The sequence below is a fragment of the Symphalangus syndactylus genome, chromosome 3, assembly GCF_028878055.3.
Source record: "Symphalangus syndactylus isolate Jambi chromosome 3, NHGRI_mSymSyn1-v2.1_pri, whole genome shotgun sequence".
NCBI classification, from domain to species: Eukaryota; Metazoa; Chordata; class Mammalia; order Primates; family Hylobatidae; genus Symphalangus; species Symphalangus syndactylus.
This window is the reverse complement of record NC_072425.2, coordinates 69,470,553-69,738,455: the sequence shown is the minus strand read 5'-3', so window position 1 is coordinate 69,738,455 and position 267,903 is coordinate 69,470,553. Positions and strand designations below refer to the sequence as shown.

The 267,903-nt window shown below is 40.2% G+C and overlaps 3 protein-coding genes, 2 non-coding genes and 1 pseudogene across 5 annotated transcripts in view; 2 read left to right on the top strand and 4 right to left on the bottom strand.

Moving 5' to 3' along the window:
- Window positions 1–24,334: 24,334 nt before the first annotated feature.
- Window positions 24,335–195,111, bottom strand: TRPM6 (transient receptor potential cation channel subfamily M member 6). The gene is made up of 39 exons (XM_055272224.2): window positions 194,958–195,111; window positions 165,993–166,072; window positions 162,200–162,238; window positions 150,349–150,526; window positions 148,195–148,408; window positions 142,183–142,307; window positions 135,996–136,167; window positions 129,912–130,080; window positions 128,545–128,668; window positions 125,114–125,186; window positions 124,891–124,991; window positions 120,235–120,369; window positions 118,750–118,803; window positions 115,966–116,106; window positions 104,849–104,941; window positions 102,945–103,222; window positions 101,308–101,536; window positions 97,795–97,947; window positions 93,630–93,776; window positions 89,938–90,066; window positions 87,385–87,636; window positions 84,204–84,378; window positions 83,887–84,001; window positions 77,120–77,313; window positions 72,950–73,082; window positions 63,160–64,295; window positions 62,853–62,965; window positions 56,029–56,149; window positions 52,945–53,036; window positions 51,329–51,387; window positions 48,559–48,584; window positions 44,773–44,823; window positions 43,238–43,303; window positions 40,180–40,466; window positions 39,826–39,908; window positions 38,883–39,088; window positions 33,193–33,244; window positions 28,959–29,065; window positions 24,335–25,482 (listed from the first exon to the last, which is right to left on the bottom strand). Exons 1-39 carry the CDS (start codon window positions 194,973–194,975, stop codon window positions 25,349–25,351), a joined length of 6,054 nt encoding a protein of 2,017 aa, XP_055128199.1. The 5' UTR covers window positions 194,976–195,111; the 3' UTR covers window positions 24,335–25,348.
- LOC129479900 (U6 spliceosomal RNA) lies at window positions 164,991–165,097 on the top strand. The gene has a single exon (XR_008656829.1). It is a non-coding gene; the product is annotated as a U6 spliceosomal RNA (small nuclear RNA).
- Window positions 195,112–211,245: 16,134 nt separating the features above from the next.
- Window positions 211,246–211,317, bottom strand: TRNAD-GUC (transfer RNA aspartic acid (anticodon GUC)). The gene has a single exon. It is a non-coding gene; the product is annotated as a tRNA-Asp (tRNA).
- Window positions 211,318–252,787: 41,470 nt separating this feature from the next.
- LOC129478515 (required for meiotic nuclear division protein 1 homolog) lies at window positions 252,788–253,441 on the top strand. Its single transcript, XM_055270070.1, has one exon. The coding sequence runs from the start codon at window positions 252,788–252,790 to the stop codon at window positions 253,439–253,441; it is 654 nt and encodes a 217-aa protein (XP_055126045.1).
- Window positions 253,442–254,679: 1,238 nt separating this feature from the next.
- On the bottom strand, window positions 254,680–255,309 carry LOC129479313 (large ribosomal subunit protein eL18-like; annotated as a pseudogene).
- A 9,541-nt stretch (window positions 255,310–264,850) lies between these two features.
- C3H9orf40 (chromosome 3 C9orf40 homolog) overlaps window positions 264,851–267,903 on the bottom strand; it is a 7,150-nt gene continuing 4,097 nt past the window's right edge. The window contains exon 2 of the mRNA XM_055272242.2: window positions 264,851–266,478. Within this exon, the coding sequence (XP_055128217.1) occupies window positions 266,320–266,478 (159 nt within the window). The 3' untranslated portion in view covers window positions 264,851–266,319. The remainder of the gene's footprint in view (window positions 266,479–267,903) is intronic.

The window sequence follows — 267,903 nt, the reverse complement described above, 5'->3', positions numbered from 1 at the left end:
TGTGGTGGTGCACATCTGTAATCCCAGCTGCTCAAGAGGCTGAGCCACGAGAATCACTTGAACCCAGGAGGCAGAGGTTGCAGTGAGCTGAGATCATGCCACTACACTCCAGCCTCGGCGACAGAGCAAGACTTCAAAAAAAAGAGACAGAGAGAAGAAGAAAAGAAGAAGAAGAGAAGAGGAAGAAGGAGAAGGAGAAGGAGAAGGAGAAGAAGAAGAAAGAAGAAGAGAAGAAGAAGAAAGAAGAAAAAAAGAAGAAGAAGAAGAAGAAGAAGAAGAAGAAGAAGAAGAAGAAGAAGAAGAAGAAGAAGAGGAGGAGGAGGAGGAGGAGGAGGAGGAGGAGGAGGAGGAGGAGGAGGAGGAGGAGGAGGAGGAAGAGGAAGAAGAAGAAGAAGAAGAAGAAGAAGAAGAAGAAGAAGAAGAAGAAGAAGAAGAAGAAGAAGAAGAAGAAGAAGAAGAGAAGTAGTGAGTAAAACTATAGGGGAGAATGACAAAACAGGGAAAAGGTGCCATTTGAACTGAGCCCTGAAGGATACCAAGACGTTTGTCACAACATATAGTGAAAGAAGCATGTTGAGACAGAGACAAAGGTCTAGAATGTAGAATAACTAGCAGCTGCATTGTAAATATTGCCCCCAAACATGTTTTGTTAGGCTTATACCTAATTAGAAAATTTTGTATCAAATCAAAATTTCTAGATTCTTTTGTAAAAACCAGAAGATACAGCAACATGGTTCCCACATTCCCACATGCAAAAATTGATGAGAGCCCAGTCAAGGCTGTTCCCTTTACATAGGACACATTTTCTCTGGTTTTCTTCTTGTAAGCATTTGCTACCTGCCTGGCTCCATAGGCAGTTGAGTACATGGTGAGCAATGACGGAGGCAGAATGGAAGAGGAAGGTCAGAAGTAGGCTGGTTACAGAGGCTCAGTATGCCTACCTGGGAAGCTTATTTTTAGCCCAGTGTTTCTACCACTATGCCCTCACCAAACTGGTCATCCACAAGCTAGATAAATTGTTGATTATTCTCCCTTATAATTTTTTTTAAAACATTAGGACTGGATGCCACTCATCTATATTGGTAAACCAGGAAAAAATATCTGTTACTTAAAATCACAACTATCTGCTCAGAAAGACAATTTCCATTAAACATAAAACGCTCCATTCTGTTGAGATTGTATGGCTTTGTACTTACAAGTTTTAGAGAATAATTCAGTTTCCAAGGCTCTCCAAGAGAAAAGAAGTGCATAAAGAAACCAGGGAAGGAGACACCAAGAAAAGATTCAATGAGATCATGCAACTTGGGCACTGATGAACCAACAGGTCAATGAGAAACTCTTGGTGGCAGCATGGCCCAGAGGATTTTAAGAACAAGGATGGCTAATGTATGGTTTTTAAGTTGTTTGCTGCTCATTGAACGATGTCATTCCCATGCACTTTCAATTTTTTTGTAAAAACCTCAAAATGATTTCTGTGATGCTGAGGATTTAAATACCCAGAAATCCTGAGAAGAGGTTTAGCTGTCCATGGGCAAGGAATTGTGTGTTGAAGCTAGAGCTCATAAAATAAGAAAGCCTTGGCTAATATTAAGTTTATGCTAGAATTTAACCACCGATGAAATAATATTTAAAACCAAAACATTTATTAAACTATTTTATGACTAATAGTAATATTTGATAATGAGGTATTTTTTTCCTGTAAGGAGCATGTGACTCCCAGGAGCTCTGATACCTGAACACATCTGATGACCACAAAGCAGAAGAAGACATTCTGAGGTTCTTTACTTGGGAAATGGCTCATGGAACTCAACCTAGGAGAAACCACAGGGAATATTTTCTAAGTCTCCACTTACCTTGTGGAAAGATATTTCCCTTGTAGGCAAAGACCCTGGCAAAGTCTATGCCAGCTTACCTGATTGCCCTTTTGTTAATGAATGCAGTTCTACCTGCTTCGGAATCGAACTGCAAAGTCTCACCAGCTGGTGAAACAGCTTTAGTCTATAATTTACCTTCTGGCTCCTGGTCCTTGTGCCTGATGGATACAAATCCCCAAGCTTCCCATTTCATTCCGAATATAAATCTCTATAGTAAACCTTGGGTCTCACAGTAAATCATCAACTCATAATCCTGCCTTCAGCTGGAATGAAATGTGTTCTTCAAATTTCCCAGCCTAGAGACTCTTGCCAAGTCAACAAAGGCCTGCCAGGTGGTTGGAGCTCAAGCATGCATCTGCTCAGCTTCGTGTTTGACCAAAATGACCACTGGGAAGCATGTATTTCACAGATGTGTTGTCAGCATCAACAGTAAAAACAAGCCCCAAAATCTGCCTTTAAAAAAAGGCTTTCTGTTGTAATTCATCTGTAAGTAAATAATTCCTACATACCTAATGCATCCCTGGGCACAGGATCACGTATTCCTTTTTAAAAGGACATAGATCATTGAAAAAGGAAATATGCTGTTAAGGTGGCCAAGTTAAGTATCAAATTGAATTAACATATACTGATTGAGCACTTACTATAATAACAGTGAATAATCACTGCAGAGTTCTTTATATCTAATGAAATCTTTCACATATATTTTTATCTGAACACCACAACAGCCCATTATGAGAAAAACAAGTATTACAGAATATTAGTATTTGTAAACAGTACTTCCAAAATTCAGCTATGAAGTACAATTTCCCACCATAAAATGAAGTAAAGTACAAATGAGAAATATAAAGAAGACCTTCAGATCTTTATATTACTAGAAATTTAAGATTAAGTTCATTTATAAAGTTATTAAAATAAATTCTACCATTAAATAAATGATACATCACATTGTATTTTTATTGTAGTAATATTACCCTCTTTATTGTCTGCATATGCTGAAAAGAAAGAAAAATGATTCCTAAAAGCTGTAAACTAAACTTCTCACATAACAAATTTAGGTTGAAATAAATGTTATATAAGAATTGATTAAAGAAGAAGAGCCTACAGTTTTACTAATAGCCTCCAAAAAGACATACTTAATAAAAAAAAACTCTGACTAATATATGAATAGAAGGAAACTATGTATACCTGATAAAAAGAATTATACAATTGGAATAAATATCAGAATAAAAGAAAAAAATCATCTTTGTGTTATAAGCAATATTATTGTATATCTACAAAACACAAAAAGACTATTTTCCAACAATCTATTCAAAGTAAAAAGATAATTTTATTAGATAGTGGCATTGATGATACATAATGCAAAAATATACATTTTTAAAGTACTATATCAGCAAGAAATGAAATGAAGAAAACTCAATGACTACAGTAATAAATACTGTAACGTACAAAATCTCATATGATCATACTTATAAACTCTTATTGTAAGGCAGAAAAAAAAATTGAAGTGCATGGAGAAGCATACTACATTCCTGGGAAAAAGAGAAACAATAGACAGCATAATGAACAGAAAATATACAATAAAATGACACAAAATAAATTTATACACACTAATTTGTAACAGATGTGTTAATTACCCTTTAGAGAGTTTTATGGTAATGCAAAGAATAAAAAAAACTAAAAAGAAAGAATATGTAGAATGACAAATCAGTTTTTTTAAAAAAAATGTAAATATATAATATTTTAAAAGAGAACCTTAAGGGAGAAGGTGGAGCAAGACAGTCTAAGAGAGCCCTCCAGTGATTGTCTGCCTGCAGGAACACCAAATTGAATAACTATCCATGCAAAAAGCACTTTCATAGGACCCAAAAAATAAGGTGAGCAATCACAGTACCTAATTTGAATATAATATCAAGGAAAGGGTCATTGAAGAGGATAGGAAGAACAATCTTGAATTTCCTGCTCCATCTGTCTCCCAACCCCAGACAGTGCAGCACAGAGAGAAAATCCACGTGATTGGGGGAGGGAGAGTGAAGTGAGTGTAGAACTTTGCATGGGAACTTAGTGTTTCCCTATCACAGAAGAACACAGCACAGGTCAGAGTTCTGCAAGTGCTCACTGGGGAAGCATTTTAGCCTGGAGGATAATTCTCTACCCTGGTAGGAGGAACTCAGCCCCAGCTGGCTTCACCACTAGCTACAGACCAATATCTCTGGCGAACATAGATGCAAAAATCCTCAACAATATACTATCAAACCAAATTCAACAACATATTGAGAAGATCATTCATCATGATCAAGTAGAATTCATCCCAGGGATGCAAAGATGGTTCAACATATGCAAATCAAGAATTGTAATACATCATATGAACAGAATGAACAACACAAAAACCATATGATCATTTCAATAGATGCCAAAAAAGCATTCAGTAAAATTCAACATCACTTCATGATAAAAACCCTTAAAAAACTGGGTATAGAAGGAACATACCTCAACTTGATAAAAGCTATATATGACAAGCCCACATCTGGTATCATACTGAATGGGAAAAACTGAAAGTCTTTCCTCTAAGATTTGGAACAAGACAAGGATGCCCACTTTCACCACTGTTATTGAACACAGTACCAGGAGTCCTAGGCAGAGCAATTAGAACAAGAGAAAGAAATAAAGGACATACACACTGGAAAAGAAAAAGTCAAATTATCCTTGATTGAAGATTATATGATCTATATTTTGGGAAAAAACCTAAGGACTCCACAAAAATCTATTAAAACTGATAAATTCAGTAAAGTTTCAGGATACAAAATCAACATACAAAAAATCAGTAACATTTCTATATGCCAACAGTGAACAATCTGAAAAATCAACCAAGAAACTAATTCCACTAACAATAGCTACAAATAAAATAAAATACCTAGGAATTAACCAAAGCTATAAAAGATCTCTACAATGAAAACTATAAAATACTGAAAGTATCTTTTTCATATCACGACTTCTTTTCCTCTGGGTAGATACCTAATAGGGGATTGCTGAATCAAATGGTAGTTCTGCTTTTAGTTCTTTAAGGAATCACCCCACTGTTTTCTATAGTGGCTGTACTAGTTTACATTCCCACCAACAGTGTAAAAGTGTTCCCTTTTCACTGCATCCATGCCAACATCTATTTTTTTTTATTTTTTGATTATGGCCATTCTTGCAGAAGTGAGGTGGTAGCACATTGTGGTTTTAATTTGCATTTGCCTGATAATTAGTGATGATGTTGAGCATTTTTCCATATACAGCGTTTGACCATCAGTATATCTTGAGATGGAGTCTCTCTCTGTCACCCAGGCTGGAGCGCAGTGGTGTGATCTAGGCTCACGGACTCAAGCAATTCTTGTGCCTCAGCCTCCTGAGTAGGTGGGATTACAGGTGTGCACCACCACACTATGAAAAACAGACATGAAAAAGATACTTGCACATGCATGTTTATAGCAGCACAATTTGCAGTTGCAAAAATATGGAACCAGCTCCAATCCCATCAGTCAACAAGTGGATAAGGAAAATGTGGCGCATATATATATATATATATATACATACACACACACACACACACAATGGAATACTACTTAGGAATAAAAAGGGACAAAATAATGGCTTTTGCAGCAACCTGGATGGAATTGGAGACTATTATTCTAAGTGAAGTAACTCAGGAATGGAAAACTAAACATCATATGTTATCACTCATATGTGGGAGTTAAGCTATGAGTATGCAAAGCCATAAGAATGATACATTGGACTTCGGGGACTTGAAGGAAAGGGTGGGGGTAGCAAGGGATAAAAGACTACACATTGGGTACAGTGTACACCGCTCAGGTGATGAATACACCAAAAGCTCAGAAATCACCACTGAGGAACTTATTCATATAACCAAACCCCACCTGTTCCCCAAAAACCTATTGAAATAAAAAAATTTAAAAATTTTCAAAATGTTTGTACTATCAAAAGCAATCTGCAGATTAAGTGCAATCCCTATCAATGACACGCTTCACAGAAATAGAAAAAAAAATCCAAAAATTTATATGGAACCACAAAAGACCTGGGATAGCCAAAACAATACTGAGCAAAAAGAACAAAGCTGGAAGTTACCTGACTTCATATTATACTACAAAGGTATAGTAGTCAAAACAGGATGGTATTGGCATAAAAACAGACACATAGACCAACAGAACAGAATAGAGAACACAGAAATAAATCCATGTATTTAAAGCCAAATCATTTTTGACAGAGGTACCAAGAACATACATTAGGGAAAGAACAGTCTCTTCAGTGAATGGTGCTCAGAAAACTGGATATCCAAACACAGAAGAATGAAACTAGATGCCTATCTCTTGTCATATATAAAAATCAAATCAAAACAGATTAAAGACTTAAGTCTAAGACCTGAAACTAAAAACATTTCTTGAGAAGAAAACATTGCAGAAACACTGCAGGACATTGGTCCGAGTAAAGATTTCTTGAGTAAGACTTCAAAAGCACAGGCACCAGAAGCAAAAATGGATGAATGGGATCATGTCAAGCTGAAAAGCTTCTGCACAGCAAGGGAAACAATTGACAAAGTGAAGACACAACCCACAGAATGGAGGAAAACATTTGCAAGCTACTTATCTGACAAGGGATTAATAACCAGACTACATAATATATCAGTAGTTCAAACAACTCAATAGCAAAAAAATAATAATCTGATTTTAAAATGGGCAAAAGATTTGAATAGACATTTGTCAAAAGAAGACATATAGGCCAGGCACAGTGGCTCGCACTTGTAATCCCAGTACTTTGAGAGGCCAAGATAGGGGGATCATTTGAGGTCAGGAGTTCGAGACCAGCCCGGCTAAGATGGTGAAACCCAGGCTCTACTAAAAACACAAAAAGTAGCTGGGTGTGGTGGCAGGCGCCTGAAATCCCAGCTACTCAGGAGGCTGAGGCATGACAAACACTTGAACCTTGGAGGCGGAGGTAGATCGCATCACTGCATTCCAGCTGCTTAGCTGACAGAGCAAAACTCTGTCTCAAATAAAAAAAGAAGACATACAAATGATTAACACGTATGGAAAAAATGCTCAATATCACTAATAATCAGGGAAATGCAAATTAAAACTACAATTAGATATAATCTTACTCCAGTTAAAGTGACTTATCTGAAAGACAACAATATATCAAAGAGATATCTAGGCCAGGCACAGTGGCTCAAGCCTGTAATTCCAGCACTTTGGGAGGCCAAGGTGGGTGGATCACTTGAGACCAAAAGTTCAAGGCCAGTCTAGCCAACATGGTTAAACCCCGTCTCTACTAAAAATCCAAATGTTAGCCGGGGCCGTGGTAGCGTGCCCCTGTAGTCTTAGCTGCTCAGGAGGCTGAGGCATGAGAATCGCTTGAATCCAGGAGGTGGAGGTTGCAGTGAGCCAAGATTGCACCAGTGCACTCCAGCCTGGGCAACAGAGTGAGATTCTGTCTCAAAAGAAAATTAAAAAAAAAAAAGAGATATCTAGACAGCCACATCACCATATTTATAGCAGCACTATTCAAGATAACCAAGATATGGAATCAGTCTAAGGGCCCATCAGTTGATAAATGGATAAAGAAAATGCGGTACATATGCACGAAGAAATATTATTTAGTCATAAAAAAAGAATGAAATCCTGTCATTTGCAACAACACAGATAGAACTGAAGGATATTATGTTAAATGAAATAAGCCAGGCACAAAAAGACAAATATTGCATGTTCTCACGAATATACAGGAGCTGGAAAAAAAATGAAGATAGTAGAATAATGGTTACTAGAAGCTAGGAAGGGTAGTGGGGATGGGGCGATAAAGAAGGGATGGTTATTGGGTACAAAAATACAGTTAGGGAGAAGGAATAAGGTCTAGTGTTCAGTAGCACAATACAGCAACTATAGTTAACAATAATTTATTGTATATTTCAAAATAACTAAAAGAGTGAAATGGAATGCTCCTAATTCAAAGAAACAAATATTTGAGGTGCTGGATACCCCAATTACCCTGATTTTATCATTGCACATTTTATGTTTGGGTCAAAATATTACATGTACCCATAAATATGTATAACTATTATGTATCCATAATAATCAAAAATTAAATATTGGAAAAAATATCCCATAGGTTTCCATCAATGGAGAAAAACCTCTTCAAATATCGAATTGGTATTTGTGTAGACACTCATAATTGAGAGAAGTTAATGGAAAAAAAAGTCATAGACAAATGCTAGCAAAAAGATTTTTTTAGTATGTAGAAATAGTAATCAGACAAAAAAAATCAAGAAAATTATAGTTTGGATTATTTAGCATTTCAAAACGTTAAATTCACTTGCAGTTATTTACTTTTTTTTTTTTCAAGACAGGGTCTCACTCTGTTGCCCAGGCTGGAGTGCAGTGATGCAATCATGGCTCACTGAAGCCTCGACCTCCCAGGCTCAGATGACCCTCCCACCTTAGCCTACTGAGTAGCTGGAACTACAGGTGCACACCATCATGCCCAGCTCTTTTTTTTTTTTTTTTTTTCTGTAGCGATGAGGTTGGCTAGACTGGTCTTGAACCCCTAGGCTCAAGTGATCCACCCACCTCAGCCTCCCAAAGTCCTGGGATTACAGGTGTGAGCCACTGTGCCTGACCATCATCTACTTTTGCTGTGTACCTAACCATGTAGTTTTGAAATATATAAAGCAAAATCTATTTGAGTTCCAAGGGGAAATTGAAAAACCCACAAAGGACAAAAATCATACAGTTCTCAGATCCTAGATCAAACAGGTTTTTTTAAAATAAAATTTAGAAAATATTTTAATAACAGTTAACAAGTTTGATCTACTACATAAAAATATTTAACTCTGTACCCAATAAACAAAAAATTGACATTATTTTCTTTTTTAAGGCCCTGGGAAAAATGCACATTATTTTCAAACACATGGAACATTCATAAAAATTTACTTTGTGTTGAGTCATAAAAAGTCTCAATAAATTCCAAAAACATGAAATTATCATAATGGAAAAATTAGAAGTTAAACAAGAAAATAAAGACCTCATCACCACGACCAACAACAACAAAAATCAAAGCACCTAGAAATTTAAGAATAAATTTCTAAGTAATTATTGGATTAAAGGAGAAATCAAATTACAAATGATTTAGAAATGAAAATAATGTGAGCTCTAAATACCAATATTTATGGGATGTAACCAAGTGGAACTTAGTGGAACACATACATATGTTTATACAGTTTAGAAAGCAATATTTAAACTGAACTCAGCTTTCAGCTTGAGAAGATAAAATAAACACAAATAAAATTGAAAAAGAAAAATAATATAGATTAAAGAGCAGAAATTAATCCAAACTATGTAGAATTGATCAATAAAACAAAAAGTTGACTCTTTGAAAAAGCTATAAAAGAAACTTCCGACAGATCAGATTATTGGGTGCAGTGGGGGAGAGCTACAAACAGACATCACCAATTAGTATGAGAATGTAATTACATATACGTCTGTGCTATTGATTTTATCAGTTTCTTCCTCTTAGGCTTCTAAGCAGCATGGCTTTTAAAATAATTTTTTTAAAAAAACTCCCAACAACTAAGTCTGCTTGAACCCTGTTTGCTGACTCAGAGAGGAGCATCTATGGGATCAAGCACTATCTTTGACAGGTAAGCATGAACCCTCCTTGCTGCTGATCCCGTGTTTCCATCTGCCAGGATCCTTAGGCTTGAATGCTCCCATCTACTGAAGGTTGGGGCCCTCTGTTGCTATCTATCTCCTTGCCTCAACCACAAGACTGCAGCCTGCCATGTCTCAGGAGTGACCACCGATCTGACTGTCTAGCCATGGATGCACCCCCTGGGACTACAAAAATGTCAACCCTGATTAACAAAAGAAACCAACAAACAAAAAAGAGATAAACCAAGAAGCACTTAAGGAATGCAAAGAAAAGAATGAAGAGATAAAAATGATTTGAGAAAATAATAACTGGATACAAAGAACAAGCCATAGAGATCTAGCCAGTTAAGGAAGAAAACAGAAAAAAATTAGAATAGGAGGAATAATTGAGGCTAAATCAAAAAAGATGTTTCAGATTGAGAAGGGTCATTGTGCTTCAGGCCATTTACTGAAAAAAAAAGCATGCCTAATTAAATGCAGTAAATATTTACATGGTAAAATGAGGAATCTTCAGGAATCCAATCTATCAGCAAATCCTGATTGTTCTTTCTTTAAAATATACCAGATCCACTGTAATCCAAGCTACTCGGAAGGCTGAGATCAGAGAATCACTTGAACCTGGGAGGCAGAGGTTGTAGTGAGCCAAGACTGTGCCACTACACTCCAGCCTGGGTGACAGAAGATATTCCATCTCAAAAAATTTTTTTAAAAAGTGTATATATATTCCATATATATCTATTTATATTCCATATATATATTCCAGATCCAGTATCCACCCACTTCTCCCATCTTTTGTCCCATGTCAGCTCTGGGACATTATAAATTATATTTATTATTATAAATAATTGTTACATTGACTGGTTTCTATATTTTTGTTTTCTATTTTATTCTACATAGTTGTCTTTGGGTCCTATTAATCCTAAGTCATAATATGTTAGCTAGAGATTCTCTTATTTTATCTTATGTCTTTATCCAGTGTTTTTAGATGTCTTTCATAGATATTTGATCTGAATTATAGCTAGATATTCTTTTAAATATTTTATGAGTGGTTACAGTAAATCTTTCTTTTCTTTAAGAATGTGCTTAAGCCTATATTCATGTAATCATCAATTTCAAAGTCAAAACAATTATTTTTTATTTTTTATTTTAAGCCATGTGTTTAGTATCTGTGCTTAAAAGATGAGTTACTCTACTTCCTTTGTGTTTATCATCTTTTTCTTGGGTTTTGCAGCATATCATTTGGAACAAAAATTTTTTTAGCACTCAATTTTGTAAATAATAATTGAGGTAATAATTTAGAGTCATCAATATTAATTTCTGTGATTATGTTTAAAGTCTTATTAGAGGCAGCATAGTGTAAGGGTTAAGAGTGCCAATTTTGAAGCCTAGAATGCTGAGGTTCAAATCCTGGCCCCACCTTTTACTGGATGGCTGGTATTGAGCAAGAAAGTGAACTTCTTTATGCCTCAGCTTCCTCACTGGAAATGGGGAATAATAATAGTAGCTATCTCTCAGTGGTTTGCACAAGAATAATTAAATTAATTAATGTATGTACCCAGAAGAGTGCCTAGCACATAGCAAGCACTGTTAATTATTATTATTATTTCCTCCTTTCTTTGCATTTGATTCATCTTTCAGTGGTCTGACAAATGTCTTTGAAAATAGTCTTTTTTTTTTCATTATCTAGGAAAACCATGTACTTACTATTCTTTTGCCATCTTGCTTATTTGGATTTTTTTTGCATTTTTACACAGTAACAAGAAATTGGTGGAGTACAGGATTCTCGGATAAAAAATTTTAACTTTTTCCCTGAAAGCTGGTAAATGGCATTTTATTGTCTTCTAACACTTTTTTTTTTTTTTGTCTTCTAACACTTAATGTTGCAAAAGTCAATGAAATTTTTGTCCCTGGATAGGGAAATATTTTATCTTCTTGGATTAATTAATCAATTCAATAAACATTTATGGTGCTGATTCTTCGTATAAGACAGCCTAAGCCTGCCTGTGGAGTAGATATATATGTGTGTGTTATATATGTAAGTTTCCATGAACGTGTGTGTCTGCAATCTGTAAGTTTCTATGAACGTGTGTGTCTGCAATCTGTATCAGGACCTGGCAGGTGCCTTCCACATCAGTGCTATACGACAACTTGCAAAAGAACCCTGCCTTTTAATGAGTTTACCATTAAAAAAAAAAAATTGGGACACTGCCTGGTTCCACGGTGTTAAATGAAAATAACATTCAGAATTGAGTTAATCTGATTGCATGGGATCTCTTTTCCCCCTTGCTGCAAATCAGAGCAGTTTTCAGCTAACAAGAATGGGTGCCCTACTTGAATGGGCAGCAGGCACTGCTGCTAGTCAGAGCGGCACTTAGCATGGCATTGCCATCATTACATCCCCAGGTTCGCAGCAATGAAACTCCAGGAGTGGCAAAGTCAAATCAGTTCAATTGTCTGATTGTTCATACTCATAAAGTGGGGAAGCTGGCAGGGGTCCGGCATAAAACTTGGAGTTCTGCAGTGGAGCTCCTTTAAGGTAATTCATTGCCCTCTGCAGTAGCTTAAATCAGAGGGGCCAGCATGGTCACAGTAAATGCAGCTCCCCATACTGCTTGAGAGCAATATCGCAGATAGCCGGCTGTTGTGCCAGATGTCAAAGGTGCACTAAAAGCACTTGGTTTTGATCTACCCCATTCCCGAGAAGTACAATGGATGGCCCTTTAAGCGCTGCCATAAAAAAAGATTGTGATTAATGAAGCAGCACAACTTAATAAACCAAGTTGACTCCCGCTTCCTTCTCCTAGGCATTTTCACTGTCCACAAAGCAGTTCTTTTACTTAGCAGCAGGGACATGTAAAATGTTAATCATCAATCTGTGGGCCATTAAAGAAGTTGCTTTCCCTTTCTCAAGTTGAAAACCAAGGGGGAAAGATAATAGGTTTGGTTAACAGAGCTGTTCACATAATGGAGATGTGCACAGAAAAGCTTTGATGAAGTCAGCGTGGGAGCCCTTGAGCACTAATCCATTCTGCTCTTGGGACCATGAGTTCAAATCCTAGCTGGGGCTGGGAGGCTCAGGATGGAGGCTGGGGTGAGTGTCTTGATCACAGCTGGACCAGCAGGAGGTTACTGTACCTGAGTGAGGCCAAACATAAGATGAGAAGACACAGAAGCTTTCTGTGTCAGCAGACAGGGCAAGAGCTTGCTGGTACTGCCTTAACCTTACATGGCCTTCTTCCTCCCAAAGAATGCCAAAGCATTCCTCCCAGGTAGGCAAGTGGCCGTGAGCAGAGCCCTGGGCAGTTAAATCCTGCCTCACCCAGAGAACAGTGCAGAGTTTTTGGCTAATTCACCAAAGCCTATTGAAATATTTTCTCTGGGGACTCAAAAGTACATCAGTCGGAGATACACAATTTTATAATCTACTCATAATTTAGGAATTGCTTTGAGCAGGATCAGGGGTCAGAGACCTGAGGAAATTCCACTTCCCTGCTTAGAACTTTTAACATTTAGTTGTCTTTCCTTACTCTAAAAAGTATATAGGGGCAAGGCCATTTTCTGTCTTTTAAAATCATGCACACCTGAAGGCCATTGTATGTTTGTTTGTTTGTTTGTGAGACAGAGTTTCCCTCTGTCAACCAGGCTGGAGTGCAGTGGTGCAATTTTGGCTCACTGCAGCCTCCGCCTCCCAAGCTTGACTGATTCTCATGCCTCAGCCTCCCGAGTAGCTGGGATTACAGGCATGCACCACCACAACCAGCTAATTTTTGTATTTTTAGTAGAGACAGGGTTTCACCACGTTGGCCAGGCTGGTCTCGAACTCCTTGACCTCAAGTGATCTGCCCACCTTGGCCTCCCAAAGTGCTGGGATTACAGCCGCGAGCCACCACATGTGGCCCTGCAGTCCTTTTTACGTGTTTTTTTCTCAGCATGCTTCTCCTGAATGCTCAGGTTCAGGCCCTATGGTCCAATGAAAATCTGTCACTAATACAGGCAGTTCATTAAGTCCAAGGGAAACCAAGCAAAGTCAAATATGTGACGCTCAAAATCTCAGAAAAGACACAGGTCATATAAGAATTGCCAACAACCTTAAAAAGTAGACTATGGCAGAAGAAATGTTTGGTAGTTTATACTAGGGCCATGATTTTCATTGTTTTATGAGATTTTTTGAAGCAAGAATATGAATTTATGGGAGAGATTTGTTGAGTCAATAAGGGTGTTTCCTTTTTCCCTCACATCTCACTTGAATTCACTGGATGGCCATAAAGGAAGAGATGTTGGTCAAATGAGCCTGAGCACTATCTTTAAAACCTTGTATTTATTAAGATGACCACATCATTCTCCCACTCTCAGGCTCTAATCTCTCCTCCATGAAGCAAACAAAACAGTCGTTCCGAAACACTTGATGCTCCAGTCAAAGCAAACCACTCTTTTTTCCCAGACATACCTTCCGCTCAAAATGCCCTTTTCCTATCTTCTTCCACAATATCTTCTCCAGGAAGCCTCCACATGCCACTACCCCCAACCCTGGCTGCACATACTACGTACCTACAGAATAGCTTCTTTGTCTCTCTCTCTGCACTTACCGCCTTGTGCCAGAACAATTAATTTGGAGCTGTGTATCTCTCAGTGCACACATAGTTATAGCAACTTGTCTCAGAGTACAGTGAAATCTGTCACTGTTGGCTACTCTAGGCTTCCTTTACGGGACAGGTGTGAGGAGGGGACAATCAGATTGAAAGGGTGGATGAGGGATTTTTTTCTTGCTTGTACATGAAGCACATTGTTTTCACACAGGGTTTACATTATAAATCAATAAGATAGCAGTATTTTCAAAAACGCACTTGACAAAGATTGAGGAAACTTCCATTAGCCACATAAAAGTTAATAATGAGATTAATGGTGAAATGAAATGAATTTGGAAGAGGTTGATGATATGAGCAATTAATCCTCTTCCCAAAAAACCTTAGAACCATCTCTACTGGTTGTAATCATTCACCAAACTATAAGTTCCCATGGGAAGAGTCCACATCTTATTCACTATTACACTTCTAAGGCCAAGTAGTTTGCACTCAGTGGATGATTCATAAATGTTTGCAGAAGTAATTAATTAGTAAATTGACCTAGAATTGATTATGCTTAAAACATTTGCTAATTTCTCTAACCTGCATGGTAAAACTTAACTCCTTATAATTACATAAAAGGCTTTTAACACATTTACCCATTCTTTCCACCTTCATCTTTTGCTATCTTCTCTACCTTATCCCAATGGAGGCCCTGTGAACTAGCCACACAATTATTCACCATTCCCTAAACATCTCCCCCAGATGTTTCCTCTACCAGGTAAACTGCTTATCATTCTTTGTGAAGCCCTCCCTTCCCACTCGAAAAAGAAAGTCTCTCCTTAGCTAAACTCCAATAGCATTTTGCAAATGCCTCAACTGTAGCTCTTGGTGCAAGGAGATTATTTTATGTCTGTCTTCTCATGAACCTATGAGTGCCCACCTTACTAATCGGGGCACAGTGCCTTGCAAATACTAGGCACGAAATTGATCTTAGTTAAATCATAAGTCAATGATTGAACAAATAAAAACCAAGCAGCCGGTTTCAAAATTGGGGAATTATGAAAAGATCACATGCTCTGTCTTAGCTATGTTCTGTCATCTGTGGTTCTTGGGGCTTAAAAAAAAGGTAGATCATAAATTTTCACAATAGTACTCTAGAAATGTCTTCAATTTTAAAATTTGATGAATTATAACATTTCATTACAAGATTTCAATTCCCCACCCATTGTCCTTCAAGAAAGAATCCAAGCTTAAAAATCATTTTCAAGCTATAAATACAGCCTTTAAAGTTGGAGCACTCTTTAAGGTCTTCTACTGTGTGGAAAAGGTACATGATAATTAACTCTCTTTGGCAGGGTGTGATGGCTCACACCTGTAATCCCAGCACTTTGAGGGGATGAGGCAGGCAGATCACCTGAGGTCAGGAGTTCAAGACCAGCCTGGCCAACATGGTGAAACCCCGTCTCTACTAAAAATACAAAAATTAGCTGGGTATGGTGGTGTATACCTGTGATTCCAACTACTTGGGAGGCTGAGGCAGGAGGATCACTTGAACCCAGGAAGCAGAGGTTGAAGTGAGCTGAGATGACACTACTGCACTCCAGCCTAGGCAAGAGAGTGAGACTCCATCTCAAGAAAACCTCAAAAAACAAAAAAACTCTCTTTATAAAATTTAGTCAATTCCCATCTCTTATGTATATCCAAGCTTTCCACTTCCATATTAGGTCTTGCCATGGTGAAAATTTACAGGGATCATGGCCATTCAACATAGGAAATGAATTAACATTCTCCATGGGACCCTCATTTGTATGGTATATTAATAGGATCCTTACGTAAATTTCTGCTTTTACCTCACTGCCTATTTGCCTGCTAGCTGGTTGTATGCAATTTAGAAAGGAGGACAAGAAATGTTTGATTTCACATGATATTGCTTAGAGGAATGGGGAGGCAGAGGGAACAGATAGGGGTCAAGCAGCAACAGGAGAGTTACGATGGGAATATTTTATAGCTGTCAAAAACCAACAGTGCTCAATAAAGCCACTCTCATTACAATTAGATTTTACTTCCTGGATGCAACAGATTTGGCCATTATAAATGAATTATGAGAAAATAAAAGGAAATATGTCTGATGAGATTTTGAAGATGCCTGGTGCAAGAAGACAAGGAGAGCTAGTCGAAAAGTTACCATGTTCTAAATAAAAAAAACTCTGTACTTCTGTATAAAGAAAAAAACCCACTTGGAAAAGCCATACCAAAGAACACTCCAACTTCCAGAGCCACACACAATTAAATGAAGAATTAGACCAAGATAGATAATCCTTAATTTGACAGAGATTGCCAACTGTTCATTGAAATTATTTTTCTCTTTTTCTTGGACATACTGCTAGACTGCATTTTTTGTGGGTGGACATGGCCTTCTGATTGAGTTCTAGCCAGTGGTATGTGAACAAAAGGATGTGTACCACTTCTAGGGCTGGCCCCGAAAATTTCCCGTGTGTGTTCCTCATGTTCTTTTACTCTTCAGATGACTGGGCTGAGAAACCCCAGGGCTACTTTGAGATCCATCTGTTGAAGATGACAGAACCCTGTCAGCCTGGATCCCAGAAAGACTGTGTGGAGCAGAGAACCCAATGACTTGCCACTGCCCTGGACTTTTCAGTAGGCAAGAAATAACTATTCACTGTGTTAAGTCTTCACATTTTGGTGCCTATTTATTATTGTTGCCTAGCCCACATCATAGAGAACCATTTCAATACTGACATTCTAATATCTATGTCATGAACTATTTAGTCTTTGAAAAAAAGAAGCAGCTCCAGCTTTACCAATCTTGGATTTGAGATAGCTTTGGTGATTAAAAAATAACTTAAATAATAATTCATAATTTGGAAATAAAATTATTCATAATATGACATTTTAATAATTTCCCATCATGCCTATTTGTGTGCCAGACACTGTACCAAGTGCCTTATGTACATCATCTCTAATTCTAGCAATAATCCTGCTTGTTAGACATTAGGTTACAGAGATGAATTTGCTTTATAACACTCGGTCACAAGAAATGGCACACTACCTTATTTTTCTAAATCTAGACATAGGTCCCCTCTCTAAATGATGAGAGTTACTGCCAGTCAAACTTGGGTATTCTAAAATATGTGAGGACAAAGGTAGTTCACAGGAGGCCTGAAAGATATTGGGAGGACTTCTCACCTTTAAGTCATCAGGTCCACGGTTCAGGGCTCTGTAGTTGATTCCCAGGCAAGTGACTCCATCTGCTCCATGATTGGCATGCACATTATTGCTTGCTATGACTTCTTAGGCTATAATTATAGTCAGTCCTCCTGATATCTATGAACTATCCTACACTTCTTACCAAAAACATCACCATCTTCCCTATCTCCGTAAATGAATCTCTCTTCTCTTTCCCACAGGAAGGCACCTTCTGCCTCAGCAACTCCAATAACAGCTGCATTCATTTCCAGAAGTCTTGGAGGGAGGTTGTCATACTGGGGTCTTGCCACCTCTGTGGTGTGCCATTAATGTCCTGAGGCATGACCATCCACCTACCTTGTTGGGAGAGAAAACAGCAAGAAGGAATAACAATTTGGTATATTTACAGATTTTCCTGCCATGTTCAGATAACAGATTGAGGTTCAGAAAGGTCAAACGAGTTGCCCAAGGCCACAAACTACTCAGCGGCAGAGCTTCATTTCAAACCCAAATCCATCTGGCTCCAAGGCCTAGAGAATTTTCTATAATCCCAGTTTTTCCCTAGAAAAACCCAAGGCACCACAGGCCTAAGAGGTTTTTTTTAATGACAATGGAAAATGATTATAAATGATTTAAATGAGATGAAATATTTGAAATCCAAATCTTACAGGGTTTTTTCACTTCAAAAATCACCCAAATAGCTTACCTTTTATTTACACACCACACATACACACACACACACACACGCAGACACAGAGGCACATACAAATAAGTGAAAAGAATTGGTAAAAATCATTAATTTGTAATATCATTTTGCAACTAGAGTTCTGAAATCACGTATCTAATTAATTATCTTCACTAAAACACACAGACAATTAAAATCTCACTTGGCCCATCTTAATGACAGTCTTACAAAGTTTTCCAAGTTTAAAATTTAACTATATACATATCTGGATATTTTTCAGGAAAACAAAAATTTTAACACAACAAGAGAAAATTATTTGCTTTAACATACAAATGAGGCCATTATTAGACTAAATAAGGGTGACTTAGGAAGCCTAAGTTATAGTCTCTCTTCTAACAATAGTTACACAAATTAACTTCAGGTGAAGCACAATTTCTTTGGATTTAATTGTTCTTATTTATCCTTTTAGCTCTCACATTTTCTAATTTTACATTTCTTGGAAAATTGGTATCTCTTAAAATCAGTGATGTTTATTGATCCACATTTGTAGCCAATGTAGTGTAAAAAGAGGTAACATAAACAGGGCATCAGAGAAAGAAAAAAGGAATAAAGAAAGAAGGAGGAGAAAGAGACAAAAAACAGAGAGAAAGAGTGAGAGAGAGGGAGAAAGGTGAGAGAGGGTAGAAAAAGAGAAAATAAATATTTTCTCATCATGGTCCATGTTTCTCAAGGCTGGTCTAAGAGTTGCTTGAAATTCTGTTGCATCCTTTGGAATCAGTCTGAAGCATTTCAAACTTTGAGTATTCCACTCCCACTGGCAGGCCTATCCCTCCAGAGAAGATGAGATGAAACAGGATGTCTTAGCCTGACACCATTAAAAATTTGCTTTATCTACCTCTCTTTGTTCTGATTCCATGCACTTCAAGCAACCTCTTGATTATAATCCAGCTTCCGTGGTCTTCAGGGACACCGTGTGATGGTCAGGCTGATAAAAGTTTTGCAACTTGCATAGGTTCTATTTCTCACTATAAATTGACATGCTGCAGGTCACTAAATGCTTTCAAATGGTAAGTATTGTTGTGTTGACCAGCAAATTGTCTAAGGAGCCAAAAAAAGGAGGGGAGGGGCAGACATGCAAATGGAGGCACAGAAATTCACCGGCTGACAGTGTCAGACTCAAAAGAACCCACCCATTCCCTCATGACATGCCAAGAGGAGCTGGCTTTCCTATGGACTCACGGGGTCCACAGATGGCCATTAACTGTGCAAGAAAGATTTTCCTGACATGACAGGAGCAGAGAAGACATCGGGAAACATTCTATAGACTTCATTTTGGTTTTTCTCTTCTGATGGCCTAAGTTAGGTCCCGATTTTCAAATCTATCTTTGAAACCATCATAGGGATTCATGTTCTAGTACTTTTAAGTGTGCTGGCTAGCATTGCATAGAATTCTACGTCATTGATTTGATCTAGCTTCAAATCCCAGCTCTCCCTTTGGTAGCTGATTTAGTCAAGTTACTTAATTCATAAGCAGTATTTTAAAATATTTATAATGGGAATAATAGACCTAGCCCATTAAGTCATTATTCAGATTAAATGAAATTATGCACAATGCCTAAGACATAATGACTGCTCGATACGTATTACCTACAGTCATAACAAGTTATCATTATAATGATCATGGCTGAGCAATGCTGAATCAGCATGTTGTAAACTCCTTATTTGTTTTAGAGATCCTTAAAGACAGAAATGGATCTTATCTAATAAATTTAATCTTAGTGTCAGTGCATAACATATGGTAATGCTCTAAAAATCTGTCTTAAGTAGGATATACAGTGAACAGTTGCACAAAACTAAAGACCCAACCACAACTTTCTTTCCACTCTACCTTCTAAGACATCCCCAGAAGCCCTTTCGTGGTAGGCAAACATCCCATCCCATGAAGCCCAGCCCGTATTTGTTTTCATCTGCAAGATACATGTGATCTTCCAGAACACACCACTCCCTACTTTCTCAGTAAAATAATTCACCAATCCTGCCACCATCCATGACATTCTGTAACCTCACCCATAGCAGACATACACATCTGATGATCGTTTCTCCTCCTCCTCTCCATTGTTTTTACCAGCACTTCTGCTCCCCAAGTCCTTATCAACAAAATTTCCAGGGTGACTAGGGAATTCTAAAACATGGCAACATACCAAGGGTTTCTTTTGGTTACCAAAGCATCCTGAAGTCCTGTGACCTGTTGGGGGATGACCATTAGGATACAGAACAAAAGATTTATTCAAAGCCAAAGTGCAGTCACATGAAATCATTGGTGATTTCCCCAAATCCTTCCAACCAAAGGCAATTATTATGTCCATATTGGGATAGCCATTAGCAAAAGAGTCTTCCATAATATTTGGAAGAACTTTGTGACTAAGTTAGCAGATGGAATTTTTTAAAGTTACAATAAAAAAATTCACTATAAGACAAAAATCCTAAAGAAAGTCAGTTGCTAAAAGCAGATGCTGGCAAGTTATAGGCCAGAATTTTCTTATTCCTAAACAGCCCAATACTGACAAAATTTAAATCATCATTAATTAATTTTTTTTTTTTTTTTTTTAGCGAGAGTCTCACTCTGTCGCCCAGGCTGGAATGCAGTGGTGCAATCTCGGCTCACTGCAACCTCCACCTCCCGGGTTCAAGCAATTCTCCTGCCTCAGCCTCCCAAGTAGCTGGGATTACAGGCACCCGCCACCACATCCAGCTAATTTTTGTATTTTTGGTGGAGACCAGGTTTCACCGTGTTGGCCAGGATGGTCTCAATCTCCTGACCTCGTGATCTGCCCACCTTGGCCTCCCAAAGTGGCGTGTGCCACCGCACCCAGCCAAATTTTAAACCTTCAAGTTTTATAAGTATCAAGATTCTAAACCTACTCTCTTTTCATGCCTTAAAATGCCACCAATGATGGTGCCAGCTTGGCGCTTTACTTTTTCTCCTGGAACCCTTTCTTTGGGCAAAGGATGGCAAAATAAATTAGCTGAGTAAACCCAAATCCATCAAAAAGCAAAATAAATAAGACATACTGTGAAATAGTGAGTTTTCTCATCTTGAACTATTTAATTAAGTTTTAAAACAAAAAGGCAGCAATGAGCTCTTTCCCCTTGGAAAGGGAGAAATAGCAGAAATCACTTGTGTTCATGCTGAAACAGGTCCACTGAGCATCCTCTGTAAACATTAAATAACTATCACATAATATCAAAAATGAAAACCCCTTATTATTTATTTATTCAACTGAATTCCATGCTTACAAGAAGCCTTTTAAATAAGAGTCTCAGAGAATGTCATAAATAATCTCTCATTATCACTCACCTTCATTTGAAAAGGTAAGTATTTTCATCCTCGTTTCAGCATTAGGGGTTAACAGAAAGGTTAAATGAATTATATAAAGTTGTATTAAATGCCTGCGAACAATAGAGACCAAGGTTTATTATCCCTTGAGAACTAAAAGTCTTTCTTTGAAAAATTAAGCAACTTATCTAATTATTTTTAGGAGGGTGTTTCACAAAAATACAATATTTTATGTCTACATCATGGTCTATAAAGAAAAGTCACAAAATAATAACCATGCTAAATAAAACATCAGTGTGGTTTCCAGAACCCTTTCTGTTCTGTGTACCTACCCATGTGGCTGGAGATTTGAAATGCTATTTAAGTCTCATTTTCCTTCAGAAGCTAACCTCTGTGGAATAAAATGCTGTTAAGGGGAAAAAATCTTTTCTGTCATTTGACTTTAACTTATGATAAATTAGCTTCAACTAGTTTCTTAGAAAATTGCCCAAGAAATGACTACAGAAAATTAAATACCAAGACTTCAAAGAGGCAAACACACAGCCTTCAAATTCCGACCTTAGAGAATAATCCTCCCTTTCTCATGCTTTAGAGAGATGTGAGTAAAGAAATCGTACTAGGGCATGGTAATGAACCATCTTTCAAATGACTTTTCTATCAATCTTCTTTTCAAAGGGTAATAAAGTGATGATTATTTCTAGGCAGTTTCTGGGAAGTTATCATCTCATTTCAATAGTCACCAGTGAAGGACTGCACTCTGGTATTCTCACCAATGGTGATAAGGGCAAGAACTGGGTGAGAATTCAATAGACAAGGTATAGGTTGTTAAAAGCTATTTCCTAGAAAATTAAAACAGAGAAAGATCAAAAGAATTGTGTTGGGTCTTAAGGAATTGGTAATTATTTCCTTCTAGATTAAAAGTTCAAATCTGATTTATTACCTAGTGAATGAAATCCACTATTATGTGAAGATTTTTTCTTTCAACAAATATTGTTGAAAACATATTATGTGCCTTCCTTTGTGTCAGATGTTGGTGACTAATTGAGAAGGACAACGAGAGACAACAAGGGAATCTGTGTCATGATTTCTAGAACCAGAGCAATAGGTCTCATCTAAAACAACAGTAACAAACAACAACCCAAAAAAACTCTTTGAAAGCATTGACTAAATGTTTGCTGGGAATTCTTAGTCACCCGGTATTTGTTTTGCAAAACTGCAGAAAATAACAAGAGGGCAAAAATATCCAAAATTATATCTGCTTCCATTCCCCAGAGCTCTAAGAAGCTTTAAGATAGCATAGGGCAGGAGTCACTCCAGGATCATATGGCCTTGAGCAAAGAAAATCCTATGCACTGGATGCCTTGCAGGAGAGGTCTCTCTGGAATGTGGCTGCTTCTCTGGTTGCCAAAGTCAAATTCAGATCCCGTCTGTGATATGGTCTTTGTGCTCAGACAAGGATTATGTGGTCTGCTTTTCCTCAGTAGATCCTAAAACCAGCCCCAGCCATGGCTTCTTATTTGTCCTAATTCTCTTACCCAGTCCAAACCTACTGCCCACTGGCAGATAGGATATGAAACACATTTCTTAATTTGACATTTGGCCAGAAGTTAAATTTCTTTAGCATTAGCTAGAAATCCAAATGTGGAACAAAACAAACAAACAAAAAGAAACATGAGACAAAGCTTTCTGAGGGCAAAAACATGCCATGTGCACCACTACATCCTCATCACTAACGCAGTTCAGAGAAGGCACTTAATATCTGTTGAATAAAATCAACCGACTGAATGAACACTCCACCCTTTTGTGGTCATGGATCACTCAAAGTCAAGACTGCCACGCTGGTATTTGCATGCAAGTATTCCCACAATGACTTTTGCTCAGCACTTCATCTTTTTAAAATGTTATCCTGTTGATTTTTCTTAAAACAAACAAAAGAAAAGGCACACCACAGAAATTTGAAATCCAAATGTATTTGCTTTCAAGTTCCATTCCAGGTAAACAAATATTTGACCAATGAACTGATGTCTTTAGTTTGGCCATTGGGCAAGCAAATTCTGCCTCTTTCCATAGTTGACTGCAGCACTGAGGTGAGTACCAATTGTTCCTTTACTGATTTGTAGAATAGGATAAAGTTGTTAAGCCCCCGAAAAAGTATTAACATTTTATCCTCATTGCCAATCAACAAATCACCCAAATTTCCCACCTTCCACCATCCCAAAACCCAAAGGGGTATAAATTAGCCCTTGTGGAACTCAAACTTACAAGAATCAGAGGCAATCATTGGCAAACTAAATTCTTGGTTTTCCACCTTCCTATTCAACATTTCCCCTTGTATACCTAAGAATGCGAGGGTGTAGATTTTTAAAGCAAGCTCAGTAGCAAGTCAGTTAATGTCAGGATTAAAAATAAAAATAAGTTGGAATTTTTCAAACCCAAGAGGTTTGCTGCCAGTGAACTGGAGCACCTTATAATAAGAAAGGGGATGCAATAGCACGGGGAGAGGACTCCCAGCCCCCCATCTCTCCTTGTGTGAAAACCTGGTGCTTGTTCGAGGTAAGGCGACCAGGCCCAGCATACAAGAGGGATGACTGATCCCTCAAATACACTACACAGTGTGGCTTCCAGGAGTCCTTCACCTTAGGCCTCACAAACCAATGCCATGTTCTCAGCCATATTTCAAAATATATATACATTCTTTACGCCAGGAGAATAGGGAACTCTGCCCTGAAAGGAAGCAAACACCTGTGAAACATGTTTTCAGTCCGAAACCATATCTTTCTTCATAGGACCTGACATAAAGTAATTTAACCTGCAATATTATATATACAACTTTGGAAAGAGGAGTGGTGTTTTACAGGCTGAGTTAGTCAACTCCTAACTAATAGTACCCCTGAGCTTTAAGGAAGGGAAACCCTTTCTTAATGATTTCCAGTTCTTCATATCTTGTTCTCTTGTTAAAAAAAAAAAAAAAAAAAAAAAAAAAAAAAAGGCCAGGCGCAGTGGCTCACACCTGTAATCCCAGCACTTTGGGAAGCCAAGGCAGGTGGATCACCTGAGGTCAGGAGTTTGAGACCAGCCTGGCCAAGATGGTGAAACCCCACCTCTACTAAAAATACAAAATTAGCCAGGCATAGTGGTGCACACCTGTAGTCCCAGCTACCTGGGAGGCTGAGATACAAGAATCGCTCAAGCCCGGGAGGCAGAGGTTGCAGTGAGCCAGGATCGCATCATTGCACTCCAGCCTGGGCAAAAAGAGTGAAACTCCACCTCTATATATATTCCATATATACTGTATATATTATATATGGAAGAGTATTTGTTTTAGATTTCCCTTTCTTTTACAGAAACCTGAAATATCCAGGCATCATATGATTCACTGACAATATCTGAAACCCATCTAGATTTCACCAATATACTTGGTAGTTTGTGCAGGAATGTGCTCCAATCTGTGCAAATCCACCCTCATTCCATTGTTTCTCTTATCATTGCTATTCAAAGTCCTATGCTGTGGAAAAGACAGAGGAAGAAATCACATAACTTTTTATGAACATATATATAGACATAAATATAATCTGTGGGTGAGGTGACAAATAGTAGTAGGGGGTCCAGTCTGCACACATAGTGAGAAAATAAAATAAATGTATCCCCCCCAACCCCATCCTTTAATGTGCAGGATTCTGCTCCAAGGTTCCAAGTGACCAGCTAAAGCAATGAGGTATACAAGAACAATATTCCCAGCTGACTCATCCAAGTGTCTTCACGTGGAACTTGAGGATGGAGCTGCAAAGTGCCCTGGACAGAGGTCAGTGTCTAGGAGAACCCATTGATCATATACCAATGAGGCCTTTGAACAGGAGATGTGAGGCTCAGAAGGCGTGTCCCAAGGAGATGCTGATGTAATCAACATCACGTTGACCAATCTATGTTATCACAGAGTTCCTGGCAGGCAGGGCAAGCACTGGGATCTTCTTGCTCCTCCCTTTTTATAGTTGCATATCATCTTCTGGGGAATTTCTACCCCTCTCCCTTGCTAGAGGCTCCTCAGCTGATTCTATTTTTATCTCAAGTCCAAAGGTGGAATTTATCCTTTCAGGGGAATAGTCATTTCTTTTTAAATCTGCAAGGAGGACAAGTAAAAAGGTTATAGTGGATCCCCAAGAACCTACTGTTCATGAAGGCAAATGGGACTTTAGGCTTTGCCAAGTGTTCAGAGAGATCTCCTCTTCCTCAGACCACAGATATGTGGAACTCAAACCCTCAACCATGTCTAAATTAAGCCTCCTTTCCCACCCCAATACCCCCTCTCCCTTCCCTATGCTGTTTGGGCGCTGTTTATGGGGGCAGGGAAGAAAGACTTGGTTGCTTGCTTCAACACACAGTGCCCTATAAAGCACAATCTGGCCAGAGTTAAGTAAGACCAAATGGGAAATGGGGCATTTTACTGTTGAATGACAAGCAGAGGCAGAGAGGCCAGTCAGGAAGGCTGACTCCTCATCTCAGTGGTCAGTTTTCTGTGACAAAAGCTCCACCTCAGGTTTGGTACAGTCAATAAAAGCTCCATCCAGTTATCAGATCTTATGCTTCCTAAGCCCTCCTTCCATTTGAAAAGAAAAATTTAAAAGAAAATATTAATAGGCATAACCTTTGTAAGACAGGTATGGAGGAAAATGGAGTTAAAATGTTTGTGAACTTTTTGTGCTGTACTGATTGTATTTGCTAGCCTAGAACATGTATTTCTTATTTTTTTAATGCTAAATGAGGATTATGTGGAAATAAAACTAACACATTATATATTAATAATAAAACAATCAACATTTATTGAACATGTAAATTGATATGGTTTGGCTGTGTCTCCACCCCAAATTTCATCTTGAATTGTAACTCCCACAATTTCCACGTGTCATGGGGGGAATCCAGTGGGAGGTGACTGAATTATGGGGGTGGATCTTTCCTGCACTGTTCTTGTGACAGTGAATGAGTCTCACAAGATCTGATAGTTTTAAAAACGAGAGTTTCCCTACACAAGCTCTCTCTTTGCCTGCTGCCATCCAGGTAAGACGTGACTTGCTCCTCTTTGCCTTTTGCCATGATTGTGAGGCCTCCCCAGCCATGTGGAACTGTAAGCTCATTAAACCTCTTTTTTTAATAAATTGCCCAGTCTCAGGTATTTTCTTTATCAGCAGCATGAAAACAGACTAATACATGTACTACATAATTCAATCTTCACACAAACTTTATGAAACAGGTGCTATTATGCCTGGTTTACAGACAAGGAAACTGAAGCCCAAGGTCGTATAGCTGGTAAAAAGCAGAAGTGAAATGTGAATTCAGCCTCTCTGGCTACAGAGCCTATGCCCTTTATATTATCCTAAACTGCCTCTCATATAAAAAAAATGAAGGGAAACATAATCAAACAAAAATGAAAAATCACCTCTAATCCTATTTTCCAGACAAAACTCTTTTTTTATTTAGATTACCAAATGTCTGAATAAACAAGGATATTTCTTATTTCCACTTAAATGTTGGTCAAAAACTAAGGTTTTGAAAGAAAACATGAATTAGGACTAGAGATGGTGGAATTAATGAATTACTCAAAACCTACCAGTGTATCACGCCTGTAATCCCAGCACTTTGGGAGACCAAGGCAGGTGGATAACCTGAGGTCAAGAGTTCGAGACCAGGCTGGCAGATGTGGTGAAACCCCATCTCTACTAAAAATACAAAAATTAGCAGGGTGTGGTGGCAGGTGCCTGTAATCCCAGCTACTAGGGAGGCTGAGGCAGGAGAATCACTTGAACCAAGGAGACGGAGGTTGCAGTGAGCCAAGATTGCCCCACTACACTCCAGCCTGGGTGACAAGAGCAAAACTCTGTCTCAAAAAAACAAACAAACAAACACCTACCAGTGTAGTGTAAAAAAATTATCTCAACCTTAATCATACAGGACCACTAACTGAGCTCAAGGATTGGAAGCAGTGAGTTCTGTCTCAAGTCTCCCTGTGTCCTGGCTCCTTAGATGTAGTCCTTGTGTCTTCAAGAATGCAGGCTGCCCTTCCAGGGTAAGAATGAATCAGACCTGGGAAAAGGACAGTATCGGAGGATGTTGAGTGAATGAGCCGGACTCCAGCCTGCCATCATGGAATGACTCTGATCGTTGTCAGCTCCTGCCTTCCAGAGGGCACTTACCTGGAGGTCTTGATGACTCTCGGTCCAGTCCCAGCCCCTTCCTGAGCTCCTTTTGACCAGAGAAGCCAGTGGGCAGCTTGGCTGTGCACTAATCTCTTTGCTCACATCAGGTATGTGATTTGTGAGAGTGACTCCTGGCCAGTTGTAAGAGTTATGGCCCTCCCCTCTCTGACTGCTGCATTTTGATCTCCCCACCCCTGGCTGACCACTATACTCCCAGTGGAACTGGAAGCCTGCTCCAACTCTGTCTTTCTATGCCTTCACCACAAGAGCTCCCCCTACCTCTAACTCCAACCTGTAATCCCAGCACTTTGGGGAGGCCGAGGTGGGTGGATCACGAGGTCAGGAGATCAAGACCATCCTGGCCAACATGGTGAAACCCCGTCTCTATAAAAAATACAAAAAATTAGCTGGGCGTGGTGGTGAGCACCTGTAATCCCAGCTACTCAGGAGGCTGAGGCAGGAGAATCGCTTGAACCCGGTAGGCGGAGGTTGTAGTGAGCCGAAATTGCGCCACTGCACTCCAGCCTGGGCAACAGAGTGAGACTTCGTCTCAAAAAAAAAAAAAAAAAAAGAAATCTCCTTCATTTGTTATAAATTTACACCTGTCCCATCCCAGGTAACGATGGATGGTGCTCTTTTACTGACTTCAAATTCAGGGTATGATCATTTATTATAAGGCAAGAAGAGCTACTCAGCTTAAGATATGTGAAATCCCACTGTAAGGACAAGTTCGGTGTGACCAAAAGTAGTGGGCAAGCTGAGGCACACATGATGCTTCCCTTCTGGGACAAAAGAAAGGAACGAAACAGAGCCAGGACTGCCCATTTGGAGGGCACAGGCCTCCAGCTGCTTGCTTTTATAGTAGGAATTTTTAAGTATGTCATATTATCAAATCAGATTTATAAAATATATGTTGCAATGTGTGTTTAAAGTAGCAGATTTTTACAGTGAAAAGCACTACTTTAATTGAGGGTGTCATTTGTCTCCATACCACACTCTCCCAAGTACCCAATGGGGAAATTAGAATAGAATAGAAATGCTGTGGGCAACACCCTGTGGCCATCAGCAGCCGGCAGGACCCAAATGTGGGGGGTGGGGCAGGGGCAAAGACCTGCCTCGGTCAGATTTCATCCCATTTAAGTCGGTGGAACTTTTCCTTTGGAGTGACTGTGACAAGTATTGGGCCCCATGTTGTTTTATCACATTTTGGCAGAACCTAAAGTAAATCCCTGTCCTTTTAATCCCTTTAGAGACTTGAAAATTTTGCAGTCAGAAAGTCAGGCTCTGCGAATGACTGTGAATGAGATAAAAATGTGATTACGATTTTCTACTTTATCCCAGGTTACAAAGGATGTTGTTCTATGAGAGATTTACTTAGAGAAAAATAGAACTGTTAGTGGCATACCCGGGAGTTTGAGCTTCCGGCAGCAGGAGTTACAATGATGTTTTGCAATGAAGTTTCTAATTGCATCTTCCCCCAAATTGGCCGGTCCAAACACCATTCCTCTTGATCTAGAGGAAATATCAGAATATCAATTAGATCACAGCTAAGAAAAAGGAGCTCAACTAGGATTCTCCGAGATACCGAACAGTATCCCATAGTAACCCAGTAAACTTGAAGGAGCCAACAAAGAACAGAGCACTTTGGGGAAACAACAATGGTAGGTTTGCAAATTTAAAATTCAAATGCACTTAAGTCTTTGTTCCCAACTCCAAGACCTACTGTGAAATGCATTTCAACGCTAATCTGATAGAGGAGTGAATTTTCTATGTACCACATTAAAACAAAATACAGCAAAATCCTTTTTAATACATATGGGGTGAAAGAGTGACATTCATCACCAAATGTTCTACTAGAATACCCCAAAGGTAAGATATAAAGTAAAATACATTTGCTTTTGGGACACGCCTTCTAAAACGATGCATAGACATTGTTTCAAACCCAAATACTTTTCTGAAAATAACCGTCCTCAAAAACAAATTCCTGACTAAACCCTAGATCCTTACTCATGGCTCTTTCAAAGCCACTTGCTCTCCTGCAAACTGCTAGAGCTGGGCTTTTTGTGGAAAGACAAGACTATGACACAATGTGTTGGTGGAAGTAAAGTACATATGCTCGATGTAGGTGACAGAGTTACAAATAGAATCAGTATATATAAGGCACCTTTTGAATACTCTATAATCATAACAAATCCCTAGCAGATTCTAAGATCAGTGTTCATCCGTTATCATATCAAAGGCGACCATCATTCTTTGGATTTTGACACTGCACACCACAAAGCAGAGCACACCAGAAACATTTCCCAAGAAACTTTATGAAAGCTAATATTTTATTTTAATGACATGCAGAGTGGAAACAGCACATTTTAAAATCTGAACTCAATTACCGCTCTTAAATACTACATCTTAAGAAAAAAGAAAAGCAAACTATCACAAAAGGAAACAATAAACTTCGCTTCTAAGGAATGCGGTTTTTCAAAAGGGACGTGGTGTAAAATTGGACTTTTTTCCATCCAGGGATTGAAACATTTATCTCAATTTCCACTTCCTTTTGGCAGAATAACAGTAGCTGCTCTGAAGATGTGCCAAGCTCAGAATGAGGGCTGATGTCAGTTTGATCTCAGATTGCCTCTTTGCTCCGAGGCGAGTAGGTGGAGGAAATCTCTTGGGAAGACAAAGTGAACAGACACCCAGGATTAACTTTCCTGGTCACTCAATCGCTCTTACAGAGTACAGCTCTGGGGGTATTTACCCGGCTGCATAAGCTGCCTCTTGTTAACTATTCCTCTCTCTCTGTCCATCTGGTAAGGAACCACTTCAATAAGGTGAAACTGAAGGTGGCAAAAAAAGGTCGAAGCACTCAGCATTTAGACCAGGACTCTACGATGCCAATAAAGTGAAACACAGTGTTATTTTAGTCGTTTAAATTGAAGAATGTCTTTTCATAGTCTCTCCAACATGACCCTGTTAGAATATTTCACTCATTTGCTTTCCATACCTGCCATTTCTTTCTCCCAGTAAAACATAAAAACCCCCAACTTAGAGATGCAACACTGAATCTCAGATAAAACCTGTAAGTTAAATGATTTCCCTCTATGAGCTTTGGGAAAGTTAAGACAAAAGAATCAAAATTAATACCAAATGCATATAGCAGGAGTTCGACCACTCCCAGTGTAGGGGAGAATGAAGGAGAGTTGTAGGGAAATTCATTTGCATCTACCCCCTACAGCACGCCTAGAGCCTTGCAGTCTTAGATAACCAGGTTTTAAAAAAAATACAAGTAGCTGTTTTCCAGATTTTTCACAACACAGGAAAAGCAGGTGGTAGCTTGGTTCCACATGCGAGGAAACGCTAATTAGTGCCATCTATACATAGATTTACTAAAGAACATCTCATCATCATTTCATACTTGTCAAATGCCCAAAACTATCAAAGCAGCAAGCTAAAAAACTGTAATCCCAAATGACCAATAACCAAGGCAGAAGGTTAGGGAAAGTTAAGAGACAACAAGCATTAGAAACAATATGAGAATTTATACCACAAGAATATCTTTTCTTTTGGTAAAGGGTTATCCTTTCATTGACCCCTTCTCCTCATAGGAAAGTTACCATCTTCACTGAGCCTAAGTTTTCTCATTTTTGAACTGGGATTGAAAATGCTTCCTTTCATTGTTGTTGCAAAGGCTAAAGTAAATAACCCGTGAAAGCACTTGCTTAAATCAGTGCTTCCCAAACTTTAGTTTACACTGGATCACCTGAGGATCTTGTGGAAATTCAGATTTTGGTTCAGTATTGCTGGGGAGGGTCCTGAGATTTTGCATGTCTAACCATCTTCCCGGTGATGCTGACCTTGTTGGTCCATGTCCCATGCTTCGTGTAGCAAGTGATTCAGACACATAAGGCATTCGAAATGTGAGCCCCATTGAACTAATCAGACGTAATTCCCCATGATCATGAGAAAATAGTGCTTCTTGTTATCTTGACCATGAAGGCCAACTGCATCCAAAATTGGGTAACCCCACAAAACCAGGAAGGCCACAATGAAGCCATCCTATCAGTTTCCAGAGCTCCTGTCCTTAAGTCATAAAAAAATAAAGTTGCCATAAGACAGTTTCTCAACCCTGGTTGCCCATAGAATCACATGAGGAACTTCTAAAAAATACAGATATCAGGGCCCTATCTTCAGAGATTCTAATTTGATGCCAATCCTTGGCATTTTTTTTTAAGTTCCCTAGGTGACTTTAATAGAAATTGAGGCCCACTGGCCTACAGCATGCAATTTAATACCTACCTGTCAAGTGGGATAATATAATATTAGAATTCTAAATGATAGAATATTCAGGTCATATTAAGTGACATATGCCAAGGTCAAAATTTAATAAATGATAGATGGGATATACATAAACTTGGTTCATTATATATGCAAAAAATTTCCACTGCAAAATTATAAAGTACTTTTAGTACAAGATTCCTACTACTAACCCTTAGGCACACAGGGCTACTGAAGAAATAATATTCTTAGCTAAAAATACTATAGCAGAGCTAAAGTGAAAAATAATAAAGTCTTTATGTATACGAGAGTGGTAACATGGACTCCACAGTCAAATAAATATCATAGGAATTAGATGTGTATGTTCAATATGGATCACCTTTATTTTCTCTAGTTCACCTAGTCCATATATATCTAACTACCACCCAGGTGCCAAGTATAGACAATTATGACAATTAAGAAGTAAAAATGTATGCTGGCAGTTCTCAAGAGTGGTCACTGGACCAGCAGCATCATAATTCCCTGGGAACTTGTAAGAAATGCAGATTATCTGGCCCCACCCCAAACCTGCTGAAGCAGAAACTCTGGCAGTGGGGCCCAGCAATCTGTGTTTTAACAGGCTCTCCTGGTGATTGTGATGTAAGCTCTTATTTGAGAACCATTGTTGCCTGCCATATTGATCAGTGTTTAACCCTCACCATCACTTCTTTCTACGCCACCTTTAATAGAAGAATATAACCTGAGATCCTTTACTGCCAAGTCTTCCCAAAAGCCTACTTCTGGGATAAAATATCCATGGGAATTCAAGGGACAGGTTGATGAGTCATCTCTCTATAGAATTTAAACTTCAGCTCTTATTTAAGTCAGATAATCTGATGCTTCATATTTAAGCTCCATTGTTTTGTCCTCTCATAAGATTTGCTGTTACTAAATAGCACACTTTATGCCCCTAGCTTTCATTTTATCAGCATATGATGGAAGATGCTGCCCATGATAAGATGCAATGACTTTGTTGTGAAGAAAACAAAGGAAACTGTGCTTCTCCTATGACATTGTTCTCATATCAAAGCCACAGAGGCTAAATTACACATTGGAAACTCAGTCAAATTTGCATTAGTCCTTATAATTTCCATTTATGTGTACAAATCTAACTGCAGATTTAATATCATTTTACATATTTCCATATTTTTCCCCCCATTTCCTAATCTATGCTTTTTTATAATCTTATTGTTTTTGGTCTATATACATAAGCTACCTAAAAACCTTTCTAGGATCTAGGCAGGGAACATATATGTTTATAAATTATTTTTAAAACCATTTACTATGTGTTAAATGCAATTTTCTAAATGATAACACATAAATTAACTTACTGTTTGACTTCGGGTTTTATAACAGATGGATCTGTCAAATTTTCTCCAACACCTCAAAAGAAGAAACAAAATTCGTTTAGCAAATGGAGATTTCATTTTCTTAGAAATTCAAGAAAATAATAATTAAATTCTAATTTCTTAATTTAAAACTCACAGTCACTCTGTAGTAAATTAAACGTCATGAGCCCATACTTCACCACTAAGCAATACTGGCAAGTAAAAAATCTGGCTGGGTGCTGTGGCTCACGCCTGTAATCCCAGCTCTTTGGGAGGTGGAGGTGGGCAGATGACCTGAGATTAAGAGTTCGAGACCAGCCTGGCCAACACAGTGAAACCCCATCTCTACTAAAAATACGAAAATTAGCCGGGTTTGGTGGCGCATGCCTGTAATCTCAGCTACTCGGGAGGCTGAGGCAGAAGAATCGTTTGAACCTGAGAGGCAGAGGTTGCAGTGAGCCGAGATCACGCCACTGCACTCAAGCCTGGGCAACAGAGCTTAACTCCATCTCAAAGAAAAGGAAAAAAAGGCATGTAAAAAAAATCTATACTTGTACCCCCAAATATATAAAGATATATAAAAACTAAATATAAAAAAATTAAATATTTTAATTCTCAAAAAATCATGTAAATTAAATGCACTATAAAAATTGTTCAGAAATGTTTGAAAATTTTAGTTAATGCACTGTTTCCCGCAAACCCTCTGTTATAATAAACTTCTAGGCCTCAAATGATTGTTTTAGTGGTGTGTTCACAGTTACTGATAGTGGCATCTGTCATTCATTTACCACTTGTATATACCAGATATTCTAATTTTATTTTTTGTAATTCTCAGCAATTATAAAAGAAAAGTGTTATCCTCGTAGCCTCATTTTACATTTTATCCTCATTTACATCAATGAGTACACTGATGTTCAAACCAATTATGTCATCTATCAGAGTTTGCACAGTCCATACATGGTCAAAATGGGATTAATGCTGAGCCAAAGTTTGTGTTCCTAGTAGCTGGACTACAGGCATGTGCCAACACACCCAGCTAATTTTGCACTTTTAGTAGAGACTGGGTTTCTCCATGTTGGTCAGGCTGGTCTCAATCTCCCGACCTTAGATGATCTGCCCACCTCGGCCTCCCAAAGTGCTGGGATTACAGGCGTCAGCCACCGCACCCAGCCACATACTTATACTTTTATTCTACTTATAAACAGTAGAATAGAAACCACCAAATTCTTGATCTGGGTGATGGTTACACCTGTGTATTCAGTTGTGAAAATTCTTTGAGATGTATGCTTATGCTATGTAAATTTTCTAAATGTATATAAGTCTTCAATAAAATTTACCTTTGAAAAAAAGATGACACTAAAGCCTAAAAAGGTAACATAGGTGCAATGTAAAGCTAAAATTTATCAAAACAGGAATCAGCACCTAAAGTGAATCTCTTTTAAAATACAAGTGGTGAGGAGGCTGACTTCCATTGGTGGAAATGTTCCAGGCCAGCCAGTAAGATTTGGGCACAATCCAGCAATTTCTGAGATCATTCTCTAATCAACCCTGCTTCTCTTTGCTTGAAAGCAACAAACCTTGTGGGAAGATTATTTTAAAATTATATAAAATTTGTAAATTTTAGTGTATTTCTACTTGTTGAGAAAACTCATGTTTTCCAGCCAGTATATTTTAAAAAGATTTTTGCTATCGTCTGTAGGTTTTACAATCTGCTAAACCTTTCATAAGAAAATGTAATCCTTATAGACTTTCACCCTATGAAACTGACTTCCTTAGAAAAATAACCTAGAGCTTGAAATTGGGTGACCTGGATACCTCCCTTAATCTCTTTGAACCTCAGTTTTATCATCTGCAATTGTGAATAATAATGGGCCTAATCTTACAGGGTTACTGGGAGGATTAAATTAACTACTGGACACAAACCACTTAGCAAAGTGTCTGCCCCCTAAGAAGCTGAAAAAAATATTCACTGTTACTTGTATTATTTCTCTTCTATCAAGAACTTCTTGTGAAGTGAAATTTTATTTCCTTACCACTAGTAAAATCATGTTTCTGATTGATTATCTCATTTCCCTAAAGTACTATGTTCCCTAAGGAACAGAACTCCTTATAAGAATGAGGGTAAAGAGTATCCACAAAACTTTATACCCCTAAACCCAATCTGACAGTCCAAAGATTAATAAATACATATTTTGGGGCACACAAATGGCAGAAGGACCTTTCAATGTGTGAAAATAGAGAATAGGCCAGGAACGGTGGCTCACACCTGTAATCCCAGCACTTTGGGAGGCCGAGGCAGGCAGATCTCTTGAGTCCAGGAGTTTGAGACTGGCCTGGCCAACATGGTGAAACCCCATCACTACAGACAAATACAAAAATTAGCCAGGTGTGGTGGTGTGTGCCTGTGGTCCCAGTTAACTCAGGAAGCTGAGGTAGGAGGATCGTTAGAGCCCAGGAGGTTGAAGCTGCAGTGAGCCATTACTGTGCCACTGCACTCCAGCCAGCCTTGGCTACACAGTGAGACCTCATCTCAAAAAAAACCAAAAAAGAAAGAAGAGGAGAGGAGAGGAATGGAGAGCAGAGGAGAGGGAAAAGAAAAGAAAAGGAGAAAAGAGCAGCCCCAAGTACTAATCTGACTTCAAGAGAGTAAATGCTCATGTCAGGTAATATGCAGCATGCCTTTATGACGAACTCAAGATTGACATTCTGATCCCAACCACCGGTGAGTACATCAATGAACTTGTACATTGGTGGAAAGAAGCTACCTTTTTTGTAGTAGCAGAATTTATGATGATGATGATGTCGATGCCAATGCTGACATTCTGGAAACTGCTTTGTTGAATAAAAAAATTAGTATCTCTAAAAATTAATATTAATATCTCCAAATTAATGTTGAAAAATACAATGAGCTAAAAAAATGCTATAAACCACTGTAATTTGAAATATAATTGTTTTTAATTTCTGTTGCTGGGAACTAAAGGTTGGATTTTAATGATGATGATTCAGGCCCTCACATGTAGGATTTTTTAAGTGGAAAGACAGCAAAAAACTTCAGCATAATTACAAGTGATTGGAAATTGATCAAGTCTCTCCTTAGAGTACAGTTTCTGACCTGGTGTGGCAGCTTCTGGGGTTAGTTATTGGCACTCTCTTGGAAGAAAGCAAAGAGGAGAAGAAAAGAAACTGAAAGAATAAACTGCTCGAGTGTTTCACACTCCTTTCTCTCAAAGCGGTAGGGAACCACAGCACACTGAGCAGGGCCTTCTTCTATAGAAGCTGAAGCTGCAGTCTCTCTGCAGCACCAACAGGACCACACAGCTGAGGGTGGACTCCCTGCAACTGCAGATTAAACTCCATATTAAAGAGTCACACAGAGATTAATGCTTACAGCAACAATTACTAACATTTACTGAAGGCGGTGTATCAGGAACTTGCCTCAATTCTTGCCCTTAACAACTCTATGGCTTAAGTGCCTAATACTATTTTCCCCATTTACAAATGAGGGAAGTGGGACTCAAGGTGGTTGCTCCTCCATCTTATGCAGCTAATTCACAGTGGAGCCAGAAGTCAGACTCCGGCATTGCAACTCCAGAGCTCCTCCTCCTAACTGCTGCTGGTGAGCCTCTGTCTCCACTTCCACCACCCAGACAGTGTGCATTATCTCTCCAAAGACTAGAAATACAAATAAATTAAATACAATATAAAACTGAACCAAAAACCATTAAGAGATTTTAAAAACACATTCTATTTTCCCTTTCCAACATGGTTTGGATTAAATATAATAATGCACATAAACCTTTAGCCAAGTGCCTGGCACAAACATAGTAAATGTCAGCTAGTAGTAGTAGTGTAACTGTTCATAATTACTATTACAGGATTCACATTCTTCCATAAATCCAGGTCTAACCAATTGGCCAAAACTCTCTGATAAGTATCTCAAATTTCATCACATTCATTCTATGATGTCCACTCTTCCCTTCTTTGAAGGTCAATATTTTGACATTGTTTATTTGGAGTGGCCTATTTCTGCAATTCACATAATTGCCCATTAAAAGAATAAAGTTAATTCTCTTTTTCCCTCAAGACTGTCAACGCAGCATTTGTCCTGTTTAATGTTACTTTGGATTACTAAGAGACATAAAAATCCCCAAACATAAACATCATTAAACAAAAACCTATTCAAGTGGAATACAAAACACACTGAAGAGTCATCATTAATTCCTTAAAGTTTTTCTTTGGTTGTTTTTTTGTGTGTGTGTGTTTCTGTTTTTCCTTTTTAAACAACTCCACCCAAAACTCAAAGCACAGTCAAATACAGATGAAAACAATCAACCTCTCTCCAATTTGAGCTACAAAAATAGATGCCTTGGGCATCGATGCTCTGGGTTTATATGGATCAGGTACTTGCTGGTTTAAAAGCTGAATCAACTTGGTCATTTTAACTTTGTTTATATTGCTTCCTAAAATATTGGGTTTGAATTGAATTAGAAATATAATTTAACTCTGTGAGCAGCATAAATCTGAAAGGACAGAAGCACCTATATGTCATTTAAAAAATGCACTTACATGTAGTTTAAAAATTTGTGTCACATCCTTGAGCATGTGACACAAGTTTCAATCAAAGTGACTTTGCAGTCTTACCGGACATTGCTCATGATGCCCCAGGACTGTCTGCTTATCTCTACATTCTCCAACCTCCAAGCCTGGCTTTCAGCATAGACTCCCAGAACCAGAGAGTTGGGAAAGTCAGACAGGACAAGAAAAAGGCCCAAGTTGTTTAAACAAACCGTAAGATCGTTATACCCTCTACATATGAAACTCTTAAAAGAAATAAAAGAACAGTGAAAAGAGAAGAACAGGGATGTCTTAAGAACAGCTTAAGTCTGCATCCCGGCACCCCTTAAGTAGCTGTGCAACTCTGGGCAAGTTATTAAACTTTCTGGGCCTAAATTCCCATAATATTTACCTCAAGGTGCTGCTTCTAGGATTAAATGAGGTAACTTCTATGAACTTCCTGGACTAAATCTCTTATTTAAAACCAAAGCCCTAGTCAGTGAGCCTAAGGACTAAACGTTGACCTCAATACATATTTTGTTCTGTCCCTGCAAGGAAAGCCTGCTGGAGATACTCTGTTTTGTGCCGCAGGATTATAAGTCACATGTGAGGTGTTGATAGCCAGGAGATGTGTTGATCAAAGGCTTCCATTAAATAAGAGTGTGCTGCGTTGCCTCTCTCAGTCTGTGTATTTTCATGAACAGTTATAACAAGGGATACAGCAAAGAGAGCAAGCTAAATTATAAATTGCTAAAGCAGTGAGCTCAAAATCATGAAAAACACCCAGAATTTAAATGTTCCTATGCGTATAAATGCATGCCTAAGTATTAACATAAGGCTAAGGTGAAGTCATAAAACTGAAAAATTTGTTACAAAAATCATTCCCCATTTTGCTCAAAAATTTAGATGTCTTTACATTTTAAATAAATAATCATCTGCCTACAATTTTCCCTCTACCTAAGTGGGAAATAACATAGCAGATTCCATGATTATCACTGTACAATGTCTCTGAAATAAATGTGCCCACCTCCCTTCAAAGCTAAACAGAGGAACTCCATATATTACCCATCCTGGTTCTTGCAAGATCTCTTTATACTTTGCCTCATGCTTGTTGTATCAAATCCTACATCATCAATCACCTTGCAAATCTAAAACCAGCAGCTCTCCCCGAGTGTACTCATAGGTCCAGTGAGAGAAAGCCAACATCAGCTCCTCCAAGGTGTTGGTGGGGGTGATTTCATCACCATTGTTGTTGTTGTACTTCCGGAACTCCCCTGTCATATACTTCTCAATGGTCAACCACTGGTTGGCTGAATGGCAGTAGATTAAGAAAACTTCCAGGAACCTGTTAGGGAAAAAGAGGCCATTGATCCCCCACAATACAGCAAAAGTGGGACTTACCTTACTGAACGGTCATCAGCAGGAAAGATTACCTAACTCTGGTATGATGCAGCCTCAATGCACATGCCCTTGCCCTTTCTATGGAAGGGATAGGATGCAAATATTGGGAATTTTTCTTTCCATGCTTACCCACCTCCCTTTGCTTTGAGGCAACTTTCCAACTCTTTTATGAGTACCAGACCCAACTCTTCATGCTGTGCTCTATAAAGTTCCTTGTAAATGAAAGAATGAAGCTTTACTCTAAGTCCAGCACCAAATTATGCAAGTGTTCATGAAGACACTGAAGTGAAAGTAACAAGAGTTTATTCTTACAATATTCCTACTTTCTATAAGATATTGGGGGGAAGAGACCATGCTTACAATAAGAATAATTTTTCTACCATAATGCCCCTGGACATTAATAACACCCAAGATCTGTCTGTTTCCCATAACTGAAATCGTAGTTACAGCCTCTGAACCTCTTTTTTCCACTCATGTTTAAGTCCAGTGATCAACACCAAGGTATCTCTGGGGTCTCTAATTCTCCTTTTGCCAGTCTCCGAAATTATGGAAGGAAGAATCCGAAAATAAGATTATGGGGAATTTCCCCATGGATAAGATTTCTCATGAGTAATGGGCTGAGAAGACATAGATAGAAATTCCTACTTGAAATAAAGGGCCAAGGTGTGAAGATTTTCTTACCTTGGTGTGTAGGGAATGGTTTGTGGTTTCACTTGGTTGAAGGTATAGATCAATTTTTGAGCAGCTCTTTGTTGTTGAATTTCCTACAAAATAGGGAGCACTGATAAAAATACTGATTTACTGTTGTACAGCTATGATCATGAAATTACTATAGGCTACCCGAATGTGATTTTTAGCCTTATTCAACTCCCACCACTGCCTACCCCAAAAGCAAAAGTCCTACAAAGCAATACTACCTCTAAAAAATAATAGGCTCCCCTTTGGGTTGAAGATGGGCCTTAGATAAGGATGTAGCCAGATCTCTTTTCTTTGACTTGTCCCTCTGGGCTATGGGTCTCTGAGTTTCAGACTTACCCTGAGGCAAAGATGAAGCACAGTGCTCTCCTGGAAGATTTTATGCCATGTCAGCACAACCTCAGGAAGAAAGGACTTGACAATGAAAACTTGTCCCGGCTTGAGAATGTCATCCTCTGACCAAGTGCTGACGACTCTCATAGCTTTACGGAGGCCCCCATCCATCTCCTCTCGGGACAATACCTGGATCATTGCCGCTCTCCCACGCTGAGACCAAGAGGACATGCTTTTATCAAGGTTTAAAGGGGAACTCTCCTCCAACCTGTAGACAGTTATTTCTTCTCCTGCTGCAAAGAGAAGTGAAGGCTAGGAATTCAATAAGATCCTCATGTCTGTGATATGGATAGTATCCTAAATATCAATGCAGAATCAGTTCAGTTACCCAAATGACCAGAGGAGAATGGGATTAGCAGGGAACAGAACAGAATAAGGACATGTATCTGGCCATGTTTCCATGTTATTTATTGTCTAGTAGATGTGGGGAAGGGGAGAAGGGACAAGTATCAGAGGATACAAAAGAATTAAGCTGTTCTTACTGTAGACTATAACTGGACAAAAACAAAGTGGTAAGGATATGCTTCTTTTGTTAAAGACAAATACTTCTAAAGAGACGGTTTAACCTGATGGTGTTGTTCATTATCATCCTCCTAAGGAGCCTAATTAGACATTCTTTTCTAATTGTTCTTCTCATGACCTATTAATACAGGTTGCATATCCCTTATCCAAAATGCTTAGGACCAGAAGTGTTTCAAACTTTAGATTTTTTCAGATTTTTTGAATATATGCATATACATAATGACATATCTCGGGGATGGGATCCAAGCCCAAACACAAAATTCATTTGTTTCATACACACCTTATACATATAGCCTCATAGTAATTGTACACAATATTTTTAATAATCTTGTGCACAAAACAAAGTTTTGAAAGTGTCTTGACTCTGACCTGTCACATGAGGTCAGGTGTGGGAGTTTTCCACTTGTGGCATCACATTAGCACTCAAAAAGTTTCAGACTTTGGAGCATTTTGGATTTCAGATGGATTTCAGTTTGAATTTAATACAAGCTCAACTTGTATTAAAAATATTCTGTATATCTGCTTATGTGTACTCTATGTAGATCTGTGCTTTATATCATTAAAAAAACTTATTTTTTTTTTAGGGGTGATATTACTTCATTGAAAATGCATGGTCTAACTCAGCTGGAGTCAAACAGTACCAATGTCATATCCCAGAGCCTCTCCTTCCTTGCTTTGTGCCTTTGGACAAGTTACTTAAAGCCTCAATTTCTCCATCAGAAAAATGGGGATGAAAATACTGTTTTCATTGGGCTGTTGTAAAGATTAAATAGGCTAACATGTCTAAAGTGAATTACAACCTCAGATACAAACTCAATCCCACTTAAAGGATTTTAGACACAAAATACTACTTAACTGCTACATAGCTTCCACTTTTAGGCTGCTGAAGAGGAAAAAATTCCTGCTGAACCTAAACACTACCAAGTCAGTGTTTAATGTTTCCTAACAGAGCAACATAATTTATATACAACTTCTGTCCAGCCCCAGCTGGTGTTTCATTTCCCCCTTATACCTTTGCTTCATTATATATATATATATATATTATATATATTATATATATTATATATATTATATATATAAAATATACATATTATATATAATATATATAATATATAAAATATACATATATAATATATATATTACATATATGTATATTTTATATATTATATATATTATATATAATATGTATATTTTATATATATAATGTATATAATATATATAATATATATATTTTATATATATAATATATATATATATATAAACACGGTACTGGTTTACCAAGAAAAGGAATCCATTCTCTCACTCTTGCATCTAATTCCTCACCAATAAACACATCTAGGTAATGCTCAGTAACAACTTTTCAAACCTTTCAAATATTTATTCTTGGCACCCAGATAAATGCCACTGAAGATCTCTTTGGAGTTCTAAATCCCTAGAGGCTTTAAAGCAGAGCTATTGATTTACAAAGCCAGCCATGGGGCCAAATGGAAGGGGAAGGCATCTGCATTAACAATCAGAAGCCCGGCCCGTGTGGTGACTCACGCCTGTAATCCCAGCACTTTGGGAGGCTGGGGCGGTTAGACTACCTGAGGTTAGGAGTTTGAGACCAGCCTTACTAACATGGTGAAACCCCTCCTCTACTAAAAATACAAAAATTAGCCAGGCATGGTGGTGCACGCCTGTAATCCCAGCTGCATGGGAGGCTGAGGCAAGAGAATCACTTGAACCCAGGAGGCAGAGGTTACAGTGAGCCCAGATCCCGCCATTGCACTCCAGCCTGGGCAATGAGAGTGAAACTCCATCTCAGAAAAATATAAAAATAAAAATAAAAATAAATAAATAAAAACAATCAGAAGCCAATCTGGTCTGTTCCCATGTGAACAGTGTGAGAAGAATCAAGATCAAGGACAGTTTGAGGACCCTTGCTATATTGTCAACTTGCTCATGCCTTATCCTGCCAGACAGAGAAATTTTGGTAGCTTTAGCCAGGGTGAGATTGTTTTTCTTTACTACTCCAGACTTTTAAAATGACATTTGCAGTCTGAGGTAAGAGCAATTAGTGTACACAAAACAAAACAAACAAAAAACAATACACAAAGCATTTCTCTTCAGATGCCTGTTGGCTTTCACCATATTGACATTTATCGCTTTCTCCTGTGCTTATTATAAATGGTTGGTTTGTTCTTTTCTTTCCTACTTACTTCCAGCCTTGAGTCAGTGAATGCCAGGTGCAATATTATTGCTTTCTTCCCAACTGCTGCTCATTACAGGTCTTATTCCCATAGTATTAGCTTTTGTCACTGAATGCTGGCCATGACAGTTAACAAGAATTTCCATTTTAGGAAATGAATCTCACTAAACTACAACTATCAACAAAACAAAATTTTCAACTAAAATAATGCAATGTGGTTTCTCCTTTGATTCACTCAGATTTTATGCCTCTGTCCTGGCATAAACTCAAGAAGGTAGAAATGCTACTCACCAAACAGTTGGATTGGTGTAAACGGTATGGTCTGAGAAAGCCTCATTAAATTATTCCTTTCAATGGCTGCAAACAAAAACAGATTTTCTATTTTAAGTATGCATCAGTGGGCTGAATTTACAGAAAGCCTCTCCACATCAATATATTCATATAATGCTATTTAATTTCAAAGACCTCTTACTTTTGCCATTATCAAAAATATAATCTATAATACAGTCTTAAAAATAAATTATGCCTTAAACAGGAAAGAAATCCCAATTTTAGAGGCATTTAATATGAGATTATGGCACACGGTCTGAGGTAGGACTATCACCTCCACTCTCCTGAATACCAAATCACATCCTAATCCATACATATGTGGAACCTTCTTTTAAATGGCATTTTAATCTGTGGACTTTGGTTTTCCTTTCCAAAGCAAATCCAAAGCACAGTGGACTGTGGGGACACCTACTGTTCACTTTGCACAGTTCATCTTCTTTTTCCAGAGAGAGCTGAAGACCGATTTTAATTAGAAGCAAGTGATCTGCATTTTCCTGTTAAGAGCTATAGCCTAAAAGATCAGAGTCAATATGAGTTACAGTATTCCTCACTAGAGACTTTCTTAAGTTGACAGCTGGAGTCAAAATAATAGATTACTGCCGAGCTGAAAAACTCAGTTGTAAGAGCCTGGATTGAGGAGTCTGGAATCCACTGCAACTCTATTCACTACCAAGGAGAATTCAGGATAAGGCAATCTATTACTAGACCCTGAACAAACAACCTCATATAATTATAACGGTAATTATCGCACCAATAAGCTCTTACTCATGTATTGAGCTTTAGATTTGTAAAAGGCTTGCCCATGTATTATCTCATCCAACACTGAGAGCAATGACTCCCAAGAAACCATCCAACGGCACAAGTCCAGTTGGTTTTTATATTGCTTTGCATTTCAAAGTGTTTTCCTCTTAATTCTCAACTAGCCCTTTGGCAGACTGTTCCTCAGGAAGGGCAAGTACAATTATTCCCACTTTGAAAGAAAGACAACTGAAGTACTGTGAAGTGATGTTGCTTAAGAGAGTCAAGACCCTTGACATCTTTGTTTAATAACATCTCTGTTGAACTCACTCTGTGGGGTTGGCCTTCATTCAGTGATCATACTCACTGAGGCCCCATTGAGGGTACAGAACCCTCCCTCAAGGAACTACTTTCAGGTCTGCCTTTTCCCCAGTCCAAAACATTGAGATCTCTGGTTTGGGGCTGCTTTGAGCTTGCAAAGAATTTTTAGATCTCAAAGTCATCTTTCTACTTTGCTATCTGGAACTTGAGAATGCAAACATTTTGCAAAAATCCAAATTATCTTAAATTCTGAAAACTTGTTTTCCCAAGTCAATGGCAAAGTTAGAAATTGGAATGTTCTTCCCATCAAAGTGAACAATAACTTTTCAAGTTGCGAGCCATGTCAGTAACACGGAATTTGTCAATGTTTCTGTTTACAAATGCAGAAGCACAGACGTTTAGTTCAGCTGACATGTCTATGTGCACATGCATCCTACCTGAATAATGATGGTGAGGCTCTTGAGGGCTTTTTAAGGAGGCTGAGATCTCTGAAATTAGATAGGAGATTGGCATTTTAATTACGTGGCTGGAGATAAATACATGCTTATGAATATATTGCCTTCAAAGTTATTATTGAACAGGTTAATCTGAATGGCTTCTCAGTATTCGAAAAAGCTTGCCTAATATTTTTTAACCACATTATTGCGCATGGTATCCTGACAGCTTCCAATCATCAATGTAATATCTCCAAACATATTTATATAGGGAATTGAAGAAAGGCAGGTAATATTAGCCTCAAAGATGTATTTCCTCTGAACCAATTACACCTCTGGGTTGCAGAAGGCACTCAGCTGCCCATCATACTTCACGACATCCCAGAAGCATGATTCTCTGAGCTCCCTACCAAGATGCAGTACCCGTAGAAAGACAGTATTAATACCAAGTTATTAACAGACTACTTCACTGACCTAAAATAACAACAAAATGCTGAAAACACATTAAGAGCTATATACTGGTAACAAAGAAGAGGGTGGATAATATAGCACCAAGAGATTTGTTTGGTTACACAAGGACTATGTGTTGGGAACACCTCTTCCAAGTTTAACTCATTCTCTTCTGTCTGCTCCAGTCCTAAATTACAAGGCTCTAGAGAAACCCCTTGAAAAAGTTTTGCTATTTCATAAAATCAAAATTAAAGTGGAGAACTTTGGTCTCATGATGGCAACTGCTTTATACCTCGTAGAGTAAGCTGCATAATGAGCCCAATTTCGCAGATCTCTCTGGGTTTCTGTTGCTGGATAAGGAGAGGAACGAGAATCACTTCCTTTAGGGAGTGTTGGCAAAAAAGTAAGATCAGCAGAAAAGACTGTTTCTTTCTGAAGTCATCAATAAAAACAAAAAGTATTCCTCTCCCACTATGGATCATACTAGGCATGAGAGATATGGGTAAGACGTGGTTCCCCCCCTACCGAAAAGCAAATGTATTAGGAGAGAGAGACAGGTAACTATAATCACAATACAGTTAAAGTAATATACGTAATAAAGGTATGTACAGAGGTATACGGAACACATTAATTCCACCTGGAAGGTAGGGCCTTCATAAACAGTGTGAAATGCTTAAAGTGTATGGGCATCTGAGTCTGATAAAACTGAGTTTCAGTCCTGGCTTCACTGCTTAAGGAGCTGTGAGACCATATTCATATTTATTCAATATACATTTATTGAGTACCTACTATGTGCCAGGCACTGGTCTATGCTCAAGAGGAAGAGCAGTAATCAAAACAGATAAAGTCTCTAGTTACATTCTAGTAAAAGGAAATAGAAAATAAATATATAGTGGACATAGTATAGTGTGTGTGTGTGTGTGTGTGTGTGTATGTGTGTATGCATCAACTTAAGAGAGTTAGAAAGCATGGGGATAGCAAAGTTGCTGTTTTATACAGGGTGGTTAGGCAAAGCCTCTCTCATAAGGTGAAATTTGAGCACAGAGTTGAAGGAAGAGAGGGGCAGCAATATGAATAAATGAAGAGTATTCCAGTGATAAGTAACAGCAAGTGCGAATGCCCTGGGGCAGGTCCATGCTTGTCATGTTTAAGGAGAGTCTAGCAGCCACAGTGAAATGCACTGACAGAAATGAGGTTGGGGAGTGGCTGGAAAGCAGACAGGGTATTGTAGACTCGGCTTGGACTTTGCTTTTGCAAAGTGAGGAAGAATGCCATTTGAGCAAGAGTGACTCAGTTCAACTTTCAGTTTAAAAGGATTATTCTGGCTGTTTCTGGAAAAAGACTACTAGAGAGCAATAGTTTGGAGGCCATACTATAATCCAAGGAAGAGATTATGATTGCTTAAAAATGGTGTTATGGCCGGGTGCCGTGGCTCACACCTGTAATCTCAGCACATTGGGAGGCCGAGGCAGGTGGATCACGAGGTCAGGAGATTGAGACCATCCTAGCTAACACAGTGAAACCCCATCTCCACTAAAAATACAAAAAATTAGCCAGGCTTGGTGGGCGCCTGTAGTCCCAGCTACTCAGGAGGCTGAGGTGGGAGAATGGCATGAACCCAGGAGGCAGAGCTTGCAGTGAGCCGAGATCGCGCCACTGCACTGCAGCCTGGGCGACAAAGCAAGACTCTGTCTCAAAAAAAAAAAAATGGTATTATGTGGAAATAGCAAAACGTGATCAGAGTCTTGATATATTTTGAAAGATTTAGTGATAGATGGGATGTAAGGATGTGAAAAAATGGAAGACAAGTATTGCAAGACTTTGGCCTCAGGAACTGGGAGGATGGAGTTGCCATTTCCTGAGATGAGAGAGGACAGTGTTGGAACATTTTGTTTGAGACACCTTTTAGACCTCCACATGGAGGTGTTACTATGTGGTCAGTCATATTCTGCAAGGCAGAAGTAATGAATGAAAGGGATCATGCCTATGGGCCTGGAAATTTGAATTGAGATCCAGCTTTCAAGAGCATTGAGGAAAAACTCAGGGGTTTGCAGTCTACCTTTGGGTAACAGGGAGTCATTGAAGGCTTCTACCTGAGTGATGATTTAGCATTCATAAAGATAATTCTGATAGAAACATAGGAAAGTTTAAAAGGAGACAAACCAATCAGACTGCTAAGACAAACTCAAGGGCAAATGAAAGTATACACTTTTGTTTTGGAAAATAAATAATGGTGGTTTTAAGGCAGGAGCAGTAGGGTAGACCAAACAGATCGCTTGGAAGATGTGGGGGTGGGGAGTGGCAGGGGAGGGACAGAGTTAGAAGGCAAGGTTAATAGCTAAGAGCAATGGGGTAGGAAGGAGATTGTAAATGACTAAGATTTCCAGCTTGCATGAAGGAACAAGAGACTCTCAGAAAGATCAAAATAAGTCGACAAAGAAGTAGAACAGCCAAAGAAGAAGAGCCTCAAGGAAACATAGAAAAGAGAGGGTGCCATGAAGGAAAAATGGTCAATATCAAATGCCACGAGTTCAACAAGAACTGAGAAGAGTCAAGTGAGTTAGCAGCTGTAGTGGAGTTTCAGGAAAGTGATGGGGCACACCCCATGGGCTGAAGATCAAATGTTAATTGCTCTTTCAATTAATTTGGAGGTGAAGGGTTGGAGTGGCAGCTTGAAAGCTAGGTAAACCAAGAAAAAGACTATTTGTTTCTTTTGTATAGAAAACAACCTAAATTTGTTAGTAGGCTGAGGAGAGGGAATCAACTGTAAAGGAGGTGGGGGAGTACTGGAAACCCAAGAAAGTGTGATGGAACAAGAAGACAGAAGACGAAGGTGCCTTTACATCAAGGAGTCAAGAATGTGGAAAGGAGTTTGTAAATTGTAGTCAAGTTTGAGAGTAGCTGTAGTGGCTTTACCAGGGAGCTGTCTCACATGACCTAATCCTATTTAGCCATTTGGGGCCCCGGATCTTACTAAAACCCTACAGGAAAAGGCACCCATATAACAATGGCTCTTAATGAGTAATGTGTGAAAAAACAAAAGGACAGTAAGAGTTGGTGAGCAAAATGAGCTCAGTGGTTATACTCTCATTCACGCAGAAAATGGGGAAATAACAGTCAGAAACGGTCATTCAAAAAGTTTTAAACCAGACATCAATCCCAATTTGTCTGAAGAAAGATATTCAACTTTCTACTCTTCTACTGAACTTTCTACATTGCATGATAGATAAAAATCATAAATACAATTTCAAGAATGACAAAAATATCAGCAGGACAGTGAACCTCATTATTAAAAAGATGAAAAAATAAAAAAGAAAATGTTTAAATAGAAAAACTTACTGTCAACTCCATTTGAACTTTTCAGCCTGTTTGAAAAAAAAATGAAGTTGTTTAGATAATGCTGCCTTAAATCTTACAGTTATCCAAAAAAAGGAAACAGCACGTGAAACAGTGACATCACAAAGTATATATTTTATATACATGTGAAATACATATACAGTCATGCACTGCCTAATGATGTTTTGGTCAACGACAGACAGCATATATTACAATGATCCCATAGATTATAACAGAGCTGAAAAACTCCCAACACCTAGTGATGTCTTAGCCATCATAATGTCACAGCGCAATGCATTACTTATGTGTTTGCAATTATGCTGGCATAAGTAAGCCTACTGTGCTGCCAGTCATATAAAAATATAGTACATACAACTATGTACAGCACATAATACTTGATGATCATGATGAATGATTATGTTACTGGTTTATGTATTTATTATATTATGCTCTTTTTCATTCTTTTAGCATGTACTCCTTATATTTATGTTTTCTTTTAAGTTAACTGTAAACAGCCTCTGGCAGGTCATTCAGGAGGTATCCGGAAGAAGTCATTGTTATCATAGGAGGTGATAGCTCCATGCGTGTTATTGCCCTTGAAGACCTTCCAGTGGGACAAGATGAGGAGACAGGAGACAGTGATATTGATGATCCCGATCCCGTGTAGGTCTAGGCTAATGAGTGTATTTGTGTCTTCATATTTTTAAAAAGTTTAAGAAGTGAAAATAAATAAATAATTTAAAAACAGAAAATGGCTTCTAGAATAAGGATATAAAGAAAGAACATATTTTTGTACAGCCATACAATGTATTTGTGTTTTAAGTGTTATTGTAAAACAGTCAAAAAGATTTTTAAATGTTTTACAGTTTATCAAGTTAAAAAGTTACAGTAAAGCTAAGGTTAATTGATTATTTAAAAAAGAAAAAAATTATATAAATTTAGTGTAGCCTAAATGTACACATAAAGTCTCCAGTCGTGTAGAGTAATGCCCTGGGCCTTCACATTCTTTCACCACTCACTCACTCTGACACCCAGAGCAAGCTTCCAGTCCGGCAAGCTCCATTCATTGTAAGCATCCTATACAGGTGTACCATTTTTTATCTTTTATACTGTATTTATACTGTACTTTTTGTGTGTTTAGATACACAAATACCATAGCTTACAGTAGTCAGTACAGTAACATACTGTACAGATTTGTAGCTTAGGAACAATAAGCTAGACCATATAGCCTAGGTGTGTAGTAGGTTAGACCATCTAGGTGTGTGTAAATGCACTCTATGATGCTTGTACAACGATGAAATCACCTAATGACACATTTCTCAGAATGTATCCTGTCGTTAATTGATGCATGACTGTATATATATTTGAAAGAGAAGTATTAGTTACATCTAATCCCTATCGTATCAATAAAGAAGTAACTTTCCAGCGCTGCAAGTGTTTTTATAGAAAAATGAGCACCAGATATGTATGTAAGTCATTTATTGTGTACATCTGAAGCTAACTGAAAAGCAGTTGTTGTTTTTTAATTAGCTTTGTGATCACACAATATATATAAGATGTAACTGTGTTTGTGTTCTTCTGGATCAGTTAAACTAAAGGGTTCCTGAACTATGCAAAGCAGATGCCTACAAATGAGTCTGTGAATGTCTCTGGACAAGCCTACAAATCAGTTTCATTAGCCCACGTGGCCCCTAAATGTTCACAGGCTGAAATTAGTTCTCTTTAAACTGTTACTTGCCCTGCTCAAATGCACAAGTGGCCACAGGCAAGTCTGAATAAATACATTCAAATAATATCTTCAGTATTTAAGGTCCTTAAGAAAGTACAATTAAGATTATTGTTCAATTTCATGCTGCAATAAACCCCTACTCTGCATGAGCACAAACTACTGAACCTTTGGGAGAAGAAAGTCATGTGTCCTTTAAGTCTGGAGGCAGGCTTGCACAAGGTCCATGATGGGAGCCCTAGAGAAAGACCATCTCTAAACAGAGCTGACTGCAAACTGAAAGCCACCTTCTACCTGCTGGGTATCAACTGGCACTTCCATAGAGTAGATGGTTTTGAATTCTACCCGCATGAATAGTTAATGTGATGATGCAACTAGGAAAGTCCAGAAAATACTACAAATAAAATAGGATAATCTTTGCTTGGTTGATTTACAACTTTTATTTCTCTAGATATATACTAATAAAATTCCAGGAAGATACTCAAGTGAGTTCTCTATCTTCTTTCTCTCTCCAACCCGTCTTCCTCTCCCTCTCTGTCTCAATATTTCTCGGTTATTGCTTTGATGATTAGGATGCTACTGAGAAACCAAAAACAAAAAAGATATGCCTTATAAACTAAAAGGAAAAAATAATTATTTTTAAAATTAAAGAACAAACGTAATCAGGTGTTCAGTCTAAGTCTGTTTCTTTAAGCAAGACAGATTTATTTCTACTCTTTTATGCAAATTCACAATCTTATCTATCCAAAAAGATATGATAATCATTATTCCATGTGTGTTTTGACACTGAAAAGGCAAATGTTTAATTTGTTGTAGGAGTATGGGTTTCGTTATATTCTTAAAAGGAACTCAGGTGAGATCTTGTTGCCAGAAACAGGAAAACTTGGAGAAGAAATCATTTTCATTCTGCTAACAAGAGAAAAATACTGTCATTTGACACACACTTCTTTTTTCTCCCTTTCTGACTAAACTAAACCTTTGTTTCTAACCAAGTTAAAAAAAATAGAAGCCAAAGACTCTTAAAGATAAACATTTAGAAATACTCACAGGGAGTTCCTATTGAGGTTGGTGCTCCTGGAATTCCACAAAGAGTTTTTGCTGAGATCCTGAGCAGAAGGGAAAGGCCGTTACATGTGTGCTCAACATAGTCCCACCCTAAGTTTCTAGGAATGATCTGCCAAACACGCTCCTTGGAGAATCTTTCTTTTCTCTTCATCTACCTGAATATTTTTCTTCTAAAAAACATACTAAACTCAAGCTAGAAAGATGCATAATGTTAGGGCAATGTCAGAGTAACTCAGTGTGTTGATGGACTTTAACAGGATGAAATTACCTTTAAGGAGATCTCAAACAGAAAATGTAATATATGAAATTTTTTACAGACCGAACATAGAAAATCAGGACTAAACATACACAATCAGTTAATCAGGACTGAGCATACACAATCAGCTAATGACATGGAGAGAAATGAAAGTACAAGTTGACAGACAACACGGATCATCACATTGTTATGTCTTATGAAAAGATTCTCATCTCAGGTCATGATGATTATTTAAAATAACATTACCTTGGATTTACCTCATTTGATTTCCTGCTCAAATTCAATTATTTCCTGAGACTTAGTATACTCCAGGCATTAGTCTAGGTAGGCCTTTTCATAGTTGTTATTTTTGCTGTCCATTAGCAATAATCTTATAAGGATGGCATTAGTCCCACTTTAGAGATACAGCTAATGAAGCTCGTAGGTTAACTGATGTACATAGCTTTGAAACGTAGAAAGTGGCAGAGCCAGAATTTGAACACACGTCCCTGCTTCCAATTACCCTCAAGTAGTCTGACACTTTACTTTGAAAATCTTTCACAGATCCTATTCCTACAAGAATATCTAAGGTTGTTAGCCATAAAGGTCATGTCTCAACACTTCTCAAGTTCAAACAGGTAATATTCAAACAAAGATTTAAAATTAGGTTTCTTGGGTTAAGCTAACTATTCACACTTCCCACATGGCAGATGACACAAAACAAGGCCCATATTTTTAGACAGCAAGAAAAACAGACCGCAAAACCAGAGAATCTCAGCATTGAAGAAACACTAAGGGTCTTTACCCTGCAAGGCTTTAATCCCCTCCATCATGCCTGCAAAGAGGTTTGTTCAGCCTATGCTTGACTGATCGCACTAGTGAGGGACTCACTACTTCCAGAAATAAATCATTCCATGCTTGGAAAGCTCCAATTGCTAAAAATTTCTCCTCAGATTGGGCTGAAATCTGTCTCCCAGTAGCTTCTATATGTTGATTCTAGATCTACCTCTTAAAAGTGTATAGAAAATAGCTTATTTTTCTTCCACATGACAACTTTCACATATTTGAAAACAATTACCAAAACTCCTGAATTCTTTCTCTCTCATGCTGAACATCCCCAGGATAAATTATTGAGTGGATAGGTAAATTGCATAAAGAAGAATATCAAAGAAAGAATAATGTGGAGGGGATTGAAAAAATAGAACAGGAATTCAACTGAGCATAGCTTCAAAACAAAAGATTAAACAGACTGTCAATAAAAAGTAGAAGCCAATTAAGGGACATAAAGGTAAAATGGGCATAGTCAAGAGTAGCACTGCATGCTCGAATGTTTTTTTTTTTTTAACTCCTAAAATATTTTTACCTCTTGAGACTGCTTTAGGTAATCACTGACTTGTACAGCACATTGTCCAATTTCTTTAGTTTTCATTTTCTGATGTATATAAGGTTCTACACCTTGTAAAGAGGAAGAGAAAGATTAGAAAATACATGAAAATGTGTTACATTCAAATCACAGTTCCCAAATAGAAAAATCTGAACACAGTACATTCATTTAAACTTGGATATCGTTTTCCCTTTCTGTTTTTAGCAAGTTTTACCAAGTTTCCTTTATCCTTTTTTTCTCAAGAGGTTGAAAACTATATATTCTATTTCTATTCTTCTATACTTTCACATTTATAACAACTTACACTTCTCTATTGAAGTCAAGAATTAAATGATCCATAAACTGTCCTCTTAGAAGACAACACCTTTAGTAATTTTTTATATCTACCTTATCCTGCACACTATTGCACATGCTTTATTTAAAATATGTGAAATTTAATTCCATTCCTAGTCTAGTTAGGAATCCTTCCTTAGCAACTGCATCAAACATCATAGTAGACTACTTAAAAAGAACAACAACAAAAGAATGATAGAGGCTGGGCGCCGTGGCTCACATCTGTAATCCCAACACTTTGGGAGGCCAAGGCGGGTGGATAACCCAAGGTCAGGAGTTCAAAACCAGCCTGACCAACATGGAGAAACTGTGTCTCTACTAAAAATATAAAAATGAGCCAGGTGTGGTGGCGCATACCTGTAATCCCAGCTACTCAGGAAGCTGAGGCAAGAGAATCGCTTGAAACCCGGAGGCAGAGGTTGCAGTGAGCCAAGATTGTGCCACTGCACTCCAGCCTGGGCAACAGAGTGAGACTGTCTCAAACAAAAAAAAAAAAAAAAGAAAGGAATGCCATCAAATAAATAGATTTAATTTTTAGCCTTTTATTAAAAAGGATGATGAGGTTCATTACTGTTATTCTTTTTGTAGCTGGTACCTACAGAGTTGCTACATATAGTAGATGCATAATAAATATTTAATGAATACTTGGTTGGATTAATTCTGAGAATAATACTTATTAGGAGTCCTGACTAAAAATAAGAGATAATGGTTGCATTTTTCCCTAATGATTTTGTGCTGGAAAAAGAAAAAGTACACAAGAAGTATAAAAGATACTAGTTGAAGGCCAAGTGGAGTAGCTGGCTCATGCCTGTAATCCTAGCACTTTAGGAGGCCAAGACAGGAGCATCACTTGAGGACAGGAGTTTGAGACCAGCCTGGGTAACATAGTGAGACCCCCATCTCTACAAAAAATAAACAAAATTAGCCAAGCATGGTGGCACATGCTATAGTCCCAGCTACTCAGGAGGCTGAGGTGGAAGGATCACTTGAGCCCAGGAGGTCAAGGCTGCAGTGAGCTGTGATCACGTAACTATACTCCAGCTTGGGTGATGGTGCCAGATGCTGTATTTAAAAAAAAAAAAAAAATACAGAGAGAGAGAATGCTACCTGACAGGGCATCTGCCTATCCACAGACTTTTTTTTTTTAATTTTTTTTCAATTAATTATTAACTCAGACACATTTCATAAAAACAAGCTTCTCAACTCTGGATGTGGTTCAAGGAAGACAGTGGGCCTCATTACTCACTCAGATTAGCCGGGCACTCGGATCAACCTATTTCCCTAGCCTTACCTCCCCCTCTGATCATCTGACTTAATGAGATTCTTTCCCAGAAACCTCCTGCCACTTGCATCTCTCGATGTTTGAAATTCATTGGAAAGAACTTAAATGATTTGAGAATTATATATAATATCCTAAACATAAATTATACTATTTATAAAAAATATAATACCTAATATATAATATAAATATATGACATTTATAAATAAAATGAATCTATTTGTAATTGGTCCTGGAGTCATGTCTTTAGGTGTGGGATTTAATTTATCCAAATTTATGGTCTCTAGTAAATGGTATGATTAAAGTCAAGGTAAATTAAGCTCTCAAGCTATATCTATAAATTGAGGAGGTGCTGACTAATTTAATTTCTAAATGTCTCTTTCAGCTTAGAGACCACTTGATTCTCAGTGATTTAACAGACAACTGAGTATTTTTAAACATAAAGTCAGGGTTTCTCCACCTTAGCAATGACATTTTGGTCTGGATAATTGTCATGAGGACCTAGCTATCCCGTTCATTTTAAGATGTTTAACAGCATCCCTGGCCTCTACTCACTAGGTGGCAAGAGCATTCCCCCCACTTTAGTTATGACAACAAAAATATCTCCAGATATTCCCAAGTGTCCCATGGGGAAAGTGAGGGGAACGTGTAAAATCACCCCTTGGTTGAGAACCATTTACCATATGAACAAGCAGATTTTTAGAAAAGTCCGACAGCATAAATTTCAATACAATGTCTACTTGTACCTTAAACTTAGTATTTTAAATATTTTTAAAACCTTATGACTACTTAATCACTTAGTCCTTTCTGTTTAAAAATTGGTAAATGTCTCTTATCTAATACAAGAAGTCCAAAGTTCTTATCATTGCTATCTTTTCTGTTCACAATCTGCCCTCATCTTACCTGTCCAGACCTATTTCACCATCCACGACCACCATCCATAGTCATTCCTAGCTGGTTGATCCATCTTCTCTCCTCTACAAACACCATTATTAAGCTTATTAAGAGATAATTGCCCACAGAATAAACACTAAATGTAGACAGTAGTAAATAACCAAATATAACTTAACCCACTGAATTCTGTGTAGCGGTCCATATCAATGTCACATGTACTTTAAGAATTTATAAAATTAGACAATCCCCTATCCATAATTCAGACTAAATGAATGCTGTCTGGATAAAACATTCTGAGTCAGGTTCAACAGCTTTGAATACAAGAGACTATCTAAATCTTAATTTTTCTTTCCTGGAGTCCTTTAGACAAACAAAATTTTGTCCCTTTCATAAAAATGAGAAACAGAAAAATGCTATTTTCCTTACAGAGTGTAGCCACCTTCTCTTTCCCTTATCTCCATGTGAAAGAACAGGAGGGACCGCCAATGGTCTAAAGACTGTACCCTGAGAAAACTCCACCAGGGTTTTTGGGATCCAAGCCTGTAGATGTTACATACCTGTGTGACTAAATTTGGACACTGTGAACCAGTTCTTGCTGTACTCCTCTTCAGAGATGCTGTTTTCTCCTGGCTCTGGATTCAATTGGTCACTCTGAGAGCAGGCATTGACTGTTATGATCTGGAGAGAAAGACATTTGTTGGAACACAGTGACATTAATTCAAAAGCACTGTGAGTCACACTAATAGAAGCACCATGGTGAAGGGCAGTGTCTGTTAACACTGGCTGCATATGACAATTGCCTGGGAGGTGCTGACAAATCCCATCACAGGCTGGCAGGACACAAGCATCCATGTGATTTCTCTTTGCAGTCATGACTGAGAACCCCTGCTCCACACCTCGGTTCTTAATCTTGAGTGCACATCAGAATCACCAAGGGCTTGGGGGCTGGTTTAAGCCACAGGTCACTGGGTCCCACCTCTGGAATCTCTAATGCAGCAGGTCTGGAAGGAGGAAGAATTTGAATCGCTAATAAGTTCCCAGGTGATGCTCATGCTGCTAATAGGAGATCATATTTTGAGAAAACATTAGAATCCAAGGAATTTGTGTTGGAATTCTAGCTCTGTCATTTAGAAGCCATGTGAATTTGGGAAAAATCACTTAATGTCTCTGAGCCCCTTTTCCTTCATTACTAAAATAATAGCCAATAATATGACTGTCCCATATACTTCCGAGCTGCAGAACAAATGCGGTAACTCAAGTGCTGGGATTACAGGGGTGAGCCACCATGCCCGGCTGGCCCGCCTAACATTTTAAATTTGGATTTTCCCCTTCTCTTCCCCTCCTTTTTTTTTTTTTTTTTTTGACAGGGTCTCTCTCTGTCGCCCAGGCTGGAGTGCAGTGGTGCAATCTCAACTCACTGCAAACTCTACTTCCCAGGGTCAAGCGATTCTCCTTACTCAAATTGGTAACTCAAAAGCAATAAATAAATGCAAGCTTGAATTATTGAACCCAGTTGCAATTTCTAGTTGAACTCTGGACATTTGAACTATTCCAAAAATAAATCTACTTAAGTGCATATTTCTTGGGATTCCAGAAACTCATGGCATTTTTCCTAAAAGAACAGCCTTCCGTATCTCTCCCCTAAAAGGTTCTTTTACATAATTGTCTCAATACTAATCTCTTTGCTTCTGCTTCTCATTCTAAAAAAAAGGCTGAGGTTTTTTTTTTTTAATTCATCCAGATTATTATTTGGAAAAATGTGTAAAAATTTTTTAAATAAGGCAGAGCATTAGATCATGAAAGGTGAATTCTTACAGAATTGCTACTTGAGATATAAAACTTCCTAAAGAAATATAAAAAGTCTCACTGAATGAAAATAAAAACAACACATCAAAATTTGTAGGAAAGAGCTAAAACAGCGCTTAGAGGGAATTTTATAGCACTAAATGGCTACATTAGAAAAGAAGGCCAGGCACAGTGGTTCACACTTGTAATCCCAGCACTTTTGGGAGGCTGAGGCAGGTGAATTGCTTGAGCTTAGGAGTTTAAGAACCAGCCTGGGCAACATGAAGAAACCCCGTCTCTACAAAAAAAAAAAATACAAAATACAAAAATTAGCCAGGTGTGGTGGCACACCTGTGGTCCCAGGTACTCAAGGGGCTGAGGTGGGAGGATCACTTGAGACTGGGAGACAGAGGTTGCAATAAGTTGAAATGACAACTGCACTCCAGCCTGTGTGACAGAGTGAAACCCTGTCTCAAGAAAAAAAAAAAAAAAATTAAGAAGGAAGTCTGAAATCAATGACCAAAGTTTCTACCTTAACAAACTAGAGGCTGGGCGCGGTGGTTCACACCTGTAATCTCAGTACTTTGGGAGGTCGAGGTGGGCAGATCACCTGAGGTCAGGAGTTCAAGACTAGCCTGGCCAAAACTGAAAATACAAAAGTTAGCTGGGTGTGGTGGCATGTGCCTATAGTCCCAGCTACTTGGGAGGCTGAGGCAGGAGAATCACTTGAACCCAGGAGGCGGAGGATGCAGTGAGCCAACATCGTGCCACTGCACTCCAGCCTACACGACAGAGAGAGACTTTGTCTAAAAAAACAAACAAACAAACAAACAAAAAAACCTAGAAAGAGAAGAGCAAAGTTAAACCCAAAGTAAATAGAAGAAAAGAAATAATAAAGATAAGGGCAAGCATGAATGAAACAGAAATCAGAGGCTGGGCGTGGTGGCTCATGCCTGTAATCCCAGCACTTTGGGAGGCTGAGGCAGGCAGATCAATTGAGGCCAGCCTGGCCAACATATCGAAACCCTGTCTCTACTAAAAATACAAAAATCAGCTGGACGGGGTGGCACAGGCCTGTAATCCTAGCTACTCAGGAGGCTGAGGCAGGAGAATCACTTGACCCTGGGAAGTAGAGTTTGCAGTGAGCTGAGATTGCACCACTGCACTCCAGCCTGGGTGACAGAGAGAGACCTTGTCAAAAAAAAAAAAGGAGGGGAAGAGAAGGGGAAAATCCAAATTTAAAATGTTAGGAACGGGCCAGCCGGGCATGGTGGCTCACCCCTGTAATCCCAGCACCTGGGAAACCGAGGTGGGTGGGTCACCTGAGGTCAGGAGTTCGAGATCAGCCTGGTCAACATGGTCAAACTCCATCTCTATTAAAAATACAAAAATTAGCCAGGCATAGTGGTGGGCGCCTGTAATCCCAGCTACTCGGGATGCTGAGGTGGGAGAATCGCTTGAACCCGGGAGGCAGAGGTTGCAGTGATCCAAGATCAAGTCACTGCACTCCAGCCTAGGCGACAGAGCAATAATCCATCTCAAAAATAAATAAGTGAATAAATAAAATAAAATGTTAGGAACAAAAGTAGTGATGTCACTAACCACAGATCTCAAAGACAATAAATGAATAATAAAAGATTATGAACATTATGCCAATAAATTAAACAACTTAAACAAAATGAAGGCCAGGCGCGGTGGCTCACGCTTGTAATCCCAGCACTTTGGGAGGCCGAGGCGGGCAGATCACGAGGTCAGGAGATCGAGACCACGGTGAAACCCCGTCTCTACTAAAAATACAAAAAATTAGCTGGGCGTGGTGGCGGGCGCCTGTAGTCCCAGCTACTCGGAGAGGCTGAGGCAGGAGAATGGCGTGAACCTGGGAGGCGGAGCTTGCAGTGAGCCGAGATAGCGCCACTGCACTCCAGCCTGGGCGACAGAGCGAGACTCCGTCTCAAAAAAAAAAAAAAACAAAATGAATAAATTCTTTGACATACACAAAAAAAGCTCATTCAAGACGAATTACATAACCTAAATAGCTCTATATCTATTACAGAAATTGAATTTGTAGTTAAAAGCTTTCCCACAAAGATGGTTTCATTGGTTAATTCTACCGAATACTTCAGACTGAAATAATATCAATTCCTTACAAATTCACCCAGAAAACTGAAGAGGAGGGAATACTTCCCAGCTCACTAAATAAACCAAGCATCATCCTGATACCAAAACCAGACAAAGATATTACAATAAAAGTGAACTAAACACAACTATCCCTCAATAATTCTGATGCAAAAAAACTAATGAAAAGTTTAGCAAAATGAATACAATATGAAAAAAAATACATCATGACCAAGTGGGGTTCATCCCAGCAAGGTAATTTAATATTCTGAGAATTCTAACATTATAAAATTAACGAATGAAATTCACTGTAGAATAACAAAATCAAAAGGAGAAATATCTGATCACCTACGTAGATACAGAAAAAGCATTTGACAGAGGCTAATATCCATGAATGATAAAAATTCTCTGAAAACTAAAAACAGAAGGAAAGTTTTCACCCTGATAAAGGGCATCTATAGAAAAACCTATAGCTAATCTCATTCTTAATGGTAAAGGATTAAATGCTTTTCCCCTAAGAACGGACACAGGAAGAGATATCTGCTTTTATCACTTCTAGTCAATATTATACCAGAAGTTCTGTTCAGTGTAATCAGGCAAGAAAAGGAAATACAACATGTCCAGATTGAAAGGAAGAAGTAAAACTATCTATGTTTGTAGATGACATGGTCATGTATATAGAAAATTCTTAAAAAGCTACACAAAATCTACTCAAGTAAAGGAGTTTAGCAAGGTTGCAAAATATAGGACCAGTATCAAAAAACTTCTATATACCATAAACAAATAATCAGATATTAAAATTGTTAACTAACGGCAGTTATAATAAAATTCAAAAATATGAAATAGGGATACATTTAACAAAATATGTGCAAGATCAGTACTACTCTAAAAGCTACAAAACATTACTTCAAGAAGCCAAAGAAGACCTAAATGGAGAAATACATCATGTTCGTGAATCCGAAGACTCATTATTGTTAAAATGTCAACTTTCCCCACATCGACATATAGATCTATGGCAATTCCATTCATAATCCTAGTCCACTTCTCTGTAAAAATTGACAAGCTGATTCAAAATTTATATGGAAATGCAAAGGACACAAAACAGCCAAACTTTTTGAAAAAGAAAGAAAATTCACCTTTAATATATGACTCAAAATTTATTATAAAGTTGTATTCAAGATAGCATAATATTGGCATAAAGATAGAAACTGATCCATACATATTGTGATCTATATGGTCAATTAATTTTTCACACAGATGTCAAGGCAACAACAGAAAAAAGATATCTTCTATTATTGTTAATATGGTCAAGAACAGAATCGAAAAAGATATCTTTTTACCAAAAAATGGTAGAAAATTTTGATATTCATATTCAAGAAAGAAAGAGAAGGGCAGAAGAAACTCAATTCTTAGCTATCTTCATATACAAAAATTACCTCAAAATTGATTATAGACCTACATGCAAGAGCTAAAACTATAAAATTCCTAGAAGAAAACATGGGCTTAGTGATCTTGACAAAAATATTTTAAATGTGATACAAAAAATCATAGACTATAAAAGAATCAAACACTTCATCAAAAAAATTATGGTTTCAAAGGATATTCATGAAAATTAAAAGGCAAACCACTGAGAAAAAATATTTGCAAAAACATCTACTCAAAAAAGGACTTATATCTAACATATATTTTTAAACGCTCACAACTTTATAACAAGACAACAACCAATTTTTTAAATGGGCAAAGATCTGAACAAACATGTCACCAAAAAAGATATACCATCATGCCCCGCATAACACTATTTCAGTTAATGACAGATCACTAATACAACGGTGGTCCCATAAGATTATAACGGAACTGAAAAATGCCTGTCACCTAGTGACATTACAGCTGTGATAACATCGTAGCACATTTTGTTTTTTATAAATTTAGTGTAGCCTAAGTGTGCAGTGTTTATAAAGTCTACAGTAGTATACAGTAATGTCCTAGGCCTTTGCATTCACTCACCGCTCACTCACTGACACTCCTAGAACAACTTCCAAGTCCTGCAAATAAGTGCCCTATACAGATGTACCAATTTTTATCTTTTACACTGTACTTTTACTGACCCTTTCTATGTTTAGATATGCTTAGATACACAAATGCCATTGTGTTACAATTACCTAAAGTGTTCAGTACAGTAACATGCTGTACAAGTTTATAGCCTAGGAGCAACAGGCTACATCATACAGACTAGGCATGTGGTAGGTTAGACCATCTAGGTTTGTGTAAGTATATTCCATGATGTTTGTGCCATGATGAAATCACCTAATGACACATTTCTCAGAAAGTATTCCCATCATTAAGCAATGCATGACTGTACAGACGGCAAATAAACATATGAAAAGATGCCTAGTAGCATTCGTCACTATGGAAATACAAACGAAGTTGTACCATGAGATACCACTACACATTCACTAATATGGCTAAAATTTAAAAGATTGAGTATACTGAATTGGTGAGTGCTATGATTTGAATGTTTGTTCCTTCCAAAACTCATGTTAAAACTTAATTCCCAGTGCAATCATATTAAGAGATGGAGGCTTTAAGAGGTGACTGAATCATGAGGGCTCTGGCTCATGAATAGATTAATTCGTTCATGAGTTAATGGACTAATGGATTATGGAGGGGATAGGTTATTTATCATGAGAGTGGATCTGTTATAAAAGCCTGTTTGGCTCTCTCAGGAGCCTCCCTTGCCATGTGATGCCCGGTGCCACCTAGGATTCTGCAGAGAGTCTCTACCAGCAAGAAGTCCCTATCAGATATGTTCCCTCCACCCTGGACTTCCCAGCCTCCAGAACTGTAAGAAATAAACTTCTTTTCTTTATTAATCACCAAGTCTTAGGTTTCTATTATAGCAACACAAAACAAACTAAGACAGTGAGGATGTGGAACAGCTGAAATGCTCATAAATTACTGATGGGCATGTAAAATGTTACGACTACCTTGGAAAGCAGTTTGGAAGTTTCTTCAAAAATTAAAAAACACTTACCATATGACTCTGACATTCCATTCCTAAGTATTTACCAAGGAGAAATTAAAACATATGTCCACAAAAAGACTTGTTCATAACAGCTTTTTTGGAATAGCCAAAAACTGAAAACAACCCAAATGTCCTTCAACATGTTAGCAGATAAATAAATTGCAGTATATCCACTCTAATGACTCTTAAATTTATATCTGGGTGTGGTTGTGTATGCCTTTAGTCCCAGCTACTTGGGAGGCTGAGGTGGTAGGACTACATGTGCCCAGAGGTTCAAGATCAGCCTGAACAACATAGCGAGACCCCATCTCTTAAAAAGAGGAACAAATTATATCTTCAGTCCTTTCAATACAATGATATTTTGTGCAGATGGCACTTTACAATAAAGATAAATCAAACTAAGATAGGCCACTATCTTGACTGCTCAAAACCTAAAAGACAGAATAACAGTACACTTACTGGCACCTGGAGTCCTTGAGTATTCTTCTTTTTCTTTGACAGTCTCCTGTCTTTGGTTAGCATTTTTGCTTTGACCCATGCTCCCTGCCCTACTTCTGAAGAGCCTGAAAGATCTGTAAGGGAAATGGTCTACATGAGAAAGTTGACAACAGTAAGGGGGGACCATTTTGTTTTACAGAAAAAGCTGAGAGAATGGGGAGAATGACAATGTGGTTAAGAGTCATAGATTAAAAAAAAACAACAAAAAAAAAAAACCAGTAGCAATGCAAAGGACTTAATGTTGATTTTTTAAATGTTTATTCCTTACTTTTAATCTTACAGATCTTCATCAATTTCTCCTCCTTATGGAATCTAAAACTATGACTCCTAGCGAACGGCCTGTCTCCGCGGAGAGGATTGATCCAAAAGGATGTGTTTGGCTGAAGCCATGGTCCCATCTCTGAGCATTCACTACTCTGGGCCGATCTTGTTGAGTTATCAGATAGGGAGCTGTCCTGGGCCTGCTTCTGGTGCTGTTCACTCCGAGTGGAATCACTGTCACAAGTGGAGGGCAAGCAGGTTTGCCATTTTTTCTTGATGCTAAACACACCAGTTTCATCACCTTCTGAAAATGCCCAGTTTATATATCCACCTCCAGTTTGCAAGATCTTGGCTTGGGAAAGAGGGGAGGTCATTGTCATGGGTTCAGGTGTGCAACTCAAAGTGGGTAGCACTTGCTCCGCCTTGTCTTGTCCATCCGGTAAGTGAGCAATTGGCTCGTGCTGTTCCTTGGTTTCATCCACTGATGCCCGGTCAGAGACAATTGGGGTCTGCCCAGTCAGACGAACAAGAACCTCAGTCTGGATGTCCTGTTCAGTTGCCAGCACATGTGGCACAGAGGGTCTGGACAGAGGCAAGACAGTTTCTGCTGAAAAAGGAACTCGCTTTAGATTAGAAGGGACCAGAAGAAACCGGCCATACTTTGAGTGTGCTTGCCTGTTAGGAGACACCCCAGAAACCACTATACTACTTTCTGTTTCTTGCTTTTCCTGGTCATTTCTTACATTTGTAGCCTCTCTTTTACTGTCTGTAATCTCAAGAAGCGCCCCCCTCTGCACTCTTGGGGGATGCCGGCCTCCAGCCAGGCTCCTCAGCAAAGAAGAGGGCATGCTATAATACTGGTATTTCTTCTCTCCAGCGATCTCCATGCTGCCTAGAACCTCTGCACAGATGACATTGCTCCAGCTGTGGGGAAGTTTTTTGCAAGTAGAATGCTTTCTCTTGGCCAGGAGAGCCTCATCCTCTTGCAAGGTGTCAACAGCAGAAAGGACTTTTAGGGTATCCACAGTCAGGGCAGAGAGATCCTGCAGGTGTCCCACCTGGCTGTCCAAAGACAGTAAGGAGTCCTTTATAAAAGACACCTTTTCATTCATTTCTTTCAGCTGGAAGTACATCTCTGTAACCCTAGTGGTGAAGGAAGGGAGAAAACCAACAAGCACATTAAGCCAGTGAGAATTTGCTCTCTTTCTACCCTACTTCCATCCTTAAATGGCTCCTGAGCCTCAGCTGCTTCCCTAGGTTAATCTGTCTTTTGCCTTCTTCTTCGCCCAATACATAACTCTCAACTCAGGTGATCTCATCCACTCCTATAATGCCCACTACTACCCATAGGAGAGGAAAAACTTATAAATCTACATTTCTAGCCCTTATTTCTTTTTAATATTTCAGAACCACATTTCCAGTTCCAGCTAATGATTCCTTCAATTGTGTGATCAATCATCCCATTTTTATTCATTAATATATTTATTCATTTACATGACAAACACTTGAATACTTCCTAATAGCAAGCACTGTACAATTTTAATGCATGTAGGAGATCCTGAGGAAGAAATAAGAATGACAGAAATTGAATCAATAATCAAATACGTAATGAAGAAAAAGAAAAAAAACACAGATCTTTAAAATTAAAAAAAAATCTCTAACTCTACTGTTCAAACAGGCTTCCCAAGTTTCAAACAAAATCCATTTTAGAAGACTTATATTCAGAAAAAGCCTAATGCAAATTTTTTAAGTTGTTTTGAATACTTTAACCCAAGATTATGATGTTCAGTCATTGATTCATGTAAAAGCAACACAACACATGTTCACCTATTCAAATGTAAATGTAAGTTGCAAGTAAATTGAATTAAATGTAACAATTAGTCCAGGTGCAATGGCTCAGGCCTGTAATCCCAGCACTGTGGGAGGCAGGTGGATCACTTGAAGTCAAGAGTTTGTGAACAACCTGGCCAACATGGTGAAACCCCATCTCTACTAAAAAATACAAAAATTAGCCGGGCATAGTGGCAGGCACCTGTAATCCCTGCTACTCAGGAGACTGAGGCAGAGGTTGCAGTGAGCCAAGATCACACCACTGCACTCCAGCCTGGGCAACAGAGTAAGACTCCATCTCAAAAAAATAAAAAAAATAAAAATTAATTTAATTGAGAGATGGTTACTATTTGTCTGTACATTTCTTTGTAATTATCTCTGTATGTGGATGAGGTTGGTTTTGTATCCCCCAAAAAGCATATGTTGAAGCCTTAACCCCAGAACCATAGAATGTGACCTGATTTGGAAATCAGATATTGATAGAGTAATCAAGCTAAAATGTGATCATCAGGCTGAACTCTAATCCAATATGACTGGTGTCCTTATAATGTGAAATCCTGACACAGACACAAAGAGGGAAGACGATGTGAAGACACACAGGGACAAAATGGCCATTGGCTAGAATAATGCATCTACAAGCCAAGGAACACCGACGGTTGCCAGCAAACACCAGAAGCTAGACCAGAAGCTAGAAGAGGCAAGGAAGGATAGCAACATCGGAGAAAGCATGGCCCTGCCAACACCTTGATTTTGGACTTCTAGCTTCCAGAAGTGTGAGACAATGAAGTACTGTTAGAAGACACACAGTTTTTGGTATTTTGCTGCAGCAGCCCTGGGAAACTAATGCAGCTATCTAAACTTCATGAGCGATGGAATAAATTACAACATGTATGAGTTGATTACACAAAAAGAAACTTGTATGCAAAAATAGAATACAAAGGTTTAAAACGAAAGTAAATTGGAAAACTAGTATTCTAATAAATTTGATGAGGCATTGATATCTCTTGATTAAGCAAAAACTTTCACAACTTATTGAGGAAAAAAAATTACAAAGACTCCCAAAGACAGGAACAGATGAAAAGATACAATACAAAAGGTAAGGAAACCCGGTAAAATAGCCTCATTAGGTAATCAGAGATGAAAATTAAGATAATAATGAGTTCATCTATATCATAACGGCATTTGTTTTAACCTAGCAAATTAAAAAAAGAAAAAGTGAAACAACTCGGTAGCAAGGATGGAACATAGGGACACAATAATTGTAAAGGAAACATAATCTCACTATGCTAAAGCAGACAGATATGCTAAATTATGAGATAGAATATTATGCATCCATTAAAAATCATACTCACATTGTTGATAATTATTTTCTTGGGCTATTTCTGATGGTAGAGGCAGGGCTGGGGATGTCTATTATGTTCGGCATTATGTTTTTAAATTTGGTATAAAATTTTAAGTTCAGAAACAATAGTTAAAATATATTTACAAAGTATATGTAATTAATTGGAGAAAATATTTTTGATGTGTAAGAGCAAAAAAAAAAAAAAACAGGATACAAAATAGTATCATCTTAACTGGAAATATGTAGAAGACTAAATTTTAAAAAGCCAAAATTTTCACGTGAACTCTGGCATATCACATTGTTTTTTCTTTCTTTTCTTCCCTTGTTTTGTTCTATTATTTGGGGGAGAGGAGATATAGTTTCAGTTTCTCAATAATGAAAATCTTCAATAAACAAGATTCAGATAAAAAAAACAGCATGGGAGGGAACCTAACCAATTGTGTCATGGCTGACGTGACCATTGCAGAAATGAAAAATGATTCCCGCTCTTATCTGGGGACAGGGAGAAGTCGTGATTATGCCTTGAAGAGTTTAACACTCAGCTGTAACAAGTACTTCCCAAAATAGTGTTAGACTTCCCATCTTTAGAACACATCTCAAGTCACAGGGATTGAAAGAAAGATCTTCCACTTCCTTTTTCTGGGACCTTTGTCAATAGAAATTAAAGATAAAAAGAGTGGCACCTTCCATCTTTATTATATTCTATGTGAGTAGAAACGTCTCTTTCTTGCTTCTGCTATAGAATTCAACTTCTATAACTCAATAGAGGCTTAACAAATGCTTCCTGACCTTCTGGAATCTGCAAAATTAGAACTGGCAAGGATGATGTGGGAAACAGCACAAAATATATGTATACTCCCTTCCAAATATGCTTAATTAGAGCCTCTCCATCCAGTGCACTGTTTCATCTAATTCAAAAACAGTACAGTCTGAACACCAGTAATGGAGCCTCATTAAGTTCCATTAGCAGCAGTCACATCGAATGGATACAATAGAAACCAGCAACTATTCACAGCCACAGGTAACATGCTACAATAGAAACCTGTTAGACAAACAACCTGGTCACCCTCAAATCAGGTCCCTTGCTTTTATAGACTTATTTTCTAAAACTTGATGTCCAGTGAAACATATTTTAATTATATTGCTGGACCACCGATATTAATTTAGCCTTTCAGTCATTCTGACACATAAAATTTATAATTTTAGTTTCCTCCATGCAAGGTATGAGGATGGAAGAAAGATGAGAATGGTAATTGTTTTATTATGGGCCTTTAGGCAAGATGCCTTAAAATGAGATAACAGCAAGTATAATTACAATCACCATGAAAATCACCATATTCACTGAGTGCTCACTATGTGCCAAGCATTTTATAAAGGTTCTACCTGTACTATTTTATTCAATCCATGTAACAACCCTATAAGGTAGGCATTACTATTATCCTTTCATAGAAAAGAGCCTGGGTTGGCCGTGCATGGTGGCTCATGCCTGTAATCCCAGCACTTTTTGGGAGGCTGAGGCAGTTGGATCATCTAAGGTCAGGAGTTCAAGACCAGCATGGCCAATATGGTGAAACCCCAACTCTACTAAAAAAAAAAAAAAAAAAAAAATAGCTGGGGGTGGTGGCAGGCACCTGTAATCCCAGCTACTGGGAAGGCTGAGGCAGGAGAATCACCTGAACCCAGGGAGCGGAGGTTGCAGTGAGCTAACACCATGCCATTGCACTCCAGCCTAGGCAACAAGAGCGACACTCCGTCTCAAAAAAAAAGAGAGGTTAGGTCATATAGCCAGAGTCACATGGCCCGTAAAAACGTCAGGCATCAAACCTAGACAGGCTGATTCCATATTGAGTGGCATTGACCACTGTCTTCTGGTACCCCTCAGCAACTCACCTAGGATCTAGGCAATTTCTTTTGGGGGTTCCTGGAGTACCATGAAGTACTACATGAACTACACCATCAATTCTCATGCTGGGAGGTGTCACAGATGTTCCTCAGTAAGATTTCATGGTCAAATAGTGGTGGGACCTGCTTAAGCTATAACTGTACTGATGAATTACAATGCACATTATGTTAAATATTTTTTAAAACCACAGTATTTCCCAAATATAATGTACCAAAACATGCTTAATGTGGAAAAATACCTAAAAGCATCTTACTCCACAGAACAGAGAAGGGAAAAGCTGACTTACACTACTAGAATCAAAAAAGAAGTTAGAGTCCCAAATAGGGAAAGTAAGATTTAAAACAGCCTTGCTATGTTTTCTTTTTCCACTGTCACAACTCACTTGATTCGAGAAGGATATAGCAATCTCTTCTTCAGAAGTAGGCTAACGTGCAAAATCCTCTGAATCTCCTTCCCTTCCCTCTTCTAACTATTGCTCAGTTACCTCAGGAAATATTCTCCTCTCTTTCCCATACCTCATTTATGAGGTCCCCACAAATGACCTCAACAAAGATGACAGTATAAGAACAGTGCCACTGAGATAGCTCCATCAAGAGGGAAAATAGATTCTATTTTGAAGTTTAATTAGAGCTGCAGGCTCAGATGCGGTAACTCATGCCTGTAATCCCAGCACTTTGGGAGACTGAGGCAGAAGGGTTGCTTGAGGCCAGGAGTTCAAGACCAGCCTGGGCAACATTAGCAAGACCCTGCCTCTACAAAAATGAAAAAAATAAAAGTTAGCTCAGCATGGTAGCATGTGCCTGTAGTCCTAGCTACTTGGAAGGCTGAGGCAAGAGGATCGCTTGAGCCCAGGATTTCAAGGGTGCATGAGCCCTGATCACTTTATCTAAATAATAATAATAATAATAATAATAAATTAGAGCTTCATAACCAAAGTCTAAACCTCTTGGAAGTCCCCATAATTTTCAGAAGGTACATATCCATTTAATTTCTAACCCTCTACTCAAATCCCAAGAAAAGAATCCAAGAGAAACACAATGCTTTATGATGGTTAATGTTTTTAGGATTTTATCATTGAATTACTTGTTTATAAATGTCTGGTTCTCAATTTTCACTCTATGTTCCCTTAGTTTATGATACTGCCTTCTTCTAGTTCTCTTTATACTCCTCTGAACGGTTATTTATGGTCTTCTCCATGAGTTTCTCTTTCTTTGCCCATTACAGGTGTTGGCACCTTGCAGGATTTAACTCTCAGCTCACTAGTTTCCCTCACTCTTGCTTCCTGGGCATAATCGCTTCCTCTGTCATACTTTTAGTTTCCTACAATAGGCAGATGACTCCTACAGTTGACTGTCCCAATAAGCAGATGATCTCCTCCACCAGTTCAAATGCTCCCCGGGGGCTTCAGATGCACACATCCAAAGCCTCCTGAACATCTCTGGCTAAATATACTACAAGAATCTCAATCTCAAGAAATCTAAAACTTATTGCTTTCTCTTCACACCTCTTGTGCCTTCTTTATTTCGGTGGTGCCACCTTTCACCTGATTACCCCACTCTTTTCTGAAAGTCGTGCTGGACCCTATGCTCTCCCTTAGCTCCACATCTGATCCTTAACATGCCTAATGAATTGTTCTTTCTAAATGTCATATTCACCCCTTCCTTTCAATCCCACCACCACCAACCTTGGCAAGGCTGTGGTCACATCAGTGCTCTGCACTATTCTCTCAAATGGTCTTCCTGGTTCTTATTCTGACCCCCTCAAATCCACACCATTACTGAAGGTAAATCTGTCCATATCTTTGGCCACCTAAAATCCTTCCTTCCTTTATAGTTTAGAGTAAACGGCTCTTCATAAACTTATCCCAGTTCATAATCTTGGGAAGGCAGGGAGGCTATCCTGTCCGCATCTCATCTGTTCATTCCCCTTTCCTTAAGGGTTGGAGGGGAATTTGTATTTAAAAAGAAATTATACTAACAATTTTGAGGGGCCCGTTTTTACTTAGTAATAGATAACTTTCATTGTACTCTTACTGTGAGTCAGCACTCTGCCACACAGTTCATCTATATTATGTCATTTAATCCTCACAACACCTCTAAGAGGTAGGGCTATTTCCAGGGTTTTGTTTGTTTGTTTGTTTGAGACACAGTCTCATTCTCTTGCCCAGGCTGGAGTGCAGTGGTGCGATTTCAGCTCACTGCAACCTCCGCCTCCTGGATTCATGCGATTCTTCTGCCTCAGCATCCTGAGTAGCTGGGACTACAGGCATGTGCCACCACACCCAGCTAATTTTCTTTGTATTTTTAGTAGAGACGGAGTTTTGCCATGTTGGCCAGGCTAGTATTGAGCTCCTGATGTCAAGTGATCCACCTGCCTCGGCCTCCAAAAGTGTTGGGATTACAGGAGTGAGCCACCTTGCCGGGCCTCCGTGTTTATTTTACAAATAAGAAAACAGCCTGGCATGGTGGCTCACGCCTGTAATCCCAGCATTGTGGGAGGTTGAGGGGGCCAGATCACGAGATCAGGAGATCCAGAGCATCCTGGCTAACACGGTGAAATCCCGTCTCTATTAAAAATACAAAAAATTAGCCAGGTGTGGTGGCACACACCTGTAATCCCAGCTACTCAGGAGGCTGAGGCAGGAGAATCACTTGAACCCGGGAGGCAGAAGCTGCAGTGAGCCGAGATCACGCTGTGGCACTCCAGCCTGGTGACAGAGTGAGACTCCATCAAAAGGAAGGAAAGAAGGAAGAAAAGAAGGAAGGAAGGAAGGAAGGAAGGAAGGAAGGAAGGAAGGAAGGAAGGAAGGAAGGAAGGAAAGAAGGAAGGAAACCAAGGAGGTTCAGTAAATTTGCCCATGTCCATATAACTAGTAAGTGCCTGAAGCAGGACTTCATCCCAGCTCCGTAAGCTCCTAATATGGGTCTATGCTTCATACAAAACAGAGAACCAAGCTTGCCCGTCAGACTCAATGAGCATAGCTATAAAGGGGGACAGAATGCATAGAAGAAGGAAAGAGAAATTCATATAACTATAGACTAAAGATATTATGTAGGTGAAATCAATTTTTGTGGACTCAATCTTTGATATTCAATTTTTTCTCCATATTAAATTTGATCTGAAATTCAATCAGGCACAGAAACACAGATTTATATAAATATGGTACCAATAGAGATTTATATAAACATGACTTATGCCCATAGTGAACCATTTACAAAGTTCTTCATGTGATTCAGTTTAAGTAAAGCCATATTTAAGGATTCACATCTCTCTATCTGATATTTGCACATCAGAAAAAAAAATGCATAATTAGATATAATACATCATAGTTCCATGTATGTTCAAAAATAAAGGAACACATTTAACGTCTGTCAATTTGCTTCCATTTACAAGAACAATTCTGTGTTTTAAACAAATGCATTTCATCACATATAGCCTTCCATATGTTCACACGATGCCATGCACCCACCATGAGTAATAAATCCACAGTAACTCAGACCACATTATAGCTTCCTAATATGTTCAATCTCTCCAATACGTCTCCTCCTCTTTCCTCAAACCTCTGAATGTCCCCTATACCGCCTGCCTCCCTCAAAATCCCACACACAGGCACACCTAGCCGACGACTTTGCCTCAAGATCTGGGTCGCCCCCAACCCCGTCTGCCTTCCCATCTACTCTGGCCATATCCTGTCCCGTTCCCCTGCTTTGGGGAAAAGGTCAGACCCTCCATTTTCCCAGCTTCTCAGGGACTTCCCTTCAGCAAATGGCCTCCTCCCTCCTGCTCCTGAGTTTCTCCCTTGCTGGTGGATCATTTCCAGGACCAGGCTGTTTTATTTATCGCCACATGAAGCAAAATCCAACAAAAAAACCTCACCGTGTCCCCATACCTCATCATGCTTCCCTGCACAGTAACACTCCTCCCAAAAGCCACCTGTAATTGCAGTCTCTGCTTCTCCTATGCTCTCTTCACCCACTTCAGTGAAGCAGCCGCCAACTCCACTGCACAACAACCGCCGGTCAGACGCCCTGAGAACCCCACGACTCCCCATCCAACCAGCACCCTCCATCTACCTCCTCCTCCCCTCTGGCTGCTGCCAGACACACTGTGTGGCCTCAGGCGGCTGCGCTTGCTGTTCCTTCCGCCAGGGGCGCTATTCCACCAGACGCCCCTGCCTCGCCCACTGCCTCACTTCCTTCAGGCCTCCACTCAATGCCCTCAGAACGACCTTCTAGGACCAGACCATCTAAACAGTCCACTCAACCCCCAGCTCCGCTAGATTTCACGCCACCATCATTTCCTATTCTCTCCAACTACTTTATTTTTCTTCATAGCTCTTTTACTGCCTGATATTAAATTACAAATCTATTTGTGTGGTTCCTTGCTTAGGTTTTGTTCTCCACTTCATTTCTCTCACCACCTACACCCATGCACACACACACACACACACACACACGCACGCGCGCGCATGAATGTAAGTCCCATGAGGACAAGGATTCTTATGTCTTATTAACCACTTACTCCTAGTAACTAAAAGAGTTACTTTTAGATGCTTAATAAATATACTTTCATTACATGAATATTATATGTTATTAAATGTTTCAAATTATAAAGAACTCAAACCTCTGGGATTTGAAAGTAGATCTTTCTACTCCTTTATATATTCTAGTAGAATCACGTTTTGTTAGTGGTTTCAGAATGGAGAAGATTTATATCTTTTACCTTTCTGATGTCACTCGGATTCGTTCCTCACAACTACAATTCACATCTTCCATCTTCTCATGGAAGTATTTTTCCACGCACTGCTCCTCAAAATCATGAAGCTTTTTCAGATCCTCCTTACTCAGGTAGAGTTCTATAGAAATAAGTATGAAACACAGAAAGAATCATTATTCACCTCAGGGCATGAGTGGCTTTTCTTCCACTTGTATTGAAAATGAGAAACTGTAGCCTGTTGTGATAAAAGTTTGTCACCTTGCCAAACTATTTCTAATATTAATGCAGAAACAGCACCAAAAAACAACTGGAAGCCAGGTGCAGTGGCTCACGCTTGTAATCCCAACACTTTTGGAGGCTGACAGGGGGTGGATCGCTTGAGCTCAGGAATTAGAAACCAGCCTGGGAAACATAGGCAGACCTTCTCTCTACAAAAAAATTTAAAAATTAGCTAGGCGCCTGTGGTCCCAGCTATGCAGGAAACTGAGGCAGAAGGATGGCTTGAGCCTGGGAGGTCAAGGCTGCAGGAGCCGTGATCACGCCACTACACTCCAGCATGGGCTACAAAGGGAGAACCTGTGTCAAAAAAGGAAAAGAAAAGAAAGAACTGGAAACACCCGCCTGGGTCTCTCCTACTCACTCTCTGAAAATGACTCATATATAGAATTCTTTCTCTTTAATATTTTTACAGGTTAGAACGCTTTCACATTTAACAAAAATTCACTGCGTTTATATGAAAATGGGGAATCTGATTGTCTTTTCTCTCTGCCAACACTTTCTAAAATTAATTAAATTTTAATTGATTCATATTAGATTCACATATTTTTGAGATACATGTGATAATTTGATACATTCATATAATCAAATCAGGGCAATTGGTGGCTCAAGCCTGTAGTCACAGCTACTCAGGAGGCTGAGGTAGATCACCTTAAATATGTACCTGTCCTATAAGATAGAAACATTTGAATTATTCTCTTCTAGCTATTTTGAAATGTATAATCAATTAATTTTAACTGTAGTCAACCTACTGATGGCAGGGCATGGTGGCTCACATCTGTAATCCCAGCACTTTGGGAGGCCGAGGCAGGTGGATAACCTGAGATCAGGAGTTCAAGACCACCCTGGCCAACATGGTGAAACCCCACCTCTAGTAAAAATACAAAAATTGGGGGCTTCCTCTCTCGGCTTTGGAGCCCCCCTCCCTCTGTCTCTGTATGAGGGAGCTTCTTCTTTCTTATTTGCCTATTAAACTCTCCACTCCTTAAAACAAACAAATAACAAAATTAGCTGGGTGTGGTGGTCCATGCCTATAATCCCAGCTACTCAGGAGGCTAAGGTAGGAGAAACATTTGAACCCAGGAGGCAGAGGTTACAGTGAGCCGAGATCACTCCACTGCACTCCAGCCTGGGCAACAGAGCGAGACTCCATCTCAAACAACAACAACAAAAACCCTACCGATCTATTGAACACTAGGTCTTATTTCTTCTATCAAAGTGTATATTTGTACTCATTAATCAACCTCTCTCCCAACTCTTTTAGCTATTACAATGACAGTAAATAACCAATAGGTTAAATGCAAGATTAGAAGAAGGAAGTCTGTTGAAATTAATCCAGTAAATATAGAAAGTTTTACCTTGTTACACAGAGTTTGTGCATACTAAGTCCTTCTACTGAAGAATGAGATGTTATTATTGCCATTCAATGGCCAGTCATGGCTGTATACCTTCTCTGACACAATTATAAATAATTCATTAAATAGACACATCACTAAGTAATATTATAAGGCTAACACAATTCTTCATCAAACTCCAGCATTCACATTTGGTCTATTACCTTGGCTTTCACTCCTGCCTAATAGAATAATATACCATCTTTTAAGCAAGTTTATAATACTTAGAAAATATATAAATGAAGTGATGCTGCTAAAAGGATTAAATTGGAAAGTTCTCTTTCTTGAATGATTTTGCTTACATTAGGAGAAAAAGAACTAACATGGTTCTCCAGAATTTATTTAAAATGCAATTGTTACATTATTTTCTGATAAAACTAATGACAAAAAATCTTAATTTTAAATTGAAAACATGGCTAAAAGTATTATTCAGCTGTAAAATGTATTCACAACTCAGGTATACAGTGCTTTCTGATTTAAATGGCAGGAAAAAATTTTTCAGACACTGAAAAGATTCGGTATCTCCCATCCCCTACCCAACTCTAATGTCTTCTTTCACTAAAGAATCTCCTATGAGCAAGAAACTTTACAGGTGTCATCATGTGAACCTTAGGTGGATCCCTGAGAGCAAACAATCCAGAGTTAATTCCAATGACTGGTGCAGCTTGCAGTATGTGGCGCTTTCCTGTAATTGTCCGCAAGGTGGCACTGCTGCCCCTTTTGTAAATGTCTTTATCCTCAATATAAAGGATCAGAAGCAATGTTATGAAAATTCAAGAACGTTCCAGAAAGCTCAGGGTGAATTCATTTTAAACTTTACTTGAGTTTTATATGAATCATCCTATAAGCACAGACCAAGGTGAACCCAGGAAACGTTCTTTCATGTGGTACTAGGAAGTCTGGGCAAATCCTAGTCAATTCCAGGATTTATCAAGCGATTCACACTCTGCTATTAGGTTGCAATGGTTCTGCAGCCAAAGCCTGAGACGTCTCTCTATTAGCAGCCTGAAATTTACAGTATAATTATAAGGCTTCAAGTTAACTTCAGTTACGCTTTGGCTTTCATACAGGCTGAATCTCTTGGTCAGGGAGCGGGGTATGAAAAAGAAAAAAAAATCTTCAAAGTGACTTAGGAGGAGAAAAAATACTTCACAGAGTCACCTACCACCAGCAAAAGCATATCACCCTGTCAACCCCATAATATACTGCAAGGGATGATATGTCCCCCTAAGGACCTACCTAAACACATAAATAGCCCACTGTCCCTTAGCTGAAACTCCCAGAGTCCAGAGTATTTTAGAATTCAGAACTGTTCTTTTGTAGTTTCAGAAAGTTAATATAGTGAATATATCATAAATGAAGGGAAATCCCTAGTTAAGATTAAAGCAATCCCTAAAATCAAACATATTACTATTTTCTGCAGCAACATCAATGAATATTCATACTACAAGAAATAAAGAGAATAAATGGCTTCACATCAATTCTCATCAGCCTTTTTTGGCCAAATGAGCCTTTCCCCAAATTTTTGATGAAAAAAGGCTTTCAGTTTTCAGAGGTATTTTAGATTTAGGAATTGGGAAAAGGATTGTGCATTTATGCCCCCTGCTTCCTGTATTTCTGGGAACTATCTAGAAATGGGCCTGGTACCAATTGTGGAATTGCTTGACAGGAACTACAGAAGATCTGTAAAACCACCAAACGCAATGTTCTCTGACAACAATTAGTACGATAGTCATATCATGCAGTGAAGATCTGGCTAAACAAGATGAATTAGGAAAACCTCAAAATATATAAGCTTATGCTTTGAAAAAACACAAGTGAGAATCCCTATTTCCGCATCCTGACTCACAATGTTGCCCAGGCTGAAGTGGCTATTCACAGGCATGATCATGGTGCACCCCAGCTTTAATCTTCTGAGCTCAAGCAATTCTTGTGCCTCAGCCTCCTGAGCTAGGACTACAGGCATGCACTACCACACCCAGTTTCTGAGTTGAGGTTCTTGAAAATAAGAAACATCCATTTCAGAATCACCTCCATGCTCAGTAGATTAGAGAACCAGAGGATCGTGACTCTGGTTAATAAGCCCAGCTTTGCTTATCTTTTCTCTTAGACCCCAAGGCCTTCTGTAACTCCATTCTTTCTGAATTCCATCTTCCACAACAAGGAGAACAGTACAGGTCACATGACTACTCTAGGAGTTATTCTGATGAGTTCTCCGGTCAGCAGAGAAAACACAGGTTTTCCATGTGACATAAAGCCTTTACACAATCAAGCAGAGACTCTCTTCCTACCTATTCCTTTCTAAGTATCCGTTCATCTTGGCAAAAGGCATTGCGACCTCATAATGAGGTCAATATATTTACTTAGACCCAGAACATCAGCTGATATTCTATTGTCAGGGAACTCCCAGAGCCCCACAGTGCCCTGAACTTCTGATACTCCAGTGCATCTTTGCCTTGAATCCTACTTTTGCTCTCTTTCTCCTGCCTCACATAGAACAACTTACTTAATCCAACGTCACCATCTTCTTGGTCGTGAGGAGCTCGATGACTGCACAGGCGGCGGAGGAGAAGGCCCACGTGGCTCAGCAGGATGAGAGGTGGGGGCAGCCAGGGCTTCTCGTGGTAGGTCATGATGTAGCGATAGCGGTTGTATTTCCACAGGTTATTTGAAATGGATTCCATATCTAAGTAAACGTTGCTGTAAGATGAAGTAAGAGAGGGACAATGTTTTAATATGAAATCCTGAAAGGTAACAGATTCTATATCTTCCAACATTTATGACTGGCTCACCTGACATTACCGGCAGTTACCCAATACAAATACTATCCATGTGTTTATGATTTTTCTTCCACCAAACAAAATATATTAGCTACCTTCTACAATGAAACATGCTAATCAGAATAACAAGCAAAAGGCAGACATTACAATCAGAGAAAAGAAAATGCCAACATTTTCAGTGTAACGAACAGAAAATCCATTCTGGAACTCAACACTATTCTCAAGTCACCATCTCTTCTCACATAAGAAGGTCTTTTTCAGTCCATAATTCATCGTTTATGGGAAACAGCTTTAATGTTCCTCTGTATCATCTACCTAATGTCAAATGGGAGAACTGCTAGAAAAATCCCAGTTAAAACGTGCAAACAGAACAGTGTTAATGGAGAAATGGAAGACGAATCAATTCATCTTAAATCAAAAAGCAGAGCTTCTATTAAAATCCAGACAAATTATTTAGATTAACTTTACAATAAAAGTAACTCCTTATTGGTAGGTCACTTTGTAGTTGTAACATGGAGATAGGATGGTGAATATTGATATTATAGAACTTGCCATGGGGGTAATGATTGGAAGTACAGTTATTCTGAAACAATATATCATCCTTAACTACTTAACTTTAAGTATATAATATGATATAAGAGGAACACAATAAAATGTCCATCTTAATATTTTGCATAGACTAACAAAATTTGGTTTCTTTTTAAAACAATTCTTCTTCTCGCAGTGTCAAAATTTTAGTTTCTTTAGAGGAAGATAGCAGAGTAGAACTTGAGGAAGGTAGCCAAATTTAGCAAATAAAAACACAGATAACCCTAAACCTGAACAGTGATAAAGAAAAGGAATCAGGATTATCCTGGAGAAAGCCATCTTTGGGTAAGAATAGAAGTTTCTCAGAATCCATACAGAAGGTGATTGAAACATAGATGACTTGGTTATATCAGTAGTTCTCAAGCATGTTTTCTGAACCAGCAGCAGCAACATCACCTGAGAACATGTCAGAAACGCACATTTTTGGGGCCTGGTCAATGAGTGAGAAACTCTAGGGTTGCACATGCTATTAATAGTAGTTTCACTCCAATGTGACAACAGCCTTCCACCAGCAGGTGGCGACCTTCACAGTGTATTTAATTTTTTTTGGTTGGTTGGTTTTTGTTTTTTTCAATTATTTTATAAAGAATTGTCTGTAACCGGCTCCTGGACAAGTAGACAGATCTGGGGTTTGTCAGTTTGTATGGTCTTCAGTGTGTTCACCTCTAACATGAGAAATTTGTCCTATGCGAGGATTTCTCAACTTCTTTTTTGACACTGGACATTTGTTGCTGTTGTTGTTGTTGTTGTTTTTGTTGGCCAGGAGGCTCACAAAGAGGCCTTTATTTATCTAGCTCAAAGTATACACTATTACAGTCTTGTCTGTTACTCCTTCTACTAAAATAGTTCAAATCAATGTTTCTACCACACTATCAAAAAGTTATAGTTCTTTTTGTCTCCCCACATCAGAGTGGTTGAATAGAAGGTAGAAACAGGCTGAGAGTCCATAGGCTCCCAGCTCTAAACAGTGCCAGGGCAGGAAGGGGTGGCTCCGGATCTCACTGTGGCACCTTCTACAGAAAATAGACGTAGCTGCCAGGCCTGGGGACAGAAACCAGACATCCCAGTCCATCTCCAAAAAGCAGCACAAATACTTTCCCCCCACAGTAGGAAAAATACACACCTCTAGCACTCAGCAGTCATGCATTTAGTTTTCTTTAAGAAAAAACAAATCGGTAGTTATGTATCCTGTTTCCTCAAGTTTCAAGAAAAAAAAATGAAAGGTCACTTTTTTCTCTTTAAACACTGATGTGTAGCTAGTAACTTGGATAAAAAGGTGCCACTCTACAAAATGTGCTCAGCATGTTCTGATGCCAGGATGGGCTTGGCCTCCTGGGCTGGGGCTAGAAAGGAGACCTCCATCTGTCCCAGTGGAAACTGAAGCCGAGTGTTCGTGCCGCATTTGGCTTCAAGATCGAGAATCAGAGCCTTTGAAATGGAAAGGGGGCATCGAAAGGGCACCTCCACCAGGGGCTTTCAGAGCTAAGGCTCCAGAAGGAAGGGGTCGCCCTGCTAGTGACAGAGCTGGGAGTCACTCTGAGCTGCAGCCCCCACAGGATCCCCCTGTGGGAGGCCCCATCTGACCCTCTCCAGCCCATGGCTCTCCGCAACTGCCACCTGTACTCAGGTATATGGCTTTGCTGCTGCTGGCTTTTAAAATCAGTTACTATGTTTGAGATGTGACTGTCACCTACAGAATTCTGTCCTAAAATGCCATCCCAGTGCCATGTTGGCTCAGGGGGCACCAGCTTTGTACTGCCTCCATAACAGGCAGGAGAGTTCTCAAAGCAATGTTCCACTGATCCTTAGATGCCACTGCAGCATTAGGGCAGGGTCAGTCCCCTGGAGGGGAAAGGTGGCTTCAAGCCTGTTCTCTGGGCCATTTGCAGGAGATCTGCAGGTACCAGGAGCCCGTACTTATCTCTTCTTTCAGTGGTGGCCAAGCCAACCAGACCCAAACATGACGCACATGGGCTCCCAGACTTGGCTCCCGTTCAAAATTGACCCACACACCTTGGGCTGCTCTGCAGTTCTTTGGACTCCAAGACCCAGAAGGGCCTCTGCCCAGCTGCCTGCTTGGGCAAGACTCACTGGGTACCATGACCAGCAGGTGTTCACCCAACCTTGAGTGTACACCCCTAGTGATGGGGAGCGCACCACCTGACTGAGAGACACTCCTTCCCAAAGAGTCCAAAGAGCCCACAGCAGGAGCATCACGCCATCCCATCACCAGCCCCCACTTACCTTCCTGGGGCTAAGATGTGGGGTGTGAGCCTTTCCCCTGAGAGCAAACGGGCAGTGAGACACTGGACATTTTTAATAAACAAAAATCTCAGACTACCATCCTGGGCAACATGGCGAAACCCCATCTCTACCAAAAATACAAAATTTAGCTGGGCATGGTGGCATGCATCTGTAGTCCCAGCTACTCGGGAGGCTGAGGTGGGATGACCGCTTGAACCAGGGAGGCAGAGGTTGCAGTGAACAGAGATCACACCACTGCACCACTCCAGCCTGAGTGACAGAGTGAATCCCTGTCTCCCCCAATGCCCCCCCAAAAAACTCAGACCCTTTTATTATTTGATATATAAAAATAGCTATTATAACTAAACACCAGCAAATATTCCAAGTTCCTAAAATGGTTGGGCTAAGAGAGCTGATGACTATCATATAAGAAGCAAGAAGGTATGTCTTCCCCATATATAGGTAACAACAAAGCAGTCACTTTTTTTTTTAAGAATTTTGATTTACTTTGCTGACTCTCAACCCGTCTTCCCTACTTTCGTTACTTATACTGCACAAATTGATTTTCCCTTTTCTTATCTTTTCCTCTTCAGTAAGATAAGCAAGGAATCAAATACCTAGCACAGTGCCTGATAGTTAAAAGGCATCTAGAAAATATGAGTTTCTTCCTATTACTTCACTTGGTTTCTTTTGTCTAGGAAACAAATACGTGTCAGGCACTCTTTTCAGTGTTTGAGGTAAATTGCTTGCTTCTGAGCAAGAAGAGAAGAGGTGAGGAAGTGGGCCATACTGGTAGCTGCAGGAAGAGCATTCTAGGCAGAGGGAAAAGCAAGTGCAAAGGCACCTGTGTGGTCTGAAAAACTGAGGGGCCAACGTGGTTGGAGAGGAATGGGTCAGGGAAGAGTAGTGTGATGCATGATTTAAGAAGTGACGGCTGAGCGCAGTGGCTCACACCTGTAATCCCAGCACTTTGGGAGGCCAAGGCGGGCGGATCACGAAGTCAGGAGTTCAAGACGAGCCTGGCCAATATGGTGAAACCCTGTCTCAACTAAAAATACAAAAATTAGCTGGGTGTGGTGGCACGCACCTGCAGTCCCAGCTACTCGGGAGGCTGAGGCAGAAGAATCACTTGAACCTGGGAGGCAAAGGTTGTAGTGAGCCGAGATCATACCACTGCATTCCAGCCTGGGCAACAGAGACAGACTCAAAAAAAAAAAAAAAAAAAAGTGACAGGGGCCAGGCATGGTGGCTCACACCTGTAATCCCAGCACTTTGGGAGGCCAAGGCGGGTGCAGGAATTTGAGACCAGCCTGGCCAACAGGGTGAAACCGTGTCTCTACTAAAAATACAAAAATTAGCCAAGTGTGTGGCACACACCTGCAATGCCAGCTACTCGGGAGGCTGAGGTAGGACACCTGCTTGAACCTGGGAGGCAGAGGTTGCAGTGAGCTGAGATCGCGCCATTGCACTCTAGCCTGGGTGACAAAAGTGAAACTCCGTCTCAAAAAAAAAAAAAAAAAAAAAGAAGTGACAGGAAAGCCAGCTCACATGGGGCCATATAAGTCATTGTAGTGACTTAAACTTTTACCCAGAAGTAAAATGGGAGCCACTGAAGAGTTTGGAGCAGTAGAGTAATATCCTCTGATGTCTGCTTTTAAAGGGTCATTTGGACTACTGTGTTGAGAAAAGAATATAGGGAGTCAAAGACAGAAGCAGAGATAAATTAGAGGCTCTGTGGTAACAGTGGGGTAGTGAGAGGTCGTTAAATCAGTTACCTATTTGAAGGTTGAGTTAACAGAAGTTCCTGAGAGTTTAGAGGTAGAGGTTCAAGAGACCTTGAGAATGACTCCATGTACAGAATCACGGTGCAGAGTAGAGAAAAAGTAAGAATGACTACTTAGTTTTTGGTGTAAACAACTGAAAAGCTGGAACATCAACAAAAACTCATGTTCTTCCTTGCAGATTTGGGAAAGACTACATTAAACAGCATAAATAGGCCGGGCGCGGTGGCTCACGCTTGTAATCCCAGCACTTTGGGAGGCCGAGGCGGGCGGATCACGAGGTCAGGAGATTGAGACCACGGTGAAACCCCGTCTCTAGTAAAAATACAAAAAATTAGCCGGGCATGGTGGCGGGCGCCTGTAGTCCCAGCTACTCGGAGAGGCTGAGGCAAGAGAATGGCGTGAACCCAGGAGGCGGAGCTTGCAGTGAGCCGAGATTGCGCCACTGCACTCCAGCCTGGGCGACAAAGCGAGACTCCGTCTCAAAAAAAAAAAAAAAAAAAGAAAGGACGCTTGGCTGGAGATATAAATTGGGTGTGCTCAGGATATACAGGAAACTGAAAGAGATCACAAAAAAGCATAAATAAAGAGGCAGGTCCGGGCTCAGGGACATTCCAATGTTAAAAGGTTGGGGAGAAGATGATCCAGAACACAAGATTGAGAAGTAGTGAGAAGTGACAGAGAAGAAAACAGAGGGCCTGGCGCAGTGGCTCATTCCTATAATCCCAGCACTTAGGGAGGCAGAGGCAGGTGGATCACTTGCAGTCAGGAGTTTGAGACCAGCCTGGTCAACATGGTGAAACCCCATTTCTACTAAAAATACAAAAATTAGCCAGGCGTGGTAGCAGGCGCCTGTAATCCCATCTACTTGGGAGGCTGAGGCAGGAGAATTGCTTGAACCCAGGAGGCAGAGGTTGCGGTGAGCTGGGGTCACACCCACTGCACTCCAGCCTGGGTAGCACAGCGAGACTCTATCTCAAAAAAAAAAAAAAAAAGAAGAAGAAAAAGAAAGAAAGGAAAAGAAAAGAGGAGGAGAGGAGAGGAAAGGAAAGGAAAACAAAAGAAAGGAAAGGAGAGGAGAAGAGAGGAAAGGAAGAAAGAGAGAGAGAGAGAAAGAGAGAAAGCGAGAAAACAGAACAGGGGAAGCTGGGAGCAAGTGAAGAAAGCACATCAAGAACTCCTTAGCCAACTTGCAATTCCATCACTTGCTATCCTTTCATAATTCGAACTTACTGCCTAATCAAAACTCAAGATCTCCTTGCATTCTGATGTTGTTACATTGTACTTTCCCTCCACAGTCAGTCCTCCATATCTGTGGGTTCTGCATCTGTGGATTCAAACAACCACAGATTGAAAATATTTGGGGAAAAGAAAAGGATGATTGTGTCTGTGCTGAACATGCAGGGAAAAGAAAAGGATGATTGTGTCTGTGCTGAACATGCAGAGACATTTTATCTTTGCATTATTCCCTCAACAATACAGTATAGCAACCATTTACATTGCATTAATACTATATTAGGTATTATAGAGAATTTAGAGATGTTTTAAAGTATACAGGAGGATGTGCATAGGTTATATGAAATACTACACCATTTTCTATAAGGGACTGGAGCATCCACAGAGTTTGGTATCTGCAGGGTGTCCTAGAACAAGTCCTCCGCAGATAACGATGGATGACTACATTTATTATTTCACTGTTTCCCATGCTCCACATCCTTCTTACCAGTAGTTTTATGTGCATATTTCAAAACAATAATAATAAAACATAGAACACACAAATATCAAAGGTTACATACTCAAAGTACATGTGAATCTACTCAACATATCTGCCCACATTTCTTATTTAAATAAAATAATCATACTTAATTGAAATAACCTACTTGAAGAAAGCAATCAACAGGTTCACCATGATGATATATTGCACGAAGAGGTAGACAGCTTGCAAGAATGGAGTAAGAAAAGAACCAGGAGGGCAGGATGGCTGGCTTGAACAAACTACAAATAAAGAATTTTAAAAGAATGAAAGATAAGATGAATCACAGTCCTGCCACTCTAGACAAACATTTAGCAAATTAACTGCACAGAATACCATAAATTCAAACATTCTTAAGATTTAGATGATTGTTTTTCAGATTTATTTTACTCTTGTTAACTATGAAGGCACAATTTCTGCATGATGGTAAAATCCCATACACACCATCTATGTCTCCAGCATAGACTTCTCCGTATATCATCCAGTATGGCTCAAATACAATATCTCGAGCTAGACTCCAAGATGGTGGTTCCTTTGGCGAAAGGATGGCCTTGCGTGCCACTCCAAAGCTCAGCAGGACTATGGCCATGATGATCACAATATAGAACATGTTTGCTGTCTGCAAAAGAGCATAGCACAACCAGAATTTTACCACAGATTTGAAGTTCAAAAGAAACCAAACACCAGCAGCCATCATAATTATACCTGCAAATAATAAGATTGTCTAGTCATTGACTAAAACACCCTTGTCCATGAACAGCTAGACTTTCTTTGGCTAAACTCTTGTTTTCTCACGCAGTATGCATTTCAAGTCAACGTGGTCTATGGAATAATATAAATGTGCTGAGAGGAGAGAATTTGTGCTTCTTTGTTTAAGCAGTAATGAATTGTGGACACTTTTTGATTAGCTAATATCCAACTTTGCCCCCAGTTGGACCAGAAGTTAGGAAAATAAAAAATAAAAAAATAGGGTATTGTTGAATTAGTCCAATGGCACCTTATTCCCATAATTGTCTTCAGGAATTGATTAGGGTCTAAGAAACTGATCAAGCCAGTTTAATTCCATCTACTAAATGTACATCAACTCAATCCATTAGTTTACTGTAACAGAGAGAGCATTCACCACAATTCCCATCAGTATTTCAAGAGCTACTCTACATCTCTTAGCTTTCCTTCCACTAGGCTGGGGCTGTGAAACCTATTCCAGCCAGTGGGCTGTGGTTTGATGGTGACTTGGGCACTTCTTGTCCAGAGCAATTAAAAGCCATTAGACTTTCTCCATCCCACTGACTCTCTACCATAGACCTTAGGAGCTAAATGTTCACATAGCTATGTCACAAGACAAAGGGATCCCAGATCCCTGAGTCACTGCATAGAGGACAGCCGCCATGAGCCCTCACCAAACCTTGCACTAGGCAGAAATACCCTTGTGCTAAGTCACTGAAATATATTGGTTATCTCGGCATAGCCTATCTCATAAATACTAATGTCACCAAGACAAGAGAAAACATTTCTTGTCTAAGAGAAAAATGTCAAATAGGAAAAACCTTTGGAGTCTTGGAGGTTGTCTGTTTTCTGTCCCCTTTGTTTGTCTTAGCACTACCCTTCATTCTCCAGAACTTGCCCCTTCACTGCCAGTAAGTATTCTAGAAAGAAAAGCCAAAGATGATCTTGAGACACTGTACTTATTAAAGCGTAGGTCTTAGGTCCTTCTGAACAGCTAGATGGAAAAAGCCGGCCGCGCTCAGTAGCTCATGCCTGTAATCCCAGCACTTTGGGAGGCTGAGGCAAGCAGATCTCTTGAGGTCAAGAGTTTGAGACTAGCCTGGCCAACATGGTGAAACCCCGTCTCTACTAAAATATAAAAAAATTAGCCGGGCATAGTGGCAAGCACCTGTAGTCCCTACTATAGGCTACTCAGGAAGCTGAGGCAGGAGAATCGCTTGAATGCAGGAAGCAGAGGCTGCAGTGAGTGGAGATCATGCCACTGCACTCCAGCCTGGACAACAGAGCAAGACTCCACCTCAGAAAAAAAAAAAAAAAAGAAAGAAAAAGAAAAAAAGAAAAAGCTGACACAACTGTACGGCAAGCTCAGATGACAGACTAGACCTAGGTGGCCCAATTTTGAATCCTGCCTCCCCTTATATTCCTTTGAGGAATTTACTTAACCTCCATTTCCTTGTATGTAAATGTGTGTAACACTACCTATCTCCTGAAGTTGTTGCTAAGATTAAACGAGTTAATATATACCAAGTACCTAGAACAGTGTGTGGCCTATAGTAAGCACAATTTAAGAGTGTGCTGGTAGGGGAGAGTCAGTGAGTGATATAAGAATAAACGGATATTTTAGCAGAAAATATCATTGGTGGTAGCCTCACATGAATCTGGTCCTCGGAAATTACTGTGCTCAGAGAGAGATTTGACTCAATCCCATAACATCTGGTCCTAATCAAAAGGGTAAGCTGAGTGTCCCAATCAACTAACTATGCAATATACTATCCAAGGTCATTTGCTAATACTAGTTTGTGGTTATATGGAAGGCAGTGGTGACATGATCTTGCTCGCTGTGCTTCTATAAATAATTCCAAAATGGCAAGGCACAATGGCTCATGCCTGTAATCCCAGCACTTTGGGAGGCTGAGGCAGGAGGATCATTTGAGCTCAGGAGTTTGAGACCAGCCTGGGCAACCTAGTGGGACCCTGTCTATATAAATAACAAAAAATAATTAGCTTGGCATAATGGTGTGTGCCTGTGGTCCCAGTTACTCAGGTGGTTGAGGATTTCTTGAGCCTGGGAGGGTGAGGCTGCAGTGAGCCATGATCGCACCACTGCACTCCAGCCTAGGTGACAGAGCGAGACCCTGTCTCACATAATGATGATAATAATAATAATAATAATTTCAAAGTTAAACTATCGGATATAAACCACGAAGAACCATTAAAAAGAAGCCAGGCATGGTGGTGCATGCCTATAGTCCCAGCTACTCAGGAGGCTGAGATGGGAGGATCCCTTGAGCCCAACAGTTCAAATCTAGCCTGCACAACATAGCATCTTTACAAAGAACACTAGAACAACAGGGTTACTATAGTTAATAATAATTAATTGTACATTTTAAAATAACTGAAAGAGTATAAGTGAGTTGTTTGTAACACAAAAGATTAATGCTCGAGGTGATGAATACCCCATTTACCCTGATGTGATTATTATGCATTGTATGCCTGTATCAAAATATTCCATATACCCCATAAATACATACACTTACTTATGTACCCACAAGAATTATTTTTTTTTTGAGACAGAGTCTCGCTCTGTCGCCCAGGCTGGAGTGCAGTGGTGCGATCTCAGCTCACTGCAAGCTCCACCTTCTGGGTTCACACTATTCTCCCGCCTCAGCCTTCCGAGTAGCTGGGACTACAGGTGCCCACCACCACGCCCAGCTAATTTTTTGTATTTTTAATAGAGACAGGGTTTCACCGTGTTAGCCAGGATGGTCTTGATCTCCTGACCTTGTGATCCGCCCACCTCGGCCTCCCAAAGTGCTGGGATTACACGTGTGAGCCACCACACCCGGCTAAAAATAATTTTAAAAAAGAATACCAGGATATAAAACTAGACTGTACTCACCATTTTTGCAATCATGGTCACATATGGACCTGCATGTTGATTCACAGCAAAGAAGTCCAGGAGCCGTGAGAACCAGAATATGATGTCTATGCAGTAGATCAGTCTTCCCGCTGTGTGAAAAGGAGCGTCACCCCATCGAAGGACGAAGCCAACTGAAAACAGGCCAATGGCCACGGTTTCTGTTAAGTTCCAGTACTCACTAATCCATACCTTCACCTTTTGAGTAAACTTCCCAGGTTCTGAAATACAGATCTAAAAGATGGAAGAAGGAAACTTTAAAAAGGAGGTACAACCAAAGAATTCCATCAATATGATCTTCTTAAATACACAAACCATTCACTGAACGAGTAATCTAAAACCAGCCAAACCTTAAATCACTCGCAGATTTCAGAGACTTAAGTTATCATCAGTAATGAATTATTTAAACAATGCTGTAAAGATATAATTTAATTCATTTGATAATACTAGATTGTCACTTGAAACTCCAACTAGAAGTCAAAAAAAATAGAAAGCACTTTTTCTAGCTTTCAATAATCCTGAAATAGCATGAGAAAACACCAAGACATTTTAAAACTCAATACTGCAGTGGATCTGTATAGCTACGATTTCATTTCAGGAGGCACAGCAGGGTGCAAAGAACACTGGATGGAGCAAGGAATCCTGTAATCCAGTCCAACTACTGCTATTTAGTGAGTTGTTGACAAACTACTAAGAATATGATATCGGGCCAGGTGCAGTGGCTCACGCCTATAATCCCAACACTTTGGGAGGCTGAGGCAGGCAGATCACTTGAGGTCAGGAGTTCGAGACCAGCCTGGCCAACATGGTGAAACCCCGTCTCTACTAAAAATACAAAAATTAGGCCGGGTGCAATGGCTCAAGCCTGTAATCCCAACACTTTGGGAGGCTGAGGCAGGCGGATCACTTGAGGTCAGGAGTTCGAGACCAGCCTGGCCAACATGGTGAAACCCCATCTCTACCAAAAATACAAAAATTAGGCCGGGTGCAATGGCTCAAGCCTGTAATCCCAACACTTTGGGAGGCCGAGGCAGGTGGATCACTTGAGATCAGGAGTTCAAGACCAGCTTGGCCAACATGGTGAAAACCTGTCTCTGCTAAAAATACAAAAATTAGCTGGGTGTGGTGGCAGGCACCTGTAATCCCAGCTACTCCAGAGGCTAAGGCAGGAGAATTGCCTGAACCTGGGAGGCAGAGGTTGCAGTGAGCCAAGATCTCACCACTGCACTCCAGCCTGGGTGACAGAGCAAGACTCCATCTCAAAAGAAAAAAAAAAGAAAAAAAAGAATGTGATATTGGAACTCACTAAGATAAGAAAATACCCCTGAAACACCACATCAGACAAACAGAAATGTAAAATAGTACACTAATTTTCCCTAAAGCATTAAAAAAAAAAAGGTACAATTCAGATAACTATCTTTTTCTCTCCTGACTTACTTTCTATAATCTATAAACTCCACATAGGAATTAGCAGGCAACATAGATATAATTACAAAGAATATAAGTATATAATGTTGGTTATATTACCTCTAGGACAAAATAAATATAGGTAAATACACAGACACAGAGACATACATTGACATCTAAAACAGTCTGAGTCACAAATATTTATGATTGCAGTTATAACTGATAGGAATGCTAGTTTTTGTTTTTGTTTTTGTTTAAGATGGAGTCTCGCTCTGTCACACAGGCTGGAGTGCAGTGGCGCGATCTTGGCTCACTGCAACCTCCACCGCCTGGATTCAAGCAATTCTCCTGCTTTAACCTCCCAAGTAGCTGGGATTACAGGTGCGTGCCACCATGCCCGGCTAATTTTTTGTATTTTTAGTAGAGACAGGTTTTCACCATGTTAGCCAAGATGGTCTTGATCTCCTGACCTCGTGATCTGCCTGCCTCGGCCTCCCAAAGTGCTGGGATTACAAGCATAAGCCACCATGCCCGGCCCCCTTTTTTTTTTTAAAGTAACTCATTATGAACTAGAAATTTTTAAAAGTTTTGTTTTTTTGCTTCTTGGATTATTTGCCTCAGAGAGATTTCCAGCTTCAATTTTCAAAGTGTTTGGTAGGAGCTTTCAAAAGCTATAAACGTATTCCTTACATATTGCACAACTTCGCCATTTATGCCACTCATTAGATGAAACTGATAATATGAAAATAATGCAAGGCAACAAAAATCAACCCCACCAAAAAAAAAAAAAAAAAAAACTCAGGGAAATCAAATAGTTGGAGGGTTTAATACAATTCTATGGCATCATCTATCCTTTAGGATTGGTAAACACACCAAGACATCCAATTCAAAGATAACTGCTTCCAAAGTGCACCAACCAGCAGAAAGCAGCTGATAAGGATAAAGGGCTGGAATCTAGGATTCTCCCCCAAATAACCTTTATGCAGCATGTAAGTCAAGGTCAGTGTGTCCTGTCTTCCCCCGCCCTTGATATGTCCATTTTCATCACCAGAGCCAAGGAGTCTTTTAGTGGATACCTACAGAAGCTGAGGGCATATGCAGAAGATAAAGGTAGATGGCATAACTCACCTCCCTGACCACCTCAATAGCACTGGTGAAGATGTAAATGCTAACAAGCCACTCCTGCACGCTGGGCTGGGGCTGCATCTCCACCAACACGGTGTAAGTGAACAGCATGAGGAATGCCAAATACGCCATCTGTGAGGGGGACACACATTCCCCATATGTGAGTGAGAGCAAGCATGGAGCATGCCAAGGAGACGCAGATGGAGCAGAAACCCAGGCATGAACTTCAACACGATAACATGAACACAGAACTAGGACCACCTTCGGGTTATTGATGACCTACTATCAAGGAAAGCACAACAATCCATGGTGTTCTAGTCTAGGATTTAGAGGCAGGAATGAAATCACTGTTCTCAGATGCATGGAAGGACACATTGTGCCATTCTGCTGGCTCGTGACTGGCATTTCCAGGACCCTGCACAACCAACAGGGGCACTGGCAAGCTAACAGCAAGCCCAGGAGGAATCACAGGTCTTCCCCTCCATCTTAAACACAGAAAGAAAACATGTGTGAAGCATGCCAGATCCACAGTGGCAATAGATGCTTATTTTCAAATACAATGAACTGTGGCCTTTACCACTGCTGGGAGTTCTATTTTATGTTGATTAAAATAATCTGTTTAATAGAAAAGTTGTGTCCAACTGTGAGCCCTTTTAATTAAGGACTGTTTGTCAATATTTATATCTTCAGCACTCAGCACTCAGCACTCTGCCTGACACATGATAGACATTCAATAAATGTTTGTCTAATTACTGTGTATATATATGTATGCCTAGATTTCCAAAGTCTTGAAAGAATTAAGACATAGTAATCACACATATAGATACATAGTGATTAATAGCTTTGTAATCTTATGTAATATTCTTATCTTCTTAAGATATAGTCCCAGAAGCAGAATATCTGTCCACGCACATTGAAAACTGTGACAAATATTACTAAATTTTCTGACAGAAAGGCTTTACCAGTTTACACTATTATCAACAATGTAAGAGACTGCAGTCCTCTAAATAGCCTCAGAGACAACACACAGTGCTCACTGATCAATACTTGCATTTAAAAACCTTGTATCGGCTGGATGCGGTGGCTCATGCCTATAATCCCAGCCCTTTGGGAGGCCAAGGCGGGCGGATCACCTGAGGTTAGGAGTTCGAGACCGACCTGGCCAACATGGTGAAACCCCGTCTCTACTAAAAATACAAAAAATTAGCTGGGCATGGTGGTGTGCACCTGTAATCCCAGTTATTCAGGAGGATGAGGCAAGAGAATCTCTTGAACCCAGAAGGCCGAGGTTGTAGTGAGCCGAGATCGCACCATTGCACCCCAGCCTGGGTGACAGAGCAAGACTCCATTTCAAAAAAAAAAAAAAAAAATCAGTTGAGAGAAAAATGTGTGTGTATGTGTGTGTGTGTGTGTGTGTGTGTGTTCATTCTCACAAAAGTCATATTATTTTAACCTTGATCCCTATTTCTCATATATTTTTATCTACCTAAATGGATAAGTCTGCTTCTAACTTTAGTTCTGCACAGATAACATAGAGAATAGCTTAAACCATTTCTAACTATATAAGAATGGTATTACTGACAATAGGTGGTCTTTTAGGCAGTCATAATGGATATTACTGCCTATGATTTAAGGAGGTGTAGAAGAGAAGCATATAAGAAAGTAATAATTCTATACTTCTCTTGGTCTATATCTCAAAGTCTGAGTGTTTTTGATGACTCCTTAGGGACACACTTTAACTTAATTTGTTCTATCAAGCATTTAAGTTTTTTGTCATTGGTTTCAGCATGGCTAGACAATTTACTCCTTAACTTTTACTCTGAGGTTCAGACCTTAGCCCATTTGTCTGTATATATTTTATTATTTGTATTTTGTTATCTCCTTATACTGATTCCTTATCCTGGACTCATTTACGTACATTAATGGTCTCCCCTACATAACTGTAAGCTGTTTGAGGTCAATATTGGTGTTTGGCAATGTCTTCTTCTCACTGCCCCCTCTGCTGCCTAGTATACTATGTCTTAAAGACAGCAGTTAGCTCTCAGTAAAATTCAATTGAATGACCTGAACCTCAGGTTACCCTCAGCCATAACTTTCTTTCTAATATGTATAGTATCCGACTATTCGAATCTGGAAGATTTATAAGCAAAAGACTACAAACATATTCGATTAGTAGATATTCAGATTGAGAAAGCAGCACAATTCCTCTACTTGAGAACAGGTTGGATTCCTAAAGGCTATGTTAAGTCCACTTACTCTTTAGTCCAAAGTGGCATCACACAAAGGCTACAAGCAACAAAAGTACTCACACCTAGGTAAAATTAGGCACTAAACACTCTGGACATTGGCAGTATTGCTTCTGACTCTTTTTGTTTCGTTCCAATTATTAAAAACACCATGGTGGGCAGATCTAGCTGGTTTTGTGCTACTGCTTAGCTTTGTTCCTGTTTCTTAAAGCTCCTGAGCTAGAAATTTCCAAGGGAAGAAATGCCTAAATACACTTTTCCCAATGGTATGACCATGGTTAAAACTCTCCCAGCACTCCTGTCAAAGTCTTTCGTATATGTTGTCGCACATTACAAAAATAGCAAAACCTCATTGTTTGAAAGCAGATGTGATTTTTGGAAACAGATAAAAATCATACACAGCTGTGTACTTATTCAATAAGTATAGGAAATAAGTGTGTGGTTGGCCAGGTAAATATTTGGAAATACAACACATTTAGATAAATATCCTTTTATAGTCACACTTCAAATGTTTTAGACATACAAACTCTTGGCCATGAGCTATTTAAGTGTAGATAAGCATTAGAAAAATAAATGCTATGGGAGCACATGTTCTCAGATCTCCTGAGGGCTCTGTCATGGAAAAAAATATTAAAAAAAAAAAAAGAAAAGAAAATTCTATGAAATAAATGTGAAAAGCACCAAACACATCTAAAGCACAGTTCATGCTTTCTCTGTAGCTCTGACATCCATAATAGATTTAGTATTTGTTCACACAGTTCAGCTTCTAAAGTTTTTCATTTTCTCTCTGTATTTATAAACATATACTACTGAAGGCAAAAAAAAACCACTTGCATCATTTTCTATCTATATAACACATTCTTACAAAGAAAAAGCTGATTCAATTGCTGATTTTCTAAGAAGAATCCACCCACCTATTGCTTAATTCTACAAACACTGCTATTAATTTGGTTGTTCCACAAATCTTTGAACGCTTAGCCTCCCTTCAAATGGTGAGGTTTTACCACTTTTGTGAATGTGCAACAACATACTTGAGGGACTCTGATAGGAGTGCCGAGAGAGTTTTAACCACAGTCACACTGTTAAGAAAAGAATATTCCAGTGCTTCTTTCTGTGGAAATTTCTAGCTCAGGAGTTTTTAGAGACAGGAGCGAAGCTAAGCAACAGGGCAAAGCCAGTTAGATCTTCCCACAATAACAGTGCTAACTCTTAGCACTCAAAGAGAGAAGAAAATGCTTGTTCTCAAACTCCAAACAGTAGGCGAGCTCCACCCTAACCTATCCCTGCCTTCCTCCAGTCCTCTTTGCTACCTACTTTGTCATGCCCTCACTTTTTTTTAACTAGGCTTCTACATTTTTATTGCAAAGTGGCACATCAGGCATATTATCAACATCATCACTAGCTATCAACCATCATTAATCCGACATATATTGTTGTAATGAGACCAACCGTATAAAACCAAAACTTGACAATTGGAGCACTGTAGAACTCATAGACTTTCCTGGTCCATGGAAGGTGTTGGTGCCCACTTTCCAAACCAAAATGCTGATTTTCATCCAGTTTCTCATCATGGCCCTTTTCCAAATCATACTCTTTCTGTAAAACAAACAATCATTTTCTTGTCAGCAGCTTAACTAAAATAGTGACAAGCATGAACATCCAAAAAATATCATAAATAATATATTAGAAATTAATTAGCTGTAATCCCAGCACTTTGGGAGGCCAAGGTGGGCAGATCACCTGAGGTCAGGAGTTCAAGACCAGCCTGGCCAACATGGAGAAACCCTGCCTCTACTAAAAATACAAAAATGAGTAGAGTGTGGTGGCACATATCTGTAATCCCAACTACTTGGGAGGCTGAGGCAAAAGAATCGCTTGAACCCGGGAGGCAGAGGTTACAGTGAGCCGATATCATGCCACCGCACTCCAGCCTGGGTGAGAGTGAGACTCTGTCTCAAAAAATAATAATAATAATAATAATAATTGGGCACCCACATGCCAAATTATAATCTTACCTTTGAAGGGAGAGAAAACTGCATGTATTGTATAAATTATTGACCAGGTAAAACGCATGAGGTATTTCTGAAATGCAAGCTGTCTCTGTAGTAATCAAACCCAAAGTAAGAATAGTTCCAAGGATTTAAAAATTGATCTCTTTCCCAATATCCTTTTTTTTTTTTTGAGATGAAGTCTTGCTCTTGTCGCCCAGGCTGGAGTGCACTGGCCCGGTCTCTGCTCACTGCAACCAACCTCCGCCTCCCAGTTTCAAGAGATTCTCATACCTCAGCCTCCCAAGTAGCTGGGCTCACAGTCACCTGCCACCACACCTGGCTAATTTTTGTACATTTTTAAATTTTGGAACCTAAGGATACTCATAAAATCCCTGTGAAATCAGTAATGAACAATACAATTATTTCCTTAACACATAAGAAATTGAGCATACATTGATGATGCATGGCCATTCCTTGTCATAGGAAATTCAGACACTGCATTAGTTTTAGGATTCTGACCTTCGATAGCATCCCCACTGATTTATAGCAGAGGGTCTGTTTGTCTGCAGTTCATGTGCTCTCTGAGCTTCTAGAGTTCCTTGAACACCCTGCAACCATGTGCAAGTATTTGTGTTGTACATGCATTTTTCTGGGGAAAGGATCAGATTTTCATCAACTACCAAAAAGGTATGTGTCAGTCCAAGGGAATTAACTCATGTAGAGAATTAGCAATGAGTATATGTAAGGCAGAGCAGGAGTTGCCTGAATGTGACTACACAAACACCCACACAGAACGAGCTTTGAAAAGAGGAAGGAAAGAAAGAGAAAAGAAAAGAGAGAAAGGAAAAGAAAAGACAAGACAAGACAAGACAAGACAAGACAAGACAAGAAAAGAAAAGAAAAGAAGCACTTATAGCCTGGCTACCTTTAAGAAGCAGCAATAACAAGGGTAGCGAAAGGAAAGCAAAAGCGATGTCACTCTACTGTGTAGATTTCTAGGTGGTTTTAGTTTTTTAATAGGAAACACATGTAATTTTTAATTTTTTTAAGTAATATTGAAAGAAAGGAATGTTCTCTGCTGCCTCTCAAACTAGTCCATTCTTGCAACCTAGCCACAAAAGTTATCTCTTTAATGTCAGACCTGCAAGATTAGCAAAATTTTTTAAGCCAAGGAATGAGTCAAATTTTGCTTGAGTTGTCCATATAATTGCAGAAAAAATGTGATGTTTAAGGCCTCAGGCATCTAGATGGGTTATCATCAGTGCCTGATTAATTATTCAGTCATTTATTTCACTTTGGGCAGTGGGGTTAGGATTGTGACTTAGAAATGTAGGAATTGGTTCCTAGCAGGTTTGAACCAGCCTAGAATTAAAATGGCATAAAACCAATTAGAAAAGTGATCATTTATGAGCTTTTAATGACGTCAATACCACATCAGAAAGACCCCAGAAAGCAATTTAAGTAACGACTTTATTATTAAATAACTTCTCTTATTATTTTTCTAGGAGTGTTTCATTAGCTCTTAATTGCTCTTGACAGTTTGGAGTGGATTATAAAGTGCTGATCGGGCCTGTCTCTGAGTTGAATTCAAAGACACCAATTGCTATGATGAAGACAACCTGAGAATATAAATTCAGATTTTTTTTTTTTTTTACTGAGAAGAAGGTAAAGACAAAAACATTTGGCTTGAAAAACTTTTATTACATATATATAGCTCCCCTCACCCCCCACACCCCCTGACCACCCCACACTCCTTTTTTCTCTCTAATTGTAATCTGATACCAGCAGGTACACAGATTAAAATTATAACTACAACAATAAGTCTTCCCCCATATCTGTTTTGCAGTCATCATTCCCACTTAATGATGTTCTGATAGAATAGATTTTGTTATACAACTTTCTTAGTATTATTTCACTGTGTCTAAGACCGAGCTCATCTTTCCCCTTCTGAACCCATTCCTTCTCCAGTTATCCTTGTGTCCCTTCAATATGGCCTTGTTTAAAAGGCCCTCTTCCTCTCCATGTCCATTGCTACTGACTCTCAATAAAGGATTTATCATTTCTCACCTGGATGGCTATGCTACCCTGGCCTATGTTCACCCTGCTTCCAGCCAGTCTTCTTGCTAAACCATCCTATGCCCTGGAGGCAGAATAATTTCTCTAATAGTCAGATCATCTCACTACTCTGGCATACACATTCACTGGCTGTCCGTAACTTACACAATAAAAATCATACTCCTTCACAGGATATACAAGAATCTACATGATCTAGCCTCAATCTACTTTCCAGCCATTCCTACAAGTACTCCCAGCTTGTCACCTAACCCTCATAACCTCGATTCCAGCCAAACCATACCATTTGCGATGCTTTACATATGCCTTGCCACTTCCCAACTCCATGACCCTGCTTATTGTCTCCTTCCCACTGACATGCTCTTTTCCCTCTCCACATCCTCAAGTCAAGCTCAAACACCACCTCAATCATAAAACTGTCACCAACCCCTAATCCTCACCTACGACTCCTAGTGGGAAGGGTCTTCTTCTGCTGTTGGTTAACCCAGTCTGCCATCTTACTATAATTTAGTCCTAAGAAAACTCATGTCATCAGAGGTCATGTTTTTAAGAGGTTATCAGCTAAAAAGATCTAAATTTCACATGGCAAAGTTATTTTGCCTGTAGGAATTTCAATAAGGAGTTTTATAAAACCTCAGTGAGCAAATGCAGTATTTGATGCTATACAGCTTCAGCTCCAGAATAATGGCTTTCCTTCTCCAATTACCAAAAGTGCCTTCTTTATATTCATTATTACCCACTATTACCACAAGAAGACAACACAGTGATACTCTAAAGAGCATCTATGTATCACCTGCCTTCAGTTTCCTGCCACAATACATAATGCAAATTATGTTCCTCAACTAATAAATTGCATTACTTAATTAGTGTTATGAAATCTTATCTACCCCATCAAAAGTGCTGCCTCCACCCCTTACACCATGCCTAGCAAAATTCTAAAAACATAGCAGCTTATTAATAATTACTGCTTAAGTTAAATTCAAAGGCAAAAGAAAGATTGTGGTTATGATTATAAGCCATTTATAGTGAACAGACTTGAAACACTTTTTCAATACCTGTTTTAATTGAACAATGGTGAGATATTGTGGATATTCTGTCTGATAAGCCCCACAGTGGAAAAGGCTGCATCTGCCTTAATTAATTCAGAGTCCACAGAACCTCTAGCACATGTAAAGTGGCCACTAACGAGTCATTGAATTAATAAATTGGTATATGGCTATGTCCAAACCACGTCTTTGATTTTGGCTTTGAAGTAGAAATACGATATTTTGCTTAACTGTATATGGGGGTTAATTAGGTCTATTGTACATAGTATACCTGACCATAGCATAATATGATTAAGGTTATACAAGAGAACTAAATGCTTGACTGATTAGTCAGAGGCATTTTAAAATAATGTATAACCCCAGGAACATCTGTCATCACGGGCCTGAAATAGAGGCAACATAAATTTTGTTTAATAGATGGCTATATAAATAAACATTAAGGATGTGTATGTTTGCGTGCAGTCAATACAATGAAAATTCAGTTCCTTATGATTTTGCACTAACCACAGAAGCACTTTCTTTGGAACTGCTGGCATTCTGGTCACTGTAATACCACATAAATTGGTAGTCCTGGGACTGGGGAACATGTGACATCTCAGCTTTGCTTTTAAATTCCAATGTAAAAATGGTGGGTGGTAAAATAATGCTTATAATAATCTGTAAAAGAAAAAGAAAGCAAAACAAAGTATTAGGGACTACAAAAGCACATACTAGACAAATAATGAAATTAAGAATTTCAGTGTATATAAAATGCCATCCCCATCCCAGTTCAATTTTCATCCCGTTTCTATAAATAATTTTTTGACTCAGCAACTTCAGTTCTTGTGTCTTGCTCAGAAATATTCATGAGTACAAGCATTTGCGGATAAGAATGTTCATTGCAAGACTATTTGTAAAAGCAAAGCACTGGTGTCAACCTAAATGTCTATCTAGAGAGGGACAGCTGGTCTGGAATAACCTAATAGTGGAATACTGTGCAACCATTAAAAAGACAAAGGCAATGTTGAATATAATGAAAAGGTAGCTACGCTATATTGTGAAGGGAAAAAATCAAATTACAGTTATCTCTTGGTATCCAAGGGGGATTGCTGCCAGGACACCCCTGACCCCCGACCCCAAGGATACCAAAATCTGAGCCTGCTCAAGTCCCTGATATAAAATGGTGTTGTATTTCCATATAACCTATACACATCCTACCCTTACTTTAAACCATCTCTAAATTACTTATAATACCTAATACAATGTAAATGCTATATAAATAGTTGTTCTGTATTGATTTTTCATTTGTATGACTTTTATTGTATTGTTATTTATCTGGGGCTGGTTTTCCAAATATTTTTTATCTGAAGTTGATTAAATCGGCAGATGTGGAACCCATGGATATGAAGAGCCAACTGTATAGAAGAACACAGAGTGATCCCATTTTTGTCAAAAAATAAAATTAAAAATCTTAGCTATTTAAATGCATATACATATGCATTTAAAAGTTTGAAAATATGTATACCACCCTGTAATTATTTATCTCTAGGAATAGCAGGACAGGGCAGTGACAAGTATTATTTTTCAATGAGCACACTGCTTTAATAATATTTTAAAGCCATTAAGTAGCTATTACCACGTAAAACACATTAAAATTTGTTGATATTATAAAATCAAGAATCTAAAAGTATACCGTCACCTTCTGTTAGATCCATCTCCCATTCTACACGTATCTTTTCTCTACTAGTAAAACTCAAGGAGGGTATATATCCAGACATCCACAAGTTTTTTTCATTATACTGCTATTATTTATTAATTACTAACAGTCTTTTCAAAAAAAATTTTAAATTCAACTTGTATGACCTTCCAAGGTAAAGAGTTTAAAAGATTTACTAAATGCTCTGATATCAACTTGATGAACACTACCTCTTTCAAGCTAAAAGTAGGCCTTAATATTCTGGTATTCAGTGACCAAAAAGAGGATTTAAATTGACTATTTGACATTCATTATTAAGTATGGTAAACTGAAGTCATATCCTTGTCAACCTTCTTTTTTTTTCATGATGAAATTATCTTTTGTCATCCTGTTTTAAAGCTTGATCTCCTATGAAGATTCTCTGGACTTTCTACAGTTCTAATAGGATTTTATTTGTGTGTTTGTTTTTGTCCAGATGTAGAACCCAAAATACATGTGATCTTCTAGGTCTGGAAAAATCGCAGTTACCATACCCAGTGGTAATATTGTACTAATTAATCTCTAGTCAACTTACTGAAGAGGCCCCACATTCTGTTGCCCTTGTGCATTGCAGAACAACTGGCTTATGAAATAGTATTTGACAACATCAGTATCCCATCTCTAAGGGATAGGATGGAGAATTACAATGAGTTTTCCCATCCACATCTCCCTACATGGTTTTCCTACAGTTTTTTTCTACTTGGAATTAGCCTAGCCAGGACATCTCACAATTATTTGCAAATGGGTTTCTAAAATTCACCAACTAAGCACTGATAAAGTAAGATCTAAACACTGGAGAAGAATGTTTACTGCAGCTTAGAGACTTTAAGTAGCTAACTCAGCCTTTTTTATTAACTCACTCTATGTTTTGGGGCAAAACATTTAGTCTTACTTCACAAGTCTCCTTTTTGGTATGAAGTATATGAAGAACAAGAATTCATTAAGTTCTCAGAAATAAGGATTTCTAGTAAACTAGAGTATATACAGTACACAAACATGAGGAAAATTATTTCTCAAACTACCAGCTATCTATATCTTATCTCACTCCCTGAACGTTGAACTTATGTAGCTACAGTTGAACCCATTCACATCACTTATTCCTCAGTTCCAAGGGTGCAATCAAAGCAGATCATCGGAGAACTTCTGAAAACAATTACTGTTTCTGATATTTTCTTTAAAAGGATTTATGTTGAGATCCTTTTTGGTTGACATTTCTCTTATTTCTATAATTTCATCAGTGGAAAAATAGTCATGCTTGGGATGCATCATATTTTTAAGAACTCTAGGAAAAATAAAATTAAAATATAAAATACAGACTTATGTAGTTCTTAATACTCACTCTTTGTCTCCTTTTATTTATTTGGTTTCATAAGTATATGTACTCTTTAAGCTTGGCCATAACCTAAAGCCTTTAGACTTAGGTTTGACGTCAAAAGTTAAATGTCCTTAGCAGTCAACTAAATTAGTCTTGATAATTTAAGATAATAGATGAGGCTGAGAATTTTGAGATGGTTAGTTATATGAACAAATGTATTGGAGGGTAGCCTTATGAAAGAGTCACTTATTCTCTCAAAAAAAAACACACACATACACACACATACACACACACACACACACACACATTGGGTGAGCAGAACAACAGAAGTTATTAATTTTATTTAGTTTATTATCTGTTAGTATTCTTACACTGAGAAAAAAATTCACTAAAAAGTCTCATTTACTTTTGTTGTAAGTATTGGAGGCAATAGCAACTAATAATAATGAAATCTTGCATGTTTGTCTATGCTTTTAACTTCTAACCACCCTCACCTTTGTGGTGGACAGGGCAGGTAAAATTATACCCATTTTTCAAAAGGAAACTGTGGCCATGGGAGATAAAAGTCGTCTTCACAGATTCCTCTGGGAAGACCCCAGATCTTCTGTGAGAATCAATTATATTAACTGGGATGTGAGGGCGATCTGGCTGTGACATCTGTCACTCCATTGATTGCTAGTGTTGATTCAGCTGATCTGGCCGGCTAGGCAGGTGTCCCCTTCTTCCCTCACCACTCCATGTGCATCCCTCCCAAAGCTGCGCGCTCTGTCGCTCAGTCGCAGAAGATGACCATCCCTGATAGAGGTGGACCAATCTTCCATCAAGGGTATATGAGTAGCTGCACTCCCCTGCTAGAACCTCGAAATGAGCTCTCAAAGATATTAACTGGTTTTCCTGAAGACACAATTCTGGAACAAAATGTAACTCGAGTACAGAATTTTATACAAAACTAACATTAAACTCCATAAGACAAGTAAAGTAAATTTACCTTTAACCAAGAGTTTTTCCTCATTTTCAGCCGCCCCATCCACATGTCCGTCAGTAGCATCTGGGTACAAGTATGTGAAACAAAGGGTCGTAATCCTCCCGACACGGCCAGTTTCAGGCAGGTCGAATTGCTCCAGTTCCTGAGTTCATACGTCAACAGCGTCATGGCCATGCGCTCATTCTGCTTGAATGCCTTCTCCAACAAGTCCAGAGCCAGCTGGCCAAACTGTCTGCCATGACGGTGGCCAATTAAGAAAACAAAGGCAGGTGAGAGAGCTGCATTATTAGAAACATTTTAGAACATTTAGAAACATTGTAAAAGATTGGATGTGAGGCTCAGAAAATATCAATTCATAAGGCTTCCTTTAAAAAAAAAAAAAAAAAGCCAACAACACCAAACAGCAACTTAATAATCTTAGTTTCCAGAAACTATTTGAAAGGAATTACTGCTCAGGAAAGGGATTTTTCTCCCTTTCCTGAAGGAATGCAACTAGGAGGTTTACACTGTAGCATACAGAATTTAATTTACACCTGAGCTATTCATGGGGAGTAGCCACTCCACACTATTGGACATAGCTTGGTTTGGGACTTATACATAGGCTTATACATAGCTTGGTTTGTTTGGGACTCCCTGATAAGACCTAATAAAGTGGTTGGTCTTTTTTTTTTTTTTTTTTTTTGGACAAAAAAGACTATTCAGAACCCAACTAGCAAGTAAGGAAAGATGTGGAGTCACTTTTTTTTTTTAAAGATTTTATAAAATATCTACATGACTTAAGAAAGCTATAGAGCTAGACCTAGAGACACCCTCATGTGATTTTCGAGGAGAATGTTTCCTCTGAAAGGTAGACATTGTCATTCTCTGGAATTTGTCTTTTAGGTAGAGACAGGGTCTTGCTATGTTGCCCAGGCTGGTCTTGAACTCCTGGCCTCAATCAATCCTCCCACCTTGGTGTCCCAAAGTGCTGAGATTAAAGGTGTGAGCCACTGCACCCAGCCTGGGAATTTTTTATTTATTTTTTTGACGGAGTCTCGCTCTGTCACCAGGCTAGAGTGCAGTGGCACGATCTCGGTTCACTGCAACCTCTGTCTCCAGCCTGGGAATTTTTAAATCAAAATTATAAATTAGTTTCCATTGATTCTAGCTTTCATTCTTATTTCACTACTATAACACTTTAGTAACTTAAAAACCAAAAGCATTTTTAACTTCTATTTTCCACCATTACTCTCTGGCTCTTTAAGACAATGCATTTATTTGTTTTCCCACCTAAGAGATACTTAATGAAAACAATGTCTTAATTTAATTTAGCATCAAAGAGTTCTAGAGTTAGGGGGAACTTTCAAAATCATTAATTAAACATTTCACAGTTAGGAAACTAAAGCCCCGAAATCTGGTCAACTGTCTTGTCTAATTAGTCAACAGCTGGACTAGAACCCAAGTCCCCTGACTTGAAGGCCACCTCTCTTTCCTTTACTTCACAAAGCTCCTTAGAATACCTGAAGACCCTTTTAATAGGAGAGTCCATAAAATGCATGGCAGTAAGTCCATTTGTCCTACAAGTTAAAGATGAGAGAGATAAAAGTGTCTAACCATTCTAAGTGTTGATGTTTAATATGAAGTGAAGAGAGAACACTTACTTTGAGTAATTCTTCAACTCTTCTGAGGCATCATCCACCATGTGACTCTCCTTAGCTTCATGGGCCATTGCCTGGTAGAGGATACACGCAATCACGGCTTTAACCGTGGCCTCCTCTCCATGCTGCCAGAAGAACATGGCCATCTTCTGCCTTTTCATCAGCACAGCCCAAACCAGCAGGTCATTGTAAGGGTAAAGAAAGCCAGTAGACTCAGGGTCATCTGATACATTTTGTTCTTTTGACTTCTTCCTTGATTTATGAAGGACTATAGACTTTTCCTGTTGGAAAATAAAATAGGAATGAGTTTTCAAATACTCAGATGCATGATGTTTTACCTAATTCAACACAGCAGGTGTCCTAGAGATTTTTTTTAATCACTACTAAAAAAAAAAGATGGAAATAATAAGATTTTATAAGCCAACAAGCAAAATTTAGACCATAAAAGGTAATCTACGTCTTGTTGCATTTAACAGATCCAGAGTCCCTGAACTGATATATCTTAAGGTCATTTAGCATAACTTAAAGCAGTGCCTCTTTAGGATATACCCAGAGTGCTTAATTGAATTTGAAAGATGGGTGGGTAGGGGACGATATAACAATGCCTGAGAAATGGTTCCATCTTCCTCAAAGTAATAACCACAGAGCACTACGATGAGTGCTGAAATAGAGACTACATGACAACTTTTAATTTCTCAAGGAAATGGGTCGAAACAGCATATTGGATACATGAGAGTGATGTATTTTTAAAAAGCTCTAACCTCACTTAGCAAATAGATTCATTATCTTCCCTTTGGGAAAGCATCCCTAGTGTAGCCAACATGCATCCAAATAGATTGATTTGAAGTTTCTTTTCCTTTATTCTGATTATATTTATCAGCAAAGGTAATAGGTGATCATGAAATACCATTCTCCACCTGATAAATCCCCATTCATCATGCCACCCTACCTCCTCACGTACTCCTGTATCACTTTGTGTGTCTCTATCTCTGGGCTCATCATACTGCACTACGGTTATGACTTTGAGGAAGATGAGACTATTTCTCGGACACAATTATATCCTCCCCTCCCCACCCACCTTCCAAGTTCAACCAAGCACTCAGTATAATGCCTGGCAAATACTAAAGATTCAATAATTACTCCTTTTAATTTGAGAGGTCACAGCAAAAAACTATAATCCATTTCCTCTATTTCTATAAATAAAAGGAATTCATGTTCATTGATTATAACCAAGGGTAATTTTATAAAATACCTCTTTCATACCAGGAGCTATGGAAAGCAAACCTCTTTCAGCTAACATAATAACCATTTGCATGGAAATTCTTGAGCAAAAGCATTTATTCTCAGAGTAAAGTAGGACTGGAGGAGTATGAGACTAGGAGGAATAACAATGTTGTACACACACACACACACACACACACACACTCATCATCATTGTCATACTGTAATATTAGATTCATATTAATTTCAAGAAAGCCTCAAAAAGGAAAAAATTAAAAAAAAAAAAGAAGATGCAAAAAGTCAGTGCGACAGAGAAGTGAAGGAAAAGAAGGAAACAGACTTCACATCCAACTGGCCTTAGGGAACAGGATATAAGAGTATGGTGTTGGGTTAATGATCAAATTTTTTAAGTACCATCCCATAGATCACCTGACTGAGTCACTGTCTAGACACAGCAGGGATAGCAGCAAGGAAGAGAGGCTAAAGTGCGAGTCCAGAGAATCACTGTGCCTTTGCTCACTGTTGTTACCAGACAGCTGTGATATGCTTTTGACGTGTACCATCTGTTTATGGCACTTACAAATGGTTCCTCCATTTGCACCTCCCTTTCTTTGACGTAAATGAAGAAATAGTCTTGAGCTGCAAAAAACATTTTCCTTTTAAGTTTAAAAACAAGTAAATGGTACCTTGAATTTGTATGGCTGTGCAGTTCTAATGAACTGGGAGTGCAACGTACTTTCTGCAGATTCATTTCTATTCCCTGAGGAGTGTCTCTGGTGCTGGGAAAGGTTTTGAACAAAGCTGGTCACTCTCTGGCACATGTTATTATTTTATTTTTAAAACAAAACAAAAGGAGGGTAGATTATAGTGGTAACAATATTTTATTTCTAGACAATAATGAAAACCAAATATAATGTTGTGTCCTACCAAATATCCATGCCTCTGTCTCTCATTCATGATTAGCACCCAACAAGAGCCTCTAATGATCTCATTGTGCATTTTGTTATTTCCTAACATCTTAGAGAACACACTTTTTCATTCCCTATGATATATCTGCATTCCTTCACTATGTGGAAATTCCATTAGAATGAATGGATGTTCTCTACCTGGAACAAGTTCAGAATAGGCAATAAAGATTTACAGTTCTGATAAGAAAAAATTCCCATTCACAAGCAGTTCCAAGGTTACGTCAGAAAGTTATGGAATTTCTCAGGTATTATATAACATCTCCACTGGAACTCCAGTGGCCAGGCCCAATAACAACACAACTAATTGCCATTAGCATGAAGTTTTCATCAATGAGAAACAAAAACAAAAAGAAGCATTCTTAAAGGGACTAACATAAAACATGATAAAAATCATAGGCTTGCCTGATCTCTACTTCTACGGAGATCCTGAAGAGATTGAAAAAGAGTAGGCTGCTGCTGAAAAGGCTGTGACCAAGGAGGAATTTCAGGGTGAATGGACTGCTTCAGCTCCTGAGTTCACTGCTACTCAGCCTGAGGTTACAGACTGGTCTGAAAGCATGCAGGTGCCCTCTGTGACTATTCAGCAGTTCCCTACTGAAGACTGGAGTGCTCAGCCTGCCACAGAAGACTGGTCTGCAGCTTCCAGTCTCAGGCCAGTTCCAGCTTTTAATTTAAGCAGTTCCAGCTTTTCTGAACTGATCTAACTAGCGTTTGCTTGCATTTGACTCTGTGTTTTCTGTATTAAGATTTTCAACCTCAAAATAGGGAGGCACTTGTTTTTTTTCCAGTCATCTTTTCGATACTTAACAAAAACCAACTAGGGCTCTCCTCACCTCCTCCTCATCCCCAAGTCATTATACCACCCTAATGCCTGCCTGGGGCTCCTGGGCATCCCTGCCACAGTCACCCATGTATAGTATAGCAGTTCAGAAAAGCTGGAACTGCTTAAATTAAAAGCTGGAACTGGCCTGAGACTGGAAGCTGCAGACCAGTCTTCTGTGGCAGGCTGAGCACTCCAGTCTTCAGTAGGGAACTGCTGAATAGTCACAGAGGGCACCTGCATGCTTTCAGACCAGTCTGTAACCTCAGGCTGAGTAGCAGTGAACTCAGGAGCTGAAGCAGTCCATTCACCCTGAAATTCCTCCTTGGTCACAGCCTTTTCAGCAGCAGCCTACTCTTCTTTTTCAATCTCTTCAGGATCTCCGTAGAAGTAGAGATCAGGCAAGCCTATGATTTTATCATGAATGGGTAGAAGCAACCACTGAATGGTCTTAAGCTGCCCTTGCACGGGCTCATAAGCAACATGGAAATAAGGTTAATGTAAAATAAACATCAGTTTCTGAAAAAAGAAAAGTCTGAAGCACAAAAAATCCCAAAATATGCACATAGCAAATGAATGATTATAAATATTTATGGAAATAAAGTTTAAAGAGGGATAGCTTTTTAATAGAAAAATAATAAAAATTTTGTTTGAAATGTCATCTTAAACAATTAAAAACTAACTAAAATTAGTTTAATTTTACATTAGCTATAATAAAGGTCAGATGATCATTGCAACTGAGCACAACTCCTTCAACTGAGCAAAGACTGAATCAAGTAATTTTTTCACATAATTGGATAAAATCTCCAATCCTAATTTGTGGTTAACTTTAGTGGCAAAACCATAAACAGGATGATTTTGGCATGAATGTTTCCATTTTTCCAAAGGCCTCTGTTAGTTTTTGATACTTAAATCATTCTCCTAGGAAGAAATATAGATTCATTTTCACCATGCTACTGATTTGGAAGATCATCCGCAAACCTATGCTCCCTAATGCAATTTCTTAAAAAGGAATGTCTTCACTTGTTGAGGGAGAACATTTACCGCTAGATAATCCGCCCACACTAAGAGCCCACAGGTTCAGTAAAGAGTGGATCTGGCCACTAATCCCAGAAATTACTCCCTCATTACTGAGTAAACTTATAAAGAAAATAGAAACAATCTTCAGACAATGCTACTCCAGAACGAAATGAGGAGGCCGCAGAACTGAGATGTTGCTTAAGTAACATGTCTCAGAATGTGACAAATACGTGCTATCTGTGAATGTGAATTTTTCACATTTTCACCTGGACGCAAATTCGAAAGTTGTTTAAAATCACTGGTGTTCTTAAAGCAAACTATACATGGGTGACTGTGGCAGGGATGCCCAGGAGCCCCAGGCAGGCATTAGGGTGGTATAATGACTTGGGGATGAGGAGGAGGTGAGGAGAGCTCTAGTTGGTTTTTCTTAAGTATCGAAAAGATGACTGGAAAAAAAACAAGTGCCTCCCTATTTTGAGGTTGAAAATCTTAATACAGAAAACACAGAGTCAAATGCAAGCAAACGCTAGTTAGATCAGTTCAGAAAAGCTGGAACTGCTTAAATTGAAACCCTCACAGCTGAATCAGAAAGCATAGTGAATATTGACTGGATATTTGATTATATTAAGGAATTATTCATTTTTTATGTATGATAATGGCATCATAATTACATTTTCCTAAGTACATTTCATTTAGAGATATTCACAAGAATTTATGAATGAAATGATATGATGCATAAGATTTGATCTTAAATAATCTGGGGGCAGGAGGTTGGCCATTGTTGCTATTACTGAAACTGAGTGATAGGTACATGTGGATTCATTATACTATTCTCTATTTTTGTATGTTTAAAATTTTCCATTAAAAAATACAACTGAGAGGAATAGGAACAGCTCCGGTCTCCAGCTCCCAGCCCCAGCGACACAGAAGACGGGTGATTTCTGCATTTCTGCTTGAGGTACCGGTTTCATCTCACTAGGGAGTGCCTAACAGTGGGTTCAGGACAGTCGGTGAAGCGCACTGTGCGCGAGCCCAAGGAGGGCGAGGCATTGCCTCACTCGGGAAGCGCAAGGGGTCAGGGAGTTCCCTTTCCTAGTCAAAGAAAGGGGAAACAGACGTCACCTGGAATATCGGGTCGGTCCCGTCCTAATACTGCGCTTTTCCAACGGGCCTGGAAAACGGCACACTAGGAGATTGTGTCCCGCACCTGGCTCGGAGGGTCCTAAGCCCACAGAGTCTTGCTGATTGCTACACAGCAGTCTGAGATCACGCTGCAAGGCGGCAACGAGGCTGGGGGAGGGGCGCCCGCCATTGCCCAGGCTTGCTTAGGTAAACAAAGCAGCCAGGAAGCTCGAACTGGGTGGAGCCCACCACAGCTCAAGGAGGCCTGCCTGCCTCTGTAGGCTCCACCTCTGGGGGCAGGGCACAGACAACCAAAAACTCAGCGAGAACCTCCACAGCCTTAAATGTCCCTGTCTGACTGACAGCTTTGAAGAGAGTAGTGGTTCTCCCAGCACGCAGCTGGAGATCTGAGAACGGACAGACTGCCTCCTAAAGTGGGTCCCTCACCCCTGAGCAGCCTAACTGGGAGGCACCCCCCCCAGTAGGGACAGACTGACACCTCATTCAACCGGACAAAACTTTCAGAGGAACTATCAGACAGCTGAATTTGTGGTCTCACGAAAATCCACTGTTCTGCAGCCACCAGTGCTGACACCCAGCCAAACAGGGTCTGGAGTGGACCTCTAGTAAACTCCAACAGACCTGCAGCTGAGGGTCTTGTCTGGTAGAAGGAAAATTAACAAACAGAAAGGACATCCACACCAAAAACCCATCTGTACATCACCATCATCGAAGACAAAAAGTAGACAAAACCACAAAGATGGGGAAAAAACAGACCAAAAAAACTGGAAACTCTAAAAAACAGAGCACCTCTCCTCCTCCAAAGGAACGCAGTTCCTCACCAGCAACGGAACAAAGCTGGATGGAGGATGACTTTGATGAGTTGAGAGAAGAAGGCTTCAGACGATCAAACTACTCTGAGCTACGAGAGGAAATTCAAAACAATAGCAAAGAAGTTAAAAACTTTGAAAAAAAATTAGAAGAATGGATAACTAGAATAACCAATGGAGAGAAGGGCTTAAAGGAGATGATGGAGCTGAAAGCCAAGTTTCGAGAACTACGCGAAGAATGCAGAAGCCTCAGTAGCAGATGCGATCAACTGGAAGAAAGGGTATCGCTGATAGAAGATGAAATGAATGAAATGAAGAGAGAAGGGAAGTTTAGAGAAAAAAGAATAAAAAGAAATGAACAAAGCCTCCAAGAAATTTGGGACTATGTGAAAAGACCAAACCTACGTCTGATTGGTGTACCTGAAAATGATGGGGAGAATGGAACCAAGTTGGAAAACACTCTGCAAGATATTATCCAGGAGAACTTCCCCAATCTAGCAAGGCAGGCCAGCATTCAGATTCAGGAAATACAGAGAACGCCACAAAGATACTCCTCGAGAAGGGTAACTCCAAGACACATAATTGTCAGATTCACCAAAGTTGAAATGAAGGAAAAAATGTTAAGGGCAGCCAGAGAGAAAGGTCGGGTTACCCACAAAGGGAAGCCTATCAGACTAACAGCTGATCTCTCAGCAGAAACTCTACAAGCCAGAAGAGAGTGGGGGCCGATATTCAACATTCTTAAAGAAAAGAATTTTCAACCCAGAATTTCCTATCCCGCCAAACTAAGCTTCAAAAGTGAAGGAGAAATAAAATACTTTACAGACAAGCAAACGCTGAGTGATTTTGTCACCACCAGGCCTGCCCTAAAAGAGCTCCTGAAGGAAGCACTAAACATGGAAAGGAACAACCGGTACCAGCCCCTGCAAAAACATGCCAAATTGTAAAGACCATCGAGGCTAGGAAGAAACTATAGCAACTAACGAGCAAAATAACCAACTAACATCATAATGACAGGGTCAGATTCACACATAACAATATTCACGTTAAATGTAAATGGGCTAAATGCTCCAATCAAAAGACACAGACTGGCAAACTGGATAAGGAGTCAGGACCCATCAGTGTGCTGTATTCAGGAAACCCATCTCACGTGCAGAGACACACATAGACTCAAAATAAAGGGATGGAGGAAGATCTATCAAGCAACTGGAAAACAAAAAAAGGCAGGGGTTGCAATCCTAGTCTCTGATAAAATAGACTTTAAACCAACAAAGATCAAAAGAGACAAAGAAGGCCATTACATAATGGTAAAGGGATCAATTCAACAAGAAGAGCTAACTATCCTAAATATATATGCACCCAACACAGGAGCACCCAGATTCATAAAGCAAGTCCTCAGTGACCTACAAAGGGACTTAAACTCCCACACAATAATAATGGGAGATTTTAACACCCCACTGTCAGCATTAGACAGATCAACGAGACAGAAAGTTAACAAGGATATCCAGGAATTGAACTCAGCTCTACATAAAGTGGACCTAATAGACATCTACAGAACTCTCCACCCCAAATCAACAGAATATACATTTTTTTCAGCACCACACCACACCTATTCCAAAATTGACCACATAGTTGGAAGTAAAGCTCTTCTCAGCAAATGTAAAAGAACAGAGATTATAACAAACTGTCTCTCAGACCACAGTGCAATCAAACTAGAACTCAGGATTAAGAAACTCAGTCAAAACCGCTCAACTACATGGAAACTGAACACCCTGCTCCTGAATGACTATTGGGTACATAATGAAATGAAGGCAGAAATAAAGATGTTCTTTGAAACCAACGAGAACAAAGACACAACATACCAGAATCTCTGGGACACGTTCAAAGCAGTGTGTAGAGGGAAATTTATAGCACTAAATGCCCACAAGAGAAAGCAGGAAAGATCCAAAATTGACACCCTAACATCACAATTAAAAGAACTAGAAAAGCAAGAGCAAACACATTCAAAAGCTAGCAGAAGGCTAGAAATAACTAAAATCAGAGCAGAACTGAAGGAAATAGAGACACAAAAAACCCTTCAAAAAATTAATGAATCCAGGAGCTGGTTTTTTGAAAAGATCAACAAAATTGATGGACCGCTAGCAAGACTAATAAAGAAGAAAAGAGAGAAGAATCAAATAGATGCAATAAAAAACGAAAAAGGGGATATCACCACTGATCCCACAGAAATACAATCTACCATCAGAGAATACTACAAACACCTCTATGCAAATAAGCTAGAAAATCTAGAAGAAATGGATAAATTCCTCGACAAATACACCCTCCCAAGACTAAACCAGGAAGAAGTTGAATCTCTGAATAGACCAATAACAGGCTCTGAAATTGTGGCAATAATCAATAGCTTACCAACCAAAAAGAGTCCAGGACCTGATGGATTCACAGCTGAATTCTACCAGAGGTACAAGGAGGAACTGGTACCATTCCTTCTGAAACTATTCCAATCGATAGAAAAAGAGGGAATCCTCCCTAACACATTTTACGAAGCCAGCATCATCCTGATACCAAAACCTGGCAGAGACATAACCAAAAAAGAGAATTTCAGACCAATATCCTTGATGAACATTGATGCAAAAATCCTCAATAAAATACTGGCAAACCGAATCCAGCAGCACATCAAAAAGCTTATCCACCATGATCAAGTGGGCTTCATCCCTGGGATGCAAGGCTGGTTCAACATACGCAAATCAATAAATGTAATCCAGCATATAAACAGAACCAAAGACAAAAACCACATGATTATCTCAATAGATGCAGAAAAGGCCTTTGACAAAATTCAACAACCCTTCATGCTAAAAACTCTCAATAAATTAGGTATTGATGGGACGTATCTCAAAATAGTAAGAGCTATCTACAACAAACCCACAGCCAATATCATACTGAATGGGCAAAAACTGGAAGCATTCCCTCTGAAAACTGGCACAAGACAGGGATGCCCTCTCTCACCGCTCCTATTCAACATAGTGCTGGAAGTTCTGGCCAGAGCAATCAGGCAGGAGAAGGAAATAAAGGGTATTCAATTAGGAAAAGAGGAAGTCAAATTGTCCCTGTTTGCAGATGACATGATTGTATATCTAGAAAACCCCATTGTCTCAGCCCAAAATCTCCTTAAGCTGATTAGCAACTTCAGCAAAGTCTCAGGATACAAAATTAATGTACAAAAATCACAAGCATTCTTGTACACCAATAACAGACAAACAGAGAGCCAAATCATGAGTGAACTCCCATTCACAATTGCTTCAAAGAGAATAAAATACCTAGGAATCCAACTTACAAGGAATGTGAAGGACCTCTTCAAGGAGAACTACAAACCACTGCTCAATGAAATAAAAGAGGATACAAACAAATGGAAGAACATTCCATGCTCATGGGTTGGAAGAATCAATATCGTGAAAATGGCCATACTGCCCAAGGTAATTTATAGATTCAATGCCATCCCCATCAAGCTACCAATGACTTTCTTCACAGAATTGGAAAAAAATACTTTAAAGTTCATATGGAACCAAAAAAGAGCCCGCATCGCCAAGTCAATCCTAAGCCAAAAGAACAAAGCTGGAGGCATCACGCTACCTGACTTTAAACTATACTACAAGGCTACAGTAACCAAAACAGCATGGTACTGGTACCACAACAGAGACATAGATCAATGGAACAGAACAGAGCCCTCAGAAATGATGCCGCATAGCTACAACTATCTGATCTTTGACAAACCTGACAAAAACAAGAAATGGGGAAAGGATTCCCTATTTAATAAATGGTGCTGGGAAAACTGGCTAGCCATATGTAGAAAGCTGCAACTGGATCCCTTCCTTACACCTTATACAAAAATTAATTCAAGATGGATTAAAGACTTATATGTTAGACCTAAAACCATTAAAATCCTACAAGAAAACCTAGGCAATACCATTCAGGACATAGGCGTGGGCAAGGACTTCATGTCTAAAACACCAAAAGCAATGGTAACAAAAGCCAAAATCGACAAATGGGATCTCATTAAACTAAAGAGCTTCTGCACAGCAAAAGAAACTATCATCAGAGTGAACAGGCAACCTACAGAATGGGAGAAAATTTTTGCAACCTACTCATCTGACAAAGGGCTAATATCCAGAATCTACAATGAACTCAAACAAATTTACAAGAAAAAAACAAACAACCCCATCAAAAAGTGGGCAGAGGACATGAACAGACACTTCTCAAAAGAAGACATTTATGCAGCCAAAAAACACATGAAGAAATGCTCCTCATCACTGGCCATCAGAGAAATGCAAATCAAAACCACAGTGAGATACCATCTCACACCAGTTAGAATGGCCATCATTAAAAAATCAGGAAACAACAGGTGCTGGAGAGGATGTGGAGAAATAGGAACACTTTTACACTGTTGGTGGGACTGTAAACTAGTTCAACCATTGTGGAAGTCAGTGTGGCGATTCCTCAGGGATCTAGAACTAGAAATACCATTTGACCCAGCCATCCCATTACTGGGTATATACCCAAAGGACTATAAATCATGCTGCTATAAAGACACATGCACACGTATGTTTATTGCGGCACTATTCACAATAGCAAAGAGTTGGAACCAACCCAAATGTCCAACAACGATAGACTGGATTAAGAAAATATGGCACATATACACCATGGAATACTATGCAGCCATAAAAAATGATGAGTTCATGTCCTTTGTAGGGACATGGATGAAACTGGAAAACATCATTCTCAGTAAACTATCACAAGGACAAAAAACCAAACACCGCATGTTCTCACTCATAGGTGGGAATTGAACAATGAGAACTCATGGACACAGGAAGGGGAACATCACGTCACGCTCCAGGGACTGTTGTGGGGTGGGGGGAGGGGGGAGGGACAGCATTAGGAGATACACCTAATGCTAAATGACGAGTTAATGGGTGCAGGAAATCAACATGGCACATGGATACATATGTAACAAACCTGCACATTGTGCACATGTACCCTAAAACCCTAAAGTATAATATAAAAAAAAAAAAGAAAAAAAAAAAAAAAGAATATATCATCAAGATGAACCTTAAATTTTTATCGGATTTGGCCTAATATTTTCAAACAAAATGGCAGCTCATTTTTTAAAATTCAAAGGAAAATCTCTTTCATAACTTGAATAAATCTCAAACCAATTTGGAAAATGAAAAAAAAAAAAAAAAAAAAAAAAAAAAAAAAATACAACTGAGAAAAAAAAACATAGGCTTTGTTTTTTAAAATTTATTTATTTATTTATTTATTTATTTACAGACTGGATCTCACTGTGTTGCCCAGGCTGGTCTCGAATTCCTGGGCTCAAGCAATCCTCCTGCCTTGGCCTCCCAAAGTCTAGGGATTACATGCATGAGCCACCATGCCCAGCCCAAACTATAGGCTTTGAACTGCTTTATTTAAGTTTCTGTTTTGTTGATAAAAATTGAACATAGAAATGATGAGGTGAAGACTTTTTAAAGGCAACACCCAAATTATTATTACTCTTGTAATATAGAATAGTGTCATTATAGTAATTATCATAATGACCATTATTACTAACGATAACTGCACCCTCTGTGTACCAGGAACATGGATTTTTCATATATTATTTTATTTAATCCTTCTGACAAATTTATAAAAGGGGCATTACTATTCCCATTTATAGATGAGAAAACATGCACAGAGAAGTTAAGCTTATTGTTCAAGATTACACAGCTACTAAAGAGCAAAATTGGAGGCAGTCCTAGCCAGATGTCTCTGACTCCAAAATCATGTGCTTGTAACTACTACAATTTAGTTTTGTATGACACACAATAAACTCTGCACTCCACTGGAAGACAATCCAAGAAACAGGTGACTTCATACTGGCAGGCCATTTAAAGAAAGGGCACTAAGGGAACTTCCCTACCAAGCTCCACACTGGGCTGCACCAGCGCCACAGTCAGTCCTCCTACTTGCCACTGGGAACCTCACAGCAATGTCTGTTCTGTTTAAATGAAGTAGCTGATACCTCCTTAAGTGTATCCTTATGCCTTTGAAATCTTAATAAAGAACATTTTTCTGTGTCGGATTTGGCTTTCCTGTTTTGCTTTTTCATTTCTGAAAGCCAAGCTGGGCTTTCACGTCACTTGATTCTTTATAAAGGATCCCAAGTAGCTTCATATTCTAGGCTGTTTATGGAATCTTACCCCAAACTGCCTTTCCAGTCTCCTCCCTTAAAACCATATGACACTGATTCTCCAGCAACAAAGGTCTCCTTGTCACAGCAGAAACATACCTGAATATCCAAAGGCTGTGCCCTTTACTGCTCCTTCTCTTCTCTCAACAAAAATACCCAAAACTACATTTTCTAATCCTCCCCTCATCTTCTAATAAGAATAAGTCTCCTCAGGTTGCTAATCCATAATGGCAATTTCAAGAAATAGGCAATGTTTCCCCTGCTAACTACTAACCAACAACTCTAATTTTACATTCCTAGACTCTCAAAACTATCATGGAAAATAAAATATGTATCACTTGTGTTTTTAAGGATATTCTACACGCATCTTTCAATATAATCACTACATGCTTATATCAAGTTTGTTATCTCCAGACTACGGACTATGATGAGTTTACATATCTAATCTGATTAAGCTTTTGATATCAGTATTTTCGGAAGAACAAAAAGAAAAGAAAAGAAAATAACTAGTCATCTCTCACTCTAACCTGCCTCATCACATTACTTCTATGTCACTATAGCATGTATTATATACTGTTTTGTATTATGGCTAGTTACTCATAAATCTGTTTAAGAGTTTCTACACTTCTGATCCTTATGCATCCCAAGCCAACACTGCAACACTTAGTACAGTATACTTCACATACAGCAGATAACAAATGTCCATAAATAAAATGATCATTTTAGGAGCTATTTTTGTCTGAACTTCCAAGGCCATTTTTCTAAAACAACAATTCCTAATCATTCTCAATTTTACTTGGGCACTTTTCAATTACTCTACCTTGGGTTTTCTGTAGAGGTTGTTGTAGAGGGCTCTGAAAGGTTTTCTAGTGTAGTTGCTGCGATATGCTCTACCAATGAGGTATTCTACTACTAATCCAATGTCAATCAAGGTTATTCGGTAGCCTGAGAGAAGAGTATGCTGCAACAAAAACATGCAACGACTTTTAACTTTTAGTTATCTTCTTCCATTTCTCTTGCCATGCCATTAGAACATAATCAAATTAATCGCAAAGTGGTAGACATACCTTTTAAATATCTTTACAACCTGATTAATTTAAGTGACCAGCCATTGATACAATCTGCTAGTTCAGAAGGAAAAATATCTTAGCCTTAATATGTTTTCTCATTTCATAGACATTAAATGTGTGCTTCCATCTATGCGTGCTCTCTCTCTCTTACTCTTGCTCTCACTCTCCTTACCATGCACACAAACATATATACACACAAGTTTGAGTAAAATACATTTAAATATTTTTATTCTATATTGAGTTCCTAATTGGAAGTAAGATAAAAATATTAAACAAGTAGAAGAACAAACAAATATGTATATAATATAGCTACTCCAACAGAAGTAAAATCATAAAGTCTACACTGAATGTGTGTGATCCAAAATTAACATTGGGTTAGCTTTTCAGCTTCTCTCTTTGTTGAAATGGATATAACACTTTGCACTGCGTTGACTACATCATATTTAAAACAAGAATATGGGAGGAAGTAGAACAAATGAAAACAAGGAATATAGAATGACAGAGTCAAATTCGATACCAAAACATGAGGCTTATGCAGCCACGTTCTTCCTTGAATTGAACTTAATCCAGTATAGACAGTATAGTATTTTCTATATTTCCAGGCATATTTGGGGGTCTTTGTTTCTATAATCCACTTTCCCTGTGGTCCAGAATCCCACAGGATATATTACAAGGGTATTGAAGTTGTCAGCTTGCATGTCTGTCTTCCTTTACAGACTGTATCAAAGGGTCTGTCTTTCTCTACCCAGAGTTTAGCATATGCACTTGGCCAAGCTGAGTAACTATCTGAAACTCTATACAGGCATACCTTAGAGACATTGTGAGTTCAGTTTGAGAAAACCACAATAAAGAGAATATTGCAATAAAGCAAAACAAACAAACGAACAAACAAAACCATGAGGCTGTGCCAAGACAAGTGTTATGGTTGGTTGGCAGGAGGGCTGAGTGGTAGATTTCCAAGTATGTGGGTCTTAGTCTAAATGAAAATTATTTTGACCCCTTAAATCGCACCTTACTACCTCTTCGTAACTGTTCACTTTTAAACTGCCCATTTATAGTAAATTTTTAAAGGCACACAGAGTGTTGAACAAGGTCTCTGAAATGAAGATTGTGACTAATATTCACAAAGCTTGGAACAATAAATAAGGTTATATATGAATGAATGTAAATAATTTAATTTTTCTTTTTCACATTCATAATTTACTTTTTTCAAGGAATGCCAAAAGTAATGCTCTTATTGCTGCTAGTTAGAACATATTTAACCTAGTCCATCACTTTTTTTCAGTTTACTGTGGCAGAGTTTAAGAAAAAAAATAAAGAAAATCATTTTTATATTGCGTAAATCAATACAAACTAAATTTACATGAGCATGGACACTTTTGCTTACTGCTAATTTGCCAAGGAATAGGCGGGGCACAGTGGCTCACGCCTGTAATCCCAGCACTTTGGGAGACCAAAGCAGGTGGATCACCTGAGGTCAGGAGTTCGAGACCAGCCTGACCAACATGGTGAAACCCCATCTCTACCAAAAATACAAAAAAGTAGCCGGGTGTGGTGGCAGGCACCTGTAGTCCCAGCTATTCAGGAGGGTGAGGCAGGAGAATCACTTGAACCAAGAGGCGGAGGTTGCAGTGAGCCAAGATCGTGTCATTGCACTCCAGCGTGGGCAAGAGCAAAACTCCATCTCAAAAAAAAAAAAAAAAAAAAAAGAAAAAGAAAAAACAAGGATATATCTTCCTTTCACTCCGGCTCTCTCTCCACGTCAACATAACCTGAAAGCTCACATTCCTTCTAACAAGATATCAGACTTTGGAAAAACAGGAGAATTTTAAAAATCTGCCTTGGATTTTAACCATAGTGACAAATAAATAAAAGGTACTCCCAATTTTCAGGTGATGTGGATAAAAGTCATTGGTAATGGAAAGAGAAGAAACTGAGGCATAAATGTTTGTTAAAGTTGGAAGGTTTGGGTAACTAATGGGAAATCAAATACTTTAAGTTTGACCTAACTCACAGTTCAGTGCGAACACCACGAGCAAAACATGACCAAGAGTATAGAACAGGGAGGGGAGCCACCTGACTGCCGAGAACAATGCAAACTCACAAAAGCAGCAAGAGAGTGTCAGAACTATCACTGACACCAAAAACAATGGAAATCACATATTAGTCCTCCAATAAGGATAGCACAACCACAAAGGTCTTTATTTCCAGCTGGTATCATCATCATAGGCACCACCATGTTATCGTGGTAAGCTGAAGTTCTGATTAGAAGCATTGCATGTCTCTGATTCATGGCTTTTTATTAGCAAATATCACCTAACTGGTGGAGCAAGTCTTTTAAAACATAAAGTAAATTAAGGAAAAAAGTGTACGAGTGTGGTTTGTTGATGAACTTGTTCAAATCAAGGTAAAGAAGATAGGTAATTAACAAAACAATCCAAATCTGCATTTTACAAAGCAAAATTCAGTGACTTCTCCAACACAAAGCTAAGGCAATATACAAAGACACATTCACACCTTCTTAATTAGGTTACCTGTTTCACATCTTGGACAAGATGATGCAAGAGTGTATTAGTAGGTCCTTGTTTCTGAAATAAAGAACAAAAGGAAGAATTATTCTCTTTAATTACCATGTGCTGGGGGGTACAACCTTTACTTCAGAATGCATAAGTAACTCAGAATACTGAAAATTTTGTTCAACATTTTTAGTAACAAAGCTTAAGCCAATTAATTGTAAAGAAGGTGTTTTCGAAGAGAAGATGTAATTATATGAAATATTTTTCAAAGCAAGATGCAAATATGTAGATACTGAAGACTTTACATGATAAGAGACAGAAATTAATCTTAGGTAATTTATTACTATACTTTATCATACAATTACAAATCCTATCACATGAGCACATTCCAGCAACAAATACTTATTGAAAACTTACTATATTCAATCAGGGATTCAATGACAAATACAAGCACTATTTTCCTGGAGTGTTTACAATAATAGAAAAGAGTGGCTACTTTCACTAAAAAATAACCAACAATATGTGTAGGCTCAAAAAGAGTTACAAATAATTGGTACTCTAGGAACAAATCACTGTAAACTAACTGTAGTAATCAAGAAGAAAAGACTTGAATAAATCATTGAAGAAAGAATAAGATTTAAAGGACAAGGAAGGCTATTTCAAGAAGTGTGCATGGTTTCAGCAATTGGTGTTTTCACAGTGTGTAAGCCAGGCTAGTTTCAACAAAGGGTTTACATGGGAAAGGTACAGGAACAGTATTTTAATAGTGGCCTTAGGTTGAGATATTTCCAATAACTCAATAAAAGGTAATTTGTTCTTATTCACATTTTAGTCTTTAACTATGTTTTTACTAGGATAAAATAGAATTGGTAAGAATGTTTCTCCTTTGGTTGAAGAGTCTATCTATAAACTATCTTTGTACAAGAACATTCAAGGAGATAAATAAGTCTTAAGCTGATCAATAAATAATTACCAGGCAAGGTGTCAGACCCCTGGCAACGGAAAGTGACTGGCTTGCAGGTAGTAAGAAGAATTTACTGACAACAGTATAGGTTTTGAATAAGGAACGTTTTATCAGAAGGAAAGAACGCTGGAGAAGAGTGCAGAAGGGAGCTTCAGCAAGAGAGAACTGAGCTTACAGCAGTGGATTTTCCTCAGGAGTATTTACAGACCTTAAAGTGGGAGCTTAAGGGTAATTTGAACCATGTTAGCCATGTAGGTCATGATAAATTATTGCATTTGTAGACATTTTGGTGCCTTCACATCAGGAAGGGTTGCACAATGAGTTTTAACATGCATGCATTTTGAAGATGTACAGAAATTCTAGTTACTTATAAATGTTGGGGAAAGAAGCCTGGAACTAGATCCAGCTTCAGATAATAGGGAAGTCCAATTACTTCTAACTTCCTCAGATAAGGAGCTTTGCTTCTGCATCGTCTGCTTGATGATCTTTGCTCTTCTCAAATCTGGAGGGAAATGACTGATGAAATGTTCCATACTCACTGTATTATAGAGCTCTTCCAGTCGAGGGATGGTAAGAAAGCGATGTAGGTTCACTCCATAGTCTATTAAGAGCTTCACAAAATCCACCCGATCCATTACTAAAGCATCTAACATTGCTTGTTCCAGGGCATCAGGCTTCAGAAGCACAAATAAGAAATGCAAAGACAATTAAGAAAGTAGAAATAACTAAAGAATTACATGTTTTTGAACTCAAAATTACACAAACACAATAATTTTAAAATAAAATCCTGCCATCAGTGGGTACAGAAGAAAAAAATTTAAATACAGTCTTATTAGGCCAGGTTCAGTGGTGCACACCTGTAATCCTAGCACTCTTGGAGGCTGACGCAGGTGGATTGCTTGAGTTTAGGTGTTCCAAACCAGCCTTGGCAACACAGCAAAACCCTGTCTCTACCAAAAATACAAAAATTAGCCAGTCATAGTGACATGCACCTGTGGTCCCAGCTGATCGGGAGGCTGAGGTGGGAGGACCAGCTGAGCCCAAGGGGTCAAGGCTGCAGTGAGCCATGAATGCACCACTACACTCCAGCCTGGGCAACAGGGCAAGACCCTGTCTTGAATGAATGAATGAATAAATAAATAAATAAATAAATAGTCTTACTAAGAAATGTGCAGGACTTAAGTGAAGATACCTTGAATAAATCAAAGAACATCCCCTGTACTTGGATGGGAAAACTGATTATTGTAAAGATCTCAAAGCTTCCCAAATGAATGTACAGGTATAATGCAATTCTGATAGACATTCAAGGTTTCTTCTTCTTCTTTTGTTTTTGCTACTTGTCATGTGTCCATTTAAACTCTACCTGGCTTCTGGGTACAAATGGCAAATTGAACACGCTCATCTAATTTTTCTCCCACTCAAAACTTCATTAAAACTACAGTAAAGGGATTTTTGTTACGAAATAAATCTACAAGGACAAGGAGGACAAGAGTGGAGACAACAGTGCAACATTTTGGAAGCTGGAAAGCAGATGGTCAAGTTGTAATTGACTGAGCAGTCACCAGAAAGCCAAATAGTAGAAGTGGAAAATGTCAAGAGACAAACAGATTTATACTACAGAGTTCCAACAGCAACAAAATACATGTATACATGCTGAATCCCTAACGTTGGGGTCTTTCCAGTCATCTTTCCCCTTTGAGTCCCATAACACTAGCAACAAGGCTTACACCTTCCAGTCAGGGAACTAGAGGATTATTTTCTGGTAATGTCACCAATACAAGAGAAAAGACACGAACATGTTGGTATCTGGGGCCCCCGAACTAGCGGCAGTCAGATCACCCTACTGTGAAACTCAAACCTATAGGCAACGTCCAACTGCAGGCTCAGAATTTCCAAAGAGCTTTTTATCCCCTACACTTAAACAAAAAGACCAAAACAAACAGATCGAAAAACATCAACTAGCAGGAAGCAGACAATGCAAGAAGAAGAAAACTTCAAAAGTGCTCTCATTCATATCCTCAAAAAGCTAAAAGAAGATATTGTATTCTGGGCTGGGCACAGAGGCTTACGCCTATAATCCCAGCACTTTGGGAGGCTGAGGCAGGCATATCACCTGAGGTCAGGAGTTCAAAACCAGCCTGGCCAACATGGTAAAACTCCATCTCTACTAAAAATACAAAAATTAGCCGGGTGTGGTGGCAGGAACCTGTAATCCCAGCTACTCGGGAAGCTGAGGCAGGAGAATTGCTTGAATCTGGGAGGTGGACATTGCAATAAGCCAAGATTGCACCACTGCACTCCAGCCTGAGCCACAGAGTGAGACTCCATCTCAAAAAAAAAGAAAATATTGGATTCTGGATGCTAATGAAAAACATAGGGGAGGGTGCAATCAGGGAGCAAGTTTGCTGTCACAAATTAATAGACTGCCAGGCATAGAAAGACAAATTTACATGTGCTCAATAATTTGTAGGAGCTGAAAATTAAAACAATTGAATCCATGGAGATGGAGAGCAGAAGGATGGTTACCAGAAGCTGGGAAGAGTACTGAGGCTGATAAGGGGGATAATTAATGGGTACCAAAAAATACTTAGAAAGAATGAATAAGATCTAGTATTTGATAGCACAACAGAATGACTATAGTCAATAATAATTTAATTGTACATTTTAAAATATTAAGGATTATAATTGGATTGTTTGTAACACAAAGGATAAATGCTTGAGGGGATGGATACCTCATTTACCTTGATGTGATTATTACATATTGTATGCCTGTATCAGAATATCCCAGACACCCCATAAATATATACACCCACTATGAGCACACAAAAATTAAAAACTAAAAAAAGAAGAAATTGGGGCCGGGCGCGATGGCTCACGCCTGTAATCCCAGCACTTTGGGAGGCCGAGGCGGGTGGATCACGAGGTCAGGAGATCGAGACCACGATGAAACCCCGTCTCTACTAAAAATACAAAAAAATTAGCCGGGCGTGGTGGCAGGCGCCCGTAGTCCCAGCTACTCGGGAGGCTGAGGCAGGAGAATGGCGTGAACCCGGGAGGCGGAGCTTGCAGTGAGCCGAGATCGCGCCACTGCACTCCAGCCTGGGGGACAGGGCGAGACTCCGTCTCAAAAAAAAAAAAAAAAAAAAAAAAGAAGAAATTAATAGATTCATAGTATGCTACCAGAAAAGAAAAGCTTCGTAGAAGGCTTGAAAATTAAAGTTGAGGCTCAGCCTGTAATCCCAGCACTTTGGGAGGCTGAGGCAGGTGGATTGCTTGAGCCTAGGAGTTCGAGACCAGCCTGGCCAACATGGCAAACCCCTGTCTCTAGTAAAGACACAAAAATTAGCCTGGCGTAGTGGCACACACCTGTGGTCCCAGCTACTCAGGAGGTTGAGGTGGGAGGATTGCTTGTGTGTGGGAGGTGGAGGTTGAAGTGAGCCGAGATCATGCCACTGCACTCCAGTATAGGTGACAGAGTGAGACCCTATCTCAAAAATAAATAAATAAATAAATAATTAAAATTAAAATAAGAAAATAAAGTCAAGCAAAGCTACCAAAGGAAAGATAGGGAATATGGGAGGAAAAAGATAAGAACATTAGAGGAGCAGTCCATAAGGTCCAATATTCAAATAATAGGAATTACAAAAGAGAACAAAGGTGGGGGGTGTTATGGAACAGAACGGAATGGAATGCAATGAAAACATATGATTGCCAAGTTGAAATCATGTGTCCAACAAAATGGATACACAGACTCACAAAAACACATAACACTGGAAAAGAAAGATTTTTTTAACTTTCAGATAGGAAAAAATAATGGTGACAAAGAATCTGAAAACAAAAAAAAAGTGTTTACTTCTCAATAGAAATTCTGGGTCCTGGAAGCTAGGCATTCAAATTTCTGTAGGAAAAAATAGTTTAAATCATGAATTAAAATACACTCAAACATGTAAGTCCTCAAAATATGTATCTCTCATACTCCCTTTCTCAGGAACTTACTGAAACATGTATACCATCAAAACAAATGAGTAAACAAAGAGGAAGACAAGGGACATAGAAGACATGCCCTCTAATATGGGAAAGAGGCAAGGGAATCCCCAAGATGATGAGGGTGTGTCCCGGGATGACAGCAGTGCACCAGGAGGAGAAGGCAACTGGTCCACATTGCAGCCGTGAGGCCCACAAGAGAGAAGTGTTGAAAAATTTCTGAAACTGATGAACCAAAATACAGCAATATGACATTATTTAGAAATACGGAGATGTATAAGTGTTAGAAAAATCAAAAACGTCTTAAGTACTAGCTTTTGTGATTATCAGGGCAGAGAACTACCATCTTTTAAAATTGCCTTTTAATATAATTTGATATTTTAAACAATGTGCATGTATTAGCTTTGCCCAAAAATAATATACCTGTAATATAGCCACAACTATAATCCTTTAAAATGATTATCATTAGTGATTATCATTAGTATTATGGGTAATCTTTCTTCTTTTTTATGTTTTCACTAATTTCTAATGTGAGCACTTACTACATTTTAAAGCAAAAAGTAAACTTGGAGTTTTAAATAACAAGATAGAAATCTACCCAAAAATAAATTAAAAATCATACGCCAGGCACAGTGGCCCACGCCTGTAATTCTGGCACTTTGGGAGACCAAGGTAGCAAGATCATTTGAGGCCAGGAGTTCAAGACCAGCCTGGGCAATATATCAAGTCGTTGTCTCAAATAATAAAATAAAATACATTTTCCAAAGAAATTAGTTGGGCATGGTGGCACGCGCCTGTGGTCCCAGATACTCAGGAGGCTGATGGGGGAGGATTAACTGACCCCAGGAGTTAAAGGTTACAGTGAGCTATGATTGTACCATTGCATGACATCCTGGGCAACAGAGTGAGACCTTGTGTCTAAAAATAAAATAACATACACAAAATAAAATAAAATAAAAACCTTCCATTCTGTCTTTCCCTCAACTTCCCTTTTCAGCTTCAGTTAGATTGCAGAGCCAGGAAAAAAAAAAAAAAGATGGTTTTCAGGAAGGCAAAGTCAACGGGAAAAGTGCCTTAGCTGTCCCAGCTACAGAGATGCTACCCCACACTTCTACCAAACCAATCAATATCTCCTCTCATTTTCTCTTTTGCCCTTCCTAACAGACCATCACACAAAATATTTTTTCCAAATAACTTCATTTTCACTATACCTTCCAGTGTTGTTCATAAATTAGGATATGTTTCTTGGCAATGTCCACCCTGTCCCAAGCCATTGCCAGATTTAATTGCTCTGACGCTGATAAATTTGTGCCTAGGGTAAAAGAAAGGAATGATCATATATTCTTTTCAAGATATCTACGCAAGAAGCACAAAGTACTGTGGAATATGAGAAGCGTAAGTGAGGAACAATTGCAACCCCATCCAGATACTCACCCTTCAGCAAAGCTGTTAGGATTGCTAAGTCAAGGTCTTGCTGCTCTTCAGAGTCAGCATCAAATATGGTAATCTACAACAGTGAAAAACAGAGAGCCATACATTTGGGGAACTACCAAATAAATACTTTCAAAGAGTACCCACAAAATTCAGACTGGAGCTAATGAATTGAGGAAAACATTCATCTTTAAAACCTTTTTTCACTTATAGGAGAGAAAACTTTTAAATAGGGTAACAAAGAATTATGGGCACTTAGGGGAAACAAAACTAAAAATTCCACATATACAGAGGAAACATTTATGAAGAAATGTTATTACATGAATTTACTATGTACATGCTACAACAAAAAGAACCTCGATGTTAATTTCTGATGTAAATAAAATCATGTCTCCTTTCAGAGAGACAACGAATGAAATCCTTCATTCACCTAGCCTTGGAAACTAAGACTTTTGCTTTTTTTTCTCTTTTCTTAATTTTTTGTAGAGACAAGGTCTCACTATATTGCCCAGGCTGGTCTTGAATTCCTGGGCTCAGGCGATCCTCCGGTCTCAGCCTCCCAAAGTGCTGGGATTACAGGCGAGTCACCACGCCCAGGCAGACTTGCTTTTTCATGAGAAATGAATCCTCAAGGGTTTGTCATAAAATAACTGAGGTAATTACAGTGGACCCAATGAGCAAGTACCTGGGCAACACAGACGGTCTTTGACTCTTTTAAAGGCAAGTAAGTTCGTTACTTATGGTTCCAAAGGGTCACCTGGGGACCCTTGAGGCACTTGCTCACCCGTTCCCACCCTGTGGGGTGTGCTTTCATTTTCAATAAATCTCTGCTTTTGTTGCTTCAAAAAAAGGAGGAGGGGAGTCACCTGCTATTAATGACTATATCTCAGTCTTTTTAAATTAAAATACATTTCATATAGTAGAAGGAGCTATTTTAACGAAAAAGCCAAGATTGGCAAGACCTAGTTCCAAGTATGCCACTAACAAGCTAGTCCTAGGTAAATATCTTGAGGCTGCTGAATCTCAGGCTCCTCATCCATAAAATGAGAGGAACCTGCTGAATAATCGCTAAGGTATCATAAAGATAAAAATCTATGCTTCTATAACTTCACACATCGTTTCCTTTCACCTGACACGCCCTCTATGTGCATGAATAAAACCAGCACTCAATTGTACAACCCAATTCCTATCATCTGCAAGCCCTTTGCTGCCTTCTCTTGTCCCTCTTCGTCATTACATTGCTTATTAATTATTCTGCTTGACGGCAGGAAGAGGCAAACATAAGGGCAATCTCTTTTACCTGTCCTTTTCTTAACTTACTGATTACTGTGGCAAATAGAAAGTGTAATAGACTAAGAAGATTTCAACTCTTCTGAAACTCAAGTTTCAGATTTATCATTTCTTGTTTTTTTTTTTTTTGTTTGTTTGTTTTTTTGAGACAGGGTTTTGCTCTTGTTGCCCAGGCTGGAGTGCAATGGTGCGATCTCGGCTCACTGCAACCTCTGCCTCCCGGGTTCAAGCGATTCTCCTGCCTAAGCCTCCCAAGTAGCTGGGATTATAGGCACCCGCCACCATGCCTGGCTAATTTTTGCATTTTTGGCAGAGACAGGGTTTCACCATGTTGGCCAGGCTGGTCTCTAACTCCTGATCTCAGGTGATCCACCCACTTCGGCCTCCCAAAGTGCTGGGATTATAGGCATGAGCCAACACATCCGAGCATATCTGTCATTTCTTAACTGCATGACTGCAAACCCCTTAAATTCTCTAGCCTTCTGCTTCATCATTTCCAAACTGGAAATAACCACTGCCATACTGAACTCACTCACAGGGCTATTTCAAATGAAAAGAATGTGTTTAGAAGCACACTGCTAATTAGAAACATGGTTGCTATTGTTGTTGTTATTGGGCCAACTAAAACCCCAAAGAGTTTTCCACATAGATTTTGTCATGCTTCCTCTAGCCAGAACATTTCAGCTGTTTTGTTTTTTTTTTTTTTTTGAGGGCAGGTAATTAAATATTACCAAAATTCCTACACAATTTGGTCCAGCCTTCAGATTCTAGAAGATCACCTTGAATCATGACATATCTGTATATTTACTATAATCGTCAGCTTCATATCATCTGAGTCACTGATATTAATTGATAATTCGGCCGGGCACAGTGGTTTACGCCTGCAATCCCAGCACTTTGTGAGGCCGAGACAGGCAGATTGCTTGAGGCCAGGAGTTCAAGACCAGCTTGGCCAACACGGTGAAACCCCATCTCTACGAAAAAATACAAAAATTAGCCAGGCATGGTGGCATGCACCTGTAGTCCAAGCTACTCAGGAGGCTGAGGCATGAGAATCACTTGAGCCTAGGAGGTGGAGGTTGCAGCGAGCCAAGATCTCATCTCACCACTGCACTCCAGCCTAGGTGACAGACTGAGGCCCTGTCTCAAAAAAAAAAAAAAAAAAGAATTGATAATTCATAACATCCAAGTCATTTTATTCATAGGCTGGCCATGGTGGCTCATGCCTATAATCCCAGCACTTTGGGAGGCCAAGGCAAGAGGATTACTTGAGCCCAGGAATTCAAGGCTGCAGTGAGCTACGACTGCACCACTGCACTCCAGCCTGGGCAAAAGAGCAAGACCTTGTCTTTACCAAATAAATTAATTAATTAAATAAATTAATCTTTTTATCACAGTACCCTAAAACACTAAAAACTTTTCCTGAGTCTACATTATGGTAATAGCCCATAGTTTGTGGGCTCCATTTTTTATCCCAGAGTTTATTCTCACTTTTCCCATTGTCCAGTACATTCCCAATTATTTCCTGCAGGATTTACTCAGGATGCTGTGAGGCAGTCATGTAACTCAGCACCATGAAGCTGTGTTCATTGAAGACACGGAGCTGTTCCTTTACCCTCTGAAAATACTTCTGTGTAATTTTCACTAAATCTGATAACCTTTCTGGAACACTGTTATACTAAGTGCTTTTTCTGTAGTAGAGTCTAGTATTTGAAGTATGGGGAGTGCGGACAGCAGTGACAGTAAGAAGTCAAGTTTACTCAACTAAGAATCAAATTCTGTAGAGCTAGATACACTCAAAATCAAAATGAAAAATCCATATTTTTTATTTTTAATTATTTTAATTTTAAAAAATTTTACTTTAAGTTCTGGGATACATGTGCAGGATGTGCAGGTTTGTTACACAGGTAAATGTTTGCCATGGTGGTTTGCTGCACCTATCAACCCATCACTTAGGTATTAAGACCTGCATGCATTAGCTATTTATCCTGATTTTCTCCCTCCCCCTTCCCCCCTGACAGGCCCCTGTATGTTGTTCCCCTTCCTGTGTCCATCATGTTTTTTTTAATTGTGAAAATAAATATTACAATTTTTATAAATTAGCAGTTCTTAAGTCAGTTGAATCATCAACTCGTCATACTCACACAATCCCCGTGAACCATACACTCCATTAGAATTTGAAAAAGGTGCTTGGACTGTTTAAGACTAAAGTTGAAAGCGTTCTGAATCATGCAGATGATCTCCTCTTTCACCTGAGGTCGCAGCATTCTGGAAGAGAAATAAATGGTCTTGACACAACCCAGAGAGGGGAATGAGCCGACAACATCAGTATAAGAAAACACCCCATCAGCTCCCCAGACTGAAAACGTGTCTATGGACAGTTCTACCAGGATAGCAAATGAGGGGGAGCAAATGGAAGCAGGAGCTCAAGAAGAAGGCTGAATTTGAAAGTGGGAATGGAGCCAGGCATGGTGGCTCACACCTGTAATCCCAGCACTTTGGGAGGCCCAGGTGGAGGATCACTTGAGGCCAGGAGTTCGAGGCCAGCCTGGGCAACATAGCAAGACGCTGCCTCTATTTTTACATTTATAAAAGAAGAAAGAAAGTGAGAATGGGTTGATCTGCCACATCCTGAAAAGAATATACTCTGAAGTGGAGTTCTGAAGCTGGTAGATTTCCAGAGGGCTGGGAATCTCCAGAAATTATAGGTATTATATTCTCTAAAGGATCTGAAACCCTAAAAGGTTTAATAACCACACATCCAGGGTGATTTTAGACAAGGGAGAGGAGTGAAAGCAGAGGGAGATGGTAGAGGGCGGAAGTGGAGGCAGGAGGGATGAACAGGGAGAGCAATCATAAGCAAAGGCACTCCAGAGAGCTGTTACAGCATAAGCAGTGAATAATTGTTTACTAAATAAATTAGTGGGGTCAACATTTTAGTTCTTAGGCACTGTACTTATTTATACAGTAGAAGTATCATGCTTTTGAAATTGGAAGAATCACACTGGCTAGAGGGATGGCAAGAGAAAAATTATCTTCTTATTTGAAAAGGGGAAAGAATTAAAGCCTGAAATAAGCACAGCATATGCTATGAAAATGTCAGGATATAGACCTTCCCAATTTCTGCTATTTCCATTAAAGTCAAATGAATTTGAAGGTGCTCTGGGCCCAACACTGGCCACCTCCCTTACAAGGTCCTTACGGCTGTAATGGCCAATTGCTCAAGCCACACCTCCCTCACTCCCCATGCAAACACCTTTTCCCCAAAGTTCAAGCAAGACTCAAGCTTTCCTTTAAAGGCAGGCCATTCTTCAGCTAAGAAAATAGCAACTCTCGTGGCTGAAGGGCATTTTGATGTTGAACAACAAACACAAAGTCACTGAGAAATGAAATCCAGTCTCAACTTCTACAATCCAAGAATATCTGGCCCACATAAATGCACAGTCAAAATAGCTACAATGGAGGAATAAATAGCCCCTATAGTTTCAAAAAAGAAGAGCCAACAACTCACCCTTCATCTGCCAGGTGTTTGTGTGTGAAGGCCAGGAGGTCAGCCGCCCTGCCTGTGCCCTCACACACCACCACCGGGTCCTTGTCCTTGACAGTCTCCCACACTGACAGGATGACGTTGGGACCGCCTTCCACCACCAGCCCCACCACCGGCACGCCTTGTCTTGAGCCTATTCCAGACCACAAACAATACCACACTGTTAGAGAATCCCTAGATCAGCCAGTCGGCCATTTTGACTTCCAGACACAAGTCTCTCAATTACCACCTATGTTCATTCCTCGCACTGGCCCCTCCCTCATTTTACCCTGGTTTGCTTAGATCAAGACCAAGCCAGAAACTTGGACTTCAAATAAAATGTGGCATAAATATGGTGACAGCATCTTCAAGCTTTTACCAGGTAAAAAGGCTTTCAATAATTTTTTTAAAAAATAAGTATTCCTTAAGAAATAAGTATTCCATCATGGGAAACTCCCAAAGTATCTAAAAGTAAACAGAACAATATAATAGATCCCAGTGTGTTCATCACTCATCTCCAAAAATGAGCAACCTTAACCAGTTCAATAAACATTTTAATTATTACTTATTTATTTATTTTATATAAGACAAGGTCTCACTCTGTCACCTAGGCTGGAATGCAGTGGTGTGATCACAGCTCACTGCAGCCTCAACTTACCGGGCTCAGGCAATCCTCCTGTCTCAGCCTCCTGAGTAGATGGGACCACAGGTATGTACCACCACACCTAGCTTTTTTTTTTTTTTTTTTTCAGTTATTTGTAGAGATGGGGTCTCCCTGTGTTGCTCAGGCTGATCTCAAGCTCCTTGTCTCAAGCGATCTTCCTGCCTCAGCCTCCCAAAGTCTTGGAATTACAGGTGTGAGCCACCACACCTAGACTCTATAAACTTTTAATGGTGGTTATTTCTAGGAACAAGGTAGGATGACAACCCTCAAAGACTTTTTTGCATTGCCGTTTATTTCGTTTTTTATTGTTTGAATTTTTTATCATGACTATATATTACCTTTTTTTCTTGCAGACTATGTGACCCAAGCCTATATATATATTACTTTATTAAAGTAAGGGAGAAAGAACAGAAAGGAATAACTGCAGTCATTCTTTTAAAAAAGATGTAAGCAAAAAAGCTTACAGAATAATATGCACAGTATTATCCTATGTATATTTTTAAAACAATATACATATATACGTATTTTATATGTATATATGCACATACCTGTATGTATAGCATGTTATATAAATGACCAGAAAATTCTGGAAGGATACACATCACACTATGAACAGTGGAAAAGAGAAGGGAAGGTTTAGGAAAATATTGAAAAGGGACCTTGACTATTTATTCTATAGATTTTTTATTTGCTTTATGTTTCACACCACACATATATTGATATACTACATTTAAATCACTATATTTTATTTTATTTTCCAAAAGAAGAAAACTTGGCAAGCAATGCCACACTCACCCCTGAGCAAAAGAGGACTTTACTCTGGGCCCCATGTTTTCAGGGGCACACACTGGCCTTCCTCTGGCCACACCCCTGCCTTCATGGTGAGACATCTACAGGGTCAAGGGTCAAGGGAAGCCTGTGCTCCCTCCCCAGCTTACTAGGATGCCCAAGGAACACCATGTTGCCCAGTACTTCCAAAAATCCAAGGTTTCCAAACTCAAGTCTGGCCTTCCAGCTATATGTGTCAAGATAAAAGGCTAGGACATATTTTATACAGTTATCTAGATTTAAGGCATTTAAATATCTAGACATATAGTATGTGGTCTTCTATGTGTATCCTGTGTCAGGCTCTCAAATGTTAGGGATGGGTCAGTTAGCAACCATCCAAAAACTTCACTCCATCAGTTTAGTTGCTTTGACATTCTACTCCTTTTCCATACACCTCCACCTCATTATTTTCTCCATATCACTAAAAAGCATATCTATGATGTACCAACTAATAGACATAGGGTTTCTCTAAATAGATAGTCTTATAAAAGCCAAATGAAGTGGCAAAAATAGTATAAGGCACAAAAGTAATAGAAGAAAATTTCGATTAATATTTTATTGGTTTTGGAATAAAAACGCTTGTAAGTGAATTTTTTGTATCTTGTGTAATAAAATGTTATTCAGCCACTAAAATGTACTAAATTATACTCACTGACATGGAAATAGGACCGTGTTTAGTGGGGCAGGGGAAAAACTACCATAGAAGCATTATGAAATCACCCCAGTTTTTGCTTAAAAGATGTTGCTTGTGTGTGTGTGCGTCTGCATGTGTGTGTAGAAAATTTGTGAAAATATACCTATGAGAAGGTTAAGAATGGTTAGTTTTGATAGTGAGATTATGGAAAACTGTCCCTTTCTTCTGTTATATGCTTTCTTTGCGTTACCTGAATGTGGAAGTATATAATACTTTTACCATCCGAAAAAGAAAAAGAAATTAATATGGGCATTTTTGTGGAAGAGGAAGAGAATTCAATTTCTGTTAGACACACTTTTTTTTTTTTTTTATGGAGTCTCACTTTGTTGCCCAGGCTGGAGTGCAGTGGCACCATCTTAGCTCACTGCAACCTCTGCCTCCTGGGTTCAAGTGATTCTCCTGCCTCAGCCTCCTGAGTAGCTGGGATTGCAGGCACACGCCATCATGCCTGGCTACTTTTTTGTATTTTTAGTAGAGACAGGGTTTCACCATGTTGGCCAGGCTGGTCTTGAACTCCTGACCTCGGGTGATCCAACCACCTCAGCCTCCCAAAGTGCCGGGACTACAGGCATGAGCCACCATGCCTGGCCCACTTTTCTTGAAGTAATAACTTATTCCCACAAAATCAAATATATTTATGGCTTTTTCCGAAAAAAAAAAATCTTACTGATACACTAATACAAATTGGTTTAAAAAGAAAAAAATGTAAAATTCTTGCTGAGAAATCTCAGTAGAGAGCTGCTTCTACTGTAAGGTCCCAGGGTGAGGCAGGAATACAATATTAGACCTCCAAATTAAAAGTTCCTAGAACAGACATTACGGGAAAGAGCACTCTTCTCCCTTGAGACTTGGATTATGAAAATATACAGAGGCATCAGAGCCTATGTTTCCTATCTTGAAATCACATCCTTAGAGTCTTACAAAACAGAAGCTGACATTGGCCACATTTCAAATGGCTGAAAGCCAGGGATTCCTACAGCAACTTATAATGTGAGTCTTTTTTTTTTTTTTTTTTTTTAAAGTATTCTCTGCCAACAACACGGGTTTGCCAGAGTCGCCAAGAAGACTGGCTGAAAAGCAATAAAATAAATCAACCACAGGCTGGGCACAGTGGCTCACACCTGTAATTCCAGCACTTTGGGAGGCCAAGGCAGGTGGATTACTTGAGGTCAGGAGTTTGAGACCAGCCTGGCTAACATGGTAAAATCCCATCACTACTAAAAATAGAAAAAAATTAGCCGGGTGTGGTGGCAGGCACCTGTAATCCCAGCTACTCAGGAGGCTGGGGCAGGAGAATTGTTTGAACCAGGGAGGCAGAGGTTGCAGTGAACTGAGATCATGCCACTGCACTCCAGCCTGGGTGACAGAGCGAGACTCAGTCTCCAGAAAAAACAAAAAAGTCAAATAAATCAACCACTATTTAAGTATTTTCATGCCATCAAAAATAAATCCCTTTTTGATCATATCAACAACAAATACAAATATGGTAGCCAACCTCCCTCATAAGTATTAGGTATGAAGATCAGCTTGATACATAAGAATTTTGAGTTTCTTGAGGGCATATCTTCTCTTTCTTCCCTGTGTGTGTGTGTGTGTGTGTGTGTGTGTGTATAGGCGGCTTCTTGTTTTTGCTGTTTTTATATGGGTTCTCCTTAGAATAATAAATGTTACCAGTCCACTGGAATTGACTCCACAGTCAGCAAAAGCCTCCAGATAAATCCTAGGTTTCAAGGTCTTTGAAAGTAGAAATGTCATCTGCTACTATAAGCAAGCTCAGGGTTGTTGCATTCATACTAAAATGGGCAATCAGCAGGGAGTAAGAAAGACAAAGACTCTCATACCTCCCATGGAACATACATTATAGCGCTGCACAGAACCCCACGCAATTTAGGTGGTGGGCAAAGGTCAACAGAGGCAACGGGACATTTCAGGTAATATTTCAGGCCCCTCATGGATCCCTCTCTATACGGATTCTTCTTCAAGGTCCTTCTCTGACCTCTCTTCCTTTCCTCTGTTCTGCTGGTCTCCCTTCTCCCAGCCATTCCTACCCCGCAGAAGTCCACATACCTGATCCTCTCTCCCCTTTTCCTGTCCTGCATAAGCCTCAGAATCCTTATTCACACTAAGAGTTAAGCGAATGACCACAATTCCCAGAGTCCCTCCCCTCCTCCTACCCCACAACCATGAGATGATCACTGTACCAAAGGAGGGAAAAAGGAAGGAAAAAAACAGACATTTATGAAAGACACACCGTGCACCCAACACAATTCGAGACATCCCTAACATACATCTTCTCAATTAATTGTCACAACAAACGTTAGAAGTAGATAGTTCTTTCCATTTTATAATAAGAAAACAGTTTGACAGATGTTAATGCCATCTGGCCAAGGTCACAGGCACAAAATGACAGAGCTTCAATCTGTCTGACCTCACTAGATTCTGCTGCCTCCAGGGATCAAGGCCAAAAACTAAATGGACTTCCAGCCTTTCATTTTTTCAGCCCAACGCTCAAAGGCTGAAGAGGACTTGAGCCTCCTGAAGGCATTCCCACTCCCTGGCCCTTTGTCCTGAAGAAGTATTTTGTGGAAGATTTAATTTCGGCACAAGAGGCAGGGGTCCGCTTTCTGGTGCCTTGAACCAAAAGTCTCCAATTTTCCAGGCAGCACTCAGCCCTCTTGCTCTCTGTAAAGGATTCACATTTCCCTGCCCAGTGGTGCATGCTGATTCTGGCCCTCCCTTCTCCTTGCCCTCCTCCAGATAAAACTACCAAAATGGCCCTCTTGAAGCACCACTGTGAGCATGACACAGACTTGACACTTTCCAAGGTCCCTATTTCTTTTTCTTTTTTTTTGTTTTTGTTTTGAGACAGAGTCTTGCTCTGTCACCCGGGCTGAAGTGCAGTGGTGCGATCTCAGCTCACTGTAACCTCTACCTCCCAGGTTCAAGCCATTCTCCTGCCTCAGCCTCCTGAGTAGCTGGGATTACAGGCATGCACAACCACACCTGGCTAATTTTTGTATTTTTAGCAAAGACGGGGTTTCACCATGTTGGCCAGGCTGGTCTCGACTCCTGACTTCAGGTGATCCACCCGCCTCAGCCTCCCAACGTGCTGGGATTACAGGCGTGAGCCACCACACCCAGCCCCAAGGTCCCTATTTCTAAAACTCCTGTCTGGTCTTAACCCCTTCCCCGCCTAGGGCCACGCCACCCACACATGAAATGTCATCTTCCCTGACCATCAAAGCTCACATCCCTAGTCCCCTCAAGCTAGTCTCTTTCATGCTTTTCAGCCACCCCCTTCCCACGTGGGTATCTCCCCTCCTCTCTCCCTCCATCTATCCAACCCAAATGACTTTTTGAGGATCCACTGAAGTCTTCATCCCTCCGTCATCTCCCAAACATTTCTTCCTCTCTCTCAACTGTCACCCACAAGTCTGCACTGTCTTATATCCTGCTTTCTTCTGGCTGCGGGTTCACTATGTTAGCTTAATCCCTCCGGCTGCTCTAAGGCAGGGGCCAACTTGGGCCTCTCTATTCTGTGCAGGTGATAAGTGAGCACCTTGACCATGGTGAACCCACAGCCGGAAGAACACAGGATATCAGACGGTGCAGACTTGTGGTGACAGTTGAGAGAGAGGAAGAAATCTTTGGGGGGATCATGGAAGGATGAAGACTTTAGTGGATCCTCGAAGTGTCAATTGGGTTGGATAGATGGAGGGAGAGAGGAGGGGGGATACCCATGTGGGAAGGGGGGTGGCTGAAGATCATTAAGGAGGCTAGCTTGAGGGGACTAGGGGTGTGAGCTTTGATGGTCAGGGAAGACCATGAAAGATCTCAGCAGGCCTGCAACCAGACCGGGTGACTGAGCCCCTGTGATACTCACGGCAGTGTATTTTCTGCAGAGAGAGGTACTTCTCCAGGTTCCTTCTGAGCTTCATTTCATTTCCATACTTGCCCACGGTCCCGTCATCAGACAGGATGAAGTGTGAGTGCATGCTGTTGAGTGTTGTGAGCTTGCTGAGGGGGTTATCCAGAGTCTGGTACAGGCACACCACCTGAGAGACAGCAAGGACAAGGGAGGGTCAGAGCTCTAGATCCTTCCCCAGGCTCACCTGCTCCAAAGGCCTACCTTTATGTGCTAACAGAGTTCCTGTCTAGTTTAAAAAGTATTACTTGTGGCCAGGCATGGTGGCTCACGCCTGTAATCCCAGCACTTTGGGGGGCCAAGGTGGGCAGATCACAAGGTCAGGAGATAGAGACCATTCTTGCTAACACGGTGAAACCCCATCTCTACTAAAAATATACAAAAAAATTGGCCAGGCATGGTGGCGGGTGCCTGTAGTCCCAGCTACTCGGGAGGCTGAGGCAGAATTGCTTGAACCTGGGGTTGCAGCGAGGTGAGATCACGCCACAGCATTCCAGTGCAACAGAGTGAGACTCCGACCCAAAAAGAAAAAAAAAAAGTATTACTTGCAATTTAGAGCAGTGCTTCTCAAACTATCTGTGGTATCAATTTTTTAAATTTCCCATGTTTTAATGGACCAATATGTGATCCTACTATGAATAACTAGTAGGCAGCTTGTGGTACATGAGATTCACAACACAAGTTCAACAATATTGAAACATACCCTGTTCAGCAAGATGAGCCTGCTTTCCACGTGCTTGAATAATACAGCATGGTCACATTGCTGGCAGTGGTTCTAAATATTTTTTTTCCTTTCTTTCTTTTTTCTTTTTTTTTTTTTGAGACAGAGTCTTGCTCTGTCACCCAGGCTGGATTGCAGTGGCGTGATCTCGGCTCACTGCAACCTTAGCCTCCCAGGTTCAAGTGATTCTCTTGCTTCAGCCTCCCGAGTAGCTGGGACTACAGGCACACATCTCCACACTTTGCTAATTTTTGTATTTTTAGTAGAGACGGGGTTTCACACCCAGCCTTCTTTTTCATTTCTGTGCTTACCTTGTTTCAAACCATTAAAAAACAGTTCAAGGACTAGTACCAGTACATAGACCACACCATTATTCAAAAATACTGTCTTTTAATAGATTTATTCCAGAATAATATTTTGACACTGACTTTTCTCTAGTATTTCAAACAAAATAAAGAGTAACAGCCGGCCAGGAGCGGTGGCTCATGCCTGTAATACCAGCACTTTAGGAGGCCGAGGCTGGCGGATCAGTTGAGGTTAGGAGTTCGAGACCAGCCTGGCCAACATGGTAAAACCCTATCTCTACCAAAAATACAAAAATTAGCCAGGCATGGTGGCATGTGCCTGTAGTCCCAGCTACTTGGGAGGCTGAAGCACAAGAATCACTTGAACCTGGGAGGTGGAGGTTGCAGTGAGCCAAGATCTCACCACTGCACTCCAGCCTGGGCGACATAGTGAGACCACGTCTCAAAAATAAATAAATAAATAAAACAGTGGAACAGCCAACCAGCCAAATAGCATTTCATTCATTATAAAACATCAAAATCTTTATTACATTAATGGACATTTTCTTAAGCTGCTCCACTTCATATTTGCTTTTAGAGGCAAGAGCACAATATTTAGAGTAAGAAAGCCCAAGTTTAAGTCAAGGCTCTTCTACTTACTAACCTTAACTCTGAGTAATTCTTGCCTTCTTTCTCAGGCTTATTTCCCTCAAGTGTAAGTAAGGATGATGATAATGATACTTTTTATTCAGAGGGTTGTTGTGAGGCTTCAAAGAAATAATGGATGCAAAAGTCACTATGAACTTTATAAACATTAGACTTTAAATGTTACCTTTATAATTTCGAAGCGTGACACTGAGGCAAGAAACCAAAAGGAAAATAATTGAGAGATTTAATACATATTTTGTATTTATTTTAAAAAGATAAGAAATAATATAAAATAAAAACTATGAGAAATGCAGCATACTTGACAAACAAAATTGTTACTAGGCTGAATTACAGGATCTTTCAAGGCTAGGCACGAGAGAGACTCATTCCTATAATCCCAACACTTTGGGAGGCTAAGGCAGGAAGATCACTTGAGGCCAAGGGTTCAAGACCAGCCTGAGCAACACAGCAAGGCCCCATCTCTAAAAGAAAAAAATTTTTAAGAATTAGTTGGGTGTGGCAGTGTATGCATTTAGTACCAACTACTCTAGAGGCTGACATGGGGGGATCACTTGAGCCCAAGAGTTCAAGGCTGCAGTGAGCTATGATCATGCCATTGTACTCCAGCCTTGGCAACAGAGCAAATTTTATCTTAAAAAAAAAAGAAAAAAAAAACTTGAAGGTTAAGAAGTCTAAAATCCCTCCTTGAAAAATATACAAAAACCATATGAAGAGATGTTGAAGCTCACTAGCAATCAGGGAAATGTAAAGAAGAAAAATTAGGTATTATTTCATACCTTAACAGAATGGTATAGCTTGAAAAAAAACAGAATACTCAGAACTCAATGGGCATCCACATACCCCATTGAAAATAATATGAATTGTTTTCTTTTGGGGTTTTGTTTGTTTGTTTGTTCGTTTTGTTTTCTTCTTTTAGACAGGGTCTAATTCTGTCGCTCAGGCTGGAGTGCAGTAGTGCCCATCTGGGATCACTGCAACCTCTGCCTCCCAGGCTCAAGCGATCCTCCCACCTCAGCCTCCTGAGTAGCTAAGATCACAGGCACATGCTGCCATGCTGGCTATTTTTGTTTTTGTTGTTATTTGGTTTGTTTGTTTGAGACAGGATCTCACTCTGCTGCCCAGGCTGGAGTGCAGTGGTGCAATCACAGCTCACCACAACCTCAACTTCCCAGGTTCAAGCAATCCTTCCACCTCAGACCCCCAAGTAGCTGAGACTATAGGTGCACACCACCATGCCTGGCTAATTTTTTTTTTTTTTTTTTTTTTTTGTAGACACAGGGTTTCACCATGTTACTCAGGCTAGTCTCAAACTCGTGGGCTCAAGCAATCCGTCGGCCTCGGCCTCGGCCTCCCAAAGTACTGGAATTATACGCATGAGCCACCACGCCCAGCCAAGAATGTGAATTGTTACCACCTTTCCAGGAGGCAATGTGTCACATTTTAAACGGTTATACAGACTGGTCCAAGCATTCCACTTTGAGAATTAATTCTAGGGAAGCTAGTATCAAAGATTTACATATCTTATCACAATATTATTATTATTATCCTCAAAAGTGAAAAACAGAACATGACCTAAATGGACAATAATAGAGGAATCATTGATTCAATGCAGTACAGTATGATACTAGCTGGCATGAAAAATCAAAATGTTTCCTTGGCCTCCAGATGTGCTCTGCTAATACTATGTCCCACTGGCCAGGCACAGTGGCTCACGCCCGTAATCCCAGCACTTTGGGAAGCCGACGTGGGTGGATCACGAGGTCATGAATTTGAGACCAGCCTGGCCAACGTGGTGAAACCCCATCTTTACCAAAAATAAAAAAATTAGCCGGGTGTGGTGGCTGGTGCCTGTTATCCCAGCTACTTGGGAGGCTGAGGCAGGAGAATCGCTTGAACCCGGGAGGCGGAGGTTGCAGTGAGCCGAGATCACACCACCACACTCCAGCCTGGGCAACATAGCAAGACTCCATCTCTGGGGAAAAAAAAAAAAAAAACTATGTCCCACTAAAAGCAAACAGCCTTTACTCTGGGAAACAAAAAATATACACAATGAGCCTGGAATATTTTTTCATACTGAAAAGCAAGGAAGTCATGATAGACAATGGAATTGTATGAAAAGACAAGGAGACATCTTGAAAACACTCCACTGGCCAAAATGGGATAATTTGAACATTATTAATAATAATAACTGTATTGATTAATGGATTGAAATATGACAAATATGTTTAAATTTATGAGTTAAGAAAACTCATCATTCACCTTTCATTATTTTGAAAACTGGCAAATAAAAAGAAAGAGTCAAGCATTTATTCAGCCCTTGCTATACAACTGTACCACAAGGTAAACCAAGTGATTGGTGAGAAAACATTTCTCTATATGGAGTATTTAAGTATTAGAGTGTTAAGTACATAGAGCATGTAAACTAATAAACAAAGGACATTATAATTAAATGTCAGCATGTTGGAACGCTGTTGAAATAATGAATCTATGCAACGACTGCGAACATTATAAAGAGACCACCATATATTACAAGGGAAAGACATACCTCCTCCTATGGCATAAACTTACACAGAAAACCTGAACCTGATCATACCTCTCAATCGAACTACCAATTTACAGAAAAGAAGCAAAGAAACATGCTAAACACTACTACAAAAGATTAAATCTGGAAAATCCAAGTTGGAGGAAGAAACTCTTCAGAGCAAATGACCCAGTTTCCTCAATAAATAAATTACACACACATAAAATAATGAGATGGAGGTAAAATCCACAGATTAAAAGTGACAAAAATAAAAGCAAGTCAAGAGATACATCAACCCATCACAATATATGAAACTTTTTTGGATAATGAAATCAAATCATTAAATAATGAAGACTTAAGAAATCCTGTTTTTGAAAAAAACATTATGAGGCAATGAAAAACTTGACTAGACTGCATAGTCAGTGATACTCAGAAATTCCTGGTAATTTTTTAGATATAATAACTCCATTGTGATTACATATTTTTCATTGTCCATATATTTTAGAAAGAACTACTGAAATATTTATAGAGGAAATTATTTGATGTTTCAAATTTGCTCCAAAATAACAGAGGGTGTCGGATGAATGGATAACAAAAGAGGGGAAACAAAATTGGCTATGAGCTGGTAACTGTTGAAGCTGGAGATAGGTACATAGAAAAGAGTTCATTTTTCTAATTTCTCTACTGCCTAATATGTTGGAAGTTTTCCAAAATAAAAGTTAAAACAGGCTGGGTGTGGTGGCTCACACCTATAATCCCAGCACTTTGGGAAGCCGAGGCAGGCAGATCATCTGAGGTCAGGAATTTGAGACCAGCCTAGCCAACATGGTGAAACCTGTCTCTACTAAAAATACAAAAATTAGCCAGGCCTGGTGGTGGGCGCCTGTAATCCCAGCTACTTGGGAGGCTGAGGCAAGAGAACTGCTTGAACCCAGGAAGTGGAGATTGCAGTGAGCCGAGATTGCGCCGCTACACTCCAGCCTGGGCAACAGAGTGAGACTCCATCTCAGAAAAAAAAAAAAGTTAAAACAACCCATAAGCATGTCTGTATTAATCGACATGGAGAAATAACTATGGCAAATAGGTAAGCTAAATAAAAGCAGATTTATAGCAATCAGTTCTGTTACTATTTTTAAATACACACTTTTTTTACTGTACATATACACACATACATAGAAAAAATTCTGAAATGATCCTGACAGAAATATTAACAGTAGTCATCTTTCTTCTTTAGAACATTTTCTTATATCTGATATTTTACCAAAAAATTATAGTAGTCTTACAAAGAGACTGAGACAAGTCCATTCCCTTTAAAAGAATACATAGGATCAAAGAATCAATACACAAGAAGGAACGAAGCGGAGTAATACAAGATAACAGATGAGAACTAGGAGGGCCAAATTAAGAATGTCGCTTGTTTCACTACAGGCAAACCACTTCAAGAACCTTGGCTACTACCTTAAGTGAGACAGAAGTCCTTGAAGGGTTTTACACAGAAGAATAGCATGATCTGATTTGTATATTCTAAAAGAATCATTCTGGCTACTATGTTGAGACTACACTGTTAGGAGACAAAGGTAAGAATAAAGATGGCTATTGCAATCATTCAGGCGACAGATAATGGTGGCTCAGATTCACTCAGTAACAGTAAGGGTAGTGAGAAGAAGAAATCAGATTTTAGATATATTTTTAAAGTGGAACTGATAGATCAAGTTTGAGTGTGAGACAAAGAGATCATTCCAGGATTAGTCCAAGGCTTTTGACTTGAGCAACTGCAAGGGTGAGACTGTCATCTTCTAATATAGGGTGAGGGAAGCAGCAGAAAGTCAGGAGTTGGTTGTGATATATTACATCTGTGATGTGCATTCATTAGACATCCAGGTACAGTGTTAAGCTGGCAATTTGCACACGTGTTCATTTGCTTTTGCTATGAAAGGATTGTCTACTTACATCTTTTCCAATAAGGTCTCTCTGGTTCTCAATGACACCCCAAGGAGGGATTCCAACTGTCCAGATTTTTCTCAAGGAATGAGAGGAATGGGATTTCAAGGCATCCCCAACATGCTTGGACACTCCTATGAACAACCAGTTTAGAAGTCAAACTTTAATTCACAAATCGTGCAAAACAAAGAGACTGCCAGAAAGAGACAAATAAATAGGCAAGTATATGCAAAAGGATATTCTTAGGGAGAGTTTCTGATACCTTGGCTTCCTCTATTCTTTCTAGACACATCTTCCTCTTATCATTACCTCTCTCTACCTGAACAATGTTCCTCTGAGCCGTTTGGGCAATTTCTGCCTACAACTTCAGATCCGATCCTACTCTTGCCTAAGCAAAATGCTGTGCGCTGTCCTTCCTCAGCAAGCCCAGCGCTAACATTATGAATGCTTATCATTATTATTATACTTTAAGTTCTAGGGTACATGTGCACAACGAGTGGGTTTGTTACATATGTATACATGTGCCATGTTGGTTTGCTGCGCCCATTAACTCGTCCTTTAAGTATTTCTCCTAATGCTAGCCCTCCCCCAGCCCCCCACCCCGACAGGCCCTGGTGTGTGATGTTCGCCGCCCTATGTCCAAGTGTTCTCATTGTTCAATTCCCACCTATGAGTGAGAACGTGCGGTGTCTGATTTTCTGTCCTTGCAATAGTTTGCTCATCTATGTCCCTACAAAGGACATGAACTCGTCCCTTTTTATGGCTGCATAGTATTCCATGGTGTATATGTGCCACATTTTCTTAATCCAATCTATCACTGATGGACATTTGGGTTGGTTCCAAGTCTTTGCTATTGTGAATAGTGCCGCAATAAATGTATGTGTGCATGTGTCTTTATAGTAGCATGATTTATAATCCTTTGGGTATATACCCAGTAATGGGATCACTGGGTCAAATGGTATTTCTAGTTCTAGATCCTTGAGGAATCGCCACACTGTCTTCCACAATGGTTGAACTAGTTTACACTCCCACCAACAGTGTAAAAGTGTTCCTATATCTCCAGCACCTGTTGTTTCCTGACTTTTTAATAATCACCATTCTAACTGGTGTGAGACAGTATCTCATTGTGGTTTTGATTTGCATTTCTCTGATGGCCAGTGCTGATGAGCATTTTTTCATGTGTCTGTTGGCTGCATAAATGTCTTCTAATGAAAAGTGTCTGTTCATATCCTTTGCCCACTTTTTGATGGGGTTGTTTGATTTTTTCTTGTAAATTTGTTTAAGTTCTTTGTAGAGTTTGGATATTAGCCCTTTGACAGATGGGTAGATTGCAAAAATTTTCTCCTATTATGAATGTTTTTTTATCCCTAATCTTACCCAATGTCCCAGCACAACATCCTGCAGATATGTCCCTTGCTCATTAAGGCAAACTAACTTAATAGCTTTATATCCACAAATATTTCGAAGCTAATACATTGAGGAGTAATATGTTAATGTTTGCCCTTCTGGAATTAATACTAGTAATTAGTACAGTAGCCAACACTTACTGACCCACAGTAAGATTTCAGTAAGTGTTGGCTACCTTTGTATGTATTTACACTTTAAGTAGGAATGTTTTTAGTCCACTTTATAGGCAAAAAATTGTGGCAATGAGAGTTTAAATAAATTGTCCAAGGTTTGTAGAGCTTTGGACAATTTATTTAGAGCTTGGATTTTGTAGAGATTGGATTCCAATTTAGGCAATTGACCTTTTTCAAGAATAGACTTTATTTTTTGGAGTAGTTTTGAGTTCACAGCAAAATTGAATGAAAAGTACAGGAAGTTCCCATGCCACGCCCTGCCCCCCACACAAACACAGCCTCCCCAACTATCAGCATCCCCCATGAGACTGGTACATCTGTTACAATTGATGACCCTACATTATAGGGTCATGACAATAGAATATCACTATTCTCCATAGTCCACAGTTTACATTACAGTTCACTCTCGCTGCTGTCCATTCTATGAGTTTTGACAAAGATACAATGATGTATATCCACCATGTTAGTATCACTGCCCTGAAAATATTTTATGCTCTGCCTACTCATCCCTCTCTCCCCTCAGCTCCTGGCAACTGCTGATCTTTCTACTGTCTCCATAGATTTGCCTTTTCCAGAATGTCATATACTGTAGTTGGAATCATACAGTAAGTAGCCTTTGAGATTGGCTTGATCTGACCTTTAAATCACAATACTGCATTGTAAGACTTGTTCTTCCTATGTGTGGTACTGATATTATATGTGTCATTAGCACAGAAGGAAAAATAACCTGCATATGGCATGGATCTGATGCTTAGCAGCTAAATCACTTCCTCGTTCCTGGCATCTTCCCTTCCAACTCATTTTCTGACCCTCTCCCAGAGCCATCTCTAGAATCTGGGATCTGGATTGCCGGCACACATCAATATTAAGTGTGGAGCCATCCACCCCAGTAGAGATTCTGATTCCATAGTTTGGCATGGTGTGCCAATATTGTTGTTGTTTTAAGCACCTTACATGTGATCCTAATACATATCGTTGGTTAAGACTCTCCGTAAACCCAATTTGACCATGTTATTCCCCTATTCATCCTGCTGTTCAAATTCCTTTCAGGGCTCCTTGCTATGTAGAGAATAAGACTTCAGCATGGCACCCAATCTGCCTCCAGTCTCCTTTGCAGTCCCTGTCCCCTGCCACATGGCACACACTCCAGCCAGGAGCTTTATCACTTCTTTCTAGACATGCCTTCATCTCTAGCTGTGTGCCTAACCCTGAGCTGCCACTTCTTACTAATGCCACTTCCTACCTTTCCCACAAGACCAATGCCAAGTGCTATATCCTTCCCAAGACTTCCAAGGTGCCCTCAATTGAAACTAGAATTCATCTCCCTCTTCCTTGTATTCGCAAAACACTTCCTTTGAATCTCAACTATAACCCAGTCAGCATCAATTTCTCACTAGTTGCTTTTTGTCTGTCACAGCCCAACCCATCACTAAATTCAGGGTCCATGTTACTCCTCTTTCATTCCTAACACCTATCCAAATGCTTTTCACAGAGTAGATTCTTAAGGCTTGTGGCATTCAATTTAAGTAAATGTCAAAGATTCATGCCAAATTATGTTCAACTATGGTTGAGAAGACTGTCAAGAATAGACAGGAGCTCATAAGCAGAGTTCAAATTTAAACGTGCATGGGAATCATCTGGGGATGTTGTTAAAATGCAGGCTCTGATTCTGCAGGTCTGGGATGGGGCCTGAAATAGGCACTTTAGCAAGCTCTCAGTTGATGCTGATGCTGCTGGTCCAGGGACTAATCCTTAAGTAGCCAGGCCATAAAGGAGCTGTGGTTGAATCAGGTTAGACTGATTGTTTTATGTTGTTGTTGTTTTCTTTTTTTTTTTTGAGACGGAGTCTCGCTCGTCGCCCAGGCTGGAGTGCAGTGGCACGATCTTGGCTCACTGCAACCTCCACCTCCCAGGTTCACGCCATTCTCTTGCCTCAGCCTCCTGAGTAGCTGGGACTACAGGCGCCCGCCACCACACCTGGCTAATTGTATTTTTAGTAGAGACAGGGTTTCACCGTGTTAGCCAGGTTGGTCTTGATCTCCTGACCTTGTGATCCACCCACCTCGGCCTCCCAAAGTGTTGGGATTACAGGCATGAGCCACCACGCCCGGCCCTTTTTTATTTTTTATTTTTTTTTAAGACAGGGTCTTGCTTTGCCACCCAGACTGGGTGCAGTGACATGATCATAACTCACTGTGGCCTCGACTTCCCAGGCTCAAGTAAGCCTCCCACCTCAGCCTCCCCAGTAGCTGGTCTACAGGTGCACACCACCACGTCCAGCTAATTTTTGTAATTTTTTAGAGATAGGGTTTTGCCACATTGCCCAGGCTGGTCTCGAACTCCTGACCTCAGGCAATTCACCAGCCCTCAGCTTCCCAAAACACCGGGATTATAGGCATGAACCACTGCATCTGGCCTGACTGTGGTTTAGTGGAGATCCAAGTATTTCTCATTTCCCATTTCTTTTGTTTATATGAAGTATTTCAATCATCTCCACACTACTCTATTTGTGTTCCTTTAGGTTAACTGGCCATAAACTCAATGATCTTTTTAAGGCATTAAGTAAAATGAAGCATGACATGCAGTTAGTTATTCAAAGAAAAAGCCTTGCCCAAGACTGTCTTTTTAATGAACGATGTGAAACTTCCCTACCCACCCACTTTTTTACTGGAAATCAAATAAGAACTATACAATGGACTTAGAACTCTGCCAACTTCAGTTTCTTCCAAGAAAGTGAAACAATCTCTATAAAATATGTACGATAAAGTATGCGTTACCTATTTGTGATGGGCCAAATTCCTTGGTTTTATTTTGCTTTGTTTTTTCAGTCATTCACTTCCTTCATTCCTTTTCAGTCAAAAGGAACTTTGTTATGTCAGTACAAGGTGCTAAATGCTTAGGCAGATGTTCAGGCCCTTGCCTCTAGTACACAACCAGAAGGAGAGCTAACACACTGACTCATCCTAGCCTGTAAAGCAAAATACCAACATTCTACAAGTGCTACAGGCTGTAAATGCTGTAGAAATTAAAAGACAAAAGTGAGTAGCTCTAGTTGAGATATTCAAGAGGCTGTTTGATGAGTGCATTGGCATCTCGTGTAGATCTTAAAACATGGGCAAAATTTGATAGGAGACACTGGGCAGAGCATACCAAATCAAAAGAGAGAAAAGTAAAGGGAAGATAGAAAACCACAGGTTAGGCCAGACACGGTGGCTCATGCCTGTAATCCCAGCACTTTGGGAGGCCAAGGTGGACAGATCGCCTGAGGTCAGGAGTTCGAGGCCAGCCTGGCCAATATGGTGAAACCCCGTCTCTACTAAAAATACAAAAATTAGCCAGGCGTGGTGACAGGCGCCTGTAATCCCAGCTACTTGGGAGGCTGAGGCAGGAGAATCACTTGAACCTGGGAGGCGGAGGTTGCAGTAGGCCAAGGTTGCACCATTGCACTCCAGCCTGGGTGACAAGAGTGAGACTTCGTCTCAAAAAAAAAGAAAAAAGAAAAAAGAAGAAAACCACAGGTTAATAACAAATTGGTAAGAGACAAGAGTTTATGGAATCACTAGTTCTCAATCCTGGCTGACATACTTCAGAAGCTCCAGACTAAAAGCCTCTAATTCATCTGGGGTTAGATCCTGTACATCTGTATTTTTAAAGCTCCCCAGGTTGTCCTTATGTGCAGACAATTCACAAACACTGAAGCAAAGAAATAAGATCAGAGCCCACCATATAAAATTCTTGAATTTCAGATTTTGAGAAGTATAAAAGAGTCAGTGATTGAGACGGTGAGTGTTTTGGCAATCATGTAGTTAAAAAAAAAAAAGTATCTACTCATGCCCAAAACACGCAATGCAAGTTTTACCCACATCACTGATTTCCCAAATCTGAGAAACTGACAATGATTATATGAGTTTAGTGAAAGTCCAGGCCCACACACACTACACACTTGCATGGATTCGATGTCTCTTCTAGCCTTACTGTAGTTGGGAGCTCAGGAAAGGCTATTTTCTTTTCCAGAGGTTTATCTGAAGTTACATTAAAATAGTATATTCTGACAATGGTAAAAACACATTCCAGGAAAAACCTGTGATTCTTCTGGGTTTATTTTCTAGTCACTAGGATTTTCATCTTTCTTCCTCACAGCACCACATATCCTAGGAGCGCTACAGAGCAGAGATTATGTGGCACACTACCTGATTCACAGTTAGAAAGAAGAAAGAAAAAAGAGAAAGAGAAGAGAGAGAGGGAGGAAGGAAGGAAGGAAGGAAGGAAGGAAGGAAGGAAGGAAGGAAGGAAGGAAGGATGGAAGGAGGGAGGGGGGAGGGGGGGAGGGAAGGAGGGAGGGAGAAAAGAAAAGAGAGAAAGAGAAAGGAAAAAAGAAAAGAGGGAGGGAGAGAGGGAGGGTGGAAGAGAGGGTGGGAGAAATGGAGGGAGGGAGCTTTACCTGTATTGATGCCTTCAGTTATTATCCACGCTCCTGTTGTCTCTGCAGCTTTAACCAAACCTTGGCTGAAAATCTCTTTAAATTTAGAGGGCATAGTAAAGTTCTGGATGCCCCCATGGACTGAGATCACAAGCTTGGGCAGTTCCATTTTCCACTCTTTCAACATTAAATGTAACAGATGATCCAATTTTGTATCATAAGAAGTTCTAATATACTGCAAGAAAAGCACATGTAGGTGAACAGAACATTGTAAAAAAGATATGCCAGGCACAGAAACAATGAGCACACAGCAGGGCAACTGAAATGGCCAAAATCTAAAAGGAAGTATGTGGGATCTCTTTAAAGTTCATCTTCATGTAATGGAAATATTTACTTTTAAAAGATTCCACACTCCCATTAAGTTCCTTCTTGGAATTACAAGTCACTGTAGGAAAGCTTCCTCTGGTTTTCAAGGCTGGCCCACCAATGCTCTCCAGAGAACCTGGGGTGAGGCAGAAATACTTCAAACAGGCAGGGTGCAGTGACTCACGCCTGTAATTCCAGCACTTCGGGAGGCCAAGGCGGGCGGAACACCTGAGGTCAGGAGTTCAAGACCAGCCTGGCCAACATGGTGACACCCCATCTCTACTAAAAATACAAAAAAATTAGCCAGGCATGGTGGCACACGTCTGTAATCCCAGCTACCCGGGTGACTGAGGCAGGAGAATTGCTTGAGCCCAGGAGGCGGAGGTTGCAGTGAGCTGAGATCACTCACTCCACTCACGCCACTGCACTCCACTCTGGGTGACAGAGCAGGACTCTGTCTCAAAAAAAAAAAAAAGAAAGGAAGAAAGAAGAAAAAGAAAAGAAAAAGAAATACTTCGAACAACTGGCCAAAATCACTATGTCAGCAAACCTTTTCATCAGAAGCTATAACAAACAGGTGAAATGGGATTTTTCATAAATGCTATGGCTTTCCATTTACTTAATCATTTCACAGATTTGCATAATTTAAATTAAGATTCTAGAGCATGGACATTTAATTTATTGTAAATTTTACTTTCTAATCATTCCATTAAAATTGTAAATTTTACCTTCTAACCATTATCCCTCTGAAAACACTTTTGTTCTGAAATAAATACTTTTCACAAAACAGTCATCTCTTTAATTGTCAATGTAAGCAAAAGAAAAGATGAGGGAAATCAAAGCCAGCAGGTTGCCCCAGAAACATTTTTTATTTTACCTAATATTGTATTGCACGGCTGGCTTGCTTTTTCCAGCAAATGCAGATCACTCAAAGGATATTGAGATGAATTTGCCTCCCTCAAACTTATGCGAACCAACAGCAAGAATAAGCCAGATTTATAGGAAGAAGTAAGGACAATAAGAAACCATGAATTATGAAACAAAAACAACCACAGGCAAAGATCTCCATACATGCAAATAGGAATTAACACATGATCTTCCAGAACGTGACAGTAATTTAAAACAATTTCCGATTCATCTTTGAACTTTTTTTTTTTTTTGAGATGAAGTCTCGTGCTGTCGCCCAGGCTGGAGTGCAGTGGTGCAATCTTGGCTCACTGCAACCTCCACCTCCCAGGTTCAAGTGATTCTCCAGCCTCAGCCTCCCGAGTAGCTGGGATTACAGGCCTGTGCCACCACACCCAGCTAAATTTTGTATTTTTTAGCAGAGACGGGGTTTCACCATGTTGGCCAGGCTGGTCTCAAACTCCTGACCTCAGGTGATCCACCTGCCTTGGCCTCCCAGAGTTCTGGGGTTACAGGCATGAGCCAACGTGCACAGCCTGAACTTCTTGATACATAATTCCTTTATTCCAAAATTAAAATATTAAAATTTCTGAACATCAGGAATGGTGCAGCTATTGAAAAATGTGAAGGCACAAATACTTCAAACAGGCAGAAACCTGTTAGTAGAAACCCCTACTAAAAATACAAAATTAGCCAGGAGTGGTGGCCCATGCCTGTAGTCCCAGCTACTCGGGAGGCTGAGGCAGGAGAATCACTTGAACCCGGGAGGCAGAGTTTGCAGTGCGCTGAGATCGCGCCATTGCACTCCAGCCTGGGCAACAAGAGCAAAACTCCATCTCAAAAAAAAAAAAAAAAAAAGAAGAAAGAAAGAAACCAGCAAAACAATTTGGGTTATTAGCAAACCTTGGCATGGTGGGTGTGCTCTCCATCTTGGAAATTAATCGTGCCAAAAGTATCTGTTGGGCTTTTCGTTGTGTGCTTTTCAACAGACCATTGTTCACTTTCTTTACCCTTGGCAGCTGAGATGGTCCAGGAATAATCTATCCCAGCATGGTCTCCAATCAGTCGGCCACAGTAACACCTTAAATTGAAGACCAAAAAAAAATTCAACTTCAAAATAGAAAATAGATGCAATATGTCTACCTTTTTCTAAAGTAATGTATAGATGCCATATACTATTTCTTAAAACTTCACATTAAGGTTTATATTAGATTTCTAACATAGGACTGTCTTCTAAGTTTAGAAACACTATTAGTGGTTCTCTCTCTTGGCTGCACATTAGGATAATTTGGAGAATTTTTTTTTTTTAATTATACTTTAGGTTTTAGGGTACATGTGCACAATGTGCAGGTTTGTTACATATGTATCCATGTGCCATGTTGATTTCCTGCACCCATTAACTTGTCATTTAGCATTAGGTATATCTCCTAATGCTGTCCCTCCCCCCTCCCTCAACCCCACAACAGTCCCCAGAGTGAGATGTTCCCCTTCCTGTGTCCATGAGTTCTCATTGTTCAATTCCCACCTATGAGTGAGAACATGCGGTGTTTGGTTTTTTGTCCTTGTGATAGTTTACTGAGAATGATGTTTTCCAGTTTCATCCATGTCCCTACAAAGGACATGAACTCATCATTTTTTATGGCTGCATAGTATCCCATGGTGTATATGTGCCACATTTTCTTAATCCAGTCTATCGTTGTTGGACATTTGGGTTGGTTCCAACTCTTTGCTATTGTGAATAGTGCCGCAATAAACATACATGTGCATGTGTCTTTATAGCAGCATGATTTATAGTCCTTTGGGTATATACCCAGTAATGGGATGGCTGGGTCAAATGGTATTTCTAGTTCTAGATCCCTGAGGAATCGCCACACTGACTTCCACAATGGTTGAACTTTTTTTTAAAGGCAGGAATATCTTGGAGACATTGAAAGTTTGGTTCCAGTCCACTGCAATAAAGTGAATATGGCAATAAAGCTAGTCACACAAATAGTTTGGTTTCCTAGTGCATATAGTAGTTATGCTGACACTATACTGTAGTCTATTAAGTGTTCAATAGCATTACGTCTAAAAAACAATGTACATAACTTAATTAAAATAATTTATTGCTAAAAAACGCTACCAACCATCTGAGCCTTCAGTGAGTTGTAATCTATGTGCTGGTGAAGGGTCTTCTCTCGATGTTGATGGTTGCTAACTGATCAGAATGGTGGTTGCTGAAGACTAAGGTGGCTGGGGCTATGTCTTAAAATAAGACAACAGTGAAGTTTGCCACATTGATTGACTCTTCCTTTCACAAAAGATTTCTCTGTAGCATGTGATGCTATTTGATAGCATTTTACCCACAGTAGAACTTCTTTCAAAACTGGAGTCAATCCTCTCAAACTCTGTCACTGTTTTATCAACTAGATTCATGTCATATTCTAAATCCTTTGTTGTCATTTCTACAACGGTCAATCTTCACCAGTAGATTCCATTTCAATGAACCATTTTCTTTGTTCATCCATAAGAAGCAACTCCTCATCTAATCAAGTTTTTTAATGAGATTCAGTTACACCCTTCAAGCTCCAGTTTTAAACGTAGATGTCTTGCTATTTCCAGCACCTTCTACAGTGACTTCCTCCACTGAAGTCTTGAACCCCTCAAAGTCATCCATGAAAGTTGGGATCAACGTCTCCAAAACTCTCATTAATGTTGCATTTTGACCTCCTCCCATGAATCACGAATGTTCTTAATGGCATCTAGAGTGGTGAATCCTTTCCAGAAAGTTTTCAATTTACTTTGTCCAGATCCATCAGAGGAATCACTATCTACAGCAGCTAAAGCCATACAAAATGTATTTCTTAAATAATAAGAGTCGAAATTTAAAATTATTTCTTGATGCATGGGCTGCAGAAGGGATGTTGTGTTAGCAGGCATGAAAACAACATTCATCTCCTTGTAATATTTCCATAAGAGCTCTTGGGTGACCAGGTGCGTGGTCAATAAGCAGAAATATGTTTAAAGGAATCTTTCTTTTTTAAAACAGTAGATCTCAACAGTGGGCTTAAAATATTCAGTAAACCATACTAAAAACAAATGTACTGACATTCAGGCTTTGTTGTTCCATTTATAGAGCACAAGCCGAGTAAATTTAGCATAATTATTAAGGGGCCTAAAATTTTGGCATGGTAAATGAGGGCTGGCTTTAACACAAAGTCACCAGCACTGATACTGATGGACTTGCTCGATCCAAGGTTCCCACAAACCTCCAATTGTCTCGTAACAAGAGAGTCAGCCTGTTCTTTGAAGCTTTGAAGCCAGACATTGACTTCTCTCTAGCTATGAAAGTCTCAGATGGCATCTTCTTCCAACATAAGGCTGTTGGTCTACATTGAAAATCTTTGTTTAGTGTAGGTACCTCATCAATAATCTTAGCTAGATCTTCTAAATAACTTGCTGCAGCTCCTCTGTTAGCATTTATTGCTTCACCCTGAACTTTTATATTACGGAGACTGCTTCTTTCTTTAAACCTCATGAACCAACATCTGCTAGGTTCAGACTTTTCTTTCGAAGCTTTCTCACCTCTCTCAGACTTCATAGAATTGAAAAGAGTTAGGACCTTATTCTGGATTAGTCTTTCATTTAGGGGAATGCTGTGGCTGGTTTGATCTTCTATCCAGACCACTCAAACTTTCTTCATATCAGCAATAAAGCTGTTTCTTTTCTTATCATTTGTGTGTTCACTGGAGTAGCACTTATAATTTCCATCAAGCACCTTTCCTTTGCATTCACAACTTGGCTAACTGTTTGGCACAAGAGGCCTAGCTTTCAACATATCTCAGCTTTCAACATGCCTTCCTCACTAAGCTTAATTATTTCTAGCTTTTGATTTAAACTGAGATATGCGAGACTCTTTATTTCATTTTGTTTCACTAAGTGGCCATTATAGGATTATTAATTTGCCTAATTTCAACATTGTGGCATCTCAAGGTAGAGGGAGGCACAAGGAGAGGGAGAGAGACAGGATCGGTCAGTGGAATAGTCAGAACATATACAACATTTATCTAATTGGTTTGCCCCATCTTATATGGGTGCAGTTCATGACACTCCAAAACAATTACAACAGTGACATCAAAGATCGCCGATTAAAAATTGTCATAACAGATACAATAATGATAAAATAAAAAAGTTTGAAATATTGTGAGAATTATTAAAATGTGATGCAGAGACAAGAAATGAGCATGTGCCATTGGAAAAATGGCACTGAGAGACTTGCTCAATGCAAGGTTCCCACAAACCTCCACATTATAAAAAATGCAATATCAGTAAAGCACAATAAAGTAATCAACATGAGGTACGCCTGTACTAAAAATCTCTTGCATACTCATGTTCATAGCAGCATTATTCTGAATATCCACAAAGTGGAAGCAACCCAAATGTCCATCAGTGGAGAAGTGGACAAACAATATGTGGTATATAAATACCATGGTATATGATTCAGCCTTAAAAAGGAAGAAAATTCTGACATATGCTATAATATGGAAAAACCTTGAAGACATTATGCTAATTAAAAGAAGCCAATCACAAAAAGATAAACAGGCCAAGTGCAGTGGCTCACACCCGTAATTCCAGCACGTTGGATGGGTGAGGTGGGAGGATCGCTTAAGGCCAACAGTTCATGACCAGCCTGGGCAACATAGCAAAACCCTGTCTCTACAAAAAAATATAACAACTAGCCCCATGTGGTGGAGCAAGTCTATAATCTCAGCTACTAGGGAGGCAGGAAAATCACTTGAGCCTGGGAGGGAGAGGCTGCAGTGAGCCGAGATTACATCACTGCACTCCAGCCTGAGCAACAAAGCCAGACTCTGTCTCAAAACAAAATAAAAAGTAAGAATAATTTATCATTTTATGCATTATCTACAACATGTTGAATAAAACTAACAAAAATACAAATGTAGAGGGAAAGAGTTATAATTTAGATGAGTAAAATGAGCCTCTCTGACATTTTGGGATGGATGATTTAAAAAAAAATTTACGTAAAAAATAAAAAGAGCCTCTCTAGGAAATCAATTTGACATCAAGAGAGTTCTTATCTCTTCAAAATGAATATCAAGAAGCAGAGAAAATTTGTCATTTATTGTAAATAATTGAGTACAGTTCCTACTGTGACTTTCACCTCACCTTGATTAATCAACAGATAAGTTCATTAGATAAGCTGATTAATCAACAGATAAGTTGAGTCTGCTTAGCTGCCTGGATATTAAATTTCTGTTTTCTTTAGATTTCTTGTCAATACAAACAAGTCAATTTATGGCCCAGTATATGAATAGACATTTAAGGTGCAAATTGTTTGCTTCTTTTTTTTCCCTATAATTAAAGCTCATTCTCTTCTTAAAGGGAAATTCATATTTCTACATTTATGTACCTCCTTTGCAAGAAGGGCCCTATTATATTATTTTAAAGTTCTTGCTGTACCTAATTCTCATGTAAAACAATTATATTGTTTTCTGGTATGAACTTCAGTGACAAATTTTTAAATGAGAATTAGATAGGTATAGCAGGAACTTTAAAAACTGAAAACATTTTTCTTATCGATATTTTAGATTGTCTTTTTTTTTTTGAGACAGAGTCTTGCTCTGTTGCCCAGGCTGGAATACAGTGGCACGATCTCTGCTCACTGCCACCTCCACCTCCTGGATTCAAGCAATTCTCCTGCCTCAGCCTCCCAAGTAGCTGGGATTACAGCGGTGTGTCACCACACCTGGATAACTTGTTTGTATTTTTAGTAGAGACGGGGTTTCACCATGTTGCCCAGGCTGGCCTTGAACTATTGACCTCAGGTGATCCACCCACTTCGGCCTTCCAAAGTGCTGGGATTACAGTCGTGAGCCACTGCTCCCGGCTATTTTACAATATTTTTCTAAAATGCACACTTTTAAGAAATTATCTTCATCTATTAAAATCTTCGGACCTGGGTTTGTTTATAAGTCCCAAAAAGCCTAGTCATTGATCCTATGAGTCTACAAATCACACATGGCTCCATGCACTAATCCACCATGACATTATTCCTTTCCTACCTTGAGTATACAGACGAGGTGTTGTTCTGCAAGCCAACAATGGTCTTTTCACAATTAGGTGCTGCTATTCACGCACCGTCAAGTTTTAACTGAAAATGGTTGCCAATGTCAAGTATTAGCAAGGACACATTTCCTTTGTAAAAAAAATTTTTTTAATTATTATTAGTTTTAACATTCTCACTTTTTAAAATTTTCACTTTTTAGTTTGAGATAAGGTCTTACTCTGTCACCCAGGCTGGAGTGCAGTGGTGTGACCATGGCTCACTGCAGCCTCGACTTCCCGTGCTCAATCAATCCTCCCACTTCAGCCTCCCATGCAGCTGGAATTATAGGCATGGACTATCACGTCCGGCTAATTTGGGGTTTTGCCATGTTGCCCAAGCTGGTCTTGAACTCCTGGGCTCCAGCAATCCTTCTCCCTCAGTCTCCCAAAGTGCTGGGATTTTTAATCATTATTTTAAGATGTTAATTTGCATTCAATATTGTCAAAGGCAGGCTGCTCTGATGGTAGTAGGTTATCAGAACTTACTAACATTAGTGTCACTAAAGTTGGTATACAACCCCCCACTGCTAAATTTGACTGGCTTTAAAAATATATATATATAGTCAAAGACAAAGTATACTCTAAACCATTGTCATTCTTGATTTTAAGGGCCATAAGTAACTTTGTGTCTCTGATTAAAGTTATGAAGTCTACACTCAGGAATTCTGAAAAATAGATAAATAATGAAGTTATGAAGCCCATCTCAAGAAAAAATATATAGGTAGTAGTAGTTCTTCCTTATCTTCAGGGCATATGTTCCAAGACCTCCAGTGGGTGCCCAAAACCGCAGATAATACCAAACCTAATTGCTGTCAATCAGAACAGGTTTCTGTTCATGTCTTCCACCCACAAATGCAACGACTGTTTCATTTTAACTAAGCACTTATCAAAATTATGGCCCTGTGGCAGGGCCACAGGTACAGCAGTAAAACTAGCACGAATTTTTTTTTCCTTCTTCACAATTTCATGGATAGAAGATGGATTTGTACCACAGATCTTAGCAACCTCAGCTAACTTTTATTCTTACCTTATTAAGCTGAGAACTTTCACCTTTTCACTTAAAGAAAGCACTTTATGGCTTTTTGGCATGTCCAAATTGCCTGCATCACTACTCTTGCACTTTGGAGCCATTATGAAGGGTTACTTGGATTCAAGTACTGCAATACCAAGACAGTCAATCTGATAACCCTGACAGCTACTAAGCCACTAACAGGTGGGGAGCGTCTGTAGCATGGCTAGGCTGGACAAAGGAATGATTCATGTCCTAGGTTGGACAAAGCAAATGGCAAGAGATTTTATCATGCCACTCAGAATGGCACGCAATTTTAAACCCATAAATTGTTTTTCTTCTGGGATTTTCTATTTAATATTTTTGGCCCATGAGAAACTGAAACAATGGAAAGCAAAATGGCAGAAAAGGGGGGACTACTCCTTCCAAATTTCTAAACCTTCTTTGATTAAAAATCACATCCTGGTCCACAGTTTTCCCCAATTGCCCTGCCTCCAGCTAGATAGTAATGCCTACAATGCCCTGCCTGAAAGAGTCAATATTCTTCTTGACAGCTTTTCATTCTAAATTTCAGTGTCTATATTCTGATGCACAATTAATTCCATGGACTACGTAAGGTGCAGTACACATTAGTAAATGTTATATTTAACTTCTATATATCTGCTTATCTGATGACAAATATGTACAGTGAGAAGAAAAAAAAGTAAAGAAATCTACACAGAACCAGAGCTCAATTTCCAAAATGTTCCAAAGAGACAATAGAGACAAATACATTTGAGTACATGGTGGAGAAATGTGGCTAGCTGTTATGGACTGAATTGTGTTCCAACAAAATTCATATGCTGAAGCTCTGACCCCTAATGTGACTGTATTAATTACCTCCTTAAAGTTAAATTAAGTTAAATTCAGCACGGCACGGTGTCTCACGCCTTTCATCCCAGCACTTTGAGAGGCCGAGGGGGCCAGATCACCTGAGGTCAGGAGTTCTAGACCAGCCTGGCCAACATGGTGAAACCTCATCTCTACTAAAAATACAAAAAATTAGCCAGGTGTGGTGGCAGGTGCCTGTAATCCCAGCTATTCAGGAGGCTAACACAGGAGAATCGCTTGAACCTGGGAGGCGGAGGTTGCAGTGAACTGAGATTGCACCATTGCACTCCAGCCTGGGCAATAAGAGTGAAACTTTGTCTCAAAAAAAAAAAAAAAAAAAAAAAAAAAGTTAAGTTAAATTAAGTCATAAGGATGGAGGATTAATTTGATAGAAATGATGTCCTTAGAAGAAGAGGGAGAGATCCCCAGGATGTGTGCACACAGGGAAAAACCATCTGAAGACACAATAAGAAGGTGACCATCTGCAAGCCAAGGAGAGACCACAAGAGAAGCCAACCCTGCAAACAACTTGGTCTTGGATTTCTGACCTCCAGAACTGTGAGAAGTTCATTTCTGTTGTTTAAGCCACCTAGTTTGTGGTATTTTGTTATGGCAGCTCTAGATGACTAAAATCCTGGCTATAGAACAGTGGGTTGTACCTGACAAGCAGGGGTACCCAAAAACAAGAGCTGAAGTGCAGGCAGCCTAGGCCATAAACGGTAAGCATCTAGGAAGTGATGTGTCCTGGAGCAAAAGCACTGGACCAGGAGATGGCCAATGCCGTGCAAATCCCTGCTCTCCCAAACCCTCTATTTCTTCAACTGCAGTAATGTTAAGCATTGGTTGGACAAGGTGGTCTCTGATGTCTTTCCTTTCCTTTCATTGTGTAACTGAGAACCTGTAGCAATGCTCAGTGTTCAGGACCCTGCTCTGAAAGAGGTGATCAGTGGGCTAAGGATACTTATTGTGCAGCTACTGTATTGAGCAGCATGTCAGGTACATGGTGAGAAGTTACAGGGGAAACAGAAGTGTCTACAACTTACAATCTCTTCAGAGAACTAGAACAGGGCTGGGCACAGTGGCTCACGTCTGTAATGCCAGCACTTTGGGAGGCCGAGGCAGGCTGGTCACTTGAAGTCAGGCATTCAAGACCAGCCTGGCCAACATGGTGAAACCCCGTCTCTACTAAAAATACAAAAATCAGCTGAGCGTGGTGGCACGTGCTTGTAATCTCAGTTACTCAGGAGGCTGAAGCACGAGAATCGCTTGAACCTAGGAAGCGGAAGTTATAGTGAGGCGAGGTTGGGCCATTGCACTCCAGCCTGGGCGACAGAGGGAGACTCTGTCTCAAAAAAAAGATAACCAGAACAAGTGCAGGTGATGAAAACTTCAGTTTATGTAAAAACCAACATAAGACCGGGCACGGTGGCTCACGCCTATAATCCCACCACTTTGGGAGGCTGAGGTGGGTGGATCACATGAGGTCAGGAGTTCAAGACCAGCCTGGCCAACATGGTGAAACCCTGTCTCCACTAAAAATACAAAAATCATCCAGGTGTGGTGGCAAGTGCCTGTAATCCCAGCTTCTCAGGAGGCTGAGGCAGGAGAATTGCTTGAACCTAGGAGGCAGAGGTTGCTGCGAGCCGAGATCACACCATTGCACTTCAGCCTGGGTAACAAGAGAGAAACTTCGTCTCAAAAAAAAAAAAAAACAACAAAAAGGCAAAGTAAGAATATAGGGGTTTCAAATGGAAAGGTTCTTAATGTAAAGGGAGGCACAGTAATCCCAAATGTACAGAATAGACATAATCAGGATCTACTAGTTAGAATGGTGTCATCTGACCATCTTTTGGAACAAGGGTCACCCTTCAAAATGAAGCAGCATCTATTAAAACACAAGACAAATGATTTATCTGCCTGGCTTTTTCTACACAGAACATAAATTGAAGTAACCACATCTGGAGAGATAACTCATTATGCTTTTATAAGGCAGTTCTTTAGTGCAAACCAACTTTCACATTAAGTATATCTCTATTCTGATTATCTATTTGATTTGAGTTGACATTTTATTCTTTTTTTTCAGTTCATTAAATTGTAGCAAGATCCCATAGAAGAAACAGATCTCCAAAATTAAAACATATATATTCATATTTGTCCCTTTAATTACAACTTTGGAAGTCTCAAAGAACCTATCACCAACAAGTACTAAAAGCTCACTTTATATAAATGTCAATTCCAGGAGGGGGGTAAAAAAAGTCAATTCCCTCTCAAATTGTTTTATAAATTCAGTAAAATACCCATCACTCAGAGCATTTCATAGCCATGTTAAAAACAAAAAATAAAATAAATTTAAAAAGAAAAAAAGACATCAAAATCTCAAAATATTTTTCAGGGAACAAGACAAGGTAATTCTAAAATTTATATTATATCGGCTGGGCACGGTGGCTCACGCCTGTAATCCCAGCACTTTGGGAGGCCAAGGAGGGTGGACCATTTAAGGTCGGGAGTTCGAGATCACCCTGGCCAACATTGTGAAACCCCATCTCTGCTAAAAATACAAAAAATTAGCCAGGCGTGGTGGTGGGCCCCTGTAATCCCAGCTACTCGGGAGGCTGAGGCACGAGAATCGCTCGAACCTGAGAAGTGGAGGTTGCGGTGAGCCAAGATTGCACCACTGTGCTCCAGCTTGGGTGACAGAGCTAGACTCTGTCTCAAATATATATATATTTTTTATATATATATTATATATATATTTTATATATATATTATATATATATTTTATATATATATATTATATATATATATTATATATATATTTTATATATATATAATATATATATTATATATATATTTTATATATTTTTTATATATTTTTTATATATATATTTTATATATATTTTTTATATATATATTTTTATATATATATATATAAAACAATCACTTATTGACAAGGAGATTTAGGATTGTTTTTAAGTATTGCAATATAGTCCAGGTGTGGTGGCTCCCAGCACTTTGGGAGGGCGAGGCAGGAGGATCACTCAAGGCCAGGAGTTGTAGAACAGCCTGGGTAACATAGCAAGAACCCATCTCTACAAAAAATAAAAAACAAAAAAAATCAGCCAGACACAGTGGTACATGCCAGGAGGGGGGTAGCTACTCAGGAGGCTGAGGAGTGGGGATCACTTGAACCCAAGAGTTTGAGGTTGCAATGAGCTATGACTGTACCACCGCACTTCAGCCTGGGAGACAGAGCAAGACCTTGCCTTTAAAAATTAGATTTTTTTTAAATGATAGTATTGCAATGTAGCGGAACTGCTTTTTAAAACATACTATTTTAAAGAAAATGTTTACTTTTTCTTTTTCTTTTTGAGACAGGATCTTGCTGTGTTGCCCAGGCTGAATGTGAACTCCTTGGCTCAAGCTATCCCCCATCCTCAGTCTCCTGAGTAGCTAGGACTACAAGCATGTGCCCACCACACTTGGCTAAAATTTTCTTTCAATAAAAAAAAAATCTGTATAAATGCATAAAAGTGTTTTGAAAAGTAAAAACAATTTTTAAAAGATAAATAAAGTATAGGAAACTTTCCCTATCAGATATCAAGACATATATTACAAAACTATAATAATGAAACAGAGTGGCATTTGACAAGCGTAGAAGTAGATCAAAATACTGAAAAGAAAGCCCAGAAACAAAGCCACAGATGGATAGAAATGTGGTATATAACACAGACAGCATCAGAAATGAGTGAGACTAGGAGAGACTGCTCAGTAACTCGTATTAGGACATTTGGCTCTCCCTATCAAAAAAATAAAACTAGTCTCAGCTAGGTGCAAAAATGACTAGTTTTTAACCATTTTTAATTTCTAAGAGGTATAAAAGTAGATGCTTTTCCAATATTTTCCAATATTTTTATTTTTTATTTGAGACAGGGTCTCACTCTGCCACCCAGGTAGGAGTGCAGTGGTGTAATCACAGCTCATTGAAGCCTTGACCTCCCAAGCTCAAGCAATCCTCTCACCTCAGCCTTCTGTGTAGCTGGGTATACAGGCACACACCAACACGTCCCGCTACAATTTTGGGGGTTTTGGTTTTGCTTTTGCACGTCGAGACAGGGTTTTACCATGTTTTCCAAACTGGTCTCAAATCAGAGCTCAAGCAGTCCACCTGCCTTGGATTCCCAAATTCCTGGCATAATGGGTGTGAGTGACCGTGCCTAGCCCCAAATGTTTTTTTCCAAGAATAAATTTAACTTTGGTTCAATCCATTATATAAACTTCGGGCTATGATCAGAATTAAGAAAATTTCATTTCCTTCCACTTACAAAACAGAAAGGTAAAAACGGTCACATCGTTTAAAATGCAAATCACTGTTAAAATTTGTATTGCACTAAAGAGCTGTTTTTGCCCATAAGCTTAGTATGCATACACGGCACCTGCAAGTCGTACATCAATTACAGTCCCGTATGTGCATGCAGCATCTTCATTATCCAAATGTGATCATAAAACTAAAATGTAATGCTTTACAAGTGTTTCCCTTGGTAGAAATTCCTGTCAAAGGCCCTTAGCCAATTTACATGTCTCAGTAATTCAAGTAGTCTATTACGTTTGAATACTCATTCTCCATCAAAAACATCTTTTTAAAACTTCCCTTGGAAAGGTAAATTGCATGCACCATTTACTGAATCCATTCAAGATATGAGGAAACTGTCCCAGTGAATTTTAAATAGGGTGCCTAAAAGCTAAAAGGAATCTTGCTTATCTAAGTCTTACCTGATTAAATTCTGGCAGACCTGGCATACTGGAGTACATCTAAATTAAAGAAATAAAACCTCTGTTAGTTTGTTGGTGTATTTGAAAATACATTTAATGCTTGTACAGTAAATATCTATTATTTTCCATGATCTAGAAATCAAGGTTTGCTGAAATTCATATATCACGTTCCAAATATTCCATTATGGCGTTTACTACATATAATTACTACAGCAACTATGATCTAATTAATACAACATTCAGTTTAGAACCAAAATACCTCAATTTAAATCTCATTGATTTAACAATTACTCTAAGCCCCAGTTTCTACATCTGAAAATAATATCTGCTTCATAAGGTTATTAAAATAATTATCGGAGATAATAATACGTAATGTGTCTTATGGTACCTGGTAAAGACAGTTTGTACAATAATGTAGCTATTATTATTATTAAACTATGAAGATAACACAGATTTCTTGAGAATCAAGAAAATAGATATATGTAAACCACTTTAAAACCATAAAGCACAGGCCGGGCGCGGTGGCTCACGCTTGTAATCCCAGCACTTTGGGAGGCCGAGGCGGGCGGATCACGAGGTCAGGAGATCGAGACCACGGTGAAACCCCGTCTCTACTAAAAATACAAAAAATTAGCCGGGCGTGGTGGCGGGCGCCTGTAGTCCCAGCTACTCGGAGAGGCTGAGGCAGGAGAATGGCGTGAACCCGGGAGGCGGAGCTTGCAGTGAGCCGAAATCGCGCCACTGCACTCCAGCCTGGGTGACAGAGCGAGACTCCGTCTCAAAAAAAAAAACAAACAAACCATAAAGCACTATCAAAAAAGGGACATTTGGTATAATTATAAATTATCCTTTATTAATCTTTCTTTTTTATTATTCAGAAGAACCTTATAGATTTAGGGGTTAGCACTGTGGTCATCAATTATATTTTTGGGCCAGGCACAGTGGTTTATGCCTGTAATCCCAGCACTTTGTGAGGCTGAGGTGGGAGGATTGCTTGAGTTCAGGAGTCCAAGACCAGCCTGGGCAACATAATGAGACCTTGACTCTTATAAAAATTCACAAAATTAGCCCTGTGTGCTGATATGTGCCTGTGGTCCCAGCTACTTGGGAGGCTAAGATGGGAGGATTGCTTGAGTCCAGGAGGTTGAGGCTTCAGTAAGCCAAGATCATGCCACTGTACTGCAACGTGGGGCACACAGAAAGATCCTGTCTCAAAATATGTGTGCGTATGTGTGCCTGTGTGACTGTGTGTGTGTATGTGTGTGAAGAAGTATTAACAGGGAATTCTAGTTAAAATAATGGAAGAAAAGGTAATGTTCACAAAATAAGGGCCGCCCTAAGTTATTCAGAAACTAATATTCAGGACTTTTATTTCTTCCTGTCCCAGCCTTTTGGGAATGCCTTTTCTCAGAAGCTTTCCTTCAACAGTAAATTGAAAATGAGAAGGAAAAAGATGTTATAATCAAATGTATCAGATTTGTTTCTTATTGGGAGCTACAAAAAGAATAAAACGCAGAAACTTTTATTGATATTTTAAAAAGTGAATTATCACCCTCTTCCTGTGCACCAATAGTGAAGAAAACTGCATAAAAGCTACAATTCTGAGAATTTTACTAGGATCTAAAAAAAAGGCTGGCATAGAAGAAATAGCCATAATCATCCATTAACTTTTATCTACAATCCCACAATATAGAGACTGTTTTTTCACTTGCTAAAGTATACTATGCCTTGGAACATTCATGGAATTACAATCATTGATATTCTTCTTGAGTCTATGGGCTAGTAAAGGACTTAGTAATTTCATCACGTTTTTTTGAGATTCAAGATTATTGTAAAAATGATTTTTTTATTCACAGATACAAAATGAGCCACCTGAATCAACTTGCATTCCATTACAGTCACCACCACATAATGTCATAAAAAATGAAGGGGAAAAACAAGGTTATCTTGGCATACTATAAACCTTTCTTAAGCAGGTAAAATGAGAATTTCCAATCACAAGACTTACAAATCATAGGTAATTCAATAAGGGTGGGACTAGTAAATATTTAACGAAGGCAAGGAACACTATTTCAGTCATCTCCAAAGAACTAGAATTTCAAAAACCTTACCATGCTACCCTTCATAACACATAGTTATGAGTTCTAAACCTTAAAGGCATATAAGGACAAATGCTCAAAAAAAATCTAAAAATAGAGTGGTTCCCTTACTTAAAATATTACTCTTCTATTTTCCTTTTAATTTATTTTTCCAAGGGCAATGTCAATCTTAATTTCACAGACCTGATTACCCAGAGGAATTTTCCATAGCCCTTTCTTCCCCTGTCTTTCACTAGTTGCTTTTTTGACCTTTGTTCTACAAGTAGAGCTTCCAAAGCATTGTCAAGAACTCAGTAGTCAAACTCAAATTATTCCATTCTGCTGCCGATTATCTGCTCAATCAAAAAGCCTATGGGCGGCCGGGCGCGGTGGCTCACGCTTGTAATCCCAGCACTTTGGGAGGCCGAGGCGGGCGGATCACAAGGTCAGGAGATCGAGACCACGGTGAAACCCCGTCTCTACTAAAAATACAAAAAAAAAAAAAAAAAAAAAAATTAGCCGGGCGTGGTGGCGGGCGCCTGTAGTCCCAGCTACTCGGAGAGGCTGAGACAGGAGAATGGCGTGAACCCGGGAGGCGGAGCTTGCAGTGAGCCGAGACTGCGCCACTGCACTCCAGCCTGGGTGACAGAGCGAGACTCCGTCTCCAAAAAAAAAAAAAAAAAAAAAAAAAAAAAAAAAAAAAAAGCCTATGGGCGCTCACTTCGGCAGCACACATACTAAAATTGGAATGATACAGAGAAGATTAGCATGGCCCCTGCTCAAGGATGACGTGCAAATTCATAAAGCGTTCCATAAAAATAAAGTCTATGGAAGGAAAATGGAACTGAAATTACCTGTTCATCTAATCTGGGCACAGTGTACTGAAATATACCAGTCACTATTTTCCACAGATACTTTAGTTGGGGATAAGAAACATTCACAATATTTTGAATATTCAATATTCAGAAAATGTAAATTATTGATTCCAACCCAGTGAAATGGATGTAACACTAGATATTTCTGTAACGTCTATCCCCCCATCAAGAGGAACAGAAGAATCAAGTAGAATGAAATCCACGACAATATTAACAGTGACAGCATTAAGAATAACTTCTTTATACTTCATTAAATTCCTTAAACAGATATTTATCACTGGGCTCGGTGGCTCGCACCTGTAATCCCAGCACTTTGGGAGGCCGAGGTGGGTGGATCACGAGGTCAGGAGATCGAGACCATCCTGGCTAACACGGTGAAACCCTGTCTCTACTAAAAGTACTAAAATTAGCCGGACGTGGTGGCAGGTGCCTGTAATCCCAGCTACTCGGGAGGCTGAGGCAGGAGAATCGCTTGAACCTGGGAGGTGGAGGTTGCAGTGAGCTGAGATCGCGCCATTGCACTCCAGCCTGGAGGACAAGAGCGAGACTTCATCTCAACAAAAAAACAAAAACACAGATATTTATCAAGAGCCTACTATGTGGCAGGCACTGTCACAGACACTGGAGTAAGAGTAAGGTACAAATTGACAAGGTCCCTGTTCTTCCCAGATTTTCTACAATAATCATGTATTATTTTTATAAAGTGAAAGAAATAAACATTGAAAATTCTAACTTTATAGATATGATCAGATCTTCTAAACAAGTCATATTTCTAAGTTTCTATAAATAGTCCTCCAGGTAGTGTTGCTTTTAAAAGAAGAATGTAATTGAAAATTTTACCTGTGAGGATTTTTTGAGCTGGGTATGATTGTGCTACATTCTCTCTTGTCAAATACTCCTTTAATCCAGGATTTCTGGGACTAAAAAGAAAGTGTCATTATTTTATACTCCAATTATGTGACAAAACAATGTAACCATAGTAGTTCCCACAGGTAAGAAATACTCAAGTATCATGAATGCTAATTAAAATGCCAAGACTAACCCCACACAGGCTAAGCATTTACCAGTTTCTATTACAGATAACATAGGCACAAATAAGCCAAATGTGAACATTAAACGACACGCAAAGTGAATATGCCCATAATCTCACTTTGAGTAACAAAAGCCCTACATGAACAAACCCCTAGCAAGGAAGTAAAGATGTAACTGATATATCCTCTTAAATCTGCCAAAAGTCACTTTTATATCTTGTACCATAATCCTATGGAATAAATATCAAGCTCCCAAAACTTCAAAATTTTTACCCATCAAGTCCCACTTTGGCTAAGATTTCACAGGAAGCTGGAAAGAGTGTCAGAGGAGAGATGTGACTCAGCAAGATTCGATACACATTCTGCAAGCATAGTTTACCACTGGGCGTGTTGTTTCAGGTTGCACAGCCTATAACTGTCCCTAAATCCAGTGAGACGTTGATACTCACTCTTCCTCCTAATAAACTCTCTCCCATTCTACAGAATCCATGTCATAGCCAAGCTCCTCCATAAGCTGTATTACAAGTCCAGTGGCAGAGGACACTGGACCGACTATACATCCCAGCTACTTATGAGTAGTTCTAATATAAAAGTATTTTGACTGTAAATCGTACAAGAATATGTGTCCTAGCCGGGTGCGGTGGCTCATGCCTGTAATCCAAACACTTTGGGAGGCCGAGGCGGGTGGATCACTTGAAGTCAGGAGTTCGAGACCAGCCTGGTCAATATGGTGAAACCCCATCTCTACTAAAAATACAAAAAATTAGCTGGGTATGGTGGCAGGCAACTATAATCCCAGCTACTCGGGAGGCTGAAGCGTGAGAATCACTTGAACCTGGCAGGCAGAGATTGCAGTGAGCCAAGATTGCACCACTGCACTCTGGCCTGGGTGGCAGAGTGAGACTCTGCCTCAAAAAAAAAAAAAAAAGGAATATGTGTCCGTATTACTTTATACACACATAGATATTCGAACAGCGATGAAAGGAAGGCTTTCTAAAAGGGAGCTTTTTCAAACTCCACGTCAGTGCAGTCCCCACTGCACTCTTACATCTATATCTATTCCCATTCTACTGCGGAGGGAAATGCACTGGGTCAGAAAATATGCTACAAATCCAGCTGTGGTACCTCATTATCACACTACCCTCAAAAAAAGTTCAGTGGATCTTGTCCAATATGCACCAATCCTAAACGTAAATGTTCATCACTGAACAGAACTGTAGATAATGGAAGTCCAGACTTTTTTAAGTAAAATAGAAAGGAGAAAAACAGAGATTAGTTGATGGGTTCCTGTGTATTTAAATCTTATCTATAAACAAGGAAAACTTCCCAGATCAAGGCCAGAGTCATCTTAAATCATTTTACTCTCATTCTTTTTGCGTGGTCAGCAGCATTTTCTATGTATTAAAAGACATTCACTAAATTGGCAAAACACGAAAAAACTTGGGAAAATCCAGAGTCATACAATTTATTTATTTATTTATTTTTCTTTTTTTTTTTTTTTTGAGACGGAATCTTGCTCTGTCGCCCAGGCTGGAATGCAATGGTGCAATCTCGGCTCACTGCAACCTCTGCCTCTCGGTTTCAAGCGATTCTCCTGCCTCAGCCTCCTGAGTAGCTGGGATGATAGGCGTGCACCAGCATGCCTGGCTAATTTTTGTATTTTTAGTAGCAACAGGGTTTCACCATGTTGGTCAGACTGGTCTCAAACTCCTGAACTCAAGTTGTCTGCCTGCCTTGGCCTCCCAAAGTGCTGGGATAACAGGCATGAGCCACCGCACCCAGCCCAGAATCATGGAATTTAAAAGAAACTAAATGAACAGGGAATTCAAAATCTATATTTCAACAAGAAATGACACAATCTGGCCGAGTGCAGTGGCCCACACCTGTAATCCCAGCACTTTGTGAGGCCGAGGCAGGTGGATCACTTGAGCCCAGAAGTTCCAGACCAGCCTGGGCAACATGGTGAAACCCTGTCTCTACAAAATGCAGGAATAAAAACAGCCATGCATGGTGGCATGTGCCTATAATTCCCAGCAACCCAGAAGGCTGAGGTGGGAGGATTGCTTAAGCCCAGGGAAGTCGAGGCTGCAGTGAGCCATGATTGTGCCACTGCACTCTAGCCTGGGCGACAGAGTGAGACCTTGTCACAAAAAAAAAGAAAAAGAAAGAAATGACACAATCTTTTTGAATCAGTCAGCCCTGTCCCCTATTCAAAAACGTTAACAATTTCATTTGTTCATTCTCCAAACATTTATTAAATACCTAAATTTTGCAAAGCACTGACAAACATGTTACAAAAAGTCAGTATGTCCTCAAAGAATTCTTCATTCTGAATTTCAAAATACCTGAATCTATGAATTCATTCAACAAATATTTTGGATAGGCCTCCACGCTGCATGCTGGGACTTCTATTGCAAACCAGACAAAGTTCCTGCTCTCAGTTAGAATAAAAAGGAGGAAACAGATAAGAAACTGATATCATTAAACTTTATGTGCACCAATTAACTATTTTTTTAAATGTTTTGTATTTTTCATGCCTCTGAGACAAGTTCAAGGCCAATTAACTATTAAAACCAGATGCTAAAAGGGTATCCAATGTAGAAGCCTATATAGACAAAATAGGCAAGCTGTGCTCAACCATTCACTTCTTTCAAAATGCTGAATGGCAGCTTTGTAGTAGGACTACCTGAACAAATTATTCAATTTCTTCATGCCTGTTTGTCTATCAAAATGGGGATAATAATAGTACCTCATAGAACTATTGAAAGGATTAGATAAAGGTTTAGAATTCTTTCTGGGACTTATTAAGTCTGAATAAAGCTTAGTTATTATTATTAGCAATATCAAAAGTAAAAATTGGCTTTGGGTTAACGGTCTGGGAACTTAACTTTGATGTATTTTTTTTTTTTTTTTCATAGAAAAATGCCTCCTGACCTCCAAATTTCCCTCACAGTTCCTCTCATACTATGATTTAATGACCTTTACAGGCTCACATCTTCCCTGGACTCCAGCTCCTATAGGCCCCAATGCCAGTCATTTCTATTGCCCCAGGGCCTAACCCAATGATTGTTGAATGAGCAACAAACATGCTGAAAATAGAACTTCAGGAACCCATGTATACCATTTTCCCTCCAAAGGTGTAAACAGGAAGCCTGTGCCATAACAAGAATGTGGAAACTTTCCTCCTTCAACTCCGGTTATCTTTTCTCAAAACTACCAGAAAAAAAAAAAAAAAAGCAGCCTTAGCTTGAAAATGTTTCAAATAATTCTCAATTTAGAACATTACTTCCCACCCTGCCAGCCTCGTAATAGTTCCTTTGCAATATACTCTCCAGCACACTTCGCAGAGGCCTCCATGTTCAGTTCAACAGAGAACCAAATGTTTGTTGGTTCTGATGGGACAAACACCCAGTGTGCTAGCTTCTGCCACTAGAGCAGCAAATTTATTGTGGCCGTGGTAGTTGAGAGTAAGGATTTTGACATTTCTGCAGCTATCATGGCAGTCTTCATCGACTGGATGTTTTTTTGCTTTTTAATTGTTGTAATTTAGGAGAGGGAAAGGCAAAGGAGAAAGAAGGGAAATAGTGTGTTGGTCTCAATTTGTGCCATCCTAAAACATAATCAGATTTTATATCTAATCTTTGGCCTGAGGTCAGGCTGGGGAATTACAAAGAAATGTTCAAAGACTAACATAGTGAGATATCTTGGGGAGGGATCCAAGTCTGAATGTGAAATTCATTTATGTTTCATATACATCTTATATGCACAAACAAAAGGTAATTTTACACAATATTTTTTTAAAATTTATACATAAAATTGTCCGGGTGTGGTGGCTCACGCCTGTAATCCCAGCATTTTGGGAGGCCAAGGCAGGCAAGTCACTTGAGGTCAGAAGTTCGAGACCAGCCTGGACAACATGGCAAAACCCCATCTCTACTAAAGATACAAAAATTAGCTGGACGTGGTGACGGGCACCTATAGTCCCAGTTACTCAGGAGGCTGAGGCATGAGAATCACTTGAACCCAGGAGGCAGAGGTTGCAGTGAGCTGAGATCATGCCACTGCACTCCAGCCTGGGTGACAGAACAGGACTCTGTCTCCAAATAAATAAATAAATAGTTTTATGCGTGAAACAAAGTGTTTTTGTTTTGTTTTGTTTTTTGTTTTGTTTTGTTTTTTTGAGACGGAGTTTCTCTCGCTGCCCAGACTGGAGTGCAATGGCACGATCTCGGCTCACTGCAACCTCTGCCTCCCGGGTTCAAGTGATTCTCCTGCCTCAGTCTCCCAAGTAGCTGGGATTACAGGTTCCTGCCACCACATCCAGCTAATTTTTGTATTTTTAGTAGAGATGGGGTTTCACCATGTTGGCCAGGCTGGTCTCAAACTCCTGACCTCAAGTGATCCACCCGCCTCGGCCTCCCAAAGTGCTAGGATTACAGGAATGAGCCACTGTGCCTGGATGAAACAAAGTTTTAAGCGCATTTCAACTGCCACCTGCCACGTGAGGTCAGATGTGAAATTTCCCGCCCATGGCCCTCAAAGTTTCAGATTTTAGAGCATTTCACATTTCAGATTTTCAGATTAGGGATGTTTAACCTGTATTTCCACTTTAAGGCTTTTTAGGGTTCCCAGATAAATTATCTTGGGATACTCTCTGAGAAGGCATAATTTCACAGATGTTCCTTAATTTTCAAAAAAGTGACTTTTTTTTTTTAAAAAAACATCCACAAGGTTGCATGATTGGAGGTAAAGGGAGACAAAGATAACAGGTCATCTGTTTTCTTTCTACAACTTTTTTGCACCTTAAAAAAATCTATCATCTAACAACTACTTCTTCAGTGGAACTGATAACTGACTCCCATTTTGATTTCCTGCATTCTCTCTTACACACATCACAGCACTAACAACGTTTACTTGCATTCACTGGGCCATCTCTCTCTCTCTCTCTTAACCTTATTGTAATCCACTTCAAAAGAGGGCATTATTTTATTTATCTTGGAATCCACAACACTAGAATGGGTCAAATAGACAATATTTTCAGACTCCAGATCAACACTTGTTATTTTTTCTTCAGAGCGCCTCCCTTGAAGGAAGAACCCCTTCAAAGTGCCAGGTAGATGGACTTCAGGATATACCATCAATCAATCTGTTGGCTCAGGGAATCCATCAGTGCAAAGCCAGCCCATCCACTTTCAAGTGTCAGCTCAGGGCCTTCTATCAGGTTCTGTCCAAATTCTGCAAGGATACCTACCTGACACTTGATCTAAGAGGGACAGTCTCAGAAAAACAGCATCCAAGCTCAAAATATCTAAAAACCAAGTTCCTGTTCCACCAACACTACCACAAAGTGTGTTGACTGATTTTCCACTAAATACTCTGTCCAGGAGGCAGAGAACACAAAGTAACCTTACACCTTCATCTCACTTTGGTGGTAAAAGGTGAGCACTATTTAGCTGGTAGTGATTTATTTTTGGTAATAACTCTAAAAATTGAATGTCAACTAAATAATTCACAATTCCCTAAAATGGCATTTCTCTTGAGTAGGTGAGAAATGTTACTAACATTTTCACATAGTGCTTTGCTAAGCAAAGGCATTTAGAACCTTGGAATGAGGCCTGGTGCAGTGGCTCACGCCTGAATCCCTGTACTTTGAAGGCCGAGGTGGGTGGATCACCTAAGGTCAGGAGTTCAAGACCAGCCTGGCCAACATGATGAAACCCTGTCACTACTAAAAATACAAAAAATTAGCCATGCATGGTGGTGGGTGCCTGTAATCCCAGCTACTCAGGAGGCTGAAGCAAGAGAATCGCTTGAACCCAGGAGGTGGAGGTTGCAGTGAGCTGAGATCATGCCACTGCACTCCAGCCTGGGCAACAAGAGAGAAATTCCGTCCCAAAAAAAAAAAAAAAAATAGAACCTCAGAATGAATTTCTAGATTGTATAAACTCATGAGTAAAGGAGTAAAACATTTATAAATCTTCCTGGAGCCAAATAGAGGATTAGAGGAACTCAACAGTAACCTTCCAAGTAAAGTGTATCAGAAAGGTGAAAAGTGAAATGCTATCATACCCCTTCCTTCCTCTTTCCAAATTGGTTAAAGCACTGATTTCAGCCCTAAAACCCAATTTCAAAATAGCAGTGAAAGACATCCTTTTCCTCAGTTGTCACTCACGCTTCAGGGTTTAACCAGTCTCCTGGGGAAGAAAACATGCAAATGAAACATTTGTAATTTCAGATCTTGTTAAATCATTCTGATAAAAAGGGAAGAGGAAATGGAAGGCTCCTTTATGAGTGTACTTTACAACTGTCCCTCGATAGTAAAATACAGAGATTTTGTATTTTAGGCCAAATGCTGGGCCTATTTGTAGTACAACCACTCTAATCTGGTTAGATTTTCCACCTATATGCACTCAATTCTCTCCAATTTCCAAGCTCCAAAATGCTCACAAATTTGTTATCTATGTTCACAGATGGTCTTCATTTATGCTCCAAATATCTTGTTAAATTATCCAAAATTTTACTAGTACTACATGCAAATGAACTACATGGCCTAAAAACAAGTCTTTTTTGGAGTGGCTCATGAAACTATGCTGTTATTTTTCTTTTAATACAGAGTCTTGCTATGTTGCCCAGGCTGAAGTGCAGTGGCTATTCACAGGTGTGATCACAGCACACTGTGGCCTCGAACTCCTAGGATCAGGTGATACTCCTGCCTCAGCCCCCTGAGAATCTGGGACTACAGATATGTACCACCATGACTGGGAAAAATATACTGTTAAATAATTGACTTTTAGGAAACTTACCAACCTCTCAGACAATAAAGCCTTTATTAGAAGTTACATGTTTGGCCAGGCATGGTGGCTCATGCCTAGAATCCCAGCACTTTGGGAGGCCATGACCTGAGAATCATTGAGCCCAGGAGATCAAGGCCAGCCTGGGCAACATATCGAGAACCCATGTCTACTTCCAATAATACAAAAAATAGAAACATTTTTAAAAAGAAGTTAAATTTTATTTATGACATTCATAGTAAGGTTTATATAGACAATGGAGATTATTTGTCTTATTTTTTTCAATATAGCACAGCAGAAAGAAAACACAACTCGATTTTGCTCCTTAAAATTTGGTGTACACTCATACCGCATGTGTAACTTAGACAAATTCAAAAGCTTTGCTAAAAGAATGAGAGAAGGCTAGAAGGTGAAAAATAAGACAGAGAGAGAAAAAATTTTAATAGTGTGGGCAGTTTCACTGTCATTCCACAATCATTAGGTTTGATTTTTTGTTGTTGTTGTTTTTTTTTTTTTTTCTTTGAGACAGAGTTTCACTCTTGTTGCCCAGGCTAGAGTGCAATGGCGTGATCTCGGCTCACTGCAACTTCCGCCTCCCAGATTCAAGCGATTCTCCTGCCTCAGCCTCTTGAGTAGCTGGGATTATAGGCATGCCCCATCACACCCGGCTAATTTTGTATTTTCAGTAGAGACGGGGTTTCACCATGTTGGCCAGGCTGGTCTTGAACTCCTGACCTCAGGTGATACACCCACCTCACTCTCCCAAAGTGCAGGGATTACAGGCGTGAGCCACCACGCCCAGCCTCAGGAGTATCTTATATCCAAAGGCAGCAGTTTTGAAACTTCTTGAGCTTAGGATCCTTTCATAATCATAAAAACTACCAAATACTCCAAAAAATATTTTATTTAAATTATGTCTACCAATATTTACCATATATGAAATTAAAACTGAGACATTTAAATATATTTACTCATTAGTTCATTTTAATCTGTTACATGCTAACACAAAAATTTTCCAAAAAAGTTCATAAACAGAGCATTGTCTTATATTTTTGCAAATCTCTTTCATGTCTGGCTAAAGATGGCTAGATTCTCATGTTTGCTTCTGCACTCAATCCTTTGCAATAAGTGGTTTTGCTTGAAGTATACAAAGAAAATCTGCCTCACAGAGACATGTAGTTGAAAAGGGAGAGTATTTTAATGGCTTTCTTAGATCATTGTGTATTCATCATGTACCCTTGGGAAAACTCCAGTGTACGCTCATGAGAGAATATGTCAAAAGGGCAAACAGCCTCTTAGTACCATTATGAAAATAATTTTGACTCTGAGGACCCTCTGAAAAGGTCTTAGAGACCTCTAGGAGTCCTTGGACCACATACAGAGAACTACTGCACACAAGTGACTGTGTATAGACACTAGATTGGAGTCTGTGAGAGCAAGAATATACCATTCCCCAGATGGTCTCAGTTCCCACATGCATATCTTAGTCTGCATACCTCATCTTAATGAGTAGATTCTAGTACTTCAAGATCCCCTGTTTAATCTGGTACTCAACTGAAGAAAGTTCCAACACAAGATAAAATCTTCATGTACTGTATTTTATGCTCAATGAAAGGGACTTTTCAAGGGTAGTTTGGAATGCATTCAATTTCTAAACTTACAGCCAACTTTAGTGCCTACCACACCCACCCTCTGGAAGATGTCGTTAAATTCAGTGACCTTGGGAAGCTTGTGAAGTGTGGAACCAGCCCTTTACAATCCATAGGCAGGATACATCCTATCAGTTTATCCACCTCTTTTAAAACATTGAAACCTCGAAAGGAAGAAACAAATGAAAAGAAAAATTGATACCTCTAAGAATAATAGGTTTATTCATTCATTTAAAAAAAAAATACGTTGACAGCCAGATGCAGTGGCTCACGCCTGTAATCCCAGCACTTTGGGAGGCCGATGTGCGGGGTCACGTGAGGTCAGGAATTCCAGACCAGCCCGGCCAACATGGCGAAACCCCAATTCTATTAAAAACAAAAAAAATTAACTGGGCAGAGTGGCACAGGCCTGTAATCCCAGCTACTCAGGAGGCTGAGGCAGGAGAATCACTTGAACCCAGGAGACAGAGGTTGCAGTGGGCTGAGATTGCACCCCTATACTCCAGCCTGACAGAGCAAGACTCCGCCAAAAAAAAAAACTTTGACACCTCATGTTATTCTGATTAAAATAAAAAAAATAAAAAAGTGTCCCGCCGGGTGGGGTTGCTCACACCTGTAATCCCAACACTTAGGGAGGCTGAGGCAGGTGGATCACCTGAGGTCAGGAGTTTGAGACCAGCCTGGCCAACACGATAAAACCCCATCTCTACTAAACACAAAAATTAGCTGGGCGTGGTGGTGCATGCCTGTAATCCCAGCTACTCGGGAGGCTGAGGCAGGAGAATCATTTGAACCCAGGAGGCGGAGGTTGCAGTGAGCCGAGATCATGCCACTGCACTCCAGCCGGGTCGACAGAGCGAGACTCCATCTCAAAAAATAAAATAAAATAAAGTGTCCCAAATGCCACCAGCAAATGAGAAGCACTTATGTTAACAAATGGGCACTAAGTACGGAAGTAGGTCATGTCACAAACATAGGCAACAGGACACTGGTGAAGGAGAAATTCCTTCTGCCTGTAGATACTTGAGATGTTTTCATGGAAGACACGGAATTTATGAAAGTTCTTGAAAGACAACAAAGGTTTTAAAAGGTGGTGAGGCAGTCCATGGTGGTTAGAAAAGCAGAGATTTCAGCCTAGAAGAAAATTTAGAAGAGGTTCACTTTAAGGTGATGATAAAAGCCATGAGGTCACTGAAGGACAGACAATAGAGAAGATCAAAGGGTCAAGAACTTTCAGAAACATCTAAACAAGGATGCAGAAGAAAGAGTTTGGGGGATAGAGAATAGAGACTTACTAGCCAGGATGGTGGTTTGATACCTGAATTAGGAAAGGGAGAAAGTTTCTCACTTTAGTAAAATGTTTGCATCATTACCAAAGTAGAAAATTTCAAAGAAAAACTGATAAGACATATTTAATACTAAAAAGAAGATAAGAAGAATGGCAATTTTGTCCATGATGAACAAACCGATTTCAAGAGATTCAGGAAAAAGGTTGTAAAACAGAGGAGATAGGTAGTTAGTGCAAGATTCTCTTGGGAGAAACAATACTAAAAACAATAGTCAGGGCCAGCCTGTAATCCCAGCACTTTGGGAGGCCAAGGCAGGAAGATCACGAGGTCAGGAGATCGAGACCATCCTGACTAACATGGTGAAACCCCGTCACTACTAAAAATACAAAAAATTAGCCAGGCATGGTGGCATGCACCTGTAGTCCCAGCTACTCGGGAGGCTGAGGAAGGAGAACCGCTTGAACCCGGGAGGCAGGGTCCAGTGAGCTGAGATCACGCCACTGCACTGCAGCCTGGGAGACAGAGCGAGACTCCCTCTCAAAAAAAAAAAAAAACAAAACAAAACAAAACAAAAAAACAGTCATAAATGGACGATATAAAGCAAAAGCCAACACTAAAGTAGTCTGTCATATCTGCCAAAAGATGGGTGGGCTAAATGTCTTAGGTGCTTTAGCTAAAGCAATATTCACAATTCTGTGGCTCATCACAGTACTATTTATTGCCTCTTCACCGAGGAGGAGCAGGTTCTAATGCTAGTGCCGGAGATCTTTTACATGATGTTTCATAGGCACAGTTTATTTTATGTTGAGAAAACAGGACTCTGTAGACTAAAGGAGAAGTCAACAAAAAGAGAGAGAGTGAAGACTCAATGAGAGAATGGAAATGACTGTAGAGATCTCAGAGACGGGTGAGGAGGGAAGGAAGGAAGGAAATGCTATGGACAGTTGAAGAGGAAGGTTCTGCCTTGAAGTAATCTTATATGTCTGATAGATATCAGAAAGAATGACAAATTTTCCTTCTTGGTAAATTTGCCCAAGACCTTATTATCCATGTTCTATAGAAACTGATAGCCCGTTTAGGTCTGAAGGTTGCAAACTTCAGCATTTATTTTTGCCCCTCTTACCCAGAGAGAGAAAGGACGGTAGGAAACACCCATGTGCATTCACAGACCCCCTTTTCATTACCCGCACTTTACAGTATAGCAGCACAGTATAGGACATTTCCCAAAGTAGGTTCTACAGATCACAAAGCATATGAAATCCTCTCTCAGCAAAGTATCTGCCAAATTTAAAATAGTTGAAAAAAATAATGAATTCAATTAAATACCTAGGGAACACCTATAGTATCCCATTGGATGCCCCATGGGGAATATAATATTCCTGAAACACAACATTGCAGGAATTTCCCTAATAATCTAATAACCTAAAAACATGTACCTTTGAATACGTGGGTCTGCAGACATCTACACTAAGGGAATAGGAGTTTGGGATAAAGGATAAGAGTAAATGTAATTGGGAATCATGGACATTCAATAAATCATGTCAAGCTATAATGAAAGGAAAAAAGAAAGGGAGGAAAAACAAGATAACACTGTTTTCTTCTGTAGCCTGTAGGTAATCTCTACCAGCAAACTAGAGAAATCTTGTTCTCCCTGGGTGAGTGACCCCAGGAATTAATTTCCAGCTGTCCAGCTATAAAGTTTCACGAACATTCCTTTAGTTGCACTTAGAAATAGGCACTCCACGGGCTGGGCGCAGTGCCTCACGCCTGTAATCCCAGCACTTTGGAAGGCCGAGGTGGGTGGATCACCTAAGGTCAGGAGTTCAAGACAAGCCTGGCCAACATGGTGAAACCCCGTCTCTACTAAAACTACAAAAATTAGCCAGGCATGGTGGTGTGTGCCTGTAATCCCAGCTTCTCAGGAGGCTGAGGCAGGAGAATCGCTTGAGTTCGGGCGGCTTGAATTCGGGAGGTTGCAGTGAGCCAAGATCATGCCACGGCAGTCCAGCCTAGGTGACAGAGATACTCCGTCTCAAAAAAAAAAAGCATTCCACTTCTATTTTTAAAAAATAATAATAATTACAATTGCTTCAAGTAAACCCTCTATAACTGTGTGCCTAAATTGCCACATAGCAAAAAACAACCAAAACAGATAGTTACAATGTTATAACTGTGACAAAGCTGCGCTTAGTTCTTATCTAAGTCCTCACTATATCATCCATGGGATATGCTAAACCAGCTCCTGGCAATTTTTTTCTAATAGATAATATTGCAAATTGTATAAAATCCAGGAAGTACATCAGGTGATACAGGGAAAAGTTAAATTTCCCTCCCACCCCTGATCCCCAGCCATCCAGTTTCCCTCTCAAAAGTTAACCTCTATTACAGTTTGTTGTGCATTCCTCTAAAGATAGTCAATGTGTTTACAGGTATACCCCCCAAAAAGTTCTTACACAGATACAGGCAAATTATACATGCTGTTCTGCACCTTGTTTTTTTCCTGATTAATAATGATATGTAATAACCTCATATATAGAATTGCTTCATTTTATGAGGCTGACCAGTATTCCCTAATATGGAAGTCCCATAATTGACTTAGCTAAGCACCTGGTCGTGTATATATATGTTATTTTTCATCTTACACAACATACATACAGCATAGCTTTCATGTTCATGTGTATCTTCAGAATATACACCTGCAAGTAAAATTTCTAAGTCAACTCAGATTTCCACATTCCCCTCCATAGAGAGGTACCAATTTATAAGCACAATAGATGACTTACGAGCAACTGTTTTTTTGAAAGGGGGTCTCACTATATTACCCAGGTTGGCCTTGAACTCCTGGGCTCAAGCAGTCCTCCCACCTTCACCTCCCGAGTATCTGGGATTACAGGCATGTGCGACCATACCCAAATCAGTAGTAACTTTTTTTTTTTTTTTTTGAGACAGAGTTTCGCTCTTTTGCCCAGACTGGAGTGAAGTGGCACAATCTCGGCTCACTGCAACCTCCACCTCCTGGGTTCCAGCAATTCTCCTGCCTCAGCCTCCTGAGTAGCTGGGATTACTGGTGTGCGCCACCACGCCCAGCTAATTTTTCTATTTTTAGTAGAGACAGAGTTTCGCTATGTTGGCCAGGCTGGTCTCAAACTCCTGACCTCAAGTGATCCACCCGCCCCAGCCTCCTAAAGTGCTAGGATTACAGTTGTCAGCCACCATGCCTGGCTGCAACTTTTTTAAAATAGTGACAGGGTCTTGTTATGTTGGCCAGGGTAGCCTTGAACTCCTGGCTTCAAGCAATCATCCTGCCTTGTCCTCCCAAAGTGCTGGAATTACAGGCATGAGCCACCACACTCAGCCAACAGTAGCAGTTTTTAAGCATTAAGGAATACACTGAGATGGGATCTTGCTTTGTTGGCCAGGCTGGTCTCAAACTCCTGGCCTCAAGCAATCCTCCCACTGCAGCCTCCCAAGTAGCTGGGATTGCAGGCATGAGCTGCCATGCCTGTGAGCTTTTCTGAGACAGGGTTTCTCATTCCTGTGCCCAAGCTGGAGTGCAGTGGCACAATCTTGGCTTACTGCAACCTCCGCCTCACAGCGCTCAAGCAATTCTCCTGCCTTATCCTCCCAAGTAGCTGGGACCACAGGTGTACACCACCACACCAGGCAAATTTTGTGTGTGTGTGTGTGCACACGTGTGTACGTGTTTTGTAGAGACAGGGTTTCCCTGTATTGGCCAGGCTGATTTCAAACTCCTGAGCTCAAGTGATCCGCCAGCCTCAGCCTCTCAAAGTGCTGGGATTACAGGCGTGAGCCACTGCGCAGGGCCTGATTTTATCTCTTAAACATCTCTTGTATCTGCCTACCTTTCCGCATCTATATTGCCACTGCCCTAGTTAAAGTCACCATAAACTTTTGCCTACATTGCCTCCCAGGCCTTTCTGCCTCTAATTTTCTCTTCAATCCATTCTCTATAATAAAGCTTATAATCTTTTAAAATAAATAAAGTGAACAAGTCATTGTCACATAAAACCTTCCAAGGGCTCGTCATTATCCTCAAGATAAAGTTGTAAAGTCCTTCACATGCTTTACAGAGCACCGCCTGCCACATCTTGGGTGCTCCAGCTCCTACCTGATCTCTTGCTCCTCCCTGCCTCCATCTCTACATTCTAAATATACTGAGCAACTTTGAATTGTCTGAATTCACCTACAGGTATTCTCTACACACTGTTCTCTCCACCTAGAATACTCTCCACTCTCTTCCTTTCTCCGCCAACTTAGACTTCATGCCTCCTAGAAAACTTCTGGAAACTCTCAAGTCTGAATCAGGACCTCCTTCCCCGTGATCTCTGAGCCTGAGCCTTCTGTGCTTATCCCCTGCACTGTATTGTCATGACCTAGTTAGACCCACTGTACTCTTATGTCTCCAAAGACAGGGAAGTGTCTGAAGTACAGCCTGAAGAAGATACTATATTTCATGGAAGAAAAAGAAAATGTGCTCTCCTGGGCAGCACGTATACTAAAATTGGAAAGGAAAATGTTTTGTGGCTGTATAAGCACATATGAGAATTATGATTGTCCAGAAGGGATACACTGTTTCCCAAAATATATTTGATCAAGGATTTTCTCTGAGGGTATTACAGACTTGTTTCCACAGGATGCAATTTCAGGAGACTCTTTTCTAAGAGATTTTCCAACAATTATCAGTTAAGAATATCCCCTCCCCTAAATCATTTACCTTAAGATTCTTATTTTAATCTTTGAGGGACTCATCTTAAATTATAAAGATTTTTTATCTTAACATTTAGAATTTTTAACTTTTTAACAGAAAAAAATATTTTAATTTAAAAAATCTTAAAAATCTTTGAGATTTTTATTGTAACTTGAAGATTTAGGGTAGAGTGCAGACAAGTTTTTTATTCAGAAAAAAAAACCCTCACATTCAAAATAACTGATTCCCCTAAAATTTGTAGGAGGAAAAAGATGTTTTAATAGAATTAGGGCAGTCCAGGCTGGGCATGGTGGCTTACAACTGTAATCCTAGCACGTTGGGAGGCCGAGGCAGGCAGATCACCTGAGGTCAGGAGTTCAAGACCAGCCTGGACAACATGACGAAACCCTGTCTCTACTAAAAATACAAAAATTAGCCAGGCATGGTGGTACATGCCTGTAATTCCAGCTACTCGGAAGGCTAAGGGAGGAGAATCACTTGAACCTAGGAGGCAGAGATTGCCATTAGCCGAGATTGTGTCACTGCACTCCAGCCTGGGCGACAGAGTGAGAATCTGTCTAAAAAAAAAAAAACAAGAATTAGAGTTGTCCAGGAAATTGAGACTCAGAAGTCTGTCAGTGGGATACCAAGAATCCTATGAGTTAACAGAGGTTGGCAGATAGGACACTATCATTTGCTAGGCTGAAATTTCCCAACTTCTCTTTCTTGCTGGAACACATGATATTCAAAGTTCCAATGTTGTTGTTTAGAGACTGCCTGTACTTTCAGTGCAATTCAGGAAGGAAAGGAGAGCACAGCTACCCACATAATGCCTTTCTTTAAGTCACTGAGGAGCACAACTCCAGAACAGGTTTCCATTTTCACTGGGTTTTGATGCTGAAGACATTTCTTTGGTATTTAATTTCTTCTGATATTGTAAAGTGAGAAGAAATATATTTTATCCATAAGAAAGAGACTTTGAAATGACCCAAAAAGGCAATCATAAAAGAGGAATTAAACAAAAGCAAAGCAGTTTTTCTTTTTCTTTTTTTTTTTTAAGAATGTGTCACTGAAATGCTCCTAACATTTTGTAATTGTATTTTTTTTTTTTTTTTTTTTTGAGACAGTGTCTTGCTCTGTCACCCATGCCGGAGTGTAGTGGTGCAATCTTAGCTCACTGCAACCTCCACCTCCCGAGTTCAAGTGATTCTCCTGCCTCAGCCTCCAGAGTAGCTGGGATTACAGGCATGCACCACCATGCCCAGCTAATTTTTTTTTTTTTTTTTTTTGCTACTTTTAGTAGAGACGAGTTTCGCCATGTTGGCCAGGCTGGTCTCAGACTCCTGACCTTGGGTGATCTGCCCACCTCAGCTTCCCAAAATGCTGGGATTACAGGCATAAGCCACCACTCCTGGCCTGTAATTGTATTATAAGAAGGAATATTTTATCTTAGCCTCTTCCAGTTGTAAACCCAGGCCACCAAATAAGTAAATAATTTTTCAAACCACCATCATCTTCTGTAGGTCAGAGAACAAAACTGATAAAACACTGGAATTCAGAGTTGTTGGCCTGCACCTTACAGTAACTCTTCCCTTCCATTAAACTTGAAGGAGGGCCGGGTGTGGTGGCTCACGCCTGTTATCCCAGCAGTTTGGGAGACCGAGGTGGGTGGATCACCTGAGGTCAGGGGTTCAAGATCAGCCTGGCCAACATGATAAAACCCTGTCTCTACTAAAAATACAAAAATTAGCCAGACGTGGTGGCGCATGCCTATAGTTACAACTACTCAGCAGGCTGAGGCAGGAGAATTGCTCAAAACTGGGAAGTGGAGGTTGCAGTGAGCCAAGATCATGCCACTGCACTCCAGCCTGGGTGACAGAGCTTGACTCCATCTCAAAAAATTTAAAAATAATAATAATAATAATAAAGATGCAGTCTATAAGGCCTTATGCCGATTCATTATTCCCTCCTAGTTTGCCTTTCTTAAGGCTGTCCTAAAAATGATAGTTAATTTTAGAAACATTTTAAAATTTGAAGACTTTGGACCCCATTCTCTCTACTTGCTTGACCTTGGGGTGAAAGAGCAAAAACTGCTCATTTGGAAGGTTGTTTCTATGGGCCAGATAAGGACAAAGGCTAAAATATGTTTTCTTTTGTTTTAAAATCCCTCTAAAGCAGACACTAACAGTGGTGACAAAGGTTAGAAAGGATTAACTTAAACAGGCCAAGGATCTGTAAAGTACCCTGTAAACCTAAGCTTATCTAAGAAGAAAATTCTCTTTCCTGAGAAGATTACAAGATTCAATTTGCAGAAACTTCTTGGCCCTTTTAAAGTTCAATAGAAGATATCTACATCCCCCAAGAAAAGAAAGAGGTTTTCATATTCAAAGGTCAACCTGGTCTGTCATATAATATTAACTGCAGGGTAACAATTTATTTATTTACTTATTTTTGGAGATGGATTTTCGCTCTTGTCGCCCAGGCTGAAATGCAATGGCATGATCACGGCTCACTGCAACCTCTGCCTCTCAGGTTCAAGCAATTCTCCTGCCTCAGCTTCCCAAGTAGTTGGAATTACAGGCATGCGCCACCATGCCCGGTCAAATTTTATATTTTTAGTAGAAATGGGGTTTCATCACGCTGGTTAGGCTGGTCTCAAACTCCTGACCTCACGTGATCCACCCACCTCGGCCTCCCAAGTGCTGGGATTACAGGCGTGAGCCACCGTGCCCAGCCAGGGTAACAATTTATTCAGCACTTTCTATGGGCCCACCTGGAAAATGCAAAACATTTTGTTTATTAACTCACTTAAATTGCTCAAGAGTACCTGGGTGCAGTTATTAAACTCATTTTATGAAAGAGGATACTGAATCTTAGAGAGGTTGAGTAATTTCCCTAAGGAACACAACAGCTCATAAAAGTGACACTAGGATTCATATATAGGCAGTCTGATTTGAGTTCATTCCCTTAGCAACTTCACTTTACCATCGTTTACCCACAACACTTGTGCTAATACCAATCCCTGAAGCACTATAGTGTTTTAGGGTCGGCCAATCACTTTCCTGAATATCTGATCATCACACAAATCTGGTACATAATAATTATGGGTGAGACCAACCATATAAAATGCCCTGAAAAACATCTGCCACACAGCATGTTCTCTGTGAGAAGCCTCAGGCCCTTACAGATACTGGGAAGGTCATGAACCCTTAGAAACTGTATACTAACTTTTGTGTGGATGTGCACATTTTCCGGAAGAAAATCTGAAGCACTGGATCAAAAATAAGTGCCACACAAAGGATCTAAATAGTTCTCCAAATAACAAATGTCGAATAAACCCATGAAAAGATGCTCAAAATCATTAGTCATAAGGGAAATGGAAAACCACGCAGTCTTCATACCCGCTAGGATGGCTATAATCAAAAAGTCAGACAATACAAAAAAACAGGGAGAAACTTGAATTATCATGGATTGCTGGTGATTATGTAAAATGATACAGCTGCTTTGAAACAAATTCTGGCAATTCCTCAAAAGGCCAAACACAAGAGTTATCATATGACCCAGAAATTCCACTCCTAGGTATCGCCCCCCAAAAAATGAAAACATACGTCTATACAAAAACTTGTATACAAATGTTCATACCAGCATTATTCATAATTGTCAAAAAGTAGAAACAACACAAATATCCATCAACTGATTAATGGACAAATAATATACAATGCAGCCACAGGAAAAAAGCACCTGGACTCCAGTGAGCCCTGAGACTAACAGGGAGCTGCCTGGAGACCATGTGATGGCATTGCTCCAGGGAGGGAGCTCACACTGAGTCCCACACACACTATGAATTCTAAGCAGCTACAGCAAGGTGCGATTTTTAGAGCACAGCCCCCACTAGACTGCATCCTGTCCTGGGGCCCAACAGCCCTACATCTCCATATCCCTGAAGTCCCATTGATATCCCCTGCCCACAGCCCACCTCCACTGTTTGCTGCTGCCTACGGGTCCAAACCATGAGCCATTGGCACTGACACCATCATGCTCCGTATTGGGGTCACCACACATTTAAAAGTGCCCCGAGGAAAGGCAGCCTCGTTTAAAGCCACAAGCTGGAGCCAAGCTAGCTTTCCCCTGCTGCCTGTTTACAGCTTCTGCCACTGAAACAACTCTGCCCTCCCCAGCAGCAGGGCCACAATGCAGCCGCTGCCACTCCAACTCAGGCATTCCACCAGGGGCCTGGGGATCACCTCACCCCTCCTACCACAGCCAGTGGCTACATGCACCATGACGGGCCTGAGGAGAAGCCCACCCTGCCCAACTCCATCCCACCCAGTGCTGGAGCACACCATCCAGGGGCCTAGGGATCACCTGCCCCACCCACCACAGTTGGCACCTGAGCACTCCTCCCAGAAACCTGAGAATGGGCTCACCCAGCCTGCCACCACCACAGCTGGCACCCACATGCACACCACCTGCAGGCCTGGGGACTGACCCACCTAGTCCATCACAGCCAATTTCAACACCAGCATGGATCACTTGGGAACCAGAGGATTGTCTCACCACTGCTACTGTCATCATTCACACCACACCCACTGTCCAGGGGCTCAAGGACACACCTGCCTGCCCATCCCACCTTTGCCACTGCCAGCACCCAAGAAAGTCACCTGCAGGCCCAAGAATCAGCTCACCTGGCCCTACTAACACCAGTGTCAGCATATGCCACCCAGGGGCCCAAGGACTGGCACATTCAGCTCACTGCTATCACCACTAGGGCCCAAGGACTGGCCCATCTTATGTCCCCATCTCCAGCAAAACCTCACCAAAGCCTCCACTAACAATCACACCCGAAGCCACTGAGCAAATCTCAGACACTACTGACACTGTTTATAGCTGAAGAAATCATACCGAGACTATACTATTGCACACACCCAGAATCAAAGCCAAAATGACCTACTTAAACACCACCACATAAACATCTTCAGAATACAATCCTCCCCTGTGCAAGCAAATTCAAAAGATTGGAAGAAGCAATGGTTATGCCAGATGCACAGGTATCAATGTAAGGACAAAAGAAACATGAAAAAGCAAGGAAATATAATATCTCCAAAGGAACATAATAATTCTCCAGCAATAGATTTCAATGAAGAAATTCATAAAACCCAGGAAAAAGAATTCAAACTAATGACATTAAAGAAGCTCAGCCAGGTGTGGTGGCTCATTCCTATAATCTTAGTTACTTGAGAAGCTTGATGCAGGAGGACCACTCAACTTCAGGAGTTCAGGAGTTCAGGAGTTCAATCTGCCATTGAGCTATGATTGTACCACTGGAATCCAGCCTGGGCAACAGAGTGAAACCTCATCTCAAAAAAAATTTCTTTTTAATTTTAAAAAAGTTTTATTTAGAAAGCTCAGTGAGATACAATAGAACTTGGAAATACAATACAAAGAAATCAGAAAATTCAGGATACAAATGAAAAATTGACCAAAGACATAAATATCATTAAAAAAGAACCAAAATAAATTCTAGAATTAAAGAATTCTCTGAATGAAATGCAAAATATATGAGAAAGCTTCAACAATAGACTCAATCAAGCAGAAAGAATTTGAGAACTTGAAAACAAGTGTGATGCAATAGCAAAGAGTTGGAACCAACCCAAATGTCCAACAACGATAGACTGGATTAAGAAAATGTGGCACATATACACCATGGAATACTATGCAGCCATAAAAAATGATGAGTTCGTGTCCTTTGTAGGGACATGGATGAAACTGGAAAACATCATTTTCAGTAAACTATCGCAAGGACAAAAAACCAAACACCGCATGTTCTCACTCATAGGTGGGAATTGAACAATGAGAACTCATGGACACAGGAAGGGGAACATCACGCTCCGGGGACTGTTGTGGGGTGGGGGGAGGGGGGAGGGACAGCATTAGGAGATACACCTAATGCTAAATGACGAGTTAATGGGTGCAGGAAATCAACATGGCACATGGATACATATGTAACAAACCTGCACATTGTGCACATGTACCCTAAAACCCTAAATAATACAAAAAAATAAAATAAAATAAATTAAAAAAAAAAAAAAAAGAAAACAAGTGTGATGAAATAACCCAGTCAATGTGGTGTAATGATTTAAATACATATTTATGTATATGATTTTTATGTATATGATTTATATACATATATATATATATAAAACAAGGAACCATTTTATACATATAAAGGAACCATGGATATATATAAGGTTTTACCCATGGTTCCTTGTTAATAACTCCCATATCCTTTCTTTGAGTCTTTTGTTATAATGTCGGGTGTGTTAGGCCTCAGGGGAAGGTCTGAGGAAACAGAATTTCTCTCCTGCCTTTCTTATACCTGGCCCAATGCAGGATTCTAATCTTTCTGCTCCTTTCTGATTGTAGGCCTTAAGTCCCTTCCCAGAGAGGGTCCCACCCTATACCCTGGGAGAAGAAATTCTGACATCATGAAGCTTCCATAAAAACCCAAGAGGACAAGGTTTGGTGAGTTCCTGGGTAGCTGAACACATAGAGGTTCCTGAAGGGTGATATGCCCAGGGACGGCACGGAAACTGTGCACCCCTTCCCCCATACCTAGCCCTATGCATCTCTTCATCTATATCCTTTGTAGTATCCTTTATAATTAACCAGCAAATATGTTTCCCTAAGTTCTGTGAGCTGCCCCAGCAAATTAATGAAATCCAAAGAGGAGGTCATGGGAACCCCAGCTTGAAGCCAGTCAGTTAGAAGTTCCATCTGAAGGAGGCAGGTGTAGTCTTGGGGAATGAGTCCCCAACTTGTGTGATCTGGCACTATCTTCAGGTAGATAGCGTCAGAACTGAATTGGAAGAAACCTACCTGGCATCCGCTGCTTGATGTGTGGGGAAAACTCCCACACACATATTTGTCACAGAAGTCCTCTGTGCTGATTGTTGTGGTGTAAAAGTAGAGGAGAAATGAGGATTTTTCCTGACACAGACAAAAATAAAGAAAAAATAATTTAAAAGAATAAAGTCTACGTGACATATGAGGCACCATAAAGAAGCCAAATATTCAAAATCTTGGTGCTCTGGAAGGTGAAGAGAAAACAAAAGGAACAGAAAACCTATTTAATGAAATAATAGCCGAAAACTTCCCAGGTCTAGCAAGAGATTTAGACATCCGGAAACAGGAAGCTCAGAGATTGCCAAAAAAGATACAATTCAAAAAGATCTTTTCCAGAGCACATTATAGTCAAACTGAAAGAATTCTAAATTCTAAAAACAGCAAAAGAAAAATGTCCAGTGATTTATACAGGAACCTCCATCAGACTAACAGCAAATTTCTCAACAGAAACTTTACAAGCCAGGAGAGAATGCAATGATATATTCAAAATACCAAAAAAAAAAAAAAAAAAAAAAAAAGCACTGCCATCCAAGGATACTATTCCTAGCAATGTCATCCTTCATAAATAAATGAGAAGTGAAGTCTTTCCCAGATAAGCAAAAGCTGAAAAAATTCATCACCACTAAACCAGCCCTGTAAGAAATGTTTAAGCAAGCCCTGCACGTAGAAGCAAAAAGACAATATCTACCATCATGAAAATACACAAAAGTATAAAACCCACCAATAGGGCAAACACACAAATAAGGAAGTAAAAGTGCTTAAATGTTACCACTACAGAATACCACCAAACCACAATGATAAACAATAAGAGAGAAAGAAAAGAACCAAGGATATACAAAACAACCAGACATCAATTAATAAAATGTCAAGAATAAGTGCTCCCAGATCCATAATAACCGTGAAAGTAAATGGATTAAATTTTCCACTTAAAACATATAGATTGGCTGAATGGATTGGAAAAAAACAATGACCCTGGCTGGGCATGGTAGCTTGCACCTGTAATCCTAGCACTTTGGGAGGCCCAAATGGGAGGATCACTTGAGCCCAGGAGTTCAAGACCAGCCTGGTCAGCATAGCAAGACCCCATCTCTATAAAAAAATTTTTTTAATTAAAAAAAAAAGACCCAACTATATGCTACCTGTAAGAAACTCATCTCACCTATAAAGACAGATATAGACTGAAAGTAAAGGAATGGGAAAAGATATCCCATGCAAACAGAAACCAAACGCAAGCATAAATAACTATACTTACATCAGATGAAACAAACTTTAAGTAAAAAAAAAAGTTAAAAGAGACAAAAAATGTAATTATAGAATTATAATTATATAAGGCAATCAATTCAGCAAGAAAGTATAACAATTCTAAACATATATGCACCTAACAAAGCATGCACCCCAATATATAAAGCAAATATTATTCTATCAAACGGGACAAATAGACTCCAACACAGTAACGGTTGGGGACTTCAACACCCCACTCTCAGCATTAGACAGATTATCTAAACAGAAAATTAAAATAATATTTAAATTGTACTTTAGATCAAATGGACCTAATAAATATTGACAGAACATTTCATCCAACAGTTTTAGAATACACATTTTTATCAGCATGTGGGACATTCTCCAGAATAGACTATATGGTAAAACACAAAACACATCTCAACTAATTTTTAAAAATCAAAATCATATCATGTATCTTCTCAGACCACAAGATAAAGTAAAACTAGAAATCAATAATAAGAGGAACTTTGGAAACTGTACAAAAGTATTCTTATAGCTATAGTAACCAAAACAGCATGCTATTGGTATAAAAAGACACATAGACCAATGGAACAAAATAGAGAACACAGAAGTAAATCCACATTTTTACAGCTAACTGAATTTTGACAAAGGCATCAAGAATATACATTGGTTACAGGACACCCTCTTCAATAAATCATGCTGGGAAAACTGGATATTTATATGCAGAAGAATGAAACTGAACTCCTATCTTTCACCATATACAAAAATCAACTCAAGATGCATTAAAGACTTAAATGTAAGACTTCAACTATAAAGATACTAGAAGAAAATATAAGGCAAACACTTCAGGACATTGATCTAAGCAAAGATTTTGCAGCTAAGACCTCATAAGCACAGACAACAAAAACAAAAGTACACAACTGATTCAGTGCTTCTTGGTTGGTTAAAAGGAAGAAAGAGAAACAAAAATACACAAATGAGACCATGTTACACTAAAAAGTTTCTGCGCAGTGAAGGAAACAATCAACAAAATGAAGCGACAATCTGTTGAGTTGGAGAAAATATTTGCAAACTATTTATTTGACAGGGGACTAATATCCAGAATATAAAAAGAACTCAAACAACTCAATAGTAAACACAAAACAAATAAGCCCACTGAAGAATGGGCAAAGGACATGAATCAACGTTTCTCAAACAAATACATACAAACAGCCAACATGCATATGAAAATATGCTCAACATCACTAATCATCAGTAAAATGCAAATCAAAACCACAATGAGATATCATCTCGCTCCAGTTAAAATGGTTATCATAAAGAAGACAAAAATTAACAAATACTGGCAAGGATGCAGAGAAAGGGGACCCTCGTACACTGTTGATAGGAATGTAATTTAGTACAGCCGTTATGGAAAACAGTAATGGAGGTTCCTCCAAAAACTAAAAATGGAATTACCATTCAATCCTGCAGTCCCACTACTGAGTATTCATCCAGCTGAAAGCAGATTCAACCACCTATTCAGAGTATAAGACAAAGCCCACTACAAAGGAGTCTGTGTGAGAATCTCTTTTTCCGTTTTTGTTTTAATTGTGGTAAAATATATAATGTAAAATTTACCATCCTAACCATTTTTAAGTGTGTAGCTCAGTTTTGCTAAGTATAATTCACATTGTTGTGCAGCCAATCTCCAGAACTTTTTCATCTCGAAAAACTGAAACTCCATACCCATTAAACAATTAAAGATTTCCCCTCCCCTAGCCCTGCCAACCATAATTCCATTTTTTGTTTGTATGAATTTGATTTCTATAGATGGCTCATAAGTGGAATCATACAGTATTTATCTTTTTGTGACTGGTTTATTTCACTTAGCATTATGTCCTCAAGGTTCATCCATGTTGTAGCATGTGTCAGAATTTCCCTCCATTTTAAGGCTGAATAATATTCCCTTGTGTATATGTGCCATATTTTGTTTATCCATCCAGAAAATCTATTTATTTATCAGTGGTATTGTTCTGTTGGTCTGGTGGCTCAACAGGTATTTAGCTCAATTTTTAATGATTGTGATTTTATACCAAGAGAAAAAGAGATGTGATTGTATATTTGCACTCTAGGAAAGGAAAAACAAATTAAAGCTTAAACTGAGCTCAGTTTCTTCGAGAAGCATCTCACTATCCCTTTCTATCTCAAAAATAAAAGTTTTGTTCACTGTATATTCCCAGATTCTGGAACACAGTTTGGGACGTAACACTCAGTCAGTATTTGTGACTGATCGTGAAGAGAAAATGCTATACCTATGATCTTGATCACTCCAGTTCATCTGAACATACTATTCAAGAAGGCACTAATGTGTACTGACATGGAAAAATCTTCAGAAACTGCTGTTAAGTGAAACAAGTTACAGATCAATATAAACAATATGACTCAATTTATTTAAAAACATATGCGGCTGGGCGCTGTGGCTCACCCTTGTAATCCCAGCACTTTGGGAGGCCGAGGCGGGCGGATCACGAGGTCAGGAGACCGAGACCACGGTGAAACCCCGTCTCTACTAAAACTACAAAAAATTAGCTGGGCGTGGTGGCGGGCGCCTGTAGTCCCAGCTACTCGGAGAGGCTGAGGCAGGAGAATGGCATGAACCCGGGAGGCGGAGCTTGCAGTGAGCCGAGATCGCGCCACTGCACTCCAGCCTGGGCGACAGAGCCAGACTCCGTCTCAAAAAAAAAAAAAAAAAACACATGCAAAGTCAGGCACGGTGCCATGTGCCTGTAATCCCAGATACTTGAGAGGTTGAGGTAAGAGGATCCTTTGAGCTCAGGAGTTCAAGACTAGCGTGGGCAACATAGTAAGACACCATCTCAATAAAATTAAATTAAATTAAAATAAATAGATCGGGTGCAGTGGCTTATGCCTGTAATCCCAGAACTTTGGAAGGCCGAGGCGGGTGGATCACCTGAGGTCAGGAGGTCGAGACCATCCTGACCAACATGGAGAAACCCTGTCTCTACTAAAAGTACAAAATTAGCTGGGCGTGGTGGCACATGCCTGTAATCCCAGCTACTCGGGAGGCTGAGGCAGGAGAATTACTTGAACCTGGGAGGCAGAGGTTGTGGTGAGCCAAGATTGTGCCATTGCACTCCAGCCTGGGCAACAAGAGCAAAACTCCATCTCAAAAAATAAAGTAAATAAATAAATAAATGCACAAATCAAAAAAATACATATGTATGGCCGGGTGCAGTGGCTCACGCCTGTAATCCCAGCACTCTGGGCAGATCATGAGGTCAGGAGATCAAGACCATCCTGCATAACATGGTGAAACCCCATCTCTATTAAAAATACAAAAAATGAGCTGGGTGTGATGGCTCGTGCCTGTAGTCCCAGCTACTCGGGAGGCTGAGGCAGGAGAACGGTGTGAACCCGGGAGGTGGAGCTTGCAGTGAGCTGAGATCATGCCACTGCACTCCAGCCTGGGCAACAGAGCGAGACTCCAACTCAAAAATAAATACATACATACATACATACATATATAAAAGCATATCTAAATAATATGCTCCAAATCAACAGTTTGATTACCTCTGGGTCAGAGGGGGAGTAGTTGAGGGGTAGAAAGGGAACTTTCTATTTGGATTTCTATTTGTAGTATTTGAATTATTTACAATAAGAAATTATTTTTATATTGTTAGTGACAAAGTTTTTAAGGGAAAAACATCTGGACAATTATTTTCTGTGATACACAATCAAGGAAAAAAATATATTCAGTTCTGTTTACCTTACATGTACCTTTTCTTAGAAAGCTACTGGAGAATGTGCTCCATCAAAATGATAGAAGAAATCAAAACAGACTAAGGTGTGGGATACAGGAAACAGGAGCCAGAATAACAGAGACGCAAAGTGAATCAATCCCCAAATCATGGTGAAGAGAGAGCCCAAGGTAATGGCTGTGCATCAAACATCAAGAGCAACCAGTCTGGACTGGCAAAGCAGGTAAGAAAGCTGTGCTAGAAATAAAATTGATTCAAATAGCTGTTGCATTGGACATCTTGAGGGAAGATTTAGACAACTGGCAAAGAACTTGTGGTTAAATTGGTGAAAACTTTGCAAACACAGAGAGACAACTCTGGAAAAAAAACAAGGAAGGAAGCTCTTAATAGCATGTAGGGAGGCATAATAATGTTGACCTAACTAAATATTGACCTAACCAAAAATTATGAGATAACTATATTCACAGGATCTATGGAACGAACAGGTGGGATGCATGTAAGTGGTAGTGGCAAGAAAGCAGAAAAGAGTTAAATCCACACATTTCTTGCAGGAAAGCCAATGCATGATGATTAAACCTGAAAAACCAAGAAGGAGCAATTATAAGGAATATCTAGAGATACAGACAAATAGTAACTAGTTAAAGGAGATGAACATGATTACTTCTCTTATAAAGCAGGAAATGATGGAGGGTTCTACTGTTTTTAGATATCAACTCTATGGAATTAATTGATTCTGAACAATGAGAATGTAAAACTTCAATAAAACTAAGAAGTAAAGAAAAAAAGGCACTAGTGAGACTCACATCATATCTTACCTAACAGTGATGGATTTTACAGAAAATAGTTGCCATGTAGACTTCTGATGTGTCACAAAGAAATAACTGAGTTATAGGTAGGAGGGTCACTTTCAGTTCCAGCATGGTATGATTCTACCAGAAGTATAATGAAAATCACTCAGATTATTTGGGCTGTTTATACTGAAAACTCACAATTTAAAACACAGTGAGGCCAGGCACGGTGGCTCAGGCCTGTAATCTTGGCACTTTGGGAGGCCAAAGAGGATTGCTTGAGCCCAGGAGTTCAAGACCAGTCTGGGCAACATAGCGAGACCCTGTCTTAAAAAAATAAAATAAAACAAAAAACGAGAAATTTGAAAAAGAAGGAAAAAGAGAGAAGCCATATTTCAGGCACAGTATTTACCAAATGCTTGATAGTTTTGGCATAGATGTCCTATCCAAAAAAATAGCTATGATAGAGAATTGTAAATAGGCAAGATAAGACCGAAATTTGTGACAAATTGCAACATATTGCAAGATTCTTTCCCTTCACCTCTGGTATAATCATCTCAAATGCTATTCATGCCCTTGTCTATCAAGACAAGTTTAACACTACCAAAGGGTACTAGTCTCCAGTTTTGGCCCAAAAAACAAAACTCATGCTAACTCCTACCCTAGATGGTTACCACTCGTGGTGGGAAACATAAGAAACAACCAGATTCTTAAAGTCAAGCCCAGATTCCAGTCTGGCCAAAATAGCTAACGCTTTATCAGTCCTGTAAGAACACAAAGCAGATGACAGTGAAACATCAAAATCTGTATACAGGGGGAAAGAAATTGAATAACTCGTTTCCCACTTTAACAATTAAAGGTGATCATTTCTCCCTAGAACAAATAATCCCAATGATGTGTATGACTAGAACATCCATGTTCTCAGTGTCTTTTTTCTCTCGCTTTTTTTTTTCTTTTTTATGTTCTCAGTGTCTTAAAGCACTGACCTGAGTTCAAATCTCAAATCTGCTTTTCTCCTTTGGTTTCATTTTCCTCACCTGTAAACCGGTGGGGATGGGAGAGAAAGGATACTTGGACTTTATAGGATTACTGCCAGGATGAAATAGTTAAGCATCCCAAACTCTAAATACGTCAGGCATTATTCTAAGTGCAAATGGCATGTAGCATTTCATTTCATCTTGAAACTACAAATCGTATTATCCCATTTTCCAGATGAGAAAGCCGAAGAACAGATGTTAACTCGCCCAAGATCACAGGTAGTGATGCAGCTGGGATGCTAATTCAGGCTACCTGGCTCCAGAGCATATGTTCTTATCAAAGCAGGCTGAAATGAGCTAACGTTTGCTAAGCTGCCTGGACTATTCCTGAAATACAATGTGCTCAATGATACTTATTTTTCATACACAGTGTGAGAAAGTCCAGACAAAATAGGCGAGACCAAGGAATTACCAGGATCTCCACTACTCTCCCAAGCGTCTCCAGCGCTCTCCCAACAGCCAGGAGCACCCTCCCTCTCCAAGCCCCCAGAACTTCCTGTTGCGCCACTAGCCAGCGGTGGAGAGGAGCCAGCGGGGACTCCTGAGGTTGCAAGTCCGGGCGGCGCCGCGTTGGGGAAGGAAGCGGACTGCGGCGGGGCGGGCGTTTACCGTAACAGGCGCTGTCATCGCTCCGGGACTCCGGCACGGGGCGCACTGGGCGCACGGGGACGCGCAGGGGCGCGGAGGGACGGCGGTCTGGGCACTTCTCCAGCCGCCTCGGAAAGCCGCGACCCCCGGCTCGTCAGCGTCCCGGTCTGCGATCCGTGCCTGTGGCAGCTCAAAATGCGCCTTCTCTCCTCCAGGTTCTCAGCTCAAGCCACCTCCGAACTCCTCTCCCTCTGGCCCGGAACGGAACCACAGAGCTGCCTCCTCTCCCGGGGTGTTTCCCACTGCCCCAAGCTGAAACCCGGACCCCCGCTAGGTTTCCGCTCTGACACCACCTCCGCTATGGCCGCATCCCAGCTCTTGAAACGGGGGCTGCGGGACCTGCCCTGTAGTAGCGTACACTACCTTAGGATAATCATCTTTGGGTGGAGACCAGAGAACTTGAAAGCCGGTATTTCGTAAATCCTAGCTATTCTAGATCCTCGTTAGATGTAGTGTCCTTGGCCCCACCCACTTCTATCTAAGGCCGGGGGCTTAGATCTAGCGAATCGCCTAAGGTCCTTGTTCCCTGCCAGTCGAGCAGCCTGAGCTTACCTGCAAGCGCTCCAAGACAGGTTGTTCTTTCATCTTTGATTTGCAGGCCCTGCTCCCAAAGCCCTGTCTGAGCTTTTAACTGTGGAGGCAGAAACTCTGGGCTCCACCTCCACACGCTGCCTTTTACAGCCCAGTGGATTTGTCACAATACCTTTCGGCTTCAGTTACCTAACTGCCTAGAAAAGAAGGTGACTCCCACCTTCCTTCGATTAAAGAATAATAATGAGGATCAAATGGGATGGCCTGTCATCACAGACATCCTTTGTAGTAATGTATTGTTATTGTTGAGTCAGTGTGGGGCGTGAGGACATCAGAGAGTTAAGCTAACGCACTGCTTTTACTACCAGTGACTTATTGGGCATGTCAAGCCTCAGTTTATTTATCTATGCAACGGGAATAATAGGGACAAAAATCCAGTTCCCTCACGAGGTTACAATGAACAAAGGAAATCACTTAATGTGCTTCATGTATAACATACAATACAAATGTTTTGTTATTTCTGGCTTTTTTTTCATTTTTTTGTCTGTTTTGTTTTGTTTTGGTGTATTCCTCTGGATAGGCGTCTTCTTTCTTTCTCGCTCTCTCTCTTTCTTCCTTCTTTTTTTAGAGATGGGGTCTTGCTCTGTTGCCTAGGCCGGAGTGCAGTGACAGGATCATGGCTCACTGCATCCTTGACCTCCCAGGCTCAAGTGATCCTTCCACTTCAGGCTCCAGAGAGTAGCTGGGACTACAGGCACACACCAGAGTGCCTGGCTAATTTTATTTATTTATTTATTTATTTATTTATTTATTTATTTATTTATTTTAGAAATGGGGTCTCACTATGTTGCCCAGGCTGGTCTCAAACTCCTGGACTCAAGCGATCTTCGTGCCTCAGCCTTCCAGAGTGCTAGGATTACAGGCGTGAGCCACCATGCCTGGCCTAGGCAGTCTTGATTAAGGTTGTGGTCATGATTTGGGGTGGATCCCAGTGTGTTGGCAGAGGTGGCACAAAGCACACAGGCAAAATGATGCTCACATTATTACAAGTGTAATTAACAATGCTAGTCATTCATCCCTGACAACAACTTAAAATTAGGGACACCTACTCATTTAGTTTATTATGAATTTTTGCCTGGTGAATTCACATTTGCAGACAGTTTACAGGCTTTTTTCCCTCATTTCTCAATGTGGTTTTAATGAGCATTTCTTTGTTTATTGGAAAATTGTAACCTCTCATATGTGTATTGGCATTTTGTTGTTTTTCTTTTTGTTGTTGTTGCTGTTGTTGTTGAGCCAGGGTCACTCTGTCACCCAGACTGGAGTACAGTGGCACTATTCGGCTCACTGCAACCTCTGCCTCCTGGGCTCAAGCAATCCTTCAGCCTCAGCCCCCACAAGTAGCTGGGACTACAGGTGCAAGCCACTACACCCGGCTAATTTTTGTAATTTTTGTAGATACAGAGTTTCACCATGTTGCCCAGGCTGGTCTCGAACTTCTGAACCCAAACAATCCACCCACTTCAGCCTCCCTAAGTGCTAGGCATTTGTTATTCTTCTATAAACACATTTAATCTCCTTTCCTCTCCTTAACCCATCTCCTTTAAAGAGTTAATCTGTAAACAGTTAACAGGTTCTGAAAGCTCTTCTAAGGCAAGTAAATCCTTCTCGATCTATGTCATCCATACAATTTCTTTGTTAGGTCTCTTACAGTGCCCGGTCAGAGAGTTCTCAGAAATCTTCTGACCCACCAAGAAGAGTAGCCATTTGGAACCCAAGATTCTTAGGAAGTCTACCATCTTCTAGTTTACCATCTTTGGTAAATCTACATGTTAGGATGATCATATATTCTTTTCAGATCAAGCTTCAAGGCATTTAGAGCCTGAAATACAAGGGCAATTCAAAGTGCTTAAAGCATTGGATGTACTAGTTTACAAGCTGCCTTTGGTTCCCAAGCTGTATCAGAAACATCTGAGGCATTTGTCAAAAGTGCAGATTCCCAGGCTCCAACCACCCTACCCAGATCTCTTGTATCAGGATTTCTAGAGTGGGGCCCAGGAATCTGTATCTTTCACAAGCACTTTAATCAATTGTCAAACTTGTATATAAAATTTTTCTTGGGCCGTGCGCGGTGGCTCACGCTTGTAATCCCAGCACTTTGGGAGGCCGAGGCGGGCGAATCACGAGGTCAGGAGATCGAGACCATGGTGAAACTCCGTCTCTACTAAAAAAATACAAAAAATTAGCCGGGCGTGGTGGCGGGCGCCTGTAGTCCCAGCTACTCGGAGAGGCTGAGGCAGGAGAATGGCGTGAACCCGGGAGGCGGAGCTTACAGTGAGCCGAGATCGCGCCACTGCACTCCAGCCTGGGCGGCAGAGCGAGACTCCGTCTCAAAATAAATAAATAAATAAATAAAAAATAAAAAAAATAAAATAAAATTTTTCTTGTCCGGGCATGGTAGCTCATGCCTGTGATCCCAGCATCTAGGGAGGCCGAGGCAGGAGAATCACTTGAACTCATGATTTCGAGACCAGCCTGGGCAGCATAGCAAAACCCCATCTCTACAAAAAAATACAAAAATTAGCCAGGCGTGGTGGCTCACACTTGTGGTCCCAGCTACTTGGATGGCTGAGGTGAGAGGATTGCTTGAGCCCAGGAGGTCGGGGCTGCAGTGAACTATGATGGCACCACTGCACTCCAGACTGGGCAACAGAGTAAGACCATATCTCAAAAAATAAATAAATAAAAATAAAACTATTCTGGGCACAAACATACCTATGCCCAGGGTAGCTGTGAAAATTAAATTTTAAAAATTCATTAGTAGTCTAGTGTGGTTTGATTCAGGCCAACAAATATTTCCTGAACATAGACTGTTTGTCAGGCATCATGCTGGGCACCAGGAAAACAAAGATGAATAAGACATTGTCCAGTCTATGAGTAGCTCAAGTTTATAAGAGGAAGATGAACAATCAAAAATGAAACTGGGAAGAGGTGGAGCAAAGGTGGAATAGAAGGCCCCGATCATCCCCTTTGCTGGAAAACCAAATTCAACAACTATGTACACACAAAAAAAGCACCTTTCTAAGAACCAAAAATCAGGTGAGCACTCACAGTACCTGGTTTTAACTTCATATCACTGGAAGAGGCACTGAAGAGGTTGGAAACAATCTTTTTTATTTTTAACTTTTATTTTTGGTTCAGGGGTACAGTGCAGGTTTGTTTTATAGGTAAAGTCATGTCACGGGGGTTTATTGTACAGATGATTTTGTCACCCAGGTACTAAGCCTAGTACCTAATAGTTATTTTTTCTGATCCTCTCCCTCATCCCATCCTCCACTCTCAAGGAGGCCCTAGTGTCTGTTCTTCCCTCTTTGTGTCCATGTGTTCTCATCATTTAGCTCACAGTGAGCTTGTGAGAACATGCAGTATCTGGTTTTCTGTTCCTGCATTTGCTAAGGATAATGGCCTCCAGCTCCATCCATTTCTTGCAAAATATATGATCTTGTTCTTTTTTATGACTGTATAGTATTCCACGGTGTATACGTACCACACTTTTTAAATCCAATCTGCCATTGATGAGATTTAAGTTGATTCTATGTCTTTGCTATTGTGAATAATGCTTGAGTGAACATACGTGTGCACATGTCTTTATGGTACAACAATTTATGTTTCTTTGGGTATATACCCAGTAATGGGATTGTTGGGTTTAGTGGTTGTTCTGTTTTTAGCTCTTTGAGGAACCACCACACTGCTTTCCACAATGGTTGAACTAATTTACACTCCCACCAACAGTCTGTAAAAGGAAAGACAGTATTGAATTGCGGATGCCACCCCTTCCCCACCCATCCACAGCAGCCACTTGGCATGGAGAAATCTGTGTGATAGGGAGAGGGAGAAAGCAGCGGTTGTGAGGCTTTGCGTTGAACTCAGTGCTGCCTTGTCACAGCAGAGAGCAAAACCAGGCTGAACTCAGCCAACGCCGGCCCACTGAGAGAACATTTAGACCAGCTCTAGACAGAGAGGAATCATCCATCCCAGCAGTCAGAACTCAAGTTCCAGCAAGCCTCGCCACACCACAGACTGGAGGGCTCTGAGGCTCTAAATATTCTTGAAAGGCAGTTTAGGCCACAGGAACTATAAATCCTAGTGCTGAGCTGGGCTCAGACCAAGTGAACTTGGGGCGCATGTCACCTACTGAGACACAAGCTAGGACAGCTAAGGGGGTGCTTGCGCCACCCCTCCCCCAGCCCCAGGCAACACAGCTCCTGCCAAAAGAGACCCCCTTCTTCCACTTGAGGAGAGGAGAAGGAAGAGTAAAGAGGGCTTTGTCTTGCACCTTGGATACCAGCTCAACCACAGTAAGACAGGGCACCGGTCAGAGTCATGAGGCCCCCATTCTAGGCCCTAGGTCCCAGATGACATTTCCAGACACACGATGGGCCAGAAAGGAACCCACTCCCTTGAAGGGAGGGACCCATTCCTGGCAGGAACCATCACCTGCTGGCTAAAGAGTATTTGGGTCCTGAGTAACCAGCAGTGATACCCCGGCAGTACGCCATGGACCTTGGGTGAGACTCTGAGAAGTGCTGGCTTCAGGTGAGATCCAGCACATTCCCAGCTCTGGTGGCTACAGTGAGAGACTCCATCTACTTGAGAAAAGCAGAGAGAAAAGTAAAGGGGACTTTGTCTTGCACCTTAGGCACCAGCTAGCCACAGTATGGTAGAGCACCAGGCAGGCTCTTGGGGTCCCTAATTCCAGACCTTGACTCTCGGACAGCATTTCTGGACCTGCCCTGGACCAGAGGAGAGCCCACTGCCCTGAAGTATGAGTCCCAGGCCTGGCGGCGTTCACCACAAGCTGACTTCAGAGACCTTGGGCCTTAAGTGAACATCAGCAGTAACGTGGCAATACTCCTCATGGGCCTGTGGTGGTGGTGGCCATGGGATGAAGCTCCTCTGCCTGTGGCAAGGTGAAGGAAGAATGAGAAGGACTGTGTCTCAGGGTTTGAGGCCCAGCTCAGCCACAGTAGAATACAACACCAGGTAAACTTCTAAGGTTTTCGACTCTAGTCTCTAGCTGCCAGACAGCATCTCTGGACCCACCCAAGGCCTGGGGGAATTCACCACCCTGAAAGGAAGGACACAACCCTTGCTGGCTTCACCACCTGCTGATTGTATAGCCCTAGGACCATGAGTAAACATAAGCAGTAGCCAGGTAGTGGTTACAGTGGGACTTGGGCAAGACCCAGTGCTGTGCTGGCTTCAGGTCTGACCCAGAGCAGTCTCAGTGGTGGTGGCCACAGAGGTGCTTACATCACTCCACACCCAGCTCCAGGTAGCTCAGCACAGAGATAGAAAGGCTCCATTTGTTTGGGAGAAAGCAAGAGAAGCTAACAGGAATCTCTACCTGGTAATCCAGAGAATTCTTCCAGATCTTATCCAAGACCACCAAGGCAGTACTCTTAGGAGTCTGCAAGAACCACAGCATTACTGGGCTTTGAGTGCCCCCTAATGCAAATACAGCTTAGATTATAACACCCAAATCCTTTTGAATACCTGGAAAGCCTTCCCAAGGACAAATAGAAACAAGCCCAGACTGTGAAGACTACAATAAATACCTAACTCTTCAATGCCCAGACACTGACAAATATCATCCACAGGCATCAAGACCATCCAGGAAAACATGACCTCATCAAATTAACTAAGGCACCAGCAACCAATCCTGGGAAAACAGAGATACGTGAGTTTTCAGACAGAGAATTCAAAATAGCTGTTCTGAGAAACTCAAAGAAATTCAAGATAACACAGAGAAGTAATTTAGAATTCTGTCAGATAAATTTAACAAAGAGATTGAAATAATTTTTTAAAAAATCACTGAGTGCAGTAGCTCATGCCTGTAATTCTAGCACTTCGAGAGGCCAAGATGGACATATTGCTTGAGCTCAGGAGTTGGAGACTAGCCTGGGCAACATAACAAAACCCTGTCTCTACAATAAATGCAAGAAATTAGCCAGACATAGTGTGCATGCCTGTAGTCCCAGCTACCCAGGAGGCTGAGGTGGGAGATCGCCTGAGCCTGGGAAGTCAAGGCTGCAGTGAGCTGTGATCATACCACGACACTCCAGCCTGAATGACAACATGACACCTTGCCTCAGAAAAAGCAGAAATCGTGGAGTTGAAAATGCAATTGACATACTGAAGAATACATGAAAATCACTTAATAGCAGAATTGATTAAGCAGAAGAATTAGTGAGCTTGAAGACAGACTACTTGAAAATACACAGTCAGAGAAGACAAAAGAAATAAGAATAAAAAACAACGAAGCATGCCTACAAGATCTAGAAAATAGCCTCAAAAGGGTAAATCTAAGAGTTACTTGACTTGAAGGGAAGGTAGAGAAAGAGATGGGGGTAAAAAGTTTATTAAAAGAAATAATATTAGAGAACTTCCCAAACCTAGAGAAAGATATCAATATCCAAGTACAAGAAGGTTATAGAGCACCAAGCAAATTTAACCCAAACAAGACTACCACAAGGCATTTAATAGGCAAACTCCCAAAAGTGAAAGATAAAGAAAGGACCCTAAAAGCAGCCAGAGAAAAGAAACAAATAACATACTATGGAGCTCCAATAAATCAGGCAGTAGACTTTTTAGTGGAAACCTTAGAGATCAGGAAAGAGAGTCATGACATATTGAAAGTGCTGAAGGAAAAACACTTTTACTCTACAATTGTATATCTAGCAAAAAGGAGAAATGAAAACATTCCCAAACAATAGCAGAGGAATTTCATCAACATCAGGCTTGTCCTACAAGAAATGCTAAAAGAAGTACTTCAATCAGAAAGAAAAGGACATTAACATGCAATAAGACATCAACTGAAGGTACAAAATTCATTGGCAATAGAAAGTATACAGAAAAACACAGAATATTATATCACTGTAATTGTGGTGTATAAACTACCCTTTCTTAAGTAGAAACACTGAAAGTGAACCCATTCAAAATATTAACTATGACAACTTTTCAAGACATAGTCAGTACAATAAGATATAAACAGAAACAACAAACAGTGTAAAAGCAGGCCAGGCACGGTGGCGCATGCCTGTAATCCCAGCGCTTTTGGAGGCCAAGGTGGGTTGATCACCTGAGGTCAGAAGTACCAGACCAGCCTGGCCAACATAGCGAAACCCAATCTCTACAAAAATACAAAAATTAGCCAGACATGGTGGTACATGCCTGTAATCCCAGCTACTTGGAAGGCTGAGCTATGAGAATTGCTTGAACCTGGGAGATGGAAGTTGCAGTAAGCCAAGATTGCACCATTGCACTCCAGCCTGGGCAACAGAGTGAGACTATGTCTCAAAAAAAAAAGTGTGTATATATATATATATGTATATATATATATGTGGTACACAAAAAACAAAAGCAAGAAATTAAATTATACCACCAGAGAAAATTACCTTCACTAAAAGGAGGGCAGGAAGGAAGGAAAAGAAGACCGGAAAATAAATAACAAAATGGAAGAAGTAAGTCCTTACATATCAACAATAACATTGGCTGTAAATGGACTAAACTCCCCAATTAAAAGACTTAGAGTGGCTGAATGGATAAAACAAAAAGACTCAGGGATTTGTTGCCTCCAAGAAGCAAACTTCACCCATAAAGACACACATAGACTGAAAATAAAGGGATGGAAAAAGATATCCCATGCCAATGGAAACAAAAAAAGAGCAAGAGTAGCTATACTTATATTAGACCAAATAGATTTCAAGAAAAAAACTACAAGAAGATACAAAGAAAGTCATTATACAATAATAAAAGAGTCAACTCAGCAAGAGGATATAACAGTTGTAAATATATATGCACTCAACACTGGAGCATCCAGATATATAAAGCAAATATTATTGGAGCTAATGAAAGACTTAGACTCCAATACAATAATAGCTGGAGACTTTAACACCCCACTTTCAGCACTAGAAAGATATTCCAGACAGAAATTCAACAAGGAAACATCAGACTTAATCCGCAGTATAGACCAAATGGACCTAGTAGATATTTACAGAACATTTCATCCAACAGCTACACAATACGCATTCTTTTCCTCAGCATATGGATTATTCTCAGGGATAGATCATATGTTCAGTCACAGAGCAAGTCTTAAAACATTCAAAAAACTGAAATAATATCAAGCATCTTCTCTGGGCCACAGTGGAATAAAACTAGAAATCAATAAATGAGGAATTTTGGAAACTATACAAACACATGGAGATTAAACAATATGCTCCTGAATGACCAGTGAGTCAATGAAAACATTAAGAAAAACAATTGAAAAATTTCTTGAAACAAATGATAATGGAAACGTAACATACCAAAACCTATGGGATACAGCACAAGAGGTACTAAGAGGGAAGTTTATACCTATAAGCTTGTATATCAGAAAAGAGAAACACTTCAAATAAACAGCCTGATGATGCATCTAAAGAACTAGAAAAGTAAGAGCAAACCAAACCCAAAATTAGTAGAAGAAAAGAAATAATAAAGATCACAGCAGAGATAAATGAGTTAGATTGAAATTTACAGACATGGAAAGGGGAAAATAGCAACTAGTAAAAGTAAATACAATCCCATTTTTAAAAATGTACATATGTAGGATGGAATATTCACAGGAAGGTTGTAGAAGAAAATATGCAGAATTGAACTGTTAACAAGGGAAGACATACTTATAATAAATAAATTATTTGTTGCTTATCTGCAATTAAAATTTAACTGAGCATCTTGTCTTTTTTTTTTTAATCCAGCCCCAAATTTCACATGCCAGTCACACAAGATTGTTATGCAAGCCTAGATTGGTAGCTTCAGACAGCTGTGGGTGCTTTGCTTTAAAAGTATGCATTACAAACTTGACACCAAACCTAAGCTTCTTTTTTTTTTTTTTTTTTTTTGAGACAGAGTCTCGCTCTGTCGGCCAGGCTGGAGTGCAGTGGTGTGATCTCGGCTCACCGCAACCTTCGCCTCCCAGGTTCAAGCAATTCTCCTGCCTCAGCCTCCCAAACTGCTGGGGTTACAGGCATGAGCCACCGTGCCCAGCCCATATTCAGCTTTGAATGATTCCTAAAGGGCAGAAAGGAGGGTCATTAAAATTAGATAACTGCCACCAACAAAGTGCTAGACAAGCTGATAGATAACCATCTTCTTCAGCTCTTTTAAATCAAAATTGACAATGTGGATTGTTTAATGGCCACAAACTTTTCCCAGGCCAGTTGGCACACGAATTTGTAACAGCCCTCCCATGCAAAGGCAGAGTTTCTATTCACTCACTTGAACCTGAGCTGGATTTGTGGTCAATAAAAGTGGCAAAAGTGGCAAAAGTGACATGGTTTAAGTTTCTGAGCCTAAACCTCAGGCGGCCCCTGCAGCTTCAGCCTTCCTTCCATTTCCCATTTTTGCCTTGACCAGCATTTACAAGGTCCAGCATGCAAGAAATGTTTACTTAGCCCAATTAAATTGAAGTAGTAGCCTTATTATCTTTATATTTTTCTCCCCAAATTCTAAAAATCTTGGTATCTTTATTCTTTAACGAACTATCATACCTGTTCAAAATTATAATCTCTTACTTTAAAAGTTACCAAAAATGGGTTGGGCATGGTGGCTCATGCCTGTAATCCCAGCACTTTGGGAGGCCAAGGCGGGCAGACCATGAGGTCAGGAGTTCAAGACCAGCCTGGCCAATATGGTGAAATCCCATCTCTACTGAAAAAAATATATATATATACACAAAAATTAGCCAGGCGTGGTGGTGCTCGCCTGTAGTCCCAGCGACTCAGGAGGCTGAGGCAGAAGAATCACTTGAACCTGGGAGGCAGAGGTTGCAGCGAGCTGAGATCATGCCACTGCACTCCAGCCTGGGTGACAGAGCGAGACTCCATCTCAAAAAAAAAAAAAATTAAAAAAAAAAAAGTTACCAAAAATGGAGGCAAAGTGCTAAGCATTTATATTTAATAGAGCTCAGGAATTTATTTATTTATTTATTTCGAGACAAGGTCTTGCTCTGTCACCAAGGCTGGAGTGCAGAGGTGTGAACACAGGTCACGGCAGCTTCAGCTTCCTGGGCTCATATGATCCCCCGACCTCAGCCTCCCAAGTAGCTGGCACTACAGGCACTCACCACCATGCCTGGCTAATTTTCCTTTTTTTGTAGAGATGAGGGGTCTCACCATGTTCCCCAGTGTGGTCTAGAACTCCTATGCTCAAATGATCCTCTCGCCTCAGCCTCTCCAAGTGCTGGGATACAGGCACGAGCCACGATGCCCTGCCAGAAATTCTTACTTAAAAAAAAAAAAAAAAAAAAGCATGAAGAATAAGCAATCTGAAGCATTATAGTTTTCTATGGCATTAGTACGCTGAGGCCAGCATGATTGTATCTACAGGGAGAAAAAGGACATATTGCACATGTATTCATATCAAATTTCTCTAAAGTATTTTACAAAGTTGTATAACAAGGGGAAATCAAAAACCACAAAAGGAGAAAATGATTACTGTAAGTATTTATAGTCTTATAGATACATACTGTATATACAGTGTATATATATACTATATATATATACAGTGTATATATATATACACTATATATATATACTGTGTATATATATATACTATATATATATACTGTGTATATATATACTATATATATACTGTGTATATATATACTATATATATATACTGTGTATATAGATACTATATATATATACTGTGTATATATACACTTTTTTAAGTAAGAATATACATATATATATATATACTGTAAGTATTTATAGTATTGTAAGTATTTATAGTCTTGAAGTCCCATCTAGAACAACATAGGACCCAGAAAGCCAAGTCACTGCTGTGTCAAGCTCAGGACAGAAATGTAAATGGTTCTGTGATTATGATCATGGGACCAAGTTCACAATCAGGACCACCAGGAAAGCAAATGTATTTCAGGAAGACATTATTCAGAGATATCCGGATACTTCCTTTCTTTTTCCCCTTGTTGAGAATGAGCATTTAATACCAGATCTGGTTCAAGAAGTAGAACTGGGTGTTTGTCATCATTCCCTTAACAGAGGGCAAAGTTTTCAGTATAACTTCTTCTGGAATAGTAATATAATCCCAGAGTTTAAAGGATTTGTGGTCCATAAGGAATTGGGTTCTTCTTTTGACTCTGGCAAGATACTGTCTGAGGGTGTCAATGGTGACTTTGCATCCCATTGAGGGAAACAAGGAAAGGGCAGAATTGGTTCTGTCTCAACATAGATACTCCTTCTCTGTGAAGTTCTGAATGTGTGCATGTGTGTCTGCTGCACTCAAATGGTTCTCCTATGATGCTGCTGGACCCAGCAACAACCTCACCTCTACCGTAAAGGAGCACACTGCTCCATATTCCACCTCCCCGCCTTCAACTAGTACTAGAAACTGCTTCCAAAAAGTTGCAAAGTTGCATGTGTCTCCTTCATTCCAGAAGCATTCTTATTTTTCTTTTTTGTTTTTTGTTTGTTTGTTTGCTTGTTTTGAGACAGAGTCTCACTCTGTCACCCAGGCTGGAGTGCAGTGGCATCATCTCGGCTCACTGCAACCTCTGCCTCCCAGGAGGTTCAAGCGATTCTCCTGCCTCAGCCTCCCAGGTGGCTGGGATTACAGGGGGCCGCCACCACACCGGGCTAATTTTTCTATTTTTAGTAGAGAAGGGGTTTCACCATGTCGGCCAGGCTGGTCTTGAACTCCTGACTTCAGGTGATCCACCCGCCTCGGTCTCCCAAAGTGCTGGGATTACAGGCGTGGGCCACCACTCCCAGCCAGCATTCTTATTTTTCTGATTATAAAAGCAAAATGGGCCAGCAAAAAGCAAAAAGTAACAAGAGTGAAACTCCATCTCAAAAAAAAAAAAAAAAAGCAAAATGCCCCCACGTGATAGATCATGCCTGTAATGCCAATATTTTACAAGGCTGAGGCAGGAGGATTGCTTGAGGCCAGGAGTTCAAGACCAGGGCAACAGTTCAGCCTGGACAACATAGCAAGACTCCCATCTCTGAAAAAAAAAATAGCTGGAATGGTGGTACGCACCTGTAGTCCTAGCTACTCAGGAGGATGAAGCAGGAGGATTTTAGGAGCCCAGGAGTTCGAGGCTGCAGAGAGCTATGATCATGGCATTGCACACCAGCCTGGACAACAAAGTAAGACTCTGCCTCTAAAAGAATAAATAAATAAGTACACCTTGGTTGTAGAGAACTGGAGAAATTCAAAAGGGTACATGGGAAAGGGAGAAAGAGTGGTCTCCCACCATAGAGGGAGACAGAGAGAAAGTGAATCACTGGTAATTCTACCTCTTTCAGATAACAACTGTCATTATTCTAGTGTATTTCCCTCTAGAAGCCCTCTTTTCAGTATTTCTTTGCCCACTTCTCATCGGCTCCCCTGTCTTGCACTTTTAATGTCATGTTTTTAATAGAATTGATAGTTAAATGTGTAAATGCTTTAATTGGGAGAAATTTTATTTTGCGATGTTAAATGAAATTTACAGGAGGCCATTGGTTTGGACTGAGCTCCTGCACTAGACCTAACAGATCAAACCAAAATCGAGTCACTCATGCTAAAGTTCCATACCACCAAGCTGAAACTAAGTTGTTTATCCTTCCTTCCAAGAAATTAGGACAGTGAAAGATAATAGCCAAATCCCCAAACAAGCCAGTTTTAGTGGGCATGATAAGGATGTTTCTTCTGCTTTAACTTTACAAGGAAAGTCACTTTGTTTTTTGGGTTTTTTGTTTGTTTGTTTGTTTTTGAAACAGAGTCTCTGTCACTCAGTCTGGAGTGCAGTGGCATGGTCTTGGTTTACTACAGCCTCTGCCTCCTGGGTTCAAGCAATTCTCGTGCCTCAGCCTCCCAAGTAGCTGGGATTAAAGGCATGGGAGGTCTCGCCAAGGCTGGTATATTTATATATATATACTGCATACATCAGTAAATGTTGTTGTTGTTTTTTCCATAGGCTTTTGGGGGAACAGGTGGTATTTGGTTACACGAGTAAGTTCTTTCTTTTTTTTTGAGACAGAGTTTCACTCTTGTTGCCCAGGCTGGAGTGCAATGGCGCTATCTTGGCTCACCACAACCTCCACCTCCCAGGTTCAAGCGATTCTCCTGCCTCAGCCTCCCAAGGAGCTGGGATTACAGGCATGTGCCACCATGCCCGGCTAATTTTGTATTTTTAGTAGAGACGGAGTTTCTCCATATTGGTCAGGCTGGTCTCAAACTCCCAACATCAGGTGATCTGCCTGCCTCGGCCTCCCAAAGTGCTGGGATTACAGGTGTGAGCCATTGCGCCCAGCTGAGTAAATTCTTTAGTGGTGATTTGTGAGGTTTTGGTGCACCCATCACCCAAGCAGTACACTCTGAACCCGACTGGTAGTCTTTTATCCCTCACCCCCAGTCAATATATGTTCTACATACATTGTGACTTAAACCCACAGACATATATAATACTGTCTTGTTTTCTAACTGTGTGATATGGGTACATATGTTGAATCTCATAAGACTGTAAGCACTAAGTCTTTGTACTTCCTTCCTTTGTATCCCAGGGCACTGAGCATTGCTAACTCCTGGTAGGTACTCAGAAAATACTATTCAGGTACCTGAAAAAGTAAGAAATACTAAAGGAAATAAAGAGATAGTTAAAACACTTGGCCAAGTTGGTTTTTTAAAGAAACTCAATATAATCTGGTGCCTAGAAAATATTTACTGGCCCAAGATTACAGTTTAAAGGCTGTAAAAGCCTGTACATCTGTCTCCTTTAATCCTAATTATTATCAGAAACAGGCCATTATCAACAAAGAAGCACAAAGGTTAGTCACTAGTGTGTTGTTTTAACACTTGCCATAAAATATCTCTGAGAGTTCATCCAGGGAAATGCTGAAAAAGCAGTTTACTAACTCTACCATCCACCCTTCCCCCAGGTAATCTTGTCTGAATCAAAGTGTGAGCTGAGAACTTCGGGAGGAAAAAGAACAGGTAAATTTTAAACTTTATGAGAAATGCATACCTTCCAAATGAATGTGCATGCTACCTCTATATTGAGACATCTTCTGACTTAATGGAATATATTCTTAGGAAAAAGTCCCCACTTATTTAAACTGTTATATATAAGTTAAAATATATTGGTTCTAGCCTAGAAATTGAGACTGAATTCTTATCCCATTTGGCCCTATTTGATACAGAATGATCTACAAAATAAAATATTCAGTAAAATAAGCAAAGAACAGAATATATGCATGGTATTGTAATTCTACCATTTATGCTTTTAAAATGAGAGAGAGAATTTTATACACACACCTTGAATATTTTACTACATTCATGTATTATCTTCAGATATGTTGTTTTTTATTTTTTATTGTAAAACTAAAACACAGATCCAAAAAAATCCCGTAACTCAAATTAATGTCTTAGTGAATTATTGCCAGGTAAATGCTCTTGTAGCTATCTACCAGGTCAAGAAATAAAACTGCCAGCCACCCAGAAGCCTCTCTCCATGTGCCACATCTTAATCACGTCTTATCCATCCCTCAAAAAGTAACCATGATCTTGACTTTTATAGAAATAATTTCCTTCCACTATTTAGACATTTATACCTTCCTTGCATTTCTTTATAATTTTATCAACCGAGTGTACACTCCTCGCTTCTGGAGTTAGTCTTGACTATTTTTTTTAAAAAATTGGGGCCGGGCACAGTGGTTCACGCCTGTAATCCCAGCACTTTGGGAAGCCAAGGCAGGTGGATCACAAGTTCAGGAGTTCAAGACCAGCCTGGCCAAGATGGTGAAACCCCTTCTCTGCTAAAAACTGCAAAAATTAGCCAGGCACAGTGGCAAGCACCTGTAATCCCGGCTACCCGGGAGGCTGAGGCAGGAGAATTGCTTGAACCTCGGCGGCAGAGGTTCCATTGAGCCGAGATAGCACCACTGCACTCCAGCCTGGGCAACAGAGTGAGACTCTGTCTAAAAAAAAAAAAAAAAAAAAACCTGTTCTTTTCTGTTTCTTTTAATGTCCTGGTTTCCCTCCATCTCTTTTCCTTACACTTTTTCTATTGAATAACCCAAGCGATTTGGCCTATAGAGATTCTCTCCAGTATGGATTTTGCTGATTGCACATTTGGGGAATAGTGCAATACGTTCCTCCTACCTCTCTTCTTGCAAGTTGACAACTGAATCCAGAGGATTCATCAGACCAGTCTGTTTGGCAGGGATCTAGTGGGTGATCTGTTCTTTCATCAGATGACACTTAATGTCTGGTTTCTGTTCCTTATCATTATCAACAACATTTGATGCTTAGTACCTAGATTCCTTAATTTATAGGTGGCTTGTAATAGGAAATTCTAATACTGTTATTTAATTTTCATTAGCTGAAATAATTTTTTTTTTTTTGAGACGGAGTCTCGCTCTGTCGCCCAGGCCGGCTCACTGCAAGCTCCGCCTCCCGGGTTCACACCATTCTCCTGCCCCAGTCTCACGAGTAACTGGGACTACAGGCGCCTGCCACCACACCCAGCTAATTTTTTTTTGTATTTTTATTAGAGACGGGTTTCACCGTGTTAGCCAGGATGGTCTCAATCTCCTGACCTCGTGATCCACCCACCTCAGCCTCCCAAAGTGCTGGGATTACAGACGTGAGCCACTGTGCCTGGCCAAACATTATTAGCCTCCCCGTCGGGGAATCGAACCCCAGTCTCCTGCGTGACAGGCAGGGATACTCACCGCTATACTAACGAGGATCGCCTTTTTTTTTTGAGACGGAATCTCAGTCCGTCACCCAGGCTGGAGTGCAGTGGTGCAATCTCGGCTCACTGCAATCTCCTCCTCCCGGGTTCAAGCGATTTTCCTGCCTCAGCCTCCCGGGTAGCTGGGACTACAGGTGCATGCCACCATGCCCAGCTAATTTTTTGTTGTTGTTGTTATTTTTTTTTAGTAGAGATGGGGTTTCACTGTGTTAGCCAGGATGATCTCAATCTCCTGACCTCGTGATCTGCCCACCTCGGCCTCCCAAAGTGTTGAGATTACAGGCGTGAGCCACCGTGCCTGGCTCAGCTGAGATAATTTTACAAGGAGAAACATTTACTCATCTATTATTTGGTTTTTGCTATTATTGTTTTTTTTTGTTTGTTTTTTTTTAGATGAAGTCTCACTCTGTTGCCCAGGCTAGAGTGCAATGGCACAATCCTGGCTCACTGCAACCTCCACCTCCCGGGTTCAAGAGATTCTCCTGCCTCAGCCTCCTGGGTAGCTGGGACTACAGGTGCATGCCACCATGCCCAGTTTATTTATTTATTTATTTATTTTTTTTGGAGACGGAGTCTCGCTCTGTCACCCAGGCTGGAGTGCAGTGGCGCAGTCTCGGCTCACTGCAAGCTCCGCCTCCCGGGTTCACGCCATTCTCCTGTCTCAGCCTCTTCGAGTAGCTGGGACTACAGGCGCCCGCCACCACGCCCGGCTAATTTTTTGTATTTTTAGTAGAGACGGGGTTTCACCGTGGTCTCGATCTCCTGACCTTGTGATCCGCCCACCTCGGCCTCCCAAAGTGCTGGGATTACAAGCGTGAGCCACCGCGCCCGGCCCAGTTTATTTTTTGTATTTTTAGTAGAGACGGGGTTTCACCGTGTTAGCCAGGATGATCTCGATCTCCTGACCTCGTGATCTACCCACCTCGGCCTCCCAAAGTGCTAAGATTACAGGTGTGAGCCACCGTGTCCAGCCTAGCTGAAATAATTTTATAAAGAGAAACTTTTACTCATCTATTCTTTGCTTTTGCTGTTGTTGTTTTTTTGTTTTGTTTTTTTTTGAGACGAAGTCTCACTCTGTTGCCCAGGCTGGAGTGCAATGGCACAATCTTGGCTCACTGCAACCTCCGCCTCCCAGGTTCAAGCAATTCTCTTGCCTCAGCCTCCCGAGGAGCTGGGATTACAGGTGCGCGCCATCATGCCTGGCTAATTTTTTGTATCTTTACTACAGATAGGATTTCACCATGTTGGTCAGGCTGGTCTTGAACTCCTGACCTCATGATCTGCCCGCCCAAAGTGCTGAGATTATGGGCATGAGCCACTACACGCAGCCTATTTCCCCAGGTTTTTGTTTGTTTGTTTTTGTTTTGTTTGTTTTGTTTTGTTTTTGAGACAGAGTCTTGCCCTGTCGCCCAGGCTGGAGTGCAGTGGCACAATCTCATCTCACTGCAAGCTCTGCCTCCTGGGTTCACGCCATTCTCCTGCCTCAGCCTCCCAAGTAGCTGGGACTACAGGCGCCCACTACGATGCCCGGCTAATTTTTTTGTATTTTTAGTAGAGACGGGGTTTCACCGTGTTAGCCAGGATGGTCTCATTCTCCTGACCTCGTGATCCGCCCGCCTCGGCCTCCCAAAGTGCTGGGATTACAGGCGTGAGCCACCACGCCCAGCTATTTCCCCAGTTTTTAAGATAACATATGGTTCTCTGTCATCTTTAGAAGAACAACTTTGTTTGTTTGTTTTTAGAGATGGAGTCTGCTATATTGCCCAGGCGGGAATGCAATGGCTATTTACAGGCACCGTCATAGCACACTACAGCCCCAAACCCCTGGGCTCAAAGAATCCTCCTTCCTCAACCTCCTGAATGGCTGGGACTATAGGCGCTGGCCACCGTGCCCAGCTGTTTGTTTTAAATATTATTGTGAACTCATAGATTAAAGCATATCTGAAGGTTTTCAGACTGTGAGAGTCAGTTTCCAAGACAGTCCCCAGTGACCCCTGTCTTATAATATTCACAGTTGTAGAGTTCCCTCCCACATTGTACAAGCATTGGTCTGTATAACCAATAAAATATAGCAGACATGATGGCGTGTCACTTCTGAGATTAGGTGTGCACTCGCTGGACAACTCCCACTTTCTCTCTATACTCACTCTGCGGGGAACCATGTTATAAACAGCCATGTGAAGAAGCACACATTGTAAGGAACCAAAGTCTCCTGCCAAAACCTACATAAGCGAGTTTGAAAGCAGATCTTTCAGACCCAGATTCAGATTAATGTATCCCCAGCTGGCAGCCTAACCGCAGTGTCATTAGAGACCTTGAGACAGAACCACCAATTAAGCTGCTCCTGGGTTCCTGATTCTCAGAAACTGTGTGATACAATAAACGTGTTGTTGGCTTTAAGCAAAGCCCTGCAGTAATTTGCTGTACAGTAATAGATAACTAATTGACAGTCTGTTGCAATTCTCATTGTTACTGAAATGTGATTTGTCCCATCTCTGGTCAGTGGGAGCCTTTTCAAATTGTCTTCTGAGGCTGGGCAAGGTGGCTGGCACTGGAGGCCCAGTGGTACTGAGGTCTCAGGAATACAACCTGATGGTGCCTCTTGCCATCCCGAATGGCAGAGCAACTCCCCTCAAGGGAGCATGGAGAGGTTCACTGTGGCAAGGACTTCTCCGAGGTCAAAGCATATGGCGCCATGACATTGACACAGTCAAGAGCTCAGTTCTCAGCAATAAACAAGCGAGGTCAACAGGTCACCAGCCTTAGGGTCTTACCAGAAGACCTGGCCTGGTTCTGGATGTCAGTGACAAAGAGGGCTGCCCCAGGACCCAGAGAGCTGGAGAAGTGGGTGGGGCTGAGCACAAAGGTCTGAGCTGGGTTTGGATGCAGGCTGGGAGTGAACAGATTCCGAAATGGGGGCAAGATGGTGCCCCATGGAGAATCTGGGGAGGTGGCCCTGCCTGGACTTCGCTCCAGTTCCCTTGCAATCTATTCTAATTCTGGTAGTCTCTGTATCACCAGGTTAGGGGAGGAGCTGTGTAAGGGAGACGAAGGGACCTGGAGAGAGGAGGGTCCCACTAGGCCAACATGGATAAGAAGAGCAGGAGGCAGCCGCTGAGCAGCAGGATACCCTGGAAGGCAGCCGGGTCAGCACTGGTAAGTGCAGGCAGTGAGGAAAGCACACCTGTTGGGTGTCTGAGCCACGGCTCAGGTAAGCTCCCATGGTCAGGTCTGGGGTCTCCTGCTGCACAGCCCTGGCCTACCTTGCAAAAGCCAGAGCCTCTAGGCTCTCAGATTCCACTCCAGGGTGCAGGAGGAGCTGGCCACCTGTTGGCCCCTTTGAGTCTCTCCTGTTCTCAGTCCACCTGACACCCCATTGCTTCCTTCTGCTGTGTCCCAAATAGATGATAATAACATTGAGCCTGTGATTGTTGGTGATTGTAGTTTACAGGCACTCTTTGGTTGGTTGCAGGGGCTGGGGAGCAGAGAAGGAACATATGTGTGTAGACTAGCACTTCCATTCAGCAGAGGAACATGGTACCTCTTACTCATAGTAAACAAACATATGCTTTGTGATCCAGCAATGCCATTCCTGGATCTAGAGTCCAAATAAATTCTCACACTAGATCTATGAAAAGACAGTATAAGGAAGTTCATCATAGTTTGTAGTACAGAGAATTGGAGGTAATATTAATTTCCATCACTGGAGGTGTAAATAGGTACAATGAATGAATTCACACCGTGCAGTGTATACATTATGTAGCAATTCGAAATAATAGATCTATACCACAGCAATATGTATAGATCCTAAAATCCTTAATGTTTAGTGAAAAAAGTAAAAAGCAGATTAAGATCCATAACATATGAACATATTTATACAAATTGTACAATACCTGCTAAAAAAACAAAGCTACAGATTTTACAAAACCACATACTCGAAGAGGATGCACATTAACCACATTAGAATGGTTGCTGTGGGAATAAGAGGAAATGACAATGGAGAATAAAGTGGATTATATAAACAAATGAACAAACAGATACACAAATAAAAACAAAAAGAGAAATTGCAAAGATCAATGAACATGAAGTGCCCTAAACTCAGAAGTAGTTAACTCACTTGTCCACATCTGAGTTCCTACTTCAAATATTTTTCCTTAAAACAACTTTTTGGAATATCTCTAACTGCAAAGTGAAAATTATCTTCCCTGTCCTATTAGCATCTTCTCTATTTACTTTCCATTTTCTGACTTCCTTTTTCAGCAGCGTTTTCAATCTTACAACATTTTATTCATCTGGCTCATTCACTCATTTATTCAATAAGTGTTTAAATGTTTACTCAAATATTAAGTGTACATAAAGTATTATTCTGGGGACTAAGAGGATATGAGGGAAATGTCTTATGATCCCTATTTCCAGGAACCTACAATGTAATGGTGGATGCAAAGTATTAACCCAGGAAACATTTCAAAATCGTCCGAGGCAGCATCGATTCCATGTCTAAAAGAAGTGGATGGGCCAGGCTCAGTGGCTCACAACTGTAATCCCAGCACTTTGGGAGGCTGAGGCAGGCAGATCACCTAAGGTCATGAGTTCGAGACCATCCTGGCCAACATGGTGAAACCCCGTCTCTACTAAAAATACAAAAATTAGCCGGGCGTGGTGGCAAGTACCTGTAATCCCAGCTACTCGGGAGGCTGAGGCAGAAGAGTTGCTTGAACCCGGGAGGCAGAGGTTGCAGTGAGCCGTGGGCAACAGAGTGAGACTCCGTCTCAAAAATAAATTAATTTTTTAAAACAATAAGCGGTTGATGATTACAGGGGAAGGAATCCAAAAAAAAAAGAACTGGTTGATGGTTACAAGTAAAGGAATCCAAAAAAAAAAAAAAAAAAGACATCAGTGAAGATTGATGTGGGTAGGAGAGACCTGTCAGGAAGGTCACAATTGCATCAGATCTTATCTAATGGGTAATGTAGATTAGAGAGAGAGAGGAATGGGCATCCCAAGGAGGGGAAATATCTTTTTAAAGACACTAGATTAAAAAAAAGCACCATCGGGAAGCCTAAAACCTGATGGCAGGAGCTGAGTAAGGAAGTAAGGGAAGTAAGATTGAATCCGGCTGGGTGTGGTGGCTCGTGCCTATAATCCCAGCACTTTGGGAGGCCAAGGCAGGAGTTCAAGACCAGCCCCGGCAACACAGTGAGACCCCCATCTCTATTTAAACTTGAAAATATAAATTTAGAAAAGAAGATTGAATCAACCTAGAATAAATTATAGAGGACTTGGCAGCTTCACCAAGAAGTCTTGATTTAATCCAGTCAGCAGCAGAAAGCCTCTGGAGGTTCTTCAATTGGGAACTGAATAATTTTCTGTTATATCCCACATCAAATCTCCTACCAAATATGGCTGAGGACCTTAGTCCTCTTTTCCTCCAGCCACACAGGGGTACACCTTGTCCCAAGAGGGTCCACTGAACTCCTACTACAAACCCTATCTCTTTGCTGGCCACCTCACTTTCAGCCTTTTCTCCTTTCACTTCTACACTTCTTCAACTTCACAGCCTGACTTCCTCCCATCATAGTCTAGGTTATGTTTGTTCCCTTGGCATCCTGTGCTTACCTGTACCACATTGATTCATTAGTTCACTCATCAAATATTTATTATATGATCCCCTACTGCCTTCTAGGCCCTCTGCCAAGGGTTGAGCTCACAACAAAAACCAAAGCCCGCCTTCACGAAGCCTAGAAGCAGAGAGAACAGTTATCATATTTTTAGTATCCTATTTTTCACTGTAGCATTTATTGCACTACATTCCAACTGTCCTCTCCTTTTTTTTTTTTTTTTTTTTTTTTGAGACAGAGTCTCACTCTGTCGCCCAGGCTGGAGTGCAATGGAGCGATCTCGGCTCACCACAACCTCCACCTCCCAGATTCAAGCAATTCTCCTGTCTCACCCCTCAGGTAGCTGGGATTACAGGCACGCACTACCATGCCCGGCTACTTTTTTGTATTTTTAGTAGAAGTGGGGTTTCACCATGTTAGCCAGGCTGGTCTCAAACTCCTGACCTAAGGTGATCTGCCCGCCTCAGCCTCCAAAAATGCTGGGATTACAGGCGTGAGCCACCGCGCCCGGCCTCCAACCGTCTTCTGTAATCTTCACAATAGAGTATGAGCTCATAGTGTCCAACACATTGTAGGTGCTCAATAAAGGTTTATTCAATAGATGAATGTATTGATGCTTGGGAGAATGCTACACATATAGCCATAAGAATTGTCAACAGTCCTGGATTGTTAACAGCAATCTCATCCCTTCTGAGCATAACTGATCACATAACAATGTAAATGCTGGGTTATAAGTTGACACACTTTTTCTGTGAAGTGCCAGATAGTAAACATTTAGTGTTCACAAGCCATATGGTGCCTGTTGCAACTACTCAGCTACAGGGATACTCAGCTGTACCTTTGTAATGCAAAAGCAGCCAGAGACAATAGGTAAACAAGCTAATGTGGCTGTGTTCCAATGAAATTATATTTACAAAAGCATGCAGTAGGTTGGATTTGGCCCACAGGCCCTAGCTTGCCATCCCCTGTCCTGAATGATGCTACTTTTTGTCAATTTTCAGGACTAGCTTTGTGCCTAGTCCATACTCTATTCTTTAGTCAGGTAAATTGAGTTGCCACAGCCAATATCTGAGTTTATCTTTCAACTCATATCTGATTTTTACAATTGTGGTATTGTGAAACGGTATGTAATGCAGAGCACAACAGACTTGTTTTACTCATTAGTTGACTTTTTGGCAAGTTACTTAGCTTTTTTGAACCTCTATCTCGTGACTGTAAATGAAGATTTTTTTTTTTAATCCTGTGAAGATTGAGACGTATACATCGAGAGCTGAAATATGATGCCTAGTACGCAGTAGGCTGAAAACAAATATCCCTCCCCCTTTGCCCAGTCATGTTCTTTTCCTCCTTTAAATAAATCAGCAGATATTAATTAGGAATCTACTATATCCAAAGTACAATTTCAGGTACCTTTGAAACTGATATATATCCTCTCTGATATCTCTTTTGACAGCAGGTTCTTTCCATCTGCCTCCTCTTTAACAGTTAGTACCAGGCCGGGCGCAGTGGCTCAAGCCTGTAATCCCAGCACTTTGGGAGGCCGAGGCGGGTGGATCACGAGGTCAGGAGATCGAGACCATCCTGGCTAACACGGTGAAACTCCATCTCTACTAAAAATACAAAAAATTAGCCGAGCGTGTTGGCGGGCGCCTGTAGTACCAGCTACTCAGGAGGCTGAGGCAGGAGAATGGCGTGAACCCGGGAGGCAGAGCTTGCAGTGAGCCGAGATAGCGCCACTGCACTCCAGCCTGGGCGACAGAGCAAGACTCCGTCTCAAAAAAAAAAAAAAAAACAGTACCTATATGTACCTCTTTATAGAGCTAGAGGTGATTAGGTTCTTGCATATGTGAATCACTCATGTTTGAATGTACTTAGGGAGAGCAGAAGAGAAGAGAATGAAATAACCATCTTTATGCTTCACATTTATTGTTTAATGTCATTGATTTATTGTTAAGTGTCATTGACATTTATTACTTAACTTCCAGATATCCATTCCTGATATGGCAACTTATGGCAACTGCCTTGATTTTTATTTGGAGATCCACCTCTCTCCCACCCTTCATCCAGTGGTAAAGCTTGAGGCTTGAGTCCTAGAAGCTCATAAAACCAGTATATTGACTTCTCTGGCCATAGTTAGTGTTGATTACAGTTCATTCACTCCGAGTAAGCGTAATGATTTTGTTTCCTAGGAATGCTGAACAAAGACATCCTCTTTTTTCTGCTGGATTGGAAACAACAAATATGGCTTCTGGAGATTCTGGCAGCTATTTTACAAGGAGAAATATCTCTCAAGGAGAGATATTTCTCCTTTATCTCTCAAGGAGAAAGCTTGTCTGAGAACAGAATAACAGGTAACAGACAGACAAAGAGAGAGATAATTTTGAGCCAATGTTTAGCTATTTTTCAAGCCAGGTGTACCACTAAACTGCTATTTGAGCCAATAAATTCTCTTTTGTTTCTGCTTCTGCCAGACCTAATCAAGTGTTCTGTTACTGGCAATCAAAAAAATCCAAGTCAATACAGCCTCCTTCCGTCTCCTTCAGAACTAAATCTAACCACTCATGTACACAGAAACTATGTGCCAGAGTCAAGCATCAACCATTCATTCGACAAACATATATTCAGTGCCTACTGGACACAATACATGGTCTCGGAGAGTTACAGCAGTATACCATCATTAAGAACAGCACAAATGTTTGTAAAAAGAATATCCAGCAAAAAAATAAAAACACATACTCCTACTGTGAATGAGGCCCTCTGCTAGGCATTGGGGACAGAAAGGGTCACAAGACAGTCTGTATTCTCCACGGTTGGCCATGATATTGGAAAGATGTCATGCACATAAAAAGATAAGCAGAAATTGCCCAGGCACGGTGGCTCATGCCTGTAATCCCAGCACTTTGGGAGGCCGAGGCAGGCAGATCACCTGAGGTTGGGAGTTGGAGACCAACCTGACCAACATGGAGAAACCCCGTCTCTACTAAAAATACAAAATTAGCCAGACGTGTTGGCACATGCCTGTAATCCCAGGTACTCAGGAGGCTAATGCAGGAGAATTGCTTGAACCCAGGAGGCGGAGGTTGCGGTTAGCCGAGATTGTACCATTGCACTCCAGCCTGGGCAACAAGAGCAAAACTCTATCTCAAAAAAAAAAAAAAAAAAAGCCGGGCGCGGTGGCTCACGCCTGTAATCCCAGCACTTTGGGAGGCCAAGGCGGGCGGATCACGAGCTCAGGAGATCTAGACCATCCTGGCTAACGTCTCTACTAAAAATACAAAAAATTAGCCGGGCGTGGTGGCGGGCGCCTGTAGTCCCAGCTACTGGGGAGACTGAGGCAGGAGAATAGCGTGAAACCGGGAGGCGGAGCTTGCAGTGAGAGGAGATCGCGCCACTGCACTCCAGCCTGGGCAACTGAGCAGGACTCCGTCTCAAAAAAAAAAAAAAAGATAAGCAGAAATCTGGGACGTTAGATGTATGAGTTCCTAAGGATGGATATCAAAGCCAAAGTAAGAAGCCTAGGCAGAAAATCTTAAGTGAACACAGTCACCATAATATTTTTATTTCCCTTTGAACTAAAATTAGCTAGAAAAGGGAGGGAACGGCTGGGCATGGTGGTTCACACCTATAATCTCAGCACTTTGGAAGGCCAAGGCGGGTGGATCACCTGAGGTCAGGAGTTCGAGACTAGACTGGTCAAAACGGTGAAACCTCATCTCTATTAAAAATGGAAACATTAGGCAGGCATGGTGGCAGGTGCCTGTAATCTCAGCTACTCGAGAGGCTGAGACAAGAGAATCACCTGAACCTGGGAGGTGAGGTTGCAGTGAGCTGAGATTGCACCACTGCACTCCAGCCTGGGCGACAGAGTGAGACTCTGCCTCAAAAAAAAGAAAGAAAGAACGAAAGAACGAAGGAACGAAGGAACGAAAGAACGAAAGAACGAAGGAACGAAAGAACGAAAGAACGAAAGAAAGGAAAAGAAAGAAGAAAGAAAAGGGAGGGAACATGTTGCAAAAAGTAGAGATGGGGTTTCACCATGTTGGCCAGGCTGGTCTCAAACCCCTGACCTCAGGTGATCCATCTGCCTTGCAAAGTGCTGGGATTACAGGTGTGAGCCAACGTGCCCAGGATTACGGGCATGAGCCACCTCGCCTGAGGTCAGGAGTTTGAGACCAGCCTGGCCAACATGGTGAAACTCCATCTCTACTAAAAATACCAAAAAATTAGCCAGGTGTGGTGGTAAGCACCTGTAGTCCCAGCTATTTGGGAGGCTGAAGCAGGAGAATCGCTTGAACCCAGGAGGTGGAGGTTGCAGTGAGCCAAGATTGTGCCACTGCACTCGAGCCTGAGCAACAGAGTGAGACTCCATCTCAAATAAATAAATAAATAAATAAATAAATAAATAAATAAATATCTGAATTTGAGAACTGACTTTAGGATTCATGCAACCTTTAGCACATTCCTAACCTTCTTGAATGTCAGTATCCATCCCTGCCAAGCAGGAACAACAATTCCCATTTCACCAAACAACACCTTCACCTCACGTGGTGCTCATGTGTTGCAGAGTATTTTGTTATAAAATGTTCTATTTTTACCTTTCATTTCTGAGCCCCACATTGAAAGAAAGATTATCACTTACACACTTTCTTAAAATTCCAGAGGTTTATAAGTAACATTAGCAGGATCTCTGTGTTCCCTCAGCCTTGTTTGTCTTCCCAGCTACGCTCATTTCTAAAAACTTCAATGCCCTTTTGAATTGCGAGTAAGTACTCTTCTGGAGACCAACGGTATGAAAAAAAGGGGAAGGACAAATTAATGGGTATGCATAACTTGGAGGCACTAGGAAGTCATCAAAGGATTATTATTTTTTCTTTAAATGGTTGTTATGAATAGCAGTTATTATACTACACCATCAGTTCTTCATAAATGCATCTCAGAGAAAAAAAAACTCACCCAGGACAGAGGAATGGCAGATTTATTGTATTTAGATAAATTTCTGTCTAGCATCCTGTGAACAGGAGCTTGAGATGCTATTGTAAATACATGGCTTCTCTTAGGATGTACCGTGGCGTTCCACGCCATCAATAGGGTGAAGTGGATTGTGTATTTCCTGCCAAGCGGCCAATGAGAGTCAAAACTGGGTCTAAAATATTGTGCTGTAAAAAGAACTTAAGAGCTAGTTGTCAGTTGTGTTTATTATGCTATAAACTTTTAAACATCACTTTCCTGATCGCCCTTAGATTGCTGGTTTAGAAGTAGATTGATGATTCAGAGTTCTTATCATCCTTCCTGAGATATTCACCATGAATTGCCAAGTTAATTTTAAGAAATCAACATGTGGCAGGCACGGTGGCTCATGCCTGTATTCCTAGCACTTTGGAGCACTTTGGGAGGCCAGTGCAGGCAAATCACTTGAGACCAGGAGTTCAAGACTATCCTGGCCAACATGGTGAAACCCCGTCTCAACTAAAAATACAAAAATTAGCTGGGCATGGTGGTATGTGCCTTTAATCCCAACTACTCAGGAGGCTGAGACATGAGAATCGCTTGAACCTGGAAGGCAGAGGTTGCAGTGAGCTGAGATCATGCCACTGCACTCCAGCCTGTGCAATAAAGCAAGATTCTGTCTCCCCAAAAAAAAGAAGAAGAAAAAGAAAAAAATCAATGGATCTTTCTTTCCCTACCTCACCTCCCCTCATCAAAGAAAACAAATTTTAACTATTTTAGTGTTGTAAAACTATTTTAAGTAAATTCAGCTAGTTCCTCTCTCTACACCCATATACTGCTTTTGTCTGTAAAATATAACAAGTGTTCTGGGTCAGTTTCCAATGTTCTATGCAGTACCTAAAACGGTGGGCACTAGAAGGAGAAACTGAGTGATATAACTGGCTAGAAGCCCCTAGCATTCATCCCTTCCACAAAGAGAAACAAAACAACAAATAAACAACTACATTTTAAGAAAAATAATCAAAGGAGCATGCTGGAATATGTCAAAACAGCAACAGAAACCTTGGTGAGCACAGAAGCTCATGATATCCACATAGAGAATGGAAGGATGCACTGGACCCCACCACCCCATTCTCCAGCCAGGATAAGCCAGGAATCAGGAGGAACTTCTCCCTACAGCAAAAAGGGAGACAAGAGGATCCCAGTAGCTCTCACCAATATCTTGTATACCTACAGTTTTCCCTGTTGGGATCCCCTACAGCCCTCACAGGCCCAGCTGAGGGAGCTGCCTAGAGACCGCATAGCGGCACTCCCCCAGAAAAGGAGCCAAAACTGTGCCCCACCCCCTGTGGCCTGCACAGCTACTGCACTGTGCCATCTTGAAACTAGAAATACTGCTGGAGTGTGTCTTGCTCCAGAGTTGAGTAGCCGTGGCTCCTTTTCATCCTTGAGTCTAAGGAGCCACTGAATCACCTCAGCCTGGTGGCCTGACATCCCCGAGCCAAGCTGTGAGCAACTGCTATACCCTTCCTCATGGGGCCATTGCAGTGACAGAACTGTTCCATTATCCCTCTGCCTACCCTCTGGACTGAGCTGAATCTGTATAGTCCCTCCTGAGGAAATGGTACTTTGGCAGAACAGCTCCATCTTCTGAATTCCAGAACCTGAGCTGCTGGGGAAGAGGGCGTGCCTCAAAGACATAGATCCTGATGCTGTGAGTTACCTACATCCAACCCTGCACAGAACACAAACCTACCAAGACCCAGGTGACACAATAGGTTCATGAGACCCTGAGTCTAGGACCTTGGCCCCACAGCCACCCTAAGCACCTTGCACCTAGAACAGAGAGCCACAGCAGCTGCTTGTAAACAATGGCAGACCTAACACCAAGAGGGATCCCCTTAGCTAAATCTCCCTATTGTGGGGAAAATGAGAATAGGAGAATCCCAAATGTCCTTGCCGCCAAGGACATTAACTACCTATAGTGATGATAATGATTACCCTACGAAAACTTCTGCAGCCTAGTCTTCGGAGGCACCCATGGTTGTTAGTGACATTGAATGCAGCTGAAAATCTGCATGGAGACTATACCACTGCACCTACCCAAAAACAGAGTCACCATACCCTTCCCAACTGACACACTGAGACCCAATTGCAGGTGAAACTCTTCCTCTACAAAAGCCACTCTGGAAAGTTGGGAAGAAGTAATTCTTCCACCAGATGCACAGGCATCGATTCAGGAACATAAGAAACATAAAAAAGCAAGGAAATGTGACACTACCAAGGGAACATAATAACTCTCTAGTAACAGATCCCAATGAAAAGGAAATCAACAAATTGCTATAAAAGGAACTCAAAGTAATGGTCTTAAGGAAAATCAATGTAATACAAGGAAATACAGATAGACAATTCAATGAAATCTGGAAAACAATTCATGGGTATGAATGAGAAATTCAGCAAAGAGATAGATATCATTAAAAAAAAAAACCTCAGAAATCCTGCAACTGAAGAATTCAATGAATGAAATAAAAATACAATACAGAGCTCCAATAGCAGACCTAATCAAGGAGAAGAAAGAATCTCTGAATCTGAAGATGGGTTGTTTAAAATTACCGGGCGCAGTGGTTCACATCTGTAATACCAGCACTTTGGGAGACCGAGGTGAGAGGACTGCTTGAGCCCAGGAGTTCAAGATCAGCCTGGGCAATATAATAAGACCTCATCTCTAAAAAATAAATAAATAAAATAAAATTATCCAGTTAGAGAATCAAAAAAGAAATAAGAGAAAAAGAGAGTGAAGAAAGGCTACTTATAGGACTTATAGGACACTATTATTAAGTGAACAAATATTCAAATTTTGTGTATTCCAGAGGGAGAAAATATGGGAAAAGCCATAGAAAACCAATTTAAAGAACTAATAGCTGAACACTTCCCAAGTTTAGGGAACAATATGGGTGTCTACATCCAGAAATCTAAAAAGTCTCAAATAAATTCAACTCAAAGGGTCCCCCAACTTCAGACATATTAATATTTAGTGGTTAAAAGTCAAAGACAAGGAGGTAATTCTAAAAACAGCAATAGAAAAGTGTTAAATCACATATGAGATAATTCCCATTCGACTAACAGCAGAATTCTCAGCAGAAACCTTCAGGCCAGGCAAAAAAGAGATATATTCAAAGTATTGAAAGAAAAAAATTGCTAGTCATGAATACTGTACCCAGCAAAGCTACTCTTCAGAAATTGGGGAGAAATACTCTTTACCAGATAAGCAAAACTGAGGGAATTCATCACCACTAGATTGGTCTTATGACAAATGTTCAAGGGAGGCCTGCATCTAGAAGTAAAAAGATAATAACCATCATAAAAATGTGAAAAAGTATAAAACTCACTGGTAGAGTCAATACACAAAGGAGAAAGAGAAAAGAATCAAACCTTATCACTGTAGAAAACTACCAAACTTAAATTATAAAAATTAAGAAAGGAAGAAAGAAACAAAGAATATACAAAACAACTAGAAAACAATTAACAAAATGAAATAAGTATTTACCTCTCAATAATAACCTTGGGCCAGGTGCGGTGGCTCACGCCTGTAATCCCAGCACTTTGGGAAGCCAAGGTGGGTGAATAGCTTGAGCCTAAGAGTTTGAGACCAGCCTGGAAACATGGCAAACCCCATTTGTACTAAAAATACAAAAATTAGCCAGGTGTGGTAGTGTGTGCCTGTAGTCCCAGCTACACAGGAGGCTGAAATGGGAGGATCAATTGAGCCTGAGAGGCAGAGGTTGCAGTGAGCCAAGACTGCACCACTGCACTTCAGCCTGAGTGACAGACTGAGATCCTGTCTCAAAATAATAATAATAATAAACAACTTTGAATGGAAGTGGATTAAATTCTCCATTTAAAAGACATAGCCTAAACAAGGTACAGTGTTGCATGCCTGTAGTCCCAGCTACTTGGGAGACTGAGGCAGGAGGATCTCTTGAGCCCAGGAGTTTGAGGCCAGCTTGGGCAACATAGCAAGATCCTGTCTCTAAATTAATCAATCAATTAATTAATTTAATAAAAAGATATAGACTGGCTGAATAGATTTTTTTTAAATGACCCAACTACTTGCTGTCTAAAAGAAACTAATTTTTCACTTTTAAAGACATATAGACTGAAAGTGGAGGGATGGGAAAAAGAAATTCCACACAAACAGAAACCAAAAGCAAGCAGGAATAACTATATTTATATCAGATAAAACAGACTTTAAGTCAAAAATTGTAAATAGAGACAAATAAGGCCATTATAATGATAAAGGCATAAATTCAGCAATAGGATATAACAATTGTAAATATATATGACCCAATATTGGAGAACCCACATATAGAAAAGCCAATATTATTATATTTAAAGGGAGGTATAGACTCCAATACACCAATAGTTGGACACTTTAACACCCTATTCTCAACATTTAACAGATTATCTAGACAGAAAAATCAGCAAAAACCATTGGATCTAAACTGCACTTTAGAACAAATGACCTAACAAACATTTATAGAACATTTCATCTGACAGCTGCAGAATACACATTCTTTTCAGTAGCACATGAGACATTCTCTGGGATAGATCATGTTAGGCCACAAAATAAGACTCACCAAATTTAATATAAGTAATATCACATCAAGTATTTTTTCTGACTAGAAAAGAATTTTTATTCTTACTGGAATAATGCTAGAAATAAACAACAAGAAAAAGTGTTGAAATGGTACAAACATATAAAAATTAAACATCATGTTTTTGAACAACCAATGGATCAATGAAAACATTAAAAAGGAAATTTTGGCCAGGTGTGGTGGCTCACACTTGTAATCCCAGCACTTTGGGAGGCCAAGGCAAGAAAATTGCTCGAGCTCAGATGTTCGAGAATAGCCTAGGAAACATAATGAGACCTCATCTGTACTAAAATTCAGAAAAATTTAGCCAAGTGTGGTGGTGCACGCCTGTGGTCCCAGCTACTTGAAGGGCTGAAGTGGGAGGATCACTTGAGCCTAGGAGGTTGAGGCCACAGTGAGCCCTGATCATGCCACAGCACTACAGCATGGGTGACAGGGTGCACCTCTGACTCAAAAATAAAAATAAAAATAAGAAGGAGATTTAAAAATTTCTTAAACAAAAATAGAAACACAGCCTACCAAAAGTTATGGGATACAGCAAAAGCAGTATTAGAGAGAAGTTTATAGCAATAAACACCTACATTAAAAATATTCAAGTCTGGGCATAGTGGCTTACACCTGTAATCCCAGCACTTTGGGAGACCAAGGCAGGCAGATCTCCTGAGGTCAGGAGTTCGAGACCAGCCTGACCAACACGAAGAAACCCCATCTCTACTAAAAATACAAAAATTAGTCGGGCGTGGTAGCACACGCCTGTAATCCCAGCTACTCGGGAGGCTGAGGCAGGAGAATCGCTTGAACCCTGGAGGAGGAGGTTGCAGTGAGCTGAGACCACACCACTGTACTCCAGCGTGGGCAACGAGAGTGAAACTCCATCTCAAAAAAAAAAAAAGATGTCAAATAAGCAACATAAAAATGCCTCTCAAGGATCTAGGAAAGCAAGAACAAATCAAACCCATAATCAGTAGAAGGAAAGAAATAAGATAAGAGCAGAAAAAAAAACAACGAAATGAAAAGTTAGTTTTTTGAAAAGATAATCAAAACAAACCATTAGCTGGACTAACCAAGAAAAAAATCCAAATAAATAAAATCAGATATGAAAAGGTAGACAGTGCAACTCATACCACAGACATACAAAGATTCATTAGAGACTATTATAAACAACTATATACCAACAAATTGGAAAACTTAGTGGTAATAGATGAATTCCCAGACATACACAACCTACCAAGATTGAACCAAGAAAAAGTAGAAAACCAGAACAGACAAATAATGAGTAAAAAAATTGAATCGGTAATGAAAAGTCTCCCATAATTTTTTTTAAAAACCCAGGACCTGATGGTTTAACTGCCAAACATTTTAAAAATAACTAACTATTAATACCAATTATTTTCAAACTCCCCCAGGAAATTGAAGAAGAGAGAATTCTTTTTTTTTTTTTTTTTTTTTGAGAGATAGTCTTGCTCTGTCTGTCGCCCAGGCTGGAGTGCAATGGCGCGATCTCGGCTCACTGCAAGCTCCGCCTCCTGGGTTCACGCCATTCTTCTTCCTCAGCCTCCTGGGTAGCTAGGACTACAGGCGCCGGCCATCACGCCCGGCTTATATTTTGTATTTTTAGTAGAGACGGGGTTTCACCGTGTTAGCCAGGATGGTCTCGATCTCTTGGCCTCGTGATCTGCCCGCCTCGGCCTCCCAGAGTGCTGGGATTACAGGCGTGAGCCACCGCGCCCGGCGGGAATTCTTCTATACTCATTCTACAAGGCCAGCATAACCCTGATACCGAAACCAGATAAGGACATAACAAAAAGAGAAATCTATAGGTCAATATTCCTGGTGAACATAGAAGGAAATCAAATCCAGCAGCACATTAAAAAGATCACTCACCATGATCAAGTGGGATTTATCTCAGAGATGCAAGAATGGTCCAACATACACAAATCAAAAAATGTGATACATCACAACAACAGAATGAAGGACAAAAACCACATGATCATCTCAACAAACACAGAAAAAGCATCTGATAAAATTCAACATACCTTCATGATAAAATGTCTTCACCAACTAGGTATAGAAGGAACATACCTCAACACAATAAAAGCCATATAGGACAAACCCTCAGCTAGATAGCATTATACGAAATGCGGGAAGGCTAAAAGCTTTTCCTCTAAGAACTGGAACAAGAGAACGATGCCCACTTCCACCACTTTTATTCAACATAGTACTGGAAGTTCTAGCCAGAGCAATTAGGCAAAAGAAAGAAAAAAAGGGGCTCCAAACTGGATAAGAAGAAGTCATATTTGCATATGTCCCTATTTGCATATGGCATGCTCTTACATATAGAAAACTCTAAAAGCACCATCAAAAAAAACTCTTAGACCTGACAAAGAAATTTAGTAAAGTTTCAGGGTACAAAATAAACATGCAAAAATTAGTAGCATTTGGCTGGGCACAGTGGCTTACTTATGTAACCCCAGTACTTTGGGAGGCCAAGGGAGGAGGATCACTTGAGGCCAGAAGTTTGAGACTAGGCTGGGCAACATAGTGAGATCACATCTCTACAAACAAATTGAAAAATCAGCAGCATATTTATACATCAACAATGAACTACTGGAAAAATAAATCAAGAAAGCAATCCCATTTGTGATAGCTTAAAAAAATATACCTAGGAATAAATTTAACCAAGGAGGTGAAAAATCTCTATGAGGAAAACTATAAGACACTGATGAAAGAAATTGAAGAGTTCACAAAAAAATGAAGACATTCCCTGTTCACAGATTGAAAGAATTAATGTTATGAAAGTGACCATACTACCAAAAGCGATCTACGGATTCAATGTAATTCCTATCAAAATACCAGTGATATTCTTCACAAGAATAGAAAAAAAAGATCCTGAAATTCAAATGGAATTATAGAAGACCCCTGAATAACTAAAGAAATACTGAGCAAAAGAACAAATCTGGGAGCATCACGCTACTTGACTTCAAAATACATTACAAAGGTATAGTAGCCAAAACAGCATCATACTGGCGTAAAAACAGACACATAGACCAGTGGAACAAGATAAAAGACACATAAATAAATTCACATATTTACAGCCAACTGATCTTCGACAAAGGTGCCAAGAACATTCAGTGGTAAGGGATAGTTTCTTCAATAAATGGTGCCAGGAAAACTGGATGCCCATATGCAGAAAAATGAAACTAGATTCCTATCTCTCACCATATATAAAAATGAAATAAAAATTGATTAAACACTTATATGTAAGACCTGAAACTGTGAAACTACTAGAAGAAAACATCGAGGAAATGCGTCAAGACTTTGATCTGGGCAAAGCTTTTTGGGTAATACCTGAAAAGCATGGCAACAAAAGCAAAAATAGACAAATGGGATTACATCAGGCTAAAAAGCTTATGCACCGCAAAGGAGAGTGAAGAGACAACCTACAAAATGGGAGAAAATGTATGTAAACTATCTATCCAACAAGGGATTAATAACCAGAAAATATAAAGAACTCAACTCATTAGGAAAACAATTCAATTTAAAAATAGGCAAAAGGTCAGTCTCACTGGCTCACACCTGTGATCCCAAGAATTTGGGAGGCCAAAGAGGGAAGACTGTTTGAGCCCAGGGGTTTGAGCCTAGGCAACATAATGAGGCTTTATCTCTACTAAACATTAAAATTAAAAAATTAGCCAGGCATGGTGGCAAGTGCCTGTAGTCCCAGCTACTCAGGAGGCTGAGGTGGGAGGATCACTTGAGCCGATGAGTTCGAGGTTGCAGTGAGCCGTGATCACACCACTGCACTCCAACGTAGGCAACAGAGCAAGACCCTGTCTTTTAAATAAATTTTTAAAATTAAAAAAAATTAATGGGCAAATGATCTCAACAGACATTTCTCAAAAGACATACAAATGGCCAATAGGCCTATGAAAAAATGCTCAACATCAATAATCATCAGGGAAATGCAAATCAAAACCACAATGAGATATTGTCTCACTCCGGTTAAAATAGCTATCATCAAAAAGACAAAAAGTATGCATTCACTGCAATATCTAAATAAATAAACTAAAACCAAACAAAAATGACAAAAAATAAATACTGCAGAGAAAGGGGAGCCCCCATTCACTGCTGATGGGAAGATAAATTAGTACAGCCACTATGGAAAATAGTATGGAGGTTCCCAAAAAAACTAAAAATAGGGCTGGGGGCGATGGCTTATGCCTGTAATCCCAGCACTCTGGGAGGCAGAGGCAGACAGATCATCTGAGGTTGGGAGTTCGAAACCAGCCTGGCCAACATGGTGAAACCTTGTCTCTACTAAATATAGAAAAAAAAAAAAGTTAGCTGGGTGTTGTGGTGCATGCCTGTGATCCCAGCTACTCAGGAGGCTGAGGCAGGGGAATCACTTGAACCTGGGAGGCGGGAGGTTGCGGTGAGCCAAGATCACGCCACTGGACTACAGCCTGGGCGATAGAGCAAGACTCAGTCTCGGAAAAACAAAACAAAACAAAACTGACAATACATCTATTACATGATCTAGCAATCCACTACTGGGTTATATCCAAAAGAATGGAAATCAGTATATTGAAGAGATATCTGCACAACCATGTTTATTGCAGCACCATTCACAATAGCCAAATCAAACTAAGTGTCCATCGACAGATTAATTGTCATGAATTAATTCGCAAAAATGAAATCCTGTCATTTGCCACAATGTGGATGGAATCAGGGGTCATTATATAGTGAAATAAGCCAGGCAACTATCACATGTTCTCACTCACATCAATTTCATTAAAAAGCTGATCTCATGGAGATAGAGAGTAGAATGGTGGTTATCAGAGGCTTGGAAAGGTAGGTGGAGAGAGGGTGAAGAGAGGCTGGTTGGCTGGAAGCAGTGGCTAATGCCTGTAATCCCAGCACTTTTTGAGACCAAGGTGGGTGGATCACTTGAGCTCAGGAGTTTGAGACCAGCCTAGGCAACATGGCGAAACCCTATGTCTACCAAAAAATACAAAAATTAGCTTGGCATGGTAGTGTGTACATGTAGTCCCAGCTACTTGGCAGGCTGAGGTAAGAGAATCACTTGGGCCCAGGAGGTGGAGGTTCCAGTGAGCCAAGATGGCGCCACTGCACTCCACCCTGGGTGACAGAGGGAGACCCTGTCTCAAACAAAAAAGAAACAAAAAAAAAAGAGAGAGAGCGAGAGAGAGGGAAGTTGGTTAATGGGTACAAAAATACGGTTAAATAGAAGAAATACATTCTGGCATTTGTTAACACAGTAAGATGACGAAAGTAATTTATTATGTATATTAAAAGAACAACAAAAAATATTTGAAATGTTCCTAATACAAAAAAAGTAATAGATATTTGAGGTGATGTATATCCTAATTACTCTGATTTGAGCAATACACATCAGATGCATGTATCAAAATATCATATGGACCCCAAAATATGTACAATTATTATGTATCAATAAAAATGGGGGTACTTTATAGATGTAACTATGTTCTCATTTCTTTTTGTTGGGCTACGTCAATTAGCTAAAAAGTTTGAGTAAAGTCTCACACACACACACACACACACGAGCTTTAAGTCAACCTCACTGTTCAACGTTTTAAGTGTCTGGCACATGTAGGCACTGAATAATCAGTTTCCATTACAGTTGTCCCTCCAAATCTACAAGGGATAAGTTACAGGAACTCCCACGGATACCAAAATCCTTTTACGCTAAGGTCCACTATATAAAATGGCATTGTATTTGCATAAAATCCATGCACATTTGCCCATATACTTTAAATTATCTCTAGATTATTTATAATACTTTATACAATTTAAGTTCTATGTAATAGTTGTTATACTGTGTTATCTGTACTTTTTTTGTCTTATTTTTTCTTTTTTTAACATTTTCAGTCTGTGGTTGGTTGAATCAATGAACAAGGATCTTGTGGATACGGAGGGCCAATTTAATTATTCAGTTATCTAAAGGTTGGTGTCTACATAAGCACATGAAAAAAAGCAAAAAAATGAAATTTTCTGGAAAGGGAGTTTTCAATCTAGATTTTAAGGGGACCAAGGGTTCTGTGAACACCCCGAAATTGTATGTAAAATATGTGCTTGTGGCCAAGCACGGTGGCTCACACCTGTAATCCCAACACTTTCGGAGGCCGAGGTGGGCAGATCACTTGAGGCCAGGAGTTCCAGATCAGCCTGGCCAACATGGTGGAACCCTGTCTCTACTAAAAATATAAAAATTAGCTGGATGTGGTGGTGCAAGCCTGTAGTCCCAGCTACTTGGGAGGCTGAGGCAGAAGAATGTCTGGAACCTGGGAGGTGGAGGTTGCAGTGAGCTGAGATTGAGCCACTGCACTCCAGTCTGGATGACAGAGTGAGACTCCGTCTCAAGAAAAAAAATTTTAAAAATTTTAAAAAATTACGTAGTTCCCGGGGATAAGCTTGGGAAGTACACTCTAGACTTGGATTGTAACTTTCAGGGAAAGATTATATATTATCTCCATAATATGGCAAAGATCAATATTAACTATTTTGAGTGCAATATTACTCTTCTGCTTTTTGTTTTGTTTTGTTTTGAGACGGAGTTTCACTCTTGTTGCCCAGGCTGGAGTGCAATGGCGCGATCTCGGCTCACTGCAACCTCTGCCTCCAGGGTTCAAGCGATTCTCCTGCCTCAGCCTCTGGAATAGCTGGGATTACAGGCTTGCGCCACCAAGCCCAGCTAATTTTGTATTTTTAGTAGAGACAGGGTTTCACCATGTTGGTCAGGCTGGTCTTGAACTCCTGACCTCAGGTGATCTGGCCACCTCGGCCTCCCAAAGTGCTGGGATTACAGGCGTGAGCCACTGCTCCGGCCTGTTTTTTTTTTTTTTTTTTCAATTACAAACATTATAAGGTGACTAGTGTTATAGCATAATAAACCAACATGAACAGATGATTGTGGTGCATGTTTAACTGAATCAGTCAATTAATGATAGCCATACTCACAGTGTTACAAGGTAATTAGACAGAGAGGATAATAAAATGTAAATGCCTGAAACCTCTGTTACTTTTACATGGTCAAATCAAATATCGCTCTTCACACTTTAATTTTTTTAGTAGCTGCAGGGAACCCTAATGCCAACAGTCCTACCTAAGATGATGTTGTCCTCACCCAGACAGGGAAATTGGTGTCAGGGAGCAGAGAAGTCCCAAAGAAAAGAACTCTACATACCTGGTATTTAAGGAGAGAGAAGGAATTCCTTCCGGGTCCAAAAGATTATCCAGGGAGGGCAGAACATCAGGACAGGGAAAAGAGGCCTGGAGCTGGCAGACAAAACTTAAGCAGGGAATGTCTTGTGCTAGAACAAACACTGCTCCATGTACCCCTGCAGCGGCTGGGTAACCACAGATCCTTGTGAGAGGTGACAGCATGCTGGCAGTCCTCACAGCCCTCGCTCGCTGTCGGCGCCTCCTCTGCCTGGGCTCCCACTTTGGTGGCACTTGAGGAGCCCCTCAGCCCACCGCTGCACTGTGGGAGCTCCTTTCTGGGCTGGCCAAGGCGGAAGCCGCCTCCCTCAGCTTGCCGGGAGTGTGGAGGGAGAGGCGCGAGCGGGAACCGGGGCTGCGCACGGCGCTTGCGGGCCAGCTGGACTTCCGGGTGGGCGTGGGCTTGGCGGGCCCCTCACTCAGAGCAGCCCGCAGGCCCTGCCGGCCCCAGGCAATGAGGGGCTTAGCACCCAGGCCAGCGGCTGCGAAGGGTGTACTAGGTCCCCTGGCAGTGCCAGCCCACCGGCGCTGCGCTGGATTTCTCACCAGGCCTTAGCTGCCTTCCCATGGGGCAGGGCTCGGGACCTGCAGCCCGCCATGCCTGAGCCTCCCACCCCCTCCATGGGCTCCTGTGCGGCCGAGCCTCCCTGACGAGCGCCACTCCCTGCTCCACGTCGCCCAGTCCCATCGACCACCCAAGGGCTGAGGAGTGCGAGCTCACGGCGCAGGACTAGCAGGCAGCTCCACCTGCAGCCCTGGTGCGAGACCCACTGGGTGACGCCAGCTGGGCTCCTGAGTCTGGTGGAGATGTGGAGAACCTTTATGTCTAGCTCAGGGATTGTAAACACACCAATCAGCACCCTGTGTCTAGCTCGAGGTTTGTGGATGCACCAATCCACACTCTGTGTCTGGCTGCTCTGGTGGGGCCTTGGAGAACCTTTGTGTTGATACTCTGTATCTAACTGATCTGATGGGGAGGTGGAGAACCTTTATGTCTAGCTCAGGGATTGTAAATGCACCAATCAGCGCCCTGTCAAAATAGACCACTGGGCTCTACCCATCAGCAGGACGCGGGTGGGGCCAGATAAGAGAATAAAAGCAGGCTGTCCAAGCCAGCAGTAGCAACCCGCTGGGGTCCCCTTCCACACAGTGGAAGCTTTGTTCTTTAGCTCTTTGCAATAAATCTTGCTACTGCTCACTCTTTGGGTCCACACTGCTTTTATGAGCTGTAACACTCCCCGCAAAGGTCTGCAGCTTCACTATTGAAGCCAGCGAGACCACGAGCCCAGCGGGAGAAACGAACAACTCCAGACGCGCTGCCTTAAGAGCTGTAACACACCACGAAGGTCTGCAGCCTCACTCCTGAGCCAGCGAGACCACGAACCCACCAGAAGGAAGAAACTCCGAACACATCCGAACATCAGAAGGAACAAACTCCGTACACGCCGCCTTTAGAACTGTAACACTCACCGCGAGGGTCCGCGGCTTCATTCTTGAAGTCAGTGAAACCAAGAACCCACCAATTCCAGACATACTTGTGGAACGGGGTGTCTGGAAGAGGGTAGGGAGTGTTTCTTCTCTTATATCCTCCCTGCCTTCCTAGAGAGACTTCATCAGGTTTATCAGCTTCCACTGACCTGCACACACCCAAAACTCCTCCAACAGAAAAGAAAGCAGGTGTGGTCCTCCCCAGCACATGCTGCAAAGGGGAGAATCTGTATGAAGAGCCTAATCACCATCATTTATTGAGCAGCTATTAAACATAGGGCACTTGCTTTACCTTCATTTTCTTATTTAATCCTCACAACAACACTATAACGTAGGTACTACGATTATTCCCATTTAATGGGCTGTATCTTCTCAGGCTCAAAGTAGTGCAGTTTGAAGAGAACTACACCAGAGCTCTGTAATTTTTATTTCAATGGCTCATCTATAATTTCTTATTTATTATCCTTTGGTGTAAATCTTTATTTCTTCACTTCTGAACTACTAGACTCTGCCTACCTGGTCTCCTATCCTCCATCGTGTACATCCAATTCATCCTCATCCTCCACACAGAGCCACTGAAGCATAAGGTGAGCAGTCTAGAGGCCTCACCACTGCTGCAAGGGGTTGGAGTAGCCAAAAACAAACACTTCTCTAGCTTAATACAAAAAACTGGGATTGTGAACACTCTAATACTCATGCTTCATTCATATTTTCAGTCAAATTTTCAGGTTTTTAAAAGGGAAAATGTGTTTTGGCATATTTAATCTTTAGAACACATTGAATATTGTCAACTACTTACTTAGAATAACTTAAATCTACTATGATTGTGATTATGGTTGAATGTAACACGAGTAATTTTTCCTGCCAGGAAGACTGCTCTAGAAGCCTTCTTATGACTTGGCATCACTGAGTGACATTTGGTCCAACGAGGCCATAAACACGGTCATGTGGTGACCATTTTCTGAGGGTTAGTTTGTTTCATAGCACTATCAGTACTCCACAGTAATGGAGTCATAGGTGGAGTAACACTTGATAAACAGCAAAGATGAGCTTTAAAAAAATTCTCTTACACTTAATGACCAGCAATTAAAATAATAAAACAAGATCCGTAGCAACATTGTGCACAGGTCAGAGAAAATGTGACAAATAAAATTCTCATAATATTTTGTGAAAAAAACAAATAGGACTATATCTGGTCTCAAGTTTGACTTTTCTCTAGAATTTTCAAATCCTAGAAACATGCATATATCAATATAATATGTTGATGGGTTAAAAACAAAAACTAATATGAATCATACATATTAGTATATAACTGTGCAGTTGTCAACAAGTGCATGTTCTCAGATAATTACCTAATAGGGTTATCTTGTCTGTCTATATGGTGGTTGAAACATACCTAAGAGTGAGGATTCTGTTTCCTGATCACCTATCTCTGTGAACCTCTGGCTTTCATTCTAGAAAAAAAAAATCATTCCTTTTTTTCTTGGAGAAATAAGCCAGTAAAAACAAATAAAGAAAAAAGAAAAAAATCATTATTGAAATACAGAAAAATCATTCTTGAAATCAATAACTTGACTTTTGCTAAGACAAATCTTTCCAATCTTGATTTCTCTTGACCTCTATGACATGTGTCCAAGTAGAAATTATCTCCGTGCACGCCCCCACCATGGTTTTAGAGATGCTGCCCTCTCTGCTTTCCTCTCTGACCACTCTTCTGCCTCCTACCATTTCTGTAACTTAAATGAGGTATTGGTCCTAGGTATGTGATAATAGTTTTCTTTCTGTCTTCTACTTTAATATCTCAAAAACTCCCCTTGCTTCAGTGGACACGTCCAGGCTAATAACTCTAAAATAAATCTATTATTTCAGCCCCAAGACTTCTCCAGCCTGAGAGTCCTATGTGCTAAACATTTGCAACAACCACTGAGTCCAGTTCAATAATTCTAAGCTTGCCTATGATTATTCTCACCAAATTATCTTCCCATTCTCGTGTCCCTATTTCTAGCAATGATCCAATTACCCACCGTCTTACCAAAACTTGAAACTTCAATATCATATTTTATTCATCTCTCTGTCTCATGGCCCCTTCCCACTCACTAGTATACTTTTTATTTTTTTTTTTAGACAGAGTCTCACTCTGTCGCCCAGGCTGGAGTGCAATGGCACGATCTCGGCTCACTGTAACCTCCACCTCCCAGGTTCAAGCAATTCCCCTGCCTCAGCCTCCCGAGTAGGTGGAATTACAGGTGCCCACCACTATGCCTGGCTAATTTTTACGTTTTTAGTAGAGATGGGTTTTCGCCATGTTGGTCAGGCTGGTCTCGAACTCCTGACCTCAGGTGATCCGCCCACCTCGACCTCCCAAAGTGCTGAGATTACAGGCGAGAGCCACCACACCCGGCCTAGTATATCTACTAATAATCATTGCCAAACTTCAATGGATTTTTTTCCTGCATTAGAAAGCCTTTTCTTGCCAGGCATGGTGATTCACACCCGCAATCCCAGCACTTTGGGAGGGAGAAGCAGGAGGATCTCTTGAGCCCAGGAGTTCAAGATACAGTCTGGGCAATATAGTGAGACCTCGTCTCCACAAAAACCTTAAAAAACTAGCAGAGCGTGGTGTTATGTGCCCGTGGTCCCAGCTACTGGGGAGGCTGAGACACAAGGATCACTTAAGCTTGGGAGGTGGAGGTTACAGTGAGCGAAGATTGCACCACTGCACTCCAGCCCAAGTGACATAGACCCTGCCAGAGAAGGAGAAGCAGAAGGAGAAACAAAAACAAAAGAAAAAAATAGCCTTTCCTTGCATTCCTTCATTTTCAATTTTTTTTTTCATTCCTATTCCAGTTATCCTACTTCTGCCATTCAGCCCAAAATTTCTGGGTTACCATTATTTTCTCATAGATGGTATCCTTTGCTTTTCTCTATATTTTTTTTGTTTGTTGTTACCAAATGCAATTTCCTTAGAGCACCACTTTGACAGTATCCTTCCTCTGATCCATAAGCTTCAACGACAGTATTATCATAGAGGTTTAGACTGGGGCTTCTCACATTTTAACATGTATACAAGTCAGCTGGGGCTCTTCCTAAAATGCAGATTGGGATTCCACTGGCCTGTGGTGAGTCCTGAGGGTCTGCATATCCAGCCCCATGGGGGTGGGGGTGGGGGGTGATGTTGATACTGCTGGCTCATGGGCCACGTGTTGAAGATTTATGACCTTGGTCATGTTCAAGTCTCGTTTTCCTCATCTATCAAATGGGGAGAACAATAGCTGATAACAGGCCTCCTGCCCTCACCTTTGTTGTCATTCAATCTATTCTCAATATAGCAGATAGAATGATTTTGTTAATATGTCAGTCTGGTCATGTCCCTCCTCTGATCAAAGACTCCCAGTGCCTTCATTCTCATTCAAGTAAAGCAAAGTACTTACTTTGTCCTGCAAGGCCTGTATGATCTGATCTATCCTTTACCTCCCTGACTGCAACTCCTAACATCCTCCTTCTTGCTTATTCCATTCCACCCTCGCTGCCTTCTTTGCTGTTTTTAAAACAACAAGAAGCTTCTTCCTTCAGGGTTTCCTCTTGCCTTTTATTATGTCTAAAATGCTCTTCCTCCAGATAGTTGCATGGTATGCTCCCTCACTTCCTTTAAACTTGGACTTGAAGGTCATTTTCTCAATCATATCTTCCTTAGCCATGCTATCTAAAATTGCAAACATCCCTCCTTCACCACCAGGTCCTCACATCCTCTTCCTTGCTTTATTTTTCTTGGTAACATTTATCCATATATAATATAGCAAATATTTTGCTTAGAGAATGTAAGCTCCAGGAGGGCACAGATTCTTGTTTCATTTAATTGTTCATACATTTCCATTTGTTTTATTTAGCTGATCCCTTAAGAACTAGAAAAGTGCCTGGTACATAAATAAATGTTTGTTAACTGAGAAATAAATGAAGAATAATACTTACCTCAAATGATTATTATGAGGATAATAAGATAGCACACATAAAGCATTTAACGCAGTACTTTAAATAAAGTACCAAAATTATTTGATTCTAATTTAGTTATCTTTCAATAATAAGACGGATGAATACATTGTGGTAAATTCATACTGTAGAATTCTATGAAGCCATGGAAATAAATACTTATATGAATTAATATGGATACATCTCAGTAACATAATGTTGGGTAAAAGAAGCAATGCAAAACAAAATTATATATATATATATTTGTGTATGTGTGTGAGTATATGTATATATTTAACTCACAAAAACTAATCTAGACCAATGGACATCAGAATATTAGTTACCTTTGTAGGTGGGAAGAGAGTGAGAGAATGCACGAAGCCGGCATCTGGGGTGCTGAAATGTTCAATTACTTAACCTGGGTGGTGCTTACAAAACATTTTCACTGCTTAAGAATTCATTGAATTATATACCCATGATTTGTATGCTTTTTGTGTATATGTTATATTTCAATTAAAATGTTTTCTTTAAAAATGAGAAAATGGTCTTTATGCTAGGAAACACTAAGCAAATTGAGGAGAGAGAAATTAATTGAAAGTTTATGTAATAAATGTCAAAACTACCAGTCTTCCTTTTTTTTTTTTTTAAACGGAGTCTCACTCTGTCACCCAAGCTGGAGTGCAGTGGTGCAATCTTGGCTCACTGCAACCTCCACCTCCCAGGTTCAAGAGATCCTCCTGCTTCAGCCTCCTGAGTAGCTGGGACACAGGCGTGTGCCACCATGCCCAGCTAATTTTTTGTATTTTTAGTGGAGACGAGGTTTCACCATGTTAGTCAGGATGGTCTTGATTTCCTGACCTCGTGATCTGCCCGCCTCAGCCTCCCAAAGTGCAGAGATTACAGGTGTGAGTCACCGTGCCTGGCCCAGGCTTCCTTTTACTTGAATCCCAGAACTTAGCCAGGGCTTTCCCCTCCAGACAGGTTAGGTGATTCTTCTCTGGAGACTTTGACAAACTAGGAGAAAAGACTTGCTATTACGGTTGGGTGCTGTGGCTCACGCCTGTAATGCCAGTGCTTTGGAGACCGAGGTGGGCGGATCACCTGAGGTCAGGAGTTTGAGACCAACTCAGCCAACATGGTGAAACCCTATCTCTACTAAAAATACTAAAATTAGTCAGGCATGGTGGCAGGCGCCTGTAATCCCAGCTACTCGGGAGGCTGAGGCAGGAGAATCACTTGAACCCGGGAGGCAGAGGTTGCAGTGAGCTGAGATTGCGCCATTGCATTCCAGCCTGGGCAACAAGAGCAAGACTCTGTCTCAAAAAAAAAAAAAAGAAAAGACTTGATATTAGGAGTTCTCCAACATAAGGCTTAGCAGATCACTCCGTAATGAAGGCTCCATCCAGCTCACAAGCCTCACACATGCACACAGCATTAATTAGCTTTTGTTTTTTGTTTTCTGTTTTTGTTTTTTGACACAGATTCACTCTGTTGCCCAGGCTTCAGTGCTCAAGCGGTGTGATCTCAGCTCAATGCAACCTCTGTCTCCCAGGTCCAGGCGAGTGCCTCAGCCTCCTGAGTAGATAGGACCACAGGCATGCACCACCACACCCGGCTAATTCTTGTTTTTTTTTTTTTTTTTTTGTATTTTTAGTAGAGACAGGGTTTTGCAATGTTGGCCAGGCTGGTCTCAAACTCCTGGCCTCAAGTGATCCACCCACCTTGGCCTCCCAAATAATTCGCCTTTTAGTGTGCAAATCTTAAATATGCTCAGATAGCCAAAGGCTACTGGATGTTTTAGAAAAAATTTAATATGAAGTAAAGAAAACAAACCAGGGAGGAAAAAATTGTCAAAAAATACATCATTCCTGTTAGACTACATCAAACAAAAAGCTTCTGCAGAGCAAAGGAAACAATCAACAAAATGAAAAGGTAACATATCGATCAGGAGAAAATATGTGTGAACCATATATCTGATGAGTTAATATCCAAAATATATAAGGAACCCACACGACTCAATAGCAAAATAATAATAATCATAACCTAATTTAAAAATGGGCAAAGACCTGAATAGACATTTCTCCAATGTAGACATATAAATGTCCAACAGGTAGGAAAATGTAAATCAAAACCACAATGAGATATCCCTTCACACCTGTTAAGATGGCCATTACCAAAAAGACAAAAGATAACAAGTGTTGGTGAGGATGTGGAAGTAAGGGAATGCTTCCACACTGTTGATAAGAATGTAAACTGGTGCATTCATTATAAAAAAAATACATGAAGGTTTCTCAAGAAATTAAAAATAAAATTACCATATGAAACCAGTAATCTCACTTCTAGGTATATATCCAAAGGAAATAAAATCAGCATCTCATAGAGATATTTACACTCCTGTGTTCATTGCAGCATTATTCACAATAGTCAAGATATAGGGTCAGGCGTGGTGGCTCATGCCTGTAAGCCCAGCACTTTGGGAGGCCGAGGCAGGCGGATCACGAGGTCAGGAGTTCGAGACCAGCCTGACCAATATGGTGAAATCCCGTTTCTACTAAAAATACAAAAATTAGCCGGGCGTGGTGGTGTGTGCCTATAATCCCATCTACTCGGGAAGCTGTGGCAGGAAAATCGCTTGAACCCGGGAGGTGGAGGTTACAGCGAGCTGAGATCGCGCCACTGCACTCCAGCCTGGGTGACAGTGAGACTCCAACTCAAAAAAAAAAAAAAAAAAAAAGATATAGAAATGACTTAAGTATCCATCAATGGATGAATGGTTAAAGAAATTGTGGAATACATACACAATGAAGTATTATTCAACCTTTAAAAAAAGATCCTGTCATTTATGACAACGGGGATAAATCTGGAGGACGTTACGCTAAGTGAAATAAGCAGGAGACAGAAAAATATTGCATGATCTCACTTATATGTGGAATCGTTTTTGTTTTATTTTTATTTTTTATTTTGTTAAAGACAGGATCTCGCTCTGTCACCCAGGCTGGAGTGCAGTGGCCTAATCAACGCTCACTGCAGCTTTGAATTCCTGGGCTCAAGTGACCCTCTAGCCTCTCAAGTAGCTGGAACTACAAGAATGCCCCACTACGCCCCACTTATTTTTAAGTAGTTTTGTAGAGACTCGGTCTCACTATGTTGCCCAGGCTTGTTTCAAACTCCCGTCCTCAAGGGATCCTCTCACTTCTGCATCCCAAAGTGCTAGGATTAGAGGCGTGAGCCACGTGCTCAGCCTATGTGGAATCTTAAAAGAGTTGAATACATAGGAACACAGAGTAGAACGGTGGTTCCCAGGGGCAGAAGAGGTAGAGTGGAAATAGGGTGATGTCGATTGTTTTGAAAAAACCTCCGAACCTGTTTTTCCTCTGCTCTCCCCCGACAACAATCAACACAGATGAGTTCTGTGACCCCAAAACATGTGGAGATTTCTCCCCGCAAGCAAGGAAGGCAGGCAGGCAGGCCGGCAGGCAGGCCGGCCGGGCAGGCCAGGCAGGCAGGCAAGCAATCATTTCAGCAGCAGACACCAGCTGGGTGTCCTCCAATTGAGTTCTGACACAGTCTTCCTGGAGATAGCGTCAGATCCCACAGGTTGAGGGCTCTCCCCGCAAGACTGTCCCCTCCATGGCCGGGCGCGGTGGCTCACGCTTGTAATCCCAGCACTTTGGGAGGCCGAGGGGGGCGGATCACAAGGTCAGGAGATGGAGACCACGGTGAAACTCCGTCTCTACTAAAAATACAAAAAATTAGCTGGGCGTGGTGGCGGGCGCCTGTAGTCCCAGCTACTCGGAGAGGCTGAGGCAGGAGAATGGCGTGAATCCGGGAGGTGGAGCTTGCAGTGAGCCGAGATTGCGCCACTGCACTCCAGCCTGGGCGACAGAGCAAGACTCCGTCTCAAAAAAAAAAAAAAAACAAAAAGACTGTCCCCTCCTTCCCTCCAGTTACAAGTCCAGGCCTTCGGAACTTCTGACTGACTAGGTTCAAGCTGGAGTTCCTATGAGTCCCTCTTTGGGTTAATTTGCTAGAGCGACTCAGAACTCAGGGAAACACTTACCTTCACCAATTTATTACAAAGAAGATTTTAAAAGATACAAATACACAGCCAGATGACCAGATACACAGGGCCAAGTCTGAAAGGGTCCTGAGTGCAAGAGCTTCTGTCCCTGTGGAGTTGGGGTGTGCCACCCTCCCAGCACATGAATGAGTTCTTGTTCACCTTCCTGTTGGCCTCCAAGTGTTCAGCTCCCCGGAAGCTCTCTGAACTCCCTCGTTTGGGCCTATTATAGAGACTTCATTGGTTGTTCAGGGTTGAAGCACAAACAATCGTGGCGAAATGTGATTGGACAGCCAGGCGCGGTGGCTCAGACCTGTAATCCCAGCACTTTAGGAGGCCGAGGCGGGTGGATTGCTTGAGGTGAGTAGTTTGAAACCGGCCTAACATGGTGAAACCCTGTCTCAACTAAAAATACAAAAATTAGCTGGGCATAGTGGCTGGCGCCTGTAATCCCAGTTACTCGGGAGGCTGAGGCAGAAGAATCGCTTGAACCCGGGAGGCAGAGGTTATCGTGAGCTGAGACCACTCCACTGCACTCCAGCCCGGCAACAAAGCCAGATTTCGTCTAAAAAAAAAATTAAAAAATAAAAATATGTGATTGCACAAAAAGGGTATGATTTAACCCAGCAAGGTCTGTCTGTTCAGTTCAGATTCTTCTGGCTCTCTGTGCAGCATTCCTTCCTCCAGAGTATGGAGCAAGACTGTATCTGGAATGAGGGTCTTACGACCCACAATCAGATTTGAGTGCTGCCTTGGGACTCTAATGAAAAGAGGGCAGGAGAAGGTCAGAGGGAGTGATTCTGTCGCTTGAGGCCTACTTCTGAGTCTTAACAAAAGACTAACAAGGGCTATGGGAGTTATGAGCCAGGAACTGTGGATGAAAACATATATACGTATTAGGCTGGTGCAAAAGCAATTGCAGTGTTTGAGTTCTGTGAGCTGCACAGTGGCTTGCACCTGTATTCCCAGTGCTTTGGGAGGCCAAGGTGAAAGGCTTACTTGAGGCCAGGAATTCGAAACTAGCCTGGGCAACATAGCAAGACTCCTGTCTCCACAGATAATGAAAAAATTAGCCAGACATGGTGGTTTACACCTGTAGTCCTAGCTACTTGGCAGGCTGAGGCAGGAGGACTGCTTGAGTCCAGGAGTTCAAGGTTGCAGTGATCTATGATTGTGCCACTGCACTTTAGCCTGAGTGATGGCGTGACCCTGTCTTAAAAAAACAATTAATTAATTAATCTTCCAGAAAAATCTTCCAGAAAATAGGGCGAAAGACAATAATTTGAAAAATAGATGGGAAAGCTATGAAAACTTGTAGAGCAGCCCAAGAGTCCTAAGATAGACAGAAGGGAAAAAACAGAGTCAAGGATATTATCAATAAATTGATTCAAGAAAATTTCCCAGCATATAAGTCTAAATTCTAAATTGAGCATCCATCACAATGGATGAAAAGGAATTCAAATTATTGTGAACGTCTACAACAGTGGCAAAAAAAATAAAAGTCCCTATAAGCTTTTGTGATAAAAATGTCATACAAAACTGAAGAATCAGAAAAGCATTGGATAACTCAACGGCAATATTGGAAACTAGGAGACAATGGTCCAATGGCATCAAAAGTTTGAGGAAAAATTATTTCCAATGTAGAGTAACACATTCAGCTAGACAATAAAATGCAAAAGTAAATAAAAATATTTTCAGGTGTTCAGAACCTGAGATTTTCCTAACATGCTCACCTCTTAAGAGCTACTAGAGGATTGGCTCCACAAAAACAATGGAATAAACTGAAAATGGAAAGTATGGTGTTCAGGGAACAGGGGAGCCAATATGAGAAAAAGTAAAAAGAATCCACAGGGTGAGAGGGAAAGGAGGCCCCAAAACAAGGGCTGTGCAGTAGGCCCAATGAGCAGCTAGACAGAATTGAGCAGGCATGGAGAATGTGGGGAGATTTTCTTCAATAAGTTGCAAATGATAAAATACCTAGAACATACTGAAAATAATTTACTAATTGGGGCAGGGGGAGATTGGGTGTGAAATACTAGAAAATACATAGACAACTAAGCAAATAAAAAAAAAAAAAACTAATTCCAGGAAAGGAATAATCATGGTGATATGGGTTAGCTGTGTCCCCACCCAAATCTCATCTTGAATTGTAGTTCCCATAATCCCCAGTGGGAGATAATTGAATCACAAGGGCAGTTACCTCCATGGTGTTCTTGTGAGAGTGAGTGGGTTCTCACAAGATCTGATGGTTTTTTTTTTTTTTTTTTTTTTTTTTTTTTTTTTTTTTTTGGATCAGTGATAATAACTCAATCCTCTATTTGACAAAGAAGAGGGAGAAGGAAGAGGAAGAAAAAGAAAGTGGGATAAAGGATCAGAAAGGGAGGAAAATAGAAAAAATTAGAGTATGACTCCAGGGTAGACCTGTTTTGTTGTCATTGAGTTGGTTGGTTGGTTTGTCTGTTGTATTCTTCATGTTTCGCCAAGTTGGCCAGACTGGTCTCGAACTCCTAGTCCGAAGTGATCAACCCGCCTCGCCCCCTAGAGTGCCGGGACCACAGGCGTGAGCCACCACGTCCAGCCCCCACATTGCTTCTGGCCTCCGTGGTAGACCTCCCAGACGGAGCGGCCAGGCAGAGGAGCTCCTCACTTCTACCCAGACACGGGGCGGCCGGGCAGAGGGGCTCCTCACTTCCCAGACGGGGCGGCCAGGCAGAGACGCTCCTCACTTCTTCCCAGACGATAGGTGGCCGGGCAGAGGCGCTCCTCATTTCTTCCCGGACGGGGCGGCCGGGCAGAGGCGCTCCTCACTTCTTCCCGGACGGGGCGGCCGGGCGGAGGCGCTCCTCACTTCCCAGACGATGGGTGGCCGGGCAGAGGCGCTCCTCACTTCCCAGACGGTGGGTGGCCGGGCAGAGGCGCTCCTCACTTCCCAGACGGTGGGTGGCCGGGCAGAGGCGCTCCTCACTTCCCAGACGGTGGGTGGCCGGGCAGAGGGGCTCCTCACTTCCCAGACGGTGGGTGGCCGGGCAGAGGCGCTCCTCACTTCCCAGACGGTGGGTGGCCGGGCAGAGGCGCTCCTCACTTCCCAGACGGTGGGTGGCCGGGCAGAGGCGCTCCTCACTTCCCAGACGGTGGGTGGCCGGGCAGAGGCGCTCCTCACTTCCCAGACGGTGGGTGGCCGGGCAGAGGCGCTCCTCACTTCCCAGACGGGGCGGCCGGGCAGAGGCACTGCTCACTTCCCAGACGGGGCGGCCGGGGGGCAGAGGCCGCCGCGAGGCCAGACCACGCCACCGCCCTTCAGCCCGGGCAACACCGAGCACTGGGTGAGCGAGACTCCGTCTGCAGTCCCAGTACCTCGGGAGGCTGAGGCGGGCAGAGCACTCGGCGTCAGGAGCTGGCGACCAGCGTGGGCAAGATGGCGAACGCGTGCCTGCATCCAAAGGAGAAAAGGCAGGCAGCGGTGGCGGGCGCCGGCAGTCCCAGGCAGTCCGCGGCTTGGGCAGCAGCAAGCCGAGTAGACTGCAGCCTGGGCCAGAGAGGGAGAGAAAGAAAGAAAGAAAGAAAGAAAGAAAGGAAGGAAGGAAGGAAGGAAGGAAGGAAGGAAGGAAGGAAGGAAGGAAGGAAGGAAGGAAGGAAGGAAGGAAGGAAGGAAGGAAGGAAGGAAGGAAGGAAGGAAGGAAGGAAGGAAGGAAGGAAGGAAGGAAGGAAGGAAGGAAGGGATCTGATGGTTTTATAAGGGTTTTTCCCCCCTTTTGCTTGGCACTTCTTGCTGCTGCCATGTGAAGAAGTACATGTTTGCTTCCCGTTCCACCATGATTGTAAGTTTTCTGAGACCTCCCCAGCTCTGTGGAACTGTGAGTCAATTAAACCTCTTTCTTTTATAAATTACCCAGCCTCAGGTATGTCTATAACAGCATGATAACAGACTAATACACATAGTATATTACAGTTTCCTATTCTGTGCAGATAAGGAATCTTAGTATACTATGTATTCTCCTGTGAGTAGCATTTTCATAGTACTGAAAATCCTGAATACAGAACTAGCCAAGGTTACAATATATCTATATGGAGAAATATATGTGTGCATATGTGTGGTGGGGGTGGCAAAAGGAGCTAAATTCTCAGCTTCCATGGTGAGTTATCAAAACATAATACCTAAAGCTAACCAAGAAATAACAATAAAAACATGTTATTGAGGGATATAGAGCCATAAAATAAAATAATCAGCTGAAGGAATTGAACCTTGAACAAGCCAAGCAACTCATATAAAAATGAACTTCAAAAATAGCAATGGGCTGGGTGCAGTGGCTCACGCCTGTAATCCCAGCACTTTGGGAGGCTGAGGCAGGCGGATCACGAGGTGAAGAGATCAAGACCATCCTGGCCAAAATGGTGAAACCCCGTCTCTACTAAAAATACAAAAATTAGCCAGGCGTGGTGACAAGTGCCTATAGTCCCAGCTACTCGGGAAGCTGAGGCAGGAGAATCACTTGAACCTGGGGAGGCAGAGGTTGCAGTGAGCCGAGATTGCACCACTGCACTCCAGCCTGGTGACAGAGTGAGACTCCATCTCAAAAAACAAAACAAAACAAAACAAAAAAAAAAAAAAAAAAAAAAAACAAAACAAAAACTGCATAGCAATGAAATCAGCCAGCCAGGAGATGAATTTTTTAACATTGTGGGCCAGGTGTGGTGGCTCACGCCTGTAATCCCAGCACTTTGGGAGGCCAAGGCGGGTGGATCATCTGAGATCAGGAGTTCAAGACCAGTCTGACCAACATGGAGAAACCCTGTCTTTACTAAAAATACAAAATTAGCCGGGCACGGTGGCACATGCCTGTAATCCCAGCTACTTGGGAGGCTGAGGCAGGAGAACTGCTTGAACCCAGGAGGCGGAGGTTGCAGTGAGCTGAGATCATGCCATTGCACTCCAGCCTAGACAACAAGAGCGAAACTCCTTCTCAAAACATAAATAAAATAAAATTGCCTAGAATAAATGGGATATGGTAAAAACATGTTAATAAGCATTTAATCTATTTAAATATAAGAATTATAACTACAGTGGCATTTAAATGTTTTTAAATTAACACAGTAAAAATAAGTAACAAAAAATTGGAGAAGGGAAATAGAAAAAAGTATAAGAATGTTAATGTCCTCGTCTTTTACTGAAGGAAATTAGTCAATATGGTCTAAAACGGAAACACCTAGGTCACAGAGTATCCCTCATGATCATTACTTTTTAACTTCGGAATAATCTTTTATTAATTAAAATATGTAGTGGTGAAAAAAAACACTTTTCTCTGGTGGGGGATGTTGATAATGGGGGATACAATGCATGTGTGGGATTAGGGAGTCCATAGGAAATATCTGTACCTTCCTCTCAATTTTATGTAGGAGTTTGAGACCAGCCTGGCCAACATGGTGAAACCCTGTCTCTACTAAAAATACAAAAAATTAGCCAGGTATGGTGGCATGGTCCTATAATCCCAGCTACTTGGGAGGCTGAAGCAGGAGAATGATTTGAACCTAGGAGGAGGAGGTTGCAGTGAGCTGAGATCACGCCACTGCACTCCAGCCTGGGCGACAGAGTAAGACTCTGTCTCAAAAAAAAAAAAAAGTGTTTAAAAAAGAAACATCCTAGGAACACTAGAGGGCATTGGAAAATAAGAAATAAATACAAATTTAAAAGAGAAACATCTTGAGGTTTAGCAGTTTCTTCTATTTTACTTCAATTTCTTACCTTCTATTAAATTCAAGTAAAATTGCATGTAATACCTTTTATTTTAAGTGGCTTATTGGATGATAAGCCAATAAGCATTTTATAAAATTCTTTCTATCTACTTTCCTCTATGCATCTATATATTTCAATTCACCGATCCCTCTGTCCATCAAGAAGTTCTAGATGTGATGTTCACCTAGTGTTACTAAACATTACTTCTAAATTACAGTGATATCATAAAATCCTTTTTTGTATTTATCTGTATTGCTTAAATTTTTACAAGTATATTTCTTTTCAGCAAAGTCAAAGCCATTCTATTCTAAAATATTAAGAGATTTCAAGCTCACAAAAGGTCACAAGAGTATGTTAAAACAATACAAGAGTGTTCTAAACAACGTCATACTGAACAGGCAAAAACTGGAAGCATTCCACTTGAGAACTGGAACAAGGCAAGGATGCCCACTCTCATCACTCCTATTTCAAGTAGTACTAGAAGTGCTAGCCAGAGCAATAAGGCAAGAGAAAGATAAAACGTATTCAAATAGGAAAAGAAGTCGAACCATCTCTCTTTATGGAAAATGTGATCCTATAGCTAGAAAATCCTGAAGATTCTGCCAAAAGGCTCCTGGAACTGATAAAAACTTCAGTAAAGTTTCAGGATACAAAATCAATGTACAAAATAAATAGCATTTCTATATGCCAGTCACGTTCAAGCTGAGAGCCAGATGAAGAATGCAATCCCATTTAAAATAGCCACACACACAAAATAAAATACCTAGGGACACATCTAACCAAGGAGGTGAAAGATCTCTCCAAAGAGAACTAGAAAACACTGCTGAAAGATGTAAAACGTGACATAAACAAATGGAAAAATGCTTCATTTCTAATGAATTGGAAGAATTAGTATCATTCAAATAGCTGTATTGCCCAAAGCAATCTACAAATTCAACACTATTCCTGTCAAACTACCAACATCTTTTTGCAGAACTAGAAAAAACTATTCTAAAATTCACAAGGAACCAAAAAAGGCCCCAAATAACCATAGCAATCCTAAGCAAAAAGAACAAAGCTGGAGGCATCACATTACCCATCTTTAAACTACACTATAAGGATTAGGTAAACAAAAAAGCATGGTACTGGTACAAAAACAGACACATAGACCAACTGAACAGCATAGACAACCTAGAAATAAAGCCACAACCATTGGATCTTCGATAAAGTTGACCAAAATAAGCAATGGGAAAAGGACTTCCTATTTAATAAATGGTGCTGGGATAGTGGGCTAGCTACATGTAGAATGAAACTGGACCCCTACCTTTTACCAGATACAAAAATTAACTCAAGAGAGATTAAGATTTAAATGTAAGACCTCAAACTATAAGAATCCTAGAAAAAAACATAGGAAACACCATTCTAGACATCAGCCTTGGGAAATAATTTATGATGACTAAGTCTTCAAAAGCAATTGCAAGAAAAGCAAAATTTGACAAGTGGAACCTAATTAAACTAAAGAGCTTCTGCAGAGCAAAAGAAACTATCAACAGAGTAAACAGACAACCTACAGAATGGGACAAAATATTCACAAATTATGCATCCAACAAAGGTGTAATATCCAGAATCTATAAGGAACTTAAACAATTGAACAAACAAAAAACAAATAACCCCATTTAAAAATGTGCAAAAGACATGAACAGATGCTTCTCAAAAGAAGACACACAAGTGGCCAACAAACATGAAAAAATGCTGCACATCACTAATAATCAGAGAAATTCAAATCAAAACCACAATGAGATACCATCTCATGCCAGTCAGTATGGCTATTATTAAAAAGTCAAGGTCAAGTTCAGTGGCTCACACCTGTAGTCCCAGCACTTTGGGAGGCCAAGGCAGGCGGATCACGAGGTCAAGAGATCGAGACCATCCTGGCCAACATGGTAAAACCCCGCCTCTACTAAAAATACAAAAATTAACTGGGTGTGGTGTCGTGCAGTTGTAGTCCCAGCTACTTGGGAGGCTGAAGCAGGAGAATCGCTTGAAGCTGGGAGGCATAGGTTGCAGAGAGCCAAGATCGTGCCACTGCACTCCAGCCTGGCCACACACAGACTCCATCTCAAAAAAAACAAACAAAAAAAAACTCAAAAAACGACCTGGCACAGTGGCTCATGCCTGTAATCCTAGCACTTCAGGAGGCCAAGGTTGGTGGATTGCCTGAGCTCAGGAGTTTGAGACCAGCCTGGGCAACATGGCGAAACCCTGTCTCTACTAAAAATACAAAAAATTAGCCAGGCATAGTGGCACATGCCTGTAGTCCCAGCTACTTGGAGGCTGAGGCACAAGAACTGCTTGAACCTGGGAGGTTACGGTGAGCTGAGATTGTGCCACTGCACTCCAGCCTGGTCAACAGAGTGAGACTCTGTCTCCACAAAAAAAAAAAAAAGTCAAAAAACAACAGATGCTTAGCAAGGCTGCAGAGAAAAGGGAACACATATACATTGCTGGTGGGAATGTAAATTAGTTCAGCCAGTGTAGAAAGCAGTTTGGAGATTTCTCAAAGAACTTGGAACTACCAATCAGCCGAGTAATCTCATTAGGGTATATATCCAAAAGAAAACAAATCTGTCTACCAAACACACACATGCACTTGCATGTTCTTTGCAGGACTATTCACAATAGCAAGGACACAGAATCAACATAGGTGCCCATCAATAGTGAATTGGATAAAGAAAATGTGGTACATATACACCATGGAATACCATGCAGCCATAAAAAAGAATGAAATCATATCCTTTTCGGCAACATGAATGCAGCTGGAGGCCATTATTCTAAGGGAATTAATGTAGGAACAGAAAACCAAATACCACATTTTCACTTATAAGTGGGAGCTAAACACTGGGTACTTATGGATATAAAGATGGCACAATGGAAACTGAGGACTTCTTGGGGGGAAGGTGGGCAAGGGTCAAGGGGCAAGAGTTGAATAACTGTTGGGTTATATGTTCAGTACCTGGGCGATGGACTCATTTGCACCCCAAACCTCAGCATCATGCAATATACCCAGGTTACCTGCACATGTAGCCCCTGAATCTAAAAAAAAGTTAAAGAAAAAAAAAAAGGAGTGCCCTAAAACTCACGTGAATTTGGAAAAAAATAAATATAGGTTTAGCCATGTTCAAATATTAGTTTGATTTAACAAAAAAAATGATGAATTCAAATATATGTGTATAACTGTAAGTAAGAAGCAATAAGCCAAAATATTAACTGTGGTTGTCTCTGGGAAATGAAATTTTGATTTTTTCTATATCTTTTTGTGCCTTTGTAAATTTCCACAATGGGCACATATCATTTAAATAATCATAAAAACAGTATTCATTATATAAAAAATTAATAAATAGATTAGTTAAGTAGAGACAGAGAGTTATGTACTAGGTTAACAGCTTTGCCTGTTAGACTTTACAACTGCTTAACAATGGAACACAGTAATCAAAGAATACCCAGAAAGCTTAGGGTGGGAATGCTTTTAGACACTATTGAATACACCCACACTTTTGCACCTGCAGTTTTACAAGCTCAAATTAGAAAACCTATCATGTCAATAAAAATAAAAATATTGGAGGGAGCGCCCTTCCAGGAGAGGGGGTGGCTGCAGTAGTGAGAGGCTGGTGCTGCAGCTCTTTCCCTGCAGTCCTGCCGAGGAAGCGTGCATCCCTGGCGCTTCCTTCTTCTCTTCGGGCGTTGAGCTTGGGATGTGGTAATGCCAGCCACACTTCTCAGAGCCGTGGCCAGATCTCACCGTATATTATCAAAAGCACATCAGTGCAGAAGAATTGGTCATCTAATGTTAAAACCACTTAAGGAATTTGAAAATACCACATGCAGCACACTGACAATATGTCAAAACTTGGATTTGTTCCTTCCTGATAAAACAGCTGGTGGTTTGAATAAATCTCAGATCCTCGAAATGAACCAAAAAAAAAAAAAAAAAAAAAGATCAAATACTAGCATGCTCTCTCCATTAAATGCTGCTCGTTGCCAAGATGAAAAGGCACACCTTCCAACCAGGAAATCCTTTGGTACTCACAGGAGAGTGATCCACAAACCAAATCTATTGGGTTCTAAATGGTTTATTAAAATATTAAAGAGGCATTTCTTATCTATATCAATGGAAACATTTGTTCCAAAACAAGACTTTCCACAGATCAAGAGACCACTAAAAGCACCCAGGACCAGGCAGCCATCCAGGACCAACCTTCCAGTTCTGTCTGTGAACCAGGTAAAGTGGAGGTGGCCATGGCTCTTGTGCTTAGTGATCATTGCCCATGCTAAACCAGTGTGCGTTGCACCCCAGCCTTACCACCAACATAAGAGAAATGGCAGTCAACTCAGACTTATTCATCAAGATCTTTGAAGCCTAATAAATATTCAAAGGGATTCAAAATCTTAATTTTTAAGAATTAATGATACATATAAAAACAAAATACAGGCAATAAAACATGAAAATATGGTTTATAAAAGATTTAGCTATTGGTCTAAGGAAACTGAAAAAGAGGACTAGTATTAAGTCCAGTCTAAGAATGGAACTGTAAAAACAAAACAAAACAGAACAAAAAACCCATTAGAAAAAAAACAAGCTAGAAATTCTTCATCAAATTAAAAAAAAATTGTAACTCTGCAGACAGATAAGCCTTTATTAGCCTGTGGCAACTGTGCATGGGGCAGTGAAATGACACACTAGGGTAGGCTCCAAAAGCAGCAGGGGAAGAGGGCCTTGCTTTTTTGTCTTCTTAAGGTTTAAGGGGATATTTTTTATTCATCCTTAAGGGGTTGATGGGAATTTTTCTGCTACAATTTGCATTTCTCCTTTAATAACAATTTAAGGTTCAAAATCAAGCCCTTGGTAACCTTTGTATCTTGCATAATACCTAGAACTGTGCCTTGTACTTAAATGTTTATTAAATTGGAAAGGATCAAAAAGAGGCAAGAGGATCTTTAATGTCCATAGTCATCAACATTAAAGACATTTTAAACTTGATGAAGACTTCTGAATCTGTCAGAAAACACGTTAGAATGTCTGTCTTCAAGTCTTGATTCTGAAACGTAACCCCTGAGCCTGTTTAATTTTGGCTGTGTTTTTATTAAGGTATAGCTGGCACCCCTTGGAAAGGTATACATACCTTTACTCATCCTCAGATCCTGAAGCTAGGAATTAACAAATGGTCTTTGTGTTGGATTCTGGAATGGTTTCAATTCGTATATGGTTTCTGTGAACCCAGGATGTGAAGGATGGATGCGTTGTGCAGGTACTGTTCCCCCTTTCCTTTTAAGGCTGGAGCTTTGGGATAACCTGGGAAATTCAGTATTTAAGTGTCCAAGATGACATTAAGTGTAAAAACCTGAATTCATGGCAGATCCAAAAAAGAGAAAGCTCAACTCATTTTGTTCTTTTGTTACATCTAGCAGCACAGTGCATCAGGTTTCTTAGCAAGGAACTGATACAGCCAGAGAATTCCCTAGGCTCTGTTTCTTTGGGCCATCCTTAGACTTGGAAGCAATTTTCCTAAATACCATTTCTTATTTTTCTTTAGGATTTTTTTTTCTACTTCCTTCCAGGAAAGGATTTGAAGTAATTTTCTTTCTTTCTTTTTTTTTTTTTTGCATTCAAAATCTTTTTAATAAGAGGGTAGGATCCAGGGTTAGTTTTTGTAGCCTCAGCTGGCCCGTCGGCCTCTGGCACGCTCGAAATTCCGGCCCTTGTAGCGGACGTAGGGTTTGGTGTGGCTGTGCGGGGTTCCTGGGGCCTTGCCGAAATGCCGGTACACCTCTCGGCCCTTGCGAGGACCGGAGAGCAGGACAGTGCCGCAGCCCTTGGGGGAGTCCAGGGCCAGCTGGTCGAAAGTGAGGATCTTGCCCCCTGCCCTGCGGATGCGGCTACGGGCCGGCTGGTCACGCGCAGTGCACGTACCTTCAGTTTGGGCACCTCCTGATCCCGCACGTCATCCGTTATGGTCCCCACAACCACGGCCATTTTGTTTTCCCGGCCAGGAAGCTTCATCTTCCGGATAATCCGGGAAAGGGACAGAGGCGGCCGGTTGGTGTGACTCATAAACAACCTCTTCAACACAACCTGGTTGAACGAGGAGTTGGTTCTTCTGGGCAGAAACCTGTACAACTTGACCAACAGCCTCAGGTAGATATCCTGGCTCTTGGGCTCCTTGCGCCGAACTTTTTGGTCCTTGTTGTGGCGGATGTCGACTCCCATGATGGCGCCTCCTGCTAGGCCAGGTCCGGAAAGAGTTGAAGTAATTTTCAACATTCAACATAGTTTCAAATGAGATAATAAATACTGTCACATATTAGTCAAAGCAAATAGTTGACATGAACAGAGAAATAAAGTTATAAAGTACCTGAAATGAATAATCTAGTTGAACGTTTTGTTTTGAGAGGCCCAGTAATTAAAAGAGGAAATCCTCCTGGGATTTATTGTTTGCTGTTTATTGTTGTGGGGGACAGCAGAGTAAAAACATAAAAATATCTTAAGAGAAGTAACTTTTTCAGGCATTGAAATTAAGGAGTTGGTTACTTCATGGGTCCTGTTATAGAAGACATTGTATAACACGACAGACAATGACTTCAGTTGGAGTTTGGCAAAAAGAAGCCTATGCTGTCTTTCTGAAAGCACAGGAAAATAATAGAAAATCATATGTTTCTGGCTGGGTGGTGGCTCACGCCTGTAATCCCAACACTTTGGGAGGCCGAGGCAGATTACTTGAGGTCAGGAGTTCAAGACTAGCCTGGCCAACATGGTGAAACCCTATCTCCACAAAAATACAAAAATTAGCCAGGCGTGGTGGTGGTGTGTGCCTGTAATCCCAGCTGTTTGGGAGGCTGAGGAAGGAGAATCTCTTGAACCCAGGAGGCGGAGGTTGCAGTGAGCCAAGATCATGCCACTGCACTCCAACCTGGGTGACAGAGCGAGACTCTGTCGAAGAAGGAGAAGGAGGAGAAGGAGAGGGACATATGTTTCTAAAGTGACCTGAGATAACTTGAAGATTTTACTTTTCATAGAGAAAGCAGTCTTGGCATGACTAGGTAATATGTCCCCAGGACCGAGACTCACTTTCATCTGCCCGAAATTGAGGGCCACTCCATTTTCATACGGCCACCGTAGTGCTGGTAAACCCTTTATACAACTCTTGACTGAGACAAGGAAAAGACTCTGCTTTGTGTCAGAAAGCATGTGGACTTTGTTTTGTTCCCATAGTTGCACCAAGCTCATCTTTTTAGCCCTGCAGAACAGCATGCATCTGGAGTTGGCTGAATGAGGTTTCAGTGATCCTCTCTGTCAAAATTAAATCTTTACCTGGTCTCATTTTCAGAGATCATAAACTGAGATATTCAACCCACATCCCATCGGCTTACAATTCCTAAAAGCAATAGTGTGTGCAGTGGCTCATGCCTATAATTTCAGTGCTTTGGGAGGCTGATGCAGGAGGACCACTTGAGGCCAGGAGTTGAAGACCAGCCTGGCAACATAGCAAGACTCCCATTTCTAAAAGACTTTTTTAAAAAAAATTAGCTGGGTGTGGTGGTGTGCACCTATAGTCCTAGCTACTCAAGAGGCTGAGGTGGGAGGATCGCTTGAACCCAGGCGCTCCAAGCTGCAGTGAGCCATGACTGTACCTAACTCCATCCAGCCTGGGCAACAGAGTGAGACTCTGTCACTAAACAAACTAACAAAAAACAATAATAGCAGCGCTTCTTGTTAATGTCTAGTCTTTGAAGAGAACAGCAGAGGATGGGAAAGGCAGGTCTGAGTGGCGTGGAGCTGGACACCAGGGAGAGAGTTTCCAGGCTAATAGCACAGGGTGTTACAAAATCCTAGTGAATTGTTAAACATTTTTTTGAAAAATGAAATAGAATAGAAAATAACAGAATACACTGCTCATGATAAAGGTAAATATTGGTTTGTGAAGCTTTTGTGGCAATTATTGGTGTGTAAGCATATATGTGTATATGTACTGTATATAATTATTATCATAGGTTGTAGTAAAAAAACTTACAAGGTAAAGCATAATACTGGTAACATAAAAATATAAAAAATAAAAATATAAAAATATTGTCAATTTTTAATAAGCATTACAGAATTTTGTATTAATGCTCTCTGTAATTCTGATAGTTACCATCTTTCATTTAAAGAACAAGCCAACATATTTTAATCAGTTGATTAAAAATATGAACTACTAGATGGAATAAGCTGTGAATTCAATTGTTAAAATAAACGTAGGACTGTTCAGGTTATCATTTGTTTCTTTAATAAGTCTTGGCAGTTTCCACCTTTAAAAAAATTTGTCCACTTGATCTAAGTACTCAAATACTATTTTTAAAATTCTAAATGTTAAAAGCCATACTATTTTTAAAATTCTAAGTGTTCAAAAGACTCATTAAGCCTTAGAAATATTCTAATAAAATGTCCAGGAATAATAAAATCTTGGACTAAAAACCAAAATGAGCAGGCAAACAAAAAACAGAATTAGCTTATTATAAGGACAAAATAATAACGTTTATATGTATTACACTTATTCTAGTAGTCCAGAGAGGAATACATATATTTTTATATACTGTCCTTTTCATATATTGTTAAATTTGTCAATATTTTGTAGAGGATTTGTGTGTTTATGTTCATGAGGGATATTGTATTGATCTGTAGTCTTCTTCTTCTTCTTCTCCTTCTCCTTCTCCTTTTTTTGAGACAGAGTCTCACTCTGTCGCCCGAGCTGGAGTACAATGGTGCAATCTTGACTCAACCTCTGCCTCCCAGGTTCAAGCGATTCTCCTGCCTCAGCCTCCTGAGTAGCTGGGATTACAGGCACACACCACCACGCCCAGCTAATTTTTGTATTTTTAGTTAGAGATGGGGTTTCACCATTTTGGTTAGGCTGGTCTCAAACTTCTGACCTCATGATCCACCCGCCTCGGCCTCCCAAAGTGCTGGGATTACAGGAGTGAGCCACCGTGCCCGGCCGCTTTCTTCTTCTTGTAATACATTTGTCTGGATTTGGTATCAAAGTAATGCTGGTTTCCCAAAGTGAACTAGAAAGTAATTCCTGCTATTTTTCTGAGAAATAGTACATTTCTTCCTCAAATATTTGGTGGAATTTTCCAGTGAAATTATATGAGTCTGGAGTTTTATTGTTAGAAGATTTTAAGCTATGAATTCAATTTTTAAAATAAACATAGGACTGTTCAAGTTTATTTGTTTCTTTAATAAATCTTGGCAGTTTACACCTTTAAAGAAGTTTGTCCACTCAAATTTATAGGAATAAAGTTGTTTGTAATATCTGGGACACCAATGACATGAATATTGTACATTTTGATATTGTCTTAAAGGTTGATGAGGGTCTGTTTATTTTTAAATCTTTTTTCTTCCTGTTTTTCAAATGGTTTTCAAATAATTTCTATTGGCCTGTTTTCAAGTTCACTGATTTTTCCTGTCTTCCCAATTCTGCTACTTAGCACATGTACTACATGTACTGAATCTTTTACCTATTGTAATTTTTTCTTCTCAAATTTCCATTTGATTTTTTCTTATAGTTGATTTTTCTGAAAAATCGTATCTTTTCATTAAGTTTATTTTCTTTATGGATTATAATTATAATAGCTGTAAAATCTTTGATAATTCTAACATTTGTGTCATCTTGGGTTTGGCATCTATTGATTGTCTTTTCCCTTGAAAACTAGTCACATTCTCCTAATTCTTTGTGTGTCAAGTATTTTGGATTGTGTCCTGGACATTTTGAATATTATGTTGTGAGAATCTGGGTCTTTTTAAAATCCTCTGGAGAATATCGATTTTTAAATGAGTAATCAACCCAGTTAGGTTCAGGCTTTAAGTTCTGTCTGTTCTTCTGCGAACACGGTTCTAACGTCACTTAAGTTTTCAAAGCCTTGGCTATGCTGCCTTGGGACTGTCCCACGCATGTATCACACTCTGGCGTTAGTATGGAGCTTGGGCAGAAGTTTATATTGCAGCTTAGTTCACAAAGCCTTCGCTAGGTGGCTTTCAATCTGTCTCCTGTATCTGTACCTCAGGGATGAGGCTGAGACCATTGCCAGTTTATACACAGAATCATGGGATCCATAATCCAGTCCTCTCTGCTCCAGAATTCCTCCTGCTCTCTCTTGCTCAAAGTAGTTCCCCCTTTCTTGGTCTCCTGGCCAAAAAAAGATAGGTTTTTATCAATTTCTGCTGTTCATACTGCCCACTGCAGTTCTGCTAGATGTTCACTCTTGCTTCAGAGCTGGGAGAGACAGGAAAAAATGAAACCAGAAAACTGAACTCTACATGAGTTTCTTTGCCCAGTTCGACTTCTATTCCCAATCCAATAATGCTTTCATTTACTTTTCAGAGACTGCAGGTGTACTCTAGCCAGAGATTTTACTTGTTTTTGTTGTTGGTTGTTTGTTTGTTTGTACTGAGATAGAGTCTTGCTCTGTTGCCCTGGCTAGAGTGCAGTGGTGCAGTCTTGGCTCACTGCAACCACTGCCTCCTGGGTTCAAGTGATTCTCATGCCTCAGCCTCCCAAGTAGCTGGGAGTACAAGCTGCGCTACCACACCCGGCTAATTTTTGTAAGTTTAGTAGAGACAGAGTTTCACCATGTTAGCCAGACCGGTCTTGAACTCCTGACCTCAAGTGATCCACCTACCTTGGCCTCCCAAAGAGCTGGGATTACAGGTTTGAGCCATTGTGCCTGGCCGCTTTTACTTGTAAGTGGAGAGACACATGGGGTATAGTAACCTACTTGATCAACTCTGAAAGTCCTTTTTTCACACTTATTTTTAAGCATTTTTCGATACCATTAAAATTTTTAAAATTGCCATCTTATCATTTCATTATATTCCACTATATGTATTTTAATTATGCATCCATTCTCTTAAACTGTTTTTGTTGTTGCTGTTGTTTTTTGTTTGTTTTTGTTTTTTTGAGACACAGTATCACACTGTCACCCAGGCTGGAGTGCTATGGCACAATCACAACTCACTGCATCCCTGACCTTCTAGGCCCAAGTGATCCTCCCACCTGAGTCTCCCCAGTAGCTGGGACCACAGGCATGTGCCACCATGCCCAGCTAATTTATTATTATTATTATTTTGTAGAGACGGGGTTTCCCTATGTTACTCAGGCTGGTATCAAACTCCTGGGTTCAAGCAGTTGTCCCACCTTGGCCTCCCAAAGTGCTGGGATTACAGGAGCGAGCCACCATGCCCAGCCCAAAGTCTATTTTTGTTTACTTCTAATATGTTACTATTACCTATTACACTGTGACATAAATTTGCATCTTGTTTTCTGATTATTTAACATATATTTTTAGATACAGAATTACTAGTTCAAAGATCACAAAGATGGGCTGGGTTCAGTGGTTTATGCCTGTAATCTCAGTGTTTGGGGAGGCTGAGGCAGGAGGATTATTTGAGGCCAGGAGTTTGAGACCAACCTGGGCCTATTTACAGAAAAAAACAAAAAAATAGCCGGGTATGGTGGTGCATACTTGTGGTCCTATGGCTACTCAGGAGGCTAATGCAGGAGGATGGCTTGAGCCCAGGAGTTCCAGGCTGCAGTGAGTTATGATGGGACCACTGCACTCAAGCTTAGGTAACAGAGTGAAACTGTTTTTGTTTTTGATTTCCCTTGAATTGGCCAGACTCTGTCTCTTAAGGAAAAAAAAAAGTCACAAAGCTGAAATTAAAGCACCAGCTAGTTTGTGTTCTTTTCTGGAGCCTCTTGAGAAGAATACACTTTCAAGTTGATTTAGTTTATTGGCTGAATCTGCATCTTTGAAATTGTAGGGTTGAAGTCCCTGTTTCTTTGCTGACTGGCCGCTAGGAATCTCTCAGCTCCTAGAAACCACTCTCAGGTTTTTGTCCCTTGGCTCCTTCCGTCTTCAAAGCCAGCAGGGGAATTACTTTCACATCAAATCCCTTGCACACTGTGCCTCTCACTGTCTTCCTGTCTCTGACCACTCCATCCTTATTGAAAGGGCTCATGTGATTAGATTAGAGCCACCTGGATAATCTCCCTATCTGAAGGTCAACTGGTTTGGGACAGTAATTAGTCCATTCTTGCACTGCTATAAAGAAATACCTGAGACTGGGTAATTTATAAGGAAAAGAGGTTTAATTGGCTCACAGTTCCACAGGGTATACAGGAAGCACAGCAGCTTTTGCTACTGGGGAGGCCTCAGGAAATTTGTAGTCATGGCGGAAGGCAAAGGGGGAGTGAGTCATTTCACATGGCAGGAGTGGAAGGAAGTGGGGTGGGAGGTGCCACACACTTTTAAACAACCAGATCTCATGAGAACTCACTATCTCATGATAACTCCAAGGGGGATGGTGTTAAACCATGAAACCACTCCCATGATTTAATTACCTCCCACCAGGCCCCACCTCCAGCATTGGGGATTATATTTCAACATGAGATTTGGGTGGGGACACAGATCCAAACAGTATCAGGGACTTTAATTACATCTGCAAAATTCTTCACAGCAATGCCTCAACTAGCATTTGATTAAATAAGTGGATGTTACACCAGGGAATGGGAATCATCCCTTAGGGACCATCTTAGGATTCTGCCAGTACAGGGTCACATCAGAAAGACACAAGATACAACAATCAATACATATAAATTGCTAGAGTATTATTGTTTAGGTCTGTGGACTCAAGAGACTCCAATAGCTAAACTTCTTTAAAAGTGACCTTAATCAGAACGTTTGCCTCACTTCACGTCAGGTACTGCCAGACATCACTAATAGTTATCTGTCAATCATATATCTATCAGAGATATAGCAAATACATACATTCCAAGTACTACAGAGAAGGAAGAGGGGCCTGAAATGTTATTTAGTGTCCACTATGAGTTCCCTACAGCCATCATGTCATTCCATCCCCATTCTGCTCCTAAGATGGATATCAGTGTCCTCATTTTCCGAGAATTCCGAGGCTCAAATTGTTTAGTGAATGACAGTGTTGCACAGCCAATACTTATTTCCAGTCATGAACCATGTAAACATTAAAGTCCACTGTCAATGTTAACCAGTATTTGCACAATAAATAATAAAAGATATTGAAAAGTGGGGCAAGGAGGAACAAGAGTCAACTCAAAGGGACTCCAACAACTAAATCTGGGATCTGTGCCACAAAATGATAGCAATGGATAACTCAGAATAAATTACTGCCCATTAGTCTATATTGGTATCAGTAAACACCTGAATAAAGAAATGGGGTGAAAGGAAAGCTCTTCCTTTACAGCAGGGGTCCCCAACCCCTGGGCCACAGGCCACTACAAGTCCATGGCCTGTTAGGACCCGGGTTGCACAGCAGGAGGTGAGTGGTGGGCCAAGTGAGCAAAGCTTCATCTGTATTTATAGCCGCTCTCCATTGCTTGCATTACCGCCTGAGCTCTGCTTCCTGTCAGATTAGCAGCAGCATTACATTCTCATAAGATTGCTAATCCTATTGTGAACTGTGCATGCAAGGGATCTAGGTTGCAGGCTCCTTATGAGTATCTAATGCCTGATTATCTGTCACTGTCTCCCATCACCCCTAGATGGGACCATCTAGTTGCAGGAAAACAAGCTCAGGGCTCCCACTGATTCTACATTATAGTGAGTTGTATAATTATTTCATTATATATTACAATGTAACAATAATAAAGTGCAAAATAAATATAATGCACTTGAATCATCCCCAAACCACCCCCCACCCCCAGGTCTGTGGAAAAATTGTCTTCCATGAAACTGGTCTCTGGTGCCAGAAAGGTTGTGGACCACTGCTTTACGGAATTCCAATTAATGTAGAAGGCATGATAAAATAGAAAATTTTTCCTGATTTTCTCCCTCCTCCCACCCTCCACCTTCCGATACACCTCTGTGCATCATTCCCGTGTCCATGTATTCTCATCATTTAGCTCCCACTTATAAGTAAGAACATGTGGTGTTTGGTTTTCTGTTCCTGCGTTAGTTTGCTAAGGATAATAGCCTCCAGCTCCTGGATACTAGGCTTAATACCTGGGTGAAATGAAGTAATTCTGTACAACAAACCCCTGTGACATGTGTTTACCTATGTAACAAACCTGCACATCCTGCACATGTACCCCTGAAATTAAAAGTTAAAAAAAAATTTTTTTATCGGCATGCAAGAAGAATAGAGTATCTTTCTTTTCTTTTTTTTTGAGATGGGCTGTCGCTCTGTCGCCCAGGTTGGGGTGCAGTGGCACAATCTCAGCTCACTGCAACCTCCACCTCCCGGGTTCAAGCAATTCTCCTGCCTCAGCCTCCCAGGTAGCTGGGACTACAGGCACACACCACCATATCCAGCTAATTTTTGAGTTTTTAGTAGAGATGGGGTTTCACCATATTGGTCAGGCTGGTCTCAAACTCCTGACCTCAGGCAATCCACCCACCTCGGCCTCCCAAAGTGCTGGGATTACAGGCATGAGCCACCACACCGGCCAGAATAGAGTATCTTTCTATACTCCTATAGACAAAGATATTACAAAATTATCATCCTATGAAAAGATAATTAGAGAGTAATCAGCCAAAATAGGTAAGGAGAGAAAGCATTATAGAGATCTGTCAGGTAGTTAAATAATTTTTAAGTAAGCTATTTTTCTGAATTAAAAAAATAGAAAATTACCATTTGACATATATCAGAGCAGTAAGGCAGTAAGGCAACTCATCAATCCTAAAATTTGTGGGCAGAATATAAGAAATGGAGTATTTACTGTCTCAAAATATTTTCCCAGAAGGTAATAATTAATTACAAAAGGGAAAACAGTAACTTTACAAAAGAGAAATCTGGCAGACACCATCTTAACCGAGTAATCAATGTTATGATTACTGATGAGACAAGCTAAGATTCTTGTGCCTGTTGACATGATGCACTGATACATCAACGTCACTTCCATGGAGTTCTTACCAAGAAGGCATATTTTTAAGAAACATCAGACAAACCAAAATCGAGGGCTATCCTACAAAATACCTGAGCAGTGCTCTTCAAAAGGTACCCAGGTCATGAAAAGCAAAGAAATTCTGAGTTTTTTTAGATTAAAAGAAGACTAAGGAGATATTATAACTAAATATAACATGTGAACCTGAATTGGATGCTGGGCTAGAAAAAGAATAGAACAATGGTGAAAGTTGAATAGTCTATACATTTCATAATTTTTTAGGTTTTTGACATATATCCTTTAAGAGTTGTCTGAGGTCATTCTTTCCATATCCTCGAAATCACACAAGAGAATTATATCAGTGTTAATTTCCTGATTTTCATAATTGTACTGTGGTAATTTAAGATGTTACATTAGGGAATTGGGGTGAAGGGTTATAAAACATTTAAAAACCCACATTTTACCTCAATTTATCCACAGTGAAATTTTGCTGTTACCTCAAGTTTACTTAGTAAACAACTTTTTTAAGGGACGGAATTATTTTAACTCTGTTTTCTATATATAGACTGCCCCTGACTTGACGGTTTGACAGGATTTTTCAGCTTTATCACAGTGTGAAAGTGATATAAATTCAGTATGTTTGACTAACCATGGGGTTATGTCCTGATAAACCCATCATAAGTTGAAAATATCGTAAGCTGAAAGTTTCAATTCCAATTTCTATCTTGAAACTTCTAGAGGCAGTTAAAACTTTAACTGTAGGGAGCATGTTTATTCTAATGATTTTTTTAACCTACCTTAAGGTTATTATGAGAACTAAACAAGATGATGCAAGTAAAGTACTTATAACATTGCTTGACAATAAACAGTCTCTCTGAGGTAGATACTATTTATTATTTCTCATTTTACAGGTGAGAAATTTGAGGCTTGGAGATGAAAAATAACTGGCTTAAAGATACATAGGTAGTAAGTGGCAGTACAAGACTTTGAACTATGTCTGACCACAATGCTATACAGTTTGTCTTCTGTTCTAAAGCATTCTAATTAATGTCAACCCATTCTTAAATCCTTCATTACACACAAAAAAAATCAAGTTTTTCTCTTTCTCTCTCAATGGCATTTACCATTTTTCTTGAATTTTGGATTTAATGTCATCAACAACAAAAAACACAAGCAAGAACCAGTTATTCAATTACAAAACCAACATTCTGGATGCAGTACAAAAGTTAGTTAACTTAATCACTGATACTCACATCACAAATTGCTTACTTTATTTCTTTAACAATGAAATAGTAGTAACACAATAATTCAGTTGTAACAAAGCCACCAACAGAGCAAAACAAAAACAAAGCTAATTAAGAAGCATTGCTTCAGCTCAAATTAGTTATCTCCTTTAAACAGGAAAAATGACCATTAGTCTAGTGGTTCTCAACCCTGTCTGCACATGAGAGGAATGGAGGGAAACAGGACTGGTGCTTAAAAAAATAGTTATATCCAAGACCCCCTTCAGAACTATTAAATGAGAATCTCTCAAGAGTGAGGCCCAGGCAAAGATTTTTAAAGTGCTGTCAGTGTTGAAAACTACAGGTCTAAGGTAATAAGGAATAAAACCATGCCTCGAAGCAAATCAAAACCAAGAAGCTGATCATATAATACATTTTTTCCTCTAATCCTGGGAAAACCTGGGGAAGCAGGCACCGACTCAGTTTTCATTGTTCTTTATCCATCTTCAGCTGCCAATAGTAGAGCTTAACAAACATCAAATATTGGAAGTTATGCAAACATGCTACCCAAATTGAAATTCTCACTACTTTATATTTAGAAAGCTCTTTTAAAACAATAGCTTTTACAACAATCCGGCCCATCTTAAGTTTGCATAGATGTTCAAGTCAGCTATGTGTTCAACTAACAGAGTCAATAGAATGTATTAGAAAGTACTTTATTAACAACAGTTATTATAAAACAATATTCATTTTATGTACTACAAATAAACTTTTTGGTGCAGATAGAAGGAATATTTGAGTTTTTCCCACCTATTTCTAAAACTGCTAGAATTTCTTTTTATAAGATCAGTACCTTCAATTCTAGAATTTAAACAAAACTTTTTGCTCTAAGAATGCATACATAAAATACTTCCCCTACAACTGTGCTCTATCCTTGACAAATCCTTATTAAGAGGTTCAGTAGTAACTGTAGGTATTTAATGTCAGAACAATCTTTCTTCATTTCTCAGGTTTGGAAATATAACTTCAAGTATGGAAAATAACTTTTTCCTTAAGAATACGAGAATTCACTTAGAGACATCTCCTCAAATCAGCCAATCCCACTGCTTCAGCTCCTTACGTCAGGACTCCATGTCAACCTCAGCCCCTTCATTCCTGCCCTGAAGTGTTGCTTCTGTCAGGGTGTCTTCACTTAAATCTTCAATGTCTGCCAGATCAATAGGAGGCAAAGGATTCCTCCAGTACTGGAAGGTATTATACTGCCAAAATTCTTCATTGTGCTTTAGAGAAAAAAAAGAGAGAAAGTGCATCAGTAGCTTAGAAAAAATTAAGTTTTTTTCAGAAAACAAATTTGTTTTAAAGGCAAACTCATATAAGATTTTGTAGTCTATTTTGTATTTTTAACAAATATACATTTTAAATTTTGTCTCATCTAAGTACTTCATGTACTCAATGAAATCTCTGCATTTTAATATTTACAATTTGTGAAAGTATTTGTTAAATTTAAAGAATTTCCTCCAAGAGCATCTCTTTCCACAGTTTTTCTCCCATTTTTCACCTAAAGAAGATTATCTAAAAAGTCTTAAAATTTTTTATCTTTCAATAAGGAAAATAAGAATTTATTTTAAAAATACAAACACAGACACACTCCTTATAACTTACTTTTGGTCTTGTTCTTAAGGTCTGGTATTTTAAGAGATTTACTTTACATAGGCCAAAATATTTTGAAATCTTCCAAAAAGTATTAGGTTATAAACATGATGAAGAGCAAGAAAATGTTAAACTGATCATTTTATTAAAGATAAAAAATCAATGCTCAATAGCCACATGACCTAGTGGCTACTGTGCTGGACAGCACAGGTCTGTAAGAAAGTCTCATTAGGAAATTCATTGTCTTCTATCCTGAGCCTTAAAGAATTAAGTTTTGGGGGAATTTCTTAATATTGGGATAAACACACAATAAGTCAAAAGATATTAAGAAAAATTTCACTTTAATATTTTGGAAAATCGGCCGGGCGCGGTGGCTCACGCTTGTAATCCCAGCACTTTGGGAGGCCGAGGCGGGCGGATCACGAGGTCAGGAGATCGAGACCACGGTGAAACCCCGTCTCTACTAAAAATACAAAAAATTAGCCGGGCGTGGTGGCGGGCGCCTGTAGTCCCAGCTACTCGGAGAGGCTGAGGCAGGAGAATGGCGTGAACCCAGGAGGCGGAGCTTGCAGTGAGCCGAGATCGCGCCACTGCACTCCAGCCTGGGCGACAGAGCGAGACTCCGTCTCAAAAAAAAAAAAAAAAAAAAAAAAAAAAAAAAAAAATTTTGGAAAATCTACTGTACAAATTATCTACTTATAAACATGGACCAAAAAAAGGTCTTTTAATTATGTTAGTAAAACATAGTGACTAAGGGCACACAAACTTTGCCACCAGACAGACCTGGGTTTGCAAGATAACTCCACCGCCCACTAACTCTGATCTTGACCTTATTGATAAAATGGAGGACTGTTGTAAAAATTCAGGCTTGGCATAGTAATTGCTCAATATTGCGAGGTATTGTATCCCAATAAGCCTGTGAATCATTAATCACTGTCTCCTTAGAGCATTTCTGCTTACTTTCTGTTAAGAATATCTAACAGTTGGCTGGGCATGATTACACCTGTAATCCCAGCACTTTGGGAGGCAGAAGGATCGCTTGAGCCCCAGAGTTT

Coding starts and splice junctions, on each gene's coding strand:
- TRPM6 (XM_055272224.2), bottom strand. Junction 148,409..150,348: donor AGCACACCCACCATGCCAAG/GTTTGCTAATAA, acceptor CTTTTCTTGCAG/TATATTAGAACTTCTTATGA. Junction 97,948..101,307: donor GGAAAAACTCTTGGTTAAAG/GTAAATTTACTT, acceptor TTTCTTTTACAG/ATTATTATAAGCATTATTTT.
- LOC129478515 (XM_055270070.1), top strand. CDS start 252,788: ATGCCAGCCACACTTCTCAGAGCCGTGGCCAGATCTCACCGTATATTA.